Here is a 288,358-nt window from a genome sequence, read left to right as displayed (position 1 = left end):
GCACTAGACCAGAAACCAAGCAGTTTTTGGCTTTTTTAAAAAGAAAAATTAATTAATTTATTTTTTTTTAAAGCAAGTGCTGCAGTCCATTATGTAGCCAATCTGTCTGTATAGATCTCTCTCTCTCTTTCTCTCTCTCTCCACATTTTTAAGCTGTTGAACCAGAACATTCTTTGAACTGACCCTCAATTATTGGGTGATTTCTTTGTCCAGGGGAATGGGTCTGCTGCGCCACATTCAAGAGAAATTGGGGTGTCTTTGTCACCCCAGAGCCAGAGCCCCACACCTGCCTCTTCTCTGGAGAAAAAAAAGATATATAACGCCGAATGCTGTGAAATTTGCCGCTGTGAGAACAGCTAATTTTTCACACCCAGACAAACTGGCTGGGTTTGTTAAAGCCCAAGGTAATCAAATAATCATTATAACTCATCTTTCGCCCCTCCTGCCTTTCGCTCTTTGTACCATTAATGTCCCAGTGGGAAGCAGCTCTGGTGAGTTCAGACCTAGCCTATTTAGATAACCTTCCGGTTGGTCTTCTGAGAGCGAAATCTCCCTCCTGGAGTATCTTACAACAAATGAACCAATCCCTTCTAATCTTCTTATCGTTGTAGCCTCTGCTCCAGGCCTGGTTATCTCGCGGACTTGCAAAAGAGAGAAAGAGAGAGATTTATACATATATATTTATGTTTTATAGAAATTTATAGAAGTGTATGTATATGCATGAAAAAATAAAAAGGAAACGCCAAGCAAGGAAGCTGAGCTCTTTTCTTGCTCTCCCCAGTGAGACAGCCCAGCTGCAGCTGCCTGGCCCCTCTGCCTGGCCAGGAAAGCATGGAGAAGTTCTACTGCCTACTGTGTGCTCTTCTCCCTCCCCCTGGCAGGGCTGGGAGGGGGATAGATGGGAAAGAGTGAGCACCTCCCCAGACAGCACCTGGGCAGCAGGGTCTGGCCCGGTTAGTGGGGATAGAGTGAGCAGCACCCAAGTAACCAGTCTCCCCTGGGAACCTGCCTCCATCTGGCACTGAGGTGCCTATATTTCAGTGTTTTTCTGCTTGATTTTCCCTTACTCATTGCGGTCTGTTATGCTCCTCTTTTCTGAGTGTTTTAAGTTCTCTGTAACTCTCTTCCTTCCAACTTCTCTCTTCCTCTCCCCACTCTCTCTGCCTGTCTTTGTTTCTCTCTGTCTCCTGTGTTTCCCCCCATCTCTCTCTCAGTCTCTCCTCTTTCTTTCTGCCTGACTCAGTGTCTGCCTCTCTCTCTGCATAGGCCCTCTCTCAATTTCTCTTTCCCTCCCCTGCTCTCTGCCGGCCCTTCCCTGTATTTCTCTCTCCTGACCCTCCTCCGGTGATCTCTCCTCCTCGCCTTTCTCCTCCCCCATCATCAGCCCAATCCTGGCTCCCATGACCCCCTGCACCCCTCTTCCTCTACCTGCTCCAGCATCTCCTCACACATTCTCTCCTTCACCTCCCTCCAGCACCCCCTTCTCTCACTGTCCCCCATCAGTCTCACCTCCATTCCTCCCACGGCCTTAATTTCTGATTAATATGTTCTTAGCCAAGGAATGGAGAGAAAGAGAGAGAGAGAGAGAGAGAGAGAGAGAGAGAGAGAGAGAGAGATCTTCTAAATAAATCATTTCGTCATGTGAAGAGCTAATCTACAAATGACGGTGGCTATTTATCGAGTTTTTAGCAGTGCATGTTAAATAGTGATAGGGAGACCACATTTACAAAACCCCATCGGAGCGCTGAGAAGGGATTTTTAACTTCATTGCCCAGAAAGAAAAATGGTGAAGACGGAGATAAGACTGCGGGGAAGCTTTGGCCCTGAACCGTCAGTGGGAGCAATTAAGCAGGCAGCCTCCACCCCCAGCCGCACGCAGCCCCCTCCACGCCCCGCCCCCACTGACTCACTCCCTTCCTGCAGCCACTTCTATTTTATAGCTGAGCCTCTATTGGGCAAGAAACTTCACCTCCCCGTGCCTCCGTTTCCCCACCCAATTCCTCAAACAGGAGAGCTTGACACCTGAAGGGAAAAACATTATTAGTTCTGATCTATGAAGAGGAACTCTCAGGATCAAAAATTGATACTAATAATCCCAGTCAAATTGCAGAATTCCTTCCAAATGATATATATTTTTTTTCATAGAAAATTGTCTTCCATGTGGGCTGTGGGTGCATTTTAATGTATTCGATATGCTGGGGGGGCGGGCTTCCAATTGTGTGGGCTTAGAGCCCCTGGAGTTCTTAAAATAGTTCTGCCATGGCTGATAATAATAATAATAATAAAAATAATGATAATAATATCTGCTTCCCTTTTTCTGAGTGAGTGCTACGTGCTGGGGACTCTGGTCTATGCTTTCCATATGCAATTTTATGTGATTTTAGCTTATTTCCTTGTCTCTCCACCTGTCCCCCAAGAGATTAGATTGAGGTTTTCGTGCTTCACAGGGCAGATGAGGACTTAGACGTGGAATTTGTAAGGGGAGAGATCGCACCTCCAAATGCTAGCACCTGTGGGCCGGGTGCTGGGTTCTGAGGATTCTAAGCTCGACAGGACCCAGGTGTGAAGTTTGGAACCCTCATATAGGACCAAGGAGAAGCACAGTTAGAGCTGCCCAGCAGGGGACCGGCATACTTTTCAAAGTGGGGAGTCCCCCCATTGCCTGGGTTCAGACTGACCAGGATTTGAATTCAGGCTCTGCCACTTGCTTAGGGAAGAAACTTAAATCAAGCCTGCTGCTATGTCAGTCTCCTGGGCTGCAAAATGGGTGTATTAACACCTCATAGGGTCAGCAGATGGGAAGGCTAGAGACAGTTTATGCAAAAGTCCCTGGTAAAGCAGTTGCTCAATTAAAAAAAACCCCATTATTTCTGGGTCTTCTGCTTACTGGTCTCCAAAGGGCTAATAGAGGACAGTGACTGAGACTCGCTCACAGGATGGCAGCTGACTTGGGTCTCTAATCAGCTTCTGGTTCCCACTTGCCCTGTGATCATGTACCTGCTGGGCCTCAATTTCCTCACCTGTAAAATGGGGTGATTGGGGTAGATGTAGAGATAGTACTCACGTGATGGGAGGTTCATTGACAGGGATAATATTAAGAGCTGCCACCAATGGTGCATGGGCCAGGGATTTGCGGATGGGGGTTAAAGGTGTGGCCCTGGGTTCAATTCCCAGCACTTACTAGCTGTGTGACCTTGGATAAGTCACCTCCCCTCTTTGTGCCTCTGCATCTCATCTGTGAAATGCTTCTGCCTCCTTGGGCTGTTCTGGGTGTTTGAGTCTGGGCTCCTTAGCTGGAGTTTCTGCTCTAGGAGGGCAGGGCTGAGGTCTTCGGCTTCTCTGCATCTCACAGGGCTCAGGGCTGAACACACAGTCAGGGTTGGTACATAGAGAGTTTGTTGATTGACTGTTTTATAAATATGCAAATAGTAACCACTAGAAGCCATAGCAGATTCTGTCAGTTGCTGTCCATATCACTTGGCCCACTTTGGGCAGTTCAAAGGACAGTCCTCAAACATGCTGATGGCATCCTACCTCCAACCCCTGCCTCTCTCTGCCTGGGGGCTTCCTATGTCCACAGGTGTGAGCTCAGTCCCCACAGAGGGTAGGTCAGAAGTGCCTGGAAGTTAATGCCCCCAGGAGCCACCCTCCGTCCATGACTGAAGAATGGGGAGACAAATGTCCCGGCTTCCCTGCCTCTCAGAGGCATGTTCTACAGCCTCCCAGGCACCCCAGTGGGAACAAACCCATTGTCTATGGCAGTTACCTTCCATTGATGTCTCCTGTATTGTTTTCTTCCCTGCTCTGCTGTCTCCTTCCCACATCCCTTAAGATTGGTGGGAGCGCCTCCCAGAAAAACTACTTGCTCCCCGTCTTTGTCTCCGGATCTGTTTGGTGGGAACCCAGCTCCACACAGTAGTTTACGTTTGCATTTCACAGAGGCTCCTAAATCCGCCTAGTAACAAAACATATTTTCTCACCTTTTTAGATTTACAACTCTGATCGGCACTGTGAAGAGATAGAGGGGTGCTGAGAACTTCTAAAAAGTAGGCATGCCCTAGTATTGGGGGGTGACGTTGTCTGGAGAGCTGAAGGAAGAAGAGTGAACAAGGGGGTGGGGTAAAAGGCACCCCGGGCAGGAGAAACAGTCTGTGCACAGGTCCTATTGGGGGAGGTGCCTGGTCCATTTTTGTCAGAAAGGGAGGGGGACAGCTGCCCATCCAACTTACTGTGTGATCTCTGGGAACTCCCTGAGCCTCAGTGTTCCCATCTGTCAAATGGTCCAAATCCACCCACCCCCTCCCATCACTTCCACAGAACTGGATGGATGTAGGCACTTTGAGGTTCAAATGGTAAAGGTGACCTGGGGATGTCACCCAAGAATAACAGTTCACGTTTTCTTTCAGTGCCACTGGCTGAGTACCTACCATTAAGGCTCCAGGAAGGCTTTGTTTTGTTTTGTTCACTGCTTTTTCTCTAAGCCTTTGCCCTCATGGAGTGACATTCTAGTGGAAGAGAGTGTCAGAGAAATAAATATATATGCGCAGTGTTGAATTTTAGAAGAACAATAAATCAGAATCAGCAGACAGTGGGGGAGAGGAGACATGTTTTCGATAAGGCCTCTGGGAGCAGAGACCTGGAGCAAGTACCAGAGCCCAATATTGGGGGAAGAGCAAGCCAGGCAGAGCAAACAGCAGGTGCAAAGGTCCTGGGGCAGAGAGACTTATTGGAAGTTTAGCAAGGAGGCTAGTGCAGCTGTGACACAGTAAGTAAGGCAGGGTGTGGGTAATAGGAGTGCAGATCAGAGAGGTTGTGGGGGTTCAGAGCCCACAGGGCATGGTGGGCCTAAAGTGAGCAGTTTGACTTTTAACCTGAGTGAACCAGGAGCTGGGAGTCGAAGCTGGGTGAATGACACCATCTGATTTATATTTAAGGATCAGCCTGGCTGCTGTATGGAGAATGGGCCATCAGGGGGCAAAGATGGAGGCAGGGAGGCGATTCATGAGCCCCTTCCCTCCCTAACTCACTCCCCAGCCCGTCACATTGGACCCTGCTTCCCACACACTCCCTCCAATGCCCAATCCCCAGGCCTCGTGCTGGCCAGGGAGTGATGGGCTGCAAATGAGTGGGCAGGCAAGCGCCTCTAATTTCCACAAGCGCCGTGGGTAAAGGCTGTGGCAATGTGCAATTAAGCTCTGAGCTTTAAAAACACGGTAATAAGGGATACGGGCTGAGGAGGCAGCCTGGTAATTTAAATGATATCCAGCTCGAATATGGAGTGTCTAAATGTTCTCTTCCAGAGATTTATATCAGCATAGACCTGCCTCATTCATTTATTTAGTTAACTAGCTACTTATTGGCACGGCCTCCCAGCAGGTCTCGGGTGGAAGATAGAGGCTTGGGTGGCCGTTGGGGGCGTGTTTATGCCCAGCTGACCAGGAGAGAGTAATGACTCCAGTGACCTTTGGCCTGTGTTAAAAGCCTACTGTGCGCCTTGTATTCAGAATCTATTGTGAGAATTAGAAGTGATGCTATAAGAGTCTGTGTGATGAATCTCCTTGTGCACATGAGGAAACTGAGCCACAGGGAGGCAAAATGACTTGTTCAAGGTCATGCCACTAGGGAATGGGATAGAATGCAGGTTTCTGCATACCAAAGCTGGGCTTTTGCCTATGACCTGACATTGCATATCAGTTCCTTGCTTTTGGTCCTGCCATGCATGGCTGTTCCCGCCTAATAGTTATGCAGCCATCAGAATTCATCTGAGGGTCCCATGCACAAAGTTATTGCCTTATTCAGACTCTCCAACCTGGCCTTTATAGATCATATAGGCCAGGGCTCTCAAATTCAAATGCCTCTAGGGGCTAGTAAGGTGATGGAAAGAAAATCCGTGGGACTCTTGGCCTGGCTTTCTTTTGTTTTTCACATATGTTAGAGACATGGCTATAAGAAATATGCCACTTTCATCTTTGCAAAAGAAAAGCAGTAGCCGAGGAGCAATGGTAAGTGGCCTAACACTCCCTCTCAGGGGTGGAGAGGCATTAGGGTGCGGTGGGGACTGTGGCTTCCTGGAGGGCACCTGAGAGCTGCTGCAACTCAGCTTTGGCCAATTGTTGCCCCTGCAATGTGGACCCACAGCAGCCAGAACATCAAGTTGTCGAAAGATGCTGGGATCATCAAAACTCCCTCTTCTTCATTGGGAGACCAACTTATTAAACGACGCTGCAAACAACACTATGTCTGCAGTCTGACTCCTGCTTGGGGAACCCTGTCTGCAGCATCTAGTCCAGCCCAATGTCTACAGTTCACAGATGGGATGGCTGGAGCCAGAGAGGGGGTGTGATGCTCCTAAGGTCACACAGGACTTGAGAGGTGGAGCCTGAAAGCAGAACCCAGGGACCTTTGCCCCACATCGAGACTGCTCGTTGCCTCTGAACCACTTCAGCCCAGGAGCCTTCCCTTCACTCTCCTCTCATACCCTTGGTCCTCACCCACCCTCCCAGGTCCAGCTTACATCCCTCTTCTGCCAGGAGGCTGGCCTGACCACCGCAGCCTGCGCCCCGCTCCGTGTTCCTACATCAGGGCTCCCAAACCTTGTTCATTTGGGTGTCTCCTTCATGATTTTTTTTTCTCTATCCAAACCTTACTGTTATTTACAGAAAATATTCTTTAAACAAATTCCTTTGAAAAACAACAACAACCCAAACACATTATTTTAAAAGAAAACTGAAGAACACCCCTACACTTGGAATATCACTTTGCCATAAAGAGAAGGGCAAATACAGTGAAAACAAACCAATGTCATTGTGTGCTAACAAGATACGGTTTGGCAGAGGCTCCAGCCTGAAACCTGCTTTCTCTTTGTGGAAAAGGAGCTAAGCAAACATATACCTACCTATCGACGAGCAATTCCACACTTGGATATATCCAGCCGAAATAAGGTCCCTAAGTGACACGCACAAGAATATACATGGAAGCTGTAATCATAACCATGCCAAACTGGGAACTAGCCAAATGTTCAGCAACTGGAGAATAGGGGTGTTCAGTCAATGGAATATTACACAGCAATGAAAAAGCATGAACTGCAAACACACTACAGCATGGTGAAGTTCATGGACATACCATTGAGTGGAAGAGGCAGACCCAAGAGGCTACATACTTGTTCATCCACTGACGACTGGGTATATAAAGATGGTCCATCCACACTATGGACTATTAGTCAATAAACAGAAATGAAACACTGACACATGTTCTAACATAAATGAACCTTGAAAACATGATGCTGAGGGAAAGAAGCCAGACCCAAAAGGCCACATACGCATATTGCCTGATTCCATTTATATGTGATGTTCAGAATAGGCAAATCCATAGAGATAGAAAGCAGATTAGTGGTTGCCAGGGGCTGGAGGAGGGAGGGAAATGAAAGAGATAAGGGGGTGATAGCTAAAGGATACGGGGCTTCTTTTTAAGGTGATAAAATATTCTAAAATTGATTGTGGTGATGGTTTTACAACATTGTGAATATAGTATAATCCATTGAGTTGTATATTTTAAATGGGTGAATGTGTGGTGTGTGAATTATATCTCAATAAAGTTGTTTTTTTTAGCAGGGTTCATACTATATGATTTCATTTGAGATGTTCAAAAAGAGGCAAAACTAATCTTTGGGGAATAGAAATCAGAATAGGGGGTACACTTGGTGAGGGTATTGCCTGGGAGGGCACTTGGGGGCCCCCTGGGGGCTGGTAATATTCTATAACTTGGTCTGGGTGGTGGTTCGCCTCACTAGCTGTGTGACCTTGGGCTAGTTACTCACCTCCCTGAGCTTTAGTCCCTCAGTCAAATGGAGATGGTAATGGCACCTCCCTCACCCCCCTGTGTGAGGCTTTAATGGGATATCACCTTAAATCTGCACCTCAAACTTCAACCTGGGAGTGATTCACCTGGATTTCTTTTTCTTTTTTTTAGTGCAGCTTCTGCTTCAATAGACCTGGGTGGGCCCAAGATTGTGCATTTCACACCAGCTCCCAGGTGACGCTGAGGCTGCAGGTCTATGGACCACACGTTGAGTAACCAGGCGTTAAAGCGCTTAATACATTGCCACTGCTCCATAAATGCAAGTGATTGCCAGCCAAGACTGGGCATCTCTACCGCCTTAAATTGTTCTTTCCGGAGTCTCCTTCTCTCACCCAGGCCCTTCCCCTCACCAGGCCCTTCCCCTCACCCAAACCCCTCCCTTGCCCACTGCTCCCTAATTCCCTTCCTCCCTGAAGGGCAGCAGCTCAGCTTCTCCCCGCCCAGTCCCTCAGCCTTGCCCTGCCCCCACGTGCTTCCAGGGCCTGTTTCACCCCTCCAGCCATGGGGGCAGGTTCCTTCTGCCCAGAGATGCCTTGGGTAGGATTTTAGGAACAGCTGCCAGCAGCTGAGATATAATGACTGCCTGGAGAGTCGTTAGGAGATAATTAATATTTGCAGCACAGAGCAGTGACTGCTAAGCTGCTCCCGCCCACAGAGCGGGGCCTCCAGCCCTTCTTGGGCTGAGGAGCCCAGACCCTCAGGACAGCAGCATTTGGGGGGCAGGATACAGGGACTGGGGCATGGCCACTCAGGTCTATTTGGGGGGCTCTCCCTCCACCCAACTGTTAAGGGTTGGTGACTTCCAGAGGCTGCCAGGCTGGACACACCATCAAGAATGGTCAGAGGGCACCAGGGCCAGGGCTCAAGGTGGCCACTGCCTCTCCTCACACCTGAGGCCAGCTGGCCTTTGGCGGTTGCCATGGTGATGGCTGTCCCCAGCAGTTGGGCAAGGACGTTGCAGCAGCAACAGCAGCAGCTGTGTGTGAGTGTGCGGGAGAAAGACAGTCTGTATCGGCTCCCCTCTGGCTTTCCATCTGTGAGGGGCAGATATCTCAGCCACCCAAAGTCACCTCCCTCGACGCTCGTCTTGGAGACAGCGTGGGCTGGAGGCCTGGGCTCTGGTGAGCCACAGGACATGTGGTTTGCACTGTGACTCCACCAGAGCCTGACTGCTCTCCCAGCTCAAATGCTTAGTACCTTTGAGCCCCCCCCTCCACTGACAGACCATCAAACTTTCTGGAGCCTCAGTTTCCAGGTCTATGAAATGGGGTTAATCATGCTCAGAGGATTGCAGTTAGGATTAAATGAGATAATATAAGCAAAACACTTAGTTCTCCCGGGAAAAGGACCTAGTCACCCCCAGACAATGGATCCCAGAGGTTTAAAAGGGAAGGGATTTCCTATAATGTGTGTAGTTCATTATGAAGTGCCTCCTGTGTACCAGCACTGTGCCCCACTCGTGACACACATTCCTTCATCCACTGGTTCTTCCTTCCTGAACGTCATGTGTCTCACCGCATTTAATTCTCACACTCTTCATGCAAAGTTGCCCTTATCATCCCCATTGTACAGATGAGGAAACTGAGGCTCAAAGATCAAGTCAGCCACATCTGCCAACGTCACATGGAGTTCAAAATCCCGAAGCAACACGTTCCCCTCTAAAGCGCAGCGCTAACTGGCTTCCTGTTTTCTAGGCAGACCTGCATTCAGATCCTGGCTCTATCATGCCCTTGCTGTGTGACCTTGGCCAAGTTACCTTTCTGGGATGCGGTTGTTTTTCTGCAGAATGGGGACAATAGCAGACAGAACACACTTTATAGAGTGACTGTATGGATTTAAGTAATGTGTGTTAAGTGTGGTGTATAGTGCATGTCCACGAGTGGCACCTATTATTTTCATTGTTGTGTTAATTATTCTCTCTCACCTGTGGGAGCTTGAACCCCATAATCCCCAAGTTCCCAGCTCGGGCTCCCATCACCTGGTGGGGATCGCATGTGGTCTGGCTCATTTGGCCATGAGATGAGCCCCTTTGGGAAAGCGATGGCAGGAGGGGCTGCCATTTCCGATTCTCTCAGCCCGCTTTCTAGTCATCTGCCTGCTCCTGCCAGGCAGCATTAGGCTGGGGGTGTGAGCATGGAGGGGGGCCCCCGGGAGGGAGGCGGCGCCTTGCCCTGGGAAGCTGCCTTCTGTCGCTAGACAAACAAACACACAGCACCCACGCTTGCTTGGAAATGGAGCAAGGCGTTAAATACAAGCAAACAGCGGAGGCCCATGCAGACAGCCGGCTTCCCTGGGCTTCCTCAGACCTGGCTGGCCACAGCCGCCAGCAGCCGCTGCTCAAGAAGCAGCTCACGTTTCTGGGGCCTGCTACCCGCAGCCTGGGCTGACCAGCACCTCTCCAGACAGCAAGTGGAGGTTTATGCGGGCTGCAGTGTTTGCCTGGCATCTGCCACTGCCCCACCCAGGGCAGCGAGGGACCTTCGGAGGTCATCGTGGTGGCACCCCCTCTTCTGAGCAGCATTTCCTGGCCGAGGAGTCTTTACTGTGTGCCTCAGGCTGCACAGGCTTCCGGCACGGCTATGGCCCTGCCACTACTTGGGGTATATTACACACACAGCCTTGGGAGAAACCCCTGTGGGGGAGATAGACAGACCTGAGACCATACCCCAATTGCCGCCCAGAAGCTGTGTGACCCTGGCCAAGTCACCTCACTTCTCTGAGCCTCCCAAACCTCCCTATGTGTAATAGTCCCTACACATTGGGTAGTGACAGGGACTAACACCAAGTGCATAGAGTTCCTAACATTCAGGTGGGCTTCATCAGTGACGTGTGTTAATATGACCATTATTATTTACCACGTGATGAGGTTCGCTTTCCACGTCTGACCGATGAAGATAATTACACACCTACCCCAGGGGAAACAATGAGCCCATGTTGCTGAATACATTTTCATTTTATTCCCCCTCTCTCCTTGGACAAATAACATAATAATAATAATAATAATAATAATAATAATAATAATTAACATTTGGGAGCATTTGTATTGATTGAAGCCGGAGCTATCCAACAGGTAGCCATCGTGGCTTTTTAAATTAAAATGAAATAAAATGAAACATTTAGTTCCCTGTCACACAGCCACATTCAAAGTACCCAATAGGCACATGTGACTGTTGGCTACCATGTTGGACGACGAGGACACAGAACATGTCTGTCCCTGCAGAAAGGTATTTTTGGACAGAGCCGGTTTAGACCAGCCTGTCTTAAACTTAATGTGCCCAGGCGTCAGCTGGGGAGAAATCAGATTCGATGCAGACTCAGTCTGGGGCGGAGCCTGAGGCTGCATTGCTCCCAAGGTCCGTGGACCACACTTACAGGAGCAAGGACCTAGAGCTGGGCGGCTGCTTCAGCGGTCACCACCACAGGTGGCACTTGAAATCCGTTCTGTCCAAACTGAGATGCGTGCTAAATTGGTTGTGAATGTTGTCCCACGCTGTGTCACAGACGTAGTGCAAGAAAATGAAAATAGCTAGTTAGTACTTCCTTTAATTGGTCAGATGTTGAAATAAGGTCTTGGACTTACTGGGTTGAATTATGTGTGTGTGTGTGTGTGTGTGTGTGTGTGTGTGTGTGTGTATTTTTTTTAAATTAACTTCACATGTTTCTTTTTACTTTTTCTGTCTAATATGACCAGTAGAAAATTTAGAATTACATACGATGCTCACACCTTTCTCTTGGACAGCATTGATCTTGGCCCTGTCTGAGTGCTATTTATGAACTATCTCATTTCAGATGTACAGTTTTAACCCGTACATCTTCACCTTTACCCTTCTCATGTTCCCATCCCCCTACCCTGAATTATTTCCTGGGCATTTTTCATTCCAACCAAAGGGGAAGATCCTTGATGGGGGGGGGGTCTTCTACCCACCACAGCACAGACTGTCACCTACACTTTTTTGACTGTGTCCAGGAAGACTGTCCTCTCCTGAAGAAACAGTATCTTGACCTTCCCTTTTGGAACCCTCCCCTCCCCCTGTGCTCAGGTCAAATGGTTTGAATGGGGCTCACCCAGCTCAGGTCTAAGATTGGTCATGTGACCCAGGTTTGACCAATCAGAGCATTCCACTCCCCAGGTCATTGATTGGTTCAAGGACAACCACATGACTGAAGCTGGGCCAATGAGATGCAGTCCCTGAACTTTGATGGACTTGCCAGAAGAGTTTGACTGGACTTGAAGGATGTAAGAGGATGGAAACCAGAAAGTGCTGGGTCACCCTGTTGAATGAGCCTACCTGAGAATGATGACTATTGGGGGGAGAGAGTTGAGGTGGAAAGAGATGAGTTCTTGGCAATATCTGAGCCCAGGATGCAGCCTTCTGGATCACCGAGCTTCATCTGGCTTTTCAGTTATACAAGTTACTAAATGCTCCCTTTAAAAAAAAAGTTATGTACAAAGGATTGAGTTGTGTTTCAGCTGTTTGCAACCCAAAGAGTCTAGAACTAGATACCTAACAGATAAGTCTAAAAGGGACTGAGGTACTTATGTCTTGGCAAGAGCAGCGTGGAACAGATTGAATCTAAAATCTTGGAACTGCTACGAGAATGACCTTCTGACAATCTTTCATTTCAAGGGGGGAACATGGGGCAATGGCTAGGAGGCATCTCTGGGCAGGGGGAATGCCTGGAACTGGAAAGGGGTGGACTCTTTAGACAACCTTTGCTAAGAGTAAGTGTCCCCTATTTTTTGTCCCTGTGAACAGAAATGACTAGAAGAGAAGAATTGAGTTGAATTGAACTTGGAGAATTATTTTGAGATGACTGAGGAGATGACTGAGGCTTATGCCCTCATAGCCCCATCTCTCCGACACGTTCACTTGCCCATTTAGTTTAGATGCTCCCCATTTTTTATCCTGCTACGTGCCTGCACCTAACACTTCCTGACACAGGCTAAGCCCCAATATATGTCAGCAGCTATTATTATAATATGCCTTAATTTTTGTACCCATCTAGCATTTGTCCATCTCCCCCATAAAACTGCCAGCTCCACGTGGGCAGGGATCTCTGTCTGTTTTGTTCATTTCTGTATCCCCAGTGCCTGCCTAGCCTGGTGCTGGGTACATAGTAGATGCTTAATCAATACTTACTCAGTGAGAGATTGTATGCCTTTGGGTGAGTCCTCACTGATCACAGGGATAAGATCCTCTGGCCTGTCCCTTAAAGAAGCTGTCTTCCTCTCCTGCTCTTGTCCCCCAAATTAATTAAGTGCCTTGCCTCTCTCTGAAGGGTTAATCCTGTTATCAGCGTCCGGACACACATCACATCGGCTGTGTAGTTACCTGTTTATGGTCCATCTCCCTCCAGCCCCAATTAAACTCGAGGACCTGCTTGTCTTATGCACTGCTATATCCCACAGAGCCAGCACATAGTAGGTGCTCATTCATTTATGTATTCATGAATGAGTTGATACCTGTGTAAGGAGGCGGAACAACTGATTACCAGATATCTTCAGACTTGGAAAACTGTGTGATGACAGAAACATGATCTGCCAGTCCACAGAGCAAGCCAGGATTGGGTTCTTTGTCTAGGGATGGGGGGTGGGGAGGGTGTGAGTAACACTTGCTCCCTAAGGCGGCATTTGAGGGCACAGACCTATTGAGAGGCAGGCAGCCACAGAATGGCCATTGGCTTCCTTCTCGAAGTCCAGAACGTCCGTGTTAGGGACGGGAAAACACAAGGGAGAGCCTTCTATCTGGATGTGACCTTTAAAGCCAGCCACTCCTGATGGCATCTGGGGCATTTTTCTGTGTTTGCAGCTGTCCTTGGCTCAGCCAGGCCATCTCAGTGGCAGGCGCCCGAGCCAGAATGAGGTCTCAATGTCCCCTGTCACTGCTGGGACATCGAGTGCCCCTGAAGTGGAGGGTGAAGCTGGCCCTGTCTGGCTCGGGGATGGGTAACTCGGCCACCTGAGACCTTGGCCCGTCAGCAGCGTGGGTGGTGGTGCTGTCCTCGGCTGCCCTGCCGGACGGGCCACGCAGCCCTCTCCAGGTCACTCCTTCTGTCCTTGCCCCCCACCCTCCACCAGTCATCTCTTGCTTCTCTGCTTGCCCAGTGGCCTCATCCCAAAGGGCAGGTCATGCGTCTTCACTGGAGAAGGGCTTTGTGACCCGGGCTCCATCCAGCCCTGCACTTCCCACGTGTGTGCCCGCTCAGGGGCAAGTGTTCAGCTGCAATGGACTTCTGCCTAGAGCAGCCAGGCTCGAGCAGGTTTTGCCCAAGCATTTCAACTTTCTTCTCAAGAAGCCCTGACAATGTCTTGGAGAGTCAGAAGCAGTAGCCAGATGTTACTGACAATTGCTATTATGACTAGGACAGGGTCTTGCCTATATGGAGTGTTCAATAAGTACTGGTTGAGTGAAAGACCTGAATGAGTAAACATTTCCAGTGCTGGGAGCTGGGGGTTTCTGGAAGGACAGAGAGTGTGCAACAGCTTTCCTGGGACAGAGCTCCAGGAAGCACATAGGCTCAGGGCCCGGCTGGGCGCATTGAGATGCAGGGTCAGGCACTCAGATATTCATAACTCCAGCACAGGCTTAGCCTAAGAGGCTGCAACCCCCAGGGGAGAGCCCAGACCGGGAAGGGAGTTGTGATCACAGCAAAGATTATAAGAGCTTGTTAAACAGAAATCCTTCCTGGCAGATGGTCAGCTGGCTCCCAGGGCCCAGACGTGGGAAGGAAAGCCCTTTCCCATTGGGAATCCCAGAAGCGTTGAAACCAGTGGAAGCAAGTCGTGCCTTCATGAGTCAACGACGGCAACGGTAATGACAAGGCATTTGTTTGAAGTTATCACATCCATCGTGTATCCATGCACGATGTTTCTTCAGCTTCATAATCACCCCTGCAAGGGACATACTATATTCCTGTTTCACAGGTGAGGAAAGCAAAGCTCGGTGAGCGGAAATGATGCGTTCACGGTCACACTGCCAGCAGGTGGTAGAGCAGAAACTTGAACCCAAATAACCTGACCTCACCGCCTCTATACTATTGGCAGGTGATACATTTAAAAGGACAGTAAGGAATGAACTGGGGACAGCTGAGGTGTAAAAATTATTAAAATGTCATAAAGTCATAGAATATCTCTGGATGGTTATAGAAGAGACCAATAACAGTGGTTGCCCTGAGTTCGAAGTGGAAAGGAGATTTTAATTCTACACAGTTTATGCTTGTTGAATATTGAACTATGGTGTGGTAGATCACAAAACTGGCTCCCACTGTTCATCTGTCCCCCCATTCACACCTTTTGTATGATTTTGTGTAGTCCTCACCTGCTCTGATTCTGAGTTCATCCATGTAACTTGCTTTGGCTAATGGGATGTTAGTAAATATGACACAAGCAGAGGCCCCAAAATTGATTGCACAATTGGGTTTACTCTGATTTCACCCTTTTGCATAGCTATGAGGACATGCCCAGGCTAACCTGCTGGAGGATGAGAGACACGTGGAGCGGAACTGAGTCACCCCACTCATCCCAGATCAGCTGACAGCCAGTTGATACATAATCAAGCCCAGTCAGAGCTGCCTGGCCACTGACCACCACCACTGAGGTTTGGGGATTGTTTGTTACACAGTATTATTGTGGCTGTTGATAGCTGATACACATGGGGATGTATTGCCTTTTCCAACAGGAAAACAATACAACTTAAAGTTTAGATTCATAAGGTAGTTGCTGCTCTATAGAAGATCCTGAAATATAAGGGTTCTCCTGCTCCCCTCAAATGTGTCTTTCTATTCTGACTTTGATGGCTTCTATTCAAGCTATTTCTTCAAAACTCAAACTCACTCAACTATTCCTCCAAACCCCACCTTCTCCAGGAGTCCCTCCTTACCTCCAGAGCTCCTAGCACGGCTGTCAGACTAACTATTCTAAAGGGTAATAGTGTTACAGAGAACAGCTATTGTATGATTCGTGCTGACCATGGCCGGGCATTGCACTAAGCCGTTGACAAGCCCCATCTCATTTAATTATCATTATGCCCTGGAAGGTAGGTGCTCAATCATTATCCCCAAATTGTGGATTGGTGACCAGGACCTGGACAGAGGGAGTCAGTTGTTCAAGGTCACACAGCAAACTGATTTCAGAACCAAGGTTCAACCACACGGCTGCCCAGACCTGCTCCACACCTCCACCCCATTGGCTTTCTCATGTCCAAGTGGGAGGAAACTGTCCTTCTTTTATTATATCTGCTTTGATGGGCAGAGCCTATCGCTGTCATTGGATCAGCCTGGGTGTGATGAGCACATTTTCCCATCTCATTCTCAGAGCAGCCCCAGGAGGCAGGGAAATGGGGAAGGCCGAGGCTCACCTTTAACAAATAAAGGCGACTTGTCCAAGGTCCCATGGCTAGTCAGGCAGAAAGTGGGGACTTGAAGTTGGAAGCTCTGCTCTCTGTCGAGGACTCGGCAACCACACATCCCGCAGTGTGGTTACGTGTGCCCACATTTCCAGCCTCTGTTTTTTCTCAGCATTTCCCCACCTCCTGGTGCATGAGCAGAAACTTGAGGACAAACATTCCGGGGGACCCTGGGGTATGTGCTCTTCCTTCCTCCCTCTCTCCCTTCTCTCTCTCTTTCTTCCTTCCTTTCTCCCTTCCTCCCTTCTTACCTTCCTCCTTCCCTCCTTCGTTCCCTCCCAGCTCCCTTCCTTCCTTCCAAAATGTATTCAATAAACGTGCCTTGTGCACCCATCCACTCTATGCCCACGCTCTGCTTGACTTCTAGAGACATAATGAGAGAGAAACGGATATGGACCTGGGCCTTGACCTCGTAAAGCAGCAGAGAAGACAGGAATTCTACTAATTATGAAATAATTAACTCATTACTATCCGGGGACAGGCTAGTGGAAAGCAAGAAATGTGTCAAATCTGGATCGGAATCTGAGCTTAGCCCTTGAAGTAGCTGGGTTCCGGTTCTTGAACTGGCTCCAGGTCAGTGAGCTGGTCTCTCTGTGCCTTCGCTTCCTCAGTGGGGGACTGGGAGAGTTAAAACAAGATGCTGACCGAAAGCCTTGAGCAGAGAACCTTGGCACCTAGTAGGCGCTCAGGACATCAGGTGTCTTCATTACTGTACCATTGTTTTTGTTGCTGCCGGACCTTGGCTGCCCCCTGACTAGGAGTTCCCACCTGCGTGGCCATCTTATCTGGGATGAGGGCTGACTTCACTCGCCTTTCTCTAACCCTCTGATTTATAATCCATCATTAAAGCCGCTGGAGGAAGGAACTGTGAACAGGGTCCAGCTCCACTGCTCCTGCTGTCCATCGGCCAATCCCTGCCTTTCAAAGTCCTGACAAGGCTGCCAAACCCTCCCCAGGGACCCTAATGCGATTGTCTTGCTTCTGCAACTCTGCTGGGAATCCTGGCTTCCGGCGGGGCTTCTAGGGGCCCCCAGAGCCAGGGGAGGCACAGGGGATGCTTATGGGAGACCAAAGCCTGGGAGGGGCAGAGCTATGAGTCATGGTGGCGGAAGCCATGAGCCAAGCACCTACTATGTGCTCGGCAAGATTCTGCCCATGAAGAGATCCATCCTCAGTGTTCATGGGGTCACAGTGTATAGTTGCTATGACGACAGGAGCTTGGCCTAGGGACTCCCGACACCCGAGTTCAATCCTACACTGAGCATTGAGAATGCCTACTTCTTAAGGTTGTTGCAAGCATTAAATTCGATATTCCATGCCAAGTGCTTGAAACTACATTTGGCATGGAATAATTGTATTAGAGTTGACAAACACCTGCTATTATCCTTTTCTCATTTTCTTCCCGGTCTCTCCCTCCCGCCTCCTTCCCTCCCTCCACAATCACATATTGGGCAACCCGCCATGACTCAGGCACTTGTCTAGGCATTGCCCACCTCCAGAATTATTTTAAGAATCAAATGTACCAAATGGGAAAGCACTCTGGCGAGATCAAGGCTGATCTGTCATGGAAAAGAAGAGGTGATAAATTCACACTGGGGCTTGTGGTGACTTCTTTTTCAGCTCACTCTCATCTAGGGTCATTAATTTAGAGCTTTGACTAGGAGTTCTATCATTGGTGGCTAGAGTGACATTAATTTGATATTCACCAACCTCAGTTACTTGCATGTCACCATTATAATTATTTTTATTTGCTGCCTACCACTATGCTGTATTTCATACTTCGTTTTGAATCACTCATTATTTTTTAAATTTAAATTTAACCTTAAACTTAAGTGATACTATCCATGAAACCAAAAGTTTGACGGGCTAACACAGATGAAACACCTAGCTATTAAGTGAAATTAAACAAACAAAAAAGGTTCCCCTGCAAAAATAAAACAAAACCCATCATTGGTGAGACATCCTAATAGTGGGTGACTATACTAGGCATTATCCTCTCACCACTCGGCTAACTAGAAAACCCTTCGATTCATCGGTTCATATTTATCAAGTGTTATCTCCTTTGTCCAAGCTGAGGGCTTGCTGTCATATGTGCTGTAATGACATTAATTTGAGAATGCTAACTTCAGTTGCTTGTGTATCACCATTGTGATAATCATTACTATTCTTTTTTGTCATAGCTGCATGCCAAATACAATAATTACTCAACATATTATTTTGGATGGCTCTTTTTTAAAAAAAAATTATATTTAGCCTCCATGTAAGCAATGGTACCTATGAAATCATGCGTTCGATGGCCTGGTGATAGATTTCTCCCTATAACATACATGAAAGGGAACACTTCACTATTAAATAAAATGTTTGCCCATTGGCCACCCTAAGCGTCTCCATATGTGCCGTATTGTGGACAGAGGGTTGATGTCCCAAGCATTACCCTCTCACCATTTAGCTCATTAAGAAACGCTTTGATTTCTGGCTCCATATTTACTGGGTGTTACCCCCTTTTCCAAGTTTTGAGGTCCATAAAGGCATAGGGAGCTCAAAGCTTTGTCTGGAGTGACATGGTAAATCCCAGGATGCAGGAGTCCTCCCTGAAGCCTTTATTCTGACCTGTGTTTTGGCTCATAAAAAGTACTTGTTCAGCCCCTCTGCTTTTCCATCCATATCACTCTCCTCCCTGGCACTCAAAGACACAAAAAGAGTTAACATCCATCTCCCACTCTTCTTGACACATCCCACCCTGGGTTCCTGTGGATAATCACCAGCTTCCCTTGAGCAATGACCTTGCCCCCCACCGTGGGGGCTATCAAGAGACAGATATAAACACCTCAAAGTTCCCAGCGAGTTCCCTTAATTGGCACCTTTCTGTTCTGCTTTAAATTAATCAAAGCCAGTCCGATATTAATACTGTAGGGGGAATTAAAATCATGCAACGCATTAAAGATGTAATTTAAAATTAATAACTCATAATTATTTATCATGGCGTATCAGTGGAGCTATGAATTTTCCCTTCTAACCCAGTGCACAGTCTCTTGCCTTAGCTTTTAATAGCATCTGGACCATTACTGCGCCCAGCCTTGGTTCCCGCAGACACCCAGCCTAAGAGACGTAATTCATTTAATTTAATTTTGGGGGGCTTAATTGTGGTAAATCACTACTTAAGAAAAGACATCTATTTGAAAGGACAAATTGGGATAATTTAATAAAAGCTGGAGTGACGAAAGCCAAGGACTTAATGATATGCTGTGGGTTTTGAGCAGAGAAGCCCCCTAATTCTTTAACACACTTATTGAGAGATGTGAGGTTCAGTGCCCAAGTCTTTAAAGACAGTGGCACCATTCAAAACGTTTAATGAACAATGGAAACAACCCACATGTCTATCAATATGGGATTGAGCAAATAAACTATGGTCTCTCCATTCCAATGGAATATTATACAGCCATACAAAAGAATGAGGATGGATTTTACGTATTGACTGGGAAGAATCACCAGGATACATTAAGTTGAAAAGAAATCTTAGAACAGTGTATAGTACGCTATTATGACAAAAAGAAAAACATATATTCATAACATGTGTATAGTATAGAATATCCCTGAAAAGAAACATAAGCAACTGGTACCATTGGTTGCCTCTGGGGAAAGATTGGGTAGCTGGGGGACAGAGGAAAGAGAGAGAGGTTTCATTCTTTATACACTTTGGTAGCTTTTGAATTTTGTAGCTCATGCACATATTACTGATTCAAACAGATAAAAAATTAAAATAGTAATAGTGGGAAACATTTGCCAACATGGGTTTTGAATATCTTGCATCGTCTCGCTCTCTTTTCCAAATGCTCCCTGGTGTTCTGTGCATTTTTACTTCTCATAATTGTTACCATGTGTTGAGTATCCCCTCTGGACTGGTTACTCTGCTGACTTCGTCCCTTTTGGTCTTTACATCAACCTTGGGAGGCAGGTCTTATTAACCCCATTGATTCCAACATTTTATCGTGCAAAGTTTCAAACATAAAGGTGAAAAAAATTTCTCAGTTAACATCCATATACTTACCACCTAAATTCTATCATCTTCCTTTATTACAGACTGTTTCACATGTCTATCCCTCTCTCCATTTATCAGTGTATCTCATTTTTTCCTGCAATTCATGGAAAATTGCAGACATCCATGTATTGTCCCCTAAATACTTCAGCATGACACTAATGAATTGGAATGCAATCTTTGGTTAGGTACCTTTTTATTAAAAAAAATAAAATAAAATTTACACACGGTGAAAAACACTCATCTTAAGTGTGCCGTTTGCTGAATTTCGACAAATACTTACACTTGAGTAGACCAAGCCCCTCTCATGATATAGAATATTTCCATCTCCCCAGAAAATGCCTTCATCCTCCACCCCAACTAATCCCCAGCTTCTAGATGCAACAATTGTTCCATTTCCCCCCTACTATAGATTAGTTTGGCTAGGGTCAAACTTCATGTAAGTGGAATTGTATAGTATGAATTCCTGTGTAAGGCTTCTTTCACTTGGCATGAATTTTGGAGATTCATCCGCATTGTGTGTATATCAGTAGTTTGTTCCTTTTTATTGCTGTGTAGTATTCCATTGTATGGACACATTACAATATATTTATCAGTTTGCCTGTTGGGGGACGTTTGGGCTGTTTCCAGTTTGGGGCTATTATAAAGTTGCTGTGAACATTTTATGCACATAATTTTGTGGGCATGTGTTTTTATTTATCTTGGCTAAATACCTAGGAATAGAATTGCTGGGTCATGTCATAAGTGTAGGTTTACTTTTATAAGACACTGCCACACTTATTTCCAAAGTACTTGTACCACTTTACATTTCCACCAGACTTGATGGGGAACTGAAGGAGATTGACAAATCGGGGCACACTAAATCGTCTGTGCACGAAGTGGTACATTGTTCAGGTTGTTCCACATTCTTGTCAACATTTGATAATGTCAGTCTTTAATTTTAGTCACTCGAGGGCATAAAATGGGATCTCATTGCTATTTTAGTTTGCATTTTCCCTGATGCCTTAGTGATATTTTCTAAGTCCATTGTAAAGACAACAACATAGAGGCTCAGAGAGGTTAAGTAATTTGCTCAAGGCTGCACAGATTGCGGAAGGAGGGTTCAGAACCTGTTCTCTGGACTTAAAAACTGCAGCTCCCAAGTACAAAGCTGTGCTGGACTGGTCTTTCCGTGTGTTCCCTGCCGAATCTCCAATCACAGGGCACCTTTCCTGTGCTCTTATTTCTGCTCATACCCTTCATTCATATCCTCACCTCTTTCCAAAAAGAGTTAAAGGACATTGACAACATGATAATAAGGTTAGTAAAATGTAACAGGATCAGGACCAAAGTAACAAAAACTATCCAGGCCCACAGAGTAACTTGATTGAGTGTAAACTTTAGGCTCTGAGCTCCCTGGCAACCAGAACCTCAACCAGCAAAAGACACTGCTTATTGACAAACAGGAAAGAATTCTGCAAGCGGCAGAAAGCTTGCATGGGATGAAGCCACCAAGCATTCTCTATGGCGTGTTTACAGCAGAGGCAGAAGTGGTGGTTTTCATTGTCAGACATCCTGGGTCAGTGAGGGCAGCACCACCTGAGCTGAGCCCCATGCATCCACGGTTGAGCCATATGATTTGAGGATTGTCTTCAGTGGGGTCTTCAGCCCCATTTGGAGGCAGAGGGATGGGTCCAATGACCTCTTGAACCCCTCTTGGCGGGGCAGACACGGTTGGCGTTGTAGGATTCAGAGTATCCTTCCCCGCTAAGCATCTCCTTGCTGTTGTTTTTATGTCATTTCCATGGGTTCAGACTTGGCAGGGGCCCAGATGGCCTTGGGCTAATGGCTGAGCACAGGCATTGGAAAGCTTTATGTTTATGGTCCCGACTTTGTTTGCCCAAGTGTCTGCCCAAGTGTTCTCACCCTTGACCGTGTTCTGCGAGCTCCTGGGTTCTGACTGAGGAAAATTAGTAATTGCAAAAGTGAAGTGGGATAATTCAAGCTGTCCCTGCAGCCCCTTCATCAGTCAGAGGTGGCCTCCAGCCCACCATTCCCTCTTCTCCAATGGTTCCCTGCCCTTCTTGTTTTGGGGGAACCTCCTTCCCCTTCTCTCAGCTCCCATGGCTCAGAGGTGCTCATCTACCCTCAGCTCCGGGGGTGCACACAGGACCAGTCCTGACCAATCAGAGCTCTTCATACCTCTGCCTGCAACGACTGGTTAAAAGATGTACGTATAACCCAACTGGGCCAACGAGCTTCCATTCTGGTGCTTTTGCTGGTAAAGAAGTAGTCTCTATCTTGGGTTGTTAAGCTGGAAGTATTTCATCCTGGGGCTTTTGGTGGCTCTTCTTGCCACTGTGTGAAGGGAGTCTGCCTGAGAATAAGGCCAACACTGAGCAAAGCATAGCCAAAAGGTGGAGAGAGACAGATTCCAAATGACAGCAACTGGGTTCCTGTACCCAGCTGTGCCTGGCACATAGTAGCTGCTCATTAAATATTAGCTGAATCAATCACCCAGTGATTCAACTTTAGGAGACAGGCCAGCATACCCCAGGTACCCAGCCCACACTTAGGGTATAAATGACTGTCCCAGCCGACCCCCGAGTGGATTCTGGTATGTGTCTCTCTGGAGCCCCAGGGGTGCCCATGCCAGGCAGCCAGGGTCCCTGCAGGCCGATGTGGCCGCCGGAGGCTATGCTGGCCCCTCAGAGACTGGAGTTCTTGAGGAAAACCGACACGGTCAGCCTCTCTTAACGCCCATTGACTGTGGCTGGAGGTGGAGGTGGAAAAATCAATATAAAGATTGGCTTTGGAGGAAAGGAAAAGAAGAAAAGCCCTTCTGTACTTCATCGAGGAGGCAACCGTCGAAAGACTAAGTGGCACGGCTGACTGGCAGTGTCGCATGCCACGCATACCCATCTGTGCGTTCTTGCTCTGCGTTCTGCTCCCTGAGTCACACGTATGGACTCCCGTCCCCACACCTCATTCGTAGAGATGCTCGGCTCCGGACGCCCTGAAAGCCCCTCCCAGACCACATTTCCTCTGCTCAGAGTTTAGGTATTTATCACTCACCTGGTCTGCCAGTGTCTGGCATCAGCGTTGGGGATATAGTCACGAACAAGACAGACAAAAATCCCTGCCTTCAGGGAACTGATGCTCTCGGGAGGGAGTAGGTAAGGAACAAGATAAGTGAAATACGTCGTGTGTTTGATGGCTGTAAGTGCCAAGGAGAAAACACATCAGGGACCAGATAAGAGACGCTGAGTGTGGGATGGCAATATTACACATGGACACTGGGTGAGGGAGCAGGCCATGTGGTTATCTGGAGAAGGAGAAATGTGCTAGGAGATAGAACAGCCAGTGCAAAGGCCCGCACTGGCAGGAACGTACTTGGAGGAATTGAAAAATAGCAAGGGGCCGGCATTGATGGCGTGAGTGAATGAGGGGGGAGTTAATGAGAGACGAGGTCAGAAAGGTAATGGGGGTGGATGATGGAGGAACCATTGTAACTGTTCACATTCTCTGATTGAGATGGGAAGCGACTGGAAGACCCCGAGAAAAGACGTACGCGGAGGCTCCCGTGGTGCTGGGTGAAGAGAGGGGCACGGGCAGAAGCAGGGAGGCAAGTGAGTTAGGAGGTGGTTGTGTTGCTGGCTTGGACCAGCGTCGTAGCTGTAGGTGGTGTGAACGCTCATTCATTAAGTCATCCAAAATCTCTGTCATTCAGAAATCATTCCGTTTAATTAGAACATCTTATAAAAAGGAAAAGAATAAGCTTGTGGCTGGAAAATTCCAAGAGGGTAGGACCTCCTATACCACTTTCTTCTGCAGCCTTAACTTGTTCAACAGAACTGGAAGCTGTTCACGTTCGCTTCCCGTGCAGGCCACCCACGTCTTTCCACCTGAGCAACCTTTTTCTCCTGCTTGGTTCTTGCTTCTCAGACTCCCACCCCACTCTGTAATGCCTGTTGCCACCAGCCTTGGAGCCACCAGCCCTGCCACTGGGGGCCATAAGATTTAGAGGCCGGATGAGATGGAGGTTTTCTTTTCCACAGGCAGGCTGCACAATGTGGTGGCCAGGGGTGCAGGCTCTGGATTCAAGCCCCCACCTTCCCTCTTCCAAGCCATGTGTTCTTGGGAAAATGAAGAAACGTCTCTGGGCCTCGAAAGTTTTCTCAGTAGAATGCACGTAGTAAGACTACCCCCTTCCATTGTGGGTGCAGGTTTGGAGGGGCCTGAAACTTATACAATTTTGGAGGATCTCACCGAGAAAAAAAATTTTTAATTATCAATAAAAATTAGAAGTGAATCTTTATTTGAAAGGGGCCATTGCAAGCTTAAGCTTCAGAAGTGTCACAGGAAACGCACTGCCCTCGTCTGCCCACCTACTCATGCCATCTGAGGAGTAAACAAGGTGATGTTCATTACTGTTTAGTCAGGGCTGGGTATGTAGTTCTTAGCAAGTAGCAAAGTGTTGAGAGTGAGAAAACAGTAATAATAATAATAATAACAATAATAGCAATAGTGATTATCAGCATGGAGTTTGCATAATTTTCTGAGCAGTAGACTTCTAGCTGCAGACCCTTGGACTCTGGGTTCAAATTCTGATGCTACTACCAGCATACGCTGGAGGACACAGTGAAATTATTTGCCCTCTCTGGCCCTTTCTCTTGTTCTGTCTGCAGAGGGCTACAGAGGGATGGAACCAGGACAGGGGAGACCCCTGGACATCCCGACCAGCCTCCCAGCCCTCACTCCATCACCCTCAGGAAGAGGAGAGGAGGTGTGGAGGTCAAGTTCCAGCCCCAGATGAAGGGAGGAGTGGGGGTGAGGAGAGGAGCCTGAGGTTGTGTCCCACGGGCCTGGCTGACCCAGGCTGCTGGTTCTGCCTTCTCCGGGTTGGTTGGAGCAGGCAGACTAAGCGCTTGCTGGGAAGTTTTGCCAGGTTAATGAGTGCACTTGAGGGGACCAAGGTCCAGCTGCCTCTGCTCTCCCCAAGGGGACTGCACACACACTGTGAGGGGCAATAGCAGGCCTGGTGTGGGGACCGGGAAGGCGGAAGGTGTTAGAGTCATGGGGAAGGCAGGAGATGGAGGATGGGGGAGGAGACAGAGGAGGGAAAAAGAAGAAGGAGAGGGTGGAGAGGGGACGTTTCTGCACAGTGGAGGAAGCCTGCCAGTGGCAAATGTTTGACTTCCAAAGCGGATCTGGGCAATGCACACCTGCAGTGATAATCATATTAGCATCAAACCACAAACGTCTCCAAGACCCCACACCGCTTGTGGCCCAGTGACACTGAAACCACAGCTTCATTTTGCAGATGTGCAGACTGAGGGCAGAGACCGAGGGAATGTCTGTATTCTTATGCTATAACTCTTGCAACGGTTAATTGAGCACTTACTATATATGTCAGGCCTTGAGCATGGCACTTTATTTTCAAAAAGTGATGTATTGTTACCGACAGCCTTCTATTTACTTAAGTATTGTCCCATTCACCTATTCATAGCCCCTTGTGTTTCTCATATCAGTGTCTGAGGGATGGAGACCTCTCCCTTTACCTGCTGGGGAAGCTCATGTTGGCAGGTATGTTGGTCAGAGTAGCCCCTCAGTACCTTACCTGTATTATCTCATTTAATCCCTGCAATGGACCCATAGTGATAATAATGTCTCACATCTGTTTCATTCTGTGGCACTGTGGTAGGTGCATTCACACGACTGACTTCCTTTCATCCTGATAGTAATTCTATGAGTTCTCAGGGAATTTTGTCATTCCCATTTTGCAGATGAGAAAATTGAGGCTCAGGGAAGAACTTGCCTTGCTCAAGGCCACTAAGCTAACAAGCTGCAGAGCGAGGTCTGTCTGACCCCAGTATCCTAAGTAAGATCTTGTATGTCAAGTGTCACATCCAGATGTGGGAGGACGGCTGCGTGGGTTCCCACTGAGAACCAGAAGTGGGGCTGTAACAGCAGCCAGTGGACTTTAGGTCAGCTTCAGGAAGGACTTCCTGACACCCCCATGGGCCCTGAGAAGTGCTTCAGCGGGATCCCTGGAAGAATCAGCCTGTCCTCTCTGGCCCTACTTGGAGGCAGGGGGTGGCTCCAATGACCTCTTGAGGCCACTTCCAGCCTGTACTGGACTCCCAAGCTCATGCTTCTCCTTGCCCCTCTCAGAGCTTGTGTTAGTTTTCTAGGGCTGCTGTAACCAAGTGCCACAAATTCGTGGCTTAAAACAACAGAAACGTATTGTCTCGCAGTTCCAGAGGCTGGAAGTCCAAGATCAAGGTGTTATTAGGACCATCTTGTCTGAGGCAGTGAAGGAGAATCTGTCCCATGCCTCTCTCCTGGCTTCTGTGGTTTGCTGGCCATCTCTGGTGTCCCTTGGCTTCTAGGCACGTCACCTCAACCTCTACCTTTATGTTCATATGGCGTTCTCCCCGTGTGCATGTCGGAGTCCCAGTGTCCCCTTTTTATAAGGACACCAAGCATACTGGACTAGGGCCCATCCTAAGGGACTCATCTTGACTAATTACACCTACTACAACCCTATTTCCCAGTGAGGTCACATTCCGAGGGCCTGTGTGTTAGGGATCGAGGGTATGAATTTGAGGGCGCACAATTCAGCTCACAACAGAGCTCAGTCAGGGGCCTGCTTTCCTCCCTGCCCCAGGCTCCAGGCTGGCCTCTCCTGTCCCTGTTCTCTTCCCCCGAGGCCACGGTTCTCTCCATGCCCAGCCACGCCAGCCTGGGTCACTTTCCTTCCCTGCCCCCCTCTCTCCTCCCTCTCCCAGGATGCTGCCCACCCCTCAGAATACTCCTGATGCCCGGGCCTGGCTCAGAGAACATGCTGAATAAAAAATATTTTAAAAGAAATGAATGAAGTCAGCTTTGAACAGTTCTTATATACTCATTCATTCATTCATTTCACTGATCAATATTTACTGAGTGCCTACTGCATACCAGACACTGTTGTGGGTGCTGGAACATGGCAGTGAACACACCAGACAAAAAACTCACATTCTCCTGGGGAGAATGTAGAGAGCAAACAAACAATAAATAAATGATTTGTATGTTAGGAAGTGCTTGGTGGGGTAGGCGTAGAGCAGGATTAGGGGGCAGGGGGTGCCAGGAGAAGGTTGGGGCTCACTTTTAGGTAAGGTGGTCAGGGTAACCTCAGAGAGAGAATAGGCTTTCAGCAAAGCCTTGTAAGAAGTGAGTTTGCTATGATGGAAAGAATGGCCTGGGCAGAAGGAAACAGACAGTGCAAAGGCCCTGAGGTGGGGTCAGGAGCAGAGGCAGTCAGTGGCTGCAGTGTAGGGAGGGAGGGAAGGAATGGTGGGTCGCAGGGGGTGGGGGAGGCCAGAGGGGCCGTGGCAGACCATGCAGCAACTTGTGGGCGGCAGGGAGGACTTGGGCTGTTTCTCCGAGTGAGATGAAAGCAGAGGAGGGATGTGATCTGACCTGTCAGGGTTAGCAGGCGCCTCCTGGTGGCCGAGGGGAGAATGCACTGTAGGGAGGCAGGGTGAAAGCAGAGGACAGAGAGGAGACTACTGCACCAGTCCCAGCGGGAGATGCCGGTGGCTTGGAACAAGGGGCTGCAGGGGAGGTTGGTGGGTAAGATTGGATCTAGTCTGAGGGTTTCACTCACACATTCATTCATTCATTCACTCACTCATTCATTCATTCCCTCATCCAGCCTACCAATAAATATTGAGAACCTTCTCTGTACCAGGCACTGGGGGTACTAAACACTAAGCAAAACACACCTAGACGCCTGCCCAAATGGAGTAGAAGATTAGTGCACAGGCAGCTATTAATCCAATGAGCATAAAATAAACATATCATTGCCGTCTACCACCAGTAGCAGGGAGTCGAGGAGCAGACGCTACCAGAGAGACCGCTATGAACACACGTCTCAGCTGGGGACCTTCTTGTTTGCATTCCTCATCAGGCACATGGAGAAACTGAGGCACACAGAGGGGACATGACTGGTTCAGGGTCACACAGCAAGTCCCTGGCAGAGCTGGGAAAAGAATTGGCTCATGCCTCCCCTCCCTGCGCCTCCCAGAAGGTGGCTGTCAGTTCCCATCACCGCGTCCCCGAGCCCGGGCCTCCCTGGGTGCAGCCACCCGTGGTTTATGACCCCCAGAAGCCCCTCCGAAGTGTCTCGTCAGCGAGGCCGTGGGCCACAGGAGATGGGCTCGTCCCCGCTCGGGCCCAGGCAGCGGCAGATCGATTGCGCGTGTGCCGCCCTGATACTCCATCTCATTAGGGCTTCGTTTCCATCTCCCAGCTTCCTGGCAGCCTTCAAATTATCCCATAAAATTTATTTACTATTTCATGAATACATAAGCAGCAGGCAGGCACAAGCTTTTTATATATTTACACTGTATATATTTCACGGGAGACTTATAGCTGTCTCTAAGGCAGAGAGGGGGAGAGGGAGAGAGAGCGAGCAGACGGAGCTGGCAGCTGGTGGCAGAGGGAGGCGGAGGGAAACGCACGGAGGGCGAGCAGGGATGAGGGTCCCCCGGTGCCCACAGCCATGCTGGGCCGTGCTGGGCTGACCTGAGGCTGCCCAATGGAGGGAGGGGACGCTCCTTGCTGGGACACTCATCCTGGGGCAGTGGAGGCAGGGCAGGGGTCCTGGGGTCTGAGGGTTGGGGCTGAGATTGAGGCTCGTGTCAGTGGTTCTGGGGTGTGAGGCCCCAGCCTTAGAACAGTCTGGTCAATGGGCACTGATTGGCCACAGAGAAATTCTGACCCTGGTCAAGGGCTGGATCCCTATCCCAGCCCCAGAGTCAGCCCTGATCATTGCTCCAGACTGAGTCCTGACCCCGGCTGTAGACAGAGCCTCGATCCCAGTTAGAGACCAAGTCCTGATGACAGCCACAGACTGAGCCCTGATGCCAGTCACAGCCTGAGCCCTGACCCTTGTCGTAGACAGAGCCTTGATCCCAGTTACAGCCTGAGCCCTGACCCTGGTCACAAACTGAGCTTTTATCTTGGTCAAAGATTGACTACTGACCCTAAGCCCAGACTAAGCCCCAACTCTGGTCAAACATTAAATCCTGACAACAGTGACAGACTGAGCCCTGACCTTAATCCCAGACTAAACCTCAACTCACTGGTCCCATTCGCTATCATTCATATATTTATCCATTTAGCCATCTGTCTTTATTGTCATCATTATGACATCATCATCATCACTGTTTACTGAGCACTCACTAGGTACCAGGCCCAGAGCCTGTACTCATTTTAATTTTCTTAATAACTCTCTGAGGTCAATTCTCACTCTTTTATCTATCCATAAGTCCATTGATTGACTAATCATCTAATGATCTCAATTATCCATTCCTTCCTTCCTTCCTTCCTTCCTTCCTTCCTTCCTTCCTTCCTTCCTTCCTTCCTTCCTTCCTTCCTTCCTTCCTTCCTTCCTTCCTTCCTTCCAAGAGGCAGCCCAATGCGGTGGCTAGGAGCATGGTCCCTGGACCCAGAATGGCTGGATTCAAATTCTAGCTCCATCTCTTACCCACTGAAGGACACTGACAACATAATTAATCTCTGACCTGGTTTCTGCCTCTGTAAAATGAACATAACAGTCCTCCCCTTTAAGAATTGGTGCAAAGATGAACCGAGTTAATAGCTGCAACTAGATGTTTACAATAGTGCTGGGAAAGAGCAAGCAGTTAGTGAACGCTCGCTGTGATTCTCCATAGAGCCACTGATTTAACCACATGTACCAAGCCCCTTCTCTGTGCCAGACACCAGGCTTTCAGTGACGAATAAGATACCAGAAAGAACATGGTAACAATGAGCATCGAAATGGTCACTGTGTGCAAGGCACTTTACACTCATTGTTTCAATCCTCTAAAGGGCTCCATGAGATGGGCACCAGTGTTATCACCATTTTACAAATGAGTGAACTGAGACCCAGAGAGGTTAAGTGACTTGTCTGAGGACACACAGCTCACAGGTGGTGACAGTCTGGCTGGTGGGCCAGTGTGCCTAACCATCGGGGGACACTGCCACCTTGCCATCACAGGCATGCAAGGTGAGCAGTGCTATCCAGGAGGGTGTGCAAAGGACTATGGATGGGGGATTGAGCCAAGAGCTCCGCCCAGCGCCAGGGTGGGAGTGAGGTCCACTGAGCTGGACCATCCGACAGAATCTTCTGGAGTCACCTATAAGCCACCAATCCCTGGGGATCTCTCCTGACATCCATCCAACCCCAGAAATACCTGCTTTCCCTGTAGGTCCCTGACTCTCGCCCAGTCTCCCCGGGAAGCTGGCAATACACACGCCACAGGGGACGAGACTGTACGAACAGATCCACCCTGGCCTCCTCCATGCAGAGAGGTGCTCTGTAATTTGCTTTCAGGGTTGAACGCAAAGGCAGCATTGGGCCAGCTCGGTGACACATGCAAGGCCTGAGCTTCGGGGCAGGCACCCACCTCGGCACGGACCGTGTAGCATTTATTATTAATGGTAATAATAATTATAATTGCTTATTGATCTCCCCCAATGCACTCGGCACTCTACCCAGCACTGCGTTCGGGTCACTGCCCAGCAGACTCACAAATCTATGCCCCGTGCAATGCATCGCACAGCGCTGGTGCTCAATAGACATCCAATAATGTGACTGAGGCCACACATACGGTCCTTGCCTGCCACGTCCAGGCGCACATGCTGCTCTGGTTCACGGCTAACCAGAGAGCGTCCACAGCAACCACAGGGAATCTGCCTCTGACCAAGAGCCATGTGTTACTTGCTTTATTTATTTGTTTATTTATTTATTCATTGTTAGCATTTGCCATGGATCAAGAAAATGCTCTCCTGGCAAATAAGAAAAATAAAAGGAAGACACTCTGTTGGTCCTCCAGGATTGTCTGTGACCGCAGTTCTCAACCTTTACCATGCACACAAATGCCCTGGGGGAATCTTGTTAAAATGCAGATTCCCAGGCCCTGCCCCCAGAGATGGTGATCCAGTGGGTGTGGTTCTGGAGAGGGTCGGGAATCTCCATATGGAAAAATACCTGGAGGTGAATCTGGGACAAGGGGTCCCTCCTTGGAGAAACACCAGGGAAAAGTCAGGTAGGAGGATGCATGAGACTCGGAGACCAGACTGAGTGGCAGCCGGAGTGTCTGGGCCAGGGGCCCCTTTCTGCCCTTCAAGGTGTCTGGTCTCCCACTGCCAAGGTCTCCACCCTCTCTGTGCTCTGGCCTCAGTGCTACCACATCACCCCCAAGGGAGGTTTTTCAGGTGACTTGGGCCAGGCAGGGACGGGAGCTCACGGGTCTTCGTTTTACAATGTCTCTTTTTCTTTGTAAAGCACTCTACGGTTGATAAAGCACTCGCCCACATTTTGAAGCACTTCTCAGTTTGTCAAGGACTTTACAGAGCACCCTTCCCCTCATCGCCTTCCGTCCTCACTGCCCTCTTTAAGGAGACTTCTCATCACCATTTGGCAGCTGAGGGAACTGAGTCTGAGGTAACCAGCCCCAGGGCCCTGGCTTTGCTGAGTCTAAAACACACGTGCGCTTCATCCGACTTCTGAGCTCTTTGCAATCAGGGGACCGTGCAGGACAAGACATTTCCCAAAGGTGCTTCGAACCTCAGATGAGTAACCCTGCTGCCCAATGATGGAAGAAAATGCCCCAGCCCCCCGTGGGCCTGTCTGCCCATCTCACCACGTCTGCCTATTTCCTAGCATTCTCCAGCTCCCTCCCTTTTCCAAAAAACTGTCAGCTCTTTCTATCTAATCCTCACAGCCCTGCCACGTGGCCATCTTCGTATCTGTTTCACAGAAGAAGAAACAGAGGTTCCAGGAGGTCAGATCGCTTGCCTGAACTCACATCTACTAGGCAGATGTGGCAAATCTGAATCCAGTTCTTTCTAATTCCTACATGTATGCTCTTTGCTGCTGGGTCGCAGTCTCTGCCCTGTCTTGAAAGGCCGCAGACCTCAGAACCACCCTCGGGTGAGTGGGCACACCGGGTAGAGGGCAGAGGGCCACGTCTCATCATTGAGACTGCCCCCTGGTGGAGCCCACATCTCTGGGCGTTTACAGATGCTACTGCTGAAGATGAGAGCGATTAATTGCAGAGGGAAACAGGAGTGAGGAGGAGGGAGGGAGAAGTGTCTGGGCCGAGGGAGCCTCTGCAAGGTTCCTGTGCTGGCGGTGTGGGGACTGAGAACAGACTCCTCCCAGCCTGCAGGGCTTATGCTCAGGAAATGACCAAAGAATGATGTCAGGAGATCGGCTGGGACTCCTGAGATATGGCAAGGCCACCAGCAGCTCAGAGCCTCCGGGGCCACTCACCAAATCATGTCTCGTGGCCCAAGACCATACTCCCCGGAAGAATTAATCCACCCATCGATCCATCGAACGAATGCATTCATTCATTCATTCACTAACTTAACAAATACCCATTGAGCACCCACCATGTGTCAGGTCCTCTCTAGGCAATGGGGATCCAGTGGGCAACTATGTAGGGGATCCTTGGCCCTTCTACAGCTGATATTCCAGTGGGGAAAAGACATTCTAAACCAAGTCAACAAGTCAGCAAAACCATCTCAGCCAATGACAAGTGCCACACTTAGAATTAAGACACGTTGAGGTGCTAGAAAGGGATGGAGGCCTGAGAGCACGTGGTCAGGGACGGCCCCTCTGAGGGGTGCCACGTACATGAGACCGAGAGGGCAAGCAGAAAGCCCTTCCATGCAGAGAGGCTCCCAATATTCAATCATGACAATGTGATGTACCAGCATTAACCCCTGCAGAGTTTTATTTTTTTAACTTGGAGATAGTCACAGCCAGGGCCATGGTGGCTGACAAGGTCAGTCTCTCAAAGTGACAGGCAAAACACACCTGGTCTTTCGTAACTATCTTGAGCTGACATCAAAAACCGTGTATTGATTAGGACGGATGACAGTGAAATCCCCATGTGAGTATGGGGGGGGGGCAGGAGCGTGCAGGGCGGTGGGAAGCTCAGGGGGACTGGGCGGCTGGGCTCCCCCATCTCTTCCTCTGCTCCTTCCACTTCTGGCAGGATGGCCCTTAGCAGCCTGAGCTGTAATTCTGGCTCTGTCATCTACCAGCTGTGTGACCTTGGACAAGTAACTTTGCCTCTCTGAGCCTCAATTTCCTCATCTGAAACGGAAAGCCCCCTGTGTCCTTGATTCTAAAACATGTCTTTCCCCCTATATTTTAATGAGTCCAAAATCAAGATAGGTCTTTGTAATACACACACATATCCCCCGGGGGTCTTGTTAACCTTCAGATTCTGAGTCAGTAGGCCCTGGGTGGGGCGGAGATGCTGCATTCCTGCCAAGGTCTCAGGTGACAGTGGATGCGAGGAATCTGTGGACCACCTTTGGAGTAGCCAGGGAGCGGTGGACTTCCACATTTAACGTGGTTGCTATTAAATCGAGGGGGCAAAGCTACAGCTGATGGAATTTTCGATTTCAGGAAATGCATTAACCCCGTGTTTCACTTTATTCCCCCAGTAACCCCATAAAAATATTTATAAAGCACCCAGCACACAGCCTGGCACGTTGAAAACATTAATAGATGTTAGCTCACTCCTTTGAAAACCTCAAGTGCTGATGTGGGATGTGAAGGCGGACGCTGGACTTGGAAGGTCCATCTATAATTGGATGAGATCCCCATGAGGCCCAAACATAGGAGGGGGCGGGATGCTGGCAGCTTCTGTGGAGAGAAAAATGTTAATTCCTCTCGCCACCCCCACATCCCCCAGCTCAGGGACGTGTTTGATCAGGTCTGCATCAAACGACACATTTTGCAACAAGACAAAATGGAGCACAGGGGACTCCAGCCACCCCCCAAACACTCCCCACCCCGACCTCCTTCAGACAGACACTGTGCAAAAGCTTCAGTGTCTGTTTCAAAGCGCAGAAGCTGACAAGCACCTGGGCAGTCTTGCCTGCTGTTGAGACACTTGGGAGAGGAAGGGCAGGAGAAGCAGGCAGGGGAAGTTGGATTTTATTTAGGGTCTGGGAAGCAGGAGCCGAGAAACAGGAGCGAAAGAGAGTGAGCTAGGAAGGGAGTGGGAGGGCAGGGCGCTGGTTATAATCCTCCGGCCACTCCTGTAAGGACGACGCTACCTTGCAAAGAGCGTATTCAAGTTTGCACCTTCCAGCCCATTCTCTCGCCTGGTATGAGCAACAGCATTAGGAGGAGGCAGTGAAGGACCTTATTACCTTTTATTTCTCAGCTGAGGAAACTGCGACTTGCAGACTTGGATGAAACGACCCACCAGCGAGTGGTGAACTGGATTCAGTGGACGCAGGCGGTCCAGGGTGGGGCCTGAGACTCTGCAGTTCTTACAGCTTCCAGGTGATGGCAATGCTACTGGTCCATGAACCACTCTTGGAGTAGCGAAGATGTACTGACTTACACCTCTGAGAAACACAATCCAGGCACTGACCTGCCGCCACCCCAGAACGGTGTCGTGTATTTATTCTGCCCCCATGTACTGGGTGTGACTCATCTTCCAGACGTCGCATTGAGATACAGTCCAGGGCAAGGGAGGCCTGGTAGAATTTAGACCAAAAGCGAATCAAGGAAGCTCTTACAAATGGTAAAAAGAGTGGCTGTGCTCACAGCGCACAGAAGTATGTTGAATTAGGGAGAAAAATGGAATGTGCAGAGCAGCCACTGCAGAAGACCCTAATCAGTGTATCGGAACCCAGGGGGGGTAACCAGTAGGCTCGGGTGCCAGACCCCCACCCCTGCGGGGCATCTCTGAGATCCTGGCGCCTGGATACACCCGTAAAAGCACTGAGAAAATCAACCCAAACCACAGCAGGGACTTTGACGCCCCAGCCCTCTGTTTGCTGTGAGTCAGAGCTTCAGATTTTTCCAAGTGGAAGGGACATCACCTTCCCCACCTCCCAGGACATCAGAATTCTCTGGGCCTGTGGTGGCCAGGGTGAGCAAATAAAAACACAGGGTGACCAGTGGAATTAGAATTTCAGGTAGACAACCAAGAATTATGTGTGGTATTAGTTATGCCCCATTGCAAAATGCGTGAACGAGGCCTAAATGTGTCGACATAGGTTGTCCAACCAGCATCCAACTCGCCAGTTCCCAGACCTGTGTGAGGATGGAGCCATGGAATATACACACATATAGCTGAAGAGTTATAAACATTACAGTGTCCTAAATATAATATGCATCCAGCAAATGCCGGCTATAGTATATACCTATACGGGGTGGGGAGGGAGAGAGGGAGGGAGGGAGGCACAGAGACGGTGCTTGGAAATATCTGGTGAGTGGAGGAAGCCATGGCATTCCAGCCTTTTCTCCCGAACTGTTGCTGTGATCACGTCAGTGTCAGAGGCACACAGACAGTGCCATCGAGTTACGATTGAGTGTCTGGGCTCCTGCTTCTCACTGGAGGGTGATGGGAGATGTGCCCTCTCCAGAAGCCTTCTTTAGCCTTGGTGGAAGCCATGGAAGCCCGTGTTCATGATACAATTTAATGTCCCTTCTGCGAAGTGTCTCCAGACAGGGCCCTGCTCTGAGGGGGAGCTGGCGTGCAAGGAATCACCTCGGCAGGGCTTTTCTCCTGCAAGCCCAGAGAAACCATGGTGAGAGGAGATTCAACAGACGAAGCAGATCCTGTCTAATGTGCAATGGGCAGCCTGATGGAAGAATAAACGTCTAAGAAGGTGGGGGAGGGGTAGCAGGGTGGACGTGGACTGGAGGCCTCCTGTGGAATCCAGGTAAGAACTAGTTGGGCCACTCGGCCACTCAGTCTTCAGCCCCCATCATGCGCCTCTGCTCACAACGCCCTGCCCCCAGAGAGAGGGAGGAGCAAGGGACTACTGCCATTCATTCACTCATTCATTTATTCACTCAACCCAAAGTGTATTTATTGAGCAGCTATTATGAGCCAATGTCAGGCACTGTCCTAGGCACTGGCAGCGCAGAAATGAACGGGACAGATAAAGAATTCCAGCCCGGGTGGAGGTGACATTCTATGGGAGGCAGCAGGTGGCAAATAAATAAATATGTCGACACACAGTAGAATGTCAGCTAGCGTGACATGTATGGAGGAAATGCCAAACAGAATAAGGGCTAGATGAGATTGATAAGGGTTGCTCTTCAAACCTAGTGATCAAAGCAATGTCCCTGCAGAGGGCCATTTGAGAAACAACTGGAAGGGACTGAAGGGGTGAGCCATGCGGAAATCTGGACATGAGATGTCCCAGGCAGGGGATCGGTGGGATGAAGGGCCTTGAGTGGGAGGGAGCCTGGGGACCCATGGCACAGCGGGAGGCTGGTGTGGTGGGGAGGGCGGGAGGACAGAGAGGTCGCAGGGTGGCTCTGGTAGGGATTTTGGCTTTGAGCCAGAGTGACAAGGGACCTGTGGATGGAGTGACAGGGTCTGACTTAGATCCTGGTTGCTGTGTGGGAAATGGACCAAAGAGGGGGGCAGGATTGGGGGACCAATGAGGAGGCTGTGTGTCATCCAGGCCAGAACAATGGCACTGGGACCCAGGTGGTGGCAGGGACCATGGGAGAAGTGGTCAGAATTTCAAAGGAGAGAAGTAACAGACTTGGGTACCTCCACTCCAGCCAGCTGTCCTTCCTCCCTTTTCTCCATGGGCAGGAAAGCAGTGATGGGCCCATCTCCCAGATTCCTGGATGGGTGAGGAAAGGCCTCCCAACTCCTCAAAAAAGATGTCATGCCAGGAATGCCCTCAGCCTCTGGGAGATGGGCCCTGGGAGGCCGGGTCAGGGTTAGAGGCAGGCTGGTCAGTTCAGTGTTTGGGCAACAGTATCAACTGAGACCAAGGCCATGGAGGCCAGTCCCTACATGTGTGCCTCTGGACAGTAGCCTCAGACATCACATTTAATGCTTATCAGCCATGTCGCAATGCATGGTCTTTGCTAGGAGGGTCTGCAGGAACCCAGGGGCTCATGACATAGGGGCTGAGTCCCAGCTCTGCCACTCACTACCGTGTTTCCCCGAAAATAAGACCTAGCCGGACCATCAGCTCTAATGCATCTTTTGGAGCAAAAATTAACATAAGACTGGGTCTTAAAATAAGACTGGGTCATAATATAATATAATATAATATAATATAATATAATATAATTAATGTAATGTAACATAATGTAACATAATATAACATAATATAATATAACATAACATAATACAATACAATACAATATAATACCGGGTCTTATATAATATAAGACTGGGTCCTATATTAATTTTTGCTCCAAAAGACACATTAGAGCTGATTGTCCGGCTAGGTCTTATTTTCAGGGGAACAGGGTAGCTGTGTGATCTTGAGCAAGTGACTGTAACTCTCTGAACTTTAGCATTTTCATCTCTAAGTTAGGGACCCAAATAGTGTTCGTCTCAAAGGGTTATTAAGAGGATGAAATGAGATGTCATTAAAGTACATAACACCGTGTCTGGTACACAGCAGGTTTCCATAAATGTTGGCTACCCACTGGTCCTTGGTGGACTGCAGAAACAGCCACAATATTTAGCAGTCTGCCCATCAAGAGGTGGAGTTTATCTCCCCTACCCCCGCTAATCTGGCCTGGCCTTGTGGCTGGCTTTGTCTCATGGAATGCAGTGGCCGTAATGTGCCAGCTGAGAGCCTAAGCCCTCAGGGGCTTTGCAGCGCCTGCTGTTAGAATGCTGATGCCTGCAAGCGAAGAAGCCTGAGCTAGCCTGTTGGAGGATGAGTGACCCAGGGCCCTGTTGCCTATAGCCCTGCCAAGAGCCAGCCTGGATCACCAGTCAGCATCCAGCTCCCCAGCTGCCTGCAGACACATGAGTAAGGCCCGCCAAGATCAGCCCAGCTGACAGAGTCATGGACCAAATCAAGGGAGTTGTTTGGAGCCGCACATTTTGGAGTGGTCTGTTGTGCAGTCAAAGCTAACTGACCCCAACCCCTCTGGGTCATGCGTCTTCATGTTGTCTAGGCTTAGCGTGTGTGGCAGGTTGAAAAACGGCCCCCCAAAATGCCCACACCCGAATCCCCCAAACCTGTGACTATGTGGCCTGACATGGCAAAAGGGACTTTGCAGAGGGGACTCTGTTAGGGAGCTTGAGATGAGGGGCTGTCCTGTATTATACTGGTGGTGGCCTAACAGGATCACAAGGGGCTGTAGAAGAGGGAGGCAGGAGGCTCAGAATTATAGAGACGGACACGTGACAGCACGCGTAGAGCAGCAACAAGAAGGTACTACACAGCTGGCCTTGAGGATGGGGAAGGGCCAAGAGCCCAGGAATGAGGACAGCTAGAAGGTGGAAAAGGCGAGGAAATGGATTGTCCCCTCGAAGGACAGAAGGAGCACAGCCCTGCCAATACCTTGATTTTAGGACTTCTGATCTCCAGAACTGTAAGAGAGTAAATGTGTGGTATTTTAAGCCCCCACTTGTGGTAATTTGTCACAGCAGCCATTGGACTGAATGTAGCATACCAGGCCTCTGTGACTGCTGCATTTCCCACCCTCTAGTTAAAAGCAAGCTAGGATTTTGTTCTTCTGGTGACAGATGACCATGACAGCTGACAAGTCACAACAGCACTCCTAATTTTAATGGCTAACATTTCTTGAGCCCCTATCAGGTGTCAAGCACAACAGGCTAATGGCTTCATATGGATCATTTCAGTTAATCTTCACAAAAGGCCTAGGAGGAGGTACCATTATCATCATCATCATCATCATCATCATCATCATCATTATTGTTATTCCCATTTCACAGATGGGAAAACTGAGGTTCAGAGAGGTTATACAATGTGCCCAAGGCCACACCACAGGAAGTGGCAGGGCTGGGGTTCACATCCAGCTCTGTATGACTCCTAAGAATCAAAGATACTTAAACCTTCCTGGACTCAGCTCCTGCCGGAAGAAACCGTCCTCACCCCTCCCTCTTGCCTCTTCCCCCTCCGGGGGAGGGGCCTCTCATACATTTCCCTTGCCACCACTGGCCCTTACCCTCTTTTCTTTCTCCCCAAGCCTCCACAAAAGGCTCTTTCTCTCTTCATATGCCATTTTATATGGCACAGACAGGCTGGCATTTCTGAAAGGAACTTTATTTCTTTTTTGGCTTTCCCTCAGCTTTGTAGCGAAGAAAATAGAAATTGCAAAAATATGGACAAGTTCTCAGACTGCAGATTTCTGATCCTAAGAATTCCCTCCAACCAGGATGGGTTGGCACCGCTGACTGGCACCATGCCTGGCTTCCCTTCCTCCCAGCTCCAGGCCCCCACCTGCTGGGCAGCGTCGTCTCCCATCCTTGGCAGAGGTTTACCTAAAATTAACAGTATGTGATGATCTTGCTTATAGAGACATCGGGCTTTCTCCTTTACCTCTTCTTATGTTACCAGCACCCCAGTTTTCTTAGGGGAACCACTGCTCACTCCCTCTCAGGCCAGGTGGCCTTCATGGGGCTGACCCTATCCCCAGGTCCTGGGATAGGTAAGTGGCCCCAGGCAGGTCAATGAGAGTACCACATCCCCTTTCCTCATAGTGATTGGTTCAGGCACAGGCACATGACCCAAGATGAGCCAATCAGAGCCAAGGAAGAAGGATATCTGATGTTTGCTGGTGCTATTGAGTAAAAGTCACTCTCATGTTTGCTGTGGTTGGCGCCTGGAGCAGCCGGGGGCCATCTTTGCCAATGTACGAGGAGCGGCTGCCGAAAATGAAGACAACACAGAGAAAACCTTTCAAAATGAAACAGAGACAAAGTCTTGATAACATTGTTTGAGGACCTGGATCCAGCCATGCCTGAAGTCCTAGATATAAACTATAAACTTTTCAGTCAATGAGAAAATAAAGTGTTTCTGCTTCAGCCACTTTGACCTGGGTGTCCATCACATCCTGCTTATACAATGCAATAGCTAACATGGACCGAATGCGGTCTTTGTTTGGGTTCCCCTGAAACGAGAGCTTGAGACAAGGACATGGGTACAGATCATTTATTTGGCAGTTGATCTCCAGAAGCGGGAGTGAGGGGCAAAGGAGAGTGATTCAGAGAAACTCAATGTCAAGGTGTATTACTGAGTTTGCTACTGCAGACAGTAGAGACTCGATTTCTTTGGGACCTCATGAGGAGTGTAGAAAGTGCCTTCCAGAATTATCTATGGGAGACCAGAAGGCTAGATCATTATCCTCTGGCTGCTGACCTCCACTGTTAGAAGGGCTGAGCTCAGGGTCACTGTGGTAAGCAGAATAATAGCCCCCTAAATCTGTCTATGTTCTATTCCTCAGAACCTGTGAAATGTTGGGTTACATGGCAAAAGGGAATGAAGGTTGCAGAGGGAATAAAGGTTGCTAGTTAGCTAACTTTAAAATAGGGAGATTAGTCTGGGTTACCCAGGTGGGCCCAATGTAATCATTAGAGTCCTTAGAAGTGGAAGAGGGAGGCAAAAGAGGAACAACCAGATAAGTGGGAGAAAGACTTGGCCCAATGTTGCTGACTTTAAAGGTGGAGGAAGGGGCAACCAGCCAAGGAATGTGGGCAGCTTCCAGAAGCTGGAAAAGGCAAGGAAGTGATTCTCTCCTAGAGCCTCCAGAAGGAATGCAGACCTTGATTTTGGCCCAGTGAAACCTATGTTGGACTTCTGATCTCCAGAACTGTAAGATTATAAGTGTGTGTTATTTCAAACCATTCACTTTCTGGTCATTTGATACAGCAGCCATGAGTAAGTAATAGTAACCACGACCCTAAATGTCCAGGCTGCACTGTGTACAGGTGAGTGGGTTCCGATGGCATCAGATAGGGCATGGGACAGAAGGAGGAAAAGACACACAGCTCATGCTTGATGTAGGGTGTTGTCAACATGGGCCTGAATCTCAGCTCGCTTGCACAGAAATTGCACTTAATTAGAGGGGGGGGGATAAGGGGATGTGACGTGAGGAATCAGAGGCAGCTGCCACAAGCTGTCCCCCAATGCCAGGCACAGTGCTAAGCCTGCCACATGCAATATCTTGTTTATGCCTCTCTTCAAGTCAAAAGGGTTTCTCTCCTTTCCTTATGCAAGTCCTGAGGGCCCCCAAGGGGCTCTCTCCTAACGGGGGTTCCAGCCTGAGGAACCCCTCTGGTGTGCAGGTCATTGGCACAGCAATGATAAATGACCCATTAACTCTTACAAGTGATCAAATAACCTCTCCCTGCCTCCTTGGCTCTTCCAGAAATCATCCTTCAGGGGCCCCACATCTAGTCACAGTCTAACCTCTCAGTGATAAAAATATCCAGGAATAGTAACATGCAGAAATGGAAGAGGACCATCCTTCTCTCTGAACTTGGAAATCTCTCACCCACGACAGAAAACGAGTGAATGCATCCCTGCCCGTGGCAGACATCACTAATCAATCGCGGCATTCTAGCTCACTAAGTCCAGACATGCTCACATCTTTCTCAACACAGTGGTCCAGGAGGCACTGCTAACGCATTTGGAGATAGAAGGGTCAAGACGTTCCATGGCCACGATTGGTTACTTCTCATGTATGAATGGCTAGCGCCTTCAATAACCAAGCTTCAAACTCCTCTGAAAACTGAGGTGGAAAATGCTCTTGGGCAAACAACTTTGTTTTAAGGGAAATGTTGCCTAAGGGGTTCCAAATTCTCCCTGATTTCCTCATCATCCCAAGGTTTGCCTCTTCTGTTGGGTCTCCTTCTTACTTGCATCATCCAAAACAAAAATTGCTTCCATTTATTGAGCACCTACTATGTGTCAGGCACTGTCGCAGGACATTTCTGAACCTTCCCATGATGAAGGTATTAGCCCTGCTTTGTATGTAAAGACATTGAAGCTCAGAGACAGTTAGTGACTCTTACTTGCGTCAGGTCACACATCATTGCCACCCTTCATAAGTCCCCTTTAAATGAACAACAGCAACAAAAAATCACACTGCTCGGATTTAGTCATACAGTATGAAGATGGGGCTCACGTAGCCTCAAAATACCCACAGCCAAAACGGGAGAGGTAAAGAGCATGTGAGAAAACGGGGCTCATTCCTTTAAGTATTCATCAAGATTGTTCTGAGCACCTACTATGTGCTGGGTGCTGGGGCTACTGCACTGATTGTGCCAAGGTAGTCTCTATCCTCATGGAATTCATAGTGTTTGGGTGGGTGGGGAGGAGAGACTACAAATGACAAGCTTACAGATCGCGACGCGTGCCCTGAATGGCGTGAGGAAGGGGCCAAGAGGTACTAGCAGTGTTGCCTCTTCACAAGCCTGTTTCCCTCTTTACAAATGTCCTCCCATGCAATTCCTGGGACTCTCCCAAGCAGATCATTTTTATCCTCAATACCCAAGGGCACTCGGTCCATTTTCTCAAATAGCCAGCCTATGTTTACCACGCCATCATCCTTCCCAATTCAATCACCCTAATTAGGAGCTGCATTTTAGCTTCTCATTTCTGTGTTAAGTAAACATTTATTGAGCACCTACTATGTTAGGAGGATGGCCGTGTAGGTTGCACTAATGCTGTAGTTGCCTGTGTGCTGTTATCCTGTGTGTTCAAAGCTATGGCAGCTAAGGGGTGGGGTCTATAAGCTATACGAGGTCGGACAATTAAGTTCACGAACTCATCCTAGAAAAAGTGCTACATACCTCATTGCTGAATATCACTACGGTCACCTTCTGAATATCACTCCCCTTGGGAAAGCTATGCACTGACGCCAGCGCCTAGTCCACCCTTCAAAGCAATTTTGAAACTTTTTTTCTGGAATGGCCATCAGAGCGGTCGTCGTATTACCCTTGATGTCCTGAATGTCATCAAAATGTCTTCCTTTCAATATTTCCTTTATCTTCATGTAAAGAAAGAAGCCATTGGGGGCCAGATCGGGTGAGTAGGGAGGGTGTTCCAATACAGTTATTTTTTTACTGGCTGAAAAACTCCCTCACAGACAGTGCCCTGTGAGCTGGTGCATTGTCGTGATGCAAGAGCCATGAAATGTTGGCGAAAAGTTCAGGTCGTCTAACTTTTTCATGCAGCCTTTTCAGCACTTCCACATAGTAAACTTGGTGAACTGACCAGTCGGTACAAATTCATAATGAATAATCCCTCTGATATCAAAAAAGGTTAGCAACAGCGTTGCCACAAGTTCATGAACTTAATTGTCAGACCTCGTATGTTAGCAGGTTCCTAGAGCCATAAGGATCTGGAGATTATGTGCAGGGTTTGAAAGTTCGAATGCCCACACTGGCCAGGCAGGAACCATGAAAACGGACAGGGTGTAAGACAAAAGGGAGTGGTGGGGGCTATGGAAAACTGGGGACCTCATGGTCTGCCTGAAAGGGGTGACCATTACTCATCTCCAGCAGGTGGCCGCTATGTAGAAGGTGCAGCATAAATATATATATATATATATATATATATATATATATATATATATATGTATGTGTATATATATATATGTGTGTGTGTGTGTGTGTGTATATATATATATATATATATATATAAAATCCAGAAATCCAAATATATATGAATCTGGCAATTTTTGAATATTGACAACAAACAGAACTAAAAAGTGCAAATGGAAAGGGGCAGACGGAACTCATTGTCCATACACTGATCTGACTTAGATTCTGGTTTAATCAATGGGGAAACGGAGGCTCAGAGTGGTTTGCCTAAAATTTCACAGGAAGGGTCCGTTTGGCCCATTTTGCTTCGAGTCAAAAGCCTGCTGTGCCTCTTCTCCAGGTCACTAAACACTGTCCGTGCATCTCAGGCCCCGGGAATTTCCATGGGGTGGGGGGTGGGAAGCAGTGTGGGGGGTGGAGGCAGACCTGTTCCGGCTCCCACATTCCTGACTCCTTTTTCAGCGGCTGGAGATTGCTTCCCAGTGTGTGGATCCAAGACTCCTCTGTCTCACTCTTGATCTCTGTCTCTTCCTCTCTGTCTCTCAGTGTTTCTTTCTCTCTGTCTTTTTGGCAGCAAATGCTCTAGCTTCGACTCCTTCTGTCTCTCCCTCTGTCTCTTTCCCCTATTTCTTGGTCTCTGTCTCTCTTTGCTCCCCTTCCTGCAGTCTCTTTCTCTCTCTCCCTCTGTACCTTCTTTCTGTGCCTCCGTCTATGTCTTGGCCTATATTCTGTCTCACAATCTCTGCTGCTCTATCTGTCTGTCTGTCTGTCTCTCTCCCTGTTTCTCTCCTCATCTCTCTCCTCTGTCTGCTCTTTTCTTATCTCTCTGTGTCTCTCTCCATCTCTGCCACTCTCACTCCCCTCTCACACCCCTGTCCCCCCAGACCTCTCCTCTCCTGCCCTCCGAGTCCCTCTGGCCACCGTGGAAAGGTTACTGTAAACGGGAATGAAGCCGAGGGCAAAAGTAATCAACCCCCCAGCTGACCTCCGATCCCAGTCCCCGCGCCCAGGATGGCAGAGCCTGAGCCTGGTGGCTGGCTGAGCCCCCTCCCCCGCCACCACCCTGGCCCCCCCCTCCCCACCCCCAGGTCCCCTTGCTGACAAAAGGCCTATCTTCTCTCTGCCTAAATGATTTAAATTCTAATCAAACATCATTTATAGTACATCTCGGAACCGTCTCCTGGGAGCTGCTCCCACATGAGAAGTTGCCATGGCAACAGGGGGGTCTTGTTTCAGAAATGTCAGATTGTATTATTGTCTTCACACTTCTCTGATAACCTAGTGTCTCTCTCTCTCTCTCTCTCTCTCTCTCTCTCTCTCCCTCTCTTTCTCTCTCACCACCATCCCCAGGATTTTATCCTTCTCTCTCTCCCGCGCTCTCGCTGCTTCCCTACCCTTCATCCACACCCCCCCCCCCCAAGCTCTCCTCAGGACCCCCGCCTTCCTCCCACCCTAGGAGAAAGTGGCCTGATCAATTTCATCCCCAGCCTCTCCCCAGGCTGGCGGCCCCCTCCCGTGTTTCTGGCCCTGGGGCCTCCCCTCTTTGGGAAAGGTGTCTCACCCCACCCCTCATCTTCAGCAGACACGTTCCCCCCTCTAGGGGTTTGCTGGAGTGTTCTGGTGTCATTTTATTTTGCTAGATATGAAAATGAGACATAGATTTTTCCCGGTGATGCGTGTGTGAAGTTCTAACCTGGCTTTTCAGAATTTGTTTTTCTCTTGGGGGTGGCGGTGTTGGAGGAAACCAAGCTCCTAACAGGATCCAAATGGAGGGTGGAACATGAGGCCAAAGGTGTGCCTGCATGTGTGTATGCAGGTGGGTTTACGTGCATGTTGTGGGTGCCTGCACGTGTGGGCACATGTGTGTTGTATGTGCCTGTGTGTGTGTGACCTAGAAGATACCTTCCCCAGCCTGGCTTCTGGCACCTAACAGGCAGCACCAAGGACCTGGGCACCTGCCTCTCTCATCACATATCTTTCCTGAGCATAAATGGGCACGTTTGCCAACATTTTCATATTCAGGTCAGGGGCTTCCTCCTGTGTGAAGCTGCCGAGATATATTAGCTCTGCACACGACCCAGAGAGGTTTTCTAAATCCAACAATCCTCTCATTCCACAGATGGGAACACTGAGGCCCCAGCAGCAGCGGTGGCATGCACAAGGTCTGAGGTCACAGTCGGGCCACAGGTGGCCATGGAGACCAACTCTTCCCCTGCCAGGCCACTGGGAGACTGGCAAAGTGGAAAGTGGGAACTGGAGCACCACTGCCCTGGAGAGATGTCACTTTGGAGGGGCCAAGGCTGGCAGCACTTCTGGCAGCCCCACCAGGTCCTGCAGAGCTGGCAGTGATGCTCGCTGGGTGCTGGCACTGTTAAGCCCTTCATAAGAATGATGTCATTTAATCCTGTAACAATTCTGAGGAGGTTCTATCATGATCCCCATTTTGCAGATGGGGAAACTGAGGTTCAGAGCAGTGATGTGAGGCAGCCCAAATGTGCAGAGCCAGTACATGCAGAGGTGGGAACCTAGGACTCTGAGGCCCTAACGTGCACCTTTTCCGTTCGCCACACTGCTTCCTGTGATGGGGGCAGAGAAAGTGCTCCCCTCGTCCCTTGAGCACTGAACAGACGGGGATGGATCAATCTGGCTTTGTCCCTGACATCTAGAGGGTCATGGCATGGAGCAGAACGGGAGCTGGTGAGACAAAGCCCACCAGGCTGAACCAAGGGCACGAGCAGGGCTCAGAAGAGGTGGAGGGAGACCAGCAAGTTTCGGGACACAGGTGAGGGCGTCTGTTAACTGCAGTGGCCGGGAGCAGTGGTGTGGGGTAAAGGACCCAGGGTGAAGCCACCAAAAACTAGATTAAAAATGACCCCAAGAATCTTCCTCTCTTGTTTCCCAGTTGGGAAAACTGAGGCTCAGGGAGGGTCAGGAACTTGCATGAGGTCCCACAGCTTGTAAAGGGCAGAGGTGGCCCTCAGCCTGGTCTCACCGACTGACAATTTCTACTGTTTGGTCAGGAGCCAGGGGACCCGGGTCAATCCCAGCTCTGCCCTCCAGTGTCTGTGTGACCTTGGGCTCAATATCGAACCCCCTGGAGCCTCAGTTTCCCCATCTGTAAAGTGGGGATCAGAATGGTACCTACTTTATAAGACGGAAGAATTACATGAGTTAAAACTTGGAAAGCACTCAGCATGGTGCCTGGCCGGTGGGAACCCTGGATATGATTCTGAAAACATCAGCCCCCTGCTCAGATCCAGACACCTTCCTTATCTGGTGGCTCCTTTCTTCTTAATGCCTGTGTTTGGCCAGGGACCACCATCCCCGAGGAGTTCTAGAAACTGGGACCCCCTTCCCCTGAGCTTTTGGGGATCCAACCCTTAAAAGATGCCAGCTCTCCTCCTTTTCCTCTTTTTTGCCGATCTCCCCAGTAAAGTGAGGGCTAGAAAGAGCAGTGACTGGGGTTGGCATGGGCTTTCCCCACCCTGGACCCAGCACACACATCTCTCTCTCCTGAGATGCTGACAGAGACCAGGGAGTGCCACCTGTGCAGTCACATGGGGGCCATCTTGCAGTTCTTAGTTTCTAAACGAGAATGCCCACAATTTCGTTTTTCACCGGGCCAGGAAGGGTATGTATCCTGGTCCTGACTGAGCCAGCGAGACCTAGAGAAACACAAGACGTCTCACTCTCTCTCTCTCCATCTCACTGTCTCTTTGAGTCTGTCTCCGGGTGTCTCACTGCCTCTCTGGGTCTCTTACTGTCTCACTGTCTCTGGGCAGAAACAGAACGTGGAAGCAAGAGAGACAGAGAGCAGACACGAGGCCGGCGTGGCAGTAGGAGGGCTGCGGCGGCGTGTTTGTCCAAGGCAAGGCGCATTGATCCCGCACGGCCATCAGATAAATCCGGCCGTGGTAATGAACCTCCCCACACACCGCTCTCAAAGCACACACCAGCCCTGGCCCCAGCGGTTAATATTTAACTGAATAAGGGCCATAAATATGGAAAATGGGACTTTTAATTAAATAAGCAGCTTTTAAAAGGGCCCTTGGGCGGGAGAGGCTTTTGTTTAAATATGATTGATTTGACATGTCCTTTCGCTCTCACACTCTCCCGGCTCGCTTCCGACGTTAACTCTTGGCCCCAGCCAGAGCAGCAAGCTGGCGAAGGCCAGACCGGGTCCTGCTGGAGGGCTGGGGCTCCCAGGGGGAGGAAACGGGGTGCCGTGGGAAGGACATGCCCACTGGGGCTAGGATTAAAAATCTGGCTGTGTGGCCTCCCATATTTGGTTTAAACCACATCCGAGGCTGCTTGAATTGGGGGAAAGCATATTTCATCTTCCAGAAGGAATGTGTTAGTGGAGTGAGATGTCTGCGGATCTTGGGGTGTAGGTTCCCAAAGACCCGGGTTTAGGCCACTACTTGGCTATAGCTCCTTTGGTGGTCCAGCTGGCCGTCCTTCCTTCTGTGCCTCAGTTTCCTCATCTGTAAAATGGGATAATAGTTACTTACTTCACAAAGCTGTGTGCAGATTCAGTGCTCTGCAGTCCATGGTAGGACCCCCAGAATGAGTTTCCCTTCCTAAGGTTTGCCAGGATTATGGCCAGAGGCTGGGTGACTGCTGAGAGGCCCCAAAAGAAAGCATAAAGCCCACATTTCTATACCCAGGACTGGCCTCGTGGGCATGCAACCTGTGTCATCGCACAGGGCCCGGTGCTTAGAAGGGCCTGCACTTGGTTTAATGCTCTGTTGTCACCATCTTGAAATTCTTAATCATTGTTGAACAAGGTGCCCTGCATTTTCATTTTGCACTGGGCCCTGCAAAATACGCAGCCGGTCCTGCCTAGACCCAGCCACAGGTCCACAATCTTTGTGGTTTGGGAGGAAGTCACTCATTGGATGAGCCTGGAATTCTCCAATTTAAGGGCTGGAATGAGACCCCAGTAGCCAGGGAGGTCTGTCTCCTGCCTCCAAGCGGGTGTCCTTTAACTTTCAAAACTTTTCCAAAATAAGAAGCCACATTCTGTCTATTATAGGTTTAATATTAATGAAGCACTTTCTACATGCCAGATTCTGTGCACGCCTGGTCTCAGAGCCCTGTTGGTGTCCCCACTTCCTGGGTGAGGGACCTGATGCTCAGAGAAGCCAAGTAATGAGCCTGGGGTTGCCCAGCTAAGGAGCAAGCAGAGCTGGGATGTGAACCCAGGGCTCTTTGTGGTCATTGCCATATCTTAAGTCCCATGCGGTTTTAGCCTGGAGCAGGCCTATGTCCTGGGACCCAGGTCTGGTTTGGCCCTGACTCCTCTGAGCTGACATACCGTGTTTCCCCCAAAATAAGACCTAGCTGGACAATCAGCTCTAATCTGTCTTTTGGAGCAAAAATTAATATAAGATGCGGTCTTATTTTACTATAAGACTGGGAGAAGGTTCTCCCTTCTCCAAGCAGCAAACACTGGCCCAGGCTGGCCTCCCTCCCCTCGATCTGCACCATAACCATCTGTGAGCAGTGTAACTCCCGTTGGGCCCAGGGAACACCGGGCATCAGGAAGACGGGGCAAAGGTCGGGGTGAAGCCCGCTCCTTTTGGTGTCAAAGAAGATTACGAGTCCTGCTCTCAGAGCTGAGGGCTGGGGCCGAAATCAGCCTGTGATCCCAAGTGAGGTGAGTTCAGAGGTCACCAGCTGGCTCCTTTGTGTGTCAATATTAACACGAGAGTCACCTAATTGGGGTGGGTCAGGCAGTGGACACAGTCAGGATGCACAGCAGGAGAAGGGAAAGGGACCGATGGTCCCCCAGGCACTGTGTTGGGTGCTTCACATGAGTTAGCTCATTCGTTATATTAATATCCCTACTAATAATACGAATATAGAAGGAGCAGGAGAAAGGCCATATCCACATCTATTGAGTGCCTATTAAATTCAGGCTTGGTTCCTGGCACTTAATTAAACTGTCTTATCCTTCCAACCTCCCTATGAATTACGTTCTGTTGCTACCTCCTCCTACAGCCAAGGAAACTGAGGCACAAAATGGTTAAGTCAGTGGTTCAAGGTCGTACAACTTGAGTGGAGGTCAGGGACGTGGGTACCTACTGTATGTAGGGCACTATTTGCCCTTGTGGCACTTGCCTACTTCACGGAGAGTGGCTATCATGTGCCTAACATTCTACATCTATGACTAATTCGAATTCTCCCTACAGCCCTATGAGACAGATAAACCCATTTAACAGATGAAAACGATGAGGTTCTGTTGGTTCCAGAACTGAGTAGAACGTGAAGCTCACGTAGTGTCCCCAAGTCCAGTCCCCAGGCCTGGAACACTGTCTTCTGTGCTGCCCACAACTTTGGAGAAGGTCATCGGTGAGGTGGAGCCCCAGCCAGCAGCAGGGTGGGAGCCGAGGCAGAGGACGGCTTTAATGGCCTTGGCATTGTCTGACATTTGGGTTTTACTCTCTGTGGAAAGTGTGCTAATTACTCCTGTTCACTCAGAAGTCTGGCTTAACTACCACTCGGATTTTATGGAGTTCTTTGGGGTTGCCATTGCTGTGTGACTTCTGGAGACCACAGTGGCAGGCAGCAGATGTGCCTCTGCCCCCCTTTCCGGCCAGCCACTCCCAGGGATGCAGGCCCGCGTGCTAGCCACACGCTGGGGGATCCTCCCTTATCTGCTCTCTTTGTGCCTGCACACACACACAGCTCTGCTGTCCCCCAGCTACCCCAGGAGTAGGTACAACGAATCATCCCCATTTTGCAGGTGAGAAAACAGAGGTGCCAAGAGGGTAAGTGGTTGTGCTTGCTCCCTGCATTGGGAAGTCTGATGCCAGAGCCTCAGCCTTACCTCTTTGCATCACTGCCTCAGCCTCCCCGACAGCCCTCAGCACCCAGAGGACGACCGTGGAGCCCCACATTCCTCAAGTCTGCAGGGAAGGTACTGAGAGCCTCCCTTCATAGGTGGGGAAACTGAGGCAAGAAGCCATACAGCAAAGAGGTTAAAAGTATGGGTCATTAGGAAGTTGGGCTGCAGTTTCCTCATCTGTACAATGAGGGTGAAACCAGAACCTGCCTGCTGGGCTAGTCAGGAGGATGACATTTAAGTGCTTAGGACCACGTATGGTGGGTGGAAAGCTCTGGCACAAGCTGGTGATTATTGTAATAGTTACTCCAGGGTCAGTTTGGGCCACTACTGTATGTCCTCACCGCCCCAGGCTCTACTTCCTCCTCCCCAGCCATGTCCCAGGCCTTTGCTCCTCTCTCCCAAACAGCACCCACTCTTAAGAGACTCCCCCACTGCAGGAGGTATCCTGAGTCCTCATGACTGGGGAATGCCAAGATTTATGCCCTTGGGAGGAATGTCAGCCACTGGATAAGGGGATCACTTTCAGGAGAAAGGGGCATTCTCAGTCTCCCCCAAATCATTGCATATTAGAGCAAGAAGGAATTATCTTGTCTAACGGTCACCCCCATGCCCATTTTACAGATGGGGAAACTGAAAAGGCATCAACAAATATTTGTTGATGGATGGATAAATGCATGAATGCATGAATGAATAAATGACGTGAAAAGCTGAGGCAACACCTGCCAAGCCCTGGGTTAAGGGCTGGGATTTGGCAAAGAGTAGAGTTGCCTGGTAAGGTCACTTAGCCTGGGATATGCACATCTTCAGGGGGTGCTGGCAACAGACCAGGAGGTGGTAGATACCCCTGGAATGTGCAGGGAAGTGGCTCTATGTTGAAGATACAGTCTTTGCTCCCAATTTGTCCATGGACGGGTAGGGAAGACAAAAGACAATCACTCATTCATTGTGATAAATGTAATCCCAGCAGTGGGAGGAGGCCTCTGGTGTGGCATGTTTTGAGCACCCAGTACATGCAAAGCATGCTCTAGGTGTTTCGTGGCATCTTCTCACTAGCCCTGGATGATGGCTATTACCATTCCCATTGTACAGATGAGGCAATGGAGGCTCAGAGAGGTTACATAATCTGCCCAAAGCCACACAGGAAATGGTTGATACACAATCCAAAGCCAGCTCGTCTGGTCCAGAGCTATGTGTCTAGGACGATGGAGTGTCCACCTCTGTAGAAGAGGAAGGAATGTAGTCTGGAGGGTTTTCCTCTGGAATGTGATGCCCAGGATGGGCAGCGGCCAAGGCAAAGTCCATCCAAGCCAGAAGCTTCTTAGCAGACTCCCTCCTCCATCTTGTCCTCCTCCTCTTCACCTCCTCCTGGGATGGGATTAAAACTGAGCCTCCCTTCATGTTCTGTCTGGAAAGCAGATGTCCTGCCCCTGTGGGGACTCTGGCTCCACCTCCTGCCTGTCCCCAAATTCCAGCGGCTTTCAACGCCCCACCAGGCCCTCCCTTCAGCTGACATTTTACATGGACCCTGCGGTCAGCTCTGGGCAGTGATAACAGGATTAGCCCCATGGAGGCAGATCACTTAATTAAACTTTGGGAGCAAGAATGCTGTCTTCTCCTCTCATTGCAGCGCTGGGGAGGGGGCTTGGGCTCCTAATGGGCCAGGCTGAGGAATTTTAACCCCTCCTCATCAATGTGGGCTCAAGCAAAGCCCAAGAATTTCCATCCATCATCCTGCCATCTGTATATCCATCCCACAAATATTGCCTGCGCTTCCTCACCTGTGCCCGGCACTGTTATCGCGGGGACCGACAAATGGTGGACTAAACCGGCTTCCAAACTTGGTTTGGCCAACAGAATGTCGCAGAAGTCATGCTGTTCCAGTTTCAAGCTAGACCCCAAGAGACCTGGTAGCGTCTGCTCTCTCTTGCAGCCCTGCCTCCACGTTGAGGATAAGCGAGCCTGCTGGAGGATGAGTGACCACGTGGAGGAGAGCCAAATCCTCCAGCAGAGGCCATTCTGGACGAAGTGCCAGCCAGCTGACCCTCCAACATGCAAGAGAGGCCAGCCTTGGTCAGCAGAATCACCTACCTGACGCATATCTGACCACAGATGCATGAGAGAGCCCAGCTAAAGCCTATAGACTCACAAAACAATATTTAATGTTCATTGTTTTAAGCCACTGAGTATAGGTGGGGGTGCTTTGTTCTACAGCATTATTGAGACTTACCTGACTGATACAGCTTCCCTTTGTCTTTTGTATTAAATCCAACCTCTCTCTGCCCCTGCCCTTCATCTCTTTCCGCTCTACCCCTCCCTCACTCTCTCCCCTCACTCACTTCACTCCAACCATGTTTTTCTTCTTACAGTTATTTCCTTGTAAAAATCTTGCTTTTTCTTGCTTCCTGGTCCTCCCAACCATTCAATCTGGCACATAGTAGGCCTTCAGTCAATATCTGCAGAATGAATGAATGAAGCAATGAACAGACACAGCCCCACCTGACCATCCCGGGGAGGAGGTGATGTCACCAAATCACAAACTACGTGCTAGAAGGAGAATATTAGGGATGGGAGATGCAGGCTCTTCCCTGAGAAAATGATGTCCGAGCTGAGACCTGAAGGACGAATGGGCATCGATTAGATGGAGAGGGCATGGAAGAGCATTGCAGACAAAAGGAACAGCAGGTGCCAAGACCCTGAGACAGGAGGGAGCATGATAAGCTCAGAGAAATGAAGAGAAGCCTGAATGGGGGTTTTGATTTTTTTAACAAGCAACAAGAGGCCTTTGAAACACCATGACAGGTTCACCCTTTCTTCCTCTTGTGTGTGCCCACACTCTTCCTTCTTGGACAACTACAGGACCTGGATTTGGGACAGGCAAAAGATCCTAGCTTTTAGCTAAATACCCCTGAAGCTTCTCCTAGGATTTGCAAGACCCAGCCTCTTTCATCTGGGCTCAAGTCTCCCCAATGAGGCCACCAGAAGCCAAGCTGGAGCTGGTAACCATAGGGGCTCTCATTTATGGGGCCTTAGTAAGTGCCTGCTAAGAGTTTCCCCCTTTTATCTCAGGACTTCCTGGGCCCATACAAGAAACTGGCACTGAAACAGCTCTTCTCTTTCTTCTTACCCTATCTGAATGGCGATTGCTTTTATCTCAAAAGCAGTTCTATCTGATGTAATGGCTGCCTAAAGCAGGAAAGATTGTCTTGATTGATTACTAATGTCTGCTTTGGTCCAGGAATGGATGTTTGATAATGTGTGTCACTCATTTACTGTCTTGCTTTAGATAGCGCTATGGTAGTTCTTCGAAGATCCCAACTCAGTAGGTGAGCCAGCTCTTGAAGGTCAGCTCCAAACTGACCAGCCAGGGGAAGACTTCCCATCAGAAGACTTCACAGAACATATTTTTGGGTCACAGGGTCCAGCAAGGAGGGGGTGGGCGAGTGGGCAGTGGGAAAGGGGGGAGCAGCAGTCCCAGCAGATGGGACTTGGAAGAGCAGGTTCAGGACAGGTCACGGTGGACATCCAATGCTGGCCTAAGGAGATGGAGCGGGGGAGCGATCCAACTGTCCCGGTCCCCCAGACCTGATGCTCAAACATGTAACACGTTAGCCTCAGAGCTCTGATCTAGGTGGGTTTCTTGTGCTACGATTTTGCCATTAGACCACGACAATGGGACAAACAACTGGCAGACTGTGGCCCGTGGCCAAATGTAGCCTTCAGCTTGTTTTTGGAAATAAATGTTATGGGGACTCAGTTACACCATTTGGTTACATGTTGTTTCCGGCTGCTTTATTCAACTCTGCTATAATGGCAGCGTGGAGGCCCTGCAACAGAGATGTCCGGCCTGCAACACTGAAAATGTGCACTGTCTAGCTTTTCGTAGAAAGAGTCTGCTGGCCCTGCGTCAGACAAACCAAGGAGTGGGGCTGCCCCTTCTGGTGCGAAACAATGCACAATGGCAGTAATGCAGGCAGAGAGACTCACTCCAGAGGGTGGAAGTCTTCCTCTCCCTGCTGCCACTCAGGAGGCAGAGAATTCCAAACTGTGTCTTCTGGGAGTGGCCGTGTCTGCGAAGAGGAAGGTGGGGGCAGGGGGAGGAAGAAGAAATGCTGGCACTTTTGGAGTCCTGTGGTCATCACTACACTAGGCAGTTCCCACAGACTAACTCTAAGCTTCCTGGCAACCCGGGAAGGCATCACAACCTGGTCTTTGCAGAGAGGGAAACTGAGGCCCACAGAAGGAAAGTGACTTGCCCAGGGCCACACACTTGGGGGAGAGCTAGGACTCTTCTTTAACACGTGAGAAATGGGACTCGCATGGTTAACATGGGTGACCGTCAGCAGTTCCCTTGTAATTTTCTATTGTTGCTATTATTATACTTGAGTACAATGTGCCAGACGCATTATACATAAGTCTACTTGCCCTGAAAATAACCCTATGAGATGCATTGTATTATTCTCCCATTTACCGATGGGGAACTGAAGCCCAGACAGGGGGTGCGATTTGCACAGGCCCTCCTGGGGGCGGTGCAAGGATTTGAACCCACCCCCTACCCCAGCCAGCAGGCTTCATCTGCCTTTGGTAAACCTCAGTTCTGTCACCTCCCATACCTTGTGTTTTCATGGTCCAGGTTCTCCGGAATGTCCCCATCTGTTATCTCCTGTGTGTGGGAGGGGTGCAGGTGGTGAGTGGAGGAGGGAGCTATTACCCGTTTTCCAAAAGGGGAAACTGAGGCCCACGGCGGGAAGTGGGCCTACCCAGCTGAGACAGCAGGGCTCTTCTCCCTCCCACTCTTTGCAGCCTCCCCACTTTTCCTGGTCCCTGATCAGAGCCCAAAGCCCCCTCCCGTTCCTGCTCCCGTCCTCCCCCCAGGTCCATCCCCCCCAGGGACAGCCGAGGAGGACAGTGATGGATTTGGGCCAGCCTTCATTTTCATCCTCGAGCCTCGCATCTGGGCGCGCTCTCCCTCCCTTTCCACTTCTCCTCCTGCAGACGGATGACAGGCGAGAATGTCTGTGACCCAGAGAAATTATCCTCCCTTCTCTCTCACCGCATAATTTTCTGCCCTCTCGTCTGGACAAGCCTGGGTGATTTTTAGCTACAAAAAAAGGGGGAAAATTATCATTCAGAAAAAAAAAATAGAAGGCAGCTCTAGCTCTCCGACAGACAGGCTGTCTGCTGGGTGAAAATGAGAATCTCCTGTCTTGTGAACGCCGGGGGACGTCGCGGGGGTGTTCACACGCGTGGGATGGCTGTGGGCACCCTGAGGGCCAGGCCCAAGGTCCCAGCAGGTTCCGGTGGCTGGAGGCACCTGCAGATTTTTCTGGGGGTACCCCCTGTGCCTGCCCTCATGTGGGTGCATACCTAGAGGACTTCAGCGGGGGAGCGAGCGTGGTCGTGAGTCACCTGTGAGTGCCCCAGCATTACCTGACAGTCCAGCTTCATGGTGCCCAGGACCCGGGCCACTGTCTGCCCATCTTGTGGCCTTCTAGAAGTTTCTCTCCCTGCCACACCCACACCACACAGACACATGCACACACACTCACAGGGTCACACACTTAGGGCCTGCTCCACAGGTAGGCAAGAAAAGTATTATAGACTTAAAAAAAAAATTCTGTTTTATTTGATTTAAAATTTCAAACATTACAAGTAACGGTTTAGCAACTAAAGGTCCATCTGTTTTTCTCAACCTTGTAAGTAACCACGGTTAATGGTTTGGTGTCCATTTTTCCAGATTTTTCCATGCAAACACCATGATTATAAAAATGTACACAGATGCACACTCATGCATACACACACACACACAGATACAAGACAGTTCCTCACCCAGCACTGCCACTTACTGTGTGGCCTTAGGCAAGTTGCTTAACCTCTCTGAATCGGTTTCCTCATCTGTAAAATGGCCAGTTATGGTTTGCACTTTATGGGGAAAATTAAATGAATTAATAAATGTAATATGCTTAAATAGTGTCAGGCATATAAGAAGTGTTCAATAAACATTAGCTTTTTTTTTTTTTGAAGAGTTTTCAAATTCCGTATTGTGGAGCCCAGTGATTCTAGTGGGTTATCTCAGGTGGAGAAAGGAAAGGGCTGGAAAACATGGTCCCCCCACCCAGCATTTTAATGAGGTAGTCTCTCTTTTGTTTTACATATTGAGAGTTGTTTGGGAAAACAGATTCTCCTGCTTGTAACACACACACGTACACCAGTTGTAAAGCCACTACTTTGAGATCCATCTTTTATGTTAATAATCCTTTGGTCTTAGATGATTCCGGCACCCAGGGCAGTAGGCACATAGTAGGTCTCCAACAAATGTTTGACTGACTGTCAACATGCCACAAAGCTTACGCAGAAAGCTGTGTATCCAGCACTGGTGCCCTCCCCTGGAGCAAGATGTGTTCTCTTGGCCCCAGAATGGTTTCTCGTCATTGTCTGAGGACCTTGACATCAGCTGGGACTAGATTAAGGGGACAGGATTGGGAGTGCCCTCTGCCCAATTCTTAGAACCAGGGCTCACACGTTAACCCTGTCCTGTGTAATATGTGCTTTCAGCCATGTACGTTTTTGAGACCTCAACTCTAGGAAATCTGGAGTTGGTGGCCATTGTATCATTTCTATTTCAAGGCATACCTTCACTTAACAAGAATTTATATGAGCCTCTTGAGAGAACGCACAACACTGAATAATTTTTTCTTCTCCTAATAGTGTGCAAAGAATTTGTCCATTCTTACAATTTTTCTTTCCTATTCCACAAAACATTTATTGTCACAATGTGCCTCAAACCCTGGAAACTGAGGGTAGCACAAGGGCCTCTTCAGGGTTTGTGCAGGAAATTTTTCTCCTTTCTCACTCTTGTTTACTCTCCATCACCTTTGGCCCTTTCCCCATGTGGGTTCAGTGGACACATGAATAAACTCCAAGGAAGTGTCTTTCTCAATTGCTGATGTCTGTACACCAAACTTGCCTTGGAGGGAGAGAAGGATCACATGTAAAATAAAGATCGGTGTCTGTCTTGATTCACTTCCCTGTTAGCCCTTCCCAATGAACACTGAACTTGAATTAGAGATATTCAAGTAAATAGTAGGTTCATTTTACCATCAAAGATGGCTCTTCCACACCTGGTGCTCCATTATAGAATCTCAAGGCTGCTGCTTTTGAACTCAGACTCACCCATATTGTTATTCACCTCTCCCCATCCCCAATCTCTTACTCCAATTACCTGCCCAGGAATGCTTTTGACAAATAACAGAAAATCCAACTAACTGTATCCTAAACAAATGGGGGCCATTCTTTGTCATATAATGAAAAGTCTGGAGCTAGGTAGCTAGTGTTGATTAAGTGGCCCCTCATTCTTTGTGATTTCTCTTGGCCTTTCCCTCAAGGTTGCAAAACAGCTGCTGCAGCTCCAGGCGTCGCATCCGAGTTAAAGGCAAAAAGAAAGGAAGAAGGAAGAAGGCCTGCAGTTTCGCTAGCTTTTTTTTTTTAAATCAGGAAAACAAAAACTTCTCTGGAAAGCTTCTAGCAGATTTCTGCTTAGGTCTGATTGGCTGTGACCCAGACACCTCTACCTGCCAGGGAGGCTGGGAAAGCAAGAGGAAGGCAGCAAAGGTAAAGGAGATGGGAAACGGGTCATCCCACAGCATTGCCACATCCTCTCCTCCCACACTTCACTCACATCCTTTATATCTTTCCTGTTGGAATGAATGGCAAGCCGTCCTCTACAGTTGCTGCTATGTGGCGGCATCTCTCTCGAGTCTATTCTTTACGTCTCCCTGTTTCAGGAACCCTGGCCATCCTTACGCACAATGTCTGCCTGCTTCCTTTGAACTTGCTTGTCTCTGCCAGAGTGGCTGCTCGCCCACCTCCATTTTCAGCATGCCTGGGTGGCTTCCTTCCAGTCTTCAAGTTTTGGCTTAAATGTCACTTCCTTGGGGTGGCCTTCCCGGATCATCCCACTAGGGTGGCCCTTTCTCTAGCCCAACTCCCTTCTTGAAATGATACATTTATTTGTTTCTGTTTTCCTATCAGACCTAAGAAGGTGAGAACTTTCTGTCCCATCAGCATGTTCCCATGCAAAGCGCAGTGCCAGGCTCTCAATACATATTTATGGAATGAATCCGTGAAAGGGAGGAGGAAAAAAATATCGATAGTCTCAGAACTGTTGGCAGATGGTGTCAAGTAGGGACAATGGCTCAAACAAGCTGAGAACTTTAAATGGTTCTAATAGGACTCTTGTGAGGAGCAAGATGCATGGGTGTACACACACACACACTCCAAAGTAAAACAAAACCAGAAGGAAAAAGCAGTGGGATTTTGAGGCGTGATAAAAATAAAGATACACTCATGTTCCCTGCCAGCCCTTTTGCTTCATTCCTCAGTCTTGATGACCGCGAGGCTGGAGATGGCAGCACTAGTGGACGGGTAACAGAATCAATCATTCACAGTTCTCTTACTTTCATGCATTTCTTTCCATGTGGGCCCAAGTGTTGCCAGCTTGTGCTAATTGGTCCACCGCATGGAGGGACCAGGCTGTAATTCACACATAACGCACATGTACACCTTTTATTTGTTAAAAGTTCAGCCTAAAACCCGCCCAGCCCAGCTGGTGGGCTCTCAGTGCATGTGTGGTTACTTGCCCATGAAAGCCACCTTGGTTGTCCCTCCCCTACCCACCTCCGTGCCCTCCTTCTAAGAGGTCATCTCCACGCAAAGGTCATTTCTAATAAACTTTAATCCTCCAAGGCCGGGCAATGTATCTCTTGTCTTGGCCACCCTGGTGCCTAGCACTTAGTAGGTGCTTATTACATGCTTGTTGCATTCCTGTCTGAACCCCACACCTTCTTCCAGTCTTTCGGGACACGTCCCACCTCCCATGGGAAGCTTTTTCCAATCCATTTTTGTCTTATTAACCCCACCCGCAGGTCACAGCTCTTTTTAGCACAGGGTCTGTAGCTCTGCCCCTCAGCGTGGTGCCTGGCCTATCACGGAGCTCTGCAAATGGCCACCTTGATGGAGGCCCTTAGAAGGGGGCGGGGCCCGGCAGGGGTGTCACTGGGGACCTGGGTGCAAAGGCCCTGCTCCTGTGAACTCAGGGCAAAATCAGCTGTTGCTTTTTGTAAAAGGCGGTCTCAGAAAGAAGCTTAAAGACGTCTGCCTTCACCCAGGCTTTTGCCTCTGGAATATTCTAGAACATCCGTTACATGTGACCGGAGACGTGAGAGAGCCAAGTGGGTGGAGAGAGAAGCAGGAATCAGTGTCTGCAGAGACGTTATCTGAATCCCTTCCATTGCCCTCTGGGTAGAAGTCCAGACCATGCTTTATCTGCTTCTTTGCTGGACAACCTCAAGCAGCCATGACACCCCCCACCCATCAGTACAACGCCCAGCCCCTCCTCCAACTGCTGGGTTCTATCCATCAGCCACATTTGCTTCTTCGGGACCTCCCCCAACCAGATTCTGCTGTGGCCCCAACTTTGAGGGTGTCCAGAGAGGGCGGACTCAAGCGTCTGGGTGGCCCCAGGTGAAGTCCACGGGAGGTGGGTGTTGCCAGGCAGGGAACAGTGGGGACCTTGAAAGCATCTCCCTTCCCAAGGACGGGAGGGCGACCATCTGGGCCTCGGCCGGAGCCCAGAGGCAGCCCAGGCCTTTTCCCTCCAGCGATGCAGTTATCAGAACCAGAAGAGGGAATCTGAATAAAGAGTCGGAGAGAGACAGCCCCCTCCTCCCACCGCCGTTTCCAGGCGACACGCAGGCGGTCGTGGTCGCTGTCATACAAACCCTTTTCCCATAAGACGGCAGGTCCCATGGGGAGAAGGGGTGAAGTGGAATATTTTATCAGCCGTGTACATATGTAACCAGAAATGGGGGCTGAAAAGCAAAACCTCCTTTCCCTGAATAGGGGGAAGGGGCGGGGGTGGAGAGGGCTGGCGGAGACTTATCTCTAGCAGGTCAACAGCGAGAACGTGGCTGCTACCGCGGTTTTCGCCCTCTGCGTTGTCATCGCGGAAAAGGTCCGCACAGAGGGCTCGTGTGGGGACAGAGTGTAAAAGGCACCTTGTTTTTGTATTTAGAAATAAGAATCCAATATACATATCAAACGTGAGAAAAAAAATAAAGGGAGCCAGATGTCTTGTTCTCCCGGCCCCCTTTCCACTCGTGGTCTGGAGATAGTTTTGCTCCCATGGGGAACCAGCCCTCAGCGCTGGCTTCGGGTGGGCTGGAGTTCCAAGTTCATTTGGCAGCAGAGGTAGGTCGGTGTGGTGCCTGGAAAGAGCAGGTCTCGCTTCCCCCTCAGGGGTCTGAGGAGGCAGGAGGTTGTGCGAGGACAGAGCAAGCAGGTGCCGTCTCTTCTCAGTTCCGCAAAAGGCAGCCATCTCTCCCCTGCCCTGGTGGGCGCTGTTATCCAACGATCTAAAGAACAAGGTAAATAAATAAACAAATAAATACTAATAATAATAATGTGAAACATTTGCTTTGTCCAAGATTTAACGTGAAAGCAACCAACCTTGCAAAGTCACCAGCCCACGTGCCTGGGGAAAAGCGACTTCGCAAGGTATGTTGTGAAGGAGGCTGCAGTATCATTGCTTCCCAGTCTGTTGTGCTACTTGGGGGAATCTAGGGGGAGCACGTAGACCCACACTGTCTGTGAGGCAGGAGTGAGGTGTTATCCTGGTGACCATCTGTATGCACATTTCCAAAGAACAGGGCACGGAAACGCTCAGATGCCAAGACCTCACACCCTCCGACAGCTCCATTCAGATGCTCAGGGCAGGGCTCCTGCCACAAACCCATTCGAAAGTTTGTGAGATGATTAAAGTTAAGCAAAGCGGGATGGAGAAAGAGAGAAAGAGAGAGAAGAGTTAGGGAGAGAGAGAGTGAGGGGAGAAACGCAAGAACCCATCTGGGCAATGCATCACATTGAAATTGCCCCGCATTAAAAATTCACCAGCCAGTGAATTTTCAAGGGATTTGTAGTAATTAGATGACAAAATGCTGGCAAATCTCAGGCTTGCCAAAGATGTTACTCAGGGGTCAAAGACTCGACACTTTCGGCTGGGTAATTTGTAAGTGTCAATCACTCGTAGCCATCAGAGAGAAGGGAGCGATCTAAGGGCTGAATTCTAAGTAAGTCCAGGCGCAGACTTGAGCCTGCCGTCTGCCAGCAAAACCCTAGACCCCAGCCGCTCCACTCAGGAACAGACAGACAGCGGCTGGGCCCCGCCTGGGGCTTGAAGTCACGTAGGCCAACCCAAGTTTCCCGCTTCTTGTTTGATTTTATTCTTTTAGGAAAGCAGTGGTTCACAAAGAGTCTGACGTCCCTCCTTGGAGGAGGAGGAGAAAGTTTCCGGTGGCCGGCCACCACTGAAGGGCAAAATGGGCCGTTTGAGCAGGGGAGTGGTTTCAGTGTCTTGACACCCAGCCTCAGTGCCTTTGTCTTCTCATCTGTCAATTGGGGACAAGACTCACCTTGCAGGGTTGTTCTGACTGAAGGAGGGAAAACCCGCTCTAACTACCTAACAGATTCCTCGCTCAATATCTAAACACCTTTGTCCCAGGCACTGTTCTGAGCTCTGAGGACTCAGTAGTGACCAAGGCAACACACCGGCCCTCGTGGAATATCCTAGTTGGGAGAGGGAGGAGGAATGAAGAACAGAAAGACAGAAAGCACGTCAGAGGGTGGCAAGTGCCAGGAAGAAAATGGGAGTCGACTTTGCACACTGTGGAAGGGAACGCCTCCCAGAGGAGGCCACATCTGAGCAGAGGCCTGGGGAAAGAAAGGGGCACAGAGGCTCAACAGAGGGATGTGCAGGGAGACGCCACAGGCCTGCCTTGGATGATTCCGTGATGAGAATTATCATGAGGCTGGAGACTGTTGGGCAAAGGCAGGTGGGGGTATGGAGGGGCTCGCTCCCCACCCGCGAAGCTTTGGATGCTTTGAGGCCCCACGACACTGGATTTGGCGCAGCCCCACCTGGACAGTCCCTGGTTAGATGGGCTCCCAGGGTCCTGGGGGGGAGAGAATGCACTGGAGATTCCCGTATGTGGCACCTGGCCCTGCCTGTGGGCCTGGCTGAGCCCTGCGAGACGATCTCATTCCAGCTGCTCATGCTGATTGAAAGCGAGCTACTACAAAGGGACGAGTGAGCCCGAAGGTAAAATGACGCTGTCAGAACTGCACGGCCCGGCACTGCCTGGAGCCCAGACGGGAGACCATTTCTGAGATAATGGGCATGGTGGGGCCTCTCTCCCTCACTGCTCCCATCTTCAGGGTATTTTCTGGTAAGGGTAATGGCGTTGGAGTCAGACAGACCCCGGGCCCTGAAGCCTGATGCTGCTGTTTCTGAGTTGTGTCACCCCAGGCAAGCCACTACACGGCTCTGTGCCTTAGTTTCTACATCTGGAAAATGGGCATATGAGTCCCACCCTTACGGTTATGACAGGCAGTATTAATAAGAATCTGGGTCAGGGGAGGTTCTCAACAGAAGCATTTCTAGCTCTAAATAACACAGCCTGATAAACAAGATGACCGGACCCTGGCTGGCCACTGTCGTATCCCAATCAGAAGAACTCCGTGGCTGAACTACACTTCAGGGAAATAAACCTCTCCTAGGTGTAGGGGGTCAAACCTCTGCTTTAAAAGACAAGGAGCTGGGCCAGGGTCTCTTTTGTAGTTTGCTGCCTGGTTTGCAAAATAAACATGCTAAGTGGAATCTATGCGCTGGAAATATTTATGTATTTGGTGAACACTCACGCTGCATCTAGGGAAGGACCGGGGCTGGTATTTGTAAATCACTTTCTCCCTGGAGCTCTTCCTGGTTATTTCATAGTTGTTGGTGGGGGCAGCGACCAGCGACCAGTTGGGTGTATTTATTCCTTCACCCACCTCCTTCCCCGAGTCCAGGTCTCCCTTCCAGTGAGCTTTCGCTGCAGGTTTAACTGGGCTATGAAACTGCTCGAGGAGAAAATGAGAAACTACCCAGTGTCTCCTGGGAGGCAATGGGCTGGGCCTCCTGAGCTCCGATGGCCAAACCTAACACCCCATGGGTGGGCACAGAGAAGACTGGGAGCCCTTGGACAAAGGCAAGCGCCCTGGGCACCCACTGAAGAGGCTGTGAGGACTCAGACCCAGCCCTCGCTCGTCTCCCTATGTCTCCGAGGCACAGGACCCACTTGAGATGCAAATAAAAATTAGCAGCAGCTGCAGGTTGGCCATGTATCCTCCATGCTCCCTCGTGAATATCGCCTGTCTTTGCAGTTTAGATTGGGGCACTTGGAGCTGCCTCGGCATTTGCTTAAGAATCGATGGGACTATGGCTAGGAATACAAAAAAACAATAATCACCATCACAGGCCGTTTATTGAGCACTTACTATGTGCCAGGTGCTGTGATGAGGCCCCTGGCCAGTTCATCTCAGTTCATCCTCACAAGGACCCAGTGACACAGGTAGCATGACTGTCACTTTGTCAGGTCGTCCCCTTCATTTCCGGTGCCCTCTCCTTGCTCTGACTTCCAGCCCTTCGCCTGACATTATATTACATATGTCATGGATGAATGCAGGCTTGTTTGTGATGAGATACACCTCCCTCCCCGGGTCAGAGGCTAAGGCTTTTTAGCTACCTGTTTTTGTCCTGTATCAGGAAAAGAGCTGGTGTGGTGGGGAGGGTGCCTGGAGGACACGGAATACGTCCCCTGGCTGCTGTCTGGACCAGCAGAGGTGGGGGCTTGTGCGGGGCACATGCCTTCAGAAGGCAAAGCTACAACCGACCACATGTCCCATGGCTTTCCTGTCCATCCACACACACGACCACAGGCATGCACTCATGCCATCAGAGCTGGGTGCCTCCCGGGCGCTCCCAGGACGCCCCCCCACCGGGTCTGTGGGCTCTGAGGGGCAGGAGCTGTTTTTGATCTCTTCCCTACAGACCCCAGGGCCTGGTCTGGGGAAGGTTCTACTTAATGCTCTGCTCCGTGCACACATGCACCGGGTTTTCTCTCATGGGCCTTGGCTGGTGGTCGGGGGCTTGGGGCTGAAAGTCAGAAGGACCTGGCAGGAACACCACGCCAGCCTCTTCTGAGCTCGGTGACTCTGGGGAAGTCCCTGATGAGCCTGGAGTCCAGCCCCAAGCCTCAGTTTCCTCAACTGCAAAGTGGGGGGCAGTGGCAGCACCCACGGGTCACAGGGTTGTGGTGAGGAGTCAGTAATTGATCATTTGACTTAATTTTGTCATCGAATTCTGAGGGCTTAGAACTTAAATCTCAAAGATGGCTGAGCTGTGAGGACTCAGACCCAGCCCTGAGGACTGGTCAGAGAGAGGTGCCTGGAGGGCTGGGCAGACTCTCCCTGGCACAGCAACAGGTGTGAGGGGTGGCCCCGAGCCCCACTGTGGCTCACTCCAGGAGCAGGGCTGCATTTCCACATTTGAAACACAATGGGCAGAGGCAGACCAGGCTGGCAGAGGGGTACAGTGCCGTAGGGAAGAGTCAGCTGCCTGGTTTCAACCGTGGCTCAACCCCCGAGCCGTGTGGTCTTGGTCAAGGCACCTAACCTCTGGGTTTCTGCTTCCTCACTGGAAACGAGGATGGCGATAATGGCGCCCATCTCGTGAGGTGGTGAAGGATTAAATGAGTTAGTCCGCGGTGAGGGCAGTGATGACCACAGTCACTTATCAGGATGGTGGATGAACCAGGGCTAGAATGGGGGAGTCCGAGGGAGGTGACCCAGGGAGGTGACCGAGGGAGATGACCCAGTGCCCACGGTGTGCCAGGGGCTTTATATCCTACAGGTGGGGCCATGGCTCAGAGAGGTGCAGTGTCTGGCCCAAGTTGCACAGCTGGGTGAGCACCTGCTCAGTGAACCCTCTGAGGTGGGTGTCCAGTCACCTCCATTTTACAGAAGAGGAGACTGAGGCACAGAAAGGCAAATTGGTTCTGAGATCACAGAGCTCACGTAAGTCATAGAGCTGGCACTTTAGCCCAGCATCAGGCTTGTTCCCACCCAGATGTCGGTAATTCAGACACCCTGACCTCAGGGAGGATGAGAGGTCACCTCCCACAGGAAGTGCTCTCGGGTCAGGGCTCTACCCTCGACCTTCAGGGCTGGGTCTTTCTCACTTGGTGATGAGGGTCTGCCCCAGGTAACCCATCTCTCCTGGGGCCTCAGGTTGGACCCCACAACCGTGGTCAGGAGAGCCCAGTGAGGCTAAGCTGGCTCTCAGCTGGGATGGAGAGGAGCCTGCAGGGGTCCCATGGCCCCTAGGGCGCTGGCCACTGTCTGTGAGGGGACCCCTGCTCCCCAAGCTGTCAGGCAGCCCCTCAGGACCACCCTGCTGTCTGCAGCTCTGCTGTCAGGTTTTCCAATTCTGATCACATCGTGCCCGCACCTGCCCGCCGCCGCACATCACTGCCATTCTCCATCCCCGGACCCAGTTTGGGGTGAAAGCCTTGCTTATTAGTCAATCTGGATCCCACTTACTGTGAATTACCAGGCCTGATTGATATTCATGAGTGGATAGAGGTGAAACCTGTCAGCTGCCACGTGACTCCCTGCCTGGGTGGGGTGGGGGGAACAGGGGGGAGGCTGCTGTGAGGACGCGGGGACCAGCAGCCCTGACATGCAGTGGTGGCCCCCCAGATGGGGACACACAGCACCCTGGGAGCAGCCCCCGGCTGACAGTGGTCCGTTCTCAGTGGTGGCCAGGACTGGAAGGTACCAGGAGGGCTTGCTAATCTGGATGGGTAATGGAGACGGGGGCTGGGAGCTGGGGGCTGGGCTGGGCTGGAGAAGGCCAGCGGCCAGACTCGGCTCCCAAGTCCCACCGATCCCCCTTTGCACAGGCCATTCCTCCCGCCCGAGCCTCCCGCTCCCCCTGCAGCTGGAAAATCACTTCTTAGAGAAGCCTTCCCAGCACCCCATTGAGTCGGCCTCACCACTGCTCTCAAGGTGCCCTGTGCTGTCCCTGTTCACACACAGCAGCCTGTAATCTCAATTTTGGTGTTTGGGGCTGAGCTCCCCGGCTCACCATCTGGTGCCAGGCACAGGGCGGCATTCAGTAGAGCTCGGACCAGGCCCTGGACTGTGGCTTGGCACTCATTTCCTGGAGGCCTATAACCCTCCTGGGAGGGACGGTCTCTTCCCTGTTTCAGAGGAAGCAGGTGCAGACACTTGAAGCCGGGAAGCAGAAGCGAGGCTGGGGTGATTCTCAGGCCTGTGCTTCTGGGTTCAAGGGCAAAGCTTAACCTCTCACCCCCAAGGGCTTGGGTTTCTGGGAAGCATCCTTGTCTGGAGGGGCCAGTGGCTTTTGCTCCCGACAGCGACACTCCCAGGCAAGATGAAGTAAAAGTAACTACTTGTCAACTCAGAGAGAATGCACACGCTGACTGCACCCCTTTCCCCCCAAGCTCACGCTGAAAGCGGCGTTGCTGAGTGGGGGCGGAAAGGCTAGATACAGATACATTCTTCTAGGCAGACCCACAATCTACTGAACAGAAGACAGATGCAGGAGTTGAGGTTGCTTTTCAGTCACTAGAAAGTTAAAGTCTAGGCTTCCAGGAGAAGGAACAAGAGGAGGTGCTTTTCTTCCCCTCACCCCCCAGAAACGAGGCCGCACCACCTGGGTGGCAAGAGGCTCAGAGATAGGAGAGGAAACAGAATGCAGAGAAATGGCGCCAGACCCCCAACCCCGGTTTCTGAATTTGAACACACTGAGTCTTGGGAACCGGAGTGAACTGGCTCCCGCTGTTGAAGAAGCCGGGGCACCTTTTAAAGGGAGCAGTGGTGATAACAGGCACAGCAGAATCTTGCAGGAGGAGGGAATTAACTGATGGTCCACTCACACCCGCGGGCTTGATGGGTGCCATCTGGGCTCACCCCCCTGACCATAATTTCCCTGGCTTTGGCAATGAGGAGTCTCTGAACTTCCTGTTTCTCCAGGGACAACCTGGATTCCAGCCAATACTCAGTGGGGGCCTCCCATGTGTGGTCACTTGTGAACAAGACCTGCTCCCTGACCTCAAAGGGCTTCTAGTTGGTGACAGAGGGGCAGGGCGAGCATGCAGGGAGAGCCAGGGGGCTGCTCAGAGGAAGAGCCATCAGACCTGAAGGATGAGTGGCTGGTAACCAGTGGGAAGGGAAGGGGTAGAGGAAATGGGAGAGGAAGGTGTCCCAATAATCAAGGCAACAGATGGGGGTTGGCGCTAAGTTGGTGCCCATGGAGGGGCATGGATGCAAGGCATGTTTACGAGGTGTGTGAGGCATCTGACGGCATTCACGGCCCCAATTCTTCACCCCCTTCCATCCCACGTCCATGCCTTTCGGTGATCCCCTCCCTCGCAGACGTTGGGCTCTGCCGCATGACTTACTCTGGCCAATGGGGCAGGTAGCAAACATGTCTTTCTGTGAAAGCAGCAAGACCCACACGCTACTTGGGGTTTTCACTGACAACTACTGCTTGGGTCTAAGACAGTGAGACTTACACTTGTCTTAGGCTAAGACTCCAAGGAAGGAATTTGAAGACCTGTGGATGACGCTCATGTGAGCTTAAGTTCTAAAGTCAGCTGGAAAGGTGCAAATCGGGGACAGTCAAGTTGACCTTGAAAACGTCCCAGGAAGACCCCAGGCAGCAGCCTGACTCCATCTGTGGCAGAGACTGCCAGCTGTTCCTACATTCACTCTCCTGCTTCTTGAAGCACAAGGGCCTCCATATTTTAGAGGGGCACATGGGCCCTCAGGAGAAAGCCTACCTCCCAGCCTCTTTCAAAGGTAGGTTTGACTGCGTGACTCTGTTCTGGCCAGAGGGCTGTGCACAGACGTGATGTGAGACCATGCAGTGTCCTTCTCTGCCCAGATGGCTGGGTCCTGGCACAGTGGGGAACCTTCCTGGGGCCGTATGATGAGAGCCATGGAGGTGACACAGGGAGCCAGGTCCCTGCCACTGTGCAGCGCCCCTCGGGCTGGGCTTGCCTACCTTCCGACTGTCCCGTGAGAAGAGTCAACCTGTACCTTACTTAAAGCACTGGTATTTGGGGCTGTCACAGCAGCGGAAACATACTGTGACCAATACACTGTCTGCAAGGCCAATTTGGCCACTGTTCTTTGGCTGAGCACTGGATAAAGAAGCTGGCTTGCATTTTGGGGTCCACAAAGTTATCTCACAGCTCGAAACTGTTGCAGTGAGACGCTAATACTGTGAGAGCTGGGCAACTGAGCCCAAGAATAGAAATACTAGAAGGGGAGCGGGGTTAAGGGCTGTGGACCCAACCCACTCAGTTCCCCATCCCAGCCCCTCTGGGGAACAGCCTGAGAACCATGAACAGAACCAGTGTTTCCAGTGACGTCCTACGTGGCCCACCACTACCAAGCTTCCTTCCTTCCTCTGCAAAGCCAAGGCGGGGAGAGGATGGCTGACTGGTGCGGTGGCCAGTGGCGATGCCTAGAGAAGGGGGCCTGCCCTCTTCCGGCACCTTCCGGGACTATTAGCCTTGGAGTGCATTTCATTCTTCGAGCCTGTTCCCTCACCTGTGCAGAGGGTGACAGTCTCTGCCTTGTGACTCAGCCGAGATGCAACTGAGCTCGTGACTGTGAGCGCTCTGTAAATGGCAGGGTGACACGAAGACATATGAGATGGCAGTGATATCGCCTGGAATCTTTTTGGGGACTGGGAGAAGGGAGGGCTCCTGACAGTTCCCTGGGAAGGCAGAAGCAGCTGCCATCCGGAAATCTGCACAACAGAAAAATGTCTGCTGTTGGCCTGCACCCAAGGATGGGCGCTGCGGCCCCAGTGGGTCGTTTCCAATGAAAGCTGCAATTAAGGGGAAGTGGGGTATATTAAGGAAGCTGGAGGGGACGTGGCCCTGGCTCCTGGCGATGCTCTAATTGGATTGCGGGGCCCCTTTAACTCTGCCGCTTCGCCAGAAGGTCCTGGGCTGGGGGCTTGCGCTGGAGCACTCCAGGCTGCTGGGTGGTGGGTGATGGGAGAGCCTCCCAGGGGGTTGGGGGACACTCCTCTACTTTGGGGGGTGGGGGTGGGCTAACAACAGCAAATGGTTACTCGGTGAGTGCTCACCGAGTACTCATTTAATCCTCACATCCCCAGTCAGTCCGTACAGCTGGTGTTCTCGGTTCACAGGTGAGGACACGAGGCTCAAGGTCACGCTGCAGGGTAAGTGGCTGAGCGCGGACGCAAGCCCAGGGAGCCTGGCTCCGGTCTATGCAGAGAAGCATGGTGGGGCGTGAAGAGCACAGAATGGGGGGTTCTGCCATGGTGTGACCTTGTAGAGGCCACTCGCCCTCTCGGGCCTGGCTTTCTAAGCTGTAAAACCAGAGGGGCTTGCTTTAGAACAGGGTGTGGCAAACTTGACAATGAAGGGCCAAAGGGTAAATATTTCAGGCTTTGCAGGCCATAAAGCTCCTCTTGCAACCCCTCAGCTTTGTGGCTGCAGTGGGAAGGCAGCCTGCGTACAACTGTAAGCCAGTGGGTGTGGCCGAGTGCCAATAAAACTTTATTTACACAAACAGGCAGCAGCTGGATCTGGCCCGCAGGCAGTTTGCCAACCCCTGGTTTAGATCACTTATGTCCCTTCCTTACCACTTCTTTTTATTGTGCTCATGTTCTTCATTCTCTTTACACCAATTCACTTTTTGAAAACAAATTTTTACCCCGTCCTTAGAGCTTGGTGAAATTATAGGAAGTTAAAAAGTTCGTGGGCTGCGTAAAATCACCGTGTACCATGGAAGGCTGCCTTCCACGCTCTGTGAGGCACGTTTAGGTCGGTGGTTTGCAAACTGCTCAGGTGCCGAGGGGCAGGGTGAACAGGTGGGGGCTGGGCCTCAGACCCAGCCTTTAAACAGCAGTTTCTGCTTCATATGTTTTCCGTGTTCGGTTCTGCATAAGACTTGTTTGGAAAAAGGGGTCCTGTGGCCACAGGTTTGGAACTATCTAGAAGTGGCTTCAACATGAACTTGAAACTTATGAACTTTGGGCTAGGATTTCCCAGCTCTGCCTACACAGGGCTGTGAGTTCCCCATGTTGCTTCTTAAGTTTCTTAGAGAGAAAACCAGACGATTTCCTATTGCGCCTTTGGTCCAGCCCTCTCTCCTGAACTTGAGACACACACTCCAGGAAGCTCTTTGTCTCCCAACGGCTAACGGTCACCTCCAACGCGGCACCTTCAAAATCTAATTCCTTCCGTTCAGAGCCAGCTCCTGTAGTCAGCCTGTCTTCGCACACGCTGACTTCTTTCCTGGCTCAGGCCCCAGACCATGGTGTCACCCCTGGCATTACACACCCCACAGCCAAACCTTTGGGCTCCACCCTCAATACGTGTAGGTCCTGGCTGCCTGTCACCTCCGTTGCTGGTCTAAGTCACTATCATCTCCCCTGGATGACTGCAAGGGCCTTGGCACTCATGTCCCTGTCCCTCTGCTGTCAATTCTCAACGTACAGCTATGGAAGCCTGCTCTGCCCACCCCCCCCAGGCCCGGCTTGGCAGCCAAACTGAGCCTGCACAGTGGAGTCCACTGCCCGCTCCCCCTTTTCCCTGAGCACACGGGGCACGCTCCCAGCCCAGAGGCCTTGCTCCTGACCCTACACACCCATTCCTTCCCACTCTGCTGTCACACCACCTCCTCAGGGAGACCCCGTCAGTCCTCCGACACCCTGTAAGAAAGCAGCCTCAGGGGCACTGGAGAAAAGAACGTCTGCTGGCCGTCTGTCGGCCCACCTCCCACCGCGAGCTCCTCGAGGCCGGGGAGTGTCGTCCCCAGCACGCAGGGCCAGGTCTGGTGCACAGCAGGCTCAGCAAACATCTGTTGGGCGCGTGCGTCAAGGTGTTTTAGGTTCAAGCTTCTCCCGGGGCTCTGCGGTTCCGCCAGGTCCCAGAGGCTGAGGCCAAGGGCTCAGCCCTCAGGCACTGACTATCCTCAAGGGAGTGTCAGGGTCTCCCCATCACCCCCACTCTCCACCCTGGAGCCCTAGCACGCCAGGGCAACGCCTGGCACTGTCCATGGCCATACTGAGCCGTGACACTCACTCAGGGATTGATGGCATGCAAAGATTATTAAAAAATAAGTAAAATAAATAAGAGAGCACATTAGGGGTTTATGGCAAGTAGGTGCTGGATAGGAGAAGCCTCATCAGGGGGAAAAAACTGGACGTTTTTCATTCGAGCTGCCTTGAGGTTAGAGTTCGAGTCCCAGCAGCACATGCCAGACCTTCCTTCCTGAGCCCAGCTTGCAGGGGCGAGGGGAGGAGGGTGTGCGCTAACTGCCCCACGCAGGGTCAGCTCTCCCGCACCACGGCTGCCCTGGAGAGGCAGGAGACAGTGTGAGGGTGGGAACTCGGGCTTCCTGCTACACGGAGCTGGGCGCCAGCCCTTTGTGTGGTGTCATCTGGGGAACGTCGCCTGCCTTCCCGAGACTCCATATTTCCGTCCACTCCCTTCCCACAGCTGCTGGGAGGATGAAGTGTGAGCGTTCATCCCTTCATCAAATACTATCAAGCACCTCCTTCCTGGCCGCCAGGCAAGGGGTGCAGTGTGCGCCCCTGCCCTCCTGGGGCTCACAACCCAGAGGGAGGACAGATGTGAAACCACAACTCAGACAACCGTTCACAGCTGGGACAGGTGCAAGGCGCAGTTCAGGTGGCACGAGGGCACCGAACAGGGGCCTGGGCTTGTCCGTATAGAGCTTGGAAAAATCATCTATGGGAAGGCGGGGCAGTACAGGAGAACCAGTTATTATTAAGCAAGTGGTGACTTAGCCTTTCAGTACTAATTCTGCTGGAAACAAAGGCTCCATATTAGTATATTCGCAATACTCAGCAAGAGAAGCGGCCAGAGGAGAGAACCCAAGTGGTGTTTCCACGGGATGGGAGACCGTGCTCTGTTTCTGCGAGGTGAACCAAAGGGTTAAAGTCGTTTTCATTAAAATTTAAATTTCAGCAGGCGCTCACTCTCCCTTCGCCGTCCTTTGAACGTTTGACTGGCAACCATTTCATATTTCAATCTCGGCAGAACAAATTGAATTAGATGTTGAAACCAAACTCGGCTCCGTTCACCAAGGCCTGCACACTCTGCTTGCACTAATCCTCTCCTAGGTGCTGCAGCGCACAAGCGGGTGTTGCGAGGGCCGGCCTGGCCTCAGAAGACAAAAAGGCCCAAGGAGGCGATAAAAGGAGGAAAAACACGCGGACAGAGGCCACTGGAAATTGTCTTGTGCCTGACGCGTGGGTCTCCAAGTCTGGCAGCCAGAACCCCGTGTGGATCCAGCATTTCTGGGCTTGTATTCCTGGCCCCAGCATCGTGCCTCCCACGCAGGGGCACCTACTAAGTGTTTGATGGATGAATGAATGAACGAATGGGGTGAGGGTTAGCGGCTGGCTCTGAGGACTCGCTCTGCCAGCCTCTACCCTTTCTGTCTCTCCTTCCCGAGAAGCCACAGGGTGCCTGGCGCTTCCCCAGAGTCAAGGTGCTTCTGAGGGAACCTGGCTCACTATGGTCTCTCGTTCCTCTACTCTGGCCCCTGCCGAGTGTGCGAGCCGGTGGAGTGTGCCAGCTCTCGTTTCCCAGGGGGGAGGAAGCAGACCTCCAGGCCTGGCCTGGGTCTCCACTGCACACCCGGTATCACCCCACGGGAGTGGGTCTTTGCTGAAGACCAGTCTGTAGACTGTGTAAGTCTGGACTGGCCTAGAAGCGCTGACCCAGGGCCCGGGTCTGGTTTTCAGACTACTGTGGCAATGGCATCCTGCCTGCGGGTGACCCCAGGATGGAAAGGGTTAGGAACAAACACGGCGACACTGGGGAAAGGGCATGCCTGTGTCCCAACTATGCACCTTGGCAACCACCAGCCTACCCTGGGACTGGCCTTGGCTTTGAGCAAGGACTGACGGGGTAAACAGTGTGATACTTGGCCTGCTCTGGGCTGGGGGGCAGATGGCACCTGCTCCAGGCCACCTTCCTGGATACGCGGACTCCTTTCCACCATGACCACCTCCCGGCGACTGCCAATGCTGGCCCATGCCTCCATTGTGAGCTCAGCAGGCCTGTTAGACACAGGCCAGGGTCTGACTTCTTTGGGCCTTCACTGGGTGAAGCCCCACAAGCTTTCCTCTTTGTCTAATAATAATAATATAATAATAATAATAATAATGACAGCTACCATTTATTTAGTGTTCACTAGGCATGGAGTAGTCTGCTGAGAGTGCTTTCCATAATCTTCTAAAAAAAAAAAATCTTATGAGGCCGGAATTATTGTACCCATTTTAAAGATATGGAAATTGAGGCAGGAGATGCTGAAACCCATACCACAGGTCACACAGGCAGAGGTGGGTGGAGCTGAGATTCCAACCCAGGCCTTCCTGGAATAAGGGCCAGGGCCTTCTTCTCCCCTCCCTCCACCCCTCCTGCTGCAGTGCACCCCACTGTCTCTCATCTCTGCCCCCATCTGACCACCTGTTCCCCTCCTGCAGACTGACTGCATATCAGCTCACTTGTCCAGGGTGTCTGTATAGCACTCTTGCCTGCCAGGCCCAGGGGCTCAGCTGCCTCTGCTCCTTCCCCAAGCCTGGCCCCTCATTCTGAACACTTTGCCACCCTTCAAGGCTCCTCAGGGCCTCACCCCCAGACCATCAAACTTCAGCAATTCCCTGGGGTCTCCACCTGCTCAGCCTTCTGGACCCCCATGTGCACACCCCAACCAAACTCCTGCCTCCCGGCTCTGCTTCCCTCTGTCCCTCCATGAGGCCACCATGGGGCTTCCTTCCTGCCTCCCCAGGCAGCACTGAACCGAGTTCCATGGAAGGGATTTCAGGCAGAGAGTTTGTTACAAAGGAGATGGAAGAGCTGGGAGCCAGACACCAGTGGGTGGCCTCACCCCTAGGGCCTCAGGGAGGCAGTGGTGTTACCAGAGTCCAGGGCTGGACCCTTGGTGGAGACACCACGCAGGACAGAGGGACGGCGAGGAATGCCCTGGCTTCTCTTCCCCAGCCCCAGACACCCGCGGGGGCCCAGCCCTGGCCAATCCCGACTGGAAGCCTGTTGGCAGGGAGCCTGGGACACTCGACCTGCCGGGGTCAGAACAGGTGGCAGGGGGTAGCCATGGGGCATACAGGTGGGGTTCCATCTCTGCAAACAGTTTGCCCCAGTTCTCCCCCTGCCAGTCAAGCCCCACTCCTGAACACGAGAGCTCACAGGTCAGGTGCAAGAGTCCCCGATGAGCCGTGGTCCCCGGGCTCTCAGCATCACCTCTCCTCCCCGGGCGCCTGCTCCAGTCCTGCCTGCACCACATTCTCTTCCTGGTTCTAGCCTTACCATTTGGGGTGGCAGACCCCTCTGAGAAGTGGATGATCCTGTCCTTCCCCCGCACGAATCTATATAGGGACCAGGAGGCCCGCTACCCTGGGGCGGCACTCCATCCTCAGCTCTTCCCTCTGTGCTTTATTACTGCAATTTCTCTCCTAGATCTTCTGGTTGCTCGGGCCACGGATGTCCCATCATCACTTCAAACTCAACTGAAGCTCCCTCTGTCCTGCCTGGTGTTTCCACCAAGGGTCCCGCCCTGGACTCTGGTAACAGCTCTCCCGTGCCCCACCTCTCTGGTGACAACAGGGGCTATCCATCGCTCAGAGTCCCCCGTTCACCCTGCACACACTGGATGGATGCATTTCTCCCAAGACGCTTTCATGTGGCTCCTTGTCCCCAAAGGGGGAGAGACGGGCGCCTCCTCTGGGCCAGGCCCAGGAATGACCTAGTTTTACCTTATTACAGTGTTTCCCTGAAAATAAGACCTAGTCGGACAATCAGCTCTAATACGTCTTTTGGAGCAAAAATTATATAAGACCCTGGTATTATACTATATTAAGACCCGATATGTATATTATATTATATTACATTACATTATTTATATATTATATATTATATTATACCGGGTCTTATATTATAGTAAAATAAGACCGGGTCTTATATTAATTTTTGCTCCAAAAGACGCGTTAGAGCTGGTTGTCTGGCTAGGTCTTATTTTCGGGGAAACACGGTATTACCTCGCTCTCTTTTACTTTGTTTTAGAACAATGATAGTGATGATTATAATAATAAAAATCACAATAGACACACTTGGCTCCTTTCCCGCCCCCACGTCCCTGTGTCAGATGCCTTGTCCCTGTTCCTTTGTCACAGCACTTAGTGCAGGGGACAGCCTGCAGTTTGAACAAGTGACTGTGTAATCCTGAGCCCTGTCCCTTTCCCTTTGAAAATAACTTCTGCTTTAAACAGTTAGGAACTACTAAAGTTGCGTGTTTAGCCAGAAGGACCCCATGTCCCTAAAAGAAGGCAGTGGGAGGGAATGGGGTGGCCCCCAGCCCTGTCACCCAGAGACCTGGAAACGTGGGAGCCTGGTCACCTGAGGCTCTGGCCTGGGAGGTTTAACAGCGACCCCACCGCCTCGCCCGGCCCAGAAGGCTGTGGTCACCTGATGTCTGAGGGACACCCTGCTGTAAAAGCTGGTATGAGCCACTCAGGGATTGTGTCTTTTGCTTCTGTTAGTTCTTAGCGATGAGCCAGGGCTGATAAGGACGCACCTGCCCCACAGGACACGGGGAGGAGGCTTAGCCTTGAGGGGCAGCCAGCGCTGTGGAGTTGGGCTTGAGTCCCAGGCCACTCTGCAAACTGGATGGAGACTGGAACCCCCAACAATGCACACACCAAGTTTTACGCACGAAGATTCCTGGACTCTCACTCGGAGCCCCATCCAGAGGCACAAAGTCAGGAGTAAACCGAAGTGCTGACGAGCACTGACTGATTTACTCCAAGCACCATCTCTGATGTAGGCACAAAATCACCCCAATTTATGGACAGAGAAGCTGAGGGTCAAAGGGGACCTCGCTGGTCCAAGGTTACATAGCTGGGGATGGCCAGGCCAGGATTCAGACCCAGGTCACATGGGCCATAGCTCTTTCCTCGCCGCCTTCCTGCCTCCTGGTGTGTGCTGGGCACGGGCCCTCTCTGTCGGGGGCCGTATCTCCAGGCGGGAGTGGATGTGGGCATACTGGTGGCCCCAAACCTGGGAGAGGCCGTGTGACATTGTTTGCCAGGGCTGGGAACCTGGATGCATTTCACAGGGCCCCCAGCCCGTGAACAGAGGGCGTCCGCCATGAGTGACACAGCTGAGTTCAACCAGTGAGACTGGTGTCTGGGCTGGCAGACTGGGCTCTGTGAGCAGCTCAGAGGCTTCCCCAGGCCGAGGTCAGCAGGGCCGGTTGTGTCACCAGAGCTTGTGGTCCCAGGTGACGAGGATGGGGCCGGACAGAGGCCGAGTCCCAAACAGAGAGCAGGCCCTCGGACAGATGTAGGTGGGAACTCCAGCTCAGCAGTCCTGGAGGGGAGAGGGGGAATGCAAACTCCTGGAGCCTGTCTCACATGCCCACTGTGCCTGGTGGTTTTCACAGATTATTGCTGCACTTCCTTTCTCGCTAAAGCCCTATGAGGTGGGAACTAGTTAGTGAGGAGGAGGCTGGGCCCAGGGAGCTTTGGGAAGGGGGCCTGGGGTCCGCGGCCCGAGGCCCGAGCTGGGTGGAGCAGGGCTTCATGCCCACATGGCCTCACTTCAGGGAGCTGCCTCTAGCCCCCCCCGCCCCCAATGGGTCTGGGGCAGCGAGCTACGAGGGTCCTTGTTCCCACGTGCTGTGTACTCTGGAGCAAACCCGGAACTCTTCTGTATCCTGACTTTCCTACCAGCAAGACGGGGCCCTGTCGTGTCTCAGGGATGCTGGGAGGAGGAGTGAGTGGGAGCCGCAAACGGCCGGGGGTTGAGGGGAGGCCTGGTTTGTTCCTGCTGCTTCCAGGTCCCTGTGCTACCACAAAAGGCTTCCTAACGTGGCCACACTGGCCCGCCCTCTGGCCCTCCCAAGCTGGCACAGAGCAGGTGTTGGCGGCACAGGATCCCAGGCTCTGGGCAGTAGACTGATGCCATCCATCGTCCCCTACGACCTTGGACCTGCAGAGGGTGGGGCCACCTGCCGTAGCCACCCCACTGTGCGCACTGCTCCTCCCAGCCCACATGGTAGGGAGCGCAGAAGCCAGAGCGGCTGTCCCCAGTCCCCAGGGCCCTAGAGCCACGTACCCTCTCGGTGCCAGCTCACAGCTGAAGGGTTTGCTCCTCACTGTCGTTTTCACTGTCTTCCAGCTGCTCCAGGATCTCGTCCAACACCACAGACCGCTTTTTCTTCGGGGGCTCTGTGGGAGCCCAGATGGCAAGAGAGGAGAAAAGAACAGCAGAGAGGGTTGGAGGCAGGAAGAGAGAGACAGCAGAGGGGAGGGAGAGGGGTGAGCAAAATGGAGGGGGGGGGACGGGACGAGAGAACAGGAAGAGAGGGAAGTGGTGAGAGACACAGGAGAGAAGAGGCAGAAGAAATAAGATGAGAAACAGGAGACAGCCAAGGCGGAGGAGGTATGAGAGGCCAGCGGGGAGAAACCACAAGAGGGGAGAGAGAAACTTCGGGTTAGTCTCAGCTTTGCTGTGGGGAGCTGACTCTCTGGGCCCCAGAAACCTTCCTGCTCTGCAGGTCACCCCCTCTCCATCTCCCACCCACAGAGGAAAGGGAGTGAGGAAGGCCTCCTCCCAGCAGCTGTTAACCAATCTCTGCCTGCCTTGGGGCGGAGGGAGCTGAAAACCTTCAGAGAGGCTGAGTCAAGCCAGGGCGATGGTTGAGGAAATAAGTAGAAGCTATTCTGTTTTCCTGGAGGTCGCAGACTCTTAATCGTATAGCAGATGACTGACATACAATAGGTGCTCAATAGATGCTGGGTGAATAGATGCTCAAGGATTTCAGAAGAGGCATGGAGGGAATAACAGAAGTGGCTTTAGAGGGGCTATTTGACTTGGGTTTTGAAGAATGTAGAGGAGTTCTCTGTGAGGCAAGGGGCAAAGGGTGCAGATGCACAGCATGACCATATGAAAGAGCATGATGGGCTCAGCAAAATATAGGCCCTCTGGGCCCCAAACGCTACTGACTGAGTACCTACTGTGTGCTACGATTCTACTCTCAACAATCCCACAGGTAGGTACTAGCACTGCCTCTTACAGGTGAGGGAACTGAGCCATAGAAAGGTAAGTCTAAGGTCACTCAGCTAGGAAGTGAAGCCAGGATTTGAACCCAAGCCACACCAAAGCCTATAGTCTTTCCACTTTTCATGAAAGTCTCTGGTGCTGGCCAGAGAATGCCAGGGAGACAAAGGGTGGTAAAAATAAGGTGCACTGGTCCCCTTGACCCTCCAGGAAGGGGATGGGGTAGGGGAGCTGTGCTTGGAGGCTGGCCTGCTTTGTCAGTCCCTCAGTTAGTCTAACCACTCATTAATGGTCAGCCTCACTCACAGATAACACGTAATTTGTAGAGAGGCAGCTGTAGAGGTTGTCCCAATACCCTCTCGTCTGCAGCTCAAACACCTCTGTGATGTCTTCTAGGCGTTGCAGATTGCCCCCGTGACCCTCTGTCTCCATCTCCCCACTGGGCTGGGAGCTCCTTGCGGGCATGAGCCCAGCCTGCTGCTTGCCCAGGGATGGAGAATCTCAGGTCTTCCTAGGTCATCTTGAACAAGTGACCTGGCCTCTCGGAGCCTATTTATGCGTACTTCATCTCATTCCTCCAAAACCAACCAGGGCACTGACTCCTCGCATCTTCTTCACGGTTACCGGCCCAATCCAAGCACTTTCACCGTCTCATGCTACTCCAGGCCTGTCCTCACCAACCCGGTCAATTCTAATTCTCTCACAGCAGCGCGAGGGATCCTTCTCAGCACAGCACTCCATGGTCTCAAAGCTCCATGGCTGTGCATAGCACAGAGAGGGACACCCAAGCCCTCCAGAGGGTGTCACTTGAGCTGGCTCCCCCTCCAGGCTTGTGAAGTGCACTCCCACCTCGACACCTCCATACCCACAGGCCTCCCGCCCTTTATTCGAACCCCAGCTCTGGAGTCCCCTCCTCAGAGAGGACTCCCCTGACCACTGTCTAAAACAGGACCCCTAACCTTCAACCCCTCTCTGCACTTCTCCCTACGGCAGGCATTTGTTTGGGGCGCTGTCCCATCCACTCTGTGTCCCCTGCCTTAGCACACAGCCTCGCGCCTGCTGGGGGCTCATGAGTATTTGCTGAATAGGGGGGATGAGCAAGGGTGGAGTTGCCCACTCAGTGAGGGTGAGGAAGGTGTGGGAGGCTGCTCCCCCCTCCTCCGCCTGCCCCGGGAGCCTCAAGGCCTGGCAGCTGTATCCATCATTGTTAATCATGAAAAGGGAGAGGGGACAGGATGGGCTGGGAGCAGGGGCGGCAGCCCGTGGCTCCGACACCCACTTCCTTTCCTGCTGCCTCCTCGATGCTCTTGGTTTCCTTATAATCGCCAGGCTCTGGAGGTGCACAATGGCTTCTGGAAATTGAATTTGTGGGCAGGTAATAGCAGCCGGGAAATAGAAGGGCAGCAAAATAGGGCCTGCGGGCCTGTCACAGACGTCCCCCTCCCAGCTACTAACAACGGGGATGGTGGTAGGGGGAGGAGGGGGAGGCTGGGTCTGTCTTATTGGCGGCTGTGTCCCAGGGCACAGCACATAGTAGGTGCTCTGTAATCATTTGTCGAATGCAAGAATGAAAGAATAAATGACTACAAGGTGGGTAATTTTTTACAAATAAAACTGGTAATATAAGGATAGCAATAAAACAAATGAGCGGCAGAGCTGGGAGGCACCCCAGATGTCATCTGGCTGGGGAAACTGAGGCCCAGAGGGAGGCGGGGGACGCAGCCGGAGTCTCATAAGGGCCCCTTTTAGGTGGTGGGAGTTATCATCCCCATTTCACTGGTGGGAAGATAGAGGCGCACACTCCGAGCCCCCCAGTTAACATGTGGCAGACTTGGTGTGTCCGCTTCGCAACCCACACCTGCTATCTGCTTTGTGCCACGTGGTGTCTCCTGAGGGGCCCTGCTTGGGGGCGGGGGGCATGGCCAAGGCCATACAGGGCCCTGTGACAAGGCATGCGGTCACCAGGTCTGGTTTTAGGATGACACACTTGGCCTTGGCACTTCCCAAGCTGTGTGACCTCCGGCAAGGCACGTACCCTGTCCAAGGTCAATCTGTCACGTATAAAACGGGGGAACAGGGCAGTTCTTCCACCCCTTCCCTCCTCTGTGGTCACCCTTTGCTGACCCACAGGCCTTCGCTGACCATCTGGAGCAGGGGAGGGGTCCTCCTTCCTGCGAAAGTCTCTCAGAGCAGCCCTACTTCTCCTTATCACGTATAATTGCTAGGAATGCGGGTGCTGACACCACAGCCCCACCACTGACTAGCTGAGTGGCTGTGAGCAGCAGACTTAGCCCCTCAGTTTCCTTATCTGTAAAATGGGGACACTATTAATACTTCCCTCGTGGGGTTGTGGTGAGTGAAAAGAGCAGGGCCTGGCACCTGGGGAGGGCCCATCAGTGGCGCTGAGATTGATATCTTCGTTACTATTACTCCTATAAGAAGTGTTGATTTAACATGTCTCTCTTTGCCATTAGCCCAGTGAGGGCCAAGTGGGTGGGGACTGTCGTAGGAAGGCTAGTACATCAAGGCCAAATAAAGCATGTCTCGCCCCCCACCAGGTTGGAAAACGGAGGCACCGGGGTACCCACTACCTGCTATGGGCCGAGGGGTATGGATGGCAGGTTGGCGAATGGCTAACTTCATGGCCTTGGAAGTCAGTCAAACTGAGGTCCCAGCTCTGCCACTTAGTGGCTCGGTGACCTTGGGCAAGTCACTTCCACTCTCTGGGTCTGGACACTGGGGATGAAAACAGGACCCATGTCCGGGGGGCCTGCGAGGACAACCGAGTTCAGGCCTGGCTCGCCCTGCTGGTCTCGTGGGAACGGGCATCTGTCTCAGGCCAGGCCCCAAATGCCTGCCCCCCTAGGACGTGGTGGGCCCCGAATTCCCACCAAACGACCCGCAGCACCCCCCTCCCGCCTGCCTGCGTGCTGAGCACCCTGCTCGCCGGGAACAGCTGCTGAGATCCCACTTCCCCGACATCAAAAGCCTCAGTGGGTTTTCACCAAACAAACATAATGCAGAACCGGAGAAAGGTGTAAAATAAATAAACGAAACAAGCTGTGCGTTTTCTTTCAGTATTACAGCTGCACCCAAAGATAAACAACAAGTGAATGTCACCCAACATCAATACCGGAGAAATTAACTTGACAAAAAGCTCAGCCGGCCCCCAACAACCCCCCAGTCCTGCCCCCTCCCCCCCCTCCAACCACCATTTTGCATTTCTGGAGTTCCCATCTAATGATTTTATTTTTCAATTAATTCCTTGACAGAATGCCAGCCCGCGTCTCTCTGTCGTCCCTGGCTGGCGCTGTCGCCCTGCGTGGAAGGCACAGGCAGGCAGAGAGAAAGGCACAAGCGGGTGTGTGTGTGTGTGTGTGTGTGGGGGGGCTATAGGAGGACAAGAAAAAGCGCTTCCTGGGGTTTTGTTCAGGATTGAGGAAAGCCAAGTAGGGAGGGAAGAGGCGCACGGTTGGCTGGGGAGAAGGGGCTCTGAAAGGCACAGAGAAGAGGCAGGGTGAACAGCTAGGGAGGATGGGTTGTGAGCCCAGGGCGTGGGGTGCCGGCTGGAGCCGGCTGCTGGGCTCAAAGCCTGCTGCGCCTTGGGGCCCCTGGGGCAAGGGGCCTCACCTCTGTGCTCTCAGTCTGCAGTAACTGCGTGGTACCCAGCTCCGACAGGGCTTCAGAGCAGTAGAAGGGTTAGCGGTAGGGTTCGTCCAGGGCCAGGCGTGCAGAGGTGTGAGTAGTAAATGTTAAGAGTAACAACGAAAGTGTCCTGCAAGGACACCCAGAAGGCAGACAGAGAACCTGCAACTGAGAAGCCGCAGGCTGAGTCAGTGCTGAGGGCCAGAAGGGAACACGTGTCCTCAGGCCTCAGTCAGCGCTCTTCAGGCTCTGGACAGCAGGCTGGGTGTGGACTTCCAGAAAACCCACCATTGTCAGATGTGAAAGCAGCTGCTCCGTGGCTTTGGGGAAGTCACACGACCACAGACTCTCCAAAGATCAGGCTGGGGGGCCTTCCTGTCACACCACAGGGAGGCCCGGGCTCAGTGGCCCACCCTGTGGTGGAGACACGAGGCCAGCCATCCTTCAAAGGAACTCAACAGGAAAGGTAGGAAACTGATCCCAAAAGAGCATCCTCCTACCTGCGTCAACTATCTTCTCAAGCGGCCAGTGGATGTCAACCCAACCACCTGCTAGAATCACCTAGAAACCACTGACTCAGTTCTGACTCGGTGGCCTGGAGTGAGCACAGGCTATTGAGGCCTCTGCGATCCCTGCTGATGATAAAGATGTGCCGAGGGCCCTGGCTTCCTGTGAAGCAGACTGCAGCGCAGCCCGACGGGTCGACCTCGCTTTGTGTTCTGGGTATCACGGGAGTCGTGGGTGTGCCGTGGTTTCCGGCAGCTGGACTGGCGGCTCCCGGTGCACAGGGGTTGGTGAAGGCAGTCAGCCTGGATTAGCATGGATTTAGCCCGAGGTAGAGCCGTGGGGCTGGGCTAAGCCTGGGGGCTTTGGGGCTTGGTCCTGCCTGTGTTTGTATTAGTTACAGATGCTGGAGAAGCCTGTGCAGGCGGAGAGGAAGGTGAGTGTGCAGATGAAGGTGACTCATCGCAGAGCAAAAGAGAAAAAGGAACCAGGAAAGGGTGGAAGGCATCCCTCACTCTGTGCCTCGGGCCTGGAGGGAGCGTTCACCTTCTAGGGGCTTGGTTGACATTAGCTCTCTGTCCCTTTCTCTTGGTATAGGCCCTGGGTTGCAGGTAGAGACTGAAGGGGGAGAAATGGGAGCATCGCCTGATAGGTCCAGGGTGGGATGTCGTGTAGCACTGGGATCTGTAAGTGCAAAGGCCTGGGAGCCAGGCAGGAACGGGATGGCGTCAGAGAGTCTGGGTGGGCGACGGTAGGGAGTGGTGCAGACTGTGGCCAAGGAAAAACCCATGCAACTCAGCCCGACTGTCCCATGGGAATGCAGGACCAGGGTGGTCAGACCTGATTCTTCACCAGAGGCCAGAATCTGCAAATTCAGGCCAAATTTTCTGACAGCCAAAGAGTGGTGATTAATTGTTGTTTTTTTTAAAAAAAGCATTTTTTTTTCATGTTTTGTAGTCAAAATAAAGATCTGTGGCAGATCTCAGCCGATGGCTCACCAGCGCGGCCTCTGATTTATTCTCTCTCCTGTCTACAAAACCTCACTGGTTTCACTTGTGATCATGAAAAAACAGTAATAACAACCTTCTCGCCGGTTTTTTCCTTGAGTTTCTCCAGCCTGGGCCAGCCTACAGTTCACAAACAAAACCGGCCGCCCCCTGCCTCCAGCTGCAACCCTGGAGGGGAGTCCGCCCTCCTCTAGCCCCTATTTCCAGCATTCTGGTCCCCAGGCCCCAGAACCTCGTCCAATGCAGGCCCAGCCCCGTTCCCTCCCAAGTCACTCTGAAATTCTCCTTCTGTCAGTTTAATTCCGTGATGGATGAGGAAGAGCAGGAGAAATGGCCCGCACAGCTGGTTTCCCCGTTAGCCCTAGCAGGGAATCCTGGCCTTGCTGGCGATGGCTGAGTGAAATGTTTGCGGAACGCAGAGAACACAAGTCAATAACAATTTAGCTGGATTGGGAGCAAGTACCTTCCCGCACGGACAGCCGCTCCCGGGGGAAAGAGAAGAGAGTGTGCAGGATATTGCTGAAGCGCTTGGAAATATTTCCAAAACACCACTCAAAGAGGCTCGGGGCGTGGGGGGCGGAAGGAGGGGTGACCCAGAAGACACCTGCTCCAGCCTCCCCAGCACCTCTGCAGGGAGAAACATTCAGCTCCTTCCCCACAGCCAGCCATTTGCACCCTTGCTAGCAGCTGCCACCTAGGAGCTGCCTTGACCAAAACAGTCTCTACTTCTTGATTTTTCTTCTCAGCCACAGCAGAGCCATAAGGAGGGCAGGAGAGGCACCAAATGGAGGAATAAAAATGAGGCAAGGGGAGCTTACGGGACCCATCTGCCTCCAGGGAGCTGGAAAGATCCAAGGCCAAGGGGTATTTTGAATAATAAATTCTGTGGCTTCACATACTTGCTTGAACTTTTCCTGGCTGTGATTTTTAAAGCCCCATGATGATGTTTTCATGCCAGGATCAAGGAGGCATATTTGCCAGGGCTGGCGTGGGGATAATGGGCTCTCCTGGTCCCCGATCTTGTGAAAATGTGCCATCCTATGAATGATGAAGTTATGGGGGGTGGGGGTGGTGGTGAACTGTTGCAGGCTTTAAATATCATCTGTATGCTGATGACTTCCAAATTTATATCTCAGCCCAGACTTCGCCCCTGAGCTCCAAACTCATAGATCTATGTGCTTGACATCTCACGGGAAGTACTGATGGGGGTCTCAAACCCAGTGTGCCCAGATCTGCCCCCCGCACCGTTCCCACCCGCTCTTCCCAGCTTCCTGGCGCCACCATCCTCTGAGGGGCAAAGGTCTCTGCACAGGCCTCCGTTTCCCTCTTGCCTTCCAGATGCAAGTGTGGCCGGCTCAAATGTTACCACAATGCTCATTCCACCTGCTTCTTCCTACGCCCTGATCTCTGTCACCACCCGGGCCACCACCCTCGCTCCCTGGGGTGACTACAGTGGGAACCCCAGCTCCATTCTTGCCCCCTACTACATTGCATGCCCTACACAGCAGTGTAAATGAGTCTGTCAGTGTAAATAAGGCATGGCACTCCCCTCTTTAAATCTTCAAGGGACTTTTCACTGTATCTTGAATAAAAATCCAGTTCCCTGACACACCTCTCCAGCCTTCCCCACCCTAGACTTGTACTTTATCACAATGGCCTGCTGGGAACATGCTTCTGTCCCAGGGCCTTTGCACCTGCGGTAACCCCTGCCTACCTGGAATGTTTTCCACCCAGATCTTTGGCTGGCTGGCTCCTTTGCTTCACACGAAAATACTGACTCCTCAGAAAGACTTTTTTCCAACCACCGTATTTGAAATCTCTTCTCCCCTTCCCCACCCCTGAGGAGTATAGTATGTTCTCCTTCCTAACTTCCTTCACAGGGCCTGCTGTCATCAGAACTTGATTGCTATTTAGTTGTTCTTTTTTTATCATCTGTCTCCCCCACTCAAGTATCAGCTCCATGTTCACTGCTTTGTTCTCAGTGCTGAATGAGGCTTGATAATTAGGTGATAGTGAAGAACTGGGTGAGTGAATGAATGAAAATGGAGGGAGAAAGCCAAGCAACGGGGACTCCTTCCCAGGGAAAACTGGGGTTCTTAAGCGGAGGACTCCAGCGGAGGGTGGTGGGGTGCGGGTGGGGGGTAAGGGTGCGGCTATGAGGCATCTAGAATTGTATGTTCCCTGGGAAAACGGAGGTCATGGTGGAGGAGCCAGCCACCTGCAGCTTTTGGATAAAACAGCCACTTCACAAGGCCTAAGGGCTATAAACTTTTTCTGTAAAGGGTGAGACAGTAACTATTTTAGGCTTTATGGCCCACAGGGACTCTGTCACAGCTACTCAGCTCAGCCCTTGCAGTGCAGTGTGAGCACACAGCCAGACACTACATGGGTACATGGACATGGCCACGTGCGAAAAAAACTTTTCCGTACACAAACAGGCTGCGGGCTGCATTTGGCTGGCTCTACTTTGCAACCATAGCCCCACGTGGATTGGGAGCCCAGATCTAAAAAAGGGGGACCGTATGGGATGCAGGAACTACTGGGGATCTAGGGAGTGGTAAAATAGGTTATCTGTTCTGTAGCGTGCAGAGCTGTGCACCCTCATGCAAATCACAAGACCTCTCTGGGTCTCAGTGTGCACCTCAGAAAAATGGAAACAGCACGTCTCTCCAGGGAATGAGACTGAGTATAGGACACCATTTGGCATCGCCCCCTGCACATGGCAGGTCCCCGACAAAGCTTTCTCCCTCTCTTTCTTTCTCTTTCACCTGACCTGATCTTTAATAAGAAGTCACACGACTGCCTCTTTTCAGGCTGGTGGTGTTCCCAGGCTCAAGGTGAGGCTGCTGCCCGACAGGGCTCCTGTGCTGGCTGCACGCCTAACTGACCGTGGGGTCTGAGCACACTGCAGCCTTTCCGAGCCCTGGTTCCTCGCCTGTGGGGGACAGTGAAGAGGAACTGACACTTCCACCGTGCCCAGTACACCGAGCCCCAATTAGAGAGGGCCGTCCTGATAAGTAGGCGCCTTTTTGTTACCTTTGGCGATTCACCCCACAAATAGGTGGTGAGCACCCACTTCATGCTAGACGCAGGGCCAGGGCCTTATCCCCTGGTGGGGAAAGCCTGTGGGGACAAGCGCTACCAGACAATTGCACCTGTGAACACAGAGTAGCAGGAAGATGAGGTGAGGGCTGTGATGGGGGAATTGAGAGGAAAAGGGGTGCTGGGGACTAGCCGACTCTCTGACACTGGTTGGACCCTAAAGGCACAGAGAACTTTGGGGCCGGGCTAATGGGACCAGGACTCCAGCAGTCAGGCTCCGTCCCTGCCCGGCCAGGAGGGCAGCTATGTGCTAGAGGCCAGCGACCAACAATGGGCCAGGCACCCATCTGTGCCTGCAGAGAGATCCCCCACCCCGGCCCGGCCCGGCCCGGCTCGGCAGGCGGGTGGGGGACGGCGCCACTGCCAGCCACTTGCCATGCCGGTCATGTTTGCGCTCCCAGCTCTGGAGGTGAAAGGTGCAGGCGCTAACCACAGCCCATCAGCTCTCCCAGCTGGAATAAGACAACGCCTGGAAGCAGAGCCGTGCCCCCGGCCAAATAAAAGCCTGTTTGCCTGGGCCTCCCTAGCTGTGCGCACTCGAAAACAGAGGGTTCTGCGGGCGGATTGCTTCCGTGCCATTATACTCTCTCGGCGCGCTCGCAGGCACCGCGGCCTGCCAGGCCCTGAAAGCTCGATGCCGCGACCCTGCTGGTTTGTAACAGGCTCGGGAAGAAAAGGACACAGCCAGTGGCCGACTTTCCTCTTTCTTCCCTCCTTGCTTTCTCCTTTCACCCTCCCACATGCAAGGCTCGGAAGAAGAACTGCACTTCACCTGCCAGGGGAGGCCGAGCTGAGAAAGCGGGCGCCATGAAGGGGGGTGGGGTTGGGGCAGGCTGGGGAGAGGGGAGGGTGGTTCTGTGCCCAACGGCTGCCTTGCTATTCTAGTCCCTTTCCAAAAGCACCTGTCTGGTGTCAAGGTCTCTGCCTAGTCAGGGCAACTTTTCAAATGACTTTCAAAGACCTGCTCTCGGTTATTTAATTTCATGGGTATTTCGTAAGCATCAACTTGTAAGGGAAAAATGTATCAGCAGATGTGCACCGATAACAGCATGTCCCTGCCGTTATCCAGGGACAATGGATAAAATGAAGGCTTCCACCTGGGGGGCTGCTGGGAGGTTTAAAAGCAGCTTCTTCTGTTTGCCAGTAAAGGACTCCAGATAAGCAGCAAGCAGTAGACCGAGCGCCCAGCACGGTTAGTTCCCACAGCTGCGTCAGAAGGCAGGACACTAAGAATGCTCCTCCTTGTCCCACCGTGAGGGCCACCATGTGCCAGACACAGGGCTATGCACTCTAGGTGACAACTAGAGTCAGATGCAAACACGCCATCCTGAGCACTGCCCACGCGTTAGGCATATTCATATTCATTCTCTCTCTTTTCTCTCTCTTCTCTTTCTTTCACACACACACACACACACACACACACACGTTACTGTTCAGGCTTAGCAAAACCATGGCTCTCTTTATGTCTCATTCCTCTGTCCAGAGAGCAGCCTCCCTTAGCCTGGCTTGACCAGAAAGCACAGAAAATGGGGCGTATTCTTAGGCACCCAGAGGAAGACCGAGTGCCCTGAATGAGAGGATGAACAGCACCTGTCGCATTCTCACTGTGCAACAGACGCTTCAGCAGCATCACCTCCTTTAGGGCCACAACTCCCCTGATGAGCTACATACCGTGGTCCCATTGTACAGATGCCAAAGCTGAGGCCGAGTGACCTGCCTGATTCATGGAGGTAAAATGTAAGGGGCATCGGTGCACATCTGCTGATAACAATGACCTGATCCAGCAGGATGCTAAAGGCCCAGCTCTGACTCCTGCCTTGGCCACTAGTAGCTGGGTGCCCTTGGGCAAGTTATTTGCCCTCTCTGGGCCTCAGTGTTTACCTCCTGGGGTTCTGCAGGATTAATACCTGTGAAAGCCCACACGCAGTAGCCGGCACAGAGTGAGGCCTGATAGATGAAGGTTGTTACAGAACCAACACTAATAGTGTTAGCAGCCTGGACTGCACATTGAGCTGTCTACCTTGACCCAGGCTCGCCCTAGTCTCGCCAGGGACGTGCAGGAGGAGAGGAAGCTGGACACGGGGGCTGGGCAGCCCTGGCACACCAGCATGTTGTCTCCAGTCTCCCCCAGGGTAGGGGCTGGCCTGCTGAAGAAGCTGAGTCCCAGGGGTCGGGGTGAACTCTGGGTAACTACGCTGATTACACAGGCCACAATGAGGGCTTTGGCTGGGGCCTAAGCTCTATTCTATCTACCCCGGTCACCTCCCACTGTCCCCTAGGGCAGATCAGAGGCCACGGGTGTCACCAGCAAGCTTCCTGCAGGGCCCTGTGAATGGTTAAGATGCCTGCCTTTCATTCCGAGGCCCCCATTCCACAGGGAGCGCTTTGTCGTGGCCTTGGTGCTCAGGCCGGGCAAATGGGGCTCCCGGCCTCCACCTGAGACCTGAGTGCCTTTCTGGCAGAGCTCAGGGCCGGAGGAGGGAACTGGGCATGGAGCCCGCCTGCCCTCTGAGTCTGCCAGGGCCCTGGAAGCTCTGAACAATGCGGGTTTCAACACAAATGAGCTGGGTATTTTTCACCACAGGGAAGGGGCAGAGCAGGGGGAAAAGGGTCTGGCCAGAAGGACAGGAGACCAGCAGCCCTGCCATGGACACTTCCTGTCGCACGAAGTGATCAAACAAACAATGGGGTGGGTGGGTGAGAGGGGCTGACATTTCCCGAGCACCTGAACCCCACCGCTCCCCCCAATGTCATGTTTAGCTGGGAAAAGGACGGGTGGAATAGTCACCGAGTGTGGGGCACTGTAGCCAGACTGCTTCCAGCACTGCCGACCAGTGTGACCCTGGGTAAGTTACTTCAGCTCAGTACCTTCATCTGTAAAATGGGAAGATTCATGGTATCTACCTCCTAGGTATGTTGTGTGGATTAAAAAACAACAACCAAAAACAGCGGCATCTCATGCGCTTTTGCTATTCCCTTGAGCATGTTCTCCACAATTCCATGCGCTGGCGCCTTTGTTATACGCATGTGTAAATGGGAAACGGAACCCCAGCGGGCACCACGACGTGTCCTGGGACACGCAGCCGGGAGGCAACAGAATCCAGGTCTTGCTGATTTCAAAGTCAGCGCTCTTTCTCCTGAAGCTAACTTTTTGGGGACCAGGGCCTTATAGAAAATCTGAGGACAACAATAGATCCTCTTGTCAGAGAGGTAAACACACGCACTCTCTCACACACACATGCACGCACACAGGAGAACAGCATTTCTGGGTGTTCACAGCCCCTCTGAGGCCAGCCCTGGATGAGGACACATGAAGACAAGATCCGTGGATTCTGGGTTCAACATCCCTATCCCCTATCTTGCTGTTTTCTGGATACAGCGTTCTTTGGTTTTCCAAGGACTGTCATGTATTTCTTGGAAAAGAGTGCTGTAAAAACACGACTGGTAATGAATTGCAGGCTCTTTGGCCCCCAAATGCTCAGGCCCCCTTTTGCTGCCTCTTCATTTCATGCCCCAGGAGATGAGCCGAGCTTGGAGGCTGACACTCGGCCGGGCTTGCTGGGACCCACCAGACGGGCACGTCACGAGTGCGTCTTGCATCCTCGCCAACAGGCACTGCTGCTCCTGCCCCCCAGATAGCCCGGCCCCACCCCAGCCATATGCTCTGATGTTTGTGGCGCACCCTATAGGCTGGATATTCTCCTCTGCCCTGCTCTGTGCCCCTGGAAGGCATCACTGGGGCGGGGGGGGGGGGATGTTGGCTTATAGATGCAGAGGGTGGAGGAGAGGACGCTGCAGGCATTTCTTCCCCGGCTCCCTCCCTGCCTTGGTGTAGTTCTCTGGCAGTGGCTATGATCCTCCACACTAGGGGACGGGGTGGCTGTCCCCTAGGCTCCTGCTCTCACCGGACCGACCCAGGGACATCACTTCCTCCCCATGTCTGGTGGGGAGTGGTACCAGCTCCTCACTGCTGCCAACCTCTGGACGCCGCCCCCACTTCTGTAAGCAGCTCCTGCATTACAGCCTCTTCCTGTCAACCAGCGGGGTGAATTCCGTTCCCCGCTAGGACCCCACGAAGGTCTCACGGTGCTCACCTTCTGCACGCTTGGTTAGCTCAGAGCTGGTGGCCTCTTCTAGGACCTGGGAGGGCAAAGCGCCCTCCAGAGCAACTCACGGGGAGTCCAAGCACACGGCTCGGACACTCAGCCCTGGCCTCAGGCGCTTACCCCACCGCTGCACCTCAGTTTTCTCATCTGTGAATGGGGACAATGTAACACACCACAGGGCTCCTACGAGGATATGCTGTGTCAACTCTCAAGGGCTGTACGACGTTTGCCATTATGATTTATTATTCATTCCCTCCACTTTTGGAAGGAACCCGGTAGATTCTAGATTCAGGGTCTAGATGAGTCAGATGAAGAGAGCCATGCAGTAGATACACACCCCTGATCTAATGCAGGCCCAAGACTCTTTGAAAATGGCATTTGCTGGTGTAATGCAGTGTGTGTGGGGCTGTAGAGTTGGTCTGGAGTGCAAATCTCAGCTCTGCCACTTTCTAGCTGAGTGACCTTGGGCACAATGCTGAGACTCAGTTTCTCTGTCTATAAAATGGAGACAGCAGTACCTACAGCCGCTAGGGTGGCCGTGAGAACAAATGACAGTGCGTGTCACACAATGAGGGGGGCCCCTGGCACAGAGTAAGTCCCTCATAAACAGCAGTTGTCACGAGTCACTTCAATGCTTGGTTGGTCTCAGTCCTCTCATCCATAAAAGGGGGCTAATCGTGCCCATCACACAGGCTGGTGGGAAATTCATGGGAAGACGCATACGAATAAACTGTTGTCTTTGTTACTATTATTATTGCCTCTGCCCCGTCTGGGCCCCAGCCTGCAGCTGATCTGTAGCTGTGGAGACCGTCAATCCCACAGAGAAGCTTCCGGCCGGGGTGAGGCAATAATGCTGTCTGTGGAACTCAATTTATTGAAGGGGACTTTTCTCCGATGCCAGGGGAAGCGCTGAGCCTGCTGGCCCGGGGGGCGGGTGGGTGGGGAGGGGACCGGGAGAGTCCCTTACACAAACATTTGCCGACGGGTGCATTTGGGCCTGTCAATAGCTGTCAATAATGACAGGTCCCCTTTCTGCACGGCAGGATTTGGGGACTTACTGAGCTGTGAGCCAGCGACTGTGTGTTTAGTACTGATTTGTCTGGTTTCTCATTCACTTCTGCTCAGACGTTCCCCAGCCCTGGCCTGACGACAGCCCAACCCGCACCAGGCCTGGGGACCCAGAGATGAACTGATCAGCACAAAGCAGTCCCCACTCTGGGGGAGGCACGAGTCCAGTCACGATAGGAACCACAGAGAAACAAATGATGACACGGCAAGGAAGTTTAGGTGGCGAAGCAGAGGACGGAGCAATGACTGATACCTGAGGAGGGGGTGGGGAAAGGGAAGGCTCCCTGTAGGAGGCGTCATTTGAGCTGGGTATTAAAGGTTGGACAGGCACTTGCCATGTAAAAAAAAATAGAAAAATATTCAAGGCAAGGCATTCTCAGTAGAGGGAACAGCATATGCAAAGACACAGAGTCCTGCCTGGCGAATGGGGAATAATGAACTCTAATAATGGGGAGTAATGAACTCTATACCAAAAAGGAACTCTGTGGGTGGTGTCGTGTGGGGGATTAGGCCGGAAAGGCCACCGGGTGGGCAGGAGGGGTATTCTGAAGGGTTTGGCAGGCTGAACTACAGCCAAAGGCCTCTCAGCCTGTCTCTGGTGTTCTAGGCACACCGGATGCAGTCTTGTGTCACTGAGAAACTGCTTAGAAGGCCTGCTTGCTGCCTCAAGCAAGACCACTGAGACCCGACTGGAAAACTAACAGCTCTGTAAGGGTAACCTCCCCCACAACTTGCCCCTCAGTTGCTGTCTGATCTGGGAGGCCGAGTGTCACTGGCTGGGACAGGAAACCATCACATCCCAGGTTCCATCTCTATACAGACGAATGGGGGAAGGGCAGGCTTTGCAGACTGACCCCAGGTGACACCACTGGCCTCCAGCTGCCGGATGGGGACAGGGACAGATGAGGGGAGCAGTGGCAGGCGCTTGGAGGAACATGGCCTTTCTGGGAAAGCACCTCAGTGCAGTGGAGCCGCTAGTTGTCCCATGGGACTTACTAGGGAGAGGAAGGCAGCGGAGCATGGAGGATGACACCGCAGGTGGGACATCAGGCCCTTCACAGCCAGCCACAGCCCTCTCTGACTTCATTGGCCCCTTGCCCCTTCTCCATGTGCCACCCTTGCACCAACCTTGGGGTCCCTCTGCTCAGGTAGCCCTTTCATGGGCACCAGTGTCACCTCTGCAGGGAAGCCTTTCTGGACCTTGGCTCAAACAATGTGCCGGCCTCGTCCACCAGGACCCAGGGCCCCGCTGGGTCACCCTGAGCCCCAGGGCAGAGTGGGTGCTCACTAAGTACTCTCTGGGGATGGACTGAATAATCAGTGAGGACACATGACACCACCAAGATGTGTAAGAGGTGGAGTTAGGTCCTGGCAGGAAGTGGATGGTCCTTAAATCAGGCAGCCAAGGAAGGTCTAGTAAAGGGAGGGCAGGGTATAAGGAAACTGGTGCTGGTGACTCCCTATGCCAGCCAGCAGAAGCCGGCCAGAGCGCTGGGGGGAGGGGACCCCCGGACGGAGCAGTGTGGGGGCAGTGTCAGCCAGCCTGCAGCAACCCAGCAGGGAGGGAGGCGGGGAGGATAAACACCCTGACCCACTCTCCTCGTCTCCCCTGTTTCCTGCCAGGCCTCCCGATGACCAGACCCGACCAGAAGCCGAAAGGGCACGACTAGGAAGGCTAGGGCTCCCTGGCGCCCGGGCGCGTCCAGTCTAGGGCAGTTCTCTCGGCATCCCCACCAGCCTTACCGTGGAAGTGCTCGGCCGTCTTCCGCCGCAGGGCCTGGAGGGTCACCTCAGAGTCGGCCCACTCCAGGACCAGCCTCCGGCCGTACAAGTGGGTGCTGTGACACAGGGCGTTGAAGGCTCTCTGGGGGAGCAGGGACAAGAAATACAACATTAACTGAGACCTAACCTCAGACACTCCACTCTGCCCTCTTTCCTGCCAGAATCGCAGACTCAAAGGCCAGCTTCTGGCCCTCGTGACACCTGCTCTCTGGTGAGGGTGTGCGAGCTGTTGGGCACATCTATCTAATTAGTGGGTTACATTCCCAGGGACGGAGCTGCCAGCGATGGTGCAGTCGGTCTACATGTGCCCTCTGGGCCTGCGCCAGGCGGCATATTCTTTCCCATGTTAGATCCTGTCTGGGGAGGGTGACCTCATTAGCTGGCTCGCCTCCCACCCGCTGTCAGGGGCAGCACCACGTGAGAAAGCCGAGGCCTGTCTGGCCTCTCGAGATGACAACCATGCGGGCCCCTCATTTTCACCTGGTGGCTCTGTCCTTCGCCAGCCCTGGCGATTCTGTGCCCCAGCGCTCTCTGCCGCCCTAGGCTGAGCCTCCTCCTGGCTGCGGGCCCCTAGCCATGCCTGGGTCCCACCCCTTGCTCTGCTTTCCCGATCCTTTTTTGGTCTTCCCGACCGCCACACTCTGCCCACATCCCCCTTTTTGGTTTTTGGTTTCTAACAGCTTTATTGAGATATGTAATTCGCATGCCATTCAAGTCACCCATTCGAATGTACCATTCCATGGTCTTCACTACATTTCAGAGTTGCACAAACATCACCACAATGAATTTTAGAACATTTTCATCATCATCACTCCCAAAAGAAACTATCATTTCCATTAGCAGTCACTCCCATTGCCCCCCTAACCCCCAGTGGGCACTAATCTCCTTTCTGTCTCTGTGGATTTACCTATTCTGGGCATTTCATAGAAGTGGAATCATACACTGCTGGTGAGTTCCCCCTTAAACACTGCTAAGTCTCAAGCTGAATGGCAACAGGCAGGGGTGCTTCTGGCAACACTCCCGTGGGCCACAGGGGCCACAGGGCTTCGTGGCCAAGAGCCTTGACTCTGGAGCCACCCTGCTTGTGCCCTGCACGTCCTGGCTTCAAGACCTTGGGCAAGTTAAATGCATCTCCCCAGCCTCGGATTCCTCACCCATAAAATGGGAATGTTAATGGTATTCCAGTCTAAGGGCTCCAGGGAAGATGAAAACGAGTTAACATGGGAAGTACCTGGAATAGGGTGGGTGCACACCGTCGGTGCTCAATAAATGCTAGTTCTCATTGTTGTGTTGTTACCGCAGACTCGTCACATCTGCAGCTTCTCTCTCTGCAGAGGGACCTCAGGTAAGCAGTGGGTTGGGCACTCGTTGGCACCACAGAGCAACTGCAGCTAAAGGGACTCTCTTCCTCTGCTTCTGGGTTGCAGACAGCACCGTCGGTACAGAAGGAGCGCTGTGGGGTTTGCCCTGTCCCTCTTGCTTCTCTGATGCTTCTAGGTAGCCGAAGAGGGTCTACTAAAGTGGGGGCAAGGTATAGGGAAACTGGCGCCAGTGGCTCCCTAGACCAGCCAGGGAGTGCTTGGTGGAGAGGGCCACTGGACGGGAGCCCTTTGGTGGCAGTGGCAGCCAGCCGCAGCAGGCAGCATATAATTAGGAGGGTTCTGGACTGGAACCAACCCAGCTCGGGGCCTCAACTGCACTGTGAATGTCAGGGGTTGGGCTGCGTTCCCCAAAAGAAGATACATGGCAGTCCTTACCCCTGGTACCTCAGGATGTGAGCTTATTTGGAAATAGGGTCTTTGCAGAAAGTTACATTCAGACGCGGACACATGGGAGCAGGGTGGGCCCCCAATCCAGACTGGTGTCCTTCTAAGAGAGGGCCATGTAAAGACACAGAGACACAGGGGGGACGCCATGGGAACGACGGAGGCAGAGACTGGAGTGATTCCTGCACAAGCCACGGAGCACTGGCTGTCACCAGAAGCTGGAAGAAGGGCATGGAACAGACTCTCCCTCAGGAAGAACCAACACTGCTGACACCTTCACTTTGATTTGTGGCCTCCAGAACTGCGAGATGATATATTTCTCTTGTTTTAAGCCACCTGGCCTGTGGTACTTTGTTACAGCAGCTTAGGAAAATAACATAGTGACTTGGGTAAGCCAACTGCCCCACACTGAGCCTTGCTTTCCTCATCTGTAAAATGGGGCTAATCGTGGGACTTACACACAACAAGCCCTGATGGTGACACATTGTAGCTATTTAATAACCGGGTGGGAGGTGGGTGAGATACTCATCTTTTTAAAACCAGACATGTGGCCAGATTAAAGAAATGCTTTGTTCTCCTCTGTGCTTTCCCGAGAAGGGCCAGGTGCAGGAAACTTTTCTTTCCCCCGCCCTTTTTTTTTTTTTAACTTTAATTTAAAAAACTCTTTCTGACTGCCAGCAGAGCCTCTGCATTTTTTTCCACGCGGATATAAAAGTGCATCTGGACTCTGAGCCGAAATGGGCCATTCACAGCTTTAAAACACACGCGTTCTCAGCTGGCGAGGCAGAGAAACAGCCTGAGAGAGGGGAGCTGGGGCTTTAAGATGGCGGAGGGAAATTGGTCGGGAATCTGGCATGGTGAGTATTCCATCCTGGTGCCAGGGTCCCTGAGGAGCTGCAGTCCTGGGGACACAGTTGGACGGGGGCAGCCAAGATGCTGCATCTGGTGGCAGCTAAGCCCAAACTCAGAAGAATGAAATAACACAGCCCGGGAGGTGCGCCCAGCAAGATGCCCCAAACACAGCCTCTCTGACTCTAGCCATCAGCCCTGTGTTTCCTGTGTGTCACACAAAGCCTGCAGAGGTTTCCACTCATTCTAGGAGATGCTGAGAATTCCCTCTTGGCCTCCCTCTAATGTCACCTCTTGCAAATTCTCGTCTCCTCTTCGTAAGGGCTTTTCACTCCAAGAGGAGAGGTGGCACAGCAGTTAGGATTGGGGGCCCTGGACCTGAGCTACTTTGGTTCAAATTCCTGCCCCACCACTTACAAGCTGTGTGATCTGGGGCAAGCTGCTCAACCTCTCTGTGCCTCAATTTCCTCATGCGTAAAACAGAGGCACCACAGGCAAAGAATGGACGGCGGGATTCGATGAACTGACACTTACTACGCTGCCCGGTACATCCCAAGTCTCACTAAATGCTGGCTGCTGTTACTGTGCCCTCGGCTTCTCATCATCGCCCTGAAGAGCAGGAACAAGGGAAGGTTATTTGAAGTTTGAGCACAATATGTGTTTCTCCCGAAAGAGCAGAATTAGCCTTCCTAGTTCTTGTCCCCTCAGGTGAATATGAAACCAGGTTGCGTTCCCAAGCGCCCACTGCCTCGGTGGTGGGGATGCGGTGGCCTCAAACTGTCGCAGGCAGCGAGGACGGTGATTCGGGGCTAAAATTGGCCTTGGGTAATCCAGAGTAATTGCCTTTCATTAAAAGAGTCTAATGAGAGTGTGTTATATTTGAGGCATCCGAGGGGAGGCAGGGGAGTGTGTGAGGGACAGCGCCCCAGGTCTCAGGGGAAGAGTGTGGTGCACGGAAGGTTCTGGGCACAGCAGAGGGACAGCACAGGCCTGCACCCAGTGCAGTGCTGGGTGTCTCGACAGAAAGAGTGGAAAGGCAGGTATTCCTGGCCCTTTGCATCTCTCCTAATCCTGTTGCTGCTGCCTGTGTCATCCCCTGCAGTCCAAGAGCCTTCTTCGTGTGGATTATGGATTTCCTGGGTTCCTGAACTCTAAGCCCACGATCTCAACCTCCTCATGAGGACAGACATTATTCTCCCATTTCATTAGCGGGAAAGCGGAGGCAATGGCCAAGGTTTGGAGGCAGGTCAACTTCCTTCTTACTTTTCCTTTCAGCCTCTACACGTACTTTCTGTCTCCAATAGGTCTTCCAATTTCTACCCTAGCCTCGGAAAGGCTCCCTTCATCATGGCTGACTTGCTGGCGGCCCAGGGCAGGTCCTGCTCTCCTCACCCAGGCTGCAGCCAGGTACCCGCCCTGTGCCCTGCACACCCACCCATAACACCTGCTTGTGTGCTGGTCTCCCCGGCTCGACGGTGAACATTGGAGGGAAAGCCTCTCTCCTCGCTACCCTGAGAGCAATGCCGAGAACAGAGCGTGCTCAGTGAATATTTGCAGAACAAAGTCCTTCACTGTGGTCTTGAAAACACTCTCCAGACTGGGAGGGACGGTTAGGCTGGTCCTGGCTGCAGGTGGAGGGTTGGCTTAGATGTCTTGCCACGGTTTATTCACACCTTGCGATTCAGACCAGGGAGACGGCAGGGAAAGGGGCACGTCTCATCCTCGACTGGCCATATAAGCAGACACTCTACCTTTTGGTTTGGACCACAGTCTGGGGTCTGACAGACAGAGAGGGAGAGAAGATCCTGCTCCCCACACACATGACTTTGGGACCTCGTGGAATGGAAACAGGCACCTATGCAACCAGCACACGACAAACCACCAAATCACTCAGTTGGGTCAGTGCAGAAACCTGAGATCCAGAGGAGATTCTAAGGGGGCAATGATTTGGCAAAGGGGAGTGTGCCGCTTAAGAGGAGACCCCTCCCAGAAATTTGGGGCCACTTGCTGTTACCATCTGATGCGCTAGCTGCCTATTTCTGCTCCTCCTCCGAGTCCCCTGTTTTCTGTGCTTTCAGAGCTGACACCCATGGAGACTGTAACACTGGGGCTCCCTGGCCTTCTGGTTTCTATTTAGGGTAAGCCGATGGGAGTCATGGGTGTGGGCACGTTCCTTCCCCCACTCCCTCTCCCCAGGACTACAGTTCCTGCCTTGGCAGCGCCGGCTCTTACCTTTCCCTCCAAGCATCTCTTTGGCCTCCCACTGTCACCGGTCCTGAGAGCTTCTCCATCCCTGGGGAGTGTCCGAGCCCCACTTACTCCTCCGTAAATCTCTCGTCATTTCAACCATCTGCGGGTTGGGTTGTTTCCTGACGCAGATGGCTGCCCCAAGTCTCTGCCTTGACCCGGGGCAGATGGACTTCCCACTTTGGACAGCAGGCCTCGTGCCCTGGCCCTGCTCAGACAATCTGAGGTGACAAGGATTGCTCTGAGCATCTAGCTGGAGCCCAGAGATACCCCCAACGTCTGGTTCTTTGGCTCGGCTGTCCCGGAATCACGCTTCTTTGATTTCCTCTGACCTAAGCCACCAGCCACGGGCGCCGTGAGCCCTAGCCTCAGCCGCCTTTCCCCCATTCCCCTGGAAGGAAATCCGCGAAGCCAGAGTGGGGAGGGCAGCCACCGGCTACACTTTGACCAGGCCCGGTGGCCATCTTTCCAGAACAGGGAAGGTACTGGGAGGCAGCCAGCACAGCGCTGGGCCTGACCTTTCCGCAGCTCTCCCTGGAGACAGGCCTCTTCCTTCCGGCAACAAAGCCCATTCGATACCCTTGGCAGGACTCCCGTCCCAAGGGCCATGGCTCTGGGCAGAGCCGAGGATGGCCTCCTGTCTGAAATTTCGAAGTCCAGGGCGCGCTCTCGGCCCCTTCTGCTCTGTATCTTGCAGAGTGGGAGGGCTGCCTCTCCCGGCAGACGTCAACTCTCCCTGAGCACGGACACCGCCAACCTGTCCCAAGCCATCTGTGCCCCCATTGCCTGGGGAAAGTGTGACTTAAGCTGGCCAAGAGACCGAGCAAAGGGAACGGGAGCAGCAGGCATGGCCGGGACTGTGGGGGGCTAACTTCTCTCTGTTGAGGTGGGCGAAGAACGCGGCCCTGTGACTCCTGGGAGGAGGGTCTGTGACCGAGGGATGTTTCATGTCTTCCCATGGGTGACGTCCTGTGCTCTGAGGGACAGATCCTTTTCGTCCCTGTCCCAACGCTCCCAGAGTCCTACATGCAAGTTCTCAGCAAACCCTGCAGCTGCTTCTGGGCTCCACAGGGGAGGAGCTGATCTCCGCAATAAGTGGGGCTCTCTGCACAGCACCCTGCTCTGTTCCGAGTTACGATAGCGGGGAGCTGAGTGAGGGTGTTTCTAAAAAAATTCCCAGGGTCCCATTTCCAGGCTGTTGTGTCTAAAATCTTTCAGATGAATAGATTTCCATTACTTATCCATCCATTCATTTACTCAGCTCAATCCAATTCAACTCAACATCCACGGAGGACCTACTGTAAGCCAACCACCAAACTAGGGGACTCGAAGGGGACACATCACCTCTGACCTCTGGGAGAGAACAAAGAGTCACCAGGGAAACCAGGCCAGTCCCACGTAGCCAAGGGTCAGAAGTGATAAGGCAACGAGGCAGCGTGGTCTGGTAATGGCCTTGGGCTCCACAGTGGGCACAAAGCGGGCACATTACCTTGGTACTTGTACTGGCTGCCTCATCAACCCGAAAGGAGGCCAACTGAACCCCGTCTCCTCCCACTCTGACCTCACGGGGGCTGGGCAGGCCGCAGTGCACACCGTCAGCAGACAGGTACGTCGTGGCACTGCTGACACGTGGTGAGGAAGGATGCGTGTCTGCTCGTCCGAGGAGGGCGGCTTGTCCTGCTCCCTGGTTCCCAGCCCATAAACAAGCTGGCTGAGCGAGTCCTGGCCTTGAAATGCCAACACATTTTCTTTTACCCCTGGGCTCTGATGACAGAAACTAGACAAAACGCACAATTAAAACACGGGTGTGAGTGCATACATCAACACACAAGGCAGAACAGAGACGTGGGGACAAAACCCCAGGTCCTGAATTTGCTTCCAGTTAACATTTCGGGAGCCAGAGAACAACCAAGACCCAGCTTCGAACGGCAGCATGTCCAGCCCACGGGGCCCAGAGCAGTCGGCTGCCTCCACTACCCTTGTGCTGGCACCACGGCCTGGCTGAAGCCCTTTACACACCAGTCCATCCACTCCACTGGAGCTTTGCAATCGCGGCAAGGGGTGGCATTATTCCCCTGGGAGGGGATGAGTGACCTGGGATCTGGGGACATGAAGTCCTTTGTTTGCGGTCACACCGCTGGAAGGAAGAGGCTGACTCCATAGGCCACACCGCTAACCACTGTGCAGCGGCCTGTCCACAACATGGGCTGCCCGGGGATGCCACGCCCCAGGGACTCATTTCCACGGCAAATGTCCCCTTCAGACCCCGGCGCATCCCCACAGGACCCTGTGGGCACTGCACTCTGCTCCCTCCTTGCACTCAGTTAAGCACATGTGTGTGTTGCACACACACTACTGGTGATCGGATGGCCATCAATGTTCACTGTGCATGTAACACAGCCCATGGCCCGGCGCTGCCTCAAGCAGCTTCGCCTGGCTTGCTCCTCGTCACCTCTTTCCACTGCAGGTCTTGTTTCGGCGCAGCCTGCAAGGTGAAGGCCACGGGTGCAGAGAGGCCCAACGGGAGCCCGTCCAAAACGCCCACCCAGCGGCACCTGCCCTGTCACGGCCCGAGGCCGTGTGTCCACATCGCTCCCTCTGCCCCTCCTGGCCGCGTGCAGAAGTGAGGAATGAGAGGCGACAGGAATTGGTGCGGCCCTACCATTAAAGCTGCGGCTGTTTACCAGTGAGAACAGCTCTGCCTGCCAACGCCAGCCGCCATCACGTCTCCCTACTGCCGGCTCCCCCCAAGTGTTTATTTAAGCCAACACATTGCTCTGCTAATTGGATAACATTCCATGTGAAAATAGACCTTTTAAAACAACAGCAGCGGCGGCAAATAAAAACAGCTGCAACTGCAGAAGTACAAAGGGTGGCGGGCTGGAGGCAGGAAGAATTAAAGGCACACGCAGGGAAGAAGTTGACGTCCCAGTGTCCGAGCTGCACGCCTACCCTCCCCTGCGGCCCTTCCCTTCTTCCTCCGTGACCAGCCTGATCTGGGTGAAGAGAGAGGAGGCGGCGGCTTCTACATGCATCCCAGTGGCTATTGGTGGCCTCTCGGCCAATCGGGGTGGGCACACCTGGGGGGAACTCCAGGTCACCTGTCCAGGTAGAATGCTGCTGCCTCTGAGGCGAGGCTGTCCCGTGGGCGGGGAGGGTTGGAAGGTGGTACAGTGAGCGCAGGTGGGGGACCAATCCTCCTCTGGGGCCCTGGAGGAGCTGCTTTCATCCCGGGCTTGTTCCCAAGAGATGTTTTAAGGAGCAACCTCTCGGTCTTCTTCCAAAATGTCTCTTGTTAGTGAGTGCTTTTCTTTGGTGAGGTGTTGGGGCTGGGTGATGGGTGTGGTGGAACGAGGAGGGGGCTGGCCCTCCGTTTAAGTGGATAAATGCATGCAGGGAGGGAGGAAGTCCTCAATAGCGGCTCTGGAGTCAGATGGACACAGGTGGTTCCCCAGCCCCGCCCAGCACTGGCTGTACGACCCAGGTAAGTGACTTCATCCCTTTGAACCTCAGTTTTCCCGTTTGTCATGGGGCTTCCTAATCCCTAGTCTCCTAGAGTCCCCGGAGGATTAGAAATTACCTACGCAAATGCCCAACACTGCCCCTGCCAGAGACGGGCTTTTAGAAGTTGATAGTTTTCATCAACGCAAAGATGCTGCCCATCCAGAAACATCATCAGACCCAGAGGGCCATGTGGTGCCTTCAACACCGCGGACAGCCACGCACGTACGTGCAGACCTGGGGCTCCCAGCAAGACCGACGCATTCGGGATGTGTTCGACTCCTGGACTTCCTGTCTGCCCTCATCAACCTCCACCTACCCCCTACTTACTTCTCTCCTCCATGTGGGGGAAGGTTCTTTGAAAAATATGGGCTCATCACAGCTGGAGCTTAGATAACCGGCACTTGCCCAGGGAACGCCGTTTTCTGTGGGACATCGGGGGCTGATAGGAGGTCCTAGGTTGGGAGAATATGCAGCTCAAGGAGCCTGTGACGAGGACAGACAGGTCCCACACCAGGTTCAGCGTCCCTACTGCAGAGCCAGGTCTCCCCTTGGTTCCTGGGGCTCAGCAGTGGCAGCAGAGGGAGCTTAGCAAATGCTTGGAGAAGCGGGAAGGCAGTTACGCAAACCTCCCGCCCGATTCCCGGGGCTGCTGCAGGTTGGGACGAGACAATGCGCGTGCGGTGTCCATGTCACGGACAAAGCCAGCACTGTGGGTCACGGGAGCCTCTGGCTATTGTCATCAGTTGCCTGGTTACTCTGAGCTCGACCACAACAGCCTTCTCAGAGCCTCGTGCTAGCATTCTCTTCCCAGTTGCGGGGTGTGTGCCGGACCCCAAAGGGCCTGCTAGATAACGGAGTTCCTGATGACGTGTGGGGTGGAGTGTGGGGGTCACGGAGGAGGGTGGGAAGACAGAATCCCCGAGGGCAGGGGCACACAGATGGCACCTGCCTGGGGCCCAAGCAGAGATGGTGGTGCCGGGGGACAGACTGGGGCCGAATTCTCTCTTGTGCCAGTTGACCAAGAGGATGGGGAGATGCCAGGAAAGAGCACTGTGCTGGGAGCCAACGTACCTGGCTCCAATCTCAGCACCGGCCTTGCCCACAAACCATTACTTTCTCCATTGCTTTCCAGACTCAAGTTTCTATGACCAGCTTTTACGCCCTCCCTGCCATTCTCCCCACGTCTGCCCAATCCCTTTTATCTTTTCTTCCCCTTCTCCCTTCCTTCTGTCCGAGGACTGCTTGGGGCCCCCACAGGAGGCTTACAGCTCCAGGTTCAAGAAGCAGTTGCTTATGCCAAAAGAGGGACTGACTTCTTCAGGGAGGGCACCGTGGTGGGAAATGGGAGTAAAGCCCTGCGTGAGTGAGGTGAGTGGGTCGGGGTGTCAGCGAGCCCTGGGAAGGTTTCCAAAGGTGTCCTTCCCCAGAGCGCTTCCAAAGGAGGAGAGCCGCTTGGGGAAGTGAGAAACTGGGGGTCACGAAGGCGCCTCTGCCAGCCCTAGCAGTCCCACGCATGCCTTCTGCAGAGGCGAAAAAAAAAAAAAGATCTGTTTTTACTCAATGTCTCCGTGCAGCATTGCTCACCCTCTTGTAACTCACGCCCACCCTCGAGCTAACTAGATATTTACAATATTCACAATTCTATTCACCAGGATGCAGCGCGCACGGCTCTGTGGGTCAGGGGAGAGTGCTGAATGTTCCACTCGGAGACAATAAAGTTCTTCAGACAGACAGGGAGAAGGAGAGAGAGAAGCAACGTGCTTCTCCGGGAAGCGAAAAGAGCAAAGGGAGCTTTGCAGGAGAGAGATGCTCCCGGTGGGTTCAGACTTCGTGGAAGGCAGGCTTGTTTGGTGGCGGCGGGGACACAAAGGGCCCTCGTCCCGACTGTGCATGCGGTGACAGGGAAGGGCTGCTGCTGGGATGGCGGGGCCACAAATAACTCCGGAGCCAGGTCCCCGCCTGTTGGAGACCAGGGGGTGGGGAGACAGCAAGAGCCAGTCTCGGAGGGGCTGTGGGTTGGGTCCTCACTGTCCTCGGTCCCCTTTCGCCTTCAGGAGCCCAGAATCGAAGATGGGGAAGGGTGGAGGGGAGGAGCCACCTGCATAAATCACCAGGAGCTGTGCTGGCTTCGGAAATAACCTGCAGCCTGGTCTCCATGTGGAGTGCAGGCCAATCGGGCCTTCGTGCTGTCCTGTCTACCTTAGAACCCCGTTTCTGCTTGCATGATGGCTGTGTCCTGGCAGTGGGGCGCATGGAATTTCACGGCCGGAGCCTATGTCTGGTCTAACCCTCTGGGCCCTGAGAGCCGTATCAATTCTGACGTCAACCTCGGGGCTGGAGAGGCTGCATGTGGAAGGATGGCCTCTAGCTGAAGGAACTCTGACACCTTTTCTCCCTGCTCCTTCCCCATCCCGTCTACTTGTCAGGTCATCACCACTGTCACCACTGTCACCATTATCTTCCCCACCACAGCTACCAGGTAGAGCTCACAGGCTCCAGGCCATAGGTTCTCCATGTCACTTCCTCCAAACCTCACGACCACTCACGAGGAAAATCCTACCACCATTTTGTAAGGGGGAAACTGAGGCCCACGGAAAGTAAGTGACTCGCCCAAGTTACACAGCAGGCGAGTGGCAGTACAGGGTTCAAGCTCCGTTATCTGGCCCCGGGGAGTCAAGCACACACTCCACACCTCGGGCTTCAAAGCTTGTGCTCTCACAGCTGGTAAGAAGAGACATTTCTCAGGGGGGCAGGGACTGGGTGCCCCTCCGCTCTCCCCACTCATCATCTCACGGAGGAACCCTGATATCAAACAGCTGATAACCCTCCTGGCCCAACCTCCTCGGAAGCCCAGAGCTCAGTGGAACGGGGGAGACCACACTGTCCTATGCTGCTCTTCTCTCCGTCCGCGGACCAAGGGCCGGCCGGCTCTGAAGGGACCTGGGCTGGTGGAAACAAGGAGGACCACTTGTGTGCCAGGACCAGTGCCAGGGTTTCATTGTACCATCTGGCTTCACCCTGTGACGTGGGACCTGTTATCATTCCTGTTTGACAGATGAGGAAACTGAGGCACAGGGTGTGGCTAGGAAAGCTGAGCTGCCAGTGGTGCTCCGGACGGCTGTCCCCCCGGCTTCCCGCTGAACCAATGCGGGGACCCCCAAGGTGCCTGCCCTGCTGCTGAGTGCCAAGGCGGGGGGTGGGCTGCTGCACACGGGGTGCTGCCCCTGCTGTCACAATGGGAGGCGAGGGAAAGGCTGCCTGCCAGCCGAGAAGAAAGAGGAGCAGATGTCTGGACAGACGTGGCCACGTGTCAACAAAACAGGCACTTGAGCTCAAGACGCTGAGACAAAGGTGGCTGGCAAGGCTCCCTGAGGTCCTGGGGGCACCCCCTCTGCCTGCGCGTGTTCCCAGGGCCCACAAAGGCTGCAGCTGTGTCCCTGAGATGTCACCTTTGGCTCCACCCACTGGGCCTTTGGCTAAAGGCTAGTGGGTGCAATCCCAACAAATATTCTGCTTGTCATTGGAGGTGGGATGAACGGAGAGGTTCCCAGCCGGTAGTGAGACCTGCCCATCGCTTTACTGTACCCTCGAGGAAAGACGAGGCCGAGAGAGCCGAGATACAGCCTGAAGGTACAGGCTCGTGGAGGGAGCCCATGGTGACAGATGACAGCACCACTGCCCCCTCCTCTGGGTATTCTGACCTGGTGCAGTGAGGGCAGCAACCAGGGGCAAAGCCAGAACCCCAGTCCCACAGCCTCTGCCTCCACGCCTGCCACTGGGCTGGGCAAGGACCCAAGTCCGTATCCTCAGTGAGAACGAGGCCCCAAATTCAGAGAGGCTGCCTTGCTTACAAAAATAAAGGGTGTTGTATGTCTCCAGGGAGCCTGCAGGGATTCTGTACACAGCAGCATCTGCCAAGACCGTCCTCATCGGCAACCAGCACAAAACAGAAGCCCCAGGCCCCAGTGGGATGGAGGATGGGAAAGACGTGTCCCCCAGGCTCCCCCTGGATGCCTCAGAGTCTCTTTGGCAAGCACTGTCCCCTGAACCCCTGCATCCTCCACACAGCATCTCCTGTGCTACCAGCCTTGGGGAAGCTCACGACCGAGCAGCTTGCTGTCTGACCCGGGAGGCCTGGGAAACCCACTTGCTTCCCCACTTTGTATCCCTGGTCCCTGCGTATGTGACGTGGGGAAGGCAGGAGGTCACAGAATTGCCCCTTCCTCCAAACACAAAACCCAGGGTTTATTCTTCCAAGGATGTTGTGCATATTAGCAGGGTCAGGGAGACAAAAAAAGAGACAAACCGCACGGGGGTGGTAACACGCCCACATCTGTTAAGAGCTTTGCAGCTTCTCTCGCAAAGGGCCCAGACAGGAAAGGACGGGTGCGCGGGGATCCTGGTCTCACCTTTGCGTCCTGCTTGGTAAGGAAATCCACGAAGCCGAACCCTCTGTGCGTGCCTGTGCCAGTCATCTTCTTTGGCAAGCGGACAGTCTTCAGCTCCCCAAAGGTGCTAGGAGCAAACAGCAAAAACAGGGGAGTTTCAGAACTGATGTCAGCAAAGGGAGTGGGGGTGGGGGGGGCAGGACCAATGCTCATACACTCATTCCTTCCCGTTAGACGACAGAAGTGCTGGCAGGGGCACATGTGCACGGGCCCGCGCGCGCGCGCGCGCACACACACACACACACACACACACACACACACGGCAGCTCCCAACTGGCCAGCACGTGCTCTGGTGTGTAAGCGGCCCTCTCCTCCAGGCCCAGGCCACCACACTGGGCACGGAGGGAAAGATCAGGTGGGAGATGCTGACCGGCAGTTTTCGGCTCTTCTCTGACAGGCCGGCACACTCGTTCTCCCCGGCCTGTGGCGGTAAATATTCAGCAGGGGGTGTCCAGCCTTGGACACGCATGGCCGGGCTGGGGAGGCGAGGGGCTGCTCGTGTGTGCCAGCCAAGGCTCCAGACTTGGGGTCAGCGGGGTCTCCCCACCTGAATCTACCCCATGGCGGACCTCTGCGTTGAACCAGCAGGATGAGCCTCTTTTCCCAGGCCCGGGACCAGGGATGTATCTTCTGCGCTCTGCGCTTGCTCGAATGAGCGACTCCCTGTAAACCCCACTTCCCCTCCCTCTGGTCTTCCGTTTTGATATCTGCTAAGCCATAGCAAGGCAAAGCTCTGGAGGAGGAAACAGCTTGGCTCCCCCAGATAGGGATCAAACAGGTACACACAGCCTGGGCCATCCCTGGGACCCTCCTCTCCCTACCCGCATACCCTGCCCCCAATAAGCCTCAGAGGAATTCCCGGACAAAAGGATCGGGCCTCCCTTGCTTTCCTGCCTTGCTCCCTTGCCCCAACACCGTCCTAACATCCATTTATCAAATATATACGTGCAAATTGCTGCCGATAAATATTTGATGTGCATGGCATCTGAAGAGAGGTATTATTTTATCTGAAAACCTACACATACGCGCGAGCGGCTGGGCACACACACATACGCCGATGGTCTAGGATGCTTCAGGGCCAGAGACTGATTGGGTAAAAAACACCGGAAAGGCCGTAAGCTCTCGTGAAATGATATAAGCTGAATCCGAGGTGTTAACCCACAGCCCTGCCAGCATGACCAGGCATCTACCAGCCCAATTTCTGAAGGCAGGACGGTGTGTAAATGCGGCATTATGAGTCCTCAAAATGAATCTGCACGTCTCCGCGGAGCTCTCCCCGGCAGCTCAGCTCCCCCCTCCTGGCGCCTCTGAGCAGGCGACAGAAACTGGGCTGCTGGTGACCAGGCCAGCCTCCCAGGGAGGGGAGGGGCTGGAGAGGATGGGCAGCAGAGCCCTGTCAGTCTTCCTGGCGGATTTGGAGGGGGTGGGTGGGGGCCCAGAAGCTGGGCAGGTGGGGACAAGAAGATGAGGTGGCAGAGCTGTTCTCCCCGCAAACCCTGCTTTATTCTGCCACCTAAAGGCCAGCGCGCCCCATGACAGACACGCTGCCTCTTCCTCTGTGGACGCCCCCAGCCTCTGCCAGAGCTGGCCTTAGGTAGGGAGGGCGGAGATGGCTGAGTTTCCTGGTAGCTGCCTTCAGATAAATGGTCCCTAGGCTCTAAGCTCTACAGAGAGCCATGGGACTGCAGCGAGGGTGCATCTGATGGCCCCCAGGCCCGAGGAGTCTGCAAGCATTCAGATCTGGTCCAAGCGAGCCCTGCTGTGTGCCCGGGCCACGCCAGGTGCTGTACAGACACAATCACAAACAACCTACGGTGTACTGGTCTCTCTACCCGCTCTCCACCCCTGCCCCAGCCTCCGGCCTCTTTCTGGCCTCGGCTTCACTAGCGCTGGCCTGAGCGGCCTGTGCGGATCTGCCCTCGGCTGGGCAGGATGCCCTGCCAGCACTCAGGGCTCACTGTGGTGTAGCTGTCTGCCTTCCCCTGGGGCTGGAACGCAGCTCTGCGAGTTCTGTTCTGTCCATCACGAGACCTGCAGCAAGGAGCCCAGGGTCTGGATCAGAGTGGATGCCTGACAGTATTTTTGGAATGAACCCACCAGAAAAGGGTAGCAGGAAGGTAGGCGGGCCCACTGGTACATTACACCTGTACTCAGATGAGACGTACAGGAAACAGGCCATGAGGTACACACAGAGCACAAATGTTCATTATTAGTCTCACCACCCCCATTTTACAGATGAAGAAACTGAGGCTGAGGGTGGCAACAGTTATTGCCAGTAAGTGGCAGGGCCAGAATGTGAATTTGGGTATGTTTGATGTTAAGCTCTCTTTTCTATTGCACAATATTTGCCTCCCTTCAGTTATCTGGAGGGGACTGGCTACTTTCAGGAATGGGGGTCTCTTTCTTTCTGAGCTGGGCCCCATCTGGTGTGAAGCAGGAAGGCTCCATGTGGGGGTGGCTAGGAATGCCCTGCAAGATCTCTGAGGGGTCCAGTGACTTGCCCAAGACCCCAGGACGAGGGAGGCTGACTGAGTCCCAATTCCTTCCAGTTGCCCCATGTGCAAACCTCTGCCTCTGCCCACGAGCTACAATCCTGTCGCTTGGTGATCTCCACGACCTCTGCCCGGATTTCTTCTTAGCCCTGTCTAATTTCTGGTGAGCCAGCCTGTGTGTGTGTGCATGTGGGGGAGAGAGACAGAGAGGGAGGGAGGGAGACGGGGACAGAGAAAGAGAGGGAGAGAGAGAGAGACAGGGAGAGAGAGAGGGAGGAAGGGAGGGAGGGAGGGAAGGAGGGAAAGAGAGAGGTTAATTCCTCCTTCTCTGCAGTGCACTGCAAGCTGTGGATGCCCTGTGCATGGTAAGCAGCTAAGGGTCCGGAGAAAGGCGAGGAAAATAATTAAAAGGGGGAGAAAAAAGCTGATGAGGAGAGGCTGAAGGAGCTGTGCTTATGTGGCCTGGAGAAGTGGCATTCGAAAGCTCAGCAGTGAGAGCCATGATACTCTGGATTCATGAGGAACCACAGGCAGGGGAAGACGGAGCTGGGATCCTGTCCCAGGAAGCTGGGGGGCCGTGGGGAGGTCACAGCCCCTGTTTGGGGTTCCAGGCAGGCCCCTGGAGGGCAAATGAAATGCTGTGTCCCAAGACCCTAGTAGCTTCCCAAATCCCATTATGCTTCAGGGGATCAGGGAAATAAATGGTGATGGTGAGCTGTTTCCCCTTCCTTCCGAGAAGAGGACGAGAGAGAACTGGGCCTATGGAGCAGCTGGGAGACTAGGGTTACATCTTAGAAGGAACTTCCTGGTGCCTGTGAAGCCCCGAAATGAACAGCTAAGACTTCAAGACACTATCATTGCTTCTGTCGAGAGTGCCTGCGACGGGCTAGGCCTTTTAAATATATCGTTTCCAGGTGCAACAGCTGTGGGGCAGTGGTGGTACCGCCTGTTTTTACAAAGGAGAAAACCAAGGGCCAGAGGGGCGAAGTGACCTGCCCAGGTCCGATGGCCTGGTATTCCAACCCGGGCAAGCTTTCCCTCCTGGCTGAAACAATGCTGGGGAAGTGGAGGGCTTTGGGTCCTATATGACCGTGTGCGATAATACAAGGCTGATACTAATGATCTCAGATAGATATAGAAAGAGAATTAAAATGGAAAAAAAAAAAGGGGTTGGGGGGAAAAATCGATGAAGTACCTTTAGCTCCTTGGAGATAAGCGATACATAAATACCAGCCATTATTAAGGTTCTTATCTGACAGCCAAGTCCAGGGAGCCATTTTTAAGAGCGGCTTTGGAAGGAAGTTGTGTGTGAGCCCTAGTCGGCCGGGACCGAGGCTGCCACCTGGGTGAGCCTGGGCAGGGCCACCAAGGTCCAGAGAGGGAGGAAAATCACAGGGCACCCAGGAGCTCCCCACCGAGCCCAGACTCTGTAGCTTGGGGAAGGAGACGCGTACACTCCCCACTGTGTAGATAATAGAAACCACAAAATAGCAATTACTGTATCAGAAGCTGTGAATAAAGAGGACATAGCGGGCTTTTAAACATGGCCCTCCTTTCCTCCCCCACCACGCTCACACTTCAGTAACAAACTCACACCTCACTTTTCCAATTATTTCATTCACCTCGGGTTCACCAATTACTCCCCCACGCCGAGGCCCACCCCCTCAGCCACGCCAAATGCGCATGACTGGTGGTGGGTTTGTGGGTTTTCGACAACTGGAGTTTGTTGTCACGTTTCTAATTTCTTCTGAGGCGTGTGCAGGTGGGAGGGCACACGGGGGAGAAGGAGGTGGTGGGGGGGGAGGTGGAGAGGTGTTGAGACCGGAAGCCAATTATACCCAGCCCTCATAAACAAGTCTGGACATGCAAATTGTGTTTGCACACAGGCGTGAACGCAGAGCAATCCGTGTGTGTGCCCTGTGTGCATGTGGGGGCTGCCTCTCTCGGGGCACGCGATGCGCCCCTGACCAGGCCCCTGGATGACAACTGCTCAGGGTCTTTGACTCTGCTATGAAAAGGGATGAATCATCCTCTCTCCTCTTTGAATGTCGTGATGGGCTTGGGGGGGACGGAAGCGAGAGGGAAGTTGAGGGGGAGACAGAGAGGACCCTCCAGAGATGCCTAGCTTGACAATTCTGCAGCTGCTCTGGTGCCTGGGTTTGGGGGCTGAATGAGCAGGCAGGGAGGCCAGCCTAACCCTCTAGCCCGCATGCCAACACCAAGTGGGGGTCGGGCACGCCCTGAGGAACCTAGGCCACTCTGCTCCCAGGACACAAATCCTCATCACTCTCCTATTTGGATCTGCGAAGGCAACTAGAGTCCCAGCAGAAGTGCCGAGTCATGTGGGGAAGTCTGTTGGCACGACTTCTCTCCACCTGCACTCCAGGCACGGCTGACGGAAAAAAACATCAGCTGCCACCCAAGGGACTGAGAGCCAGAACAACAGCGTGGTCTGCACAAGACGAAGAGGTGGTTTTGTGATAAGAATAAACCACAGGCTTTTTGTTCCTTCTAGAGGTAAGGAAAAAAGGCTCAATCTCTTGGCATTAAAAAGCCTTTCAAATGTACCACGATTTCCCAACACCCACACAACATATCCGTCCATCCCCCAGGTGCTTCTTCAGTGCTCTGTGCCCTGCAGCGTGTTAAGCATCTGCTGAGCGTGATCTCACGACAGCCTTAGGAGCTGGGCACTGCCATTCCCATTATAGAGATGGAGGAAACTGAGGCTCAAAGAAGTGACCTGATTTCCCCAAGGTCACTTGGCGAGTCATTACCTACCAAGGGAGTGAACTGGGCAAGGTTGCACAGATGGTGTGAGACGCCTGAGCTGGACTCAAAGTGGGCGGTTTGTCCCCAAGTCTCTGCGAGGCCCCTGTATGCAGGGCGCTGGGAGGGAGTCAAGGGCAGGACAGACATCAACCTTGTTCTCAGGGGACCTTCCCTCACCTGGTAGGGAAGAGTTGGCAGGCAGGCCGTGGGCCCCCCTCTGTCCCAGAGACACAAGAGGACTCTGGGATAAAACCCCTTATCTGACCTGTGTAGGGGCTACAGCTGAGGGCTGCTGACCTCTGCTCACTGCTCTCCCCTCTGCGCCCACCATCCTAAAGGAGGGTCCACCCATGGACCCATGGACCCATGGACCCACGGAGTAGTTCCCACTGGGTGAAGGATCACGGCAGGTTGGCAGCGGCTTTGTCCACTGTCCCCGCCTCATGTCCCTCTTTGTTTACAGAGCCGTCATGTGACTGAGGTAAGGTGAATAAATGACAGCCAGGCAAAGAGGGGGCCAGCTCGATGATTCCCCAAGGGCCTGGGGCCTCGACAACACGGTTCACCATTGTGTCCTGCTGAGCAGGAGAGAAAAGACACGGTTCCTTCTAGACAACCCTGGCCAAGATGCTGGCCTGGGCGGGGGGTCTCGGTGGGCTGTTCCCACTGTCCCCGGAGGTCATGATGCTGAGTATGTATCAACTCTTGAGTCGAGCGGACCCTGGCCAAGGGGCGATGGCTTAGGGAGCGGTTTAATGGAGGCGTAGTTCCTGTGGCGCTTCTTCCTCTTTTGTTCCCTCTTGCGCTCTTTTTAAAGAGTGCCTTTTAGACTGAACTTTTCCAATTACTCACGGCTCATCACGGTGCGAGCCGCATGTAGAAAGGTTACCTTATCACCATCAGCGCAATGCTCCCTTTCATTTTTGCCTCTCAGAGGCTGAAAAATGACCTGGTTTCTAAGAAAGTGAGAGAAAAAGTGAGGGGGACAGCGTTTAGCTTTTCTCAATAGCCTTTCATGGGTCCTTTCCAGGCAAGTGTGACCCTCTCATTTTCTAGATGAGGGATCTTGGGGAAGAACACTTAAATGGTATCTCTGAATCGGTGGGGCCCGCGTTCCACGCAGAACCCACAGGCTCTCCTGAGAGGCTCTGGTGGAGGGGACCTGCACCGGCAGATGGAAGCTCCTGGCCTGGCCCTGCCCTCACTGTCGGGTGACGCTGGCTGAGTCGTTTTCAGGCTGGACTGAGAGAGGGAGAGAGAGAGGTGTGAAGGGATTCTGAGACGCGCCAGAGCTGGGTCAACAGAAGGGACAGGATGCTGACCCCCAAGCCAAAGACGTCTGAGGCAGAAGATGAGGGAAGGGAGCCAACAGAGCTGGGAACAAATGGCAGAAATGCTCCAGCTCTGTGTGGTCCCGGTACCTGCAGTGTCAGCGTCATCTGGGAGCTTGTCAGAAATGCACAGTCTTGGCCCTCCCCAGCTCTCTGAATCTGAAGCTCGGAGCATTTGGGGGGGCTGGGGGCTGGGGTGGTGGGTACGAATTCAGCAATCCAAGTTGCAATAAGCCCTGCAGGGGAGCCAGCCTGCTTCAGGCTGAGGCCCACGGCTCCACCAGAGGGCGCAGCAGCCTCGCAGCCCCAGTCTGGATGGCCAGTGGGCATCTGGGCCCAGGGCCGGCAGCTCTTTCTTCTAAAGAGGGCTGCGATCCAGATTCTTTTAAGAAATGAGACTTTACAATACTGGTGACCAGGTCAAAACATTTTAACCACAGTGTCAACAAATACAACACATGCAAATACAACACACGCAGCCTGTGTGGCACCTCCACATTCGCCTTCCATTCCGATTTGGTTCCAAGAGATTAGAAGGGTCCTCCGCTTCCAGAATGATGGAATGCCCCTTACCTCTGCACTGCCCGAGACTGGGCCTCTCTGCCCCCCACCCCCGGCCCCCTGCAGTCTGCTTCCTCCTCGGCTGCTTCTGTTCACGTAATGCGGGCTTCTCAGCAGCCTGAAGACAGACAGGGTCTTGCCACCACGGTTTGCCCCCCAGCCTCTACTCCAGGCATGGACCCATTTGTGGGGACACAGGCACTGAAGGCACGGCCCTCACCTCCTCTAGGACCTAGACCTAGATCTGCAGCATGGCAGCAATCTTCACGTGCCTGGTCCTTCAGGAACTATGTGCCCTGCAGGAACTATGTGCCCTGCATTCACGCCACTTCCCGAGCACGGCCCGTGTGCAGGTACAGAGCTCTGTGCCGGGAAAGAAAAGCAACCAGACACGCTCTGGCCTCCATGGGGCACAGCTTCTTTTTCGATGATTGTAAGCTGGTGGCTTTCAAGTTTTTCCCCTGGGGTTGGGGCACATCCTCAGTAAAATAGATTTGGGCGTTCGTCCCCAATATATGTACACTTGTCAGTTACACATGATGGCTATAAGCACCACTGTTTCACTGTGTGTGTTCAACTTTAAATATTTAAAAATTAGAAAATTTAACAGAATGAGCTAAAACACAGAGACAGAATTGCTAGGATTTTCCTCCTGCCAACCCCCCCCCCACTGGTTGTCACAGGCGCTTTTTGGAGGCCCCCACTCTGAGGGCACTCAACGGGCCAGGAACTGTTCTCAGCGTGCTCCACGTATAACCTCACGCCACCCTCAGCAATCCTGTGAGGCAGGGATGATGCATCTAGTTTACATATGGAGAAACTGAGGCACAGGCTGCTTAAGGGATTTGCCAAAACAGTGCCAGGACTCACACCTGGGACTGATGAAGTTCTAAAGCTTGTGCCCTTAAACGCTGCTCGGCACCAGAGGGGGCGCATCTGGGCGGGGCTGAAGGATTGAAGAAGCAGCTTCGGGATGAACACTGTCTGCTGGACCGGAGTGTAGGCCTCAGGCAGAAAATTTCATAAAAATAGTTTTTAATACACGAGGTAACTTTTTAAAAATACAGTATTTCTCAAATTTGTCCTGAAAGGTGTTCATAGATATTTTGTGTAAAAAGGCTTCTAGGATTAAATAAGTTTGGGAGACATCTAGTTAAACAGAGATCAGTGAGCTTCTCTGCTGCAGACCTTGTCAGTGCCTTTAAGATATTAGGAGCACAGAGTATCTATCTGGAACAGTAATAAAGAAGACACAATGTTTCTCAAACTCATCGGACCACAGAACCCTTCTTCCCCAAATAAGAAAACCTATTAGCATCTCTCAGGACACTGGTTTTCCACGGGACACAGTTGGAGAATACAATTTGGGAGCTGAAAAAGAAGTAAGGCTGTCGTCATGGAAGGCCTGAGCACACACAGTAAGGTGAAAGGCCATTGCCTTTAACACTCAGGTGAAACTTGTGTATCTCCGGTGACTACGCAGTGGGGCACTGCCACAGAAAGAGTCTAGTTTTGACACAGAGGGACCAAGTCATAGCATCACTGAAAGAACCTAAGTTTGGAGTCAGACCTGGGTTCTGATCCCAGCCCTGCGCCCCATATCACTTTTCTGTCCCCTGTAAAATGGGCACAATCACCGCCCAACCCACTCATACAAGGCTGCTGAGTTCATGGTTCCTGGCATCTATCAGGAACGAAGAAACGGAAGCTGTCGTTAGTAATGCCTTGCCCACTAAGAGGATTTGTATTGGTGACATGCAATTCACACCCCCAGCTCCCCAAGCCCTTATGGAGTTTCAGGTGGAAGCTGGGAAGGAGCAGGCTGGCCAGTCAGGCCCCTCCTGGTGGACCCCAGGGCTTTCCAGCAAACAGCTGAGACGGGAGGGCCAGATGTGGCTTTGTGATTCCTGGAGCCCTGAAAAAAGATGCAGTTATCCATCTTACCCACACATCCTACTACTTTTACAAGGTAATTGGAAGAAATTGTCCCCGAGGAGGCATCCGTCAGCCAGACCCAGGCACCTCTCGTTCCTTGGGCCAAGTGAGACCACTGGAACAGCTCGTGTCCCTCTTCCTTTTAAAAGGAGGGGATCGAGATGCAACCTCTGGCCCAGGGCACGCACTCTGGTCAGTTCCACGCCTCTGCTGGAGTGAGTTAATGAAACACACAGCGGACGCTCTCCCTCACTTTCTCCCCCTCTGGTCTTCAGCTGCCTCAAGTATAGCTAATCCCATTACAAGAAAATAAAGTGGATAATTCAGGCTAATGAAATCGTTACAAGAATGTGGCCAGCCACTGGTGGACATTCAGAACCAATTTAACACCCTTTGGTCTTGTTATCCTCAGTACAGGAAACGTTTGAGAGAAGGAAGGAAAAAATTAAAAAGAAAAAAAAAAACACACACCACCAAAAAACCCAAAACCAGCCTCTTTCTTGTTAGATTAAATCTGGTTAAAGAATTAATCTGCCACGTATCTTGCTTATTTCTATTATCTCCATGAGGCCTGAAAGCTTCACGGTAACTCCAGAAAATATGAAGGAGGTGGAGAAGATCCAGGAAGTCACCAACTGTGGTTAGACTTGCGTACACACAATACTTTTTGCTTTGCCCATGTCTGCGGCCATTCCGAGGACCATTAAGAGGTGAACTCCTATGTCCCCACGTAACCACCAAATCCAGAAACCTGTCTGTGGATTAAAACATCTGTTCCTGGGGTTTCTACAGGGCAGGAGAAGGTGGGATGAGCTCCCATGAAAACAGAGCAGGCAGCTGGCCCGTCTCAGGCTGGGCTCGGGGTGCTGAGGAGGGAAGACACCACTGGCCCGTACCCGCCCATGCCACCTGCTGCCAGGTCACAGCCAGGCCTCCTGAGAAGGCTGAATGAAGGATGGCCACTCCACTCCTTAGCACCTGCTACCTCCCTTCAGTGCCCACTCCCCAGCCACATCTGCTACACACAGAAAGGGCCGTCACTCTGATTTCTTTTGGACCCATTTCAACACTCAGAACCTGAATGAGGCCGGCACATCACGAACCCAGACTATCTCCAGTTGGTTCTCACCAGCCTTACCATGCTCTCCCAAATGAGTCACAGCCTAACCCTCAAGCTACGGGCACCAGTCTCCTGGTGATGCAGAGCCTGCTAACTGGGGACGTGGAGGGTAGCTGGACGAGAATAAGATCTGAAGGGAGAAGAGAAGCAAGGTCTTACTAATACGGGAGAACTGTTGAGCTTGTAGGGCTTTGTAGGCCCCCCAGGAGCACATGTGGGTAGGCAGGGAATTAGAAAACCCCCATCGATGGTCCCCCCTGCCCCTGCCAAGCAACAGCCCAGTCACCCACACCACCTCCCACCTGCTGAGCCAGCGGGATGCACCCTGGGGGGATTTGATACTGACAACACGGCAGCTTGTGGCTCCGGGGTGCCCCAGTGTGCATGCCCGCCTCACGGCCACCGGGCCCCAAGTCTTCTGACCTCTCTGGAGAAGCGCCAGGTAGCATCTCAACACCCAGACAAACCCACATGGTGCCCCGATGGCATCTCTAGGAAAGGGGTGAGAGGGTGGCAGGAGCCCTCTTGGGAGCACAGATGGGATGCGAGTCAAAGCCAACACTGGGGGTCTGAGGGTGGGACTCGAGGGACAGGGGCTCAGAGCAAAGCAAGTTCCATGCCGTCAACAGCAAGCGGGCTGCATGGCCCACGACACTCCAGATGAGCAGGTGTGGCTCACTCATCCAGAATCTGAGAATCCAGAAGGAAAAAAAGTCTCCCCCTGGCAAACAGAACGACGCCACGAAGACCACACATTAAGCTTCTTTCTGCCTATCACCTATGGGAAAGTCCTTCACCTCACCCCCTCATTCACCGAGAGCCTACTTACTTTTATTTTACAAACTTGCTTACCTAATTTCTCATCCCAGAGCAGCTGAGAAGGGCAAAAGGGGTTAACAGGGGCAGGTTCCTAAAAGCCCTCAAGGAATGATAAATGAGTCATGGATTAGACCAGGGGCATTGCACACTTTGTCTGTAAAGGGCTAGATAGTAAACGTTTTTGGATTTGCAACTACTTAACTCTGTCACTCTAGCAAGAAAGCAGCCATAGACAACATGTATTAGGCTGGTGCAAAAGTAATTGCGGTTTAAAAGGTTAAAAATTGCAAAAACCGCAATTACTTTTGCACCAACCTAATAAATGAGCAGGCATGGCTGTGCGCTAATAAAACTTTATTTACAAAAATAAGGGGCTGGCACAGGAGCCTTAGTTTGCTGACTTCTGCACTGGCTCAAAAACCCCAAACATGGCGTGACAGTAACTGGGGAGGAGCAGCAGCCTGCCCGGGGTTATCAGGTGCAGGGGCCACGAGCAGCGACGTGGACGCTGCCATCAATCGGCGCCCCTGCACTGCAGCCTGGGCTCAGCGGCCTTGGCACAGGGAGGAACAGGCACTGTGCATTTTAGAAAGACTTCCACCACGTGGTCAACGTTTTCAGAGAGGACTGGTGCGTAACAGCATAAGGTGGCAAAGTCACTTCGTGGGGAAGGCCCTCATGCCTCAGTGGTGCGGGTGACAGGCTGAGTTAGTGTGTGTTTGCACCCAGTGGTGAGTGCCAGGTCCCACAGAGCCAAGAACCATAACTCTTGTCACCAGCCTAGAGACCTGCTCAGCACAGAGGCAAAGCTATGGACCCACACCCCCAGCTGCTGCCCTATGAAGCAGCGAGAAGGAGAAGGATGGCAGGGTGAAGGCCTTCCTACCCAGCCTGCCTACCTGCAAAGGCCTGGCATTTGCTTTCCCTGCTTCGTTCCTCTTCCTCAGCATCATCAACTTTACATCCTACGGTGCGTTTTGTTCTGTTGGCTACTGTGTGTCTCCCCGGCTGGACTACTGAGTGGTCAGCACCCAGGACAGCGCCCACGGCGCCCAGCGTGCCGGCTGGCTGACTGCTGACTGAGTTAAGAATGGATGCCTGTCTTTTCCTCACTGTTCTGTTTCTGGTCCTCTCATGACACACGTCCTTGACACCAGAAACAGGAAGCAGAGGTGGGGAGAGGACCAGCGTTTGCTGAGCGCCTACCACATGCCGGACTCGGCACCGGACACTCTACGTTGTTGGCCCAGAGCAACCCCGGGGGTGGCAGCATCCCCAGTGTCCCTGTGACACCCAGGGGAGGTCTGTCTAAGCTCGCAGGGCTTTCATCCAGGGCTGTCTGACTGTGGACTCTGCCGACTTCCTCCTTTGCCGAGCTATGCCCCACTCTGGGTAGAGTAACCCACCTCTGCCCTTGAACTCACTGTCTCAGGTTCTCGCTGGAGCCTGAGAGACACTGGGAAGCTTTCTGGCAAATGATGCAGGAAGCAGAAAAAGAGCCGAGGAGATGATGACAGATGTGGAGGGCAGCTTCTCGGCATTCTGGAGGCTTCTGACACGTGCCATTAGGAGAGGCACTCCATACCCCACACAGCATTAGAAAGCCAATACGGATGCTCTCCATTCCTTGGCAAGAGTCCCAAGCATCCATTCGACACTATCATGGTTGGGAAAAGGCAGAGAGTGTGGTTGCTGTGTCTCCCTGGGGGGCCTCACCCTGGCACGTCACAGCTGGGAGGTGACCACTTTTTCAGTCCAATGGGGGTAGGACTGGCGTGTGCCTCACACAACCAAACAGCCTCAACACCTGAGCTTCCCAAGAAAGCCAGGCCTAGCGTCATCGGAGAATGACAGTGGAGACACCTCAAATCCACAGCACAGGCCTTTGATGATGGAGCCCTCCGAGGGGCATGCCCAGAGACAGGGCTTGGAGGAGCGGCGATTCACGCTGCTGAGCCTGCCCGTGTGTGTGTGCGCGCGCGCCATTCACCCCGGCGGGGACAAATATTATTTTTAAAAGTCTGGGAACGAAAACAACAATAAAACAACTCGAGCTCAAGATGGCTGGCGAGTTTTAAGATGCAGGGAGAGGTGAAAATGAACTTGTGAGGGGTACCATTTGTTTGGGGCCGAATAAACCAACACAGAGCATGACTCAAATGAAGAGCAAGAGGATGCGTAGAATCGGATGGTCCATCAGAAGTGGACAAAGGGGTGAAATGTGGGCCGTGTGTGGCCTGGAGTCTGGGACAAAGAGAAATGGGCTCTGGAGGGCAGGTGCCGGGTGGCTACAGGAAAAGGAGAGGAAGCGAGTCTGAGGTGTGGGAATGTGAGAGCAGGTGGGACCTGCCGTGGGGGATTTTGGGGTGTGTAGGTGGGGAGAGCTCTTTCCATGATAAGAAACCCAGATAGGATTTGGGGTGTGGGAAAACCAAGGAGCCCCAGGCAGAGGTGAAGAGAAAGGGGAGAAAAATCAGCAGTCAGAGGGAAAGGAGGCCCTTTCTGCAACAACCACTGTTTATCTCACCAGCGAGTTAAAGAGCATCATTTGCAAAGTTCGCGCAGAGGGAAAGTAAATTATCGTGTCTCTGGTGATGCACAAAGCCCTCGACGTGCTTTATCTCCCTGCTCCCGCTCGGTGCACAGAAGAGGAGCTGTGTGTGTGACTCTCGCCGCCCTCCCCATCCTCATCTCCCCCACTCCGTTCCATTTGGAAGACGAGGAAGTGTGGCCACAGCTTTTCCTGAGGCAGCAGGCCTGTGGTGATGTGCGCCTGGGGGTGGGTGGGGTGAGGAATTATTGATGGAGAAAAACCATCGGAGGTTTTCACGCTCTTGTGGGGCAGGGTGGGAGATAATTAAAACCAGACTTGGTTTCCCTGGTGAGAGTCACACTCCTGGTGGACCAGAAACCCCATCCGGATCAGATGGGAGTTTCCCACCCCTGGTGGGGTGCTGCTCCTCCAACGGCTAGGATGAGTTCGCATGTCAGAAGGGATTGATGGTATAGGGGTTACAAGCACGGGGGTCAAGCTGGCTCTTCCATTCTTGGCCTCAGCTTGCTCATCTGTCAAGTGGGTGAAGGGTCTCCCGCTCAGCAGAGTTGTGGTGAGGATTCAATGAGATAATATGTCTGAAGCATTTCACACAAGGTTGGGCCTTTGTGAGACTCACCGAGAAGCAAAATGAACAAGTAAAGGAGCAGATGACAGATGAGCAAGAGAGATCATGCAAGTCAGGTAAGGATAACCCTCCCAAGGGAAGTGTCCTGGCGTTTGCATTCTTACTTGTCCCCAGAGCCAGTGGTGAGGGGTCCTGAGCGTTACAGATGAGGGAAGGGGGAGATGCCCGCCCCCTGCCAATCTTCAAAATGCCATTGGCAGAGGTGGGACTGGAAGCCCACAGACTGAGCCCCATGCCCCCAGTGGGCTGCCCAAGGCCATGAGGGTGCTCTGTCTGTCTCACCCTCACCAACTTGATACAGAGAGGTTCCACTTGGGTGTGCTTTGCACTCTGGGATTCTGGGGGGTGCTTTCACTTGAAGCAACGTTTCTCCGTTGCAGGAAGAAACCCCCTCTGCTATACCAGTGACCATCAGTGTGTTCCAGGAACATTACTGAAGGCGTATTGGGGGGTGGGGTCAGTTAGTGTCATAGCACCATCACCTGCTCTCCAAATATCCATGGCTCTCGCACACCTGCCAGCCCCTGTAGGCAGGCAAAGACACCAGATCTGACCTACGAAGTGTCCAGCTCTCTTCCCTGCCAAGGAGAAACCTGAAACTACATCATGAGGAGGTAGAGCCTCCCTCCGCCTGGGGCCCTGAGAGAATCTGTGGAGCAGAGCACCACCCCCCACACATGCACATACTAGATGTGCACATAAACTGGGGTGTGTTTAACTACAAGGATTCTGGGGCTAAGTTGTTACTGCAGCACATTAGACCTATCCTGACTAACAGAGTTATCAAAGAGGAAGTGTTTAGGGGAGGGACTAAGAGCATCAGTGAGAGCAGCTGAAATGCAGAAGGACAGACGCTCAAGACCAGCGGCCCCTGGGCTCAAGGAGACTGGTCTTCAGAATCCAAGTCTGGTTTGGATCTCCATGCAGTTCTGTGGCCCCTTACCAGGTGTCTGGAAGGCATGGCCTCATGAGTCCCAGCACCTGCTCTCTCGTCACAGGTCCTTTAGCAAGGGACGGCTATTCCTATTTTAAACGATAATGAGGAAAAGTGACTGGTTCTTTTAGACCACGGGTGGTAAGCCAGGGCCCATGGGCCAAATTGGGCCTTTTGCCATTTGGGTAAATGCAGTTTTCCTGGGACACGGCTGTGCCCACTGGCTTCCGTCTTATCTGCGGCAGCTTTCAAGCTACAGCAGCAGAGTTGAGTGTCTGTGACAGAGCCATATGACCCACAGCGCCTAAAACATTTACTCCCCGGCCGTTTCTGTGTTGGAGCTCTCTAGAGAAACAGGACCAGCAGGATATATGTGGACATATAGAAAGAGATTGCCTTTGAAGGACTGGCTCACGAGACGGTGGAGGCTGAGAAGTTCCATGAGCTGTCGCCTGCAGGCTACGGGCCCAGACAGCAGTGCAGCTGCAGCTCAAACCCGAGGGCCTGACAACTAGGGGAGCCAGTGGTGTAAGTGCTGGCCCGAGTCCGAAGGCCTGATATCTGAGGGCAGGAGAGGGGTGTCCCAGCTCAAGCAGAGGGCGAAGCCACCCTTTCCCTGCCTGTTGGTTCTATTCAGGCCCTCAGCAGGTTGGACGACGCCCACCTGTATTGATGAGGATGGTCAGGTTTACCCAGCTTGCCAATCAGAAGCTAATCTCTTCCTGAGACACCCTCACAGACACAGCAGAAATAATGTTTACCAGCTGCCTGGGCACCCAGTGGCCCCGTCATGTTGACACATAAAATTAACCATCACGGGCTCTTTATAGAAGTACAGACGATCCCTGTTCTAGAGCAGTCTCGCGCCCCAGGCCAACCCCACTCCACAAGGAGGCTTCACACCATCACTGTGGCCCCAGCTCGGGCCTCCACTCTGCACCTGCTATGTCCTACTCACTGACAACCAGGTGCATTTCCCTCCTTACTCCCTGAGTTATTTGTTTTCCTTAATCAGGTATTTATTAGATCAGGGGGCACTTATTAGAGGCTGTGAGAAAATCCAAGTCAACTGGTAATTAGGGAGGTTTGCAGAAGGAGTCATTACGCCTCTCCACCTCGACCTCCTGATGTGTCATTTACCTGAGGGGGCTCTAATGAGGGACTGTCTCCCAGGAGCCTGCCATCACAGACGGCCAAGCTTGGCATTGCCACAGCAGCCCCCCAGCCAGCTTCTCTCTGCAGGATGGGGAGGTTTCCGCCTGATCACCTTGCCACGGGAACGACAAGACATGCTGTGTGGAAGGAACAGGATGCTCCCCTCCTACCTTCTCCCCGTTGGGCACGCACCCCCACCCAGCAAATACGCGTCAGCACAGAGACTTCAGAGACAAAAGGAGGGCAATCCAAGGTCAGCTGTTCAGGGGGCCATGTTAGGAAACTGCTTCCCAAAACTAGATCCTCGCCAAGATACGTGATTAAGTGCGGGGGGAAAAAAGCCAGGGGCCAAATGATTTAAAAAAAAAAGACGAGGAGGGGAGAGGTGTGCGTATGTGCACAGAAAATTATTTCTGGAGTGGGACACAGAAGTGAGCTGCTTGGGAGAAGCACACGGAGCCAGACCTCATGCTCGACCCCTCGGACCTCTGGCCTGTGCTGGAGTTTGGCTGCATCTTCATGAGAGCTCAGACTCCCTTTCCCTGCCAGCCTCCCTCCGCCAGCCCGCTTGGAGTCTGGGTAAGACTCACGCCAACTCAGGGCTGGGTACCTGGCACGGCGCCTGCCTTGGTCTCTGCAACGTTAGGTCTTTTTTATCATTCGAGTCTCAGGTCACAGCCACCTGTTCAGGGACGCCTCCCTGCCCCCCACCCCAAGCTACTCTCCTGGGCACTGTCAACCTCATCGCCTCCCACAAGTCAGCACACGTATCACTCTTTGATGTCACGCGTTCACTGTCCATTTCCCCCTGCGTACAGGGCAGTATCTCACTGGTCTCGGCAACCAGTGTACCCCCATGGCCCTACCATGTGCTCCATCATTCAAGAAACCAATGAACAAGGGTAAAAACCAGGTCTGCAAAGAGAAAGGGGCCTCTTCTGCCTCCCCCACTTCCCGAGAACACTGCTGCTACCCAATTTCACTGAGTCTGCAAACGCCCTTGAGTTTGGACCTGTCAACCCAAGCATGACATACTTAATGGCCCCCGTGCCCCCGACTTGCTACCTTACACACGCAAGGCTTGCCCCTCATGGGTGTGTGGAGACACGGGGGGACCTCTGGAACCCTTATTGTCTTGGATTCCCCACCTGGCCCCATAGTGACTTTTCTCAACCAAGTTTCTTGGTGGCTGTGGCTGCAGAAGGAAGCGATAGAACAGGTACGGTGGCCATGAGGCGGCCGTCGCGGTAATTTAGCCTCAGAGCTCTGGCTCCCTTGGAATAATTTAACAATCTGTCAGAGGAAGGGAGCAAGGAGGACGTGTGTCGTGGGGCTTGACGTCCCCACCTCCAGAAATAATCTCAGTTCCCGCAGCCAGAGCAGGCCCCCAGTTGGAGAGATGGAAGAGTGAGAGCATGTGTTACCAGGACCCAGGTGGAAACGCCTTACCTATTTACCTTTGTGGGAGGGAACCAAGTGAATTAGAAAGACCGAAGGAACGTCTACTCCAAACCCAGTCTTCCTCTGGGCCTGCGCCCCCTGGGAGGTCATGTAGCAATACTAAAGCCACCTGCTTCTTGCCGGGAGAAAGGTTAAGTGGCAAAGTCCTGGGGCTGCTTTGAAAAAAATGGTAAGCCTAAACATTTTGGGGGGAAATAGCAAAAGAAGAGAAAGAGACAGAGACAAAGCAATAGGAATTTGAGGAACAGGAAGTGCAAAAGGGGGGCCCTGCTCCCTAAGAACATTCTTGCCCAGAGTTTTCGAGGAGGTGCCCGTGGTTGCCAAGGTAACCGTGAGAGTGGCAGAATGGTGACCCAACTGACCGCAAGTGGCGATCTGGACAGTGCTGGCCTCAGCAGGGGGTGGCTGGTCCTGGTAGGAAAGCAGGAGCTGGGTCACTGGCCTGTGCAGACAGAGCCCCCCTTTGATGGGGAGCCAGACATGGGCTGCGGTATCTGCGGGGCTTAACCAGCTGAGCCATCAGTAGAAGCCGGAGAAAAGACATAAGGAGCTTATCAAATATTGAAAAAGAAACAGTCCCTCTTGTAGTCCATCTTCTCGTCTCTGGAAAGTTCTGACAGCACATCGCATACTAACATGCCAAAAGAAGGAAAACCAGGTTTCCTGCCTGGGTTTTCCCAAGGCGGCTCTAGGATTGAGGGTTCAATGTTTCTAAGGGTTTGCATGACATTTCTGAGCTGCCTGACCTTGGGACAGGTCTGCGTCGGAGCTGAGCCCACATCCCCATCTGTAAGTGGGGATGAGGGAAGAGCCTCCTTGGAGGGACAGTGGGACCAGTTCCGTGAAGCGACAGGTCAGAGGGGGTCGGCACACACTGAGAGCGCCACAGTTGCCACTCTTCCTGGGGACTGAGCATGCGCTCAGCGCTGCTCAGCTGAGTTTTATCATTTAACTTTCCCGGTAACCACATGAGATACTGTTGATTATCTCGCCCATCGTACAAATGAGGAAACTGAGGCACAGAGAGGGTAAATGACTTGCTCAAGGTCAAAACTCTAGACAGTGGCACCACTGGCATTCAACAAACTGTCTGATCCCAACCGCCAATTCTCAACCATGAAACATCTGTTATCTTCAAATAACTGGTGATTTCTTAACACGTTCAAAGGTATTGTTTCCCGCCACTTTAAGGAACAGGAAAGAAGGCACATTTGCTTAGATAACTTGGCCAAGGCCACACAATGATAAACATGGAGCTGGGGTTTGCCCAGGTCTGTCTCTTTCTGAGTCCCTGCCAATCCCATCACACTGTCCTGCCGAATTTGAGTCAGATCTGGGAACCTGCTCGCTCTCCCACCAGCCCTGGGCAGGTACAAAGGGAGCCTGCATCCCTGATACGCTGGGCCAGTGCTCACAAAAGAGCTGCTCCTACAGAACCTGTCCCTTTGCCTGTCCACTGGGGAAAGTAAACCAAAGTAGATGGAGTCTGCATCCAAAACTGCATTCCAGAGAGTGTGCCCTATTTTTGAAGCTGGAGTATCACACAGCTAGCTATTAAATATGAAGTTTTTAATGACATACACAAGTGTCTCTACTAGAATGTGAAATGAGTACAAGCAGATTTACAATTGTAACTGCAGTGTGCACACAGTTACAGCTTGGGAAGAACCTATAAAAATGACCTAGGAGCTAATGCTATAGTAACTATGAATGCTTCTGGGTGTAACTTTTTTCTGGTTCTGTCATTCGTGGAATCTTTTTTTTATTGAGCGCCTGCCACGTATCAGGCATGGGGCTGGGTGCTGGAGGGCATGATGGTGTAAAAGACAGACAGGTCATTGCTTTTAGGGGGACTTATAGCCTAGTTTATTTACATGTTGTAATACTTCAGAAATCTAAGTGTTTTACAAGGAGTACATCCAGTGAGGAAACTTTTTTGTTCTAATGAAAGGCAACATAGATACAAATGAGCTTTAAAAGTTTACCACCAATGGGTCAGCAATTCTAAATCTGCTATGTGAATGTTAGGAATGAGCAAGTAAGGAAACACAGGATGGAGAACTGGAGTGGGCTTCTCACTGCCTGAGAAGGGAGCGCCACAAATATCGCAAATATGGAAAGGGGGAAGGCGAGGAAGAGCCCTGTGACGTAATCCTGGAGGTATCTGTGTGAGCCCAGGGTTTTCATATGCACACACATTAGAAGTGTGTAGGCTTGTGTGTGTGTATACAAATGTGTGTGTGTATTTGTTTTCTCTTAGTATCGCCTGCTAAGAGGGCCTGGTTTACAACCAGGGACAATTTTGCAATGTGTGGCAACATTTTAGATTGTCACACCTGGGAGGTGCTACTGACATCTAGGCCAGGGGTGCTGCTGAACGTCCTACCAGGCACAGGACGGCCCCCCACAAACACTCATCCAGCCTAAAGTGAGCTGACCCTGGCCTACAGGCACTGAGACCCCTGCAACAGCGAGCACTCCAGGCACCCACATCTTGGTTTCTAAATACCACCACCCGCTGAAAAGAATGAGGGCTCCTTGGGGAAATGGCGGATTTCAGGGCTGGAGCTGAGAAAATCCAACACGAGTGAGTCTGCAATATCTTATCAGGCCAGAAAATAAGGAAGTGAATGCTAGAGGAAGGAAGGAAGGAAGGAAAAAGGAAGGAAGCCTGTGTTCTTCGAAAATTCTAGAAAATCTGCACTGGAAAAGAATTCACTCAGGGTTTGTTTGGACCAGGAGTTGGCAAACTACAGCCAAACTTGGCCCGTCACCTGTTTTTGCACAACCCGCAAGCTAAGAACGGTTTTTAATATTTTCAATGGTTGGAAAGGAAAAACATCAAAAGAACGATATTTCATGACGTAAGAAAATTCCGTGAAATTCCAACTTCAGGGTTTACAATGAAGACTTATTGGACCAGCCATGCCCACTTATTTCCTCACTGTCTACAGCTGCTTTCCTACTACAGGGCAGAGTGGGTGATCAAGACAGCAACCATCTGACCCCCGAAACTGATAATATTTACTCTCTGGCCCTGAACGGAAAGTTTGCCAGCCTCCCATCTAGGTGAGTCACTGTCACCCCTGGCTGCAAATCTGAATCAACTGCAGGGTTTTTAAAAAACACACAAAATAACCCGCCAGCACCCCACACATTGCATAATTGGCTGGGCTGAGGCTCAGCCTTCCTTACTTTTTAGAAGCCCCCACAAGGCAATCTGGGGGCGCGGTCAGACCCACGGTCAGTTTCCTTGACTTGCTGACCCGTCACTCATCACCAAGCCGGGGAGACAGACACGCGCACAGAACGCCAGTCTGCTGAGACTCTGCATGGGGGGCCTTCGGCATTATGCCTGCGCTGCTTTTTATAAAAGCCAATGCCTGAAACACATTCCCATTGAAACACCATTATATAAGCAATCTGTTTTATGCGTAACAATCCTGAAGGAGCCACCATCACACCACTCAAGGGACTTGATACTGCACTTTGTGACCACTTTGTACATTTCAGTCCCAACCCAGTCTGCCTTTAACCCTGATCTTCCAGGTCCCAATTCCAGTGGCCACGGACTCAGCTGCCGGGGCTGGTTCATGAAGATCAGACTTCACTGTTCATGTAGTTTTCAATTTGTGGCAGGTACAATAATGACTGCAATTTCCTTACCTTTGTACTCCGTGTTTTTTCAAAGCCCCTTTCCGTGCATCCTCTCCTAAGATTCTCGACAAAAATACACAAGGTGGGAGGATGGGTATCGTTTCCTCCCACTTAACAGATGAGGAAACTGGGGCTCTGGGAGGATCAGTGATGAGCAGAGCGGTTAAAACTTTGGCCTCGGACAGGCCTGGGTTTTAACCCTGTCTTTCCTGCTTCTTGGCTGTAGGCAAGGGACCTCACCTCGCTAAGCTTCTTCTCCCTCCCTTAGCTGTAAAGTGGAGGCAAAAACATCGTCCTCCTGGGGCTGCTGTGGAGATTAAATATAAGTGCCACAGAACTTAGCCTGACCCTCAACACATGGTCAACACTAAAAACAAAATTAGAGGCACTAATTCTTAAGGGGCAGTACTCCCCAAAGGGCCTTTGGGGAACCGTGGTGGCTCTTTTTGGTTGTCACCACAATAGGGAGCACTACTGGTATTTACTGGGTGGCAGCCACACATGTGAAATACCCCGCAGGCATGGGACAGCACCCCGATGCCAACAGCACCCCTAGTTAGAAACACGGGGACAGTCACAGCTCCTCCGCTGTTTCTTCTGCAAAGAAGGTCCCTTTCCCTTGTAGGATAGTCCAGTTTCTCAACCTCGTCACCGCAGACCTTGGGTGGGGTACTTCTTTTGGTGCTGTCCTGTATATTGTAGGATGTTTAGCAGCATCCTTGCCACTACCCACTAGATCCCAGTGGCTCCCTCCACGTCGTGACAACCCCAAATGACTGCAGACATTGCCAAATGTCCCCTGATGGGCAAAAGCGCCCTCCCTTCAACTCTCCGAGAAGGTAGCTTTTCTGGGCTCTCTGGTACCAACAGAAAATCAGTAGGCCTGCAGTGGGGGCACATCTGTAACACCACGTCACCTGAACCCCACGTCTGACCGCAGTGACTGAAACTCAAAGTAAGAGACCCCATCGTGGAAGTCCAGGCCGATGTGGGAATTTTTTGGGTAGGAAACAAGAATGATACGTGGCCTCCCTTGTCTGGATACAACGATTGCATTCCCTGCAGTCACTATGCCTCTGAGACTCCCCCACGGGTCCTCGATATAAGGCAGCAGTGCGCTTGCTTCCCAATCACGAAGCATCTGCTTTCTGGTGTCACTGACAATTTTTTTCTCATACTCAAAAAAAAAAAAGGAAGAAAAGAATGAATTTTAAACTGCGTAGGTAAAAGGCAGTGAATACAAAGCATTATTTATTCCCCCTGCCTGGATGCACAGCGCTTGGAAAGAAACACGTGGAATGATTTATATTATGGAGAGAGAAGACTCTTCAAGGAAGAAGGGAAAACACACGCATTCCTCTGCACTTCAGCCAAGCAGAGGGAAAGAAAAGAAGCCGTAATTTGATCAAAGCACCACTGCGCTTTGGTCTGTCTGCCCTCCCCAGCTCCCCGCTCTGGCTTTATGGGCTGGCAGCTGGGGGCCCGGGAGTGGTAACCTCGCTAATTCAATAAATGAACTCTGACAAGCCTAAATGGTTGTTTGGATGGATCCTCTCTCATCCCCCCTCCCTTGCTGCCCAAAACCTCAAATAAAATAAATTAAGTAAAACACGAGACACAATCTGAGTCTTTTACGGCCGTTTTCTCTAGCGGGAGTCAGGAAAATGCTAATGATACAGAGACTGCAGGGCTGAGCCAGGTTGGCTCTGGGCCTGGAGTGGCCAGGTATCTCCCTTCCCCTGCTCTTCTGTTTGCTTTGCCTCCCTCGGCTCCACGGCTCCACGTCCTCCCTGCTCCCCGTTCTGGCTCGCGGGGGTGAGGGTGGGCTTGACTATTATTCAGCGCACTGCCACGGGTGTCTTCAGCCAATCAGAGGCGATGGCAGCCGTTTGCACCTTGCTGACAGCTGCTGTCAAAATACTCTCACAACCGGTGGCTCGATAGTAACTCGAAAATGAGATACAAATGAGTGACTCTCCGTGAGTGGGACCGTGCCGCCATTCTCCCCCGCCCCACGGGCTTCAGAGCGTGGCAGGGAATGCTCAGGAATGCCAGAGAGCAGTTAAGCTCTGGCCGAGGTGGGGAGATGGGTTAAAAACAAACCCAACCAAGCCAGCTAGATATGGAAGACTGTCCCCATTCTGTTGCCCTTCCAGGGGGTCCCACAGGACTTCAGAGCAGGTCCGAGATCCTTCCTGGAAGGGATGCTGTAAACTCTGAGATGCAATTGGATGTGCTGATGGAGCCCCTGAGTGGAAACAACCCACGGGGGTATTTTCTGTCCACCAATCCAGGGAGGCTGCATCGGGGGCCCCAGGAAGAGAGAGAACGCAGGATCTATCCCAGGGTACATCACATCGGTTCCCAGCCACCTCCTGACTGTTTTTCTATTTTGATTCATCAAGCCAACTCTTTTCCTAAAACTTGGGCTGTTTGTTTCCTCCCGTGGGGAAGTCAACATTAGCACAACTTGTTTAGAAAAGCACAAATAAGCCGCAGGGAATACAAAGTGTGTGGTCAGCACTTCTCCAGTTCCCAGGATGGAGGGAACTTAGAGCAGTGCAGAGAGGCAGGCAAATCTGAGACTTCTTGTCATTTGCCTGGGGCTGCCTTTACTTGGGATCCATCTCTGCTTGTCAAAGGCCAGGTCTGAGGACCCCAGGCAGGGCTGGGGTTGCCCCGATGGGCAGGGAGGCAGGAGCTGTAACACTCATTTCCTTGAGGACACAGAAGGACTCTTCCACACTCACCCAGGAGGTTCAGAGGCCCTTAAAAAATCTACTGAATTTTTTTTTTTAAATTGTTCTGAGTTGAGCTCGGCTATATTAACAGAAGCTAAGATGATGGCTCAGGCTGGGGTGAAAAAAGTGCTTTTGCAAACAAACCATGAAAGGGTCTTTATTTAAATTCAAGGTAGGCAGAGTGTGATTGTCCCAGGGCAGTGCAGTCAGGACGCCTGGATTAAAAGCTCTGCCACATGACTCTCTTTTTCTTCCCCTCATTTCCCTACAGAAAGCCTTCATTCCTCCGTCCACGTGTCGGGTAAACATTTAGCCATTTCTGCTTGTGTGTGACAATGCACATCCTGAACCACCCCGCCCGTGTCAGCCGTGCCTACTTTAGATAGTAAACTCCCATAAAGAAAGGATCAGCCTGGTGTAACTTACTCTGAGCCGAGCCATTATCGAAAGCTTTTAAGCGTCATCCTCAGAAGGATAAGAGGCTCTCAGCATCCCATGAATAGGTGAGATGCCAATTTGGGGGTTACGTCAAACCTCACCTACAGAGGCCAGGGACAGAAGGCAGACTAGAACTCAGGCTCGGGCCACGGTTCTGCCACTTAACCAGCTTTGAGACCTCAGGTGAGGCACTTAACCTCTGTGACCTGCTGTCTCTTCATCTGTGAAATGGTGATATTAATACCTGCCCTGCCCACAGAGGGAAAAAAGGACGCAGGAAGACGCATGGAGAAGGGATTGCTGTTATGTGGTGGGAATACGGGTGGTTTGCTTTGGCTTTTGTTGAATTTCCCAAGCTCTCTGGAATGAGGTTACTTTTCTAATCAGAAGGAAGAATTTTAAAAGAGTAAAAGTCTGACTTGCTAATAACAGAGAAAGATTCCAAAGAGTTTTGTATATGAAAGAATTTTGAGATTATAGAAAGCGCTGGGCAAAAAACCTCACTAAAAACCCACAAAAGCAGTCTTGTCCTGGCTTCATTTGATGCAATTCGATTTTTAAAAGGGTTGGCTTTGGAGTTAGAGCAATACTGAACAAAGCTGGGGAAGAGAAGATGCTGAGAGAACCCCCCAAAGGTGTATTACAAGTGAACCGCATCATGAGTTTGAACCAGAATATTTCGTGAAACCCCCTCCACACCCACTCCCGGCAAATGATATAAAGCAATGGACAACTGTCTTATTTTGAAGAAACAGTTTCCCTCTGACTCTAAAGCAAACTCCACACTCAGTGTAGGCAATCTGCCAAACGCACAGTACAGAGAGGGAAATAAAAAGGGCCAATAAACTCACCAATGATTTGTGTTGTGATTTTGGTATATTTCCTTCCAGTCTTTTTTCTGTGTGCGTGTTTACTCAGTGATTGCCCTGAATACACCATTTTGATATTTGCTTCCTTCACTGAATGGCTGGATGAAAAGCATTTCCCATCTCAGTACTATTCTTTATAAACACTTGCTGACGTCTTTCTGGTGCGCCATCCATAATTTGGCCCACCGTCCCCCACTGAGGAGTATTGTTTCGCTGTCATAAACAATCCTTCGTGTAAGATCCCTGCATATCAAAAAAATTTGTCCAAATTCCCAATGCTTTCTGTAGGATAAAACTCTACAGACAGAATGACTACATCGAAGGGTAGGAACATTTTTAAGGGTCTAGACCTGTGCTAATATGACTTAAATGGCAGCCACTGCCACATGTGACTACTGGAAATTAAAAGGAAAAACATTCATTTTGCTATTTAAGGCTAAATTAAATACAACTGAAATCCAGTTCCTTCGCTGTAGAGCCACATTTGAAGTGCTCAATGGCCACACGTTTCTGTGGTTGCAGAAAGTTCTACAGAACACGGCTGCTCTCGGCATACGTCACGGACCATACACGCACTGGCACGGCAGGTGAGCCTGGTGTCCGGCCGTCCCCCTTCTCTGGACCTGGCACCACCTTCCTTCTTTCCCTCCCCGCCTCTTTCTACTGCTTTCTCTCTACATATGACTTAAGTCATGATGTCTCAAAACTTCCCAACAATGTACGCCATAGCAAATGGCAGATGAGAATCAACATACACTTCTCAAGACTCGGTGAGTTTAACTCCACGTTGTCTTGGCTCATTTTCACATTTAATGTGAACTTTGCATTCTACTCTACAACAGGGCTGTATTTGTGCAAAAGACAACAACTTTTTTTTCTGTATTACCAAGTAAAACATACTTCAGGAAGAAGATCCTTGTTAATCTTGTGGTTTTAGGTAGAGTAAGCGCTCACTTTTGTCGTCGATAGGTTCTGCGACTTTATGCTAAACAACACAGAATGACACCAATTTTCCCACAGGAAAATTCAGTTATGAAATAAGCAAGAGTTATGTTCCTACAGCATCTCATCGATGTCGAATGAAATATTACCTGAGGACCTGCTATATTAGAATGCAGATAGAGTATGCTTTCTCTAGCTTGAGAATCCCAGGTTTAATTCAGCCTCCAGAGGAGAAGTATCTCTTTAGAGGGCTGGGTGGTAGATTAAGAAATTAGCAGGCATTGGTGCCTTTTTCCCTTCTTGCTTTGGTTGCTAGGGAGCTCAGACTTTAAGTTTAGTGTCCCTGTCCTGAAGTATTCTTCTGTCGGGGAATTGTAACAGAATTTTCTTCCAACTGACATTTTTGTTAAATTTCCACACTGATGAATTAAGGTCTTAATCCTTCTGGAAATGAGTGAGGAATCTACTTGCAAATAAAGAAAAAAAATACAAGGAACCTTTACAGATTCCGAGGCAAGTTGTTGGAACCTTGAATTTCCTTCAGCTCACAGAGCAGAGCTTCATCTTCCTGGAAAGGAAAGAAGCTGTACACTTTACCCCTCCAAACGAGGGAAGGTCTGGCCGAGGACTCCAAACCCTTGCTGTCTGTCTGCAGAAGCCAAACTCTGCCTCAAAGCGCTTTGCAGAGGCTCAAGTAGGAAACACCTGGTGGGATGAGGTTAAAGTCACAGCTGGGACAGCCACACACCCGCAGATGTCCCAGAGCTTTCTGGTACTGGACAAGGACGGTTCCCTTCTCCAAGCCTGCTCTCTTGGCCCAAAGACAAGCGCTGTCGCAGGGGACCCCGTACACAGTGGGCACTTAGGCCAGCAGCCAGGAAGGCCCATTAACCAAGGCTTCCGCCCAGCGCGCAGTGACAGCTGATATTCATAATGATGACCCGGGGCCCTGCAGCCCCTGAATTGCCTTCTGGATCGTCAAAGATTCAATTACACTCCATTGAGTTCCAATGTTAAGTATATTTTATTCTACTCTAATTCCTTGGAAATTGGCCATCCATGGTTATCGATGGTAGCTCTCCATTAACCCGAGTGGTGGGTCTGCCAGGAAGCCCCATCCCTCCCCTTGGCGGGTTAGAGGGAGCTGGTCATCAGTGTATGGACGACCCGCAGAGCCTGGGGACAGGAAAGGCTGGCTGGTGGGAGAAAACTCAGCCTTGGCTGGGCGTCAAGCAGCTTTGCCACTCCCCACTCTAACTCCACTTTCCTCATCTGTCAGGTGGGCTGCATGAGACCCTCAGAGTAAAGGGAGAGCGTAGGGCCTTGACAACCAGGAAGAGCTATATGGACTAAACTGGAAAGATCTCACAGACACGTTTCAGAGGAGCGTAAAAAGCTTAACGATAGGTAAACCATGGCACCATGTTTGTCTAATGGACCCAACACAATAGCATATGCTGTCTACAGGTTCACATATGGATGAAACACACAGAAAGAAAGATCTAAAAAGCAGGGTTACCAAATGGATAACATGGGTTTCTCTGGGGAGGAAGCTGGCACCACATTAGGGGTGACAGTCAATCAAAGTGGATTTTCGCCTTCGATCTTTCTTTCAACAAGGAAAATATATTCATGTGTTAGTTGTGCCATTACATTTTATTTTTAAAGAAGGAAAAAAAACATATGTAAGTAGAGACAGAGCACGCACGCATGTGAGTATAGCTGCCTGGTTAGGGTTCACTAGAGGGGGGACAATTACTATTAGGTTGAACCAAGTAAAAGAGCTCTTTGTGGAGGTCAAAGGTGACCACATATTGGTATTTTTATACAGTTTAACCTAGTATCTGTAGGCCAAAGAGTACCCCAGTCCACCAGATGGCCAGATGTGGCTGGAAGGAGGAGAGGAATTAGAACAAAACAAACTAAACAAAACCAGAAAACCCCTGGGCCCTGGGTTTGCATGTCTCCCTCCCTGCACCCCAGCCTGGCCCAGTGCAGGATTGGGGGGATGCAGCCGCCCCATCACATAAGATGTTGCTGAGAGCTCAGGGGGATTTCTCAGCTGGGGGCAGCGTACACTTCAAAGGCTAAGGGTGCCAAGGCTGTCCCTGCAGATATCCGGCTGCAGGACCCCAGGGTCTGCCTTGCCCGCCGCCACCTCGCTGACTCGGGGTCCAGAGTGAGGGACTGGCCCTTGCCAGGAACACTGCAAGGCATGGACACTCAACTGAATTGATTTTCTTCTAAGACTTTTATGGTTTGGATGCTCTAGCGACACCCTCTGAGATGACTGCATGCAGCCTGGGGTTTTTCCAAAATCTGAGCTGGGAAATCGATGTTCTGAAACGCATTTCCAAGCAGACAGAGGTGAAAGGGCGGTGGGACGAGCAGAAGGGATGACCTACTAACCCTGGATCCAACCCCAGGCCCCACGAGTGAAATGTGGGAAGAGTCAAAACAGAATGGTTATAAGATAACACTAGGCTACAGGTTCCCGCACTTGCTCCGTTCACGGTGCCCTTGGTGTCTCAGTAATTTTTTTCGTGACATCTTTCGGCCAGAGAAAGACCTAACAGCTCAGTCATAATGTGATAGTCTGTAATAGGTCTAAACAATTTAATAGTATCCCGTTTCACCGAAAATAAGACCTAGCCAGACAATCAGCTCTAATGCATCTTTTGAAGCAAAAATTAATATAAGACCCGGTATTATTATATTATACACGCTATTGTATTTATATATTATATGATATGATATGATATGATATGATATGATATTATATTATATTATTATATTACATTACATTATATTATATTGTGATTATATTATACCTGGTCTTATATTATAATAAAATAAGACCAGGTCTTATATTAATTTTTGCTCCACAAGACGCATTAGAGCTGATTGTCCGGCTAGGTCTTATTTTCAGGGAAACACAGTAGTAGTTGGCACTGTCTGACAAATGTTGTGTTTCTCTAGAAAATCTAAAATACCCTAGTGTGCCCTTGTGAGTTCACTGAGGCACCCAACGTTCCTCAGTACCCAGTGTGAGAACCACGGCACTGGGCAAACTACTTCACTTTCATCAACTCATTGACTCCTCCCAATAACCCTGACAAGTATGTCCCATGGGCCTCGTCTTACAGATTCAGGGTATTTAAATTACTTGTCCAAGTCTGACCGCTTAGGCAATGGAGGAGCCAACTTTTACGCTCCAATCTGACGGACTCCCAGGGCTGTCCCGTTCAGTTGTTCAGGTTGAATACTGCACATTTCTAGAGAGTGCCACTCCCACAGACTATAATGCTGATTCTCTGAATTATTAAGCTAACTGTTGCTGTTAGAATTAGCACAAAGCCTCCAGCCATAACAGCCACTTCACTGAGTGGCCTCTTTCTTTGACTCCTACGATCGCTCAAATGGGGCTTCGGCCCACATCTTTCCTCAGCAAATCCAAACTGGCAGGACAAGCTAAGGAGCGCCAAAAGCTTCATTTAACCTTGGCGACCAGGTGGCAAAATGACCCACCCCCACAGTGTAATTAAATTGCATAAAAACTGGTGGCATTTCAACTACAAGTGGGCTTGGTGGGGAAAAAGATCCACAGGTCTCAGTGGACCCAGCAAGCATCTTGGACCTGACATGTGGACTATGGTAAGAGTCTATTTAATAGAACAGTTTCTCAAAATAAGGTCTGCTGCCTCTTAGACAGATTTGGGCATGTGTAAGTCTGTGCGTGGATAGGGGCAGGGCTGTTGGGGGCATTAGTTATTTTTGTAGGATAATTTTAACACTTTCTGTTTGTATGTAGACAATCGAATTTTAAATATGTGTATCATAACAGTGCTGTAAAGAGACTTGACACCCACTGGTACAGGCACACTGATCTCAAAAGACCTGTGCTGCAGTAGCCAGCACTTTACTCAGGGTGGGAATGGACGCTCTATCTGGGGAACCCATCCTTACATGTACCAACCTACGACAGGAGGGCAACTAGCGAGAATGAACAATGAAACTCTTTTCTGTTCTTAATTCTAAGAGTAACTAGTTATCCATCCACAATTTCAATAACACTACAATGCTAACTTTTATTTTTAAGTAACTGCAATGGCCTCATACAGTCACTAAGCGAGGCTGCATTAAAAGGGGCGTTTGATGACTGGCTGTGATTTACATAGCAAGAGGTCTGAATATGCTGACCAGGCAAACAGGGTCGGCGGGTCGCTAGGCCCGTTCTGCACGGCCTCATGCACACAGGTGCGCTCTGCATTAGAACTACTGACGTACAAGTGCCGACACGGATTACAGATCTGGACCTGAGGCTATAGCTTTCTAACATCAAAACCCACGTTCTGAAGTTTAGTTTCCGCAAAACCGCATCACCCATCACACTAAACTAATGTTGTTGCTTTGAATTTTATTGATTTTGAATTTTGCTTGAATTTAATTTGAAAATGTGTTTTGGTTTTCCAGTCCTAAGAGAACCATGAGCGTGAGTTGTCGGTTCACTCTTACAACTGGACATACTGACGTCACGTAAAAATAAAAACATTTACGTTTTCGCTGTGGGGGAAGGGCCACAGAACTTTTATTTTCCTTTAAAAGGGCTCTGCATACATTACTCGAGTGTGAGACACACAGGCACCGCCCCTGATTGTATGAGATGCTCCTTTACAATATAAAACCCTTTCCGAGACAATCATGTACTCAAACTCCTTCATTTCAGTGTCCTCGGGGAGGGCCAGAAAGAGAAGGCAACTTTCCTAACAGCGCAGCTAGTTAGTAGCAGGGCTGGCAGTCAGAGTCTAGTCGCCTGGCATTTAGGGCCATCGCAGTGTATTGTGGGAGGCAGGGCTACCCCTGGGCCGGGAGAGAGGCCAAGTCCTGTATGAGTATCACTGACCTTTTCCTTACAGCAAGCCAGACATGGCTGTTCTTCTTGCCATTCTATAGGGATAGATACCGAGTCCTAGAGAAGTTGCTACTAAACCAATGACGCGTAAGACCTGGCCTCTACGTGAGGGTTTTAAAGGAGTGAACCCTGTATCCACTTCCCCCTAAACCAAGACAGTCCCTTCCCTTCCTGGAGTTCACGTTTGTTTCTGTAACCCAGCACTTGGCACAGTCCCTGCCTCATTAGCGATGCTCAGTAAATATTTGCTAAACCGGACGAGTTATTTCTTAACTAAGAAGCAGTGTGTGGAGAACTCCCTTTTCCATGGAAAGCTCCAAGAGGTGCAGAGACAGAAGCTGCTTGTGTCTGGAAGCCTCCCAAGAATACCCTGGGGCTCCCTGCTGCCTTTCAGCACCCGGAAGCTGGAGACACAGAGCACAATTATCAGTGGCAACAATGAGCCGACTACCGCCCTCCCAACAAGCCCAGACAAAGCGCAGAGACCTTGTAACTGAAAAGACACTGAATGGAGAGAGAGGAGGTGTGAAAGCAAGGTTAGAGCAGGCTGGGCGATGGCTTCTGACTGCAGGAAAGGAACTAGGGTGCACAATGCCACCCTACCCCTGGGGAATGCGTGTTCTCCCCAGGGCGCCCCATCCCACTGTCTGGGCCTTTGTCACCTCGTCTGGAATCAGTCTGGGAGTGCAGTGAAAGAAAATGCCAGCTGTAGTGGGAGAGCCAAATCTATGGAATTACAAAGAGAGGAAGAAAGCAACAAAAAACTCTTCTCAACTCTCAGAGTTCACTATTGTTTTTTAAGGAGAAAAACTAACTAGGCTTCCACATGGGCTGATCTGGGGCTGCTCTGCCAGTGGGTCTGGCAGATGGAAACATAAAAGCTCTGGCGATATGCGATAAACACCATATTCTTAGGTGAATACCTACAGAGGCTCACCTACCACAGATGCTGCTCCCGTGTCCGTGGCAGACATTGCTAATCAATTACCATGCCACTTCCCGTGGAGCACAGCCAGCCTCACAGCCCTCCACCACAGAATTCCAGCCAGCCATGACCAACAAGGCTTTGTGTTGGCTTGCAAGGTGGAAGCTATCTACCTTGGCTGGCCTCACCCAACCCTGTCATGGATTCGTTCAACAAAGGCTCTGAGAAGTCACGCAATTGCCCAAGGTGACACAGCGGGTGCAGGGCAGAGCTGGGCCAGAATTCAGGTCTCCCGACTCCATGGCTGGTATTCGTCTCACTTGGAAAATCACACTGGCTCCTTTCCAAGCTGACAGCGAACTCCTAATGACTAAAGGACGAGGACAGCATGAAAAGGGAGAACTCAGGTAACCTGAGCATCTCATCGAAGCAAGTGCTGCTTTGTCCTGCTTTGAGCAGCATAACTTTTACAGCATCTGACCCTCCCCTGTGGACATATTGGTCGGCAGAGAGCAGGATAATGATAACAGAGATGCAAAGGGTCTGGAATAGATTTTCCAAAGTGGGCCTCTCGAGTGAAGAAAGTGCCATCCAGTGCCCATTCCCACCACATCCCTTAGGGCCATGGTCCAGGCAGGGGACCTTCAATGGGGAAAGGTACAATCTGAGAAACGTGGCTTTGTGCCCCGCCTGCAAGACCCAGTGTCTGGAGGGACGAAGGTTGATTAAGAGCGTAAGGAAGTTACGCATGGGTTTCTTAGCTCTCAGAAACACCCAGTGTTTCCTCACACTGCAAACAACTCTGACCCCATACACTCTACTGCTAACATACTCCGGGGTGGAAGTGTCTCAAAGGGAGTGAGCCTGGCCTCTTACTCCATCAGAAATCCTCTTTATGGCATCCTTAACGGACAGTTGCCTTAGCTTTCCCTTGCTTACCCCTGGTGATGGTCAACTCATTACTGTAGGGAGTACCCTTTTCTAATCCTTTATGGATTGGGGTATTAGTTTTTTTTAAATGTTTTCCTTTGAGATAATTATAGACTCACATGCAATTACAAGAAATAATCCATTACCCTTCACCCAGGCTCCCCCAATGGTAACATCTTACAAAACTATAGTACAAACAATATCACAACCAGAAAACTGCCATTAATACACTCACTGACCTTCTTCAGATTTCACCTATTTTATATGCACTCATTTGTGTGTATATTTAATTCTATGCAATTGTACGACATGTAGACTTGAGTGACCACCAGGCAACCGTGCAAAGAATGGAACAATTTTACCCAAGGAGCCCGTGAGCTATACTTTTTACAGTCTCTCTCTCCTCCTCTCCCTCCTCCTCCTTCCCTCCCTCTCTTTCCTCTTTTGGAATAGTCTTATTGAATACAACTCACCCATTTAAAGTGTATACGTCAAGCATTTTTAGCATGTTCACAGAGTTGTGCAAGCATCACTACAGTTAATTTTCGATAATTTTCATCAGCTTGAAAAGAAACCCTGTTACCCTTTGGCTATCACCCTCCAACTCCCCTTCTCTAGCCCTAAGCAACCACTAATTTACTTTCTTTCTCTCTCTATTTGCCTATTCTGGACATTTCATATAAATGAAATCATACACTACGTGGCCTTTTGTGACTGGCTTCTGTCACCTAGGATAACGTTTTCAAGGTTCCTCCGTGCTGTAGCACGTGCCAGCACTTCATTGCTATTTATGGCCGAATAACATTCCATTGTCTAGACCACATTTAGTTTATCCACTCATCAGCTGATGGGCGTGTGTATGTATATCGTGTGGAGGTAAGTTTCCACTTCTCCAGTGTAGATGCCCAAGAAGGGCATGTTGCATCTGTAAGAAAACTGCCCAGGCTCTTTTCCTAAGTGGCTGCACCACTTTCCATTCCCACCAGCAATGTCTGAGTGATCCAATTTCTCTGCACTCTTGTCAGCATTTTGTGTTACTCCTGCGTTTTCCTTTAGCCATTCTGATAGGCACGTGTGTTTCCTTGTTTTCACTCCGAGCAGAAATCCAAGTCTCAGTAACATGTGCTGGGAGTATCGGTCCTGCAGTCTCTCCTTGGGCATGCATTCCTTTCGTAGGCTGGCCAGCCGTAGTCCCTCTAACCCGACAGAGTCTGGTTAGTTCATGCCTCTCCCCCCTTAACCAGCAGGCCCCACGTTAAAAGCTTGATTCCATGGGAGGGGTGGTAGTGGTGAGTTATCTGGGATTTGGACCATGTGATTCTGTTGAGCTGCATTCCACAGCTGGCCCATATGAACGCTGGAGTCCATTCAGAACCCCAGATATCCCCCCCACCCCAAAGCAAAAGATGTTAGGCAAGGATACCTCTTTTCCATCTGTGGGACATTCCCTTAACACGTTGCGTACGGCGGGGTTTAAATCCCTCGTTAAGATTCTCGTGATCCGTACGCAACGTGTTAATGGATGAATTGACTCCCTGGTATTTTTTTTGTTCCTGCCTGGTAACTGTACTCACCTTTCCAGGTGGCCCGTGTTTTCCTTAGAATGTAGTGATCCTGGGGCCAAGAGCAGGCTCTTTGAAGCTGGCACAGTGCTTAGTGCACAGTAAGCACACGTAAGTATCTGTAGAGTGGCCGATAAGCGTCAGGACATGCAAAGTCCCAGAGATGAAGACTGCTGAAGACAGGAGTGTCATAAGGGCTTAACAGATACGCGCATGGGTACAGCAAAGGGTTAAGGAGGTACCTCTCTCTCGGGAGTGTGTGATGGGAGAGGTGGCACAGAAAGAGGGACTGCGAGTGGGAATCCGACTTTGCCACTTGCTCAGGGTTTTATGGCTGGGTAGCCATCTGCCTGGTGAGCTGGAGTTCCGCAGGCTTGTAGGGGGAGGACAAGTGACATCATGAACACAGAAGCCCCGCAGGCCCTGCCGGGGCCCTTTGGGAAAGGCTGTGCAGACAGACATGTGTAGGCATGGTCTACACTGCCTGGCGGACACGGCAGAGAACGCGCCAACAGGAATGCTGATACAGTGACGTGGGTGCTGTAGCTGACATCCAAGGAGCTCAGAGGTGGCCCGTAACCAGGGGTGTCCCCAATAGGAACGGGCACTGGCACCCCAAACACAGATGCCACACATGGACATATGCACTGAGAAGCCCAACTTGGCCACTGCCACCATGGCCAGCAGTTGTGTGTGATGCATCGTGGGCCAGGAAAGGGCGGGCGTGTGGAGTGGGCCTGATGCCTCCCTTGGGTGGCCCCACCCCCAAATGTAGCAAGTCACCCAGCTAGTTGCCAGGGACCTAAATACAGGCACTGTCCTCATTCTTTTCTCCATCCCAGTCCTCCCTGGAGCCATCAGTGGGCCTCCATTTGGACTCTGCACCCTACTTCCACCACTGACACCTGGTTACACCCCAATCACCTCTGGCCCAGGTGATCTCGGGGGTTACCTCACATCCATTCTGACCCCTCTTCTCCCCACGAGACGTTTTACAAACATGTCAGATCCACCCCTCCCTCTGCTGAGAGCCTTGATGCTGTGGCATAAAACCCCCAGGCCTGAGGAGCAAAGGGCTGGGAACAGCCTAGGGCTCCTGAACAAAGACACCGATACCGAGCTACAACAAAGCCACAGTAATCAAGACAATGCATATTGGCACAGGGATAGACAAATAGACCCGTGGAACGGATTGGAGAGCCCAGAAGCACACCCTCACATCCACAGTCACCTGATTTATGACAAAATCAATACAGCAAAGAATGGGCTTTGCAATAAATGATGTCAGGCCCATTGAATATCCATGTGGGGGGAAAAATGTCCCTTGATCTCTACCTCACGCCACACACAAAAATCAATTCCAGATGGATTGCATACCTACAGGTTGAAAGGTCAAAGCTTTCAGAGGAAAACAAAGGAGACTATCTTCATGAGCTTGGAGGAGGCCAAGATTTCATAAGAAAGACACAAGTTTTAGCCACAAAGGGAAAACAATGACAAACTGACAATATTAAAATTAAGAGCCTCTGTGCATCAAAGGACAGCATTAAGCTACCCACAGAATGGGGGAGAGAGGGACTCCAATCATACAGCCAACAAAGAACTTGAATCCAAAATATGTGAAATTACAAAAAAAAAGTGACTCGAAAGTTAATGAGAAAAATTAATAAGAAAAATATCAGACAACCCAGTTTTCAAAAAAATGAGCAAAAGACTTAAACAGGCATTCCACAAGAGTATATCCAAATGCTCATTAACCTATGAAAAAACATTTGATTTCCTTAGCCATCAGGAAGAGCAAATTCAAACCACAATGTGAAGATGCCATTATATACCCACCAGAATGGCTCAAAGAGAAACACAGACAATACCAAGTGTTGGCGAGGACATGAGGCAACCAGAACACTCAAAGTGATGATGGCGGAGCAAACTGATACAACTGCTTTGGGAACCCAAGTTTGGCGATATTTACTAACGCTGGGATAGGCACACACCCCACGACCTAGCTGTCCCACTCCTACTCGGACACCCGACAGAGATGTCAGCACGTGGTCACCAAAAGACACACAGAAGCATGTTTGCAGGAACGTTCTCCGAAAATAAGACAAAAAACTGCAAACCAGCCAAATGCGCATCAGTAAAATGGATAAATGTACTTCGGTTACACTCACACAGTGGAATACCACATGGCAGTGAGAATGAAGGCACAACTCCAGCGTAACAACACGGAGGAATCACTGAATGTTGAGCAGGGAGGCCACACACCAAAGGTGGCAGACAGTCCCCGGCTTGCAAAGGTTTGATTTACGAATCTTTGACTTGATGACGGGGGGAAAGTGGTCCTTTAACACTGAGTTTGACAGTTTATCATAAACTAGGCTTTGCGGTAGATGATTTTGCCCAACTGCAGGCTAATGGAAGTGTTCTGAGCACGTGTAAGGTGAGGCTAAGATGTCATGTTCGGGAGGTTAGCTGCAGTAAATGCATTTTCAACTGAGGATATTTTAAACGTAGGCTGAGGACCATCTGTGTGCCATTTACATAAAGTACATAACCAAGCACATGTTTTTAGAAGTCAGGAGAGTGGTGGGAGGGGTGCGGGTGGCGGGCAGGACTGGAGGGGGACACTGGCAGGGCCAGGCCCGAAATGTTCTGCTTCCTGAGCTGGGTGCTGTGACACAGGTGTGCCAAATCTGTGACCCCACCCCAAGCTGTTCACTGAGGACTGGCATCCTTTTCTGTAGTTAAGTCGCACGTCCACAGAAACGTCTGAAACACACCCAAAGCCCTCATCACGGCCCACATGCTCAGGCCCTTGTGTGCCCATCTCACCTTAGGCCCGTCTCTGTCCCCGCTCACCCTGCCCATTCCCCTACAGGCCAAGCTCATGCCCACCGTCGGGCCTGGCACTTACCGTCCCCAGAACCTCACAGCCTGTCCTCAACGGGGGTCACCGGGGCTATAGCCCTACCTGTAATGTTTGCATGTTTTAAACGAGGGGAAAGAAAAAGTACCTTAGCTGTGGAACTAAAACTAGAAGGTAAGACCCCAAACTCTTAGGGCGTGCCCCATCTCCATGGAGGCCCTGTGTTTAATTTCGTCCAGGGGTTCAGCACATTTTCCTCATAAGGGGCCAGAGAGCAAATAATGTATAGGCTTGTGGGTCATTTGGTTTCTGACACAACTACTCAACTCTGCCACTGTCGTGTGATGCAGCCACAACAGACAATATGAAAATGAATGACTGGGTGCGACACGTTCTACGTAGGGTCTCTGTGCAGCGTGGGAGAGGGTCACCTGGGGACAGCCTCACCCTCCTAATGCTTCCTTACAGAACTTGGCTGAGGGTTTCCTCTCTCCCCCACACACCCCTTCTTAACTGCTCTGGGCTGGCTCTCGGGAGCGTGTGCCCAAGGCTGCTTTTTGCTGAGCTTCTGCCGTGAGAAGCCTGGTGAACAGGAAGTGGCCCCATCCATCCCCGGCCTCAGTGAAGAGCAGATGACAGGTGTCGTGGCTCACAGCTTTTGGAAGAGCACTGCTGACACCAGGAGTGAATCAGGCAGTGACCCCACACTTGGGCGAGGGGGACGAGGTGGGAGTGCGCGAGCTGTCCTCAGCCCTCCCTCCACAGTCACGTCATGGTCACCGGGAGAGGAAACGAGGAGAGGAGCCAGGGACGGACAGACGCTGTCCACAAAGCGGGCACCACAGGTGCACGGGGACAGGAGATGCAAGCCGTGTAACTAAGGCCTCCAGACACCTGTTGTGAGCTCGCCCATTCACACCCCTAGCAGGTGGAATACACCTCTGAGGAAGCCAACAAAAAAGAAAAGCTCAGATGAAAAGCTCTTTATCTGTGGCCTGCATGCAGCCCAGCCTACAGCCACTGGCCCAGCCTGCCCTTGGGGATGGTTCCAGGGGGGTGGGCTCTGGGGTACAGAGACCTGGGCCACCTCTTTAGCTTCTCTGTGTCTCCCATGCCCCGTGTTTATCAGGACTCCATGGAGGAAGGCTCTGCACAGTGGATCTACATCTCAGCAAACCTTTACTGAGCACCAGCTCTGTATCAGGGCCCTGGGGACACAGCCGCGGGCCAGACAGTGTGCGAGATTCCAACACTCATGGACAGTACTCCAAGGGGAGCTGTGAGGCGGGGCTGCAGGATAGCAGGACCTGGCAGGGGGTCGGGAGTGAGCCAGTAGAGGGGTGAGCTGAGGGCCTCACTCGAAACAGCAACAATTCCAAGCTCCTAAAGTCACTGACCACCCAAAGGAAGCACAGTATTAACAGCTGGGCACTGTGCAAGGGATCTCACATACATTGACTTATCTTTATCACCCAGCTTTCTGGCAGGTTATTGTCCCCATTTTACAGATGAGGAAAACTGAGGTTCAGAGAGAGAAAGTGACACAGCCCAGGAAAAAGGGGAACTGTCTCAAACCCATGCAATCTATTGCCAGAACTGACCCTTCCCCATTGTCTACTTTACCCAGACTTGAGAACTGTCTGGATGTTCTTATGTCATCCTCAGAGGGCAAGTCTGTCTGAAACCTGTTCCCCAGCAATGATCCACAGCAGTCACTAGTGTTGATAATGATGACAACAGACAGGCTTCCGTGAAATGCCTCCCCTCCTATCAGTCTGTACGTCCATCATCTCACAGAGCCTGGAGAGGGGATAGGCTGGCATCACCTCTAGTCCCATCCTGCAGATGAGGAAACTGAGGCTGGCCAACTGCCAGACTACACTCTGGCCCCAAGCCTCCTGGTCTTCTTGTTGCTCTGCAGGACTGACTACAGAATTTGCAGGGCCCAGTAGAAAATGAAAACTTAGGGGCCCCGTGTTCAGAAATTAAGGCTTTTTAAGAAGGCGACAGCAGCATTAAAACAAGTGTGGGGCCTTGTGTTACTACACAGCTCACATTGACAGAACCCCATTTCTGGAAGATTGCTGCCTTCTAGAAAACCAGGCTTGAACCGCCTGGTGTCTGGAGAGGATGACAGGGCAGGAGGGCTGGGAGGCAGGGGCGTACGTAGGGAAAGGAGAAAGAAAGAAAATGCTGCCGAGGCCCTCCATTTGGCACTGCTGTTAGAGACACAGGCTCTGTCGAGAGTCAGACCTGCCCTGGGTTCAGAGCCTGGTGACACTAGTCCTGTGCTGTTTAATACCCACCGCTAAGTTTAAGAATTACCTGCTCCGTCCCAGCATTAAGTGGTCCACATGCATCATCACATTTAATCCTTTCAACAGCCCTGGAAGTGGCCACATGGGGAGGGAGCTGGGTGCCAGCGAGCCAGTGGAATTTGGGCTCTGGAGCTGGTCTGTTCGCTGGGCAACGGCTGTTCCGATACATGGCCGTCTAATAATGAAAAGCTCTTCAGCCCACAGTGCTTGGCAACAGGGTGGCCTTGAAAACAATGCTTAATGATGATCATGAACATTATAATTTATTACTATGTCATTAGCATAAATCACCACACACGGTATTATTAGCATTTTATGCCAGGGGAAACTGAGGCCCAGAAAGGGGATGGCAGAGAGAGGAGACCGCTGTCTCCTAATTCACCGGTGTGTCCACTTTCTGACTTTTCTAAAGGGCGAGCCTCGAATTATCCCAGACGACGATCCCGCAGAAAAGTGTGGTGGACTCCAGGTAAGGCCCAGGCCACCACTGGCGCCCCAGCTCACCTGCAGGCCCCCCGGTAGGCAGTCTGGATAACCTGACATGCTCTCCCGCAGCCCTGCACGCACGCCAGCACACCCTGGTGTGTCACTGTCTGTCACTGTCGCTTTCCTCCCTGGTCCTCCACAGAGTGAAGTCCTCAAGAGAGGCGCCTGTGTGTCTCCTGAGATGACTGCATGCTCGGCACCTAGCACAGGGCCTGGGACAAACGACACTTGTGGGAACCACTAACATGATCTGGGAAGAGACGGTGCCTTCTAGACCTGGGAGAAGGACAGCAGGCTGCAGAGAGGAGTGGTTCCAAACCAGGGCTCTGGGTCACACACTGAACTCCAAATACGGGCTCAGCTGTGTGGTCCAGGCGGGACACTCCATGTCCTCAGATCTTGTTTCCTTCTTTGTATCCCTCCATCCCCTCTTCTCAGGGCTGCTGTGTGGCTTTAAAGCAGATGCTGCAGAGGATAGAGCCCAACACAGCAAGCACTCTGTAACAGGGAGCTGTGATTTTGATAACACCCAGTAGGGCAGGTCCCCAAAACCTGCCTGGTAAAATGGACCAAACCCTGGACTCTCTCCCTGGCTCTGACTTGCTGGCCACTGGCTTTGTCTGAAATCGGGTCGGTGGTTTCCTGGACAAGCTTGATTCCCTGAGAAGGTTCACAGCGACCCCTGCTGGCCGCCACTCAGAACTGCCTCAAACCCCCCCAAGCCCGAGGGAGCCCACAACAAAGCAAGGTGAGCCCTCCCAGGAGCCTTTCCGTCTCCAGGGGTTGATGAAAACTCCCAGCAGAACAATGGCAAGGAGAAGAGACACCGCACGTAATTATGCTCAGTGGACACTAATTCCCTGTCTTCTCGAAATAAATTTAAACGCGAGATCAAACCAGGCGCTTCTCCCTTTCCGTCGCGGTCTTTTGTTCCCTGGATAAGTGTCATCCCTAAATAGACTGCGGAACCAAGTGAAACTGTCATTTCTGCGGGATGCTATTTCCTGATCAACACGTGCTGTTCGCAGCAATCCCGTTTTGATTTGGCAGTTCTTAAATTGGGCTCTTTCTATGGAGCAGGAGCATGTTAAAACAAGCAGTCGTGTGAGGCTATGTGGCTGTACATTATTGCCACGGCGACCTCACTCACCTCAGACACCTCTTGACTGATCTCCCCCGCTGCAGGGAGACGGAAAACATCTCCCCAGGGTGTGGCCCTCATCTCACCAGCCCGTCCGCATGCAGGGGGCTGAGTTCACAGCTAAGACCCTGCTATTCAGAACCCGGCGTGTGTGCATCTTTGCATCAACCCTGCTAACCACATCTGCTGAGGAATTGTACACCAGTGTATGATTTAGCACAGAGGGGAGAAGGAAAAGGGGTTTGTGAAGCAAATACTCCAAAGGGCTCCCCATTCTTTAAACCACAGAGAGAGCAAAGAGGTAGATTTTGCACAAACATAACTTTTCTCTAGTCTCCAAAATATAGGACTTATCTTTTGCATCCATAGTTGACCTCGTAAGATGCTAATTGGCAATTCTAATACGGACTTGGCTCAGCTGATATTCATGCTAGAACTCCACAAATAGGTTAAACGAACAGGTCTAGGACGTAGAGTCCTTCATCTTCACCCACTAGGTTCCCAGAGCGCTCTTAGAGCACAGCCAAGCCTGGACGGGCTGCTTGGTTGGGATCAATTTCATCTGCTGTTACATTCTGAGGGCTAGACGGCCTGTGTCTGCGCCACCCAGCACATGCCTGGGGAGCGCCCTGGCTTGAAACCCTTCCCCCTATGCCTTTCCAGTGCTCGGGGCTGGCTGACACCTAACTTAACCTGATAAACTGAACAGTGTGATGGACCATGCAAACTCGTGGTCCTGGGTCTGTCTCTGGTCCACAGAGTGTCCTGCACAGTGTTTGATTTTAGAAAGCGAACTAGTTGACAACTTATTCCCCATAAGAATTCGGATTGCCAGTTTCTCTTCAAAACGAGGGAAGAATGGGTCTGACTAAGTCTGCCCTGCCGCACAGCATCGCTGCGTCAGTCCCCACCCAGCCTGCTCCTCCTGCTCGCTCACCTGCCTGGTCCCTGAGACATCTCTCGGTTTGGGGCCCATGCTAGCAGCTGTTGGGATGCAGTATTTATGTAGGTGATTCATCCTCATTTTGAAAGGGGCACTCCACAGCCAGCCATGTGGACCAGTGGTCCCCAACCCTGGCTGGACATTAGAATCCCCTGGGTAGCTCTCATCAAAATACCAATATCTGGGCCCCACCTCTAACCAAAGGAATCCAACTGTCTGGGGTGGAGTCTGAGCAAAGATACGTATAAGTCACCAGGTGATTTGAATGTGCCGCCAAGGTGAACCACTGCCTTAAACCAAAGGAGTGACTTGGGCAGTACAGATGGAGAAGACTGACCGCCCTTTCTCATCTCACCTCTGGATGGGGAGGCCTGGCTGTTTCGACTTTTTCCGCACAGTGCTCTGGGGAGCAGTGCCTGGGCTTAAGGGAGATAAATCAAATGCAGCCCAAAGATGACCTTTGAAAGACCACTGCGCTGGCCTTTCGGAGCCACCAAGGACCTGAAGGCTGCCTTCCCCAAGCTCCACCGGTTCCCCACCCATACGACGTCTACTGGACCAAACCGGCGCGTCTCACCTGAAGAGCTCGCGGATCTCGCGACTGTCAGCCTGGAAGGGGATGTTCCGCACCAGAATCTTGGAGGTTGTCTGCTTTCTGGGAACTTGTTTCTTCCGAGCGGAGGTCAGGGCTGGCCTGCAGGGTGGGGAAAGGGTTCAGGTCACTCGGGGCGTCAGCCGCTGCTGTCTTATACTGACTCCACCGCCCCCCACCCCAATGCTCGTCTTCTGTTCAGGTGAGGGATTTAAGGAGTTAGGGGGTGAGGCTGAGATGAAAGGGGAGGAAGGCAGCCTCCCCCGGGAGATGTGGACCATAGTTATCTTCTCAAAATGGCTGTGGATTTCTGGCTGACACTCCCCCCCCATCCTTCCGTGTCTCCTGCCCTTCATCTGAGACACTCAGGGGTGAGCAGGGACATTAAGAAACGAACCCCAATGAGGGTGACGCGGGTTTCTCACTAAATCCAGTCTCACTAAATCCAGACACAGAAAGACCTTGGCTGGTCCAAAGGTCTTGATCGAGACCTTTCATCACTCACCCGAGGAGCATCATGCAATTTCTAACCATGGAGATGGGCCGGGGGTGAGAGCGCAAACTCAATCACTGCACAGTGCACGCCACGTGACACACATTCGCCAGTGGCAGCTACTGTTATAAGTATTGTTATGACTCACTTCCTTTAAGTCAGCACCACGCTACCTCCTCAGACGCCTTCCCTAACTATCTCCACTAACATAATAAGCCCCCGCTTTGTTTTTCTTCCTGGCACTCATCACTGTCTCACAGCCTATGACATATTAAATCATGTTCCCCTTCACCGTCTGTCCTCTAGGGCGTTGCTGTACAATACAGTAGCCACTAGCCACACATTTAATCTAAATTAAAATGAAACAAATTCAAAATTCAGCTCCTCGGTCGCTGGGGTAGCCAGCCTCCAAGAGGGTCCCGTGTTCCCCGCCTATTAGCATACATGCCCTCGTGTAGTGTGTGGAACATGCTGTACCAAGGCAGGTCTGCGTGAGCAGCAGAAGACAACAGAGGCAATGGTGTGTGACTTCTGGGATGAGGTCATGACAGACAATGCTGTTTTCTCCTTGCTTCCTCTGGGATCACTCGCTCGCCCGGGGGGAAATGGGCTGCCACGCAGTAAGGACACTTGCAATCCCCAGGAGACACTCACGTGGTGAGGAACTGAGGCCTCCTGCCAACAGCCACGTGAGTGCGCCATCTTGGAAGTGGAGCCACCAACCCCAGTTGAGCCTTCAGATGAGACTGCAGCCCCAGCCGACATCCTGAGTGCCACCTCATGAGAGACTCCGAGATGGAACTATGCATGCAGCTAAGCTGCTCTGAACTCCTGACCCACAGAAACTGTGAGATAATAAATGTTTGCTGTCCTACGATGTTACATGTGGGGGTACTTTGTTATGTAGCAGGTGAGCTCAAATGCCACTCGTAGCGAGTGGCTACCACACTGGACAGCACAGCTGTAGAACATTATAGAACCTTTCCATCACTGCAGAAGGGTCTATCAAATACGTTGCCCTAGAATGTAAACGCCATCCCTGGAACCTGGGGAAGGTATCTGGTGTGCTATAATTTATATAATTTTTTGTTGAATACACGAATGACTATGTGACCACTGGCTAGGAACTGAGAGCTTGCAAGGTGACTTCAGCCTGGCCCCCTAGAGACAGGGGACTGAAAACAAAGATCGCCATAGCTGGCTGAGTGCTTGTGTGCCAGCCATGTCCTACACGATTTATGCACGACCTCCAGCCATCACCTTTGACTTTCCAGGCACAGTCACCTGCTCGAGGTCACACAGTTTCTGGATTAGAACCCAAAGCTGTGGGGCTCAGAGCCTGGACGCCCACCCTTCCACCACAGCTCAGGAACCTCCATTAGACTTCTAAAGCCTCCTGTACCAAGCTGCCTTGTCGCTAAGCATGCTCAGTGTGGCAGATGGGGATGGGTAAACCATACCAGAGGCGACTAGGCTGGATTCTCAAGTAGCGTTAAAAAACAGAACGAGGAAAAAGCAGCAGCTCGTTTGCTCAACGACCACAACAAATGACCAAGTTGCTGAAAACCACCGAAAAAATATCTTACACCAGCCCTAGGATTGTTAGAGGTGGTCATTTCATCACCTGAGGCAGGCAGATAATGACAATGACAATAATAAGGGCTTACACTGGGCACGTGTTCTGTGCTGGGCACTGTTCAAAGCACCTCAAGTGTATTAGTTCACCTAGATGTATAAATAGGTACAGATGTTAGGGCAAAAGTAAAGTTCTAAAAAAAAAAAAGCCCACTACTTCAGGAAGCTGGCACATTGGTCTGTCACCATTTCCAATGCTTCTTTTTTTTGAATTGCTTTCAAATTAACTGGAGGCCATCTCTGGGCACTGTTGTCCGGCTCCAAGAAAGCAAGCCCCATAAAGCGAAACATCTAAGTTTTATAGCTTCTGGTTCGCCCAAAGCGCCAGCAATTTGCAACTCTTCCTTGGTTTATTTCCACGGCCATGACGGGTGGGATTTGCTTGCTTCTCCTGTCCATGTTCCTTTCATCATAATATGGGTGAATGAAACATTTACTCAAAGTACTGGCCCAGCCCCAGTTCATCAGGGAAAAGGTGTTGGAGCTGGCGAGTGTGATGCCACCTTAATTAGCAAGAGGGGTTTGGGTGGAGATGATGTCAAGGGCCTGAGATGCCCCCGGGTGCCGGCACGGAGCAGAAAGAACCCACTCAGATCAAAGGAGAGGGGGCACTGAAGACTCACCTGGTGGCTCGTTCCGAGATTCTCACTTCCAGCTTGTGGTTGTCCACGACGTGACCCTGCGCGAGAAGACAACACGGCTCGTCCCTCCTCTGTCCTCTCAGAAACCCTCGCCTGCACCCCTGCCCTCCATCAGTGTGGGCTCCAGCTGAGTGAGGGGAAAGGAAACTTCGAAGCGGGGGGCTAACTGTTCCCGGGCAGAGGGCCTCACTAGAATCGAGGGCAGAGAACGGCTTTTCCTGGAAACGGCTCACGCGGAGCCCAGGCAGCAGACGGTGGTCACAGGGACCCAGCCTCCAATGCCCTCTTGAGCTGTGAGTGGTCCCTGACCTTTATGCCACTCGAGGGGCACAGAATTTTCCACTGCTTATAAGCATTTTCAGGCCGAGTCAGACCCTTTGGTCTGGCTTGCAGAGAGTTCAGTTTAGTTTGTATACTCCTAAAAAAAAAAAAAATCTAAATCATGGTGGAGTTACATCTAAAAACCTAAACTTTAACATTGGTCCCTTAAGGCAAAACTGGCATGAGCAAAATTACCCTTGAAAATCCCTTAAATTGCCCTTAAAATAGAGCACATACAATTTTGCATAAATAATTATTTATGGAAAAGTGCACACAGGTACACACACAGCGAGGCACAGAACATAACACTGTACGTGTACATGTGCAAAGTGGCATTTTACAGAATCTTGCCCTGTGTGGAAGAGAAAGATGGCCCACGGAATGTGCAGAGCTAAAATCCAGTTAAACAGCAAAGCTGGATTTCCAGCGTCTGTTAAGAAAACAGCAACAAACAAAACAGAAACAGTGAAGACGTGGTATGGCTGGGGCCCACCTTCCCATGAGGCAGTAACTGGCCGAGGCCAAGAGGTGGCTTCCCCTTTACACAGGGCAGGAGTGCCCAGGTTTTGCTCTGGGTCATGCGTGACCCTTCGTCACTTACACTGCCCGTCTGGCCCCCGTGGCATCTGAGTTTGCGAGCCCTGGTGGAGAGCAGAGGGCCTTTCAAACTGAGAGCAGAGAACCCAGGGGCCATCACGTCCTCATCATCCCACCCAAACCCAACTCAGCCCTTCATGGATGGAATTACCTTGAGCCAAAGGGAGGGAGGTCAAAATTCTACTAAAACAATTGTATTGGCCAAGTGCGTGGTTATATATTTTCTTTTCCTGGACCAGGAGTCGGTCGCCTGGAGGGTCCCTATGAATAAGCGAAGCTCTGTATGGCGCCCTCTCCACCACGCCAGTGCAGCCTGCATTGCCCTGGCTTATAAACTTGGCCTGTTTCAATGCTCCTTTACCTTCACTCCTCCTGGCCTCACGCTGGGCAGGCCTGTGCCCCCTTTTGTACAACGCACACAGACATATGGCATTTTAAATATGCTTGACAAGGCTCCCTGGACCCCCTGAAGCCCTTCCCTGGACTCTGGGTTTAGAAGCCTGTCCTAGAGGCACAATCACGAGCACCCAGCCTGTTCTGGAGAGATTGTTCCGAAGCAGAAATCAGACCCTTCCCCAGTGCGCTCCAAACCCTCTGATGGCATCTCACCACCTTTATGCTGAATTCCAGTTCTTACCTTAAAAGGCCTACCAGCTGTGGCCCCACACCTGCCACCCACACCCTGGCCCTGCCACACTGGCTTCTTTCTGTTCCTCGAACATAGTAAGCTCACTGCTGCCTTAGGGTCCCTGCCTCAGGCCCTTTGCACGTTTTGTTCCCACCTCCTAGCCTGTTCTCCCCTCAGACCTTTGCGGAGCTGACTCCATCTTGTTAATTAGGTGTCAGCTCAACTGTCACCTCCTCAGAGAAGCCTCCCCTGACCACATAATCTGAAGTCGCCCTCCCCCCATCACAGTGCCTGCTTTATTTTTCCATCCAAGCTCCTCTCACGACCATGTGTATTTATTCAGAGGTCTACCTGACCGCGTCATAGTCACTATGGAGTGCTGAGGAAGGCTCTTAACTTTTCTTGAGCCACAGTCCCCTAGAGAACTGGAGAAAGCATGGACTTATGCACATTCCCGCTCAATTTCAGAGGGTTGACAAACCTGCCTCTCCCCCAGAGCCAAGTGACTCCCTGGGCCTTGGCTGAGAATCACTTTACCTGGAGCTGCTTGAGCGCTTTCTGGGCCTGCTCTGGCTTCCTGTATTCCACGAACCCAAACCCCAAGGACAGCATCGCTCCTGGAAGAGAGAGGTGGGGAGAAAAAGAATGAGGGCAAGGCAAGGCCAAGTGCATGAGCTCTGATGGGCCCCCGCCCTCCGCTTCTGGTCCTTTCTTCATACCCCTCTTCACTCCCAGAAAGATCTCAGCTCCTGCTTGCCATTTATTACCAGCCATCTTGAAGAATCAGCCAAGGAGGTTATACAGCCACCACCTGAGGCCCCGCTGACTATTAATTAACAGATGATTGACATGATAATTAGCTTCATGATAGCATTCCGCCTTTGGGAGGGCGAAGGAACTAACAGGGATGACCATGGCCGTGACAAGCGGCAAAACCTCTACCTCGGCAGCCCCTGCTCCCATGCATAATGCATCACATGAATAGATGCAGGAACGGCCAACACACCAAAGGCTCACTCTTTACAAGTACTTCTAACCAGCCAATCGCATTTGGTTCCTGGGTTTCAGACATAAAGTTGGGAGTGGGAGGACGATGGCATTATTCCAACCTATCTGGTTCCCTAGTTCTGAGTTGTTCAGTAGCAAGAGTTCAGATAGCAAGGGATGGCTCACACATTTATCAGAAACTTTTGCTTCCCTTTTCAGATATATAATACATATATACGTATATATACACACACATACACATACACACACACGTGCATATATGTTCTACGTTATGTATAATGGGGGCAGAAGAGTTTTTACAAGGCACAGAAGCATAAGATCTCTAATTACATCCTGTCCTTTCGACACAAATCATAATCCATGCCTCCCCCCAGCATTTCATACAGCTTTACTAATTTTATTTATTTATTTTTTTTCCACAGTTGAACTCAGAGAGGATTGGCCCAAGTCTGATGGGTCCCAGCGAGGATCAACTTTTTCTACCTTTGACTCACTCAGTGTCCCCGTCTTTGCATCTCCTGTATTGTTTGTGCGAACTGTGCCCCTACCATGGGGACCGGCCGGCATGCATTCCCACGGACAGCCAGGGGTTATAAAACGAGGGCCCAGGGCAGGAAGAACTTCCATGAACTGCCAGGAAGCGAGGCTCAGACAGAACTGCTGGCAGATAGGCAGCGCCACCCTGCGGTGACATTAAATACTTGTTCTTCAGCAGATGTCGGAAAGCACTCCTCCAGATAGTCAAGCTTGTGGGTCAGCGCTGATGGTGTATGTAGTATATTTAAAAAGTGCATTAAGATTGTGTGAAAGGCAATTAAAGAAAGTCAAGTTCATCACCTGTCACTGACGCTGCAGATGCACTCTCTGCCCTGGCAGGCTGACCTCCACAGAACACATGCCCTGGGCTCCCTGGTTTCCTGTTGGGCTGGGCCAGTGGGAAGCCCTGACCTGAGACTGGTGGGTGGAGGACAGTCTGGGGCACTGTCCCTTCCACATGCCCCGCCATCTCCCTGGTTTGGCCTGGGTCTGGCAGTGCTCGTGTCCAACCCACACCCTCAGCTCCCACTGGTGGCCCTTCCTCTGGGCTCTGGTCTCACCACTCCATTCCCCACAGCCCTTTGGGCTTACTGGGGGGGAGGCATTCTCCTGCCTCAACATCCCCCATAGGCCTCCTCAGCCCAGCCCACCCCATCCCTTCGTTACAAATGCCTTTTCAACAAGCCCAGCTGAGTGTGCTTTGTTTCTAGCTGTGACCCTCACTGCTACCGATGGACACTGTCTGGATTCCCCCCGAACTGAGGCAGATGAGCCCAGAGAACAGGGCTATCACATAGAGGCTCTTAAAAAGGACAGTGCAGGTTTCGAGAGCTGCTCGTGACACTACAGGTCAGGTGACCATCTCTACAGCACGCTGAAGAGGGCCTGAGGGTGACAGGTGGGCTCCATGATGGCAGAGGGGGCACAGCGACCCTACGACAGGCAGGGGCAGCCCTGGACGGAGCTGAGGACACCTCTACCAGCCTGACCCACCTCCTGGACTTCAGGGGTCACCTTTCCCGAAACCCCCCACAAATGACACTCCGTCTTTAACATGGCACCTAGCTGCCTTTCCTTGTTTCCCAAACCAGACGTGCAGTTCCTGGAAGATGGGACGCTAGGGTTGGAACGGTGTCCCCCAAATTCATGGGTTGAAATCCTAATCCCCAGTATCTCAGAATGTGACTTTATTTGGAGACGGGCTCTTTACAGATGTAATCAAGTTAAAAATGAGGCCATTAGGGTGGCCCTAATCCAACATAACTGGTGTCCTTATAATAAACAAAAGGGAGGCAGGGGCTTGAACCCAGGACAGGTGGATGCCAAGAGAATGCTGTGTGAACATGAAGATGGACATCTACAAGCCAAGCCAAGTGCCTGAAGCAGAGACTTCCCTCACAGCCTCAGAAGGCACCAACCCCGTGACAGCTTGATTTTGGGCCTCCAGCCTCCAGAACTGCGAGATAGTAACTTCCTATTGTTTAAGCCATGCAGTCTGCGGTGCTTTGTCAGGGCAGCCCTAGTGAATGGATACAAGGGACTCTCTGATTCCTAGTCTGTTTAAAACCCTCCAGGCTCCCCACCGCCTCTGGGAAAAGGCCCAAACTCCTCCGTTTGGCACAAAAGCCGCCCTATGATGTGGTCCTGCCCGTCTTCCTGTGGTATCTCCTGCCTCTTCTTCCCCACACTCCCGGCCGGTGCCCGGCTGCTCCAGCCCTCTCGCGCCTCTTCCTCTGCCCCTGCCCACCGACCGCTCAGTCTCCCTCCCATCCTCCAAACCTCAGGCTGATGTACAGCTGGGCTCCTGGCCCTCCAGGCCCCCCTCTACCACCCCCTCTTCGCACTGTGCTGCAGCCACCAGCTCATTTGTCCTTCAGGACACAGTTCTGGGCAGACTCGTTGGGCATCCCTACAGACCCCACCAAACTGAAGGGATGGGGACTGCACGGCCACGAAAAAGTAAAGCTATACGGCCTGTCTGGCATCTGCAGGAAGCCAGGGGCTGGGGCAGAGACAAAGTAGAGGCCAAAGGATTTGGGATAACACCCAAAATCAAAGAGAGAGATGAGGGAGGTCTCTGCATGGCCCAGACACCCATGGACCAGGGAGGTGTGTGGCCAGTGCCTCAGTGGAATGTTCTAGGTGTTCTATGTCTGGGTTAGGGAAAGCCCTAGATCGGTCATTTCCTGCTATTCCCTAGGAAGCTTCCAGAGCACAGAGGTTCTGGAAGCAGGGAGAGGCTTCCGCTACTGAACAATGTCAACCTTTCCCACAGCCTGAATGGCACTGCTCCAAAACCATCTCCGACAGTCTAAGGCGGCGAAGGGTCTAGCTTCAGAAGAACCTGACATGCATGGCTGCTTCTGTTGGAAATCTGGGGTCTCCAGGGGACACAGAAATAAGGACCATTCTACACAAGCCAACTGAGAGAGCTTGGTGGGGACGGTACTTCCCCACAAAAGAGGACCTTCAAAGTAAGCACGTGAGAGCTAGCCTGACCCCTACCCAAAGCTACGCTTCTCTCGGAACCATTTTGTCCTGACTGAGATTACCTGCTTTGTTCTTCTTCTTGGAAATAGAGCAGCTCTTCACCATTCCCACTTTGGAAAACACCTGGAAAAGAAAGACACATGTATCTTCAGCTGTTCCAGACTAGTCCTGCAACAGATACAGCATGTCTGAGAAGACGGGGGCTGGCCATGGCAGCGCAGACGCCGAGGGGCACTGCTCCTAGAGACACAACGCTAACACGGACGGTGGCTTTCACATATGCCTCCTGAGACATCCTGACATGTCCCTTACGTGTATGTGGGGGGCCTTGCCAGCCCCCACGTCTCCGGGTGAGATGTCTACTGGACACCCCACAGAGTCAAGTGGGCAGTTGTTGGTTGTTCAACTACGTAGTAACACGAGGCATGTTTACAGGCAGAATAAGTACAGGGACAACGCAAGCAGATGGGGCTCCCACCCCACACCCCTGAGCCATCACTCACTCCCTTCAGCGTCTCCTCAGTCGTGTTGAAGTTGAGATTTTTAATAAACAGCGTACACCCAGGAAGGCTCTCTTCTTCCTCCTCCTCCTCCTCCTCCTCCTCCTCCAACTGCTCTTCTTCCATCTTTGCTGAAGAGTCATCTGCTCCTCCCTCTGTTGGCTTGTCACCTTCTGGGGTCTCACCATCTGGTACTGGGTTCCCACCAAACAAACAAACAAAATCCATTAAATGATGTCTAGTCTGCCTAAGTCCTGGAGCCTTAAGCACAGAACCTGCTAGATCAAGGGTTTTCTGTCCCTGTGAGGGGAGCGTCGGGAAGGGCGCTGACTCCTGGCCTGTGCTGGGTTTTAGCAACTGTGGGAGTGAAACGGAGGGGAGGAGGGAGAGGCTGTCCTGCCTCTTTCCTGTTTTAAAAACAAAGGGATACGAAACACAGACCGAAAACGACGAGCCTTAAGTTGGACGGACCCACACTAATTTGAACTTCAAAATAAACTGCTGTGTGAACTGTTGGAACCACAAACCTCGGCACCACTGTTCAATTGGAATGCAACGTACAAACTTTTCAAAGATTATAGAATGGGAACAAAACTTAGAACACCCTAAATACCCCTTGCAATGAAGGGATGTCACATTCAATTAAAATTCCCAATAGACAAAGCTTCAGGGAATACATACGTACCAAAAAAAAAAAAAAGTTTTTAATCTATCCGTGACGTACTGAATTCATAGTCACACGTAATAATGAAAAATGGAAAAAAAACACCAAATGTTCACCAACAGATCAGGAAAATCATAGTGCTGCCAACGGCAGAAATAATAAGTAGTCATTAAAAATGATACTTCTGAGGAATGTTTAACAACATGGACAAGTTCATGGCAGTTCAAGTTGCTAAAACAGAGAACGATGCTCTTAATAAAAAATTAGGAGAAAAAGATATGAAATTACATTCAACGTAATCCCCATCGTGTTCTGTTCACAAAAAGAGAACCGCACAAGGAGAGAAGACCGGGAGGCAATGCCTGGTGTGCTCCTGGTTATGCCTGCAGAGTGGGGTCAGATGGCTGTTGTTTCATCCTGTCACTCCCTCCCCCCGGAACCCCCGCACTGGACCACTCCCACTCTGAAGGAAAAGCATTTCAGAAAGAGGGAAGAGCAAATGTGCAGTTGGGAGTTAGCAGGGTAGGTGTGTGGCCGAGGGAGGGAGCCAGTCAGCCCTGGTGACTAGAGTGTGGATTTCGCCCGAGGGTGTCCAGACATCCTCACAAGCTGGGGAACAGAGTCCTGACCACTTGAGAAGCCCTGCTGCCAGGACACATGTTCCATTTGGTTCAACCTCCCCAATTTCCCCCCCAAGTCACATGATCAGGGCCTGGGGACAAATCCCTTCTCCACATCCAAGCTTGTAAACTTCTAACCACATCCCACAGGGAGGCCGACCCGTCTCAGCAAAGGCAGCCATCAGGCTGCACCCTCACAGCCCTCACCCTCATGGTTCTAAGCAGATGGCCCCGCCCCTCTCTGCAGATCCAAACCCCGCACACCCTGGCGGGGCAGCGCTGTGTACAGGCCTGGAGCTGAGAGACAACCCTGCTCTCCCACACAAACCTGCACTCAAATAGTTCAAACTTCTGAGAGAACCAAGGGGGCTTCTTGGGGCTCAAATCTGTCCCCCACACTCTCACGCCAAGCACCAAAGCCTCTGCATTCTCCTGCCCTTTCTGATGCAAACCTAATGCTTGCAAGTCCTAATGAAGCTTCTGCGGCGTTGTCATACAGCCACCCTTTTAAGACCTAATGGAACCGCTACAGTGATAATGTTGTCTACTGAACATCAGTGCAAAAGGCACCTTCACCCTCTGGCTCCCTTGGAGGTGAGCGTGGAACTCAGACTCTCTCCAGGACAGAAAGGAGAAATCTACATAAAGGCTCCTCCCCTCCCCAAGAAACTAACACAATTTACCCAACAAGGGACTCCATGGGGCGGCCATTTGTACTCAACGCTCAACTTTCAAAGCAAAACAGGGTGGGAAAAGTATTACTAATGATGGGGAGGCAAAGCTATGCAAAGTAGCTAAGACTTCAGGTTCTGAATGAGAACTTCAATCGAAATGAAAACCATGACCTTCAGCTAGAATGACATTTCCACCCCACTGGCTCTCCCTGTACTTGCCATCTTGGAGATGAAAGGAGAAAGGCAGGCTGGTGAGACCCCACTGTGTGCCAGGCACGTGGCTAGATGCCGTTAAGTGTGCCATCTCATTACTGATCACAGCGGCCGTATCACAAATGGGTGGCCCAAGGGAAATTCTGGAGGCTGCTGTACCTGAACCCTAGGTTTCATATCTCAGGTATCTTCGGGCTGGGAGAGAGGTTCATGCAAGACTAAAAACACTTTTTTGAAGAGAAGAGAATGGTGGGGATGAGGGGGACCAAGAGGGCTTGTGGCCAGTTTAAGGGGGCAGCCCCTTCTTGACACTGGCCAACTGCTGCCATGTAGGAAGAGCAGTCAACTCAGGGCGGTCAGATTTTCCAATCTTTTAAGAGAAGCTGAAAATCCAGCTTTTTACGGGAAAACCCACCGTTTTTCAATCTTGGCAACTAAGACAACGGCATGTGGCTTCTGATCAAGGAGGCAGTGATCAACGAGAGGTAACTGGCGGTCAACAAGGTCTTCGTGCTCTGTTCCGACTTCCGGCCTGAGCACAGACTCCTGGCAAAGACCGGTGACACTTCCCTCTGCCTCTCCCAAGGGCCTGGATCCTGGCCAGGTCCCCGCATGCAATTCCTGGGGCTCAGGCTCCCAAGGACGACATCTCAGGGAAACCCAGCAGCTCTGAGCATGGCCAGGGTCCACGCCATCCTGCCTCCTTGCTCCACGAGCAGTGGCTGGCGTACTTCAAAGTGTTCACTGAAAATGGAGTTAGACACACATGCACACACATGCCTGAACACACACACACACACCCTGTACTCCGCTGGGTTGTTTGGAAGTGAAGTGTCCGCCACTCCATCTGCATAGTGGGTCCCTGGCCCAAGGCCTCACTGCCCCTCATCTGGATGACTGGCAGGCTCCTCACCCGTCCTTGGCCTGCCATCTTCTCCCACCTGTCCCATCTGGCAGCACAGACCTCTATTCTGCTTGCCAAGACCGCCAAGCCCTACCCTGCCACAGGGCCTTTGCACCTGCTGTCCCCTCTCTACTAAAATCACAGACCTGGGAGCTGGTGGCTTTGGATCACACCTTGGCTCTCTCAGATGAGCGACCCTGCATAAGTCACTCAACCTCTCTGTGCTTCCTTCTTCCCAGCTGAAAAAGGAGATGACAGTAACAGTGCCACTTGCAGCACGAGGATGCGAATGAACGCACAGAAGCCTCAGAGAACAGTGCCTGGGCCGGCCATGATCAGAAGTACTTCCTTTAGTGTTAACATCATCCCAACCGCCCACGCTGCCCGGCCAGGCCTTGAGAAATCCAAGGGAAAATGTCAGAAATCCTGAAGCCTGCAGGTAGGACAGCCAGCTGAGGGAGTCCGCAGGGTGGGTTGCCCACGGCTGGCTTTGAGAACAGCCAGGGCCCCACCTGAGTCTGGGGACCGCATCCCTGCGAGCCACATCTCCCAGAAGAGCTTCTGCTCTCTGAGCAGTCAGGCCAGGCCTTGCTGTGTGGTCCACGCCTGTGTCAAGAGAGGTTTAGAGACGGCCAAGAGCCACAGCATCAAAGCCAAAGTCATTTTTAAAAGCACTTCGGCTCCTGGACTCAAGCGGGGGAGACAATAGAAAAACCAGAAAGAAAAAAATAAGGAATCGTGAAACTCAAACAGATGTTTACCAAGGAAATCAGCAGGAACCAGAAAAAGAGGGAAGAAAGGAAGCAGGGCTGGGCTCTGGCGTGGGGTAGGGGTGTGTGTGTGGGAGGATTTAAAATCGCGGTGGGCTGGAGGGGGTGCTGGGAGAAGGCGCCCATCCCGCCATCCACTTCCATCCTAGTTAGCACAATAAAATCTGGTCACGCATCGCCACATGGGGCCTTATTATAATCAGGCCGCAGAATTTACCGTGGTTCCCTCCCCTTTCCAGCTCTGGGCAGGAGGCTGACAGCAAAGACTGTTATCAGTTGCAAGCAGCTTTTCAGGACTTCCCCCCACTCGGAGCCCTGTATCTGGAGGTGAGGGTCTCAGTTGTGGGGAGATAAAACACACTGTCCTCTCCCTCAGGACTGGTACAGAGAATGGAGGGCTTTGCAGAAAGGGGGGTGGTGAACAAAAAGCTCCATCCACACCCCTCCTGCTTGCCTTCCTTTGGAGCAGGAGAAAATCCAGGGCTTGGGGGCTGGCTGAGTCCCCGTGCAGTGGGGCTGGGGGTCTGGGGAAGCTTCGGGAACAATGTGGAGAGGCTGGGCCTGGGGGAGGAGCAGGTGAAAAGGAACAGCACAGGGGACAGAGGGAACTATGTATGTGACAGTGTAAGAAAAGGAACAAACAGGGCAAAAAGAGGCCTCGGAGATGAGCTCGGGGGGAATTCGCCCGATGATGATGGGGGACTCGGCAGGGCTGGAAAGCAGCAGACACACACAACTTCCCACCCCCAAATCGGACATATTTGCTGGAACGACGGCCCTTCCTCCTGGCTCCAAGGACCCCTGTGTGAGTCACAGCAGGGCCCTGGACACCAAGCCCAAGAGGTAAGACCAGGTAGGAACCGTGTCTGGGCTGCTCTCAGGACCTGAACCGGGGCCGGGCAACTGGGGAGCTGGGGACACAGGGCGGGTGGGCAGCACTCTGACTTCAGCCCCAGGACGCTGTCTCTGCAAAACCTCCCGTGTGTGTGCTCCAGAACATTTCACACCCAGGGCCCACTTCTGTTACCACTGTGACATCTCAGCTGTCCCCAAACAGTCCCATCTGTCCCCCTGCAGCCTGGACCCAGTGGGGAAGAGAATGTCTCATGCCCTCGTGGTCACCCAGGCTCAGCCGCTGGCCTGAAGCTGGTGCCCCAGCCCCTGCTGCTGAAGTAACCACAGGTCAGAGGAATGGCGACTCACATGCAGCTTCCCGCTTACCCTTCTCATCAAGCCTTCTGATGTCAGTATGGGCATGAGGCCCATTGTAGAGACAAAGGCACGAGCCTCGGAGAAGGATGGCAGCCTGCGCAGTCACAGAGCTAGGGGAGGACATCAAGGGAGATGGTGACGCCCCAGGAGCCGGGAGGAAGCCCGAGTGCTTAGCTCAGGGCCCGGCAGTGGGAAAATGCCACTTTGGCCTGTGGGTTCACTCAGCACCCAGTTCCTGCTCTCCTCCCAGGCTCCGGGTACTTTCCCGGCGCAGGAGCACAGCCATGAGCTAGCAGATGGGGAATGGACGTTCTAGTGGGGGGGGCAGGCAAACAGGCACTGAGGACGTGCACCACCCATGATGCAATTTGGGGAAACGATGAGTGTTTGAAACAAAGTTAAGGGTAAGCTGCTGGGCGGGTGTAAATCGGTCCCATCACTGGACATGCTGTGATGCTGGGCTAACAACGGAGAACAAACAGCGCTAAGCTCCTACTATGTGCCAGAGGCTCGGGACACAAAGACAAGTATGACCCAGCCCCTCCTTTTCACAGGTACCGCGAGAGACACAGATACCCCTCTTCCTGCATCTAGTCACTCCCTCGGCACACATTCATCCAGCTACTCCGTGCCTGGGCCTCACGGGGTGCTAGGCACCCAGACGTGACAGAGGCAGCCATTCTCTGCCCTCACGGCTCACCGTCAGGCAGAGAGACGCAGAGTAAGGAAAACAAACAAATAAAAAAAACATAAACTGTGATAAGTGTTACAGGAGCACAGAGTGAAGGGAGGGAAGCAACAGGACACGTGCAAATGAGGTGGCTATGTGGCAGCGGTGGCGTGGGGAGGCTCCCTGTCCCCCCAAAGCAGGCGGCAAAAGGCCTCTGCTGGACTGGTGTCCAGGGCCCTCCCTCCTGGCAAACCGCTGTGTTTGTTTTCGGCCCCCAAATATCAGTCAGGTTCTAGTTTAGCAGGTGAAGTGGGAACAAAAAACAAAAACAAGGTCGCTGATCATTTAGGGGTGATGGCTAGTTAGGAACCGACCATGACGACATGAAGAGAATTCTTTTTGACGGCAGTATAAACAGGTTTGGAAATCCAACCCCTAATCCAACCTGTGGACAAAACGAACTCAGAAGCAGGGGCGAGTGAGGGGCTTTGAAAGGTTTATACTAATAATCAGTTACTCCCATGACCAGGTCGGAGCCTCAAAGAGCAGAGAGGGAAGAATTTCACTCCTGACAGGAACAAGGCTGCTAAGACCAGGGAACCCCAATGTCTTATACCGACTGGGCCAATCCGAAGGAGGTTTGACCGACCCACGGGGAAATGAGAAATGCAGACAGCTAGGGAGGTTTGTGGGCAGGGAGGCCTACTCAACGAAAAGATTGTTCTTAATCTGAGAATTTTGCTCCCCACCCCCATATATATTTTTTTTCCTGTAAAACACCTTTTCTTTTATGAGAATGATGGAGATGGTAGCTGAGACTTTTTTCAATCCTTATTTTAATAAGTGGGTAACCCTAAGTGGGTAGAGGGAAGGGGGAGGGATATTACTGACGGGTAAAATCTTAATACTACCTGGGTGAAAGGACTGCCACAATCCTTTCCAAAGTGTTTCTAAAGGTCTTTGATACTAAGATGCAGACTAAGTACTCAGCTGGGGCTGCACTGGCCCTGGGGGGCATTTGGGAACACAGGGGAGTGGTTCAGGTCGTCACAATTCCCAAGAGCACTCCTAACATTTAGCAGGAAAGCAAAATACCTTACAATTTGTAGTACAGTCTCAGCAAGTAGGAACTGTGCTGTCCCCAGGGCCAATGGGACCCCCTCCCCACCCAAGTGTGAAGCATTAGCTAGGAGGTGTCCCTTGGTGTCCCTTCCCTTTCCTGCCTTTGCAGTCATTGGACAGCAGAGGGCGCTGTGCCACTCCAAGGACACTCCATGGTAACAATTATCTCCTCGGCCAGGCAGCCACCCTCACCCGGGAGGCGTCCTGGTAGATGGATGGATGGTTGTTTCACTTGCTCTGCTCTGAATCCCTAATAATAGATTCTAGTTTTATTTTCTTACGTTTCACTGAAAAGCTAAAAAGTCAACTACCTTATGTTGCACCAATCATTTTTACACTATGTTTTTTTAAGGACATTTTCCGTGCCTATGCAATCCAAGAGTCTGAGACCCACTGGTCTCCAGGACGAATAAAGAACTTTAAACCACGTACCTGACAGACATTTCGTGCTGCCCCCGCCCCTCCTTCCTTCCCTCGCCTGCTGTCCCTGGACACCCCGATCCCAGACTCGGCTCTCACCAGTTTCTGGCTCTGCCCTGTCGTTTTCCACAGGTTCCACAAGTGGGTCTTGGGGTTCTTTCTTCTGCGGGGCTGAGCTGGAGAAGACGCCCACTGGAGCCCATTCCAGATACAGGGGAACGTGGTGAAACTGCAGAGACAGGGGCGGGAGGGACTCAGTGCCTCACACACACAGATGAAGAGCCCGAGGCTCAGCGAGTGTGGGTGAGTCCCCCCCGAATGGAGCCAGGAGCACAGCCCAGAACCTTCCGTGCTGCCTGATCCCGCAGAGCAACGTGGGGGCCCCTTGCTGCGGCTCGAGGCCCAGCATCTGTTGTCACTGGATACATTTGTGTCCCCTGTGTTTTCTCTAATCAGAGTACGAAGGGAGAGGGAAACGGACTGACAGAGAGCAGGTCTCCTGGAGAAGTACAGTAGAGCCGTTAGACACCATGCTTCCCCACACCCCATAGACACTCGGAGGCAATGAGTGCACACGTGTGTGCGTACATAGCTTTGTTTTGTTTTGTTTTAAAGGCTAAATGAGACACTGTAAATAGTCTGCAGAGCATTAAAATGCTGGATAAACAGAAGCTCCTTGTAGTGAGTAGGTTGAAAGGTGGCTTCCTAAAAAACAGGTCCATGTCCTAACCCCCAGAGCCTGTGAATGGGACCTTATTTGGAAAAAAGGTCTTTGCAAATATCATTAAGTGGAGATCTTAAAATGAGATCATCCTAGATTATCTGAGTAGGCCCTAAATGCAGTGACCAGTGTCCTTACAAGAGAAAGGAGATTTGAGACGGAGAAAAAGAGAAGGTAGGTGAGACACAGGCAAAGACTGGAACGCTGCAGCCAAAAGCCAAGGGACGCCTGGGCCACCAAAAGCTGAAGAAGCAAGAAGGCACCTCCTCTGGAGCCTTCAGAGGGAGCATGGCCCTGCCGACACCTTGATTTCAGACTTCTGGACCCAAAAACTGTGTGAGGAATAGTTTCTGTTGTTTTAAGCCACCAGGTTTGTGGTAACTTCTTATGGCAACCACAAGAAATGAACACCCTAATATTTGTGTGTGAGTGTGTGTGTGTGAATGTGTATGTGAGTGGGTGTGAGTGGGTGTGTGAGTGTGAGTGTGTGTGTATCTGTCTGGTTTCTTTTTACTCAGAAATAGGAGACGGCCACCTCCAGAACTGACTTTCAGCTTATTGCAGGTGCAGATACCAAAAGCACTAAGAATGGTGGTTCAAATTCACGTGAGAATAGAATGCCAAGGAAACCCAGTCAGGCAAGGAGCCAAGACCTGCTTCCTGGACGATGGTTTAGAGCTTCCCTCCCACGTTCTCCCATCCAGGTGTTCTCGGGACGGGGATAAAATTCAGTCTTGACAGAGAAGGTGGTTTTAGGTGGAGCTGCCAAGGGTCAGAGCTGTGTTAAGACTGTCAATGTGTCAGGTCCTGCCATCCCTTCCTGAAGCAGGTCTGGGGGAGCCCTACCTTGGAATAGGCCAGATGTCTGAAGGCCTTGCGGGCCTCCAGGGGCTCCAGGAACTCCACGATGGCGGTGACGCCGCCCTCAGGCAGTAGCACGCGGCCCAGGCTGCCGAAGCGGCCGAAGGTCTCCTGCAGCTCGGCCGCCAGGGTGCCTGCCGGCAGGTTCTTTGCCAGAATCACGGTCTTGCTTCGCTCCGCGGCAGCCTGCAGGGAGGGTGAACACATGTGGGACAACAGGAGGGAGGGTCCCTGGCTCCTGACACCAGCACTGATCTGTGGCTGATTCCAGACCAGGCGCCCTTTTGGGACCTGTCACCAGGTATTTAGGAAGCAGGCCCAGGAGATGCCACCATCTCGGGCACGGGGTTCTGTGGAGTGGGTAAGAAGAGCTCCAGAGTGGACCCCTGGGGCAAATCCCAACCTCTCCGCTTCGGAGCTGTGGCCAATTCCCACAGCGCCCACCACAACCTTCGCTGACCTTCCAGAGCACTCCAGCCCAGGCTGGCATTGCGGCTCTGGAATTGCACACTGCCTGCCACACATGTGGCCGGCAGGAGACGCTGAGCAGTTAACAGCCCTGGGAGCAGCCTCTGGTCCCAGGAGATGGTGCAGCACTTCTGAGGCAGGAGGTCTGCAGGAGTCCCGAGATAAAGCCCAGCCCACTGCTGTCCGCAGTGCTGTGATAAAGACACCCTGCTCTGGTCTCCTGCCCTCCCCTCCTCCCTTCTCACCAGTGTCTCCTGCCCTGCCCAGTAAGCTACCTACTTACCCTGGAATCTTTGTCTCTGAGTCTGCTTTCGGAAGAACCCAAACCAAGACACTAGATATATGGCCTTGAGAAATGTACTGAACTGTGTGCCTTCACCCCTCATCTAACCTAAGGACACAGCACCTACTTCACAGGATTACTCCAGAAGAGGATTTCCTTAATTGGGATAATACAGGCAATGTACGTGTAGCATTATAAACGTTAGCAATTATTTTCTTAAAAACCATGTTGGAGGGGAATAAAAGAGCCAAGAAATACATATATAATGGAAAAAATTCCAGGTATAGGGAGTATCTGGGCATGATACTCCCTACTACTCAGCCACTAACTTAACTTGAAACCTTGGGTGAATCACTTTCCCTGTGGGCCTCAGTTTTCTCATCTGCAAAATGGGCTAACAGTAACGCCTATCCTATAGGCCTCATAGGGTTGCTGTGAGGCAAGTGGAGTGGAAGTGCCTGCAGGTGGGAAGGGCTGGGCATCAGAGAGCTTTTTAGGTGCATCAGCACGTCTGTGACCTGAAAGTCCAGGGGCCGGACACGTGTGCTCACCTGGCTGAAGGAATCCAGGCTGACCCCGTTTTCAATGAGGAAGCGCCGTACTTCTTGGACCAGCTGGGTCTCCCCCAGGGCTACGCGCACAGCCACGCTGCCCTTGGTCTCCTGCGGGAGGGGAAAGGAAGAGGCCCTGTGGGCTGTGGGGCAGGTGCCGAGCCAGCTCTCCCCTCCCAGCAGCCTGCGGAGGAGGCTCGGGGGGAGACGGTCCTGCTGGCACCCCTCGCCGCCCCACACTGGATGGCTCCAGCTTCCGGGTCTCTCATAGTCAATCAAGGACCCCATGCCCACCTCTTTACCCTCACCTTTCCCCACTCTGGTCATACGGGCCTCTCTGCTGCTCCTCCCAATGCCAAGTTTGTCCTCACCTCAGGACATGGGCACCTGCTGACCTCTGGCCGCCTGGCTCTTACCCCACGCTCCCTGGTTCCATGCAGTTTCTTCTGAAATGTCACTTCGCGGACCAGCTCCCCCTGTTCACACCCTATTCCCCGCTACACAGCTTAACTAGTCTTCACCCATCACACCGACATGCTGCATCTCTGCTTCGCTGTCAGTGTCTTGCTCCACACGGCGGTTCTAGAAGAGCAGCACCGGTTCTGCCTAGGGCCCTACTGCATTCCCAGTGCCCAGGGTGCTTGCGGGACCGGGACTGGCTGCAGGCCCTCCCAGCTGGCTGAGCTCTGGAGCGGTGCAGCCACAAGCCACACAGCCACTGGGCACCGGAAATGTGGTGCGTCCAGATGGAGACGCGGCGTGAGTGTAAAACACACACTGCACTGTGAAAGCTTAGTGAGAAAAAGGACATGCAAAGCATCTCATCATTTTTTTATACTGCATATATGTTAGAGAGACAATTACCTGGGCTATACTAAATCAAATAGATTTTGAAAATTAATGCTGCCTGTTTCTTTGTGCGTTTTAAAGAAAACGTGGCCACTCAGACATTTACAATTACACGGGGAGAGCACTGACGCCGCCTGTCAGGGCAGGAGGACTGAATGACAATAGGCTGACGAGCTCATGCGCCAAACCCACAGACGTCCTTCGCTGACTGGCTGACAAACACACTCCCAGGCTTTGCCTGAATTGGACTTAGCCTCAGACTAAGTGGAGATGCATGCACTGAAAGGAAGGATCTGGAGGGACGACTGGATAGACAGATGGCGGAAAGCCAGGAGGCGAAAGAAACTCAGGAGAGGAGGGTGACAGAGACCAATGACTCCCCTTCCCTGGGAGGCAAAACCCTTGAGAGTTGTGTGCCTGGGTCCGAGCAAGGGCAGGCCTGGTGTCATCCCCCCTCTGCCTTCTTCCAGGAGCATGACCCTGGGCAAGTTACTGTGTCCCTGGGCCTCAGTTTCTTCATCTGGAAAGTGGGGATAGGAGGAGCACCCATTTCCTCAGGCTGTGGTGAAGAGGACTGCACAGCTGCGTGGCAGCAACTGCACTCTCTGGGGTGGCTCCCCACAACCCCCGAAGCCAGGGCTGAAGGGCGGACGGGATGTCCCAGAGGGAAGACGCCTATGACTACAGCTTCAGAGGCCCCAGGCTCACAGACGCCCTAGCACAATGCTCCCTCCTTGCGGTCGGCCCAGAGCTGGGGGTATATCAGACGGACACTCACATGGTCAAACACTTGGCTCTTGGTGGCATTGTACTTCTGTGCGATGGCGTCGGCCACTGCATTCGGGCCCATGAACAGCGTGTTCCAGTTGTGACAGCTGACAGGCAGAGGCAGAATAGGGAGGTCAGACCACGGCTGAACACGGGGAATGTGTTTTCAGATGGAAAACGTCTAAGAAATGAGCTCATTGACCGGCCTTTCTAGGCCCCCAGACCTCCTCCTCCCCCCAACTTACCTGGAGGGGGCCATGTACCTGGGGCTGGAAGACAAGGGCAGCCAGGATGATATGAACAATCCCTGACATTTGTCACACAGCTACTCTGTGCCAGGGACTGAGCACTTTGCCTAAGTTAACTCGTAATCCTTATAAGACCACATATGTAAGGTACCCCTGTGACTCTCCATTTTGCAGATGAGGAAACTGGGGCTTAGCAAGGTGATGGACGAGAGGCTGGACCCATCACAAGGCGCCAGAGCACCCAGGCGGCTGGGAAAGGGGGGTGAGGGTGGCAGGAGCCTGGGTCAGGGCCAGAGGCTGGTAGGAGGTAAGGACCTGGAGCTGTTGGCTTTGTCTTTAGACTCTTTCTTCTTCTTGTAAGAGGACGATCCCGGCGTGTCGGCGTCCTCGCTGGCTTCCTTCTTGATGGTGGACGGTAACACGTGGAGCATCCTGCCCTAGAGGAGGGCGAGAGGAAGAGGGTAAAGAAGGGGGCAGGCGCTTCTACATCCTGCCCCAGGACGTCAGCCTCTCCACGAGTCAGCTGGACTCAGTGCTGTCACCCTTGTCAGAAGACGTGGCCTTGGGCAGAACGACCATGTGGCCACCCTCAACCCAAAATGGGGACCTGGCCACGTGACACAGACCTGACACTGTGATGGGGGCCCTTTGACACAGCCTCACAAAGAAAACTGATCAGTTTGTAAGTACCACCTGCAGCACCTCAGCCCCGTAAGCCTGGGCCCCATAGGTCCCTGCACGTGCGATCTGGCCTGGCGACCACAGTAAATTATGAATGAATGAATGAATGAATGAATGAATGAATATGGAGGTGAGGTGGCCTGGGGCTTGAGCACGTGCACGAAGCACCTTACTTGAAGACGCTGGGAACAAAGAGAAGAGTTCCTCACATTTCATTGTGGCCACTAAGTATGATTGTGCCCCCTCTTTCCTTCCTTACTCCTCTTCCCAGTGGTATTTCTCCAGACGGAGAGCATATTTATTCATTCAACCAATACTGTGGTGCCTACTACGTGCCAGGCGCTGTCCTAGGTGCTGTCAGGTCAGTGACCAGAGCAGAGCAGACCCTGCCCTCAGAGAGCTACCCTCCAGCAGCTCGTGTGAGGAGGTGGCTTCCTTACAAATGTGAGGGAGAGCACATGTGCACACTCGCGTGCACACACACAGGACATTTCCTGATCCCCTGGGCCCAGCAGCCCCCCGCCAGCCCTGAGCGGTCACCTGGAACACCTGCCCGTCCACTGCCGCGTAGGCCTTCACGGCGTGCTCAGGAAACATGAAGGTGACAAAGGCGAAGCCCTTGGGTTTCTTGGTCAGGCTGTCGATGGGGTAATGCAGCTCGGACAGGGGACCTGAGGACGGGAGCAGTGTCAGCGTCCTGGGAGCCGGGATGGGCTGTGCGCTCCGCACTAACCAGGTGACAGGTCTTCACTGGCGAGAGCATCAAGCTGCTGCTCAGGTCGGTTGCAGCCACTCAGCCCAAGGAACAACGTGGCCAGCGGCAGCAGGGAGACCACCTCAAAGGTCAAGGGCGTCCTTTTACCTTTATGCATCTAGCCTAAGAGTAGAGGTGCCTGGGCTGGATCCTGCCTCCATCACCCACTATGGGTGCAGCCCTGGGCAAGCCACTAGCCTTCACATGCCTCAGTCTTCTCCTCTGTAAAATGGCATAAGAGCACCTGGCTCAAAAGGCAGCTGGAGGGCTAAACACGTTGATACGTGAAACGTAGTAAACAGCGCCTGCTAGGTCAGTGCCCCAGAAGCATGCTGTGACACTGTCGTTAGACTCCAAGCACACCTCTCAGTCGGTTTCCACTCTGAACAGCAGGCGGTAATCATGGACTGAGGAGTCGTTGTGCTCCGAGATGGGCACTTGTAGTCTACTGACGACCCCGTCCTGTGCAGCCAGCCCTGCTATAGACCAGGGCACTGGCCTGGGCAGAAGGATCCGGTGAGCAGGGCAGCAGGGACCACAGGCTGGGAGGTTACGCCGATCTGCCCTACTCAGAGCCTCTTCGTCCCCACACCAGGTACTCAACCTTGCTCTGAGCCTCCACAACCCAGAGCCGGCCTCCGAACAAAAGTGGGGACCCTCCAGGGCATCTCAGAAACATAAAGACCTCGCCGCCATTTTAAATCCTAACTCCCGTCCCTCAAATAACCATGACCTTATAAATACAGCCCAGTGTGACCAACTGAACTACATGTCTTCAAGTTCACGTCCTGTGAAATAATTCTGTCAACAACGACAATACAAATAACTTCCGCTATCAGATTTGTCTGGATGCTCAGTTTGGAGAGCAAGACTATTTAGACAGCAGGGGGCCCAGACTGGGGAGCTCTGCTGTATTCGCACCTGTACAGGTGCCAGACTTCTAATACTGAAGCAAGAGCTCGGACGGCAAGGGTTACCCCAGAAAAATGTACCAAGCCTTGTCAGTTCTGAGTTTAGAGAGGATGGGTTCAGACCACAAAAGTTGCCTTTCGTGTAACCTATGACGACAAGCTCTGTTACATACATCATGTGTCAATCCTCACAGCAGCTCAGGGATTATCAGCCCCATTTTATGGATGAGAAAACTGAGATAGGAGGAAAAAGTCATCAGCCCAAGGTCAAGAGCTGAGCTGGGCTCCCTGCTCTCGTACGATGTGCTCTCAGAGTGTGCACCCCGCCGGGGGGGCTGCGTCCCTACCGTATTTGGAGAAGATCTTCTCCAGGTCCTCCTCGGTGCTGGTGTAGGGCAGGTTTCGCACGAAGAGCCTGCCGGAGTCGGCCAGGTCCTCCTCTTCTTCGTTCTCCCCGAGTGTCCGGCCTTGCCAGGATTTGGTGCTATTCTTCAAGGGCCCCTTTGCAGTGGGGACAGTCTTTTCCCTGAACACCTCGATATAGCGACCACCTGCGTGACGAGAGGAGTCAGGGCTCCGGGGGGAAGGCCCAGAACTGACCAGTGACTCGTGACGATCCCAAACTCATCTTTGCTGCCTTCCCAATGCCACGGCCAAGGCAGCAGCCTGGGCCAATGCCGGCCTGAACCAGAAGGCCCTTTTTCCAACTGTCACTCATCCTCCAAGTTCAGTTTCAACCTTGGGGGGAGCCTGCCCGAGCCGTCCCAGTCCACAGAGCCCCATCCTCTAAATCCCAGGGCATGGTCCCTGGCTCGCTGCTCGGCCTTAGGACAGCGAGATGTGACAGCCCAACACTGGAGAGTCAGTCACCTTGCATTGACCCTGATTAAACTGTGACGACTGCCATCTCTGCATACGCAAAGCAGGTGCTCAATAAATAGTACCGCCTGCCTTGCATACAAGACTGCTGCTTCCCAGCTTCCCTAAGAGAGCTCATGTTTTCCCTAGGGGCTAGATCTGAATCATGTGTCCATGCTAGGGAGGGGGCATAGATCATGTCCTTGGAGATCATTCGGGCAACCTCTCGACTCCAGGAACTCGCACACGCTGTTCCCTGTACTGGAACGGCCTGCTCCACAAAAGCCAGGGCTTACTCGCTCCACTTCTCGAGATTCTGCTCCAATGTCCCCTTCTCAGGGAGGCCCACGAGGACACAATCCTGTTTACAAACACAGCTCCTCTAATCCCCGCCCTCCCCTGCAGTGTGTTTCCACAGCACGGCCCCTTTGATTCCTGCCCGTCTCTCCCCCTCTGGGTCAGTTTACTCTAAGTCAGCTCCAGGAGGGCAGGGATTTTGGTCTGTTCTGCTTGCGCCTGTCTCCTCAGGGCCACAAACAGTGTTGGGCATACAGCAGGCCCTCGATAAAAATGTGTGGAGTCAATGGATGAACAAAGCCCTGAAACCAGGCAGAGGTGGCACCTGCCCCAGGGTCCTTACCCATGTATTCTCTGTTGCATTTCAAAGCTTTCTTTACTTCCTCTTCGCTGCTGAAATCCACAAAGATGTACCCTGAGAAAGGACAATGGCAAAGGTGAAATCTGCGGGCCCTGCAGACACTCGCAGGACTCACCGAGGAACATCTACGCTGTGCTAGGTGCTTGAGACACTGAGCTGAAAGTGAGGGAAAGCCTCTATTTCTGCCAAATCTCCAAAATGCAAAGATTCCCCCCCACCCCCCGGCCAAACCTCCCTTTGCAGGAAGCATTTAGACCCCATGGCCTGGTCTTAAGGATGAAGGTGGTGGATTGTGGGCGTCAGGAACACAGGAGGCCGCTGCCTCCCTCCCAGCTTCTCCCACCCTGACCAGGGCCTGCTCCAGGGCCTTCTCTGGGAAAGACGTGCCTGTGGTGGCTGCGCTGTGGCCCAGCTCAGCACCAGAGGGCCCAAGTCCACAACCACTCTGCCAGTGAGCCCTCAGGCCCCGCCAGAAGCAAGCACGGAGTCACTTCCATCCTCAACCTCGTCAGGCCTCACCCGGAGAGGCGGCCGAGCAGGTGTCACTGCCCCACTTTTCTAGAGTCATGTCCAAGGGCACATGGCTGATAGGTGGCAGTGCTGCAACATGGGCCAAAGCCCACGGGGACTTGGTCTCCATCACCAGGCCATTAGATTCGCTTCTGTGATTCCTCCCCACTCTGCTCCTGCAACCATACATCTCATCTATCCCCATAAACACCCTCCATCCTCTTCCTTCCTCCTTCACCCTGTGCAGCCCAGCCCAGGGTGAACTACAAAAGCCCTCCCCTGTCCTCTCTGCATCCTCGCGGGCCCAGCCCCAGGACCCTTCCTTCACCAGCAGGGACCACTCTGAATCCGATCATGGTCTCCCCCTGCTTTAAGCCCCCAGTGGAGCCCTGCGCCCGGGCTGGGCTGCCTCCTCAGCAGCATTTCTGTGCAAACATTCTGCTCCTTCTGAAAGAACCATGCTCACGTGACAGCCCTCTCTAGCTCCAAGGCCTCCAGTACAGTTTTTCTCAGCCCTGACAACTCATATGTGCTCCTTCCTGCTCCCTCCAGCCAGCCCCTGCTCCCCCTCTGGTCTCTGAAGTGCTGTGAAAGTAGGGGTACCAACACCACCATTAATGTTACCACCACCTCTCAGGGAGGGTGCAGTAGGTATTCAGCCCTGTTCTAAATGCCGTGTGCGTCTCAACTCACTGAATCCTCACGACTCAGTGAGACAGGACCATCACAAGGCACAGATGAAGACGCTGGCACTAGGTCCCTAGTCCAAGGTCCAGGACTCGCAAGTGGCCGAGCTGGGATGTGAAGCTGGGTGGCACTGCACCCGGCAGGTCTGCAAGGCGGGGGAGGGCTGGTGCATGGGTCTGCCTGGCAAGCAGGGCTTTCGTGCTCAGGGGAGAGCCGGGGAGATGTAGAAACTCGAGGGTGACGAGACCAGCCCTGAAGCAGGAACCCTTTCTTCCCCCGACTCCAGACCCAGCAGCTCCCAACCACTGGGCCCAAGCCAGCATCTTCTTGCCCAGGATAGCCTGCATGCCTCGTGCTGCCCAGAGGGCCTTAGCGTGGTTCTCTGGAGCGCCAAGTCTGCTCCTGTGTGTCCCAGACCCTTGGCCTGGCCAACAGGCAGGCATGGGCAGGCTCCCACCTCTCCAAGCTCAGACCCTTCGTACCAGCATGTTCCCTGCCCCAGGGCAGCCAGAACTCAGGGCTCCAAAGCCCAGGGAGTGTGCTGGCTGCCCAGAGTGGAAACCTGGGAGAGGGTGGCATGGGTTAGGGGTGGGGGGTGGAGGCAACAGCAGAGCTGCCCAGGGACTTCGCACAGCAAACCCCAGGACTGGAGACATGTGTTTGAAGGACTAGGTGAGCCCACTGGCATACGTGTGGCTGAGATGAGGAGGGAGAGAACAGGACAGGTGAAAACTATATACCAGGCTGCCAGAGGCAGGGAACAAGAGGCAGACCCTGTCCTGAGCGGTTTAACCAATCCACAGGACCGGGGACCACAAAGCGGAAGAAGAATGGCCGCCCTTCAAACATCTCCCCAATTCAGCTGCCCCAACCTTCCATCTTTATCATCGGCCTTTCTGACCCCTCCCCACCCCGAAACATCCCAGACCTTACCTGTTTTGTTTCCGTGAGCATTTCTCACTATTCGAATGGCCACCGGTTTCAGGGGTGCCAGGAATTCCATCACATTTTTCTATCAGGAGAAGAAAAGTTTCCCCCCTTTATGAATCCAATAATAAAAGTGCAACCCAATAAAGAGACATGGGGTAAGTTCCTGAATTCAGAAAGATTATCGAAGTGTTTCATCCTTTATGGTTTCTCTCTTTCCTCTAAATAATACATGCTTTCTCCATCATAAAATAAAACTGCCTTGGAAAAAGATTTGAAACAAATTGGAGATGAACAATGTAAATATAAAACAGTAATGTCACCATCAGCATTTTAAGGTGTAGTTTCTGATCTTGCTTTCCTAAGTAACTTTTTATATATTTGTGGTTAAATCTGGCCTTTTCCACTTCTCATTAAGGCATGGAAAGTGCTGCTGTAGACAGTTCCCAACTTTCTTGACTATTTCTGTTTTGGACATGAGTGACTTAAACACATTTTTAAAATGCACAGAGTATGATATTTTAGCAAACACCAAAAGTTCAAACAAGGAAACAAAAATGGCCCACAATTCCAATGCCCACATCACTCTTAATCACTTTTTATTAAAAAATAAAAGGAGTGAAACCATTATTTGATTGTACATTGGATTAAGCCCTTTAGAGAACCAGCATTGAGAAGCTTACAATGTCTGGGCAGACATACAAATCAAAGCATTACAAAATTATTGGAAGAAGTTCAACAAAGTTCTGAATTTTTCCTAATTTTTTAAAAAAAGTCTAATCATCAAATTCTTGTAAGAAAACCATTTTTAGGAATCATCGAGAAATCTAGCATAGTATATAATGTGTGTTTAGGTGCCTCCTGGAGGGAAAAACAAAAACAAAAAACAACCCATCCACACTGTTCGATGTCTTGAATTTTTCACTTGATAATACATCTTGGGAAATCTTCTACATCATTCTTTTTAATGACACATCATATTCTACTGTTTCGATACTGAGTTAACTAAACCTCAACTTTTTCAACCTCCGCACATCGAGTATCTAGAGGTAACTTTCTTTTTGGTTGATACATAAAAGGAATCTTCTCTTCCATCATATTTTCTGTTATTGTTTGTGGAAAAGAAAGAAGTGACGATTTTTTTATGTATTTGTTTTGCAAAAGGCCATCTAACATTTACTTTTTTTTTCCTTAAAGTGTGTGATTATCTACATGGTTGGTAATTGAAAGCATTCTGACTCTAAATGACCGGACAACTCAGATAGTCTAGTACAACCCTAATACACGTCACTCAGAAACTGGTTAAGTTTTACTTTTTACAAATCAGTGAACAGAAAGATTACCAAAAAAGATAACCAAGAGAAAAATAGGGCAAAAGGTGATCAGGCACCCAGCAAAAGAGGATATACATGAGATTTACAAATGTGAAAGAATGAATGGTCTCGCTAATAATTTAAAATATAAATTCAAACGAGATGCCATTTTCGCCTGTCATATTGATGAAGATTAATCCCCAGGGTTTGCAGAAATGGACCCCCTTATACTCTGCTGAAGGGAGTATAAATTAGCAGTTTCCAGAGGGCAGCTGACATTGTGTATCACACCTTAAAAATGTACACGCACTTGCTTGGATAAAATATTGATCTGGAGCAAAGGCTGGCAAACCACGGCCCACAGGCCAAGTATCGCCCAGGGCCTATGTTTATATGGCCTGCAAGCTACGACTGGTTCTTACGTTTCTGAAGGGTTATTAAAAAAAAAAAAAAAGATGTACAATGGAAAAGATACACAACAAATGGCCTGCAAAGCCTAAGATACGTACTATCTGACCTTTACAGAATAAAAAAATCTGCTGCCCTCTGAGCTTAAGGAATGCTGATGACATTATTTATCAACAGCAAGAGATTAGAAAGAACCCCACGCCCCAGTTTAGGGGACTGGGTATTTCACAGTTTGTCCAGAGTAAGGACAAGCACGCAACATGAAAAATGATTTTGCAGCAGAGTAGTCAATATTCAAAGATATTTATGATATAATGAGAGGATACAAATTTAAAAATAGTTGGATTTTTTTTTAAATAAAGAAGTCACTGTTTATACACAAAAAAAAAAAGTCTAAGGAGATACACCCAGAATTTATGAGTGGGATACAGGTGTGTGTGTGGGGCAGGTTGCCCGTTTGTCTGCGACAGCCAGTAATTAGACCTGTTGGATTTTTGCTTGCATCCTAACACCCTATCTGGTTACCCTTCTCATTCTCAACTCAGTTTGGATGACTTTTTAAGTAGTAATCCCAGTTATAGGTGATTTTGACTTTCTTCTTTTTAGTTAGCTACATTTATAATTTTTCTTATACTAAACTTTTATGACTTACGTAAGAAGAGAAATTTTAAACAGTGTTCTCTGCTGCGTAGACCCAGAGTCCGCATACTACAGTATGTGGGCCAAATCTGGCCCACCGTCTATTTTTGTAAATAAAGTTTTATTGGCACACCGCCACGCCTAGTCATGTACCTATTGTCTAAGGCTGCCTCTGCTACAACAGCAGAGTGAGTAGTTGCAACACAGACTATCGATCACAAAGCCCTAAATGTTTATCAGCTGCTCCTTTTTTTTGTTTTTTTTCCCTAACAAAAAACTTGCCCATCTTTGGGTAGATGATGAGTGTGTAAAACCAGTCTTTCTCAGGTGCCGTCCCAGTTTCCTAACCCTGACAATTCCCAAGGTCTTATTTATCAGCTTTTCTGGCTCCCAACTCCTTCCAGTCAAGTCCTGAACTGCTTCTAAAGCCTCGCAGACAGCAGAAGCGCCCCACCTTCCTCTCTTGCTGCCTTAGGGGCTCCCTGTCCTTGTCCTACTTCCTGGCACGTACCTCTGTGACGTTGAACGGGGCTCCCCGCAGCTTCACAGTGTGGGGGGTGGTGGGTTCCTTCTGGATTGCTGGTTTCTCTGTCTGAGTGATGGCAAAGAGCAGATATGAGCACAGGGAGCTCCGTGGTATAGCTCCAGGAAGAGGCAGACCCAGACATCTCGGGGAGTGCACGGAGGCACGGGCTGCCAGGGCGGGAGGCACAGGAATGGCAGCAAGTGTCATGCCTGCCCTGGATGCGCCGTCTGGCCAGTCAGAGACAGGGGGTGCCAACAGGGGCCACAGGCTACATGGAGGGGCAGGGAGCATGGGAAGGAGCCCTGAGGTCACGTGACATTCACTGCCACTGATTCTGTGCTGACACTTTGCAAACACCGCTGTCTTATTGAATCTTCAAAACGATCTTAGAGAAAGGATAGGTTAAGGATCTTTTCTGTAATTCTGGAATCCAAATAGTTCTGAAAAACCTAAATGTTTTCTGACTTCTTTGGCAACAAAACCTGCCCGGACTTGAACACATCTGCCAGCAAAGCCTGCTCTGCGCTGACAGGAGGGAATTTCGAGATGACATTTATCGCATGTAGCACGAGTGGACATTCTAGATTCACGGCAGAAACAGTCACATGCTTGATCGTGGGGTGCTGCCCCGAACCCCACTGCAGTGCTAGATTACATAGGGTACAGGGGTTATCTTCCTGAAACCCGAAACCTTCCGAGTTCCAGCACACACTCAGGCACAGAGGTTTTGGAAACTGGACACAGAGACCAGTGCTCTGCCGAGTGTCATCCTAGATGAGGATCAGAGGCCCACAGAGAAGTACGTCGCCCCAAGTCCCACGGCTCCTCCCTGTCAGAACAGGATCTAGACCCATAGCTCTCCGACCTCACCATACTCGAGGACCACGCTGGGATACACATTTTTAGGAGTAAAGGACAGGGTGTGGCAATTAGAAGGGGCAGAAAATAAAAGGTGGGAGGGGGATGGGGAAAGAGAAAAGAGGGAGCTAAAGAAGCCTGGAGTTCTGAAAAAAAGGGCCCAGCAGGAGGAGGGCGGATGCCCTGAGACCCCTGGGAGATGAGGGAATGGGGACCCAGAGGACATGACAAGCTGCCCTGTCTCTAAGCAGAGAGGATTCCCAGGTGGGAGATGAGGTGGCCACCTCCCCAGGCACCCCCGCACACCCCAATCCACACACACCTCTGCTCGGGCCTCCTGTGATTTCTTGTTCCCAGACGGGGGCCTTGGCTCTGGGCTGGGCCCTGTCCTCTCTCCATCCTGCCGGGCAGGGGCAGCGCAGGAATCGCCGTCCTCGGCCTCACTCCCTTCGTCACAGTTCACGGCTTCATCTTCACTCTCTTCCTCCTCGTCCTCCTCAGAGGAAGACGGCGACTTGGCCCTCACCACCTTGGATTTCAGGTAATCCATGTCTGACAGCTCCTTCTTCCCGGCTGCCTTTGATTCAAGGCCGTCCTCCTCTGGAAAAGAACGGGCTGGGAGTCAGCGACAGTCGCGAGCAAACCAGAGGCCTGGGACGGCAGACGGCACGGCAGTGCCACTGGTGGGTGGCAAGAGGTGCCAAGCCCATCAGGACCAGCGGCCCTGTGCCACACAGCCCCAGAGTCCTCTGATAAATAATGTCAAATGGGGTGAAACACGAGAGTTCTGATATTTCACGTGTTACATGTGATGGTTCCCAGCACGAGCTTTGCCCTCCTCAATCCGTTCTTTCCTGTAGGATTTTTTTTTTTTTTGTCATTCCTGGATTAAACCCTCCAGTGGTTTCCAGACACTCACAGGATAAAACCCAAATTCCTGCCCATCAGGCCAGCTGAGCCGACTGGCTTCTCCTCCGGGCTCCTCCATCCTGAGCCAGCAGAGCTCCCTGCGTGTCCTCTGCCCCCTGTCCCCTCCATGACTGGGTCCCACCCACTCCCAATGGATACCAGCTTTGCACAGAAACCTTACCACGCATAAAATTCCCATCAAATTCACTCTCTGGCTTTGAACCAAAATCAATTCCCGGTCCTCCATCCCCAACCTCCCATCTGGATGCAATTGCTCACGCACCCGTCCGTCCCCCGCTGCACCGTGAGCCCCTTCTGAGGCCAGTGGCTCTCTCCCTTACCTCCCTCTGGCCTTTGCACCTCCTCACAGGCCTTCCCCGAGAACTCTGCCACCCCCTTTCCTGCTCTCTCTCTGTGGCATTCGCCTTCACGTGATACCCTAAATAGTGGACTTCCTTCTTTAGGTTTCTCTTCCCCCACCAGGCTGACAGCTCCACGGGGGCAGGATTCTTCTGTCTGTTGCTCACCGCTGTATCCCTAATGCCCAAAGCAGTGCCTGGCATACCGCAGGGGCTCGATATCTGAGTGACTGACTGACTGAATGAGTAAGTGACCAGATCAGTCAAGGTCACAGTAACTGCGGTTGGGATCACCACCCACACAAGACTGGCCCACTGGCCCTGCCTGGCACTGAGGGGCCCCATGTCACACACACACAGGCCTGCCCGGACACAGGCAGGGGCACGCACGCTGGCAGGAAGCACACACATGCGGGTGGATGACCTCACCTTCCAGGTCCTCCCCGGCTCCCTCCTCCTCACTCTCCTGGCCCGAATCGGAGTCGAAATTCAGGTAATCATTGGCCGGCTTGCTCTTCCCCTTGGAAGGCTCAGCGTCCAGGGCATCGTTCGCCCACGTGGCTGTCTGTACCCGCTTCTGGTGAACTGACAGGAACTCCCGGAACTCGGTGTCTTCCTTCAGCTGGTGGTACCGGAACAGGGCAGCAGGAAGAAGGGACAACAGAAAGAGAAGGCTCATGTCAGGCTCACCCCTCCTAACTTTCAGGAGGGTAAGAGTGTCCTCCAAGTTCATTCCCCCCGGTCTCTAGAGGACCCTTGTGGTCAGCTGGGTCAGTCCTGGGAGGGCAGAATGGACTCTCATCAGATAAGAAGATGAAGAAGCCACAGAGACATGGCCAGGGGAGACGACAGGCCGGGCTCTGCTGGCCAGGCCGGCCTCTGCCCTCTCCACTCCTGCTACGGCCCCCACTCCCCTAGGGACTGCCCCTGCGTGCCCGCTTTCTTGGTCAACAGGACTCACCTTCTCCAGTTCACTTGCTACCTTTTTCTTCTTGTCATTCTGAAAACAGAAGGCACAGACAATGAGGGTCACAGGTGAAGGGTGAGGGGGGTCGGAACCACACTGCCTGGGGAGGGCCCCTCTTCAGGAACCATCAGAGAGGAATTCTCAGGTCATCTCTGCTCCCACTTCCCAGCCCCCCCCCTCCCCAGGGGTGATCACCTCGACACCAGGCACGTGGACACAAGTGACCTCCTACGTACCTTCTCAGTTTCTGGGGGGACGGAGTCTTTGTTATTTGAAGGTTGCTTGGACTGGCTTGGTTTCTGGGCATGCCTGCTCCAGGCTCGGGGCTTTGTTGGGTCCCCAAATGACTTGCAGAACTCCACCTACATGAGAGATAGAGGGTGACGATGGAGACACCTGCCACCATGACCAGCACGGGTGGCTGCCCTTCAGCACCTGGGAGCTCAGGCTTTTTAAAAAGGCACCTGCCACTGACTAGCTGAGTCAGTGGGAACAAACTACTTATCCTCCCCTCGCCTTGGCTTTTTCTTCCTTCAAGTCACCGTGCTCGTTGACATTTACCGAAAAATTCCACGTGCCAGGTGGCCTTAAATGCTTTGCATGTATGACTACAGTAGGGTCTCACTTAACATCATAAGTGCTGTGACGTTAAGTGAAACATAACAAAACCCATTTTCCCACAGGCTAACTGAGATAAACAAGAGTTAAATGCCTATGGCATCTCATCGATGTTGAGCCAAATGACACTGAACAAAACGACATTATTTGAGGGCCTGCTGCACCCTGAGCCTCCCAACAGTGGGAGGGAGGAACCACGACTCTCCCTACTTCTCAGATCAGGAAACTGAAACGCAGACAAGTAACATGCCCAAGGTCACCCAGGTAGAAAGCGACAGAATGAAGGCTGGAACTCAGGGGTGTGGCCCTGGAGCCTGAGCTCTTAGCCATCCAATCCAAGTGTGGCTGTGGATGAAATGAGATGATACAGGGTCTGGGACAAGGTAATACGGAGCTAACGGCTGCTGGTATTACCATAATGACTGTGAAGCGAGCTCAAACGGTCCCAGAGAACAACTCTAGGGTAATGAGAAAAGCCATTCAATGCACATGAGTGACACAAGTCGGACCTCCTCCTCCAGAAAGCCTTCCTGACCACCCCAGACCCACCCCTACCCCCAGCAAGGGAAGGCACCTCCTCTGTTCTCCAACAGGAGCCAGTGCTTCCCTGTCATCACTGATCACACTGACTGGAAGCGGCCTGTTTAGCTGCTGGCCCCCTGCCTGCTCCGAGGCTGCCGGCTCCTTGAGGACAGGGGCCAGGGTACCACATTCTCTCGAAATTCCCAGCGTCAAGTAAGTGCTCACTGAGTGCTTGCTAAACGGGTGAGTGACGGAAGGATATGGACCAGTGGTTCTCATGTTGGGACCAGCCGCATGGCATCTCCTGGGGGCTTGTTAGACATGCGAATTCTTGGTCTCCCCGGCCCCCATCCCCAACATACTGAATCAGGAACTCTGGAGACAGGACCCAGGAAACTGCTTGAACAAGCTCCCCAGGAGATTTGTAGGCATGCAAGTTTGAGAAGCAGTGAGGGAGATCAAGGACATCAAGGGGTGTGGAGGGAAAGATCAAGTGGTCACTCTGGACAGGCAGGCAGGGGCGAGGTCCACGCCCACTCACTGTGATCCGGGATGTGTCGATAAAACTCTTGTTGAAATGGCTCAGCGCGCTCTGGGCCTCTTCCTCAGACCGGAAGCCGATGAAGCCGAACTTCCGGAACTTGCCGTCTTTGGTGAACTTCAGACTGCAGTCGGTCAGCGTGCCGAAGGCGGCAAACAGCTGCCTGAAACGCTCCTCCTTCATCTAGAACAGAACAGGCACGATGAGGGAGGAGCTGGGAGGCATCAGAGCCAGGGGGACCGAACAGGCTGGAAACCCAAAGGTGACCTTCGACGAGGTGGTGACAGAGTGTGCTTTACAATTAGACCTGGTTCCAGCTCTGGCTCGAACACTAACTAGCTGTGTGGCCTTGAGCAAGACCCCGACCCAGTTCATTCGCAAGGAAATCAAGACCCAGAATGGCTGCTATGAAGTCTTTCCATCCTGTGGGCTGTTAGAAGGGTAAGAAGATCAATTACAAAGAGCCCAGCATTTCGGCTGCTGCAAAGCGTGTACCTCATAAACGCTTGTCAGAATAAATGAGTGCATGAACAAACAGGCGAAACTGCATAGTGTTTGCTAATTGTGATAGAATAATGAAGCACCCCCAAAAGATGGCCACATCCTAATCCCTGGGACCTGTGAAAATGTGACCTTACATGACTGTGCACATGTGATTAGATTAAGGATTTTGAGAAGAGGAAATTATCCCGGATTATCTGGGTGGACCCAATATGATCACAAGAGTCCTTATACGAGAGAGGCCGGAGGGTCAGTCAGAAAAGGCAATGTGATGATGGAGCAGAAAGACATAGTAAGATGCTACGCTACTGCCTTTGAAGATTTAGGGTGGGGCTAGCAGCCGATGAATGCAGGAGGCCTCCCGAAGCTGAACAAGGCAAGGAAACGGATTCTCCCCTAGGTTCTCCAAGAGGAACGCAGCCCTGCTGATTCTAGTATCTACCAAATTGTAACATGATGTATTTGTTTTGTTTAAGTCACTGATTTGTGGCAATGTCTTACAGTAGCAATAGAAAACTAATACAGTAATATTATTATTTGATCAAAGAGCCCTAAGCTATATAAAGCTGGCTCCTGGCTTCCCATCATCCTCACTCTAGCCAGGGCCACCTTCACAATTCAGTGAGTTTTAAGCAGATACTGGGAGGTGTGTGTGTGTGTGTGTGTGTAGGTAGGTAGGGGTGGGTAGTGTCAGGTTGAAGGGGACACACAGAGCCCCACAAATATCAAAATCCATTTTAAAACTCAAGAAAATCGAGGCCATGGCAGCCCAGTAAGAAGGAAAAAGACATTTTCTGAAGCAGGTCCTTAATTCTGATCCCACTGAAATCTCACCATCACTCTGAGTTAAGAATTATTTCTCATCATTTTATTGAGGAGAGAAGGGAGCTCACAGAGAATCAGTGACCTGTCCAACATAGCATCAAGCTTTGTAACTCAACTCCGGTATTAGGGAAGTGAATTCATCTTCCCATGAACTGGGAGAGACCACAGGTGTCTGACCCATTACTCCTCTGTCAAAAACCTTTCGGTGACTTTCTAACACCAAAGGCTCAAGAATACGCACCTAATGTAAAACATGAGATTCTCTATGGTCTGGCCCCAACCAAGCTCTTCAGCAGCATCTGCCAAGTTCCTCACAGCTTTCTCTGCTTCTCACCTCTGAGGTTTCACTACTGTTGTCTCCTCTGGGTCAATCTCCTCAGATAAGCCCTGGCTAACTCGCCCTCCTCTTCAGTGCATTCACCTCAAGTTCCCCAGGAAGCTTCTCCTAGAGTCCTCAGGTGGGCCAGGTAATTAAGCCCTCTGTGCTTACACAGCCCCGGTTCCTGTTTCAACCCCTGCACCTTCTGTCTGAGTGGTCTGGTGTCTGTCTCCTCCATTAGACTGCAAGTGCCACAAAAGAAGGGACTGAGTCTTATCCACCTCTATCAACAATGTCAGCAACATAACAAGTTCTCACTACTTAATGTTTATCTGAGGGGAAAGAATGAAGACAAGCGCATGCAATCAAGCTAAGAGAGGCAGTTTCGTGCAGTGATCATGAATGTAAATTCTAGAACCAGGCTGCTCAGTTTTACTCCCTGCTCTATGGATTACCAGCTGTGTGTGACCTCAGGCAAATCACTTTATCTTGCTGTACCTTCGTTTCTTCCCCTTTAAAAGAGGCATACTAATGGAACCTACCTTGTGGGGTTATGGTGAGGGTTAAATGAGTTATGTTACCTAAAGCACTTGTAATACTGCCTGGCACATAGTAAGCTCTCCAAGTGTTAGCTACTACTATTGTTTTTCTGAATTCTTTCTTTCATCACACGAGTCAAGCAACTCAGCCACCCTGAGAAGCACAATGACATGGAAATTGCGAGGGGAAGGGTAGCCATCCTCATCCATCAGAGGCATCAAGAGTCACTGCTTAAAGCTGCTATGATCAATAAGGGTAAATGACGGCAGAATTAAAAATAATAAACAAGACTGGAAGGGAGGAATAGATCTATTTCCTCATCTTTCACAGTGGGGGGATCAGCAGTCAGCAGATAGTCATTGGGGTTAATAGGCCAAGAAATGGAGGTGAGAGCACACTGTCTGAACATAAAGAGACGTCTGCAAGGAGTCCTAAAACCAAGCCATAGAAGATGGTTACTCCTGGAGAAAGATGGAGGGTAGAATGGAACAAACTTTGCTTCTCATTTTACACACTGCTGTACCGTTCAAATTTTTACCATCGTGTCATAGGTTCCTGCCCCTCCAAGTTAAAAACAAAACAAAAGCACAGTAATAAAACAGAAATGGCTTTGTGCTCTTACGCTTTCTAAGGAGAGAAACTCCCAAGGAGTAGGGTCAAGAATACAGAAGCTCTCTCACATCATCCAAATGGCACATTTTGTATTTTGGGAATGAGCTTCTTAGCCGCACCAGTGGTGTGGGGGCTCTCCATGCATGAAAAGTTACAGGGAAATAGATAAAGATGATCCATGCCAGCAGATTGCACCCAATCAGCTAATACCACACACATTCACCTATTTCTTCACTCGATTATTGGGCATGTGTTTATTAAGTGCCTCCCACGTGCCAGGTTCTGTGCGGGGCACTAGAGAAAAAGACAAGTATGACTGGGTCACGCCCAGCCACTCACTGGATAAATGGCTTAAAGCCCCTTCACACCCACCCCGTTGTCTTAAACTAATCCGACCTGCCCTGTTGGAATTGGAACGCAGGTGGTAAGCCTATTACTCCCCATCGTCTCCCCAACAGTCCGCTGAATGGGAAGGGACTGTGTGCGACCCAGTCAGGAGTCAACAAAAAAACGTGATCGGACGAGAGGGATTGTGGGAGCAAGGCATTCGGTCCAAGGTGGGGATTGGCATCTCCCTGGGATAAGTTGTCGGACTGGGTATCAGGTACCCACAGGCCGGCTGTGAAATCTTGAGCAGTCACTATGCCCTCCCTCTCAACTGTCAAATGAGGATAAGCCGAGGATCCTAACCCTTTTGGGTTCCAGATCCACCCGGACTCCTACCCCAGAACGAAAACTCGTCAATTCTCCCCAGCCACCTCCCTCCCAACCCCGGGCTCCCGACTGGTCCCAATTTCAGATTCCCACGTCCAGGCTCTGCACTCACCCCATTCGGGAGGTTCTTAACGATCAGTCGTGACATGGTGCCCAGTTCCGCTGTTTTGATTCCAGCACGAATGGACAGCGTCTGCCACAAACCACTTTCACGCTACAGTTGTGGGCGCCGCCATCTTTAGCGAGCCGGAAGAGTCATGTGCTCCGGACCTAGGCCGGCCCCCTCCGGAAGTAGGCGTGGCTAAACCGAGCTACCCAAGGAAGTCACACACACTAGGGGCGTGCCTGAGGCTTGCATTCTGCGCAGGCGCAAACTGTTTGGCGACGCCTGGAGACACGAAGCAAAATCGACAGGGGGCGCTGGTTCCTAACATTGGCGGAAGATTGCAGGCGGCCGGCTGAGGGTTTAAGCGCTGAGTAGATGTTTTAACCTACTTCTCTATTTTATTTTATTGAATCCTAAACCGACCCTAAGAATGGGGACAGGATGTGGGATTCTTGCCTCCCTTTTAGAGATGGGGAAAAGGAGACTCAGAGAGGCTGCCAGATGCTATGAATCAATTACTGAGCATCACCTGGAAACATTGGAATGTGTACATTGGAACTAAACATTTTTCCTATTTTGTCTGTGAGTAAACTGGGAACCAGTCAAGTGAAGCAGCTTGCTCAAAGTCGTGTAGATAGTTAAGTTTTAAATAATAGGATTATGGGGTGTATTGGTTTCCTAGGGTTGCTGTAACAAATTACCAGAAATTTAGTGGCTGAAAACAACAGAAATCTATTCTGTCACAATTCTGGAGGCCAGAAATCCAAAATGAAGGTGTCAGCAAGGCTGTGCTCCCTTGGAAGTCTCTAGGGGAGAATCCTCCCTTGCCTCTTCCAGTTTCTGGTGACTTCAGATGTGCCTTGATTTGTAACTTACGTCACTCCAATCTCCAGCTCCATCTTCACACAGCCATGCTCTGCTTTAGCATCTGTGCCAAATCTGTCTTCCTCGTTTTTCTCTTATCAGGATACTGCTATTGGGTTTAGAGACCATCCTTCATCCACAATGATCTCATTTCAAAACCCTTAACTTAACTATATATGCAAATAAGTAACTTAATTTAATTATATATGCAAATTAGTATAACGAGTATATGCAAATAAGATCACCTTCGTAGGTCCTGGGGATTGGAGCATGGCCATAGCTTCTTTTTCAAGTAGTGGCCTTCAGCCCACGACTTCCTTTGCAATATGTTATTCAGAAGATCAAATTTCATCTTCTCTCTGTCTGACGTTGACTGTCTATTCAATGAAAACACACACACACACACACAAACGTAAAAATATACCCTTGAGCCTAGAGTCGATGACTTAAGGTCACGGTGTTTCAAAGTCATTTGTTTGTTCAACAGATATTTATTGATACGTATGAAAGTGCTCTTTCGTTAAATGACAATTAGGGGGCTGTTTTCTGCACACCATGACCCTGGTCAGGACCAGCTGGGGCAGGCTTTATGAAGCAGTTCCGAGATCTTAGCCTTTTATGAGAGGGCAAGTGCGGGTTGCCCAGCCAGTCCTGGCCTCATGTTCTTTTATTATTTTCATGAACTGCCTTTATTAAAATGTGCAACTACATGTAGCCTTCCCTGAAGAAATTCACAAATCAGAGGGTCTTTCAAAGGTATTAAAAGAAAATGGAATGCTCTTTGCCAATCCTGATGTTTCAATGCTGGGCCAAGAAAATATGGTTGCCACATGTTGGAGGAAGGAGAGACTGTTCCTGGGCTGTATATCCCCGTGCATTTAATAAACAGCCACGTTGTAATGTTATTATTAGTCTCCTTGCTCTCCTGCTTTCCTGTTTTGTCTCCTGCCTCCTTTTCTCTCCCAGCAAATGATCCGGGGGGCACCTGGACCCCACCGGGCTGGCCTCTGTGATTCCAGCTGGGAATTAAAAAACAAACCAGGCAGGTCTAACCTAGCTCCGCCCACAGCTGCCTTCAGGAGAAGGGCTGTGTCTGGACCTTGAGAGAATGTACTTCCCACCAGGGAAAGGCCCACAGTGGGGAGAGAAGGGGTTGGAAGAGGCTGGATGGAAAGAGGAGAGGGTACTGAACTCTTGATTTCCTCTGTGTGAGGAGTATAATTATGAGGAAAACATCAGACAACTCCCAATTGAGAGCCATCCTACAAAATCCCTGACCAGAACTCTTCAAACCTGTCAAGGTCATCAAAAACAAAAAAAAGTCTGAGAAACTGTCCCAGCCAGGAGGAACCTAAGGAGGGAAATCTGATGCCTAAATGTGATATGGGATCCTGGAACATAAAAAAGGACATGGGTGGGGGGGGGGGGAACTGGGGAAATCTAAACAAAGCGTGGACTTTAGTTAGTAACAGTGTGTCACTATTGGTTCATTAGTTATGACAAATATACCACAGTGATGTTAAGAATAGGGGAATCTGGGTGCAGGGTATATGAAAACTCTAATATTCTCACAACCTTTCGTGATTCTAAAAAATCTAAAATGATTCTAAAGAGTTTATTAAATATTTTTAAATATATATTTTGAAAATTAAAAAGTTGTAGGAGGTCAGTATTTATAGAGGTGGAATAATCACCAATGTACCCTATTAAGGGCAAAGTGAGATGCAGAGGCATGCTTCCTTTGGTGGAGAAGAAAAAGACTCTCTGAAGGCTTGCTTCTAAATGGAGGTCAGCAAACGATATACATATCCCAAGTCAAATTCTGCCCACCGCCCATTTTCGTATGGCCTCACAGCTCAGAATGTTTTTCACATGTTTAAATGGTTGGAAAAATATGTCAAAAGAAGAAGAATGTTTTGTGACTCAAAAATTCTGTGACATTCAAATTTCCGTGTCTGTCAATAAAGTTTTATTGGCACACAGCCACACCCGTGCATTTGTCTTACCTTTGGGCACATTTGTTGTTGTTGTTGCAACAGCAGAGTTGGGTAGTTGCGACAAACCATATACCTGCAAAGCTGAAGACATTTACTACCTGGCCCTTAATAGAAAATGTTTGCTGATCCCCAAGCTTGGCAATCTCTGGAGGAATAAATGAAAAATTGGTAACAGGGTTTCCTCTAGGAAGGAGCATAGGACCGCCGGGGTAAGAGAGGTAATTGTTGCTGGGTGCGTGTTTGATTTTTTAAAAAAATCTAATTCATTTACCAAAAGAGACATTGAGGAGGAATCTGAGCTCTTGTGGCCTCTGGAATGGGGCTTGAGACATTTTAAGTAGAAAGGATAATGTCCGAAGACATTTTAGACATCAATTATTAATATTTTACTGTTCAGAGTGCTTCCTAAAGGTAGGTCTGATGATGGTGGGCCAGGGTGCTGTCAGGGGAGGCTTCCTGGAAGCAGTGAGCCTTGAAAGCTGGAAATTGACAAGTATGGAGGGTTATATGGAGAAGAAGGTTGAGGACATGTCAGGAACTGGAACTCCACATTTTCTTGTACCTGATCCCTGATCCATGTGACAACAATGTTGTAAGGTAGGAATTTTTACCCTTTTTTGTTTGAAAGTAAAGTGTAAAGGTCACAGCTCAGAAGTTATGCAGCCACAATTCCAGCTGTAATAGATCGAATGCAAAAATGACCTCTGTTATCCCCACCCTCGCTCATTTATCCACATCCTGCATTGAGGATTTACAGTTCTTCCCATCGGGAGAGAGCCTATCTCCCTACCTTTTGCATAGGGACTGACCCTGTGACCTATTTTGATCTACAGACTGAGGCAGACGCAGCAATACCACATCTGAGCCTAGGTAACCAGGGGCCCTGCCTCTCTCTCTGGGAGCCCTGCACACCCTGACAACAAGCCCAGCTTAACCTTGTGGGTGAGGAGAGACACACCGCCTGCTTACTTCCATCGCCCCCAGTGACAGCTAGCTGACCACCAAACATGTGGGTGAACCCATCCTAGACCAGCCAGCTCCCCGCTCATCTGCCAACGGACCACGGACATCTCAGGAGCCCAGATCAGCTGAGCCTGCCCCAAAGGAATTGAGCCAACGAGTTGACCGTGATGGTGAATTTTATGAGTCAACTTGACAGGGCCATGGGGGGCCCAGATACTTGGTTAACAGTTATGCTAGCGGTGTTTCTGGGTGAGGCGAACACTTGAATTGGTGGACCGATAAAGCAGATTCCCCTCCCCAATGTGGACGGGCCTGAGCTAATCCATTGGAGGCCTGAAGGAATAGAACAAAAGGTGGAGTAAGGGAGAATTCTTTCTGCTTGTCTTTGAGCTGGAAGATGGGTCTGCGTCTGCCTTCGAACTCAGACTCCGGCTCCTGAGCTCCTGAGCTCCAGCTTGTCAACTGCAGATTTTGGGACCTCTCGGCCTCTATATCTATATAAGCCAATTCCTTACAGTCTCTCTCTCTCTCTCTCTCTCTCTCTCTCTCTCTCTCTCTCTCTCTCTCTCTCTCCCCACCCCATATTTTGCCTATTGGTTCTGTTTCTCTAGGGGACCCAGATTAATTCACTGACCTACAGACTCATGCGTCATCATAGATGCTAATTGTTTTAAGCCTCTGGGTTTGGAGTAGTTCATTACATAGCACTAGCTAACTGGTACACTATATCTGCCACTTTACTAGAAACCCTCTAATCTTGGAGGTGTCCCATCACCATCAGTTCTCTGGTGACCTAATCCTCACAGGGCAGGCATTCTTCTGTTTCTTCAAACAGCAGCTCTTCTTGAAATCCTGATACCTTTTAATTTAATCCAATCCCACGAATATTTGAGTGACTTGTGCCAGGTCCTGGGGCGATGGCCGTAAAGACTACAGGCACTGTTCCTGTGCTGAAGGAACATTCTGCTCACGGGGGAGCTAACATTAGACTAAGAATGACAAACGTAGTGAGCATTATGAGAAGTGGGGTACAGGCCCTAGGGGACCTGATTGAGGCTGGGGAGTCTGAGAAGCCTCCTGGAGAAGGTGACTTGAAAGGTGTGGGAGGGTGTAGGAAGGAGAGGGTGCTTTCCAGTGGAGGGAACCGCAAGTGAGAAATCTGGAGGCAAGAAACAGCATGTCCTGTCTGGGGGGAAGAGGGCTGGGCATGGCAGGTGGTATAGGACTTGGTCAGAGGATAGCCCTGGGGGCAAACCCTGGCTCACTACATATTGGCTGGGTGATCCCTGCCAAACCGCTTATCTCTGAGCTTGTTTACTTTTTTTATAAATTGGGTAATGGTACTACCCAGCTCCTAGGCTTGTGGCGAAAATAAAACATGATAATGTGTGTAAAAAGTAGCATTCAGGAATCCCTGACCATACATTTTCACTATAATTAAAAAACAACATTTTATTGAAGTGCCATCAACACTTATGTATCCTCACCCAGGTTCACCAAATACGAACACGCACGTCATTTGTTTTACCTCGCTCTTTATATATGATTGTCATTACAAAATCATTTGCAGGTATTTTGCAGACATCATGGCCCTTCACCCCAAAACATTTCACTATGGATCGGACACAGAACCACAGAGCAATCATCAAATTTGGGAAATTTAATGTTGAAACAATACCTCTTACCTAGCAACACATATTCAAAGTTCAGCCCATATCCCAATATCATCACTTTTTTCTCCTGACCCATGACTCAGTCTAAGATTGCACATTGCAATTCATTGTCATATCTCTTTAGACGCCTTCAAAATCTGCAGTCTGTCCTCAGCCTTTCTTCATCTTTCATGAGCCTGATGCTTTTGAAGGCAACAGGTCAGCTGTGTTACAGAACGTCTCTCAATGTGGGTTAGCCTGAGATTTCCCCAGGATTCGATCTGGGGTATGATGTCAGTTTATCCCCAAGTAGTTGATGGTCCCTCTGATCACTTGGTTAAGGGGCTGCCTCCTCCGGAAAGCTTTTCCCTTTGTCATTAATAAGTCATGTAAGAATTTTAGAAATGTTGCCCGTCGTTAGAAAGGCTCAGAGAGGGTCATTTTCAGTTTTTATAGGAGTACACAGGTTGTGGGGCAACTGTCTTCCTGTCTGTTGATACGCAGAGAATCTGAGGCCCAGAATGAAGAAAACACTTGCTTAAGATCACACGGTTGAGACCAAGGCCAAGTTCAAATGGACTCCTCTTGCTCCTCCCTACCTGTGGCCACCCAGGGGTCAGGAAGCAGGGGGCACCTAGGGGCTGCTGGAGACCGTTGCCTTGGGCGTCACCACCTGACTCCTTCAATGTGGCCCCAGCGTTTCACTGCCCATCACTCCAGAAGCCCCTCAGAAGAGGACACCTGCAGACGAGCCTTGACGGATCAAGGTGGCTAAAGTAGCTCGAGACAGGAGACCAGCTGTGCACCAGCGGCAGCCACAACTGCACGGACCCAGACCCGAGGCGGCTCACCTGTGGCAGGTGGTGGCTAAACCTTGCCCCTCCCCCCAGGCGCTGCTGGGAACTGAACGTTGGCGATGTGGGGGCCCCTCCTGCTCTGGGCAATGAACCCTAAATATTCCCCTGGAAGCACAGCAGAAATCACAAATCATTCATCAAACAGAATGTGGCTGGGAAACCTGAGCCCATTCTAAGGAGACAAGCCTGTGAAGGGCTTATCCTTCCTTGTCTTATTTTTCCAGCTGTGCTGTGGGGAGATGCCCCCTTCACATGAGAGGATCACCAAGGCCTGGTTTGAAAAGAGAGTTCACTTCCTGACTTTGGCCTTGAGGTCCTGTGAGGTCCAGCTGCTGACCAGCACTCCCCATCCACTTGGATCCAGCCACACTGGCCACTTTCTGCTCCTCGAACGTGCAGCTCTTGTTTTCACCCTGCAATGGGTTGAATTGTGTCCCCCAAAACATATTGAAGCCCTTGGAATGTGTGGATGTGACCTTATTTGGAAATAGGGTTTTTGCAGATGTCATTAGTTAGGGATCTTGAGATGAGGTCATCCTGGATATAGGGCGGTCCCTGAATCCTTATAAGGAGGCCGTGTGGAAACAGACACACAGCGATGATGGAGGCAGAGACTGAGTGGTGCAGCCACAAACCAAGGGTTGCTGGCAACCACAGAAGCTGGGAGAGCAAGGACAGATCCTTCCCTAGTGCCTTTACAGGGAGCATGGCCCTGTGGACACCTTGATTTCTGACCTCTAGGCCCCAGAACTGTGAGAGGACACATTTCTGCGGTTCTAAGCCACCCGGCTTGTGGTTGTCAGTTACAGCAGCCCGAGGAGATAACCTGTCACCTCAGGGCCTTTGCACATCCTGAGCTATTCCTTCAATTCTTCAGCTGACCAAGTCCAGCTCATCCTTTGGACTTCAGCTTAAATGCCTTGTCCTCAGAGAGGACAAGGGTCCACATTGCAGTGGGTCCACTTGCATGGTGCAGTGGGTCCACGTTGATTTTGCCTCTGCAGCTGCCTCCGCTTTCCCCAGCCATCTGTGATTACATAGGTGTTTGCTCATCCACAGTTTTAGTGGCTGTGGCCCCCCCTAGAAGGTAAGCCTCCGTGGGCAGGGGCTGGGTCTGTCTTTGCTCACTATAATACATGAAGGGACGTGCCACCTGCTCCCACGTCCATGAAGGACTGTTGGCAGTGTCTCCTCAGCTGCAGAGAGCTGCCTCGGCCCAGGTCATGTCCCTTCCTGTGTGGCCACAGTCCAATGACTGCTTGATGTAGAGGGTTATAAAGGCCCAGCCTCCTGGTCCTAACTAGGGACAACCTTGAAGCCTCAGCCCAGCTTCAGAATTTTTCATAAGGTCAGCTGAGGCCACTTGGGGCCTTGGAGCTCAACCCAAGTGTTTCCGCCCATGTCCGCTTTTGTCCCTTCCTCAGGCGCTTGTTGGTCCCAAGACCACCCCCCAATGAACCTCCCGTGTGCTCAACTCCATCGCTGAGTCAGCTTTCTGGGACTGGTCCCCACCTGGGACACGCACAAGAGTATCCCAACATTGGACGCAGGGCAGGCGAGCAATACAAGCTGTGTAGAACAGTTATTCAAGGCAAATGAATGAATTTGAATTGCTGTGGTCCCCCCACCCCCTCCTGCCTGCCCCACAGGTCCCAGGCCTGTCATCCTTTGTCTGCCTATAAGAGTCTTCATGGGAAAGTTAGCTTAGCTTGTTTTTTGTTTTTTGGTTTTTTGGTTTTGTTTTGTTTTCAGTAAAAGATCTTCTAAATCAATAGTCAGCAAACTTTTTCTGTAGCGTGTCAAATGGGAAATGTTTTAGGTTTTGCAAGTCATACAGTGGTATCTGTCACAACTACTCAACCCTGCCATTTTGAGCAGCCACAGACAATACGTACATGAATGAGATGGCCACATTCCAATAAAACTTAGACAAAACTCAGGCAGTGGGCCAGGTTGCTAAACCCTTGGCTTCCATTTATCTTGTCCCCAGTGACTAGGAAAGCAAGGCGAGGGCCCATTCTCATCCCACGTTGGAGTCCTGCTCTTGTAGTCGGCTGAAGATAATACTTTCAAAATTGTGTTTTGTGGGACAACGTCCAGCAAGATGTCTCTAATCCTTCTATGGAGGGAGGAAGGGGTAGGGTGTCCAAGTTTGTTGAGAAAATGCTGTATATCATACATAACTCACCCCTACAAACTCTCAATGCCCCTCAAGACGTGCAAGTCTTGGAAAAGCCCTTCAGTTAACATCCCTGTTTTTCACAGTGTGTCCCACATTTATCTGAGCCCTAAGTTCTTATATTGTGGACTATCTATGAGTGGGAATTACAGCCCTATGACAGTGATGACATTGGGTTCAGCTAGACAGGTGTGGCTCTGCTGTAAGGAAGCAAACGTGTTCATTCACTCACTCACCCATTCATTCATTCATTCATTCAAATACATAAAGGGCACTTGCTCTGTGCCAGGCATTGAAACACAGCAGTGATCAAAACCGACATGTTCTCTGCTCTAACGGGGCTCATCGTCTAGTGAGAGCGACCAACATTAAAAGGCATGCGTGCATCATCATTGTCCCCTGAGTGTGACACTCATTGTGAGGCAAGCTTGTTACCATCACTGGCACCATCTGGGAGGAAAAGGGGGCTGTATTTCTCCAGGGTCAAAGGCCTAGGTCAGATTGCTGTACTTCTGGGTGAGAAGCGAGTTCCCAGCCAAACCAAAATGCTGTGCCTGCCCACCCCTCCTGGCTTTCCTCTTGGAGTACACGGTGTCACCATCTACCTAGCTGTTCTTGTCCCTTCTACTGATGAGCTGAGCCCTGGAAAATCACAGCATGAAGTAGCCCATCCTGAGATGATGGCAGAGACCCTTGGGAAGAGCCAGGACATAGGAGGGTTCCAATTTCATCTCTGACACTCCCTGCTGTGTGAGCGTGGGGAAGTCAATATCCCTCTCTGAACCTCATCTTTTAGTTATAAAACAGGACCAGTAACGCCCACCTCCAGGGTGGTGGCCAAGATTTGAAACAATATATTTGTACTGCGTATCGTGGTGCCAATAATAACAAAATGATATTTTATCGTGGTGCCAATAATAACAAAATGATATTTTGACGTGCCAGACACTGGTTAAAAGGATTCGATGGAATAGCGCGCATAAACCTCACACTCACCCAGCGAGGTAAGTGCAATTATTAACCCCACCTTTCAGGTGAGGAAACTAAAGCACAGAGAGGTGAAGGGACTCCATTGAGCTCAGTCAGCCAGGCAGTAGCATGTGAGAACTTAGAGCCTGTGTTCTATCCACTGTGCCGTACAGAGTAAAGCTGCTCCCTGATTGGTCAGCGTCAGCTTGACGCTGCTTTGCTGATTTCGAATTTCTGTCTCCTAGTGCTCTTGCTAAACGCCCATCATGTCCCCAAACCCTCCATCCCCTTATCCCCTTTCCTCATTGTTTTCTCAGCTGATCTTTCTGTGGCTTAGAATGGTTCCCTGCAATTCTACAGATGTACCAGCAGGTAGCGCCAGAGGATCACATATAAACACACGCAGAGCGGCGGGAGCTGGGGGAAAACCCTTGTGAACCCGAATCCACAGAGCAGGAAGTTTCGAGAACACTGCCCACAGGCCTGCACCAACGCCAGAGACTAATGTCCAAATTGGCTTGGTGCACAATAGATGGGACTCATTCCTGATTCCGCGCCTTTCGGGAGACAGACCCTGCCTCCTTGCCACCAGAACCCTGTTCAGCATAGCGCCTGACCATAGTGGGTCAATAAATATTTCTAGATAAATGGATTCAAACCTGGAGAAAGTTAAAGGAAGCCAGAGGAATCTACACGCAGACAGCCAGAGGGAGAGCTCTGTCTGGGAAAGAAGGCAGGGACCGTGGGCCGGGCAGGGGACCAAGCAGAGGAAAGGCTACTGAGGTCTGGAAGATATTTCCGTGGAAGGCGGCTCTGCAGAGTCAGGGGCAGGGTAAGCAGACACCCAGGATCCTAGGATGCCAGGACCTGGGACAGTGGGAACCCACACCTTAATCCCTGCAACCTGAGGATGTCACCTCATATGGCAAAGATAAATAGTAAATAAAAGTAAGTGTCTTTGCAGGTGTGATTTTAAGTTAAGGCTTTTGAGATGAGATTATCTCGAATTATCCGGGTGGACCCTAAATACAGTTGCATGTGTCCTTACAAGAGGGAGGCAGACGGGGGAAGATCTGACACCACAGAGGAACAGGTGACGTGAAACGGAGCAGAGAGATTTCAAGACTCCAGCCTTGAAGACAGGAATGCTGAAAGGGAAGGAATGGATTCTCCCTCAGAGCCTCAAGCTTCTTGACAAGGTCACAGCTCTCTGGAGTTGCCAGGGTCCTGGTACTTTATCAGTAAAACCTACCACGGGCTGCTTGCAGCCCAGCAGGCTCTTATTGGAAGCTGGAAAATACAAAAAGCAACCCTCTGGCCCTTCCAGTCTGTCCTGCCACTTCCTATTACACACATTACAGGAACAAGGTTACATTACGGTGGTGAGAGCTTCCCACACAACGTCAAGGCTTTGCTTATGCGGGATTTCTCCCTAGATGCCATAACTGCTTTTATTTAAATCTGGATAACTCCAGGCAGAGAAGTGTGGTGGCCAAGAAAACAAATTCTGGAGCCAGGCACCCGGGGACCTTAGCAACAGTGGGGAGCTATTACCTCTTTTAAGTGTGAAAAGGTAAGGGGGAGGGTGACGTAGCAGCCACGCAAGAGAACCTCTCAGCTCCTTCCACAAGAGCCCGCGAGAGGACTATCCTTGTGTGACAGCCTGCAGGTGTGCCACCTTTGGGTCTGTGGCAGTGTCCATGCCAAGGCTACACTCCCTTTAGGCTGCTCCCCACCAGTCACCGGGCATGGTGGGGTCTTAGAGCCAGGCCATTTCTAGCCACTGTTGCTCTCCTCTCATGGACAGTCTTTGCTCTGAGCCCCCCAGTGAACTGGCCAAAACGTTCTCAGCGCCGTGCTGCAGCCTGAGACGACTCCTACCTGATCCTCTTTCCTTCCCTCTCTCCCTTCCCAAGTGTCAGGCCTGTATCCCGATCTGAAGGGTCTCCTTGACCCCTCCTGCGCTCTTCCCTTTATCCTTGCCAGCAGAATCAGATACTCTTAAAGGTCTTCCCAGCAGAAGTCCTTCCCAACAGCTTCCACCTACCTACCATTCGCCAGAACTCAGGCACATGGCTCTCTCTAGCCGCAGGGAATGCTGGGTAATGTAGTCTTTCAGGTGGACATGTTGCCACGCCTGACAAACTCGAGTCCTGTGAGTGAAGGAGACAAGGATGGGTGTTGGGTCTTTTCCGTACAAGGAGCCCATGGCGGAGGCTGCCAAAGTTGTCCAGCGGGAGGTGATGGTAGCTGGGATTGGGATGGTAGCAGTGTGGATGGAGAGGAACATGGTGATGTTTCCCTTGTGTCCATCTCTGAGTCATCTTGGGAGACCTCCCCTGGCTTGCTGCTCCTGATGCTGAAGGGAGCAGGACCGGAATCCAAACCTCCCCGCCCTCCTGCCATCTCACATGGTCATGATGGAGTACCCTACTCCATGAAATGGGGACATTCTCAGTGAGACACGTCTCAAAAAGACGTGGCTTTTTCCACCTGCCATGTAGAGGGCCACATGTGATGCCGTGTCTGAATCACTGGATGGGGAAAGCTTGCTGTGTTCCAGGTTGGGGAAACTGAGGAAAACTTAAGCTAAATGACCCCATGACCCATCACATCATCGGTCCTCGGGGTGGTCATTATGCCAGGCTCTTCCCCATGTGGTCTCACTTAGTGCCCTCCCCAACTCTGTGAATTCATTATTATTATTATTATTATTTTATTATGGGAATCTGCTTAGAGAGATGGGGCAATGCTACTGCTGCAGCTCATGATGAAGATGAAGGTCATATTTATTGGGTGTGTACAATGTGCTGACTACTGCTCTAAGCACTGTGAAGTATTACCCTAGTGAAGTTTCATAATTCACCTCTCAGGGAAGTACTATTATGATTTCCATTTTATAGATGAGGAGACTGAGGCTCAGATAGGGACTTTCTCAAGGTCACACAGTTGGACAGCAGTGGCACCATCTGGCAACTGACCCTGTGCTTTTAATGACAGTATGGTGATGCCTTTCTTGCAAATTGAACCAAAATATTTGCTCACTCAAATAATTAAGTTCCTACCTTATCCCAAGTGCTTTTTGTGCACAATCTTATTTACTCCTATGCAAACTACTGGCTTCAACAACTAGTCTTATGCCCTTTTAACAGATGAGGAAAGGGATGCCTAGAAAGGTTAAGTGACTTGCTCAAGGTCACACAGCTCGAAAGTGAGAGAGTCAGATTTGAACCCAGGACTCTGTGACTTTGGAGCCTGGGCTTTTGCTCTTGATTCTTTCTCCAAGGGCAGCATGCTGGGGTGGGGCTTGGCGGGTAAAGGGCCAAGCCCAGAGGACATAAGACAGGCAAGTCCAGCCTGCATCCTTCCCAGGCTCTGTCTGCCCCTGGGACTCTGCCTCACTCACACGTACACAGCTGCCAGGGATCAAAGTCCTCTCCAAGATGTATTTGCTGTGAGTTCTAAACAAACGGGTGTTAGCATGCAGCTAAGAGAAACATTGGGAGGACACGATGTATGAAAGCCGACTGGCCTTTAAAGTCCTGGTGATTGATCAGTCCCCTCTTTGGTCTCATGCTCTTAGGGGGCCAGGATGGAGAGGCAGGGAGACTCCAGTTCTGGGAACACTGGGCAGAGCAGTGGCTACCTAGCTGGCACCTCCACACAGCCCAACTCGTCACAACTTCCGCCCTGGGGAGAACTTCCCTTCCAACCAAAAAGCCCATAAAACCCACCCCCACAAAAATAATAACCACCAACTACCATTTATTGAATGATTACACTAACCATGCTAAGCATTTCCCATGCTTTGCTCCTTTTAAGCCAAACCACAAGGCAGGTATCTCCACGGACCCATTTTATAGATGAGCTTAAGAGCACCAGTGAAGCCGGATTCTATCTGGCACTCAGCAAATCCTCATTGATCGAGAGCGTGGGACACCGTTCCTACCCTCTAGTTGCTCACATCTTTAAGGAGGAGACAGAGAAAGAGACCCTTGGCATCCAGCGTGATGAGAACGAAGCAGAGAGGATGCCCAGCCATTGCTCGGCAGTCTGGGTAGACCAGTTGTTTCCTCGACATAATCCCTTCTATTTGAGTCAAAGCCGACTTTGCTTTATGCCAGCCTTACTGCTTGTTAGATATGTTGCGTATCACTCACTCTGACAATTTCTATGAGAGCCTGAAGGCCCCAGAGGAGGCCCTTGCCTGTCTGGGTTGGTCAGTGAAGAGAAACCGAGAGGAAGTGAAAGGGCGGGGGGCACCAGAGTTGAGGCAAAGGAGGAAAAGGGGCCAGCGAGAGGGCGATTCTAGGAAGAAGAGCAACGTCTCTGTGTGTGTGTGTGGGGGGGGGAGGACTTGGCATTCGAGGGTCTAAGATGCTCGGTGTGCTGGGGTCATAAAGGACAACAGAAGGCACCACGAGATTAAACTGGAGAAGTAAATGTGGGTCCAGTCATATTGGACCTTGACCTTGGTCAGGAGTTTGGGTTGCCACATCTAGATTCTGGGCAGGGGAGTGATATGGTTGACTACCTTCAAACCCCTTGACCGTGCCCAGTTCCCAGGACCGTGAGAAGTCAGCTCCCGGAACCAGGATGTGGCTCTTGAGTCCCTAACTATTTGCCAGTGACTTCTCTAACACTGCTCTCATGTCTCAGGAAATAGCATATTTGGGGACTGAGGACAGATACTACACCAGGTGACTAAGAGCAATTGGGGGACCTATGAATTGTGCTTCGGTTGACCCTTTTGTTCTCAAGGCCAATGATACATGTAGTGTTTGGGCCTTGACCAGGGGAGACAGAAAAATGAAGTGAATGGGTTTTTCCTAAACATATTTGAATGCGCACACATCTGTTGTGGGAAACAGATGAGATAATTTCCTTAAAGGGCTCTGCACACACCCCGACATAGAGAAAGTGCTCAATAAAGAACCAAGGTCCTTATTCACAGCATGTATGTCTCAGCTATGTGTCCATCTCCCAGTCAAGGATACAGTGAGGAGCAGACCTTTACATAAAGCTTGTAGGATTGATAGAATGGGATTCAAGCTGTGTGTTTTTCATTGCCCATAGAATGACTTATTCCTGTTTACATGAAATTTGCACTTTATTTCTTTATATAAAATGCCTGGAAGACTTAGTACCTTGGCTCTGAGGCATTTGTCCATTTCCATGGTGTAAATACTCCCACCAAGGCTGATTTCTATAAACAAGATGTCACTGAATGCAGAGTTGGGAAGAGATACACAGCAGCACCCCATTACGTAACATTTCTACCAGCCGGAAGTAACCTCAGGAGCATAGAGTAAAATGTAGTAAGGCAACTAGAAAGTGGTGAGGTTTGAGCATTGCTTTGGTTTTTAATTTAATTGTAAGTTTACGTAATTGTTAATCGTGACTCTGTTTAACTGATTCACAAAATTCCTGAAAATTTAACAGCTGCGGTGCACCTCTGTCTCCGGCCCTTCTATGTCTCAGTTGCCACAGCCCATAAAACCAGGATGATAGTATTTCCTACAATGGTTGTTGGGAGGGTTTGAGAAGATGTGTGCAAAGTGCTCAGCACAGGTCACATACTCGAAAAAGGGAGCTGCCACCATCCCAGGTCCAATTAGACTTTGGGACCTTGAGGTTTCTGAGGGTGGAAACCCAAACCCTTCCAGCACCTCATTCATTTCTATTTCTCCCACAGGAAATGGAAACTGGGACATTGGAGAGAGTTGAGATGTACTACCTGCCGATCACATTGCAGGTGCAGTGGCTTCTGTGTATGTCAGCTCATTTTTTTAAGCCTTATGTCCCTCTGTCTTTATCTATGTATCATCTATCTATTGTTTATGTAGTTATAATATGTCTTAACAAATTGATATCCAAGTATATACACCATTTTACATTTTGCTTAAATGTTACAATTCTTATTACAAAGATAGCACAGAGATAGTAAGCTTGTTGCTGGAATCCAGCAAACGTTTAATCAATCTTAGGTACTCTTATTTGAGAATATGCCCATAACTGTTGTTGAATCAACGAATGAAGACAAAAGGAAAAGGAAATACTTTCTCTCAGCTCAGATCTGACCACTGTAGATTTTCTGGTGTATGCCCTTCCAGTACTCCCCACCCGCCCCCCCACCCGGTTCTTATAACTATAAAAAACAAAACTCACAAGATTATCTTGTACATGCTGTTTCATGCTTTGATTTTTTAAATGAATGGTAAATATAAAATTCAACTCTAGACGACCTACAAGAAAAGAGGGAGTCAATGGCATGAGCCATGGTCACTGTTCAGGTTACTAGCAACCCCAAAATTAATCAGTGAGATTTTGCTTCTGATCTGGTTTTGAGGCTGGGGTCCCTGTAGCCTTTGCAAAGTTAAGCCCATGGCATATCCGTCGCCAGCATCTGTTCTTCTGCCCAGCACTGGTGGGTCCTGGTCCTTCCGCGACCTGCAGAGACAGGGCCAGGGGCCCGGCAGGGCGGGCTCCCCCCTCGCCCAGCCTGGCCCCGCCCCTCCGGCTGAGCGGCTCCATCAGTCACGTGTCTGTCCCTCCCACCCTCCCGCCTCTCTCCTACATGCGTCTATAATCGTGTGCTCTGGGGAGGGTCCGGGCAACAGCTGCCTTTGATCAGCCCAACATCTGGGAGACTCGGCACTTCAAGAACGCTGACTGGTGATCAAAGGTGGGAACGCTGTGACAGCTGAGACTTGGCAAGGACCCAGCCCGGCTAAATGCTCCGGTGGGGGAGGGGAAAGAGGATTGGGAGGGTGGGGAGCAAGGAGCAACCCACCCAACCACAGGAGCCTGGCGCTAAGGGCAGTTAGGAGCATGAGCTCTGCTCCAGTGACGTTGACTCTGTGCCTCAGTTTCCTCCTCTGCAAAATGGGGATAATAACATGAGGAGCAAATGAGCTAAGATCTGAAAAGTGTCTAGAACAGTGCCTGGTTCCCAGGGAGAGCTCATACATGCCAGCGGGTGTCACTGCCCTTCTTGTTCCTAGAGCCAGGTCTGGGAGAGAACGACCAAGTCTGCATCTTTCCAAAAGCTTTAGTACCTGCTTACTAACTTGCAATGAACTGTTTCAGGCCTCAGTTTCTGCATCAGTAAAATGGCGAACCATAAGATGTTGAAATTAGGCAACAGTATGATTTCTTTCCATTTGACCCATGGAGAAACTGAGGTCTGGATATGGGAAGTCACGCAACAAGGAACCAGCCCGCTATTTACCCACCTGGGAGGTACCTCAAGCCCCAAATTGGAAGCTGCACTACTGCTGCTTACTGGGTTTTTCCTTGAGGCCAAGAGTTCTCCCACTCCCTCCTACAGGTGGGGTTTTAATAATACCACCACCAGCAACAGGCAACTTAATTTTTCTGACTTTACATTGCTTATTGAAGTATAACATCCAGGAGAAGGCGCATATCAGCACACTAAATTGTCACAAACTGAACACAGCCTGGGAACCAGCAGCCAGATGGAGAAGGTTCCCAGTGCCCCGGAAATGCCATCACGCTCCCTTTCCGGTCACTGCCCCTGGCATGGAAACTGCTTGCTTTCATTTTGATTTGTTGCATGTTCACTAAAAACCAGGCAAAGCAGAAAACCGCCTGGCAGGCACTGGCCTCACATAAACCTGGCAACAAAACTCTGAGGCCGGCACTGTTATGATCCCCATCACACAGATAAGAAAACAGAGGTGCAGAACGTCTTAGTAACTTGCCCACGGTCACACACTTGTAGGTGAGGCTTGGGCCCTGACTTTTACTGTTTTAGGAACCATGCTTGGGAGTGGCTTGGTAGGGAGAGCATTTTTGATTTTGGGAAGGAAGGGGGTGTTAGGGAAGCAAGCTTACAAATACTAATGTATCACCCCTCAGGGCTTTTAGGAAATAGAGCTGGTCAGGGGTCCAGGGGGCTTCTACTGGTGTCCCCAGCTGCTGCCAAGCAGTGGCTAGTGGTTTGCCCTCAAGGACTGGATACTACACTCCCTACACTTCTTCTCTCACCCTCCCAGTTCTCTCCTCCAAGAGCTTCATCAGTCCATGCAGGAGACGTGCTGATGGCACCAGGGAGAAGGGCACCTACTGTCCCTGTTGTGTTAGCCAGCAGGGTATCTTAGCCTCGGTCTGAAAGCAGAGCTGGAGGCAAGGTTTGTGTGCAGTCAGTTGACTTGGGAAGGGAATCCAGGGTCAGGAAGGAGGGGCAAGGAAGGAGAGAGCCAACAGAGGCACGTGTTACTCTCTGAGCCGTGGCTACAGGCAGCTGGTATGGATCCTGCCGGACGTAGGAAGCCTCATGAAACGTATCTCAGAAGCGTCTGCTCAGGGCAGAAGAGAGGGAAGCCATCAGCTCCTAGACCCCAGGGTCAATGTGACCTCATGGCTGTCAACTCCCACCCACTTCTAGGTTGTGTGTTGGTGAACTGGTCCCTACAAAAGTGGCAGGGGTAAGAGGTGGGCTTGAGTAGATAGAGGAGGTCTACTGACCACCTCCCACCATCCTCAGTCCTTCCTCCACTCCCAGCCCCCTACCCCGTTGAACACTGTCCTTCCCTCTTTTGCTCTGACACCATCCCTGACAGCACAAGATGCTACCTGCCCTACTTGAAGACGTCCTTAAATTGTGTTTCCCACACATTCTTAGGCTGATGTCCTAACCCCTCATGCCCCAGCCTGTGACCTTATTTGGAAATGGAGTCATTGCAGATGTAATTAGTTAAGATAAGGTCATACTGGAGTTGGGTGGGCCCTTAATCCAATACAACAGGTGTCCTTTAAAAAAGGGGGAAATTTGGATACAGAATTGCATATAGGACAAGCACGGATACCACTGACGTTGAAGGCAGAGATCAATAGCAAAGATTGCCAGCTAAGGAGAGGCAAGAAACAGATTCCCCTCCCTCTCCAATCCCGGCCTCAGGAGGAACCACCCCTGCAGACACTTTGACCTTGGACTTCCAGCCTCCAGAACTGGGAGAATACATTTCTGTTATATAAGCCACCCACTTTGTGGTAATTTGTTATGGCTGCCTGAGCAAACGAGTCAACATCCTCAAATAGAAGTTTCAACACTGCAAAAAGAAGAACTTCTGTCTTGGGATGTGTTTTGGGTCATGGGCCATGTGGATAACAACAGATCCTCTCTACGAACATTCACGTCCACAGAGTATTTTGGAAACAACTTTCGGAAGTTCTCGGCTCTCCCCAACCCCGTCCACGGCTTCAGAGGCATTCTGGAGATGGTTAAGGACTCAAAGAGGCAGTGCAATTTCACGCGGGAGTGAAGAAGCATCTCTGGGCTGATTAAGTCAAGTGGATTTGACATACAGATGTTCTTTTTATGAGCAACCTTTGTAGAAACATAAATCAGGAGAAGGGAGCAAAGTCTATAACCTTTTATGATGGGTGGGAGGGGCATGAGCGGCAAAAACCCTGGGCAAGGATTCGGTACCAACAGTATCCCTGATGTCATGGCAGCTTCCGGCTCACAGGAGGTGCTCGCCCATGCTTGCCCCCTTCCGCTGGCCCCTGGGAAAGAGGGACAGATCCACAGAACCCAGCACTTTGCAGACCAGAAAAAGTCTCACGGAGCTAAATAAATATTTTAAGTGGATTGCCCAGGTTTTCTGAAGATTTGCATGGTCAGTGCTCCATTTGGAGTCCCCAGATGGATCTGTGCGAACACCCTCTGGCTTCTGGGAGCTTTGGCTCCTTGCAGTGGCACCTGTGGCTGCCTTGGCGGTCTGCTCCCAGGCTCCCCGGCCACTCTGCCTGCAAGCCCAGAGGGCTGAGGGTGCCAGGAGACAGAACACATCCCGGCACCACTCTGGAAGGACCAGTACAGGGGTGTAAAAGCTGAACTGCTTTGCCTCGAGTGAGCTGGGAGAAGCCCTGAGGTTTAATTTACACTCCTGAGCTCCCCACCGGATCAGGCTAAGCTGAGGCTTTGCTGAAACCTCCCCCTGCCTCGGCTCTCCCCTGCCCCTCCTTTGCTTCCCTTCATCACCTATTGGCTTCTGCGAGCACGTCTTTAATAAATCACATGCATAAGACTCTAGGTGTCAGTTCCTGCTTCTGTGAACCTGACGTACACGGGGTGATTTAGTCTGTTCTGAGCATCCCGAGCATCTTCTCAAATACCGTGGGATGTGTGCTGTGGGCCTGGTCCAAACTGGGCTTAAGAGATACGAGGAGAGAGACTAGGAAGGGAAACCTGCTTCAGTCAACACGGCGATCACGGCAGGCATGCTGAAATTAAGCCCGAGTGTCTTCATCGCAGCACTACTGACATTGGGAGCTGGATAATTCTTTGTGGCGGGGGCCGTCCTGGGCATTGTAGGATGCTGAGCAGAGAACACAGGGCTCAGTGTTACGCCTAGCAGGTCAAAAGGAAGGTGGGACTAGTAATTACAAATGAACCATGAATATCCTTGAAAAGATTGGGTAGAGGGCCAGGGTGTGTGTGTGTGTATGTGATGACTAACCAACCAAATCGCTATTCCTAGGACTCAGGGTTTCCCAGATGTGGGACTTTCAGTGCTACACCCAGGAGATTCCCAGGCAATGGTCACCCTAATAGTGGAAGGTGACTGAAGCCACCTGATACATAAAGATCCTAAATAAATAAGCTTTACCTGCAGCCTGCAGGTGACGCCTTCACCAAAGTCTATTTCTAGTATTTACGTGGTAATAAACTGACCAGCAGGAAGCGTTCTCCAGACATGACCTCATTTTCCTCCTCACGATATCAGAAGATGGTAGCTTGATGACGGTTGATCCAAACCCTTGTTTTGAAGACAGGGTCATTATTACCAAGCTTAGCTCTTCTGTGCCCAGGTCACATGGCCCATGAGTGTAAGGCCCCATCCTCCTGGACCTGCTTTCTCACGCTCTCTGGAAGTGAGAGGGACCCTTGCAGCTGTCTCCCATCTCCCATCTTTTTATCCCACAATCTCCCTCTCTCTAAAAAGAGAGACCGACCAGCTTAGATCCTGGTTTCCAAGTGTCCGATCCACCAGCAGCTCCAGCCCTCTCGGCACTCACCCTGAATCAGCTCCTTCTCCGAGGACGGGAGGTGCAAATGCCCTTCTTGTGTGACGTGACTATCTCCCAGACCCCCTTCTCTGCTGTGCCAAGATACACAGTTTCCGCCTTCCCGCCCAAGCCCGGTGCCCAGCTGTCTCGGACAGAATGAACTACTTATGAGTCCTGCCAGCAGCCCTGCCCGGGGTGGTCCCACTGGCATCTCCATGAGCGTGGCCTCCACTGCCCTGGCCTCAGGCAGCCCCGGCCAGCTGGCCAGACTCCCCCGGGCTCCAGGGCGGCTCATGCCCTGGGAAGGCCACACCGCCTCCCACGCTGGTCAGAGGTCTGAGTTGTTTTGGAAGCATCTGATGATGATTTTTCAAAAACCTTATTTTACTTCTTTTCCAAAAACATCCCATAAAATAATCTGACGGCCAGAGGAAATGCGTCTTGGTCAGGGACCGCCCGTGCACAGGCAAGCTGATGAAGAGAGACTCCTCGCACCCCTCCTCCCTGCTGCCTAGTGCTTTACGAAATGGATGGCAACTTGATGTGTTCTCACCTGTTGGGGAAGAGTGTTTTCAAATGTGTCACTTTGGTAACCTCCAGGTCTCTAGATGCCAGTTTACCCCCTCTCCTCCAGAAGATTCTCTGTAAATGGTCACTCTCTTTGGAATGGAATTTAGTAGGAATCTGTTACACAAAACGTAGCGAGTGGAAGGATGGGCAAGGTGACAAGTGTCAACGCGGTGAGCGTGTACTGAGCTCAGACCCAGGCAGCTCTGACCTGGGTCCTGTGACGCCAGGAATCACAGGTGCTTTGCCTGTTTGAGAGGAGACAGGAGCAAGGGAGGCTGCCTTCAGCTACAGAGGAACGTTGCAATTCTGGACAGCTCAGGATGCAACCTGGGCAACCGTCCTTTCCTAATATTAGCTGCTGTGGCTGAGGCAAACCTAGCCAAGTATATCACACACATGAAAACAACCTCAGCCCGGAGTCAGGGTAGATCAAAGACTCAAATCCCTAGGTTGGGAGGTGTCTTGGGCTGGACTGCCCCAGAGGCAGACACTGAGCCAAGGAATCAAGTGAAAGTAGCTTGTTTGGGGGACGATGCCAGAAAGCATTGGGCTGAAGGGGAAGGTCCTGAGACAGGGAAGATCAACTGGTCAGAGGTGGAACCCAGCGTGAGGTTCTAGAACCCCTGTATTTTATCCTTTTCCCAGCATGGAAAGCCTCGATTCGGTGACTGGGCAACCTTGCATTAAAAAGGAAAACTAAGTTGTGGGAAATGCAGCATTTTTGAATGTGTATGATACTGTATTTTTCAGTTGGCTCGGGGTTCCATAACAAAGTACTGCAGCCCGGGTGGCTTTAACAAAAATGTATTTTCTAAGTAAGAAAGAGAGAGAGAGAGAGAGAGAGAGAGAGAGAGAGAGAGAGAGAGAAGTTTCTCATAGTTCAGGAGGCTGGAGAAGTCCAAGGTGAAGGTGTCAGCAGGTTGGTTTCTTCTGAGGCCTTTTTGGCTTGTAGGTGGCCGTCTTCTCCCTATGTCTTCACATGGTATTTCCTTGGCCCGTGTCTATGTCTAAATTGTCTCTTCTTATAAGGACACCAGTCATATTGGATTAGGGGCCACCCTAATGACCTTGCTTTAACTTAATTACCTCTATAAAATCCCTGTCTCCAAATACAGTCACATTCTGAGGTAGTGGGGGCTAGGGCTCCCACATAGGAATTTTGGTGGCGGTGATTGGTGGGGGGACACAATTCAGCCTATAACAGATGATATTGACCCCGGAAATTGTACTGTAACCACAGGGACCCTTTTGCCTACTATTAGCGGGGTTGAGTTTTCCATTTGCCCTGGGGATATATTCCTTCTCTACAATGCAGCCACGTACTAGATTTCATTAAGTGAGTTTTTAAGCGACTTCTGGATGGTGACAACCAGCACAGCACATACCACGGTGAGGCCACCCTCCTATTAGAATTAGGGACTTGGATAAAGGAGGAGGTGCCAGGTGGTTTCCACGAGCGTCGAGATTGTTATAAACCCATGGTTCTCAACTTGGGTTTATGTTAGGCTCATGAATAATCCATTTGGACACCTACACACACCTGGAAGAGTTCGGGAGTTAATAGTCTCTGGGGGTGTGGTCAGGAGCTGGTGGATAAAAACTCCCCACGCCCTTCTCCCATGTCTTGGATGGAAACATTTGAGGTGCAGTCTGTGGGGTACCTCAGAGGGTGCCCAGACAGGACCGAGCAGGTGTCCCTAGCGGCACCCAGCTCAGTAATACAACTCTGAGTTGGATTTCTCTCATTCCCATGTCACCTATCTCATCCCTTCTCCATACCATCCCTCCCATCCCTGCTCAGGCTTCCTGTGACCACGTCCCCAAATAACTTTTGTCTCAGGCTCTGACTTGGGGGAACCCAAGATAAGAGAGTTAGTGCGATGTGTCTATTCAAGACAGGCTCCCACAGCATCTCACCTTTGAGCATCACTCTTTTCCACGCGCTGTGTGGGAGCCTCTTCCACATACTTTCTGCGTTATCGTCTCCACGGCCCTGGTAGCCGTTCTTACTTTCTCCTTGGTACACATGACGAAGTGGGGGTTCAGATGGGTTAAGCCACTTGTGCATGGGGTGTCACTGACCTCACGGGGGTGCTGTGTAGTTTGCTGGAGTTGATCCTCACTATTTGCTGGACACGGGCTTCCCACCCCTACCCCCCAGACTCTGTGCCGTTCTAATTAACTCACTAAAGAGCATGACTGTCAGAAGCATGGCCTTAAGACGCTTGAGAATCCTCTAAATCAGGGCCCCTGGGGACATTTGGCAGTGTCTACAGACATATTTGGCTGTCACAACTCAGGAGGTGGGGAGCTAATAGATGGCGGAATAATGCCCCTCCCCAAAGATGCCCATCTCCTAATCCCCAGAAACTTGGGCACATGTTATGTTATATGGGAAAGGAGTAATGGAGGTGGCAGATGGAGTTCAAGTTGGTAACTGATAGACCTTAAAATGGGGAGATTATGCTGCCTTATCTGGGTGGGCAAGTGGAATCACGAGGGTCCCTGCGCGGGGAAGAACGAGGCAGCAGGGGAGAGGCAGAGGACACGCGACCATGGGCCAAAAGTCAGACATATGCTGTGTTGCTGGCTTTGAAGATGGAAGGAGGGGCCACGAGCCAAGGAATGTGGGTGACCCCTAACACAAGAAGAGGCAAGACAACAGACTCCCCTCCTTGAGCTTCCAGAAAGGAAAGGAGCCCTTGCCGACACCTTGATCGTAGCCCAGGGAGGCCCGTGTGGGACTTCCGAGCTACAGAACTGTGAGAGAACAAATCTGTCAGCTCTAAGAGTGTGGCCACTTGTTAAACAGAACTGCAAAGCACATACAACTGGCATCGCGTGGGTGGAGACCAGGGCCACCACTAAGCAGTCTTCCCCACACTGGACGCCCTCCAAGTCATCCAGCCCCAAATGTCCACGGTTCCAAAGCTGAGAAGTTTGGTGATTTCAAACATTTGTTGGGGGTGGAGGGAATCATGGGGCCCTTTGGGTCTCCGGTAAAAGTGAGGGGCCTCTTTGCAGAGCAGCATCTTACAGGCTGTGTGTGCAAACAAGTGCATTCAGTGTCAGGGGTTCCCGGAACCCCTGTGGGGTTCACAGGCCTAGGTTAAGCACTTCTGTCCTGGAAGAGATGCGTGATGGAATTCATTCCAGGCACGAGGTGGAGAGAGAACCAGGACCAACTGTGGACGCTGTGGTGTTTCAGGAGCTGTGGGAGGGGCATCTGGATTTCTATCCCAGCTTGGCCACCCCCAAAGCTTCTGTCTAGGAGGTAGAGGGTGGGGGAAGCCCTAACAATTTGCATTTCCAGCAAGTTCCAAGGTGCTGTTGCTGATGCCTGTAGGCCCACGAATCACACACTTTGGGAACCACAACCTGGTAGCTCAAAAAACACCCAAGTGTTTGGGGGAGGCAACATGACAGCGCTAGAATTACAGACGCTAGAACGTGTGTGAGTTTGACTCCTGGCTTTGTTGATTCCTGTGTGACTTTTGAACCAGCTTCTGAAACTGTGCCTCTATTTCTTTATCAGGAAATGGGGACGATAACACCTTCTTTAGAGTGCCGGAGGGTTTGATGTGAGTCACCCAGAGCCCTAAGCACAGTGCCTTGTATGTACTAAGTGCTCACACTAAGACTGGCCCAATAAATAATATCTGGTTTAACTGAAGGATACCTCACAGCAATCTCCACCGAGTAGTCAAGAGGCCGTCAGTTTCTAACAAATGCCAGTGGGGCGGGAGGTAAAAAGGATTACACCTGCACTTCATAGGTACACAGGAACCCCCTGGGATCTTATTAACATCTGGATTTGGATTCAGGAGGGCTGGGCTGGGCCTGGGGCTCTGCCCTGAGGTCCACACACCAGCCTTTGCATATCCAGGGCTTGGCATCTCAAACATGGGTCTCGCTGCCAGTGGGCAACTGTTGGCAGAGAAACTGGGGAGGTGGTAGGACCAGGACTCCCCTGTACCTCTCAAATTACACCAGGACTCTGCCACTCCGATGGTCCAACATAACCTAGAATGTCCCCTCGTTACATTTTAGGGGCGGTCCTGAGTTAAGATGCAGAGCAGAGGTGGCAGAGTGAGAGGAAAGCAGGCTTTGAATCCAGACAGACCTGGGTTCCGACCCCTACTCTGCCACTTAGCAGCTGTCTGACCTTGGGTGAATCACTGCCCTCTCTGAGCCTTAGTTTCTTCCCAGGTAAGATGGGGGGAAAGGAAGTGCCCAAGATGTCACCAATAGCAAGTGGCTGAGCCCGGCTTCAACACCCATGCACAGCCTTTACCACAACTCCCACGAAGCATTGATGGGTTGATTGATTTTACAGGCGCAGCGGGTGGAAAGAGGTGGCAGGCGAGAGTAGCCGAAAACCTACCTACCCATCTGGGAAGGATGATCCATCAGGAGAGAGGAAGAGGCCAGAAGGAGGAAGCAAGATCCTAGAGTTGGGATCAGGCTAGAGCCATGGGCTGGCCCCCAGCCTGAGGATGCAGCTGGTGATGGAGCGGGAGGCAGGACTGGATTTCCATAAATACCTGCAGGGCACCCCTGCAGGGCACCTACCAAGTGTCAGTCAGTGGGTGTGACACCATCCCATGTAGGGGACATTCTAAAAGTGCAGAGGAATTTTCTCCCTAGGTGCTTTCCAGCTTCCCACCCCCTCTCCAGATTTCACCATGATCTCCTCGTCACAGACCACATCTCTCCTGTCGCTGAGGACAGGTTTGGGGGAAAGCCTGGCCTTGGTTGAGCTACATACAATTCAATTTTTTCACTCCACCACCTCGCAGTAGGTAGGATTCAAGATGCAAGTTGTTGCCCCATTTAACAGAGAGCAACAATGAGGCATGCTATGTCCATATGATTGAAATCCTTGTCACTTGGGCAGCCACTGACCTGGGTCAGCAAACTGACCGAAACCCCTGGCAGCGTGTCCTCAGACCACCCTGTCTTTCCACGTCTAACAGTGGCTGCAAAGTCCCCCCTTTGGGGGATTTTTAGCTGCAGCTCATGAATGGAGTTTGGGGAACCAGAAGCACACATGCTAGGGACTTGCCCTTGTGTGAAATGGGGTGGAAGTAGCCATCCCATGTTCCTCAGGAGGGAAGGGGCTAAAATGAGCTGTGGACAACACAGCCCTCCACCCCAAGGGCACCAGAAGAGCCCTTTGGGTGTACCCCAACTTCTAGGACATTCCAAAATATGAGCAGTGTGTCTCGTGATTCAAAGGTCATGTAGTCCAATCTCATTTTACAGGTGGGTAGGCTGAGGCCCCAAAGAGTGAGGGCTTTTTTCTCTAACAGTATGATAAAAATAATTTTTAATCTTCGTTATAGGACAGTATTTTTCTCCAGAGGAAAAAAAAAAGCATTTCAGTTTATCACATTTGGAGAATACAAATAAGAAAAACTATTAAAAAATAGCCTTACCATTAATTATAATTAATCTTACCATTCAGGTATAAGCATGCAACATTGATTTAATATGAGTAAGAGGATGTAAAATGCAGATTATTTTTTTAAAAGATAGATCAGTCGTACATGATTGCTTCCAGCCTGCTTTTTCACGAACCTTTTGAACATTTTCTTTCCAAATTACTCAATGTTCTGTGACATCAGCTTAACCGGCCTCTTGCATCGCGTTATATAAATGAATCGATTTAACCAATCTCGTGTTGTTACAGATTTGGATTGTTTTTCATTTTTCACCTTCTTACCAATGCTGAGATGAAATCATTCAGTTGCTTTCATGGGAGCCTCCCTTTCTCTCCCCACGGGGAGGGAAAATCCCTCCTGCCAACCACTCCTCCCCTTTCCCATCAAGTCAACCATTCCCTCTTCTGTCGGAATTGTTTTCAAGCGAGGTGAAATTTGGCCACAAGGGGTCCTCCGCACTCTTCAAGCGGAAGCAACCTTTTGCCAGAGGAAACAGGGATTTGGAGCCTGACAAACTGGTTTGCATGCCACTCACTCTCCCTGAGGCTTTAGGACAAGTGAGTCAATCCTCTCTGCACCTCAGTTTTCCCATCTGAGAATTGGGGAGAACAGTCCTTTTGCCCACATTATCATAATCATCATAGCAACCTTGCAAGAAGAGTGTTTAACATGGTGCCGGGCACAGGGCGGACCTCAATAAATGACAGCTTTTCATAATGTTATCAATTCTTCTGTTCCCTTCCTGAAAAATGAGTATTGAAAGTCCCCAGCCCATGGGGGTCACGGGGAGGATTAAATGAGATAGCACACATAATGTACCCAGCCAACAGTTTCAGTTGATTAAAGTGTAACGTTTAACCATCAATAAATACTTTTAATTGTAAGATTCCAGTATGCTAATGTCCCCATTTTACAGAAAACTGTAGGAGATAAATTAGGCCAAACCTTTGGCAGAAGGTCAGAAGGGACAGTGAGCTCTCTTGAGGCCTAGGAGTGGATGCTTAGCTCACGTCCCAATGTCATCGGCTGAGCAGGTCCTGATGGGGCCGCCATATTGCACAACACCAAGATCAGCTATTCATACAGACCACGCAGAATGCAATGTAAGTGGCGCCCCCTGCAGTTGTGCAGCAAAACAACCCAGTGCCTAGCCCATCCCCTCAGAAGACCAAGGACCAAGTGTAGAAAACCCTTCAATAGTCCTCTTTTTGCGGTCTTCTCTTGGAGAAATTCATCCAAGCATCCCCTATTTTGCAGGGACGTGTCCCATCTGACACCAACTCTCCACGGGGCACCAAGAGGGGGCACTTTCCCAGCCTTCCCCTGTCGATCGTCTTGAGGCGTTTCATGATTATCCGCAGAGCTGGGACTTGAATACAGGTCCAGTCTGAGTTCAACACCAGAGCTCTTATCTACTGTTCAAGACAAATTACCGGAAAGAATAAGTGCTTAGTAAATATTGGCTGTTTTTATCCATCTACCATCTATCCATCTATCATCTATCCTTCTACCTACTACCTAAATTATATATAACTAATACATATATGCACCTAGAGATAAGAGTATATATAGAAAAGAGAATATATAGCTAGGAGGCTATAGATAAAAGGATAAGAGATATGTGAATACATACATATACACATATATATATAATTTTACACACACACATATATAATAATTTAATCCTCTCAACAGCCCTATAGGGATGGTGCTGTTATCATCATTCCCATTTCACAGATGAGCAAACTAAGGCCCACAGATATCAGGTGCCTTGCTTCAGTATCTATGCTCTTTACTGTGAGCTCTGCCGTGAACTGAGACGTGGTAAAGCATTAAAGGGCCCTGCACTGTACCTGGTACATAGTAAGCGCTCAGTACTGGTGGCTGTTATCACAGGAGGCTCTGAAGAGACCCTAGATAGGCAGCCAAGGGGGTTCCTCCACGTTGATGCTTTTTAGCTGACCTTCTGCAGGGTGGGGGCACGGAGCTGGGTTATCTCACAGTGGCCTTTCAACCTCTCGGAGAGCTGGGGTCAGGGACGGGGCAGCAGGCCTGCCAAAAGCTGGTGGGCTGGGCAGCATGGACCCTGTCAACGTGAGACAGCCCAGGAGGGCTGCCGGGGAGGGCCAGGGATGGCAGGGGCGTGCTCTGCAATCCACGATCTAGCCTGGGAGAACAGGCCGAGGGCAGAGGGGCAAAGGGGAGGCCAATACTGCCCCTCCCACTCTCCTCCTTCAACCAGCAGCTCTTAAAGGTGTTAGTTTGAAGACTTAATTCTGTAACTTTGAGACGTGTTAATGAAAATAAGGAAAAATAAGCAAGGCAGAGGGGTATAACATCCTATCGCCCTGCGCTAACCACAGCAACCGTCTGATGTGTGACTTTCCCCACCCTTCTCTTTAATCCAGATAATACATGTAAACATAGGATGTTCCCCTTTTGCAAAACCTGGATCCCATCACATCGTTATTCTGCAATGTGCATTTTTCACTAATATGTCCTGGACATAGTTTCAAGTTAAAATGCATGGGTCTACCTCATTCTCGTTAAGAGCTGCATAATATTTCATACTGTCCATGTAGCTTATTACTCAGCCATCTCCCGACCAATGGATGTGCAGATCAGGCCAGTTTTTCTGATGTTACAAACGGTGCCACTATCAAAGCTTGTGTCCCTGTTCTTTGAGTACTTACTGTTACTTTTGTGTCACTGGTATCGAGTCCCAGAAGTGGGTCAGAGGCCACATCATTTTGAAATTTTAAATTTTATCCGATTTCTTTCCCAAAAGGTTCTGGAAATTCACACTCCTTCTAACAGTCCATTGAACTGCCCGTTTCCACACAGTCCGAGTGTTGTGTGTGAGAGAGAGAGAGAGAGAGAGAGAGAGAGAGAGAGAGAGAGAGAGAGAGAACATGAATGAGAAGATCAAGGATCAATGACTCTGGTAGGTGAAAACTGTCAGCATTCGTTTGCTATTTTTATATTTAAAACGTGTATAATGCGCAGTTGGGAGGTTCCGGCATGTTTTAAAGGGAGAAAGAAATAAAAATCATGGTATTCCAATCAAACGATCACCTCATTTCACAAGGAGGAGACTGAAGTTCTGACAGGGAAGCACCTGGCACTGGGACAGGGGGACAAGGACAGTGGTGGCCAGAAGGAAAGCAGCCTGGAGGCTCTGGTGCCCGTTGCAGTCACCTTGATGACCAGAGGGCAGGGTGAGGGGCCCAGGATGAAGGAAGGAGAATTGTTACGTGGAGCAGACATCACTGGCTCTCCGCCCAGGTCCCTGGGATCTTGTGACCCTACCCCAGTCGTCTGTGCTAGTGTGCCCCTAGGGGCCTGAATCTATTCCTCAGGGGGCACTGGGGTTGCCCTGCCCTCATTGGCAAAGAGAAGTATGCGGGACTTTGTGTTCTCCAGGGGCGGCTCTTAGGCGGTGACTGATTGGTTGCGGGTGCAGAGGCCCAGGTCCCCTGCCTGGAGTCGGGACAAATTCAGAGGCGGAATTCATGCTCCAGACGCCCCACAGGCTCAGGCTGGGACTCTGACTGAAATCGCATCCTTGCTGGACCTCCTCTGCTTTCCTGTCCTGCTTCCTTTCTCTTACAGGATTTCTCCTGTAAGAAGATAAATCAATGCTGCTGCATATCCTGCTCACAGCATTGTGGGTGTTTATGGTTCCAAAACTCGGGGATTAATAAATTGTCACAGTCACACGATGGTATATTAAGTAGAATTTTTTTTTTTCCCCTGGGAGAATATAAAGGTCTCTTAATATTGTTTATTTTGGGAAACAAGATAGGTGGGTGGTGGTAGTTAGGGAGGACTTTTACTATGAATTCCCTTCCCTATTGTACTGATATTCTTAAAACATAAAAAGAGTATCAGAAAGTATAAAAACAAGTGTCAATAGGGTTACCCAGGTGATGATACAGGAACACATGATCTGGTCCACGATAATGTTCTCAGTACTTTACAAGTACTATATTTACTCATTTCATCTTTGCAGTGATGATGAGGTAGCTACTATCATCATGTCCATTTCAAAGATGGGATGGTGGCACAGAGAGGTTCAGTAACTTGCTCAAGGTCACACAGCTGGCAAGTGGTGGATATAGGATTTGAACTCTGGCACACTGGCTCTAGAGTGCATGCTCTTTAACCACTAATGGTGCTGATGGTTTAAAAACATTGATTTTGGGGGCACACACTACAGAAGGCACTAGTCCTCCAATCCATGAAGCTCCACTCAGCCACACGATAGGCTGAAGACACTTGGGTGAAAATTCCAGGGTTCAGGACCCAATGTTTGATTTTGAAGCTGAACTGTGTGATCTGAATCTTGGTAAAGTGATGACCTAGCCCAGCCCATTGGAAACGCCATTGTCTGTAGGTCCAAGGCTCAAAGCCCGCTGCCAGGAGAAACCCCTGAATTAAACCCAGAAGGGCTTTGGGACTCAGTGCCAGGAATATGCCTGGCCAGATGGCATCGCTTCACAGTCTGCCAGACAACACACAAGACAGCCGTGATGCGCCCTGGGAGAGAGGGTCATAAACGTACCCCGCCTTCCCCAGGCCTGGCCATTTGAGAGCTGGAACTAGAATTTCGTCTGAGATCCTCTCAAGCTGGCTTAGCACTAAGCCCTCCTAGGCTGCCTGTTCAGGTACCACTGTTTGCAGGAAGTGGGTCATGAACAGCTTATGATGTCTCCAGAGCCCTGGCCAGGAATTCAGTTCAGGAATCCACTAGAATACGCAGCCTCCTTGCCCAGCCCTGAGCTACTATATGTCAGAGGCTGAGCCCTGAACTAGACCCTTAGCTGGGCTCGGGGAGACAGTTTACTGCATTTCGAACATGTCTCCAAGATGCTGACGCCCTCAGTGGTCAGACAGGGCTCTATGTGGAGGCGTCTGGGTGGGGGATGTGACTGGGGTAACCTTGTAGTTCCCCTGGGGCTTTTGCAGGCCTAAGCTCAGCCATGGTCTGTGCTGGGTTTCACGCTTGTCTCTGTGGTACTTGTTTTGGTGGAAAAATATGTGGGTTCAGGTGCTCATTCTACCACTCACTATCCACGTGACCTTCAAAAAATTGAACTTCTCAGTCTCAATATTCCCCTTCCCAAGGAGAGACAACCCTTCTCTCATTAGGACTGTCATGAGCAGGGAAAAGAGGGTCAAGTTCATGAACTTGCATAGAGCAGCCATGCCCAGCCATGTCATAACTCACACTTAGGATCACCTGGGACAGGGCTGGGGTGGGGCAGTGGGGTGCAAGTGAGCGACACACCAGATGTCAGACCAGGAGAGAAAAATAACCTTGGTCACTTGGTCAACGTGGTCCTTGCCAGGTTTCTCGCACTGTAAAGCTACAGTTTTTCTCCTTCCATACGCTTCTTTGTTGGAGGGAGGAAGAAGGGGATTTTATCTCCACCTCCTGGCGGGGAACATATTTACTTATATTGTTTGGGTTTCTTCTGTAATGATGGCTTGTCCTCTTTCCCTCATCAATGACTTTTGTAAAAAGAGAACTTCTCAAATTCCACTAAAATATTCATCTTTCTCCAAGATGGCTCATGACATGCTTGATGAATTGAAGATCACCACCCCTCACTCCAATTTCATTCCATTTGTCCTGACTGGAGTTTTCCCCAAAGTTCTCAGATAAGACCCCCCGTATCAGCCTTCTCCTCAGACATCCCCCTGGGGCCAGGCATCTGAGGGGGGATTGGGTGGTGTCTTAGACATGGCTTCTCACACTGTAGCCCCTCAACCAGAAGCATTGGGACCACGTGGGAGGTGGTCCCAGGCCCCACCTGGACCTCATTCATACTCTGCATTTTGACGAGACACTGGAAGCAGGACACGGAGATCAGCGAGCCCCAAGCAAGGGGGTTTCACTTGTGTCACTGCGGCACCTGTTGCAGTTCTGGCTCCTGTGTCTTGCTCAGTGGGACGATTAGGAAGGGCAGAAGTGGGGGTCACAGAGGTAAGGGAGGACAGGCAGGGGGAGCAGAAAGATGGCTCGGAGACAAGCCTGAGGTTGGAGGGCTGGCAGGCTGGGAAAGGTGGACTAGAGGCAGATGGTGCTGGCATAACTGATAGATGAGCATGGTGCCTGGGATGGCCTTAGAAGATGGATGAGAACAGGGACCGAGTGATGGATGACCTGGGGTAGGGGGGCTGCTTGACAGCTGCAAGGAGCAAAGGGCTCAGGGTTCAAGAGTCCGCTGTGGGTGGCAGCAAAGCCCAACAGCCACGAGCAAGAAGGCACTCCTCTTTCTCTGGAGCAGCCTTCACAAAAGCTCACCTATCTCTCTTTTAAAAAAATTTGTTTAAGTGTGAAGCTCAGAGGCATTAAATACAGTCACATTGTTGTGCAGCCATCACCACCACCAGGACACTTTCATCTTGCAAAACAAACTCCATACCTATTAAACAACTCCCCATTCCTTGCGTTCCCTAGCTTCTGGCGACCACCTTTCTACTTTCTGTCTCTGAATACGACCACTCTTGAACCTCGTGTGAGTGGGACCAGACAGCATTTGTCCTTCCATTATCTCTTTCCAGCTTCAGGACTGTCTTCTGAAATAGACAGAGCAGGAAATGTTAGTCCCCTAACAGAGATGAGGAAAAGTGATAGGGATGAAATGACCTGCCAGGTGGAGGAGGGGGGACCCTCTAGGAGATCAAGGTCCAAACTCAGAGGAATGAATGATTGTAGCTTCCAACTATCCCAGCACCTGCCTTGGGCCCTGTCATAGAAAAGATGCTCAAATGTTTGTTGAGTGAATAAACTGTGGACTCTTCTTCTTCCTACTTTTAACTAACGATAAGAATTAGTTTGCTAAAGGCAAGAAGGGGAATCCACTAAAGGAAGCGTTGGTAATAGAAATCTGGTGTCTTTAGTGAAAATGAGTATAGTGTGAATTCAGAAAGCATTCTTGGATTTTGCTGGGTCGCCCATGCTAGTCGCCGAGCACCCAGGGCTGTATCTGTGCGTGTGCCAAGTCTACGGCAGGATTAAATGTGCCGCGATTGTGTGGCCATTTCATGTTTGCCTTTTCAAGTAGAACCTCTGAAATGCACTTGTACTTTCTCTCCTGAAAGACAGTGCCACTTGGGGGCTTTCTGCGGTGCTCTAGACAGAGTACGTTTATTAATCACCAATCAGATACTGGCCTTTCAAAATAGGGATGTTTAATTTCTTTCTACCCCCGTCTTCCAAAAAGCTTAAACCTATTTTACTAGCTATGTTTTTTTTCCACCAGACCAGGGGTTGACAAATTTTCGTCTGTGAAGGGCCAGATAGTAAATATTTCAGGCTTTGGGGGCCATCCAGTCTCTATTACAACTATTCAGTGCTGCCATTGTAGTGTGAAAGCGGCCATAGACCAGAAGTAAACGAATGAGCTTGGTTGTTTCCAATAAAACTTTATTTGCAGAAACAGGTGTGGGTCAGTTTTGGGGCCACAAGTCATCATTTGCTGACTCCTGCACTAGACGATGAACTAGGCCGTGTTGGTCTGTGGATCTCCAGGGACTAGAACCAATAAGGTGTTCCAATCATTGGAAGCAGGAAACATGAGTTAACTAGTTGCCATGGAAACTGCCTGGCCTGCATGACTGCAGAGGACGCTGTTAGCCCCTACATCTAGCCTGCATGTCTTTGGAGAGTCTGGCCAGTGGGAATTGGTCAAGAAGTCCCTTGCTCTCCAACCTCCAGTGGCACTGTGCTGTTGGAAAGTAGAGAGCGGTTGGGGCATTTCCCGAGCCCCCCTCCCTGCTGGCCTCTTCAGGGGCACTAACAGTGTCTGCTTTTCCTAGTCCCAGGATCCTTCATCACCCCTCTTGTTTTGTTTCCCTGATCCCTTTCCACACATTTGGGGGGAGTTTAATGAAGGGAGCTCATTTGAATGCGCCATCTGTGTCCTGCTGGCACCCTGGATGTTAGGAGAATTATGCAGTTACCCAGACCCCACACTCAATGCTTCACATACCTCGCCTTCTTCATTCCCACCTACGAGTCAGGTAAGCCTGTCAGACAGGCTGTAAGGTGATCCTCAACGATTTCACCTCCTGGTTTTCATGCCCTTATAAAAGTACCATCCCACCTCCTTTAGTGTGAATTGGTTGCTTCTATCCAATAGCACATGACAAAAGGGATTGGGTGTCCCTTCTGTGATATGTTCCGTAAGAGCATAACTTCCATCCTGCTAGCAGACTCTCTCCCTTACTGGCTTTCATGAAGCAAGCGGCCACATTGGGGAGGGCCACATGGCAGAGAACCAAGGACAGCCTCCCGTGGGCAGCCTCCCACCAACAGCTGGCAAGGAACCCAGGCCGTCAGTCCTACAACCTGCAAGAAACTGGATCCTGCCAATACAGGAGCCTGGGAGCAGATCCTTCCCCAGTCCGCCTTCAGATGAGACCCCAGCCAACACCTTGATTGTGGTCTTGTGAGAGACCTTGTTGCAGAGGACAGAGCCAAGCAACATACTCATGCCCCCCTCACCCCCAGGAACTGAGAGAACAAACATGTGCTGTTTTAAGCTGAGTTTGTAGTAATCAAGTAAGCAGCAAGAGATAATGTCACAGCAAGATCATTGCCTCTATCTTACAGGTGAGGACAGTGAAGTTCGGATACGTGAGCTAACCAGCCCAAGGACACGGCTGAGTGGGTACTGTCAGGAACTACAGCTAACTGTCCCTCTTCTGTGTGCACCTATTTCCACCACGTGGATGCTCTCTCAAGTGTCACTGTCCTTGGTGAATGACTTGCCTCTGAGCTCCTTCCTGCTGTACCCAGCACCACCCGGGGAGCAGCAGGAGGCCAGGGTTTGTAAAACAGCATCCAGCTGTCAGCGCTGGCATTTGTCAAAGGAAGTGACTGCACTTGGGCCCCAACACCGTTCCCAAAGTGGACACTGCTTTTGAAGAGTGCTAACGTACAAGCTTGTCAGGCCCCGCCTGGGGGGAGCTGGAGCAGTGATCTGATGCTGGGGGACAGATAAGGGGAGGCAACTGCCATGGAAACCTGGGCATCTCTTTCCCTTGCTCACCTCTTGCCTGAAGCAGCCAGAAGCAGCCCCTTTCTCCAAAGCACTCATGGGGTAGGAAATGGTGGGGCCGGGGGAGCAAAAAACCACCTCTCTCCAGATCTTCCTAGTCCTAGGACCCAGAGTGGATGAACCAGTGAGTAACACAGACACCCTCTGTCTAGTGGAAACCAGTGCCAAGGGAACAGAAATGGAAGGCACCTCTGCTTAGCCCTGATCAGAGGCTGGAGGGCTCCTTCCTGTTACAGGGAGGGGAAGAGTGGAGATGCAGTCGCCAATGGAAAGCAGTGGGGCCAGAATTCAGTGAGAAGTTACCCTCTGGAAAGGGGACGTGTCAGCATTTAGCTGCCTAGCTAAGTGTGAGGACATTCCCAGATAGCCCTGCCTCATGTTCCTGCTTTATATCCTAGTGTCTGTCTGTTTGCCCCTGTTAAACAGGAACAGGTAATGCCAGATACAGAATGGACACAGTTGTCTCTAATGAACAAGAGGGCAAGGACTTCATAGCTGAGGAACTGGAGACACATGGTGAACAAGACACCACCTCAACTTCAGTGAATGGCTTCCACCATGTATTAAAATACTTAAGCAATTACCAAGTGCCAGGTACCATGCCAGGTAGACAGTAGAAACAAGACAAGAAATCCTAACATTTGGGCTTACACTCTGGTGAGGGGAAGCAAATGACTGCTGAATAACAAACATCCCCAAACTTAGTAGCTTCAAACAAAACTGATTTCTCATTTCATTGTGAGTCTGGCATTTGGGCAGGGCTCAGCTGGGTGGTTCTTCCATCCTACGTGATGGCAGCGGGAGTCATTCTTGTGCTCGCATCTGCCTAGTGGCTTGGATGGAATGCCAAGATGCCCTCTCATCCTCCGGGGTGTCTTATCACTGAGTGGTCCAGCTTGGACATCCTCACAACATGGCAGCTGGGCTTTGAGTCCTCTCAAGGGCTCAGAAGTCCCAGAATATCACTTCTACCACACTCTCTTGGTTAAAGCAAGTCCCAGGGCCAGCCCACACTCAAGAGGAGGAGAAAAGAATGCCCTCTCCCTTACTATGACTAGGGGCAGGTGACAGGGAGGGGAGGAATTACTGGTGGCCATATTTGGAGACTATCTTTCCTATCTGACACATAACTTCCAGTAGTGATACAATCAGCAATAAACATTAAACACAATAACGAGGGAGAGAATAACCTGGAGGGTGAGAGTGAGAAACGCTGCTCACAGTTGAGGCTTGGGTATGCTTTCATGCTGTGCTAGGAATTGACAATTTGAGTCAATATATATCTTAGTTTATATAATTACTCCTCACATGTGTTAAATTATGAGTGTTTTCTCCATGATACACATGAGGAAATTGAGACTGAGGAAGTGAAATGACTTAAAATGACACAGCCAGTGAGTGAAGGCTGGTGTTTGGAATCAGGGCATGACACGTCCTAGCCTATGCTCTTTTTGCAATAATATTCCAGATTTAGATTGGTGACTAGATTGTTGAGGTCTGTCCCTTTCCCCTGAATTGACCCAAGTAGTTGCAGGGACAGACTTTTGCTACCATTGTCACATGACCCCTTTGCTACTAATTTATAGGCAAAAGTTTGACTCTTAACAGATGACAGAGGATTGTCTACAGTGATAGAATCGTCATTCATTTGATGATACATAGTATCGTTCATTTGCTATTAATACAAATACAAAGAGGAGATGGTGGTGCCACAGATTAATATGAAACCCTTGTGTAAATTCTCTCTCCAGCTCCACTGCCTAATTCCTGATGTGAAAGTCACAGCTTATGTCTTTATCATGTACAGAGTCCTATGACACTGAGCCAGGAACCACTGTAAAATGTGGCATCCATTTGATTAAGGCCACCCATATCATTATTGACCCATTCACATATATGAATATACATGTTTTCATATATGTATATATATCCATTCATATATGTGTTAACATACACACTTATTCATATGAGTATATATACACGTATTCTATGTGAATGAATGTGCATGTGTGGATCTAATACATACATATTCTATATTGTATAACAATATGTACTCGTATGCATGAATGACTATAACATAGGACATATATATCATATGTATATGTTTTATATACATATGGTCTGTACTCATGAAAAGGCAGGGGGTTGACTCCTTTTGGCCGTTTCCGTGTCCATTTCCACAGGGCTTTCAGGAGCGCATGTCCTCTTTGGCTCTCTGACCCTCTAGGCTGGGGGCTGGTGCATAGGGAAAGTTTGTGCATTCTTTTCCTGAAGGAGGCGCTGATAACCCCCGAATCCATGGCTGGGGTGGGGTGAGTTGGTGCCGGGAGTTAAGGTTTCTACAAGTCTCTAGTCCATGAAAGGAGAACGCTTTGCTTCAACCCCCAGATTTGGGGGTTGATGGCGGTGGCAGTGGTGTAAGAATGGGGACCCAACCACTGCACACAGTACAAAGGGATAAGAGATGGGGAAGCAGTAATGTATGTATCACCATTAGGGCCAGGGACTTTGGACAAGTCACTGATGTCTAGGTTACACCGCTAGGGAGAGGCAGAGCCAGAATACAAAGCCTCTACTTTGCCATCTGTCAACTGGGAGTCATAGAAGAACCTGTCAGCCACATAGCACTGCTTTAAGGATTGGATGAGGCATGCAAACTTCGTGATTCCAGCCACGTAAATGTGGGAAATTTTCAACACATCGTAGATGAGTTGGGCTTCCTTCCTCCACTCTTCCGGTGTGGCCCCTCTCCTCCCTCTCTTCTGGCACAAAACAACCTGCAGAGCGGCCCCTCAATCCTCCTGTACACAGGGGCAAGGCTCCTGGAAAACAGAGCACGGCCCAGCCTCCTCATCCAATGCTGGGGGAGCCACAGACTTTGTGAGTCTCATGTAGATCCTGAGAAAGCGGCAGCTGATGCGAGGTCTCCAGAACCCCAGCTCCACCCTCCTCCCGTGTTCCTGTGGAGAGCGCAGACACCCACCCACCAGAGATAACACTCTTGTCTGCTGTGGGGCGGGAGAGACGTGCTAACTTTTCCCTAGAAAGTGAGTTCTTCCAGGTAGGAACAGCAATTCCCCTGTTCTTGGTGCTTGCACATAGTAGGTGCTCCAAAGGCTGTTGTGAATAGCCAGCTTCCTTGAAGCACCTGCGACGTCTTACAGGCTGCTCACCTGCTAGGAGTGACATCCTGGGACCTACTCACTCTCTGGCTGCCCCAGACTTTGGTTTCATCTGCCCCTGAGGCTCCCTTCTTCCGGCTGGCCGGCCCTGCTGTCGGTCACAGACAGGACGGCCAACGTCAGAACCGGGTGACCTTTCAAAGACACCGGGATTTGTTTAATTTTCAGAATTCACCTCTCTTCAGCCTTCTTATCAGAGGCAGCGAGGCCCCAGTGGGGGAGGCTGTTTGGCATTGTTCCCTGAATTTTGAGACAAATGGACTGGGAGCTTCTCAACGAGCAGGCAGTCCTTTTTTAAGCACGGAGAGGAATGGCGAGAAAGGAGACATGATAGCATGGGGTGTGGGTGGAGAAGAGTTACCCAGAGAAAAGAGGAAGAAACCAGATGCACGTGTAATGACTGTAATGTCCGGCTCATTATCATCCTTATTTTTTTATCACTGCACTTTCCATCTTAAAAACGTTCTCCGTGCACATAACTGCAGCTTACGTTTGCAGAGTCCTTATTCAGGACCAAGCATGGTCTCAGCTAATGCATGTTCTCAGCGAACCCTTATAGCAGCATGTGGAAGTCCTGTTAGCTCCATTTTACAGGTGAGAAACCTGAGGCCTCACCAGGAAAGTCATGGCCCAATGCCACACGCTGTGTGGAGGGGCCAGGGTGAAACCCAGCTCCATGGACTCCGAAGTCCGGGCAGAAGGCAATACTGAAGTCTGAATAAATCTCATCGGGTCCTGACAATAGCCTCGGGGAGAAAGGCATACCCCCCGTTTTATTTGATTCATTTTACTTTTCAAGTCACACAGCCAGCAAATGCGCACCAGAGGAATCATATTATAACAAATACTACGCAGTGTCTGGCCCCCATGTGGGGGGGTCGAAGCCCTGTACCATCTATGACTTTATTTAATCCCAACAGCCACATGAAATACTATTTCATGGTCCTGTGCTTGCCATTTCACAGGCGAGAAAAAGGCGGCTCAGGGAGATAAAGGAAGTCCAGTTCAAACTGCTGGGGAGTGGCAGGAACAGGCTTAAATCCTAGCCATCTGCCCCTGCAGCCGGCTGCATTCTTGACCATATTACCCCCTTTCCTATGTAGACCACGGTCAGCTGGACCCCAACAGTGAGGTCTTTCTCCAGTGGGGTCACCTGGTGCTTACAGATGAATGAATGATTCTAGACTCAGATGCAGCAGACTCCAAGCAACCTGCCTGCTTTCCTTTTGTTCCATGACCAGTCCAGACACCCCCCATGTTCCCCTAGAAACCTCAGGGGCATTTTGAGGCTGGTGCCAACTGGTTTGGGTGGAAAACATCCCCGAAATAGGGAATCACTGTAGCAGGCGATGGCACCTCAGCCAGGAAGGCAGAGGTTTTCTTGAAGAGAATCTGCACTAAGGAAACTACCCTTGGGAATTATGGGTACACGTCTGTTTTTGTTTTTATTTTTTTGATGGAGGGAGATTTGCCAAGAGAAGCCGAGCCTGAGAGCTTGGTACCTAAGTTCCCCCAAGGGCATGAGGGGACAATGTTATATAAGGTCCTGCTCAGTTGGAAGTTCACAGAAAGGCTCTTCCAAGTGGCCTCGTGCTGATAACGCAAACCTCCGGAAGACAGATGAGCAGTTTCTTTCTTCTGGTGTCAAGCTACCTCAGTCTGAAGATGTCTAGCACGCTGAACCTAGAAGATCAGAGCTTAAAAACACCAGGGGATAAGAGACCAAGATTGGCCCATCTCACTTTAGCTGCTCAAGTTTGCAGTTTCCCAACTTGACTTTAGAATCATGCCACCAAGTTTTCTCCTTATGTCCTATCATGATTATGTCATTTAGCGTCTTAGCTTATGCCTTATGTCAATTTCTAAGCTTTGTCTTTTCCTCCTTTGACTGGATATTTTGGGTTTTAGGGGTCTCACTGAATACAATTGCAAGCAGGAGAAAATGCTTAGTGAGCACATACTATGTGCCAGGATACCACCCAGAAGAAGGCAGACACTGCCTCTCCCATGCACCCAGGGAGGTTAGCAAATAAACATCAGTTACGACTGGGAGAGGTCTGGCCAGGGAACGCAGGGAACGCAGGGTGCTTTAGGAGCACAGAGCTAGGGTCCTAACCTAGCCCAGGGAGTTGTTTTACACCAACTCTGTTATTTTAACCTTTCCTACTTTTATCCATCTCTTTAATTGGGTTTATTTTATCCTTTGTTTGGAGTATGATCCATTTAGAATTTTATTCTTAGTTGATGGACTAGCAGGCGGGAAATATAGACATAGGGTGACCGCTGCAAGGATAGTTCCACACTGTCATCAGGGTGGCTCGTCAGCTGCCCCTTCCAGCAACTCTTAGCAACACCCCCACCCACCCACCCACCCACACACTTTCTCCCTTCTAAATTCTGGCTGTGGAATCGCTGACATTTACACCATAACTGCTGGAACTAGATTACTTTCTCAAACATATCCTTTTTTTCTCTCTAATTTTTTGAAGTGGTGGTGGTGTACTCCCTGCACCTCAAGTCCTAATAAAAGCATCCGTGACCTTACCTAATCTTCACCATGACTCAAGCAGCAAGGTACTATCATTTCCCTTTTCAGATGCAGGAAACTGAGGCTCGCCGAGGTGGGGAAACTTGCCCTACAAATGAAGGCAGCCCTTGAATCCTGCAGTCTGCTTCTAAAGTGTAAGCTCTTCACAGCCCCGGTATGGCCACCCAATAGCCCTCAGCAGAGAACTAGCCTTGTAATAATAGTCTGGAATTAGTGAAGCCACAAAACCACCCCACCTCCAATTTTTAGAATTGAGTCAAACGCCTGTAAGGGAAGTTGCTCCCCCTATGGGGCAGACGCCACTGCTACATACTCTAGGGGATACAGAGGACACTTATATAGTTGGGGGACTATGGTCCTTGAAGGAACGACTGTTACTGAGTGCAAGGTGGAAATGAGGTCTTTAGCTGCCCTTTCCCATCAGTGTGACTTAGGGTGAGGCTCAGTTTGCTTAGCTGTGAAATGGGGATCCTACCACCTCCTCCCTCAGAGAATCAGCTTGAGGATAAAATGAAGACCATGAAAGGAACAGCGGTAGAAGTATAGGACATACTGGCATGCAGCAACTGGTCACTTCCTGGCAGAGAAGCACTAGCAGAGGTGTGGGTTAGCAGTTCTCATGAACTGTTGGTGTGAGGGTCCAGACCTCTCTGGAAAACCAGGTTGGTATTCACTAAATCAACGTCAAGATCTCTATGCTCTGTGGTCCAGCAATTCCACTCCTAGCACCAGGAGACATGTCCAAGGACATCCACAGTAGCATTTCTCATTCTTGCCCCGGCCTGGACACCAGCAAATGTCCACAGCAAAATGGATACAGTGTGACTTGTTCATATAATATCGTGAAAATCCAATTGGAAGGATCATATCACATAGTGATGGCAGATTTTGAAGCAGGAAAGAGCCTCAACATCGCCAAAATTCAAAGGCCAGCCTAGCAAGAGTATGGTGACTAAGGCAGACAGGGAGTCCTTGGTAACACAAAGTCTGGTCTGTGACCTCCCTAATACCAAGCCATAGAACTGAAGTGTTGAGGATGTAGAGGTCATGGAGGTAAAATCCACACCAGGGGCCGTGGCTTCCTTTGACGGTGTCCCCAATAAGCGGTACCTGAATCCATTCTCTCTCCTTGGATGCCACCAACCCAGGCAGCCCATGTGAGATTGAACAAGGAGAAACTTAGACCTTTTCATCAGTTTTGATGGGGAAGACCCCCTCTGGGTACCTCCCACCCACTCCCACTCTTAATTCTGCTTCCCTGGAACCACATGAGAGGAATTCCTCTGGATTTTCCCAGAGGAATTTCCAAGATGGCATTCTTCAAATATGTGATGAGCTTTCACCATCGCTGCCCATCTCGTTCTATCCCAAAGAGGGACGGCAGCGTCACGTCATGGTGATAAGCCCATTATCTGGAGGCAGATGACTCGAGTTCTAACATGACCTGCATATTAGCTGTGTTGTTTTGGGCAAGTTATTTAACCTTACAAAGCAGTTACTCCCATCTCCTCTGTACAGATGAAAAAACACCTTTAGAGAGATTGTCACAGAGATTAAAGTCAGGGGATGTCATCTATTTAACACAGCACTTGGCCTGGACCTAATAGGGGAGTTTTTACTGCAGTGATTCCCAGATTTTGCTGCACGTTAGAACCACCTGGGAGCTTAAAAAAAAAAATCTCAGAGGCGAAATCACATCTCATACAAATCAAATCATTGTCTGGGAGTGGGAGCCAAGCATTAGGACTTTTTAAAAACCCCAATGTGCAGTCAAGTTGGGAACCATTGATTATTATCATTGTAGGTTCCTGGAGTCAGGTTTCAGCTGCCTCGAGTTTCCCGACTCGGGGAGAGCAGCCACCTGTTTGCATCAACTCCTAATCTTTTCATTCGCCCTGCCTCCAAATCACTTCAGCGTGGGTGTGCAAGATGAACTCAGCTGCTCTCGTGGTCTTTGCCACTTGGCAATCCACACCGAAAACACATCATCAGCCTTCCCCCCCTGCAGTCGGTAATACCATCAACGCCCAGTTGCTCCCAAACTCGGGAGGCTGCCTTGACCTTTCCATCAGCTCTATTCAGTCAAGTCCGACCAAGTTCCTTCGACAATGCCTCCTTGCTGTCTCTCAAGGAGAGTGAGAGAAGCAGCCATTGTCATTCTATCACCCTCACTTCTCCATCTGGACGACTCCAGTAAGTTCTCTGCCTTCCTGGCGTCCACTTGAGTCCCCGTTCCCAGGCACTAGCCTCAGGAGTCTTTTAAATGCACATCTCACCATCCAGCTTCCTGTAAGCCCTCAGGGGCTTCCGATTGCCATCTGGAGAAAAAACAAACTCCTGATCCTGTCCTATAAGCCTCTGCCACCAGCTACTCTCATCTCAGCACTCTGCCAGCCCCATTAAATTTCCAGGCTGTAATAGTACTCGCTTTTAATTCCTTGACTGCTTCAGGACCTTTGCACATGCTGTTCCATGCTCCTTTTACCCCCAACAGTCTTCTCTAAAGCGTCTAGTCTATGTGCCTCTGTTAGCTACTCCTAGGGTGCCTTACTTTTTATGCTGTCTCTGCCACTAACAGGTGATGGAAAGGTGCTTGTCACCCCCTAGCCACTGTTAAATGCTGTCCGTATTAACTCATTTAATCCTATGATGTGGACCCTGGTACCCTATTTTATATGTGAGGACACTGGGGCACAGAGAGGTTGAGTAGTTTTCTTAAATTAACGTCACACACCTAGTGAAATGCAGACCTTGAACTTGAACCTGGGCAGTCTGGCCCCAGCGCCTGCGATCTGGGCACGATCTTGCCCTGATTGCGAACAAGAGCATCTCAAGTGTGCTGCCTCGAGCTCACGGCCGCACTCACCCCTCAATTCCTAGAGCCTGGCACGCAGTGAGCACTTCCTGGTTTTTGAATGAATAACCCACCAATAAGGAGGCGACAGCAGAAGAGTGTCCTCTCCCTCATCCTAAGTTGGCTCAAACTCAAGAATAGACAGGTGGAAGCAGAGGCTGGCCCAGCTCTAGGTGGCTGGATGTACCAATGGGGACACGCGTCTGCACATGTCCCCAACGTGTCCATACAGCTTCCCCTCACCAGAGCCAGGTCTTTCCCTGTTTGGAAGGAACCATCCAACCTTCCCCTGCCCCCTTCCCAGCCGCCTGGCCGGGGTCTCGAAACAGAACAACCCCACTAATTCATCAGGGGACGTCAGCCTTGCAGAACGGTTTGAGGCATAAATCAAAGGATGAGGAAAGGTTTGAAAAAAAAAAGAGGTAGTGGGGAAAGAAAAATCAGGGAAGGGGGTAGGGAAAAAGAGCGATGGAAGGAGAATGGGGGGGGCCGATGAGATCAAAGGCAAAAATTCATCAGAGATAACGGAATTATTTATTTTTCCTGCTCTCATTCTCTGGGCCTTTGAGGCCTCCACGCTGATGTATTTGGACATCTTGGGGCCGTCTGTTACTGGAGGCCACCCCATCCCCTCTGCTTGGGCCCAGCCCCCAAAAGGCACGTCGGTTCCATCAGCAGCAGCTGCCCCCTCGGCGGCTGCCCATGGAGCCTTTTGAAGTGGGTCCGGGTGGTGTTTACTCACCCTCGTGTAAGAAACGCGTGCATGGTGCTGGCGGCAGCAGCTGCCCTGGGTGGGGATGGGGGTGGGAGGGAAGGGGGTGCCCTCATCACTCAGAGCCTGTTTATTTGGGAACCAGAGTGGCCCTTTCTCCAGTTATTACTCAACGTCCTCTACAGACCAATCCACCCTCATTCCAGAAGGTGGGGCAGGAATAACAAACATACTGCCCACTGCCAGATGTGCCCATCTTGCTGAGGCCCAGGGCTGCACTTGGCTTTCACAGAAGACTTGGACATGAATGACCAAGAGCATGCTTGGCCGGTCCCAAGAGAACTGGTCAGGGGCACGGGCTCAGGAGCCAGACGCCGGGCTTCAAGTTCTACTTGTCTCTTCCTATGTGACACTCACAGACAAGAAAACCCACCGAATCCTCAAAACAACTCCCCTTTCTTCTATGACAGATGGGGAAACTGAGGCTCAGAGAAGTTAACATAGGCGGAGAACTTAGTCTCATCGCATAGGAAGCCCAGAATAAGTGTTATTCGAAGACTGGCAGTTGGCTGAGAGCGCCATGGGAATCACAGGATTCCTCTTCCTTAAAGAGCGGCTCTTTCCACCCCCGTGTTTTAGTTAACTGGAAGATTATAAAACGTTGAAGCTGTTTTATAGGAGAGTACACTGGCTGAGAAGCTCTGGGCTGAAAAATCCAGTAGGCTGAATAACAGTGTTCGGGCTGATGGATAGTGTTTCTGCCAAAGGCAAATGATCAACAGGGCAAGATGGTTTTTCTCTTTGAACAAGTCTCCAAATCCGTGAAGTACAATATTAAAACGGGTATGTGGGCAAAGGCAAGACTCCGACAGCCAAGCCTTATGACTCTGAGCCTGCCTCTTGCTGGCTGTGTGAGCTGAGCACTGAGCCCCCAGCTTGCTTCTTTCCTCATTAGTGAGAAGGACACACACAATACCGTGTTCCCCGAAAAATACGACCTAACCAGAAAATAAGCCCTAGCATGATTTTCAGGAAGACATCCCCTCAACATAAGCCCTAATGCGTCTTTTGGAGCAAACCTTAATAGAAGACCCGGTCTCATTTTCAGGGAAATGCGGTAGCTCCTTCCTCCGTGAGGCTTTTGGGAAGGTGCCATGCAGTTGTATATATGAAGTGACATTCTTATAACACGATGCGCCAGGCGTTATTGTCAGTACTTGATAACCTATTTGCTACTTTAATCCTCAGAGAAAGCCTATGAGAGGGGCACGGTCACCCCCACGTTACAGATGAGGAAACGGAGACGTGAATAAGGTTCCACAGAATAACATGGCCAGGGGCACACAAGAGGGGCACATACATTTTAGCTCATGTTTATGTCACCAAAACAGTTCATAGTTGCAAGATGTGGGCTGCTGTGCTCTATATCCACTGGGGCAGGGCACTCCAGAGGCACAAACAAGCAGGTGGGAGGTGATGATTCTTCTGGAAGCGATAGAATTCAAAGGTGCTTGAGCCGTGGACTGGAGATAGGGAGGTGAGGGTTGGGATCTCTTGATTCTCAGTGAAAGGTGACCCAGCCTGTCCTCTAGCTTTTCCTGCAGAAGCCAAAGTCCTGCTGCAGGGGGGTGGGGTTTGGGCCCTGCAGGCCAATCAAATCCTGGCTGTTGGACCTCAGGTACCAACAGCCAGGAGCCAGGAGAAAGGGGGGCTCTCCTGCAAATGCACAGGTGAGGGCAGGCTGCTTCTTGGGGGAGATGGAGATCTCATGCTGGCTTCTTTTCTGTTGGAAGCAGCAGAGAAAGTGGTCCAGCAGGCCCCCAGACACTCTGCAGACTCTCCAGAGGCTGGAATGAAGGGTTGCTAGAATTTCTAGTACGAGTGACTGGAGGGGGAGCCTGGTCCATGCCATGCTGGCTGCGCCTACAGACCTCGCCACCAAGACCAGGACAAAAGGAGCAGGTGGCATTCACCCAGCTGGATTGAACGTTTGTTCAGTCAATTGTATTACTATTTTCTAACACGAGTATGTCTCTTCACTCTCCTCTGCCATCAAGGGTGTTTCAGAAAGCATGGAAGCAAATGCCTCTCAAACTTCTCTCCGTACACCTTTCATTTAATCTGAGTCTTGGAATACTCCTTGTGAAGTGGGGACAGACAGGTGATCCTTAGCGACTTGCCTTCCCACTCTCGCCCTGACACTGGCTGGCTTGTGCTGAGAAGGAAACTAGAGAGAGACCCTTCTCTGAAGGAGCTGCTTGTAGAATGTGTAGACAAAGACCCCCTGGACCCCCGACACAAAAGCTCGTGGACAGAGGGGGAAGGCGGGTGCTGGCGAGGTGCTCGCTGGGTGAGAGAGCCACCGTCTGGTTTTGATTAAACAGCCATTATTTACTCACGTCACGAACAATGCTCAGGAAGGCAGATGTGGTCACATGACCACGGGCTGGTGTGGGAGCCGTCAGCCCTGCCAACCCTGAGAGTCACCATGCATTTATGTTGCCTCTACTTTGTGTGATGGTCGTGACACGGCTACAAGACCTCATTCAATTCCCATGATGGCTCTACTGAAACAGACATATCTATTTATCACAAGATTTCCTTACGCCTCTCAGGAAAATACTGATCTCTAGCCTTTCAGACTGGGCAGGCTGCTCAGAAGACTTATGAAACTTTTACCTGGGAAACAGAAGATTCCAGATTTTTCCCAGGTCTGAGTTTACTATCGCCACATAATTTCTGGCTTGAGCTTCAAAATAAAGTCATCAAAGAGTTACAGCCTTTTCCCACCCCTTTTCCTAGCTCGACTAGGGAACTTTCTAGAAGGGTATGTGGTTCAAGCCTCTTTTCCGCTTGGGGGAATAATGGTGGGGGTGAAGAAAGGGTAACTGTCATGACGTATCAGGCCTTAAGAATTGATGCGGTCATTTCAAGAACTGAATTCTTATCCTGATGCTGTGAGGATTGTCACCCCCATTTTACAGATAAGAAAACAGAGGTTCACAGCAGCTCATGATGCAGGTTTGCCCCCAAATCCTTACAGCTACGATGGGGTAGAAATGAATTACAGAATCGGGGTCTGTTGGACCCCAGGGTGCACGCTCTGAAGGGCTCCACAAAGGTGCAACTCTATGAGGTCAGGGGCCTCGCCCGTCTTCCACAGAGTATAACGGTACCCGGCCCAGAAGAACTTAGTCTGGGATCTCAGGCTGTGATCACCCAGAGAGGTGACGATAGTTCCCAATTTTTCCATCTTTAAAATACAGAGAACTAGTGGAACATCGCCACTATGTACCACTAGGTGGCGCTATGAAGAACATAGTGGACGAAACGTGGGGTCCTATCGCCACGGCTTTTGCATAATCGAGGTACATTCAGAATGAGCTGAAAGGGACCTCAAAGAAGCATCTGTTTTGGTGGCATCTTTTCATGGAGGTGTGGCCATCAGGACAGATGTCATGGGTTTTCAGCCTCATCTCTGAGGATCCACCAGGTCTCTGAAGGCACTAGGGCCGTATGACCAACCACTAGCAGAGACAGGTACCACCGCCTGCCCTCGCTCCGCTGAGCCTCTTAACAGCCTTCCTCCTCTCAGCTAAGGCTCCCAAACACGCCCAGCTCAGAACCAACAAGGGTTCCAGTGTCTGCTCTTGTTCTTTATCAGAGAAGTTGTGAGTGTCTGGCTTTTTTAAATGTAGAACAAGACTAGCAACCTTATCAGTATTAATTTTTAAAATAAGCTCTATTTTCAAATCATTTTAGGTTCACAGAAATGTCATACTGTACAGAGAATGCCGGTACGCTCTTACCGAGCTTTCCCTAATTCTTTACCTTTGCAGTACACGCAAACGTAAAGAATTGGCCAGAACTAAAATAAACACCGGTACATTATTTTAACACACTCCAGGCTTTATTCGAATTTTAGCTGTGTTTCCACTGGTTGTCCCTTTTCTGCCCCAGGATCTAGTCCAACCACACTGCATTGAGAAGGGTATTAACTGTTGTTTGTTTGTTTTTCATGCAATAGAGGAGTATCACGTATTTTCTAAAGAAGCCAACTCATACAAAAAGAGATGAAACTCCCCCGTTGACTTCTGTCTTCCTGCCCCAATGCCATTTTAAGTTTGGTCTGTAGCCTTCCAGGCCTGTGCCGTCCAATAGGGTACCTGCTAGCCAATGAGCAATTTCAATTTCAATTTAGAATTAACATTCAGTTCCTCAGTCACACTAGAAACACGCACTATTGAGCACTTGAAATGTGGCTCGTCTCCCTAGCACTGGGCAGCAGAGCTACACAGTACCTTTCTCTTGGGACATAAAGTTCTACTGAATAGCACTGCTCTGGATCTTTTTCTGTGTGTTTACCTACAAATATATACTTAAATACATGCCTCTAAATGTCTACATGAGGATTGGAGACAACTGCATACTGTGTAGCATTTTTACTTAATTTGTGTTGGAGATCACACCACATTAGCACATATCGACTTGCCTCATTCATGTTGGCTGTTGCAGAGTGGCCTGTCACGTGGACCCCTCATTAATGTCATCCCCTCTTGAAGGGCACTTAGGTTGTTCCCAATTTTCTCCAATGACAATGAAGGCTACAAGAAACATCTTTCTTCCTTCTGAGTGTGCCCTAATTCAGGGCAGAGTTTTAGTCCAGTAGGAGACTGGATGCAGAGGAGACACTCAGCAATGCTGGGGTGTGGGCAGGATGCCAGGGTCTGCCCGGAGGTCAGGTGTGTTTTAGGCCACTGTCGAGACCCCCACTGGCCAATCACAAAATAAAAAGCCATGTGATAACCACACTAAAAAAATTGCATCCAACCAGGGTCTGAGGGTCTGAATTATTTGGTTTGTTTGGCAGATACCAATTGCACAGGAAGGAATAGCAGTGGCCGGTTCCGAGAAAGTTGTTGTATGGCAGCAGTGTACAAACATCTTAATGCCATTTAATCCAGAACAACTCCCTGAGGTAGGTTCTGTTATCCCCATTTTACAGATGGGGAAATTGAGGTGAAGGGTTAGGAAACTTTCCCACTCTTCTTCTGTGAAGAATTCTAGCTGGTAAGTGGCAGAGCTGGGACATGAACCCAACACAGAGCCCCTGGTCCTAACACATGCCAGCAGCCTACATCACCTGTGTGGGCAGGCGCACAGAGATAGCACAAAATTCCCCATGTGTTCTGCATCCAGCTTGCCCTAAGGTCGACATCTGATGTCACCATGACACATGTATCAAAACTAAGAAATTAGCATGGGTATATTACTATCAACTCAACTCCAGAGCTTATTTGGATTTCAGCAGTGTTTCCCGCTTATCCTGTCCTCATCGATGACCACCATAGAAGGCCAGCTCACTTCTGTAGGCATGAGTTCCCTGAGCCTCCAAACCCTCCTTTGTAAAGTGGAACTGTGTTCTCCAACCCAGACCTGTCCAAAGCCAGACTGTGACCTGACCTTGGATGGGTCAGTTCACTCAGGCAGGACGCACTTGAGTTTATAGTCTCATTTGCTCATGTAACTATGTTGCTTGTAATCAGGGTTGTAGGAATTAGGTAAGGCTTCTCAGCGGAGTGAGATGAGAATTGGGCCTTAAGGAATGGGAGGAATTTGGAGGGTGGGGTGCAGGATCCGTCACTGACTTTGAGCAGAGACCTCACTCGTGACCATGTGTCAAGCCCTTCCCCCCATCCTCGGCAACACGGTGGTAGGCACACAGAAACTTAGTACTTCATGGCTGAGAAATTCCAGGCCTGGACGCTTAAGACCCCCGGATCTCAGGGCTTCTGATCAAATTCAGCTGGCAATTCATCCACATGGTTCAGATACTGCGTCTGCAAAACCTCCGGAAACGCTGTTGCTGGCTGCACAGCACGCGTGGGAGGGCCCCTCCACGTCCAGCATACAGGGACTCTAAACCTAGATCGATCTTCCGAGATAGCCAAAGGCCACGGGCCCACCTGTAAAACTCCCATCCCAGGCATCCCCAAGGTGGTTTGTCATAGCAGAAGAGTATTTTATTGTGGTTTCAATTCTACCTCTCATTTATCACGGAGGACCTCTAACAATGGACTTTGCAGAAAATGGCCCACAAGAAATGGGGTAAGGTTACATTAGAATGCCCCAGGGTTGCTTTCAAAGCATCCAGAGGCATGGGCCCCACTCTAGACCTCCTGAAATCATAGTCCCGGGAATGGGGGCTTTGGCTTCCAGAGCTACACAATCTCTTGGATGATTGGATCAAAGCCAGTTTGAGCCACGCTCGTGAATGTATTTCTCAAAGTTACCTTACAGGCATCTTTTCAAGTGGTTTGTGGAGAGTGGTGTCCTGAAAGATACCCTGGATGTGACGGGCAAATTGGGCCTCTGCCTGAATCGTTATTCCTGTACCATCTGAGACAAGGCCCTCTCCTTTCCTCCCACTGAGGGGGTTACTACTGGAAGCAAAGCAAGTACTCACTTTCCTGCATCCCATCTATTAAACAGGCAATGATGATTGAATGACGATGCTTTGCCAAAGCTGCCCCACTGAAGTTAAGCTTTTGTCAAGTGTGCAGTATGAGTCATTAGAGAGAGAAGTACACACCTCGCCTGACGTTCAGAACACTTATACCCTGAACAGACAGTTCCAGGGCTGTATGCCAGCTTCCCAGAATGGAAACCATGGGCCCGGATGAAGACAATGAATGTATAACATTTGTGTCATCAAGAAACTAAAATTCAGAAAATCCATGTACTTGAATACCTGACCTTTAGTTTACAAAGGGTATTTGGTTATTAAATCAGGATACCTAAATGTTGTCTCACACTGGAGCACCGCCCTGCCCCAAAGCAATACAAGTTAATTTTTAAAAAATTAGTAAAATCCCCTGTTTAGTCCTACTTCCCAGTTTTGTTGTCCTAAGGAAGACATTTGGCGATACCTGGAGATATACCTGGACGGTGCGACTGATGTTCAGTGGGTAAAGGCCAGGGATGCTGCCGAAATTTCTGCAATGCACAGGACAGCCCCCCACCACAAAGACTTCGCCAGCCCCAACCGTCACTAGGGTTGAGATTGAGAAACCTTGTCTTAGATTTAGACATATTCTGTGTACATGTATCCATGAGCCTATTATAACTGCTCTGGCTTTTTCTACTTTGCACTTAATATTGAGGACATCTGTGTATTGCTCTGTTGTGTGCATGTACCATAGAGCATTATGTAAAAAAAAAACAACTGGTAAGAATCTAGGCTTATTCCCTACGTCTTTGTACACTTATCGGATGAGTTCTCAGCTCAAGTCATCTGAGCTATTGCAGACGTGTCTCTTGTTTTGAGAGATGGCTCTGGAACAGCAATAACAGATCGCCAGCTGAGGTTGGCAGAAGTGTACTGTGTGGTTACGTCCTTGCACCCGTGTATACTCACAAAGAGTCTTGTGTATCACTGAGCCACCGGGCCCTTGGAGAACTTTCTCTCCAGAAGCCAGACCTGTGCTGAGACTCAGCTCGTGGTAGAAGGTTGCTCTCTGGGTCCTAAGCCTGGAAGCACACATGAGTCATGGCTTTGAAATCCACCTCAGATGCCAGCTGAAAACAGAGGCTTTGCATAATCAAGTTGACAGATGAAGCTGGGCCTGCCCTGCTGGGGACAGGCTCATCCATATCCTGGGTTAAAAGAAATATTGCATTTTTAAAGAGGAAAGAAACATATTTAAGAGATAAAGGGGGGAAAAAAAGAGAAGAGTTTTCTGGTCATTAATTATAATAAAACGCTGGGGGAAAAATTCACTTTAAAGGCATGCTAAAGCCCTGTAATCTTCAAAGAGATAGAGGAGGCTCGCCTGCCTGGGAAGAAAGAAACTGCACCAAGCGACCACCACTTCCAACCAATTGCAGACAGTCAAGGCGAGGGCTACAGTTATTGGGGGAACATGTTGGGTGGGGAACGAGTTCTGTTCCTGCCTCTCCGGGGTCAGCTCTTGCCCCTCAGGTGCCCCTCTGATCAAACCACATGCAGTGAAAAGGGCGCTGGTTTCCAAACCTACCCCCGGGCCATGATGCCTAAACACTTGCCCCCCTTTTGTGGTCTCAAACCCTTGCTGCCTGTGAGGACCCTGCGTCTTCAGAGCACAGTTCCAGAATAACTTAGTCAGATCCATGACCATGCGAGAAAGCAGGTCCAGTGTTGCCAGACTTTGGACACAAGAAGCCCCAACTCCAAGTTTTATGTTCATTTTTCCTGTTTTCACAAACCAAATGACATGCCTGCAGCTGAATTAAGCCCTGTTGTATTACTGTAGCCAGTTGGCCAAATGGTGGAGGTACTGAAAGCTTTAGACCATCTTAAAAGAAGTGACATTAATGAATGCCAGGGTATTAAAGGCTGAATATGGATTTATTTATCCGATGAATGTCTGGCTTGATTGTATGACCCATGGTGTCAGAAGAACCCATGAGTTTTCTTTGGTTGGGAGGGAAGGCAGTGGGAGCAGTTATTGAGTTAGGGAAGGACTTTGCTTTCCTTGGTATAAGCCCCAGCAGAAAGCTGGCTCCTGTTGGACCACTTAGTTCTCCCAGGTGCAAACACACTTCCCAGGGCATTGTAAGAAGACTTACACAGAATAGTTTTAGGGAACCAAATCTGCAACGAGGCTTTGCAAGCTTTCCAATATTAACTACACCAACAACAAATACCTTCCACGCTCCCTTTTCTCCCCATGCCCTGAATTAAAAAATCTTGGGTCACCCTGACAGAACAAGTTCTGCCCCAAACACTCCTTCTGTCCTGAATTCAGACACCACTTGCTCTGTTAAGCAGAATCCACTCCGAACGCACACATTCTAAATGGCAGGTCATAACCTAGAGGTCTTAAATTCAGTGACTGAGCCAGGCTTTAAAAAAAAGAGAAAACCAGAGTTCGCTATCTATAGTAAGGGCACATTTGCTTCAAGATATTTTTGTTTCAGTTACTTATGCACAGGTGTGTGTGTCCTGAGTTGGCTCTGACTAACCTGTGAGCCCATTTTTGACATCTCTTCCCTCTCCCATACTCAGTGACTTCAAAGTGATAGTTTGAATTTGGTCGTTGGTGGGAGTATTTACACCATGGAAATCGGCAACCATACAAATGAAAACTTCTCCCCCTGGAGAGCTGGTTGTTGACAGGTCACTAGCAGTATACTGGTGAACATTAAGGCTGTGGGCCAAGCTCTTCTGCAACCCATGCTAAGAAAGTCACCTGATGTAGGTGAGTTTCCTAGGGTTTGCATGCCGGTGGGTTTACGCAGGAGCATCCCCAGAAACAGCACCTGTGGGAACTGAGGGAGGAGGATTGGGCTTCTGGGGGAAATTGAACTGTAATGCAGCTGCCAACGGAGACCTCAGCTGACCCCATGGAGAGCCTTGGGGCAACTCTTCAAGGCCGTCGCAGCTCCACAGTGGGGTAAGGAGAGATGGCTTTCACACTCCTCATACACTAACCGTTGAATGCAGGTTGCCCCTGAGAAGGAACCGTGATGTTGAGTGAAGCAGCCCTCTTGATCTGGGAGCCATCAGCACCCCAAACTCACAGCAACTGGGGAACTGAAGTTGGGGGCCAGAGTGAGATGTGAGTGGCACACTATGGCATCTACTACTTTCCTCCAGCTAGAGTCTAATGCAGAGTATAAAGGGTACACAAAGCATGTTACCACTGTGAGTGAACCCAAGCTAGCCTGCTAGAGAATGACAGGCCATGCAGTCCAGTGGCCCCAGCCCAGGCCACTCTAGGCCGTCCTATAGTCAGTTGATCCCCAAATACGTAAGAAAGCCCGAAGCTACCTACCCAACCCCAGCTGACCGAACATACACGAATGAGCCCAGCTGAGACCAGAATACCCACCGAGCTGAGTCCTAGACTCAGTAGCAATAATGCATGCTTATCTTTTTAAGCCTGTGAGGACAGGAGTAAGTTTTACACAGCAATGGCTAACTGATCCAAGGCCTGAGATTATCCTGGCTAGAGCCACACTGAGTAGACGTGAAAAAGAAGGATATGAATGTCTAGTTGAATCTCTATGGCCTGTATTTGGGGCCCGTTAGAAAAAAGAACAGACTTGATTCTGCAAGTAATGATGAGCCACAGAAGATTAGTGAGCAAGAGTATCCCGCCCTAAGCACTGCTTTCTGGAATCAGAGACTGTTGTGATCAAGAGTCTTTTGGCCACTAGACACAGACCCATGCAAGCCAGCTCACGATTTAAGAAAGTAAAGCGGAGAATGATTATTTTAAAGTTGCGGATCTCACAAAAATCTATGGATAGGAAAGAAAATGTCTGGGCTTGCCGGGAGTCAGAAGACTCAGTAACAGAGGCTACTTTCCATCTCCCTGAGTCCACATGGCCTCTGTTCTACATCCCTGAGGGTCTGTTCCATTGTTTCTCCTTGAGTGAGACAGCAGAAGCTCCAGTCTTCAAATATTTGAATACCTACTGTGTGCAAGGCCGGGACTGCTTTGCTAGTCATGACCTGTTCATCTTTACATCAATTTCTTGCCCTTCTCTCTGCTCAGCTCTGCATATAAAGACCCCTGTGGACGTTTTCCTAGGCTCCTTGCCAGTTAACTTTGTTTTGAAGATAGGAGAAAAGAACCAGGCTATTTCTCCTGTTTCCTCTCTTTTTCATGTGTTGCTTCATCCTTACTTCCGGTCTTGTTGCCAGCCCCATCCCTCCCTAGTCACCAACTCCCATAGGGAAAACTCAAAGTCTTTCCAGATTCAACTTGATGGCTCCAACCAAAGGAGGAGGTAAGGCCACCTCTTGGTTTTGCTCTCCACCCTCTGTTGCAGTGGCTCCCAGCCGCTGCTAATCTCTGGGTCGTCTCACCTTACCCTGTTTGATCTAGTAATGCTTTCAGGGCTTTGAAATGGATTTTCTATATTCAATTCCCTTGATTGAATTTCCTGGCATTTTCCTTCTGCATGGGACTCTATTGAGGGAGCCACCATGTTGGGCCATACAGATGTATGCTGCACAAATCTAGAGCACATTTCACATAGTGTCCCCTTTGAACTATACAGCACAACAATTCCACGCCATGTATCCTTCTAAGTGTGGGGGATATAGCAGTGAACACAAATATTGAAATCCTGGTCTCTATGGAGCTCATATTTCAAGCTGATACTCCCCCATTGGGGGAGACAGGTAAGCTAAATAAATACAATTTCAGTTGGTGACAAGTGCTATGAAGAAAAATAAAGCAGGAACGTGGGTGGACAGAGGGTAAGGTGGCAATTTTAAATATGCTAGAAAAGGTCTCATGAAGAAGGGAGCATGAGTAAAGACCTGAAGGAGATAAGCAGTAAACCACGCTACTATCTAGGGAGAACCTCTCTGTAGAGGGAACCAGCAGGTATGAGGTCCTGCTGTTGGAATCAATAAATAACGGAACCCCTTGCTTCTTCCATTCCGACTTCTTGCTTCTGCCACCACTGGCTGGACCCACCTGGATGCCTGAAAGTGAAAATGGAGAAGAACTGACACAGACAGAAAGTAAAGTAGTCTGGTCCATGTAGGACGTGGAGATGCAGAAATGGGGCTCGATACTCATTTGTCATCGAGCCAGACCTAGTGAGTGAGTGTGCCTCTATGCCTCACTTGGACAAACTGGTTTCCCCTCTCACATATGCAGCTAAGAGCAGCCAAAGTCTCTCTTCAAACAAGAGCTTTCCATTCAGCTGCAGAAATGTGGTTAGCTGACAGATTCAGGGTCAGCCTCAGCTTTCAAGCTGACATCATGCGCTTTCCAGGCAGCTCCCTGGCAATGACTGAGCACACCAAGGGTATTAGGGACAGGCCATGTCTGCCCAGGGTAGGACTCTTCTAGAAGCCATGCAGTATGTACTTTTGAGCTCCCTATTGTGTTAACTGATACTTTCTCAGGTCTGCTTTGTAGGCTGAGGCTCTCCCTGCCCAATTCTGCTTCTTCCAACCCTCTTATCTTTCAGAGACATTATCAGTGGTGTGCTGGAAAATGGTTAACAACTGGCTTTCTGATTTATAGCATCTGCCGATTTCTGTGGCGTAAATACCCAGTTTCAGCCTACCCATCTGAGAATTCTAGTTTACAAAGCATGTGCCATCCATTAGCATGTCACCTAAAGTCTCTCTCAAACATATACTGAAACGGCCGACTTCCTTTCTGTTCCGGTTGTTCTAGAGAACGGAAGAAAGGAGAACAATTGGCTTCATTCATGGTGACAGAGTCATGTTTTAAAATGTCCTATCTTCTTAACACTTCTACTAGCTTCCCATTGGCCTAACAAATAAAAGCTAAACTCCTCTGACCTACAAAGTTCTACATAACCCAGCCCCTTTTGTCCTTTCCCAAGGCCTCTCCTACCATTCTCCTCCAGTCCCATGTGTGGCCGTTGCGCAGTTTGGCACCACTCAGTGGCATCTTCCCCTCCCCCCTCTTTCTTGGTTCCTTGATCTGAAATGCTCTGCATCCCTGCTGTTGACTGAACTGGCTTCCTGTTCGTGGTATCAGTCATCAGCTGTAGGAGGCCATCTTTGATTCTTATTTATCTGAGTATCTGTAGATGCTCCGTAGGGTTGTGCAATGGCTCTTTCTCAAAGACAAGAGATCTCATCAATATTCTTGACGTCTATATTGTCAGTACCTAGAAGAGGGCTGGAACAGAGTAGTTGCTGCAGTATTAGCTGAATAACAGAAGGCTAACATTGTCCAAGCAGAAGCTGGTGTGTGTGTGTATAGCTGGAACCCCATGCAAGCCGTCATCAATGCAAACTTCCAAATGTAGCACATGTTGCCCACATCTTCTTGACCCGCCCTGAACTTCACCTGCAACTTTAGTAGACAGTTCCTGTCCCATGGCCTCCCATCTCAAAAGCACCTGCTTCTCTGCCTGAGTGTTTTCTCTGGTCACAGGAGCGTGCTAGAACACACAGCACTCCAGAAGTGCTGAGATGTTAACAGCCACAGCGACCCTCCGAGCTGGTGACAGACTGGGGTTGGCGATTAAATACTCCCAGCTTTCTCACTCCTCAGAGAACAATCTTGAGATTTATTCTAAGCAATCTCTCACGAGGCTCCCAATAGCATAAACCCAAGATGCTCAGGGTGGGTGGTCAGCCTCATAACAGCCCCTTTTTGGGGGAGGTCATCCCAGAAAGCATAATGGAATGGGGAAATGGACAGAGGCGGGAGGAAGACTAATGAACTTAATTGGACCCCAATTCTTATCTCAGTTGGGGATCCCTCCAACAGACTCAACGCCAGCAAATCAGCTAAGCTGGTCCCAGTAGGAGTCTGTATGTGTGGAACCCAATATGAAGCATCAATTCCAGTCGCCAATGATACTTGGTCCGAGAATTGGCCATCGCTGGGCAAGAACAGTAGTCGGCTGCCTGGATCAAGCATGTCACACACGGCAAAGGCAGGGGTGCTCAGGAGCTCTGGATGGTAGAGCACCACCTTGATCCACTTAGCCCTGGCATTCGAGGCCAAAGACTGCAAGCCCCGCCCCCACCCCCCACGTGGAAGCCTTCAGAGGGAGCCTGGTCCAGCAGATTTAGAGGTTGCAACGATTCTGCCTTGATCCTGGGCCCTTGACTCAGCCTGCAGCCTCCCCATTCTGCATTCTCTACCTGCTCTGAGGTTATTGGGGCCTGGTGTGAATTTAGGAACAATAAAACCATCAAAGGGCTCGGTCCTGAGAACAATCAGTGGGGGATTTTGTAATAAAGGAACATCCTGCCCAGAAAGGTGTGAGACTTCAAGGCAAGCTGATGGACCCTTCTGAAAGGGCCTTCTCTGGGGGGGGGGGTCTTGTAGGGTCCACACCTGGGATGGCTTAAGGTGCCATCTGGCCTGGAGACGGCTGGGTGGACCTCGTCAGCCGCAGTGCAGGTCCGTGTCTCTCCAGGGCTCCGGGAGGAAGGCCATGCTGTCCTCCCCAGGACATTTACTCCAGGTGTCCACATCCCTAGCCATCACCAGGTTGCACCATGTTTTCTCAACAGCTTCTCCACCAAGACCCTTTGGACCTCCTAGCACGGGACGTCACCTTCCATTTTACCACCTGGCCCTTGCTTCTCTCCAGTCTCTTCACTCACTGGGGCAAAGGCCTTGAGTGCAGCCAGATGCGTGTGCTGCTCTGACAGCTGGGGGATGCTGAGAACACAGGAGGTACTCAAAGTCACACCCTTGGGCAGCACCCTATTCTGGGGCAAAGATTCCCCACTAGAAGACAGATGAGAAGGCATCAGGCTGGTGCAAAAGTAATTGCAGGTTAAAAGGTTAAAAGTAATGGCAAAAACCGCAATTATTTTTTCACCAACCTAATAGTTCTATCAGGGAGTGACGGGGGCAGGGAGTGATGGGGGCAGGGCGAGCTAAGTAGGGTAAGCGATGGGGGAGGCACAGCAGGGCTGCTGTTTTAGAGGATCATCAGCTCAAATGTCACCTCCTCAGGAAGGCTTCCCAGAACCTGAAGGTACAAAGGAAGTGAGCCATGTAGGTATGTAAAGGAAGCGTGTTCCCAGGGCAGAGGCGTGAAACAGGTACATGCTTAGTATGGCCGAGGACAGCAATGGACTAGGGCCTGCTTTCTTCCCCCACCCTCCCCACGCTTCTCTTGTGATGTTTCCTTTGTCTCGACAGTCCCTGTCTCCCATGATATTGTTCACCTAGCCACGTCTTACTTTCAGGACCTTTACAACTCAGCTCAGATGCCACCTCCTCCAAAAGCCCTCCCTACGCCACCCCACAGCTCCATGGATTTCCTTGGGATGCACCAGACAGATTCGCCCTCAGAGATCACCTCAGCTACAGGCAGCTGCCTAGCCCAAGCTCCTTCCCTTCCCTGTGTAGCCCACAGCCAGTGACATACCCGTGCAGGGTTATAAATGCCCAGTCAGACCATCCCAGGACACCTCTGAAGGGTCACCCTAGCTCCAGGGCTCCCCACGGGGTTGGCCAAGGCTGTTGCTAGGCTCACACTGCAGTTCAATTTCTCCCCGCTTCCACAAGGGTTGATCCCAAGGGCACCTTCTCACTAAACATCACCTCAGCCTGTTTCCCAGGACACAGCCTGTGACCATCCTCGTGGCACTTATCCCCGTCCATTGTAGTAGCAGCCACAAACAGATGTAGTCGCGTTGAGACAGCTGGCTCAGAGCGCCCAGCATGCCAGGACTTGGTGTGATTACATCTTCTCTCATGAAGTCGGGTAACCTCATCGCCCATTTTATAGATCGGGGTCAAGGGCTCCAAGAGGAGTAGGTTGCCCGAGGTTTCCTAGCAGATCAGAGGCACCGCTAGGACCTGACGTGAAGCCTTCGCCCGCAGGCGCCAATCAGCACAGCTCCAACTTCTTGGCTTGCCTATCTCCATCTCATTCCTGCTCCCAGGATGGGTCAGTGCCTTGGCCCCCACGCCCATGGCCCCAAGAGTCACATCTGCATCTCTCAAATGTACCTGTGGACCTGGGATGGACACCACCAGCCCCTCATCGGCTGTTCCCTAGTTCCATCTGTGTCATGTCATTTCCCACTAGTGTGAGTTTCCTGGACTGTGGATATAGTTCCTTCCTGTGCTTCTCAGTGCAGAACCACTGACCACCACCTACTGTTACCAACCGAAGGACCAGCTGCTTGATGAACCAGTGCACACTTCAGATGAGGCCACAAAATCCTAGAGAGGGGGTATGGTTTGTTCACAGTCACGCAGCGTTGGGATGGGCGAGCGCCTCCCTGGGTGACAGTCAGGTGTCTGTGCTTGTAGGGACTTTCATGCATGATAGGAGGGGACCTGCTCTGGGATCTGAGCCAGCACAAGGGCCCTCAGGCTTTGCCAGCAAGTTCTACAGCTGAGAGCATGTGGGACCCAGGGTAGAGTAAATGTCACCTACCCCTTGGCGATGGGGGCAGCTCTGGTGTGGTGGGGAGAGCAGTAGGTCAGGGGGTGGGATTTGAATCACTAGTCCTTCCAGGATACACCGATTGGGCAAGCTCCTTATCTCCATTTTACAGCCCAGAAAACCAAGTCTTAAAGCTAAGCAAATCCTGCCCATCTCTCAGCGGTCAGGAAAAGTGCCTCTGATTTACAGCTTTTAGCAACTGCACGTGTTTTTCTCAGCAAACTCGTGTCCATCTGCAACGGAGACTGAGCAACTGTAAAACGTAGTGCCTCCCTGCCGCAGTGAACTCTGCGTGGAGGGAGGATACTTCTCACACCTCGTATGTCATCGGAATCCTCCTCCAAAGGCCGAGTGCACACTTTGTGGCTGAACGTGGCATTGGCTGACTTCTGGGTTTTGGGGGAAGGACACTCCTGAAGCCAACCTCAACCATCGGGCACCCTTAGAGGGGCTTTCCCATCTTCCCTCTTATGCTTTTTTCGCTCTTCAACAAAGCACATACTGGGAGATGGTAGGAGTTTACTAAATGCACAGCTCCAGACCTTTTCTGAATTTTGGCTTTTAGAAAAGCTATAAAGGGGTGATGGACTAGGCAATTAAGGTACCTCTCCAGTTATACCCGCCATTGGGATCAGAGTTGTCAAAGAGATACACGCAATGACATTCTATAAGGCCTCCAGCTGACATGGGCACATTATCTGGAGGCATCAGCCAGATTCTCCAAGGAATTGAGTTCTTGGAAGGGGGACTGTAGTGTGGGTAGGAAAATCTCCATGTGGTACTTGGGGGCACACTGCTTGGATCCCCTCTAAGAAAGAAGTTGCTGGTGGGTCATAGGGAAGCATGGAGCTACAGCAGCACCTTTGGGATTCGTCACTCCATTCATGCTGTCACCGTGGCCTCCCCAGGCAACCTCAGCCATTGATCAGGTAGGCTGGGGGTCCTAGGGCCCAGGCATGGCTGCCGAGCAGCTCTTCTCTCCGGGGCAGTCTTTGCTCTGGAGCTGCCACTGGGTCTAAGACCTTATCTGATCTGCGTCGCGGCCTGAGGCTCTTCCTGCCTGCCTCTGCTCACTCTCCTTCATCTCACAGAGGTATCACCCACCCTCCTTATAAACCGCTGTGTACCTAACTTCTGGGTCTTCCAGGCGGTGCTTCCAGGCTCCACTCCCCAAGGAGAAAGCAGGACAGTGGGGGTGCAGGACAAAAGTGATGTGTCACTCCAGGTTGTGCATTTCCTGTACAATGCCAGCGATAGCCTTGTGCTCAGTCTTAGCTCTGGTTCCCTGTTCTTAGCCTCGCCTTAGGCCAGCCTCCCTCCATCGGTGTCCTGCGTCATCCACTTCTCTCGTCAGGGCAGACCTGCTCAGGTGGCCACACTTTCCCAGGGAGGTCCCATCCCAGCAACTCCCAAGGGATCTTTAAAACATAACTGCTGACCCAGGATGTATTGGTGTTGAGTTTATCACAAAGCTAAACGTTGGCATTTTTTCCTTCAACTCAAGAGCCAAAACTAATGTAAACACCCACTCCCCGTCCGTTACCCTAATGCCATCCGCAATCTGAGCAGGCTTGACCCTATCGGAGGTCTCCTGATGTATGGCCTTACTAACAGACGCAGCCGCTGAGAACTGAGCTGGGCATCTGGGTACCGGGGAGGAAGGTGGTTCAAGAGAAATGTCAGCCTCCCCTCCTCAGTTGGGGAGCTACAGCCTTCTGCAAGGAAGAGAGTTAAGAAGTTGGAGGCTTTGCTGAGTGAATGGGAAAGGACAGAGGCCAAGCTGTCTGTCCTTAGGGCAGAAACTGAGGTGAGAAATGAGGGGGGTGCAGAAAACAATTTCTAAGTCAGCTGATCTAGGAAGAGAGGGCGAGACAATTGCAAGCATGGATCAGTGGCACGAGAGGGAGGAATGCGAGTTCTTATTCCCTTCGCCCTTACACATCTTCCCATGGGTATGATGAGTCCTGGGTCCTACTTTAATTTTAGCGATGTGATATGATAGCACGGTGGGCAGAACTCCCAAGGCAGAGTATCGCCATAGCCATTCTTTTGCTTTGCAGTAAATTTTTATTGTGTACATATAGGAAAGTGCACAAATCATAGATATAGAGCTGGATGAATTTTCACAAGGTGAGTATAGTCGTGTAGAGACATAATTATGTAAGTCATCCTTCCATGTTGAGATTAGTGTCATTCTTTTTAAAGATCTGCTTTCCAGAAGTATTTACCATAGGCTTCCTTCCTCCATGCAGAAAGTCTCAGCTGGCTCATTTTATCGGGGTTTAACTACCTGATTGGGGATGATGTCAACATACGGAGCCTGTTACAGCCAAGGGCCATTTGGAATTAGGATTATTTGGCAATCTTGTTAGCGATTCTGCCATGCCTGCTTGCTGTCCTCACTTCTGTTTTCATTTCAACCCCATCACACATGCTGTTTGATGCCTGAATTTGGTCTTAACTGGGGATCCAGATAAATCCAGATTTGAATTTCATCTCTGCCTCTATCTTAAACATGTGAGGCCCATTTTAAAGTTCAAGACACTGAGTTGAAGTTACATCTACCCTCAAGTTCATTTCCACAGTGCTGGACACCAAACAAAAAGATCACGTGGACAACCTGGGTAGAGCCTCCTGCCTTAGGTCCCCCCTCTGAGAGTCAGGGGAAAGTTATTAGGATGTGGTCTCAGGATCCACTAGTTGGGGTGCAACAAAGGGGGGGTGCAACGATGTGAGAGCGGGAAGGCAAAAAAACACGCGAGCCCTCTGATCGAGCCCTGTCCCCGGGTACCTTGCCCCATTCTACAGGCCAGCTGACATAATTAAAAAGAGCTGATGTAATTAATGAGAGCTGACGTAATTAATGAGACTGTAGAACTCAGCTCTCAAGTTGGCTTCCTGGCAGTGAGGGAGCTGCACTATTTATACCCCTGCAGCGATCGTTGGTAAAGGCGTCTAGTTCTCCACGTGTGCACGCAAAGCAGCCTGAGGTCTGTCTGCCAATGATAACTCAGGTGCTGGCTGTAAGGCATGCAAGTGCTTCAGGAGCCAGTGGGCAGAAAAAGGACAAAATAACCCCAGGATATAGACTGCACTGAGCACCTGTCTCACCCACACTCGAATACGCTGCAGGGATTGAGAATATTGCTGAGATGCTAGATAATTCCTGTTGCGGCTCATGAAGAGGCCACTTCAGGGTTGAGGGCCCTGATCCCTGTACCCTAACCAGCCTTCTGAGCCATAGATTAGTTTTACCCTCTTCCACGTGGCTTTCATTGTACAGAGAACCACAGCCAAAGATCTGTATTCCCGTGAACATTAAGAATGAGGAGTATCTCACTACAAAAATTACTATGCGTTTACAAATTGTCATCTCCACGGTTGGCCAGGACAACGGGTACAGAACTGATGGTGGCAGCAGCAGCAAGAGCAGTGCCCATGAGAACCTGAGAGGAGGATGGATAGCTATGGTTTCAGCGAGGGTAACAACATCAGAAAGGACAGCTGTGTTAGGAACAGCATGGTGACAACTTCCTTATGACTGTCAGGCAGGAAGACCACAGTAAAAATGGAAAGTCTCCAGATGTGCAGGGGACCACATACTGTTCCTGGTACCAGAAACTACCAATCCTCGTGGTAGCGGAACATAGGCCATGATTGACAGCAGGGTAGCTGAGTGGATGTGCTGACTACGGGGTTTGCCTCCAAAGATCCATCTTTCTATCATTCTCCACCCTACTCTCTGCTCTGAGAGGAATACCTGTTTATATTTGGAAGGTAGAGGGCAAAAGAACAACTTGATGTTATTGATGAGGGGTCCCAACAGGTGATAGAAAGACAAGAGGAGAGAGGTTGGGGTATTTAGTCCCCTTCCTCCAGCTGGTGGCTGATCCCTTTAGGACCTCAGCTTCCATGGCTACAGCTCACCATCAGGCCCCATGAGCACTGGTTATTTCCTGTGCTCTTTTAATTCTGGGAGGGGGAGTGGTTGTAACGAAGTCCTAAGACTCTAGCAGAGGGATGCCCGCACCTCTGATTGGTTCCCTCAACCCCGCCCATGCCTGGGAGTCATCACCTGACATGGACTCCATCTCCAGTTAGGACCCTAATGGAGAGAAAGGGTAATTTGTTCTCAGGATTTGATGAATATGGTATGCATCCTGGTGAGAGAAGGGCACAATCTAAGCCGACCCTTATCATGATTAGGTCAGCTCACAGGCCAGTAGGCTTCCTGACAGAGGACAGGACATGACTGCATGAAGTAACTGGGACTCACAGAGCCCTTCTTGCAGATTAACCAGATGCAAGTTTTGGTACACAGAAACATCGTTCAGAAATATGAGATTACCCAAGGAGAGAAAGACAATTCCATCCATTAAAGACGTGCAGAAGTCCCTTTAAGAAGGGACTTACCCTCTTTAGGGAGGGTGGTCTCAGGGAAGAGCTGACCCTCCTGTTAGGAGCGCCTGTCCAGATCCATTTGTAAAGGCAAGTGTGTCTTGATCCCAGTGACCCCTCCTGGGAAGGCCTGTGGACAGAGAGCCAGAGGAACATTTCTTTTATAGCACGGTTTCCTTCCCAGGCCTGCTTAGGACCATTCCAGGACCCCACAAGACAGGCGGAGATTCCTTATGTTTGACAGAGGAGCCTGACCTCACTTCTGAGGTCAAGGGTATCTCTAGCAACTTAGTTCTCCAGCTGAGAACTCGATTCTATGATCCCAGGAATATTCCAGGGGCTCTTGCTTCATTGCTCTCATATAGGGTTGGCCAGAAATCTGAAGTCCTTCTAAGGTCCTCTTACTTCTGTTCCTTCTGTCTCATCCCATTAGGACACAGAAATCAAAGTCTATCATTCTTCCAGTGAGGTCTTTCTCTCCCTCCACTTTCGGAGAATTCTACCATCCTTACAAGAATTCCTGAGACTACAGAATTCCAAATGATGGCCACTTGACATTTTTACTGTCAACTAAATCCAGTCTCCTCAGCAAGAGCCAAGAATTTGCCAATGAGGAACGCATTCAACTTGACACTCATCATTAGCTCAAGAGGCCAGATACTCAATGCCAAATCCTTACAAGATCTTTAAAACTGCAAAGTGATGACAGGTTGAATGCTATGTTTCTGCTCTCGTCATTATCACTCACTTGCAAAGGCACACAAAGTGTCTAAATCATACAAATACAAGAAAAGGGACGACAAAACATATCCTCTGAATTTTTCATTCTGTGGCTGTGTCTATAGCTTTAGAGGTGGGTCACATTTATCTACTTCTGAGTCACAAGACTGTCCCCCAGTTCCTAGACTTTGGGCATGGTTGCGCCAGTGTTAGGGTTCGGGTTGGGACCCAATCTTGGTCATGGATTGTTCCATTTGTTCCTTCAGTAGCTAACTAATTCTCCTTCACCCACCTGAATAGCAATAATGACAATAGACTCCTATGAAGCCCATGGTTTTACTTTGAAATATGTTAGCGTTATTTGCATTTCCTGTAACATTGTTTACTGCAGTATTTTTATTACAATGTAGAATGAAGCCTGAAGCAATTTGGGGAAGGTTCTAGATCTATCTGAGGAAACAGAGCTGAATCCAAGATAGGAGTCCCAGTGGCTCACCTCCAAATAACATATAGAGCACTGCCTTTGAATCTCTGAGCTTGTCACTAACACTTCTGTTGTTTCTGTTCATTAAGAACTCGCAAGATCTCTTTAGGTAAGGAATAGATCAAGCCCATCATTTTAGCCAGCACTGAATGTGGCACTGAAAACAATGCTTGGATGGCTGATTACCTTCAGAAATCCCCAGGTTGGTTCCGAAAGCCATCATATTGGACCACATTCCATTCTATTGGTTCAGGAGGAACTAGAGACATTCACAAAATAACATTCCTATCTCCTTGAATGATCTCTTAACTTTTGTAAAAGGGAGAAGCTACATAACTAGCCAGACTTTTTTTGTAAGGTTGCTATAAAAAGTTTTAGTAAGTTCAGTTCTTAGCTAGAAGATAGCATCAATATTGCAAAGACAAGATTACAACACATGCCAATATCTTCCTTAAGTGCTCAAGGTGATGCCCATGGCTTTCAACTTGATTCAGATTTGCTTGTGCTCCTTGGTTTGCCTGTTCTTCCCACCTCTATGTTGTTCCCCCACCTTAGGCAGGGTGGTTAGTAAGTCAATGGCAAACCACAGTTTAAACAGAGTTAAGAGTTAAAGCTCTGTGGTCATTTGGAGGAGAGTCTCAGAACCATGTGTGTTGATGAGAGTGGGTTGGGAAGCCCAATGGCCACAAAATGTACCCATATTGAGCCAACACAACTTCTTAGTAAGCAGACACTGACTCTGGGATTAAAGACTACTTGACAGAGAGATTCAGAGGAAGATCTATTTTCTAGCCCTGGGTTAACAAAACCACATTTGGCTGAGTGAATACATAAGAGTTGAAGTTGGGTACGTGCCCAGAAAGAAATTGGGCCTGAATAGGTCAAGGGACCTATAGCTACAGCTGAGAGCTAACCCATGAACATGCCATCCCCTGTTAACTTCCAACCACAAGGAAAGTCAAATCAGTTTTCAGGGATTTGGACCCACAGAGCTACCACAGAAGTGAATTTAGCACATTAAGTGTAGAACACGGGGTTTGCAAGGTACGTGTATTCAACCTCATGGAGCTATTAAAAAATTAAGATGACCAACCCAGGCAAGATGGCCAACAGATGTTCACCATGATGCTGGAGACTGGGGAGCAGATGGGCCTTGTCTGTGCTGAACAGGCAACCTGTGTGAGGAGAGTAGGACCTTCAGAGTGCAAGGAACTTAGATGAGCACCTCTATCCACTCAGGGGGCTGCTTCATGAGTGTGCACCTCCACAGGTGTGGTCATGGGGCACTGAGGCCACCTCTCACTCAGCATAAGGACCTCTGATTCAAGCTAGATGGCCAGGCCAGGGGACACTATAGTGCTGGAAGCTGCCCTCTTGGCCAATATGCCCACCATGCACAATTGGCTGCAGACCCTTCGATGTGCATATGTGCAAACTCGTAAGGCTGTTTGGGATGCAACGGGCACCAAGGGTGCAACCCATGTGCCTGACTCGGGGCTTCATTCTGGGAATGCCACTGAGGGCCCAGGTCCTTAAAGCACAACATCTCTTCCTTCCGTTGGGGAAGGCCAGGCTCTGGATTCATCCCATCTTGCTATCTTCGCTGGGCACAGAAATAAGCCCTGCTGGGCCATGAGGTTTGAGATAAGTGTTATCCTTGAAGTGAAATGCAAAGCAAGAAAATAGAATGACCCTAAGAGAACAATTTAAACCCAACATTTTCCTCTAGGTGGCCAATTTGAAAAATAAATGCATATTCATAGTTTGACTTCAGAATAAATACTTTCAGCTCACAGCTTGTTTTCTGAACTCACAGAGGGTTAATTCTTGCCATCTTGGTCATGACATGTGTCATGTGTTCAAAGATCCACAAGCAATGTTCTTCTGCACTTATAGATTTAGGTTTGGCAAGAAGTTGCTGATGGCAGTTGATTCAGTAGGTCATCGACTTGGAGTTCAGAGAAGTTGTGTGTTGATTAACAAGGGACTTCTGAGAAGCTTGCTGTCTTCCTGGGAAAGAGACCATGACCATAGACTCTCTCCTTCCATCTACTGAACAAATTAGGGGTTCAGATAATTCCATGGAGACCATGGAATAGAGAAATGAAACACAGGCTACTGGGCAAACTATAGTCAATACAACCAGATCAGGATCAAAGTTCTGAGGCTCTAGACCCACTAGATAGCAGGCTCCTAGATCTGCACTGAGGGGAAGAGATGCCCGAAGCCCCGGCATAAATTCTTACTAAAGAGGAATTTCACTCTAGATCTCTTGAGCCCACCTTGAACACCTAGAGTAACAACAAATCTGACACCACTTGGCTTCCCCAAGAGTAGTCATAAAGCATTCCTTTTTGGAGGGACACCACTTGGACCTAATTGGGAAGACCTAATATGGAAAATAGGATTTTTCCATGACAGCCATCTTACTGCCGAAGAAAAACATGGGAAGCATCCAAACCAAGCCTATAGTAAGTATCTAATACACCTATTGATGGAATAGAAGACTTCTTCTAAAATTTTACTGGATTATTTGAAATGAGAACATAACTGTATTTTGAATGCTGGTCTGGCTCCGGTGACAGCCTGAACAGGATCATGTCTGGTCTTTCAAAGCAGCTTTAATATTGTGAAGATCAGATAACTGTTTTCCCTTGGGAAGAAGCAGGACCGGCATGAAACCTACCATGTTTCCCAGAAAATAAGACCTAGATGGACAGTTTTAATGTGTCTTTTGGAGCAAAAATTAATATAAAACTCGGTCTTATGGAAACAAGGTAGATTAATTTGGGCTAGTTCTGAGGTGTGTGACCTTGTCAAATTCCTGCCTCAATTGGGAACTGCATGGGGGGTCAGATTGACTCTACCTGTTAATATTCCACCATGTATTTCCTGGCTTTAGGTATCAGAAAGTCATCCAGAGGAAAGAAGGGCCTTCCCTGAAAGCAGAACTTACCTGCTACCTCCAGAAAATCTGTATATTTTGGAACCTAACCATTTTGACAAACCTTCTTCTGAAACCAGCCTGAGGTCCCAGTTGCTCGCCAAATCTCATCTATGACAGATTGTTAAGGGAAGAAGTCTCTAGTATATGGTCTTTGGATAAACCCACAAGTGTTGTCATCTGGAGAACTGAACTGTTGGATAAAATTTCACAAGTCTGAGACTTCCGATAGCAGACAAGTCCCTGGTCCCGGCAGCTTCCAAAAGACCCTCAGACACCATCCTGATGAGAATGGATTCAAAGCCCCACACAACCAACAGACTTCCTGTCTGCTTGGCCGGAAACTTACTTCCTTTTGAGTACTGTCTCCCATAATTCAGGAATAGTTTCCAGGACTATAATAATGAGTGGCCGGTGGGTATGTAATTTTATGTTATTCTTTGCTTTCTTAAGTATAGTATGAAATACGTAGAAAGAAAAGCATAGAAGGCAAAAATCTAAACATAATGGCGCAGAACAAATCAAGTTGCTCCAGGATGCATCTTACATCCCAACTTTGGCCAAAAGTTACTGGTTACTTGGCCTCAAAAGTTCACATTGTCAACTCCTGAGAAGTTTCCAGGGCTGGTAGAAACAATAAGTGGCGACTGTGCAGACACTCATATCTCCCCCAAAGCGATTCCTCCACATAAAGGAAATGGTCAAGAAACAGTCCCATTCAGAGAGAACCTTAATGATGAGCTGTTCAGCGCTGCATCTGGAAAGGCTTAGAACAGCGACAAAGGCTCTTATTGTACCCTTTCCTTCCCCCAGGCTTCTAGAGTTGAGGTGAACCCTTCACTCCAAAAGCCTTCAAAACATTGCCTTCAAGAAAAGGAGAAAGATTAAGAAAAACTCTACAGCAGTGGCCTCAGTGAATTATATCACCCCTTCTGAGTTTAACTCATATCTGGATCAAGGTGATGTGTTACATGATAGATGGGTACCTAGAGACATAGGTGGTTGAGTTCACCTAAAGCTTGATTATCAGGTAAGTGGACCATTCCAGCATTAAGGGAGATAGGTTGCTCTAGAAGAGGTTACCCATATGCAAGTCCTGCCCTCACACTAAGAGGACAGGATTTGATACTCTTTCTGTTCAGTGCTTCCTTGCCTGTCTCTTCCAAAAGGTTGTCCCCAGTTGGTCTCCAAGAATCCATAGTTGGTACCTTAGGGATTTTCAGCTTATGAGATTCAAGCTTATAGGACACGTCTTTAGTCTCCCTTCACCACCCATGAAGCTATGAATGATGAGGCCATGGCAGACCCCAGAAACAAAGTAGCTCTACCCATGTCCAGTATCGTAATCCTAAGAGATCCCTTCCTAACCAGTCCTGGCGATGAACCACATAGGCTTTTTAACAGAGACGCCCCTGAGTCTATAACTTAAACACCACAATGGACGGATTTGGTGGTAATGGGGCATGTGCCCCTGCCCTCCAAAAAAGCAATACCCCGTATCAACAGACATGTCATGAAGTAATCATTAAAGAAGAGACTTAATGGCGACAAGTTCAGCAACATCTCTGGCAAAGCTTGAGAGCCGTGGAGACTCTCATGGTGGCCTCCTTATTCTGAGTTGACAAGGACCATTCAGGCAGTGGCTTCAGGCAAAGCAGCAAGGTCAGAAGCCCTCTAGCAGTGGCCTCCGCTGACCTTACTACCCACCCCCTTCTGGGTTTTTGATTCAAGAAATCTCTGAATCAAGATAGTGTGTATTGTATGGTAGATGTCCCCCAGGAGTCATAGCTGGGCGAGGCGACGCACCTGACACTAGATTATAAGCTACATGACCAGTTTTTCAAGAAGACTGATCCTTCTCTTCTGGTTTCTCATACGCAAGATTCTTTCCCCTAAAACTAAAAGGCCAGTATGTTGTGCTCTTGGTATTTGAAATTCAGATTAATGTGCTCAGAGAGGAACTAGGAAAGAAAAATGGGACAAACAGCTGAAAGGGCATTCTCTGGTACCCTCTGTATATACATATATATGGAGAAAAGATGATATAGCACTAATGTAGGTGACTTTTTCAACACTTGTATCAACCAGTCATAATGTATGGACAATACTTGGATCCTGATTTTAGTAATCTGTAAGAGAAGAGACACATGAGAATTTGAAGTTTGACCACTTACAGGTTATTTGATGGGAAGGAATTCAGTTATTTTTTGGCGTGCTAAAGTTGTTGCAATTATGTTTAGTTGATTGTAAAAGATGTGCACATGTAACACGACATTTATGTAGGAAGAAAATCAAGGTTTGATGTTTGTTCCAAAATGATGCAGGGATGAAAGTGGACGGAGCCATATATGAAACAAGACTTATCACTGAGTGATCCCTGTCAGAACTGGGTCATGCTTACTTGAGGGTTAGCGCTATTGTTCTGTCTATTATAGTTCTGTTTATTTCTGAAGTTTTCTGTGTTTAAAAAGCAAAACCGCAATTTGGTGTCATCGTAAGGAAGAATCAAAGCTGGCAATTGGAAAAAAAAAAGAAAGTGAGTTTTTTTGCAAGACGTCCACAGAAGTACGTTGACCATTTCTCCTGCACTGCAGATTGAAGAGGAAAATATATTCTTACTGGAGAAGGAGAAGACTCTTCAGAATGGGATCCTACTACTTTGACCTTCGGTTGTGACACTTGTGAACGATCCAGAGATTGGAAAATTGGTGATCAATGTCCATTTGCATCACCCCCAATGATGCAAAAACTGGCAGCATCCATCGAGTTTGGACAGAGGACCTCAGTAGATAAACAGGACTCATTTTGGAGAACTGCGCATAAGTATGACATCAATGGAAGAGCAAGCGAGGCTTGATGGAAGTGAAAATAACCACCCACGTGTTGTACTGGAGCAAAATGACACTCAGAGGCCACGTTCTTAAGAACAAAATGACCGAATATTACAAGATGCAATTCTGATGAATGACCTTTGCAAACAAAAGGAGAAAGAAATAGATCTTAAAGAAGTGAATTCTGAGGTTTCTGAGAGTCATGAAAAAAGAAAAAGATCTGTTGCATGAAACTGCTACACTAAAAGTGCAAACAGACACAGTTAAAAATAAGAATCAGAAAATGGAAAAAAAGTATTTTGAGTACATTGCAATTATAAAAGAAAAGAACGACCATCTTCAAAAGACAATACAACTGAATGAGGAAACACTAACAAGAACATTTCAATCTAATGGACAGCTGAATGTTCTGACAGCTGAGCATAAAAGACTAACCCCTGAACTGGGGAGTGGAAAACAAAACAAAGAAAGACTGGAAACAGAAGTTGACTCCTACCATTCTAGACTGGCTACTGCTATCCACAATCTTGAGCAAAGTCAGAAATCTGAAAGAGACACACAGCTTGCTTTCCAGGGAGCAAGAGACAAATGGTTTGGTTTACGGGACAAAATGAATTTTGGTATGTCTAACCTAAAAGATAGCAATGTGATTCTTTCTCAACAACTTTCTAAAGCTGAAAAACGTAAATTCAGTAGCCTAGAAACTGAGTTCCATCACCCCGGGATGCTCTCAGAGAAAGGACTTTGGTTTTAGAACGTGTTCACAGAGACCTAAGCCAGACCCAGCGTTAAAAGGAGGAAACGGAACACATGTATCAAAGTGAATGAGGAGAAGTGAATACAGATATTGGAAAGCTGGAATCCCTAGAGGAGAGGTGTTCTCACCTACAAAGTGAAAATACGTTGCTTTGACAGCAACTGGATGATGCTCGCAGCAAATGTCACAATAATGAAAAGAGAGAAATTAATATCCAAGACCGGCTTCAGCACATCATAAAAATACTTCAAGCTCAACGTGAGAAACTAGCTCGTATGCTGGAGGACAGAAATATGGAGTCAATCAATGAATTTAATTACTTAACAGAAAGACTGTATCAGCATGAAAACGTTAAAGCAGAAAGAAGTGGTTGTGAGACAACTTCAACAAGAGCAAGCTGATACCCTAAAAAAACAATCTCTGTCAGAGCCTTCACTGGAGGTTACATCATGTTATCACGTGAATTTAGAAGCTGAGACACAGGATCTAAAGAAGACATTAGAGCAAATGAGAAGTCAAGAAGAAGCAAACAAGCCAGCACTTGGAAAAAAAGAAAATGGTATGGATATTATTGCAAGTCCTCCACAAGAGCAAACAAATAATGACAATTTGACTTTTGTTGATGGAGCAAACCAAAATAATACAAGTGGTAATTTAGTGACTATTTGTGAATTTTATTTTATTTTTTTATTTCAACCTCATTTCTTGGGTATGACCAATGGTTGTAAGAACCCACAGATTCTCATCACATATACTTTTTAAAGTTTACTGGGGTGACAATTGTTAGTAAAGTTACATACATTTCAGGTGTATAATTCTGTGATACATCATCTATATATCACATTGTGTGTTCACTACCCAGAGTCAGTTCTCTTTCGGTCACCATATATTTGATCCCCTTTACCCTCATCTTTGATGATGGTAGAAAAAAATCTAGCGTGTGTAGATCCAAATGTGATATTCATTTCTATTAAGCATTTTTGTTTTTGCTAAGTTTCTTCAGATGTATCCCAACTACTATCAACGTATTCTTCTTGCAAATACTTCAACCTTCTGAAATTCTTTTCTACGATTACTTTTGTCAAAATATTCACGAATATCATGCAAAGGACTCAGTGGTAGTAACAAGGTGTTCGCTATTCAACAGGAAAGAGTCTGCAACCCAGTATGGTGCTGACAGCAGCAAGGCGCTGCCCCCCGTGGCCAGGAGGCTCATACCAAGTCCACATACTCTAGCTAGATTCCAGAGTCAAGGTGAGAAGAACTCCTCAAGGAACAATGGCATCATAGTGACACCAAGGAAATGCAGGTGTGAGCCGTGTCCTCCAAGATGGAATTCCGTATTCATGTCCCAGTTGCCTATTATTCCACACCTAAGGACCGGACTGGACTTTTCAGAAAAGGAATGGACAGGGACCTTGACGGACTGGGCAGCTTAGCCTGTGCTCTTCCTACCACTGGGCTGTGAAGTTTGAAATTGAGTTTCCAATGCTGGCATCTCAGGCAGATGCCAGCTCTGCCCTTCTGAGCCTCCGCCTCCTGTGCTTAGATGCCAAAGAGAGTTCCTTGCCAACCTCGACATTCAAGACAGTGTTTCGTTTTTCTCTAACAAGATGGTCAAGAGTTACACAGCGGGAAATGGATTGAAGGGAATTAAAGAGGTAAAATAAGAGATGTGACCTTTATCAGTTCTCACGTTTCAGAGATTTGGGCCAAGTCGTACAGATCGCGATTCCTACTCCTGTAGTACGGCTTTAAATCAGCCTGAGAAAGCTGCTTATTGCCCTTTCCATGAGGTCTTCCAGGCTTCTCCATTGAGGCAGGGGATCTAAAGAAAGAGGCAAAAGCCAGAAAAGCATAGAACAGACAAAGGCTTTTTATCCAAGAAAAAAACTAGAGCACAGACTAGAGCACCCCTGTCTGTGAAACGCCAGGCTGTGCTTCTGGTGTAGCTGTAAGACGTTAGTGATGGGAGCCTGCCCTCAGTGAATCAAAAACCCATGTGTACCTGCCCTTCAAGAAGCTCCAACTCCACGGACAAAGCCACAGGGTTGCTTGCAACCTTGGAGAGCTGACCTGGCAGACGCAGAAGAGAAAAGGGTGCCAGAGTTGTCTTATCAACGGGTTAGGAAACTTCATGTGTGGGGCTTTAGAACATACCTTGGCTTCTCCTGCCCCCCATCCACCCGTTTAAAGTTAACCTTCACCTACGCCATGAATTCCTAATGAGCCCAGAAACCACCTCTTCGATTGCTAGCCTGGGATCACAATCTTGGTTGTTTGGGGGCCTGTTGGGACTTGAAATCACAGGAAGTTGATGTCTCCAAGCATGACCGTTAAGAACAGTGAAAGAGGGCAGTTCAAGCCCAGGGAAAAAAGATCTGTGCCAGCCACACAGGGGCAAAGCCCTAGGGGTCTTCTTAGCTCAATCCCTAGCCCCCTGAGGAGCAGGTTCTCTTAGTGTTGGGGGCGGGGGGAAGCCCAATTGCCTAGGAAAACCAGAAGACCCAGAGAAAGTCACCAAACCTGTAATAAACAGGCACTTGTCTAAAATCTTCTCTGTAAACCCAGAGACGGATTCAAGGAGAGGTCTGTGTTCGCCCTGGGGTTGGTGTGAGCTCACACTGGCCAGTGAAGCTTTAAGATCAGAACACACAGAATGCTGAAGTGCAACAGGAGTAGTTACATGTCTACATAGCCCTGAGCTTCGGTTAGTCAAGGACATTTTGATTTGCATTTGGTTACTTCCTCACCTGGCTTGTTACCACGGAGAGTCGTAAATCGTTTTGCAGAGTTTCCACACACTTTACTGAGGAGATTGGATGTCACCGAAATGTTTTTGCCCTTTCGAAGCTTGGTGCTGACCCACTGCCTGGTCTGAGAAGGACACTATAGTTTCACATTGGGGACAGGCAGGCATGAGTCATTTTCTAGCTAAAGTCTCCAGTGTCTTTCTCTTCTGCAGCCAGGGCTGGATCTGAGAATCAGTCTTTCAGTGTGTGTACTTTTCAGGATGAACACCACTCATTGCAACTCTTCAGCTTGGCCACCAGCTTACCTGTTCTAGGTAACCTTAGAGCTTGGAATTGATGACCAAACAATGCCAAGAGACCTTGGGTTAAGAGTGGCTTGACTTGGGGAAATCCAGCTGATCAAATCTCTGGCTTATATGAGGTAGCAGGGAGAGTAATGGATCTTGTTACTAGATATCTTCCATTTTGGTCTCCACAAGACATTTAATGGAGGCTGTCTGTTGGCCAGGAACTGAATTTATCATGGCAAAAAAACTGGAGTAAAATGAGAGCCAGACTCTTCATCACTGGCCAACAGTACTTAAGTTTCTCCAGGAAATGACAGAAACAGATGCTCATGTAGGGAAGTGGCAGGAAAAACTTCTTCTGGGTTGAGTTACTGCTCATTAAGAATCATTATTTCTGATTTAACCAGACAGGTGTTGCTATTGTCATCACAAGATCCACGTACTTTGTGGTTTATTGAAAAAGAGCAGATCCTGGGGCGACAAACGTACCCAGCACCCATTCAATTATTTCTAAACATCATTCCCCACTAAAAGGAACCAAAGGCATTTAGACAAAAGGCCAATTATAGGTCTGGAGCAAGGCAAGTTCAAGATGAGCATGGAAAACATCTTGTTTAAAGCAAGGAAGCACACAAAGAATATTGAGAAAAAAAAACATTCAAGCCAGCTTAACAAAGAGTTGGACAAAGAACAGTCTGTACAGAAAAAAAATGGATTACCAAAGTGATTAAAATAATCAAAAAAGTCTTACAGTGACAATAAAAAGAGGGAGAAAAAACTTTATAAAGAATTGCTCATTAATAAGTGTGTACCAGGCCGGTGGCTCAGGTGGTTGCAGCACCGTGCTCCCAACGACGAGGTTGTTGGTTCGATTCCCATATGGGCCAGTGAGCCGTGCCCTCTACAGCTAAGATTGTGAACAATGGCTTTCCCTGGACCTGGGCTGCCGTGAGCAGCCAGAGGTTGGCGTGGGCTGCCACGGGCTGCTGTGTGCTGCCGCAGGCTACCGTGTGCTGCCATGAGCGACCAGTGGCCCATGTGAGTGGCTGGCAGCCAGAGAGAGCTGCCGTGAGCTGCTGTGAGCAGCCAACCGGTGACCGACTGCCTCAGGCGGGGGAACGCAAGGCTCATACCAGCATGGGAGCTGTGTCCTACACAACTAGACTGAGAAACAATGGCTTGAACTGGAGTTGGGGCGGGAGGCAGAAGAAAGGAAAAAAATAAATAAATGTGTACCAAAGTGATAGAATTAGGAGTGCTACCATCCAATAAAATCATTGATGCGGGAAGAATCAAACACATTTTAGGAAATTGGATGAACCATTATGTCAACTATTTAAGAGTTTCAAAGTCTCATCCCACGAGTTCGTTACAAAAGGGAAGAAGTTCCCTTATAATGGACAGATGTTTGTCTCAACCAAGCGATCAAACGCTGCCTCGTCAACAGTAACCCCCTGACATTTCCCTCTCGAGAAGATGCCACCAAGAATGACCCACCATCTACATGAAATTCTTGGTAAGCAGTGTTTAACCTCAACCTGATGAGGAGGAGCCAATGATTTTTGATGGGTCCAGATCGCTTGTCTTGCAAGTTATACATTCTGATGTCGAGCATGAGCATTTGAAAAAAGCATGGTAGGTGGAGCTGACATAAATCTTCAAAGAGCCTACCTTCCAGACACATGGTAAAATGTGGGGAGCTGACCAAGGTGAAGACCACACTTGATGCTAATAGAATGCTGTCCCCTGTCCATATCACCTCCACGTGGCTCTGAGGCTTAGAGCACATGGAGAAAGGCAAACGCACAGGGGGCATAGTCCCTCTAGAGATGGACTCTGGGAAGTGTTTGGATACGGGGACTCCACAGGGCAAATGGGGCACAACTTCACCATCCCACTGCCTCTCAGATGAGAAAACCAGAAAGGGGGAAACTGGGAGTCTTCCTGCCAGTTGTGTCTTGGTCCAGAACCAGAGTGAGGCACCCAAGACAACACAATTTCTTACAACTTAGAGAAAAGCACATTATTCAACATCAACCTGATGAACTAATACTTGTCTTGGTGGAGTGTCCATAATGAAATTTGACAGTGTCATTTGGCCAGGAAACTGAGTCAGAGACACCTCTTGGGAAGTACAATCTGCTTATCCTTTGGGGGTATTCAGGCAAAGACTTTGGCATCCACCTCAAACACACATCCTTTTAAGATTCAGTAAAAGAATCAACTAAAACTTGCTGCAATCTCCAGGTTTACACAACTTTGGCTCCTTTGTGGAAGGAGACGGGAAGTAGAAAAAGTGGTTTGATCCAATCACTTGCAATGTGGGAGAGTCTGGGATAAAGCCAACTTAATGAGGAAGAGATTCCAACTCTGGGAAATTCGTGCTTGCCAAGATGCTGGGAGGTACCACTCAGATCCCCCCTCATGCCCTTCATTTTGATAACCGCACTTGCTAGCAGACAGACCTCAGCAGTCAGCTCCCTGGGGAGGCGGGAGTTTAGCTGAAGAGCTACCTTGTCCCATGTTAAACCCCTTTCCTGACATTGACCCAGCCAGTGACTAACCAGCATAGGATAGAGAGGCAATGCTCTTGCCCCTCCTCAGGAGAACTTTGAAGAGTCATCCATCTTTAGACCTCCTTGTGCATTCAGTTGACCAAGGCTTCCATCAAGAGTTCTCCACCTGTCCAATCCTGCTTCCTTCTTAGTAGAAACCAAGAACGTTCTGGACTGCAGGACAGCAGGTCAGAGGGAGGAAAGCCTCAGGGCCTCCACTGAAGAAGGCCTCTTCAAGAAGAACAAAGCCATGTGTAAGAGGCTAAACAAGAGCGGGACCCAGGGCACCAGGACCGAGGGTCTTGGTGCCTCTGCAGTGAGACATCTCTCGGGAAGTACCAGGCAGCAGCCTCGGGACACCTTGGAAAACCAAAGCTGTGATGTGTCCAGGAGGTGTGCATTTCTGTTTCCAAGCAGATCAGATCTCCACACAGCTGTAGCAAGAAAGCAACCTGGGCAGCCTCAAAATGCAACCTATCCCCCGTCGATTTGTGTGAATTCTTCTCCCACTTCTATAAGCAGGGCTACTTCCAGAAATCTTGTGTCCTGCTATCTCAAAGGCAGCTACCCAAGCTGGTGAGCAGCCTGCCGAGATACTGGTGATACCAGCATTCCACAGGGGTGCTAACATTTGATAGGACTCTCACCTACTTGCCCCAGAGCATTTGAGCCCCCCTTTCCACCACCACCACCACCAAGGAATTGAGAGAAGGAACAGCACAACCTTTCCAAATGGCTCCAGGGGCCTTAGAAGTTCTGCTTGATGAGGTGCCAGGTACCACAGACCCAAAAGTCTACAGGTTGAAAGATGTCTACCTCATACTGCTTGTTTCTCAACCTCCGCTGCTGCCTCCACCTCAGGCTCCTTGCCTTCTGAGATCATCTCCACATTGGGCAAACATGCAAATGTACCGAGTAGGACTGTCCTAGCTCTTTAATTTTTGGGGGGGGAGGGAGCGGGAGAAGTCACCAAAATTTGGAATGTCTGTCCCTTGGGAGTTATACTGATCAAGTATCAAGGAACCACTATACCAGTGCTTTCTGTGGTCCCAACTTTAATGTTTGATGGTCCAATAGTTTCCCCCAAAGAACTAGCCTGGGCCTATATCTAGAGGGTCTTGGATACCCACCACCACCTTGTTCAGTCTCTTCCTTTCCAGCTTCCTCATTCCAGGTCTAACCTTGTTTTATCCAGAAATTCAAGTGGCTGGTTTCTTGTGGTTCTTCAGATCTCAGCTTAAGGTACCACTTGTAGTCATGAAGACCAGGAGCCATGGCGTGATGCAGACCATGGAAAAGCAGGTGCCCCTTCTTCCTGAGCAAGATCAGATGCTGAAGGAGGGAGCAGACCTTACTTTCCAGTGCTGGGACCCAAGGCAACAGGTGCTATTCCCAGAAGAACTAAGAATCTCAGGGTCTTACTTAATATCCAACAATGATTTTATCCCAGGAGCTGACGTAGAACACCAAGGCTGAGGGAGAAGTATCTTTGACTAGCCTCCCCTCCAGGTACATCTCTAGATGAGTTTGCAAATCAAGAGGGACTTTGGCTATGCTTTGGAAGATGAATAAAGATGCTACAACATAACCTTGCCAGGAGTCCAAGGACTCCTCTAAGGCATTCTTCTAGAGAAGGACCCACTCCCACTGTTTGTAGAACAAGCTTGGTATCACTGAAGGAGTTTGCCTATTCACAGGTAGGATTATCTAGCACACATGCCATAGCATATAGTTTTATCCATGCCCTTAAGCACATATTTCCCTCCTTCTAAACTGTAATAAGAGGGTGGTTTCATCTCTAATATCCAACCTCTGGATCTGAAAATAACCATGTCGTCTGGTTGTACATCTACACTTTGTTTTTTATTTACCACAATCTTCAGCATGGTCTCTCTTCACCAAATCAGTCAATTCAGAAGGCCTACTTCCCTGTACGCTTCATTGTCAGTATAGACACCAGGTAATATTGACCCAACTTTGGGCAAGTTAGGCTGGCTAAATCAACGCCATCGTGAACATAATACTCTATCACACTGGCTCAGTTCAGGAGGTGCCAGCAGGATTTCAAGTCACATTAATCTTCTCAATGTGGGTTAGCAAACTCTTTATTGGGAAGTTGTATTAGTTAGCAGAGATATAACCACTATCATATTATAGCACAAAGGACCAGTTGTAAGATTCTAAATGCCCACCCGATCAACACCTTTACCTGAACAAAAGCAATGTTGGAAGTACTACCCATTCCTGACCAGTGGGTATAAGCTGCCGGGCTTAACTGACTTCCTGGATAATGAATCCTGTTTTCTGAACAATTGCTGGAGGGTAAAACAGAGGTAGACCTTGAAGCCATCATAGGTATTTATAGTTCTGTCTGAAGAGAGTCTTCCCTATACAGATGCTTTTTATAAATATGTGAATAGACAAGTCTTATCACCCATGAGAGCAGGTGGCTGACTATAAATTGCCTCAATTCTCCCAGACAAGAAAAAGCTAAAGAAGTTCAGCACAAAATCATGTTAAAGAGACGTCTTTTAAAAAGATAAAAAATATGAATAATATGGCAATAGCTACAAATCTATAAACAATTACTTTAAATGTAAATGGATTAAATTCCTTAATCAAAAGACATAGGATAGCTGAATGGATAAGAAAACAAGACCCTTACATATGCTGCCTACAAGTGACTCACTTCAGATTGAAGGACACACAGAAATGAAAAGTAAAAGGAGGGAAAAAGACATTTCATGAAAATGGAAAAAGAAAAAAAACTGAGTAGCAATAGTTATGCCAGATAAAATAGACTTTAAAACAAAGTCTACAACAAGAGACAAAGGGGACCCAGTAATTTCATTTATGGATATTTATCCAAAGAAACCCAAAACATTAATCTGAAAGACATGTACATCCATATGTTCATTGCAGCATTATTTACAATAGCCAAGATATGGAAATGACTTAAGTGCCCATAACAGATGAATGGATAAAGAAGAAATGGCACATATATACAATGACATATTTCTCAGCCATAAAAAAGAATGAAATCTTGCCATCTGCAACAACATGGATGGACATAGAGGGTATTACATTAAGTGAAATAAGTCAAAGACAAATACCATATGACCTCACTTATATGTGAAATCTAAAAAACAAAATAAACGAACAAAACACACAAACTCGTAGACATAAAGAACATTTTGATGGTTGCCAGATGGAAGGGGTGTTGGGGGGATAAAAATGGGAAAGGGATTCAGAAGTATGAATTAGTAGTTACAAAATAGTCACAGGGATGTAAAGTACAGCACAGGGAATATAGTCAATAATATTGTAATAACTATGTATGGTCAGGTGGGTACTAGATTTATCAGGGTGACCACTTTGTAAATTATGTAAATGTCTAATCACTATGTTGCACACCTGAAACTAATATAATATTGTATGCCAATTGTAACTGAAAAATAAAAATGAAAAAAATAAATTGCATCAATTCTTGAGGTCCTTATGAGTTATTTCATCCAGAAAGCGATCTATGATTGATGCAATTTGGAACCCCCTCTCGTGGGGGATCACCTCCCCCAAAACTAAGGTAAGGAAGCTCGGCCATCTAGAGGCCGCATGGGGGAAAGTCAAGTGGTCCAAGTCTAAATGGCTTCGTAGTTGGCATTCATGATGGCAAATTTCTGAGTCCCTCTGGGAAGGGAATTCTCCTCCCAGGAATTTCCATGAGACTGCAAAACAGACATGCCAGAGAAAAATCTTCAGCTTGGACTCGGTACAGTTTAGCTACAAGGAAGCTCAAGGGGGGATTGGTGAGGCCAACGTGCCCTTGGCCTTTACCTTCTCAGGTTTCCCTAAAAGAATGAAATGCAGAAAAGCAGAGGAGGTCCCCAGTCCAGACGTCTTTTTTTCCAAAGCATTTCCTGGTGCAGATTCCCCATTTATCACATGCTATTGGCCCCAGTTACCCTGCTTTAGAGCCACCATGGGAGTCGCTTCCGAGGACCCCAGGGCACACAACCCGCTCCTGCCTCCTGGCCTCAGTGACCTGAGGTCCTCATTCACTTTCATTTCCCTGTTGGCATCAGGATAGGTCAGGGGAACTCCATCGATTCTGTACCCCTCCACTAGGGAGCAGCTCAGGATATTGGGTGGTTATCAGGAGAGTCTTTAGAGGAGATAGTGGGTTTTGGCCAGTGACAGCAGGGGAAATACAGTTGATTTTGGGGACTTCCTGCCCCAAATGGAGCGACATTCCCACAAGTTGCCCCTTTCAACAATCAAAACTCCTGAAACCAGCAATAGTTTTATTTTTTTTCCCCCAAGTGCTGTGTAATTGCTCTGTAGAACAGATAAAAGTTTCTCTAAGTAATATGGATGAAAAAAAAAAAGGGGTTCTATGGAAAGCAACCTTGCAGGGTGATCTGATCATAAATTCCTAACTGGGCAGGTCATGGGCGGTCCCGCTGCAGGCCCATAACTTTTTAGTAGAAGGTTTATCTTTGCCTGAAGCCAGCCCTGTCCATTGTTTTTGTGCATCTAGGTTAACACACCTTTGAAATAACCCCCTCAAGGGAGCACATGATCTTGTTAAATATCCTGTAATCCAATCCCCTCCTTGCTTTCTCCAACCTTCTTTATGCTTCCTCCTGAATTTCCAATGCATAAAAGAAGCTGCAAATCTGTTATTCTCAGGAGCATTTGAGATCTCGCTCCCCGGCATATGTTGTCAGTTTGGCTCGAATAAACTTATAAAAATTCTCTACAGGTTTGGACATTTCTTACATTGACAGTAAGAATTCTCTTCAATGCTGTCACCAACCTGTCCCCAAACTCAGGGACTATTCCACTGATGCTTTATACAGCCTGCAACCAAAAACACCAGTACAGACCTCAAGGTCCCTGGCATATGGAGCTGACTCTCCATATTTGTGGTATAGATTTGTGGGAGGGTGCGGGGGAGACAGAACTCAGGGAGGAAAGAAACCACTGCCAGCTTGTGCCAAGATCAGCATGAGTAAGTTATGAAAAGCCTTTTTCTTTTTTGAAGGCAAACTTGTCAGCTTGGGATGGGTACCTTTCAATCTACTTGGGCCCTTAGACTAGGAGGGCTCAGTGTGTTTGAATTTGAGAGTGGCTCTAGAACTGGGCTTACTTTTGGGGAGACTTTGAGAGAGGTCACTGCTACTAGCACCCCACTAGCACCCTGGCTGTAGGAGAGGCCGTCTGATAGGAGTGGTGTGCCTCCCTATGAGGAGGAATTCCCGAATCCTCATCTGCTGGACTGCAGGTGACAGTGGCCAAACATTCCACTGGGAGACAAAACAGCCTAGAAGTTACTGAGCAAGGCAGCGACTCACCCCCTTGGTAACACAGCACAGAACAGGCCAGAATGGAGAATAAAACCCAGCAGGGGCTTCTGCATACCGCCTTGTGGAGGCTGTGAGTCTACAGTGACACAGGACTCTGTGGCCTCCAAGACTTGGTCCTGGAGGTGAGGAGCATGACACTGTTTGTGGGTTCTTCTTTACCCCAGGGTACGTTTTTCTTAAAGACATTTCATCCTGTATTGGGAGCCACAGAACGGACCAGGTGGATTCCTAAGTGAGGTCTGTACACGCCTCCTGCTGACCAGGGATGGATGCACGGAACTGAAGGGAGACAAGAAATACATTTCTATTGGGTTAAGATACAGAAGCACTTGTGGTTTACGTATTGATGTATCTGGGAGAAAAATAAGTCCAGGGACTGATCTAGAAATCAAGCTTCAGAAACAGAAATCTAGAGGTCAATACGAATAGAAAGGAAACCAATACACTCATTTTCCAAGAGCAGAAAATTCCAGAGAGAAGGTTCACAGTAAAGCAAATGCACTAACCCCACCAGCTGGCTGGGCAGCTATATTCAAGTCAAAAGTGCCCATCAATAGATGAATGGATCAAGAAGAGGTGGTACATTATCTACGGTGGAATATTACTCGGCCACAAAAAAGTATGCAATCTTACTATTTGTGACAATATGAATGGACCTAGAGGCTATTATGCTAAGTGAAGTCAGAATGACAAAGACACATACTACATGATTTCACTTGTATGTGGAACCTAAAGAACGAAACAAACAAGCACACAAAACAGAAATAAACACACACACACAAGCAAGTTTACAATAAACTTGAACTTCTCCAATATCTAAGAAGAGAGCATCAGAAAGCAAGGAGAGAATTAGTTTGAGCTCCCTCTACCCCAAACACCTACATTGGGAGAAGGACAAAAGATGAGAAGAAATGATGAGAAGGCCAGGAGCTGCTCCTTAGGGGACACCTGACGTTTCAATGGTCCTGGAGACACATGGTGAGGAAGGATGGTACCAGGAAAGGGGGAGGAGCTCCAGGCAAGGATCCTATGGCCCCGCCCCCCATCAGCATCTTCTCAAGTGTCCAGTCCCCTGAGAGCAGGGGGCAGGTTTGGAATCAGACAACCTGTCCACTCAGATCAGTCTCAGAGGGAACACCCCCTACCCCCCATTTCTGTACCTCCTCTGTGTTTGATCGCTTTGGCATTTGAGTGTAATCCCTCCTTTCTGAGCTGATGCAAAACAAACACCATGCTCCCTTTCTTCTTTAGAGAGAGAGATCTCATCTGTACCCCCTAGCAGCAGGGAAATAGACTTTTGCTCTCTTGGGTCAGGGAAGAGACACTCAAAAGATAGTCTGTTCCTGAGGTCCCGCCCTCCCCTCATTCCTGAAGCCAGAGGCTGGAGCCACTGTCAGCTCTCATTAGAGAAGCTGAGGGTCCTTGCTTCCATCCTTAAAATGGCAGAGATGGGGTAATCACCTCCCCAGGGAGTCGGTGTGGGGGTGGGCCTCTGGACTAAGTATTCAGGCTCATTAAGACCAGATCCAGGAGGTGCCACTTGTCCCCCTGCACTGAGCAATTATGACGAGCTTTGTTCAGCTACCTCGTCATGGCTTAGAAACTAATTGACCCTCCAAAGCCTGGAGGTTCTGCGTGGTGAATGCAAAGCCACCATCGGAATTCAAGATAAGTGGCACAGAAGACAAAACTAAACAAGTCTTGGAGTTTCCCAAAGTGGTTCTTCCTAAAATACATCATTTTGGGCATTACTCCCTTCAGAGGGTAGGACTTCATCAACCCAATTGCAACAGGTTTGGAAAAGTCTGAGCATCAAACTAATTTGGTCATTTAGAGAAAACATTCATTCAAGACCACGGATATTAAGTAAGACAAGTAAGGAGAGCTGAGAGGAAACTTGAGCTTAAAGGGCATGGTTCCAGTAGCACCGTAGCCAGGACAGGGGTCCAGAGAAGGCAGGCAGAGAAGCCAATAAACATTTTTCCAGAGAAGATTCCAGAAGAGAGTTTCACCATGAACCAAATGCACCAGCCCCACCTGCTGTGCAGCTACTGTGTTTCCCTGAAAATAAGACCTACCCCGAAAATAAGCCCCAGTTAAGGTCGTCAGCCAGACGGACGCATTTAGTACGTCATGACGATGTTCCAGAAGAAGATGACATGACTGTATTTGAATAAATGTACATTGTGTCACATGAAAAAATAAGACATCCCCTGAAAATACACTCTAATGCATCTTTTGGAGCAAAAATTAATATAAGACCCGGTCTTATTTTCAGGGAAATATGGTATAAGAGACGGTCTTATTTTTGGAGAAATACGGTATACGCCAATCACAAGTTCATGATAAACAATTCCAACATCTGAGAAAGCCCCGATGCCTCTTCCATCCTGTGTCCACATCATGCTAGACACTGATTTCTAGCATATCTGGTGGTGGTGGGGGGTGGAGGGGGAGGCACAAGCTGCACAGAACCTTCTAATGGGATAACATCTGGCCCCCAAAGTCTCTACAAATGGTTATTTCCCACTCAAGTAAGTTCAGCCACAGGAAAATCCAAGAAAGGAAGGTTCAAGATGACAGTTTTCTCCAGAAACCAAAAGGAGGCAAACTGAAGGTGTCAGTGTACCCCAAGAGGCTCGTATGGTTGGCAGGATTACTGTAGCCCCAGGGCCAGGTCAGAAGAGCCTTGAGAGGAGTTTACAGCAGCAAGGAGGTTTATGTTCCTTTCCATCAGTTTCTTGACCCAGGAGCCTCTGGCATCACATGGTGTGGGGTACATAAGGGCCAGCTCCCTGCAGAGAGGGGGAGCTATGTGTATAAAGATGCACTTTGGACGAGCTTGAACAACCAAACACAGTGAGTGGACAATGGCTCTTACCTGCGGGCACTTTCCCTCCCGCACCTGGGTGGGTTCCAAGGGCAAGACCAGATGATCCAAACCATAGGGTTGGACCACGCCTTGACCTGCAGGGGCCTTCAGCTTGGGCCGACCGGCACTGAGTGCCATGAGCTCCTCCCTCTCACAGATGGGTCCCTGTGGCCTTAGACCTGTCAGGGGTCCCATCCCCTTAGCCACACTGACTAGGTCACATAATCCATATCCTAAAATCATCAGCAATCAGCACATGGCATTTCCCAACCGGGGTGACATTCAGGACTGTTTGCTGGGAATTCCGTCAATGTTCCCTGGCTTTCTGGGTGGTCCAGTGAGACAAAGCTAAGGAAGGGATGAAGGAGAGGAAAGGGGTCTGAGGAAACTGCACCTGAAATCCTCCGGTCCATCCACATGCCCGCAGACCCGCAGACACACACACACACACACACACACACACACACACACACACACACACACTGCACAGGCATCTCAGATTCCTTCCTCTGGATTCTTAACTCCAGATTTTTCCAGAAAACCGACACATGCTTTTCCCACCTTTGCCTCCCCCGCCCCCCCATCATGGAAGCACCTTGCAATTGATTTCCCTGCTGTCCTAAGGTAAAAGTGAATTCTACTCTTTTACATGGAAACTTCTAGGATGGATGGTCTAAGGATTCTGCAGTGAGAGGTAGAGGAATGAGTCCTCCTGAAAAAAAAACAAAAAGTCATCTTGCAAGCTCTGCTAAGTTGCAAGACAGATGGGAGAGTAACTACAAATAAGCCAAGTACCTATATCCTCACTGTTCATATCACCTGTACAGGTAGGTTTCAAACCGCTCCTCGTGGTAACGACTTATGGGGCCAGGTGAGGCACCTCTCCTGGCAGAGCACCCCCAGGTTTTATCGACAAAAATTTAATACTCCGTTCACTGCATGTTGGACATGGTTCTGAGCACTTTATCTGTCTTACGTGTTTTGAGGAATAAGGTAATTGTGCTATTTTTTATGTCATATCCCTCTGGGGAGACTGGCCTCGCTACTTAACACATCCATGCTTCAAAGTCACAACAAATCAGTGGTCAGACAGGATTCTCACTCAGTCTGGTCCCAGGCTAATGGCAACACTAGATCACCTGCCTCTATCATTAACGTGAAGCCACCAAATTTATAAATGCTGATGTGTATAAAATAGAAAAACATTCATAGGCAAAGGGAAGCATGCATTGTTGAATAATTGGGAAGCCATTATACCAATATCTGGTTATTCCTATGTTAAGGCATATTTAAACCTTTCTTAAAACCAAAGGTTCTGATTTACCTATTTGAGGACAACGATTTAAGTTCTTGATGAACTAGAAAGTGTCCTTATTTTCAGTGGTGGTGGTGGGGGGTAGTTTCTATGCCTCTTCTTTAAAAGAGAAGTAGACCTAATGTTCTATGCACAGATGGTTGTGGTGGGCAGGGCTGCCCATGTGTGGGGGGCTCCCAGTAACCCTCCTAAATTCAACCTTGAAGCAAACCAATATCTTTCCAGTCACCTGAGACCTGATAGTCTGAGACGTAAGAAGCACTTTCTATTATTGGGGTCATAAATAGGACAAGAAAAGATACCTAAATAAAATGGGAGCGTCCTCCATGAAATGGATGGATATTGCTCAGACTTCTAAAGTACATCTTCCCACCCAGACAGGGACACAGATCTGGTGGTTTTTAATAGATTCTCTTTGCTCTAATGTTTCACGATATTCATCTTTGTTGTGTCCAAATTCTTTAGCGTGAGGGAGGGGGCAGCGTTCTAACCCACTGACCAGCCATAAGGTAGTTATGCTCTGCTTTACAAACCAAGAGTCCTAGAGGAGGCAGCCCAGGTCTCCCTTTTCTCAGCTCAGAAACCGAGTCTGAAGGCAGAAGAGCCTCCCAGAACTTCCTCACTCTCTGCAAGTATCATTTGCACCTTGCAACCCTGGCAGCACCCTTCAGTCTATACTGCATGAAATTGCGCCTTGCTGGACCCACGTTCATTATTAGCAGTATCTACTGTATACAGTTGTTGAAAATGGATCCTGCAGATGTGGGACAGCTGTTTGTACTTAGCAGTTAAGTGTCCCTGCGATGCTGGCAGCCTCTGACAAAGGCATTGTTCTTTGCAAGGCATCCATCTCTCAAAGGCTTCTTAAATCAGGCCCAGATGTCTCCATTCAACTCGCATTTCTCCGTGAAGACTCTTTCTGGAGAAGTAGGTTTTTCACTAAGGTATGTGCAAGCCAGCATGCACAGCTCTGAAAGGAAGGATCTGAATAGCAGCTGGGTGCTCGAACTAGAACAAAACACTCCTGTTATTCTCACAAGCCTATGAAGTTGATAGCACACCCATTTTAGAGATATGAAAGTAGCTACAAAATAATTTGCCAAAGGACACACAGCAGACGACAGTACCGGTTTTAGAACTCTGAAGCCACCTAGTTAGCCCCAGATATCAGTTCCTGCCTTTTCTCAGTAATAGAACTCCCCATTTGCAGTTGGGTAAACATGATTGCCAAGAAGTGGACCAATTAGGTTTGGCTACGTCACTAAAAGTTCTTGCAAATAGATGTAGGCAGAATTGGTGAGTTTAGGTTCCCGGCAGTCTTCTTCGAGTAAGGAGGCACTGTCTAACTCACCCTTTCACCTTCCTCCTGGGCTGGAATCCAGACAATGCCTGAAGCTTCAGCAACCATCCTGAAACATGAGGTGACTCTGGGAACGTGTGCCTCGCACACCAGAGAAACGAGACGAAAGGACCTTGGGTCCCTGCCTCTTGGAACATCATGCCAGCCCTAGCGGAGCTGCCTCCAGATTTTAACAGAAGAAAAACTATTTGCTTAAGCCACTAGTCTGTTAGGTTTAGCAATTGTTACTAGGCAAACCCAATACAAAGGAACACACCACCTGTTACACATATTATCTTCTCTAGACTCACAGAAGCCCTGTGAGGTAGATGCTCTTACCAGATGAACTTGAGGCTCAGAGAGCGGCCGCCTTGCCTCAGACCACCCAGCTCGTGGTAGAGCTGGGGTTCCAATGACACTGGACTCCCCAGCCACGCTTTCAGCTACATCACCGTCTGTACCTAGCTCAACCCCAGTCCCGCCCACCCAGATACCAACAAAGTCCTCTTGTCTCCAGTGGATAAGCTTTTTCCTTCTATGCATCTGAGTCCTATGTGGGGACAACAGTGAGGGGTGTACTGTTTCTGAAGTCCTTTTGTCAAGGAGGACAAGGATTTGGGAAGAGGGTGTTGGAGCAGCCTCAGAAGGTTTCCTGGCTAGATGATTTCACTTAGGGGAACAAGGTAGAGCATGGAGCTGCTCTATAAGGAGCAAGGTCAAATTAGGAGTAAGCTCCTGGAGTGTCTGGTTCCCCAAGTCTCTGGGGTCTGAACCTCACGAGGGAAAACTAAAAAGGTCATAAAAGCTCAGAAGGTCAAGGGTATGTCAGGTACCACACTGAGTGCTCTCAAATATGTTGTCATAGAGACAGCTTTCTCTGTAGCCATCCTGTGACCATCAACCCTCTTATCAATACTTAGAGCAACTTACATCTCTTTGTTGGGTGTTAGTTGCTAACACCCAACTACTCTCCCCAAAACACATGCACGCCCGGCTATTGTGGGTCAGGCATTTGAGTGACCAGCTCTCATGGACCCTACTTCTGCTTCCATCTCTAAGGGTTCCCCAGGAGGAGGAAGGGGTATTGTGAACCCCAAATGACAAAGGCAGAGGCAGCTACACATGTTATTAGGTGATATACGCCAGGCTTGGTTCGTATCTTGCATGTGCATCCTGATTTCAGCTTTGCAACAGTCTTATTTTACAGGTGACTGAAGTTTAAAGCAGTTAAGACCTTGTCCGGGGTCAGAGAGCAAGGGTCAAACACAGGTAAGTTTTTGTTTTGTTTTGTTTTGTTTTTAATTTTAAGGAAAAACAAAACACTCCATAGAAGTGTGAAACAAAATTCACCTGAATAAATTTGAAGATCTAATTGACTTTATTAAGAGATTCATGAATCAGGCAGCAGCCCATCTAGTAACTAGAAAGATGCTCCAAGGAGTTGTACAAAATGGCATGTTTTTATAGGAAGAGAGATGGGGCAAGAGAAAGAAAGGGATTGTTTTGGGGCCTGGACATCTTTCTTGGGGGAAGAGAAAGGGAAGGGTTTTATTATGTTGATTGCCTCTTTTCTATGGGGGACCGAGAGGGGCCATTTGACAGATTACCTTACTGGTCCTTGACCAGAAGATTCTAGATTGGTTGATTATCTTTCTGGGAGAGGTTGAAACTGCCATTAGATCAGGTATTAGATTTAGGTTTGGTATCATGGGCTTTGAGCATGAGTGATGCCATTTTGGGCCTGTGGCTTTTTTTCTTTAACAGAAGAAAGGGATCAACTCTAAGGGGTATTAACAAGTCTTTAGAAGCCTCAGAAATAGGGTGATGGTGGTGCTGACATGGGGGCTGGGACGGAAGGTGGCCACTGGAATAAGGCTTCCAGTGTTCTTGCCCTTTAGCCCAAGTGCCTCCTTAGATTAGTCCTGGACAGACCTCTGGGGGGGGAAATTACAAGTAAGTGTTCAATTTCTCCTTCCACAGCAGCTTGGGGCTGGGAAATTGTTTCTCCCCCGCAGCTTTCCACACCCACAGCTGTGGTTCCTCTCACTGTCAGTGCATTGCCAACAGGTTGGAAATGAATGCATTTCCTGCGGATGGCTCTCAAGGAGGACACACGTGTGCTCTCCCTGCACTCAGGCACCTGTTGTTTCACAGGGCGCCCGTAGTCACCGGGCTGACACTAGACATTGTCTGCCATCTGCTTGTCTAGGGTTTCTGATGACAGTGAAAGGGGAAATGGGGGGATGGGAAATGGAAGTCTGGTTGACCTCTGCTGAGCCCTGCTGCCTCATAAGCCAGGGCAGGAAGGGCTGGGACCCTGGACATGTGCACTGGGGGGAAGTGGATAGGACCACCTGATTCAGTTGTCCCTTTGCCCTGAAAGTGTGCGAAGGGCTGGGATAATGGCACACCTCTTGGCTGTGACTTCCTACCCTGTCTACATTTGCTTCTTCCCTTTACTTCTCCTTCGACCCCTGCATAGGTTGGGTGTTGCAGGGCAGAGGGTGTACAAGACAGTTCATCCCCAAGTTTATTCCTGTCTAGTGGTGCTTCCAAAGGCTTAAGCAATTCCAAGTGGAGTGACCTAGTCAACTTCCAATGGGCCCAGCAATGTCTCTCCTCTCCAATGCTTCTTTCATCCCCCTGGTCCAAATCCTATACTCTGCAAGTCTTGCTTAGACATTATTTGTTCCCGGAAGCCATTGCTGACATTCTGCCATGGAGTTTCAAGGCTCTCTTCTCAGAGCTCCCATGACATTGTGTTCTTGACCCCCAAAGCATTCATCAGACTATAATACATTGACCTGACTCCCCAATAGACTGAACTTTGTGGTGGTGAGAGCCTAGTGGCTGCTTAGTCCATCACTTGCATGAGTCCTGGTATACCAGGAACTGGGTGAAGGCCCTTGTGGGGGTTCAGAGCTAGTCACCCCAAGATACGCTTTTATGGTATATGGATTGTTTTGAGCTAAGGGCAACTTTAGCTCTGGCTCAGGAGAAACTTCTGCCCCTCCCTTGCTACCTGGAGGAATTTGAATTAGGGGCCTTGCTTATAATGGGAGATTATTGGAGATCACCTCTTTGGACATGTCTATAAGGCAGGACAAACTTCTATTTACTAAACATCTGCTCTTCTGAACATCCTGCAATGACCCTTTGAAGCCCCCAAGGCACCTGACCTCATTCCGAGCTCAGAATGTCTTATATACCTATGTTCCCTTTCTGTCTCTGAATCTCTTATGCATGTGGGGTTCCCATACGTATGTATTAAATTTGGTTATTTTCTCTTGCTTATCGGTCTCTTGTCTTTTCTATTGGACCAGCCGGAAGAATCTTGAGAGTCAAGTTTGTTCCTTCCCCGTACTCTTATTTCATCCTGGCAAGCTTAAGACATAGGTTATTTTCCCCATTTACAGATGAAACAGGCCTAGAAGTTAAAAAGTCACACAAAGCAAAGAAATACTAAAAGGCAGAATGGAATTAGATGTGGTCCTAGACCATAAGATGATGGTAAGATCCAGACATCAACAGTGTTTTGTTTACGAGGAACTGAGATTCTTCAGCATTAAATGATTTTTCATGGAGCTAATAGTCAGAAGGCTGTTCCAAGACAATGTCCCTCCAATGATGTTAGGAATGCTGCATGAAGTTTTCCAACAAGAGCACTGACTTCAAGACTTACTTCCATCGACAAAGGAGTCAACTTTCGTAGTGAAGACACCATCCCTAAAATCCTAAAGGAACCATCCTGAAAACAGGTTTCATGAGGGCATTGACAAGAAGACTTACAAAAATATCATCTATAGTCATATTTTCAGGAACACAGTCAGGGTTGAATCAAAGTGCACTTATGTATCTGTTTCCATAATGTCACCTACCCCCTTCCCTTGTTTTTCCAGCAAAGTTCTATTGGATGTTAAACCATGAGGCTTAGATAAAACTGGTCTGGAAAATTCAGGCACCTCATAGACTTAAGACAGCTTTACCTCTTTAGCAAGAAAAAAAAAAAAGTATTTTTTAGCTCGCAAACCTTTATGTAATAAACAAGCCTTTTCTTCTGCTTCAAGAAAGCAAATCTGAAATTCTCAGGGCTCTGCTGACCTTGCTCATGGGAACTATAGATTTGGGGGTGATTCAGTGGGGCCTTAGATTCCTGGGCACTGAAGTCTTGAATTTCTTTAAATGAGTGACACATAAGCAGACAATAGGAACTGTCCCACTGTCCTGCCTGGTTTCCCTCCCTTCTGTAGTCACACAACAGCCTAACCAACTGTCATCCCGTGTCTTTCCTTAAGGAAAGAAGAGTTTGTGAGACTGTGCCTTTCTGGAACTTTGTTCCATCCTCGTGTTTACACCTTATGTCTCTCTGTCTGGTCCCCAAAAGATGGTTTGCAGCCAAAGACGGGTAAGATATCTCACGGGAGATACAACCTAAGCCAGGCGGAACCAAGTGGGGACCCCCAATGAGCTGCCTTCGAAAAATATGGGAAGGGGCCTTGCCTCCCCTTCCCCCTGCCTGGGAAAAGCCATTGCTGGCTCTGGCTTTTCCCTTGCACCTGTTTGTGAGAGAAGTCATGAGGACAATAAAGGTCAGTTCTCTCCACTTATCTCAGTGGAGCTGTTACAATATGAGAGACTTGACCCTGAGAAGGTACATACCTTACTTAAGACATCATGGGACCTTGTGCTTCGGCTGTTTACAGCGGGCCGTGTAAGAAACAATGTTACTTTCTTGTATTTGTATATCTATCAATAAAAACCTCCAGTCGGCCTTGTTCTGGGCTCCAGTCCTCTGAGACTGAGAGACCCCTGGCCTTTGGACAGATTTAACTGCATTAAGTCTCTGTTTCTCTCTTTCTTAAAAACCTAACCCAAGCCGCCCCTTCTTGCATCCTCACTGCCTGTGTTGCGCTGAACGCGACACCCTTCTGCAAATACAGTCACCACCCTCCGATGCTCTGCCCCCGGGATGACAACCTTCATGGACTGTGTCACTTGAGGTCCTCGTCTTCCGTATGTTTTAGCAGCAAGTCAAAGGCATTAGAAGGAGATGAGCAGAAGAAGACAACAAAATCTGGAACTTATTCTCCCAATTCCTTTCTCTAGGCCTGTTTTAAGAGCCGCCAAGTGTTTTTACCCGAGTTCTCTGCTCCTGGCTGTCAGCTCTTCTCCTACACTTAACCACTGTTGCTGGAGGTAACACCCAGTGGTGGTCACGGCTCCTGCGGCTAGTCTGCTCATGCTCAGCCACTCCCTGTGAGTTTTCTCAACTCTGCTCACACCTCCACACGTGGTCCCGTCATTAAGTCACCTTCAGTTACGCCCTTTGGATGCACCAGTTGCTTCTGTCAGGATCCTGAATCCACCCAACTCAAGATCAGCCATAGGCTTTGCTTTGCCAAACCTGGTACAAAGTGAAGACGTGGGTCCCCTCGTTCAAAATTTAATTTCAAGCCTGCCAACATCAAAGCATGAAAACAAGCACAGGGTTCTAAGCATCTGGCCCTTTGGGGCTCCACAGGTCACACACGCATGAAGCTGGTCCTGCAGCTGCGTGAACACAGGGGTTTTTTCCTACCAGTCAAGGCTACACAGGGCTACCTGAGAGGGTCGGTTAAGGGCTCCACTATGGCTTTCTGGCAAAAATCATCAACTAGACATTCAATGGTGCTTCCTGGCCTAAGACGGGAGACAACCATAAGCTGCTCCTTGCCCAGCTATGACACCAAGTATAGAGAAAAGCAGTAGTCAGCTCTCCTCACTCAAGAGGGATTGGAAATGCAGATCTTACTGTGTCCCTGCACCAAAGGAAGGTTGCCAGAACTCAGTGGAGACGAAGACTTTGGTAGTAATATGTGACAGCAATCCAAGACATGAGCTCTTGGTCTATATTTGTTCTGCACTAGACTCCACTGAGTGTCTTACACGCATTCCAAGGTCACATCACTTAAATGGGTAGCCCCATTTTATGGTGGGAAAACAGGCACAGAGAGACCTACGTTCCCACAGGTAGTGTGAATGAAATCTAACTTTTGAACATTAAGAGTATTGAACAGCAGTAATGTGCCATCTTCACAGCTCAGATAAGATTGTCACAGCTTTGAAACCACGATTCTCAAATCTGCATCCACTGGAAACTTAACTGACTGGTGGCAGCAGCTTCTGAGCTCAGAGCGATCGCTGCATTGATGTCGAGGCCATACTGCACCTTGGCTTTTCTCAGCGATGCAGGGATTCCTAAGCAAGTCCTTTCTGGAGAGCCATAGGATACCTCCGACAGGTGACTATTGCTCAAAGACTCCCCATAGCTTTGCTGAACTTTCTTAGGGTACCCAACAGTTTAATTGATTTCCACTTCCTTTCTCTCTTCTTCACTAGGGGTTCAGACATGCATTGAGGTCTGAGGCTCCCCCAGCTGCTTCCCCATTTTCCCTCACATGTATCTCTCTTAACAAGTCTCTTGCAAATCTAATCTTTCTGTAGCATCACTTCTCAGAGGAGCTAGATCAACCTAAAAATCTATCTCCATTTTAGAGGTAGAGAAAAAGGCTCAGGGAGGTTAGGCACTTACCCAAGGTCACACAGAAATGCAATACTGTGTTTGCCAGAAAATGAGACCTAACCGGAAAATAAGACCTAGCATGATTTTTCAGGAGGACATCCCCTGAACATAAGCCCTAATGAGATGTTTGGAGCGAACCTTAATATAAGACCCAGTCTTCTTTTCTGGGGAAACACAGTAGTTAAACTTAGAGTTCCAGACTCTAGAATCTGGAATTGCTTTGTCTAGAGCAATTAAAACCACAATTTGTCCCCAAACCATGATGTCCAGGCAAAATTCCTTGCTATAACTGTCAAGATTGCTCCATCTTCTGGGCAAGAGGAAGCTAGCCAGTCAACTTCTAGAAATTAAGACTTTCCCATTCTTTGTTGACCAAAAGAGAAAATCCAAAGGATCTCCTGCAAAGGTCACCCTTCCCACCTCTGGGTTCTCAGGTGTGTTCTGATAAACCAGCCTGCCCAATGAGGCCTCTGCTTCTTTTTAAGAATCTGCTTAGTGGCCTTCATTAGCATAGGTTCAAGTTAGTGCATAGAGAAAATGCATAGCCCAGCCTTCTGCCTCCATATGTCGTCATAGCTGCAACTGTGGATCTTTTTAAGTCAGGTTGTGACCCTGAACTTGGACCCTCCATACTAGATCTTTCTAGCTCAAAGCCCTTGAGTGGTTCCCCCCTTTGTGTGCTGGAAAGAATAAGATAGCCGAAAGAAAGCATCACATGTCTTATTGCCTATCAAGAAATCACAGACTGGATCACCATCATTTAACCAACCTCTTAGTGATGGAAAGTCCAAACAAGATTTCAATTAGAAGAAAGCAAGGTATAGCTACATGCACTGAAGTGGAATGATTGCCAGAAGTAACTAAATCAATAAACCAAGGGGCAGCTGGAATTTGTAGCTTGTTCCTATTTACATGCAGGGATCTTTCTGTACCAGGAGGAGTTCGGGATATTTCTACTTCAGTGGTCCAGGCTAAGAGGAGAATTTCATTATGTAACAATGCTTTTGGAATTTTTACTAGGCATGTGTATTACTTCATTATGACAGAATTTAAGGAATTATATTTAATCCTTTTCTAATAAATACTAGGAGGTATTTGGGCAGTTGAACCTCCAAGTATTTCCTAGCATGTGGTTGCTGAGTGTCTAAAACTGGACAGAGTCTACCAAACACCACCGCCACCACCTAACCGTGGAAGAGCCCTTCACTCACGCTTTTGGATGCATGTGTTTACGTGGGCCCAATGGGGGTTTCCAACTGGCCATCGGCTCTGCTCTGGGTCTAAACATTGTGTTCATTTGCCATCTCACAATTGCAGGCGTTTAAGGGATTAGGACCCTCACCTTTAGACCTTCTCACACCCTGCTAGGTGTGTTATAATCACCATGGCAGGCCCCGGCTGTCATGTCTCATTACTTAAATATATTATCATGGCCTGCCCTTGGCCTGTATGGCGGGATTAAAGCAATAAAACTATGGACAAATGGCTAGCGTTAGGGCTGTTCTTACCCAGGACTGCTGTGGGTAATGGCACACAGCTGCAGCACCAGGCACTGGGCCTCCCACCCCCATTTCCTCCCAGCGCCTTCCCCAATCAGCTGCCTCTGCCCTCCATCAGCAAGGCGTCCGATTGGTCCAGCTAAGCTCCTTGGCAACTAAGCTCCTTGAGATGGAGAACTGTTTCCTAGCAACATACAAGCTTGCGCTTCTCAAACTCCCAGAAGTCCTTGGGAGGACTCATCTATTTTTATTCCAATAGCTACCACTGGTCCAGGCAACATACTAGCTTCCTTGCATTCAGACTTGTTCATTCCTTATAGCTCTGTGGGAGTTTATTAGTCCTACTTTTCAAAGTGAGGTAAAAGGGAACTGTGGCATGGCTCAAAGGACATGACATTCATTCCACATCATACATCTAGTAAAAGCAGAGCTAAGATTTGAACCCTGGTTCAACTAGAGCCCATGCTTTCAGCAATTACCCTAGCCCCTGTGCACTCTTAACTGGACTCTTCATAATTAACTGATGGGACATAAGTCTCATGTATTCTTGCATCAGGTGACTTCCTGTTTGAGCTTTTGGCATCTATAGATCTGTCGTGCCATTTTAGGCATGAATACTAATGTTTCAATTTTATTTTTACTATGGTCAGTTGCTGTGCAAGAACAGCAATGCTGGTGTTTAATTTTGTAGGATGTTGGTGCTCTGTAGATAATTTAGGAAAGGAATAATGGTTTTTGTGACAAAAGCTGTCAGCAATTACAGCCCATGATGAAGCAACAGTGTGATGAGGGTGACCAACCATCTCAGTTTGCCCAAGACATAGACTGTCAATGCTAAAACTGCCAAGTCCCAACAGAGATGACTTGGCCCCCCTATGTGAGAGAAGGGAAAAGGGGGTCAGCAAACGGAGGAAAGGATACTTTCAGTGTAGGCATTTTCTGATAGCCTGTTCCATTATTAGACTTACACTTCATAGGTCAGAAGATAGGTAACCTACAAAGGGAAGCAAGCTAGAATGTACAGACTCTATAATACACCTACATGACTGAGGTTCTTCATGTCTCTCTTGAGTCAGAGCCTCTTTTAGTCACCAGTAAGAAGCCCAGGACCTCAGATAAACACCATATATGGCTATGAATGAGCCAATGATTGGGGGCAGGGGGCTGTTTAATAAATGAAGTATACTTTGGATACAGTCAGCACCTTTTTAAATATCCTTCAATTATGGTACATCCATGGCTATGGCATTTGAGAACAAATTAGACCTCTAGGACATGCAATGACAAGATAGTACATAATACATGATTTATGAAATTTTGCTATGGGTTAAATTTTGCTATGGGTTAAATTCCCTGATTTTGGGTATTGTATTATGGCATAAGAGACTGTACTTATTCTTAGGAAATACACACCAGGGTATTTAGAGTAAATGAGTACAAAGGTTCCAACGTACTCGAATGACTCATGAAAAGACAACTTTACAGAGAATACAAAGGAAGTAGGGCAGAATGTAAGCTGTTTGTGAATCAGGGTAAAGGGTACATGAGAATTCTTTGTAATATTCTTAGAGCTTTTCTATAAGATTGACATGTATCAAACTTACAAAAAAATTAAGCAACACATAAGTCGCTATGAAGTAGAATCTCATGTTTTACTTTACACTAAGAACACTGAGTAGAAAACCATTATGCATCTTCATTTTCGCCATGGATGTCTAAAGAATGGATTCCCTGAGACCAACTTTTCATGTTATGAATTGCTGAACTGTTTGTAATTTATATGCATTATATGACTAGGTGAAGTCCAACATGACAAAGTAACTTCTTGAGTGAAAGTGAACTAGTTATAAATAGGAAAATGATTTTTTTTTAAAGGGACACATGCATAACCTCACCTTTTAAGGTCTCAGCCATGAACTCAGGGCTCAACCCTGGGATCACAACTTTAAATTTTGCCTTGTGACCCAAGACCTGTGCTGGAGAAATTTTGTGACTTGCTCACTCTAGACCAGTGGGGTATATATACACGTAAACTTGTTTCTGTTCCCAGGAGGACATTCTTTCTAAAAGTCTTGGTCTTGACTTGTATTAAGAAAATCTGTCACTTATGGGAACACAACTCATAGCAAACACAAGGGAGGAAGCATCGAATAAATATGGGCTTGGACTCCAGCAAAACCCGGAATTGAGTGTTATTTTGGGCATTTCCTCACAGAGAGCTCTCAGGGGCACTTAAGCTTGAGCTAGTTTCCCCAACTGTAAAATGAAGATACAAGACTTGCCTCGTGTCTTGTGAATTACATAAAGCGATATGAAGACTGGCTCCGTGCCTACCTCATAATAGTGGTTATTACCAATATCGGTGCATCTCGTGGGTCTTGCTCTTGACATCAGGATGAGGACCTTGTTCCTTCCAAGTGAGTTTAACTTACAGAGTATTAGTCTCCATAGACTATGCTTTGTTTTTGGCTAACAGGAAACTTGGAACCAAGTTTTTAGCCCTTGATGAAGACATCTGTGGGACCACTGTGTTCAACTTACCCTGGGGCTTTGGTTTTTTACTTATGTCTTACCTTTGTTCTAAATACTCTATTTTATTATTTTGAGGGATTGTGCTCTTCAAAAACAGCAAGAGTGGCAAGCACTTTCAATCCATCAATGCAAAGAAGTATGAAGCAATAGCTGGCCATCTTCCACGTGTCACCATTCCCAAACCTCTGCAGGTTTGGTCCATCGCATTAACCTGGCATCCTGCCATAGCTTTCTCTAGTTTCATAAGTCACAAGCATGTCTTCAGATTTGTTTGGCTTTATAAGAAATGAAACAATGTTTGGAAACTTAGTGCGAAGCAGACAAAGGGTCTGCTAGAACAGCTGATTGTTACTAGAAAAGTAAATCTAGCCCATACACAGTGAGACTGTCAAAGTGGTTAACTTTAGGGGCATGTGGGTAGATAATCCAACCAGAAGTTCAGAGATATGAGATGCAATCCTGACGTACATGACTCTGGAAGAGAGACTTAGCATCTGAGCCTTTTTCTCATCTATAAAAACATCACTAATACACTC

General features: G+C 50.1%; 1 protein-coding gene across 2 annotated transcripts; it reads right to left on the bottom strand.

The window, feature by feature from the left end:
* Nucleotides 1-60,771: 60,771 nt before the first annotated feature.
* RBM19 (RNA binding motif protein 19) lies at nucleotides 60,772-187,961 on the bottom strand. Of its 2 annotated transcripts, none has more exons than XM_019734080.2 (25): nucleotides 187,804-187,961; nucleotides 184,181-184,363; nucleotides 182,736-182,861; nucleotides 182,494-182,532; nucleotides 181,962-182,154; nucleotides 180,587-180,864; nucleotides 179,392-179,472; nucleotides 176,527-176,605; nucleotides 174,379-174,450; nucleotides 173,228-173,431; nucleotides 171,756-171,886; nucleotides 170,850-170,971; nucleotides 170,297-170,393; nucleotides 168,670-168,780; nucleotides 167,353-167,553; nucleotides 165,885-166,014; nucleotides 158,520-158,710; nucleotides 158,079-158,139; nucleotides 154,519-154,598; nucleotides 152,418-152,473; nucleotides 149,652-149,768; nucleotides 106,544-106,649; nucleotides 93,730-93,850; nucleotides 77,610-77,722; nucleotides 60,772-60,911 (listed from the first exon to the last, which is right to left on the bottom strand). In XM_019734080.2, the coding sequence occupies exons 1-24, from the start codon at nucleotides 187,837-187,839 to the stop codon at nucleotides 77,625-77,627; spliced, it is 2,913 nt and encodes a 970-aa protein (XP_019589639.2). In that variant the 5' UTR covers nucleotides 187,840-187,961; the 3' UTR covers nucleotides 60,772-60,911; nucleotides 77,610-77,624. The 2 variants fall into 2 exon arrangements, with proteins under 2 accessions (XP_019589639.2, XP_074177173.1); XM_074321072.1 differs by lacking the exon at nucleotides 60,772-60,911 and adding an exon at nucleotides 76,270-76,862.
* Between the last annotated feature and the right edge of the window lie 100,397 nt (nucleotides 187,962-288,358).

The sequence above is a fragment of the Rhinolophus sinicus genome, linkage group LG16 (genome assembly GCF_036562045.2).
Source record: "Rhinolophus sinicus isolate RSC01 linkage group LG16, ASM3656204v1, whole genome shotgun sequence".
Lineage (NCBI taxonomy): Eukaryota > Metazoa > Chordata > Mammalia > Chiroptera > Rhinolophidae > Rhinolophus > Rhinolophus sinicus.
This window is presented reverse-complemented; position numbering and strand designations above follow the sequence as displayed.

Bases quoted from the DNA above. Each gene is read 5' to 3' on its own strand.
- RBM19 (XM_019734080.2), bottom strand. From the start codon at position 187,839: ATGTCACGACTGATCGTTAAGAACCTCCCGAATGGG. The intron at 184,364-187,803 runs GTGAGTGCAGAG...GTTCTGTTCTAG, and splicing joins TTAAGAACCTCCCGAATGGG to ATGAAGGAGGAGCGTTTCAG. The intron at 180,865-181,961 runs GTGAGGTCATCC...GTTCTTTTCCAG, and splicing joins AGCCGGGGAGGACCTGGAAG to AGGAGGACGGCCTTGAATCA.